Source organism: Diceros bicornis, chromosome 17, assembly GCF_020826845.1.
Source record: "Diceros bicornis minor isolate mBicDic1 chromosome 17, mDicBic1.mat.cur, whole genome shotgun sequence".
NCBI lineage: Eukaryota > Metazoa > Chordata > Mammalia > Perissodactyla > Rhinocerotidae > Diceros > Diceros bicornis.
In genome coordinates, this window is record NC_080756.1 from 31,476,811 (window position 1) to 31,765,168 (window position 288,358).

Consider the following 288,358-nt stretch of genomic DNA (forward strand, 5'->3'; position numbering starts at 1 on the left):
TTAAACATCAACTAATACCAAATTGAAGAAAATATAGTTTAACTTGGTTTGCTTACTGGCATTTTAAAATTCACTACTCTCTCTAATAAAGAGGCTATGTTCCAAAACCAGAGATAGGAGAGGAGAGGGCAGCATTCCAAATACCCCAGCTCAAGCAGAAAGAGTTCCCCAGCCACCACTTCCACCTTGGAAGCCACATCACATTTCTTCAGATTTCTTCTTCACCCAGGTAACAGCTCCTCCAGCTCCTTGAAGCGTAGCCCATAACCTAGTCCTCCTCAATCAGCCTTTTAGGAGGCAGTTCAACTGTCTCAGTCTCGTTGGCTGCTACTCCAATAAATATATTCCTGAGGAGAAGGAACTACTCCCCTAATTTTTAATGCATCTGTTCGGACCTTGTTAAAAGGATTTTTTGCTCCCTTCACATTTTTTATCCCTATATCACTGTATTGCACCTAATTATTCTTTCTCTTTCTGTGTAATTGTGGTTTAATCTACTGTGCCATATAGTGTCAGAAATAATTTAAACAAGTAGTTTAAAATATAAATTAATACTGAAAGGGGTTTTACCTCTATATACATGTTAACTATAATTTAAATGCAAATTTCTAACAATTTATTTGCTTCAATAAAAAGTGGTGTTGCAATTAATAATACTGTACTAGCAACCTAGTTTAGCATAACCTATTTTTAAGTGAGAAGATGCTGGCAATCTTCTCTTTTAAAATCTGGTTACTGATGAAACTTAAAGGAACCGCCGTCCCTCCTGCCCCCACCGCCACCCAACACACAGAAATACTTTCTCAGTAGATGCTCACTTTTTCTGTACAGAACTGCAGTAAATACATCCGTGTGGGGCAAAGTAGTATCTTACCACAAGTATTTGGGGCAGCAGTTTGATGATTCCTCATTTGGATATTTTGAGTTGTTTACATTATATGTATTTGTATTTCTTTCTTGGTTCAATTTGTTCTCGTTTGCCTAGTCATACAATATTAGTTCACATCAGTGGATGTCTGTATTTTCAGATGGAATGTTTTATAACATATATATCATCTGACATTACCTCTATCAATGTTACTGCTGCCAGTAACGTTATTTTCTGATAGAAACCATTTCTAAGGAACTCTGCATTTGATGAACCTTGTTTTGTAACACTAGATGAATGGGTCACAGAACTTTATTTGATCTCAAGTTAGGTTAGAGTAGAACAAAATATTGAGTATCATCTTGTACATATAGTCTTGATATACTATTTTATTTGTTAATATAGCTAATAGGAAGTTTGCCACTAATTCATTAACACGTATTGAATGCGACCTGTGCTGGGTCCTGAAATACAGTGATGCAAGCGATACACAGTTGCTTATATGCCGTATCTCTGAGGCTGAGACAATGCTGAATGCTGACCAAATCCTGTATCATTTCCATGTGCACACAAGGAGACGGCATTTCAACCTTTCCTTGCAGTTCGGTGGAGCCGTGTAACGGAATTCTTCAAAATTTTGTGGGCAGAAGTGCTGTCACCTCCAGGCCTGGCTTCTGTACCCTTGCCATGAAACTCTCCATTTCTCTTCTCCATCTGCCAGCTGGAGTGCAGGGGGGCCAGTGGAAGAACCGGGAACCCTAGACCATGGTGAAACCACTATCTGAAGAGGAGCTGGGAGCCCAGAATCACTCCTTTCCTGGGAACTAACATATAAAATCAGACTAGAAACATCATAGGAAGACTATAGACTGACTCATGTTTCTTAAATTTTATCTTTATATTTTCCATCGTAGCAAAAATGATATGTATGTTGATATATGTCTTTTAATTCTAATTAAAATGTTTTAAAGAAACATTGAATTTAATTTTAACAATATAACCAGTCTCAGATTGATCTAGTTCCTAGTTAGCAAGATAATGGCAAAAAAGAATACTCAGGAGAAAAATTATGAATCAATAAGCTGCTTCAACTATTGCTAGAACATCACTTCCAAAACTAGAGTTTAAGAGAAATCAGCACTTTGCAACAGATTCACTCTCATTTTTATGTCACTAGAGAAAGATAAAACTTCTCTCACTTTAATAATAAATTGTGTTCTTTCCTCAGTAAAATGAATTATAAATTTATTAGTGATTTACTTTGATGCTGTCATTGGTTAGGAAATGTACATAAATGTCATTAAAGTACTAAAGGTCACTAAAAGGCATGAATCACACTGACTTTATGAAGCAGCATTGGGGGCTGACATACAGAAGATAATTTCACAAAGACCTAATTGAAGAAGATGATATATTTATTTTAACAGGAACTTAGTAATAGTATGATATTTTGAGTTGGTACAAGTTGAGATTTCAATAAAATCTCATATATATATGAAATCATATACATATGATTATATACTTTCTAACATGTTAATTTAATTTCTATGTCTCTATTTTGACCAGGTATTGCATATATTAATAATCTTTGTAAGGAAATGTATGTACACCCCTCTTAGAAGATTTGCACAAATTTGGGGTGCCACCTGAAACCGTCATGGTACGAGTTTGGCCTTGTATTTAAATTGACCACTATCGCTCTTTAAAGGAAGTGGTCACTCAATATCTTTTTAAAATCATTTGGTGGGCTGGCCTGGTGGTACAGCGGTTAAGTGCACATGCTCCACTTTGACAGCCTGGGGTTCACAGGTTCGGATCCCGGGCGCGCACGGACGCACCGCTTGTCAAGCCGTGCTGTGGCGGCGTCCCATATAAAGTAGAGGAAGATGGGCACAAATGTTAGCTCAGGGCCCATCTTCCTCAGCTAAAAAAAGGAGGATTGGCATTGGATGTTAACTCATTGCTGATCTTCCTCACCAAAAAAAATAATAATAATAAAAATCACTTGGAAACTGGAAAGAAAGCAGTTCCTTTCTAAAGCATAGGAGCCCTGGCATCATGGAGCCTGTAGTTCCGTGAGATGAGGAGAGGGGCACCCAACTTGAACCTGGCCTATCAGGAGGTTTCCTAGAGGAAGTCAAAATTAATGGAGACGCTAAAGATGAGGAGTTGGCCTGCTAGAGGGGATAAAGTGTTACCCTAGTGGAGGAACAGAGAATACAAGGGAGAGAGAGAGAGAGAAAGGTGGAGGAGGGAAAGACAGAGACACAAAGTTGCACTTGTAGGGCATGGGAAGAGAGAAATGAAACCAAACAGGAGAGAAAGTAGGGTCAGATCTTTAAGGACCTTGTGCGTCACGGTAAAGAGTGAGGACTTTATTCCGATGACAAGGGAATGATTTTTAAGAGTTTTAAGGGCCGGCCCCGTGGCTTAGCAGTTAAATGCGAGCGCTCCACTACTGGCGGCCCGGGGTTCGGTCCGGGCGCGCACTGACGCACCGCTTCTCCCGCCATGCTGAGGCTGCGTCCCACATACAGCAACTGGAAGGATGTGCAACTATGACATACAACTATCTACTGGGGCTTTGGGGAAAAAAAGGAGGAGGATTGGCAATAGATGTTAGCTCAGAGCCGGTCTTCCTCAGCAAAAAGAGGAGGATTAGCATGGATGTTAGCTCAGGGCTGATCTTCCTCACACAAAAAAATAAATAAATAAAATAAAAAGAATTTTAAGCAAGGAGTGCTGTCATCAGGTTTGCATTTTAGCAATCACCTTAGCTGTCCACATCCTTGTTATTAGGCCATTAGATCAAAAAATACTGATCAGTCCTGATATGTTTCATCTCAAAGGATATACCACCTCCATGACTAACTGACTGACTGAATGAATGAATGAAATATTTGGGAAATTTGCTTAAATCAAGCACATATAGGAAGTCTTAGAAAACTTTCTCTATCCCTGTGGAATAGATCTTCTACATCTTTCTGCTACTTACATCATGGTTTTTTTTCCACTTTTATTGAGAAATAATTGACATACATCACTGTATAAGTTTAAGGTGTACAGCATGATGGTTTGATTTACATATATACATATAATTGTGAAATGTAGTGTGAAAAGATTACCACAATAGGTTTAGTTCTTCCTCACTTACTTATTGCTGGAAGAGGTATATTCTTTGAGCTGAAATATTCCAGGATTGATCATGAGTGAATAGTGGTAGAGTATATAAAGAAATCAGAAAATTTATTATGGAGTTACAAAAGCCCCATATCTCATTCAATAAAATGTAGTTTTTCCTGTTAATTTGGTTTTATAAATTATAAACTTCTTAAATATTATAAATTATAATAATTATATTCACTCACTTCATAAATTAATTAAAAATTAGAAGAATGTAGCAAGTACTCTTGGTTGTCTACTCAACTGCCATTCCTGCTTTTCCTTGCTAACAAAACCCAATTTCATTCAAATGTTGGCAGCAATGTGGTCAGACAAGTTGTGCTCCTTCAAAGGTTCTGGGGAAGCTGGATGGGGTCAGGTGATCATGGTAATCCTGTTTTCTTTGCCTGTTGTTGATTTTGGGGGAGCATATGACCTAGTTCTGCTCAGTGGGTCTAGAGAGGTAATCTGGCGTGGGCTTCTAGAAAGGATTTTCCCCTCAGTAAGAGAAGAATCTATTGAAAGGAATCCATTCCCTCCCACCTCCTTCCTACTTCTGCTTATAGATCTGGTTTTGTAGGGATACAGATGTAAGTCTTGAGCTGCTGTAGCCATCTTGTGACCAGGAGGAAAGATGTTACCTATCTACTAGGGCGGCAGAATAGAATGATGGAAAGATCCTGAACCATTGCTGAGTTCAACATGCTACTGAACCAACCCTGAAACTTTCCACCTCTTGAATCCTTGATAATTGACGAGAGAAGCTGTCCTTATTGTTCAGCCACTGTTAGTCAGGCTTTTTTGTTACCTGCAACCAAAAACATACTGATACAGGAGAAATAGTCTATCCAAATTTTAAGAAAAGCACTTGAAATTATAAAGCCTTGTATTTAATATTTTATTATTACTGTTGAACAAAGTTTTATTTTAGGATTTACAGAGATCCTTTTGTTGTTTTTGAATGAGGTCATCTAGTGAAGGGGTCAGCAGACTATGACTTGTGGGCCAGATCTAGCCCACTGCCTGTTATTTTTGTACGGCCCATGATCTAATAATGGTTTTTAATTTTTTAAATGGTTGGGAAAAAAATCAAAATAATAATACTTCATGACATATAAAAATTATGTAAAACACAAATTTCTATGTCCATAAATAAAACTTTATTGAACCTGGCCAGCAGTTTATGGCTGCTTTTGCACTACAACAGCAGAGTTGAGTAGCTGGGACAGAGACCAGATGGACAGCATATCTGAAAATATTTACTATCTGGCCCTTTACAGAGAAAGTTTGTGGATCCCTGATGTAGATGAAAATAATAAGAAACTTAAAAGGTTCTATTAAATTTTGAAAAATGATTCAACTATTATCAAAAACTGTGATTTAAGCTCTGCTATTTTATGCCTTTGTACATGCCATACCAATGTCAACAGAAAGTGACACACTGAGGCTGTAAGACTATAGTGCCAATCTATAATTGTATATTTACATCTTTCTCCAGCGACACCATTGCTTTAGTATAAGGCTCACATTTATAGGCATGTGCAGTAGCCCCCATAGCTCTGCATCATTAGAATACAAAATAACCATATTAAAAATGCCCAGAAATTTCCCATGAAAAAGAGACAAAGTCAGTGATATTATTTAGGCAATACCTCCAATAGAGGTTTTTTTAAAATAGACACAAACAGATATATGATAAACATTTTATGAGAATATTGGGAATCAAAAATATTTTCTAAAGCAGAGAATAAACAAACATTTTTATGCAAATGATTTACAGTTTGTCATGAGGAAACAGACTTTTAATTTTTGAGTCTCCAAAGCACAGACCAAACCCTTTGTTCATGGAATATATCACTTTCCCCCATATATTATAGTTATGTATACCTTTGTCTGATTTTCTTTTCTAGATTGTAAGCTCCTTGATGGTGAAGTCTAATTCATATTTGATATCCTCAGTAACACCTTGCACAGTGGCTTCCATATAGTAAAATATTCAGTGAAATTTACTGAAAGAAAATGCATGAAAGTAAAACTATTCATGACCATCAACAGTATTCCTCCTGAAGGAATGGATCCTAAGTAAATAGTCAGAAATTCAGATGACAATTTCTTTTTTTTTAATTTTTATTTTACTTATTTATTTTTCCCCCAAAGCCCCCAGTGGATAGTTGTATGTCATAGCTGCACAACCTTCTAGTTGCTGTATGTGGGACGCGGCCTCAGCATGGCAGAAGTGGTGCGACAGTGCGCGCCCGGGATCTGAACCCGGGCCGCCAGTAGTGGAGCGTGCGCATTTAACCGCTAAGCCACGGGGCTGGCCCAGATGACAATATCTGTATAAAGATTTTAATGGCATCATTATTTATAATAGTAAAGGTCTGGAAGTAACTTAAATATCCAATAATAGGAGAGTATTTTTTTGAAGTATAGTTTATCCATCCCATAGAATATTATGCCAGCCTTAAAAATAATGTAGTTGAAAACTTTGAATAACCTAGAAAAAAATATTCACCATAAAATGTTAAGAGAAAAAAACAGGATTCAGAATTGTATATTCACTATGTTTCAAGAAAAGGCACCAAAATATTAACAGCAGTTTTCACTGAGAGATAAGATTATGGATGAATTTTATCTTCTTTCTATTTTTCCACATCTTCCAAATTTGCTACAATAAACATGTATTGCTTTTATTACTAGGAAAAGAGAAAGAAACATTTGGGAAATAAATGAATGGGGTTGGCAGAACCTCATCCATGTGCAATCTGAAGAAAAATAATCTGATTTGTTCCAGGTGAAATGAATGTTTTTATCCTGCACTGAGCAGGGCTCTCCCAACTTCCTGGCTGTGAGGGAGAGATGAAACTCCCGTCTAAGGACAACGAGAAGCTCTGCCAGGGACGAGTACACGGAGTGAGGCTGGGCTGTGAATAGGATCTTGAACTTAAAAAGCTGACACCGCCTCAGCAGCCTCTCTGGTGTGATCATCACTTCCCCAGCCAATTATCACCCTGTGTCACTGCTGATCTAGAGGATATTTAAGAACATGATCAGTTCTTGAATAATTTGTTCAATACCTTAGGCATAGTTTTTCCATCTGAAAATAGACATAGTCATAGGCTCTCTGTGCTTGTTTTCAAACTTTATCAGATGTATTCTGGTACATTTTATAATTATGTATATTATGTTGTATTCCTATGTCCTAAATAATGGGACTGCCCTAGAAGCATTGATATTGATCAGGAGAGGGTTGCAAGTGCCAGGAGAATGCCATTAACTTTGGCACATGTTCCAGTTTTTCATGTTTGGTAGTTCATATAATTTTGCTCAACTGGTTGATCTTAAAGGAATTTTTGAGATTCCACTGATGTATGTAGTATGTAGTCAATCAATGTTCATCTACTGAGTGCCACAAGAGTTTTTAATAGTAAGTAAATTGTTTATAAGAGAAAATGGCAGTTTTAATGGTCATATGTAAAGTTAGTATCGAGAGAACATAAGAGAAGAACAGATTGATACTTACACATTGAAATCACTGGAACTCATTTACTTTTTATTTCAACAATAGAAGAAACCTGAAGTTATTTCATTTCCCTGATTCAATTTCACTTTCAAAATTCTAATGAAGTATATTGGGCAAGAAAATATTCTTTAAATGTAAGGTATATATCTTTAAACATATATAGAGACTATATAGTAACATGTACAATATATTCAAATGTAGACTTTGTAATATTCAACATCCAATAACGTTCCTAAGGAGCGTTTCTGAAAAATCTTATTTTTCCCATCAATCGTTGGATGTGGAAATCAAATGATATTACGATAATGGTAGGCTGCCATCATCCAGTCCAAAGAACGGCCATTTTCCAGATAAGTCACTTTTTTTCAAGGAAGATTGGCCCTGAGCTAACATCTGTTGCCAATCTTGCTCTTTTTCTTTTTTCTCCCCAAAGCCCCGGTACATAGTTGTATATCCTAGTTGCAGGTCCCTCTAGTTCTTCTATGTGGGACGCCACCTCAGCAAGGCTCGATGAGCTGTGAGCAGGTCCCCGCCCAAGATCCGAACCGGCAAACCCTGGGCCACCGAAGCAGAAGGCAAGAACCCAACCGCTACGCCACCCGGCTGGCTCCCTGGATAAATCATGCTTTTAAAAGACAACTTTGACTGGTTTGGTGTGTGTAATTAAAATCACATTATCATAATTATACCCAAATTCAAGTCAGCTTTATTTTTGCATCTGCTGGAAAGAAGTAACATTAAAGAATTTTTCACAGGAGATAATTAAATAGACTTTTAATAGGTAATATTTTCATCAGTTCAATTTTATTTTCACCTTTGATATTTATTGAATAAGCATACTTACCTAGACATGTAATTTGATGAGGCCTTTTCCATATTACATAAATATATTTAGTAACATGGCCTTTATTTTCTAAAAATGTAACCCAGAATTAGGGCAACTATTCATGAGGACAAGGAAAAGGCTGACTTTTAAATATATATTTCTTTCTGTCAATTCTACTGAAATAGCCAAGCTTGAAGTCTGAATCTAGATAAATCTAAGAAAAATGGGAACACTCAGCAGCAAGCTAATGCAATGCAAAGCTTAGCAATGTGATAATATCTTTCTTACCTTTGTATTAGAAAGAAAGTTTGTGAAGATATATTGTAAAGATGCCCTTAATTTTATAGAAAATTTGAATGAAAGGGTCATTCAAGGAGGAGAGAGTTAGAATTAAGGACGAGAAGAAAGAATAGCTTAGTCTCTGACTGTATGTTGAAAAACAACATTATGAGTTATTTTAAGGATTATTTATAGGGTCAATTACAAGTTCCTTAGAATTGACAGTTAATAAGATCGTTGAATAAAATTATTTGACTCAAATTTTATTGGAGAAGCATAAATGGGCATGTCCTAAAGCTTCAAGAAGGCATGATATCTATTTTAAAAATAAATATTGGCATTTTAAAGCAACACTGTCATGAAATAAAATATATGCATATTTTGTAATGGTTACTTCAAATTATTATAATGCTTTAAAAGACTAATTTTTGAAAATACGTCATGTGCATTGATTGCTGTTTGATATTTTTAGATGGATAATAACTTCTAAAAATTTGAACATACATAATTTAATCATTTTAAAAACAGGCAATCATGATGTGAACAGGATGATGTTTATCTTATTTGTTCTTTTTAATAAGGCCCAACCTTACCACCTCATTTAATATTGTAACCTGTTTCACTTTCTCCCCACCCCAACTCAGCACAATCTCTTCTCTTCATTTTCCTTTTTTCTTTTTCCGTAACAGTTCCACTGTCTAAGATACTTTGGTACTTACATATTTGTTATGTTTACTGTTTTTTATCTGTCTCCCTCATCAATGCTACATACATGATACAAACTTCAGAAAGGCATGCACCCTCTTTGTTTTGTTCTCTGAACTATCTTAAGCTTCTTGAGCAATATCTGGCACAAAATAGGTCCAAATAAATACTTGCTGAATTAGTGTGTGTATAAGTGAATGAATGAATTTCATCCTTAAAGGACTCCAGTATTACTATTGGAAATAATATTAGCTACCAAAGGCTAAACACTGTTTGAAAGATGTTATGTGTGTTATTTCACTGTCTTCACAATAACCTTGCCAAGTAGGCATTTTTATCCTCATTTTTTTTGTTTTTGTTTTCTTTTTTGTGAGGAAGATCAGCCCTGAGCTAACATCCATGCTAATCCTCCTCTTTTTGCTGAGGAAGACTGGCTCTGAGCTAATGTCTATTGCCAATCCTCCTCCTTTTTTTTTTTTACCCCCAAAGCCCCAGTAGATAGTTGTATGTCATAGTTGCACATCCTTCTAGTTGCTGTATGTGGGGTTCGGCCTCAGCATGGCCAGAGAAGCAGTGCGCTGGTGCGCGCCCGGGATCCAAACCGGGGCTGCCAGTAGCGGAGCTCGTGCACTTAACCGCTAAGCCACAGGGCCGGCCCTATCCTCATTTTTAAAGTGAGACAATTGAGCCTTGGAGAGGTTCAGTACCTTTCCAAAGTCTCAGAGCTGATAAGTGCCAGGGCTAAAATTTGCACAAAATTCCATGTTTTTAAAAATACTTCTGCTGACACAGCCTGCTTTAGAGCAATTACTTCCCTAGAATTCATGCCAATTTTTATTTCTGACTTCACTGTGAAATTTTTTGAGAGCCCATATTTTCTTTAGTTTTTCATTTTTGAACAGATACTATATTTCCATGGTTGAAATAGAAAAACACTATAAAAAGGCATTTACCTGCTGAGGAAACTGACTCCCCCCTGGTTCCCTTCCACCAACCCTCTGCTCTTTTACAGATAACCATTTCTATAGGTTTCCACTCATACTTCATCAAATACAAGAAAAAATTAATATATATTTTTATTTTCTCCCTTTCTTACATATAGGGTAGCTTACTATAACATGAGAGCCCATGTTTCCCATGTCAATGGATTTCAATGAGGTAAATAATTTCTTTCCCCTTTGCTTTATTTGGAAGAAAAGTTGATATGAGTCACTTACTAATCTTGGGCTAATAGCTCTTTTAAATGAGGCAAATCTTTCTGTGACATTTGAATGACTATTAATAATTTATAACTTCAAAGGAAGTCAAGTTATGAAGGTATCAGTAGGGTTCTTAAATTAGTTTTACTTTAATATACACTAATTAAAATGTCTACTGCTGATATTTTGAAGATTTAATGATTTTTATAATCTCTGTTCAGCTTGGTAGGTATGGGAGAGTTTAGGAATTTTGAGTTGAAATGTATGGTTGCATCGGGATATGGGAGACGGCAAGATTCACTTTTATAATTATTTGAAGTAATAGCATTAAAATATTTTTTCCCCAGAACATAAACACGTTTTCTTCCAAGAACAGAAGCTGGGAAATCTATTCTGTTAAAAATAAAGCATAGGTTCTGGATAGCTGCATTCAGTGTTGAGGTCCTAAATTATTTTAGCATCTTCAGGGGCAAGGCTGGCTTCATGGGCATGTGGAGCTCTACAATCACTAGGACCCTGTGCTTAGGACTCCCTGCTTAGTTTAATGCTCTGCTGTCACTGTCTTGAAATTCTTAACAATTTTTGAACAAGGAGATCCACATTTTCATTTTGCACTGGGTCTCACAAATTATGTAGATAGGTATAACATTTTTTTTACTATTTAACAGATGCCTGAGTTTCTTCTTAAACAGTTGATGTTTAAGAAGAAACTTAAACTGTCATTTTATGACAGTTGATTCATAAAATGTTTAAGAAGGAACTTTGTCAGATGATTTCATTGTATACATTAAGGCATCTTCAAATACAATGTTAGAGATCTAGTTTTCAGATTGACACAGAGAGAAAGACAGGAATAACCATTCACTTAATTTTAAGACCATTTCCCCCAATTAGTTGGCATTTAGTGCCTGCTGATATTATAGTAGGTGACATTAGGTTGTATAAACTCAATTCCAGATGTGTTATAAGAAAAGCCAGATAGCAAGAAGCCCAGGAACCCACTTTACTGAGTTCCTACAACGTACTAGTCAATGTGTGTACAACCAAACACTAAGAAAATCCCTCCACATTGCCCTCACAACAGTATAGTGCTATCCAAGTCCCCTGCAAAATATAGGGATGAGAAGAGACTTTCTTGACACCCCTGGAGGCTGATCCACTTGTTTTAGCTTTTGAATGTAACAAACCATCAACTTTATTGTGTAAGAGATCAACGATCAGACAGACTTACAGATCCAACCTCAAAGAAAAACAATAGCTTTCAGAAAAGAAAGAGGAGAGATTTTTAAGAAAGTTTACACTATTATTTCTAGTGTTGTATATACAACAGGTAGGCAGGCGACCTTAACTGGGATTGTTGCAGTGTCCATCGTGGGCTAATTTTATTCGTTATAACAAGGATTGTTGCATTAGAGATTGCAACTCATTAGAACCTCACCTAAGTCCATATTCTGTCTGGTTCTCTGCCTCCCCTGTCTCCCAAAATAAAATCAAGTCAAAGCAGGTGACTCCAAAAGCAGCTGATTTGTTACAACACATATTTGAAGAAGGAGCTAGTAAATTAACCTTCCTCAAAGTTTTGGGACTCTGCTATTCCTTCATGTGAAAGAGAATGAAGAACTGTCTCCCCAAATAAAGCATAAACTTCATTCTTCTTTCATTAAAATAATGTTTCCTTTTTTAAGAAAAGGCATTTTCTTCATGTTGCTACATTTCTAATCTAATTCAGCTATGTGTATCCTCCTGCCAAAATAACCTTTTAGAAAAGATTACAAGTAGGAGAGAGAGTAAGTGGAGAACATGGGCAAAGCTGATACACATTTCTTAATAGGAATGTGTAGAAATGTCAAAGCAAAGCATTCAGTTTTTAGTTAAGTGCTCACTTTGAATAAATATATAAATCACATAGCAATTCATATACTTTTTTTGTAAGTACAAACCAAAATGACATACAGAAAAATTGCTCAAACTGATAAAAAGGTAGCATAGATGAAATGAACAAAAGATAACCAGTTTATTTACTGGAAAGAGTTATGCATTACACCATATTCAGTTGGTAACATAAACCAAGATATAAGAATTGATAATATTGGCTTCGCTTATTTTCTTAGCACTGGAGTGCCTTTTCCAACCATTTGAGTGCATGATCTGATTACACAAATACAAGCACATATCATATAGATTCTCCCATGAGACATTCACTGAGGATTGTCTACAATAAAAAACTTAAAAAGAATGAGCAATAACAAATTCATAAGAATTTTTTGGAATTTAAAATAAATGCATATGTCTTTGAGAACAAGTTTCCTTTGAAATTTGGATTTTTAAAAATAATTAGCAACAAGAGAGATTCTTAGGTCAGTCTTTTTCATGTTTTCATATGGTATTATCATTAGGTGGAAACACTTCACATCATTTAACCCCAAAAGGCATAATAACAAAATTGCAATTAAGAGTAGGAATAGCAAAATCATCACAACAATAACCATACAGTGTACAAATCAGTGTTGGCCACGCATTACACAAATGTTAATACTGGAAAGAAATACAATATTGGAATCATGAATGGCTCATCACATATGTATAATCATGCAAATGAAAACACTGAGTAGATTACAAAAATGTCACAAAAGATTTTCAAAGAATTGTTTAATTGACTCTAACAGTCAAACCATCGAGCTTAAAAATTTTGTGGCAATAATGTTAATTTATTTCCTCTAAGACTTGGTTCGTAATCATATCTATAAACCCAAACAACAAAATGATTAATTCTGTATCTCCATTATCATCGAATAATGATGTCAACAAAATGATGACATTTCTCTTTACTTGGTAGTTTTGTTTTAAAATGACTTTTTAAAAAGAAAAACATAGTCACACTGAAAGCATCTGATTTACTTGTCAGTGTTTTCATTAGAGAACCATAGGGAACAGAGAATATTTCTGAAAGAAAAAAAAAGTTAAAATTAAAATGTGCTCTCAACCAATGTTCTACAACACTTAAACTCCAATCACAGAAATAATCTGGCTCAGCAGTTTATCCAGCTTCAGTTTAAAAAGGGCAAATTTTAAGTAACTCCTGACGAAAGGGATAAAAATTCAATGATTCGAGCCATGCATTTCAATATGGAAAGGAGACCCAATACAGGTAACAATCTCCTTACCTTTCTAATGGAGAGAAGACCACAGGAGAAATAAGACTTCTACAGGGTTCATATTGTGAATATGGGAAAGCTTACATGATGTGAAATATCTCATGCAAACATTTTACATGGCAGACTTCTACACACTCACGCCCTTACAGTAAAGGCATTAATTGCTCCTCTTAAGTAAAATGTTATTTCTGGAAAATCCTCTATCAGGGAACATATCTTAATACTAAAATCTTTTCCAGTTACATACTTTGAACAAGAAGGACAGAAGAGATGTCTAGATGAAATCTTTCAGATGTTAACATAATAGGATCAGGCTACATATGCAATACAATCAGGGACTATGGCAGTTAACTAGGCATTTCAGTAAAGATGAATTTTAACTACAGACACAACTCATCTGGGGGCATTACTACAGACAATGGAAATGGTCACCTGGGAGCTAGATTGGTTTTATACGGCCATAGAAATTGATTTCAAGGTAAAAATTACTTGTTAATATCAACACTGATCATGTTATCTATCAAACTCCAGTTCAACAGCTTTTTAAAGAATTATGTTCCCTTTATTCAGAAACATATTCTTGTAAGTTCTTTGCAATCTTCAATATAAGGATTATTTTAAATCACTCTGGTTTATAAACAAACAAAAAACCATGAGGGCAAATTCTTAAAACTGGGAACTTTATCCTAAGAGTTTCTTTCGAATCTAGTCATACTTTACACAACATTAATGCATCTGTGGCATCCTTGGGTTGAACCATCACAATTTCTTACTGGAAACCCATCAGTTTCCCCTGCCGTGTCTTTCTGAGAGACAGATTATGTCTTTTGGCTGATTGATTATAACAATTACACATTACATTTGCCATTCTTATCCCAGTGGAAAATATATTTCATTTCTTCCTTTTCGTATTTTGTGATTTCCACTTGAGAACTATAGAGAATTTTATGTAATACAGTTATCAGGAAAGGTCCACACTCATAGTTGGTTTATTTGACTGACGTTTCATGCTTGTTTGAAACAGAAGGACTATCTGTACAGGAATATTTTCCAAAGCATGGAAAAAGCAAATACTGGCGACTGAAGATCCTTTTAAGAAAAGATAAAATTCGAGAGACATTTGCCCCCACTAAGGGATTGCATACCTTCCATTTCCAAAGTATTCCTGAGGACATTTGTTTTTTTAGACTCTGACAATGGAGGTTTTTTATAGTAAAATTACTACATTCTCGACAACTTTAAAGATATTATGAAATATAGCTGGAAGGAAAAATAATACCAATGATTCTGTTTTGTTTTGTTTTTTTACCAAATATCTTGGAAAAATTATGATTGCTATCCTAGTTTCTTTTTTTTTTTTTTGCTATCCTAGTTTCAAGGGATAAAATATTTTATGACTAACTTGTATAACTTTAATATATTTTTAAATTTAAAAGAAGCAAAAGATTATAGAATCCCAGAATTATAATACATTATCATAAGACATCTTGCCACTTAATCCTTACTAGACAACCAACAACATTTAATTTTTAAAAACCAAGTCTTCCTTATGCTTATCAATTTCAGTGACTAATTTCCCACTGTTAAAAATCTCTCTCCTAGAGTTAACATAAATCCTTCACACTGAAGACTGTTTTTCTTATACTAGTCTTAGTAATCATATCTACAGCTGGTATCTATCTTTTGCTAAATTTTCTTTTCTTGAAGATTACATTGTACCTCCTCTTCCTTAGGCTAAAGTATAATCTTTCTATACTGGTCTTTTCTTAAATATTTAATAACTTCCTGTTTTCTCAAAGTTCTCCAAATTCCTCTTACTGAAACAGAATTGGATACCTGAAGGGGATCTGATGAATCATGAGTTGATTGGAAAGATTAATCTGAGGGTCGTGTGTGCCCCTGTGCGCTCAGGCCAAAGGCAATTTATTGCTCCTTTTAATTTAATTTAATTTCTTAACTAAGAAAAATCCTCAGTAACGCATTTCTGCATACTGACTATTCTTTTCAGTATGGTAATTGTGCTTACTTTTAAAAAACTACCACTCTTGCTAGTTACCTTTAATCTTTGCCCACTGTGTTGGCAATAATTAGCCAGTATTTTGATTGTATTTCCGTAGTTGGTTTTTCTTCTCCAAGTCTGTCTGCAGTTAGTCTTACTGAGATTCGTTATTTTTGATTTTCACTGGTTCTTCAATTTTTCAATTTCATTTTGAATCCTGATGTTTCTTTGCAGGTACTTACTTTTACCAGAGCTACACATATTTATTCATTTTAAATGCCTATATGGAAATAAATACAGGTATGGCTCAGTTTAAACGATACTAAATGATGCCACATTGTAAATACATGGAATTCTCTCTTACCGCTTATCTAATTTCATGCTGAAAATTAGAAATGTATTTCCAATTTTCTATATCTTCTTGGCAAAGTTTGGCTAAAATTAACATTTTCATAAAATTAATATTTCAAAACAAGCATTTCCCACTCTATTAATATAAAGAACTGAAATAAAACCGGTATATAATAGACTTAATGATAAACTTTTTATTGGAAGAAATAAATGTTTTGTCTATGACTCTGCTTTTCACCAGGTCATAAATACTGAGTAAGGGAGCACGAATGCAATACAGCACGGTCAATAGACAGTACTGCTCTATGGTTACACACAGACAATATTTACTGCTCAGTTCCCCTTACCACCAACAAAACTGATGAGGCAATATAGGAAGATGTTCTGAGGTACTTTTGAAAAAGGCATATTTTCCCTCAGGCACAAACAGTTTTTATTAAAAGTCAATTTAGCAGCTATGCCATTTCTCAGGTCCAAACACATGATGCTTGAAAAAGAAACAACAAAAAGAAAAAAAGAAAAAGCAGGAGTGGGGGTGGGGTAGCTTTCTTTAATTGAACTCTAATAAAATCCACACTGTCTTACTAATACTGGTCCCAGGCAGATACAACACCAACACAATGAAGAAAATGTTTAGGAACAGCAAGGCAATGCAGGTAGGAAAGAGCAGAACGTTAGGTTGCCATGATCCAGACTTTATGAAGATTTGTTTTGTTTCTTTTTCTGTACTTTAATCCCTATTTTGGTGAAGATTTCCAACTACTCCAAGTTCCATAATAAATGACACTGTTGAAAATAGCACTCATATAAGGAACTCAAAACCTCTTGGTTGCTTTGGTAATAGTGACCACTACTTAATAGGTGTACGACGGATGAAAGCCCCTCACTGTGCTTTATGACTTACCCATCGGCCGCCATCTTGAATGGACCACTCTATTAACACTCTACCCACTTCTGCTCAATAAGCTGAGCGGCTCCTACTAGATCTCCATTGTTAGAGCCCTGCATTAACTATCTTTTGTGTTAACAGTGAGAATTGTTTTCGTTTTAAAGAGAAGTTACAGATATTGTTACATGAAAAAGTCAAACCGTTATGGTTTTAAATAAGTTAAGGCTACCTGACTAGACAAGGAATCAGTGCTAGGAGCAGTTGTGCGGGCAGCACTTGGTAGTTAAGGAGCCCAAGAGTGTTAGACCTTTCAGCTCAATTAGCTGTTTTCCTTGTTTGTCAGATTATGTGCAAAATAAATTTTGCTATGAAAATCCACCGCCCTAAATCAAGTCATAAAAGTTACCTAGCAGAATCTGTAAATGAACTAGGAACATGTATTATCTCAATATAATATAATGATTGTAGGCACCTGAGTGTTTGTCAAAAGTAGACAATGAGCTAAGGTTTATCATCTATTGTTTTTTGGCAAGGAAGATTCATTATGAAAAAAACCTAACAACAACAAAACATACAATTGTAATCAAAATTTGAACACTTTCTGGGTAATTTAATTAACCAAAGGCTAACTTACATCTATCTATGTATATATTTTCCCATTTGTAGTTGATGCTTTTTAGCAGGAAAGACTCATAGTAGGACCCTGAATTTGGGAGAAGTAAAAAAATTCTGGTCATTAAATAAACACACCATTTTTTTCCCTTCACGTGATTTAGCCTTCTTTAACATCATCACACACACAACACACACACAAAGGAGCAGCACCAGTGCATCTACTTGTCTGCAAATTTAAAAAAATGAAAGATGCCGTCAAAAGTTGAATAAGTCAATGAATCATAATATAGTCTCTTTTTTAGATTTACTTAATAATGTCCAGTGAAGAATTCTAATTAAAAAAAAAACACAGCAGTTAATGAGCTACTGATTAGAAAATAAGTGCATAAACAATATCAGTGTAGCAGCAAAATACAGTTACTGTTAACATTCCGATGCACCTCATTATCATTTTGTGCAAGAAAAATGACCACAGTCTGGCCAATTCCAGATTTCAAACTAAATTAAAACTCATACTTAATTGAGCAAATTATGCTTCTTTAAAAATAAATGAATTAAGTTCACCTCTCACAGAAATGATTTTTATAGACATGAATCATGTGGCAAATAAAGTACAAAAGAAATATCAATGACAAAACAATTGGAATCAATTTCTATAGCTGAATTTGAAGTATGAGGAAAGATGACTTTACAATATACGTATTTTACATCATCTTAGGCCTCTCTTATGCTATCGAGGTAAAGCCAGCCATCTGAGATACATGTTTCTTGTTTCGTTTCATTTTTTTTTTTTTTTTTAATTTAACTGAACGGGAGCCATTTGATTGCAGAAGTTTATCTGTGACTTAGAGAAACCATAAAATGTTCTATCACCCCGGAGTCTGTGCTTTGTGTTATTCTTCTCAACTTTCTCTCATCTTCCAAAATGATGGACATTAATCCAATGATAATCTAACCACCGAAAAGAAAACACCCGCTGGATCTTGGGCAGTATCCTGTGTGTGGCTACAAAACGTTCACCCCAGATGTTTGTCCACGAGAGATGAAGACTAGGGGTAAGGAGGCTTGGAGAGACAGTGGAGAGGGGCGCACTGCGAGCTGGAATGTGGCTGCTCCTCTGGGAGAGCTATGTCAGGACTGCAAATGAGAAACAAGCATGTCAGCAAGAAACGCATTGACAAGGGGCCAGGTGCACTTGTAAGGGCTAGACAGACACATTATTTTCACAGAAAAATTTTAAAATGAACAGAAATTTTGCACAGAAAATGGTTCAAATCTAAAGCATGCCAAGACAACTGTAGCTTGTCGAAACAACGCGCAAAAAAGAAAACAATGTGTTAGGGAAATGATACGTGAGCTCCTCTCCTGCAGTCACTCTTTTCAATTTTTTGCAGTCTCATTCGCCTAGGTCTCCTGTTAGTTGCAAGATTTCTTTAGATCAGTTCTTTTCAACTTTAATGTGCATACCAATCACCTGGGGATCTTGGTAAAATGCAGACTCTGATTTGATACGTCTGGGGTGGGACCTGAGAATGTGCATTTCCAACAAGCTCCCTGGAATGTGGACGGTGCTGGACCAAGGCTTTAAAGGGTTCTACATCAGTTCTCTGGTAGACCCAGATTCAACAGGACAATTAATTTGCTTATGGAAGTCTAATTTGCTCTAAGAGTTCCCCCTACCTGCTTTAGGTAGTGTAAAGGGTAATATAAATAAGACAGAAGAGTTTTCAAACTTCCTATTTGTAAAGTATATAATGCAGACTTCCAAACGACCACCTTGAGGACCTCCAGTTTAAATGAACACAGAAATGCTCAGGCTCATCAACATCTTGATGAATAATCTTGAAGAACGTGGAAGCACAATCATTGAATTTCCTAAGGTAAACCTACAAAACACATTTGGATTCAGACCTTTTAAAATGTAACTAACGGAGAAAAACACACTATGAAGATTGTTTTTTTATTGAAAAAGTTCAGCATTTTGCTAAAACTCTGCTTTTTTCCTCTTATATTATGAAATTCATTACCATAGAATTCATTTCTGCCAAGAGTGATATTTGAGAAAACTATTCAAGGTTTATTATTATTTAGTAATTTAATCATAGTTTTTTTAGCTAATATTATCATTGAAGTCATTAAAAATGAGCATTAAACAAATAATTTTTATCTTTGGTACTGATATTATTCTTCATTTATATCTCTTGAATTTTAATATAAAAATCATAATTATGTAAAACATTGATCTACTTGAGGTCACTCTTACTTCCCAGAGTCTTTAAACTGCTATAAATTTAGTTTAAAAGGAGATATGCTCTTCTATACTAGTTAGGACAACCAGTGATAAAAATGATTTTCCTATCTATTTTTAAAACGTGGTAAGTCAACATGGGAGAGCTGGGCTTCAGCAAAAGGATCGAGGAAATACTGCGTGGCAAGATTCTTCCTCCACCATCCAGAGTCTGATGGCCAGGGAAACACAGCAGCAGACAGACTTACCCACAGACCTACCAGAGTTTATTTCTGTTACAGCTGCATGATTTAAAATGAGTCTCTTTTTAGGGGAGTAGAAACATTATTCAACATAAACTATGGCGAGTAGCACAAGGTAGTCACATTATACAAGAGGGGGTAAGTTTTTGAAGACCCCGTGGAGTTCAATACTGTTCCTGATGCAGGAAGACAAGCATTACTGCTTGACCAGCTGAAGTGTGTGGCAACAGCTTAAACATGGGTGACAGCCCAACACCTTCACATTATGTCATTCACGATGATTTAAAATTCTTTCCCTTATTTCAGATTTCTTACATGAAGTGAGAGATTATACATATTTTATATTATAGTATTACTAATTTAAATTTGCATAAAATGCAATGGCACTGTGTATATTATGTGACAGAAGCATATTTTTGGCTTACAGATTAAGAAATTACTTCTTGAATGTCAATATTTGATAAGTTCTAATCATTTAAGGTATACGATGAATTCAGTTTCAGTTCTGATTGCTAAAAATCTTCAGGAGCCCACTCATTACTCAACCTTTACCATTTAAGAGCCTACTTTATGTAGGTAGACCATGTTTAAACAGCAGGGTTAGGAAACCATTACTAAGATATAAAAATGGATATATCTTCAGAAAGTTTCTTTTTTCACAAGTAAGCAATTACTTGATAGAAGGGGAGAGGTGCTAAATACCAAACATCTCTCCATATTAAATATTACATCCATGGCTGCCACACCTCGGGCATGTCTTTTATATTATAGTATCTATTACCTATAAACAACTTTAATAATTTAGCTCTACAATGGAATCAGTCTGTAAAAGGCACGTATAGAAAAATTCTACATTTTCAAATGTGACAAATGCTCTTTTATTCAAAACCATACACCTAAAAAGTTGTTTTGCACATATATATAAGCTGAAGGAAGTAGAAAACAATTTTTCAAATGGGAAACAGAGATAGAGAACACTTGATCTGAAATCACTCAACATTCTTAGCATGTTTTCTCATTAAATGAACTTTCCTTTTCAATTCAGGGATAAAGAGGCAACGTGGTGTGACTTTGCTCCTCACAGCATAACTAAAAGGGGGAACGTCTCCTTGCAGTGCAGTGGTGTACGGTGGTGGTTAGGAGAATGGGTGTCGGAGCCATTGGATTCAGTTGCTTTCAGGATGGGTGGCCCTGGAAGTCATTTTACCTCCCCAAACTCCAGTTCCCTCATTTTAAAATGGGTATAATAACCGTGCTTATCTTACGGGGATTGTAATGATTAATAAAAGAATTTAACACTTGTCTTGTACATAGTAAGAATTCAAAGGTTGGTTATGTCTTAACTTTTCTGCCAGAAAGAAGAGAAAAAGGCAGTGATCCATTTGGCAACGGGTGTGGGAAGGAAGCCAGTTATATCCCAGCGACTTTGAAAAGGACAGTCTTTTCAGGTCTGCATTTTCTGTATGGACCACAATGAGGGACAGTGGAAGCCTGCTCTGGACCACGCTATATTCACGTGAGTAGAAACTAGAAACATTTGTAATTCATTAAATTGCTTTTCTTGAAAGGAAATAATCTGTGTGGAGGTAGCAAGCAGCCTAAATGCAGTAATCTCAGAAGATGTGAAACCGGGGATGGTAGCCGTGTAGTCAAACTGGTTCTCAAGAAAAGGCAAAGTGAAATAAAATTAAACTTAAAAACTTTCTCACTAGCCTTACCATTTCTTATCTAATTTAAACACTTAAGAGAGGAGGCTTCTCCACTCTTTGCCCAGGCAAACTAGAGAGGTTATGGAGGAGACTGCAGATCTTCGTCTTGAGGAACGGTTAGCAGCAATAACAGATATTGAGAGCAGCCACGGGCCAGGCTTGTGCCTCTTCTCACCCTGACTTCACAAGTGAAGAAAGGGACTCTCAGCCAGCAAAAGCAACTTCCCAAGATTATACAACTAGTAGGTGTCAGAGGTGGGATTCAAACTCAAGCCATCTGACCCTAGAGCTCATTCACTCCTTCCTGTAATCACTAGTTCCTGAACACCTGTCACGTGCCTGGCCCTGGATGGGGTGGGGTGCTTGAGGAGAATGGGCTGGAGGTTAGGAGCCCATGTTCTTCACCACCACACACAGAGAATCCACTGACATGGGTCTGAACATTTATAATTGTATTCAGGTACTTACATAATTGAAATTACCCTACAGTTGGCTGCTGTTATAAAATGGCATTCGTATATTAGCGAAGAACTTTCCTGAAGTAAAAACCCTGTTGCTGGAAGTGGTGGGAGCAGCAGGCTGAGACATCAATTGGGAGACACTGCCTTGGGGACTATTTAATCATATACTTTTCCTGCTAACTCGATCTCCCACTTAGATAGCTGGCTGCACATCTGCCTCAGAGACCAAGTCACACTGGGGCTGTGGCTGCCACTGTGTTTCTGGGGGACACTTGTGGCTCCCCAGCTCTCCGGCTCTAACCCATGACCACATGCAGCCTGCTACTGTCATCTACCTCTCAGACATACATGGAAATACATTTGGGCCTGCTACTATTCAAAAGAAGCCTTGCCCTGGCAGAAAAGCAACACATACATTAAAATATGGAGAGAACAATGAGCGGACTATAGAAGCCACAACCAGACGATAAAAACTTGGACCAGCAGAGGCCAAATAACTGGAGATGAAGTATTACACGAAGATGATGAGGTCCTGACGGGGTGCTCTGATGCCGTGTGGAAGTTCACCCAGGATGGAGGTAAATTCACGATGGATTTGCAAAGCTTTCATGGGAATAGAAATTGTCAGCAAACTGTCCAGTTTAGTGTCCAGGGAGTATGTAAACCTTTAAAATTCTTCAGGTAATCACACATAAATGGCTCTCTCACTGCAAATTGTCTTTTTTGAATGCCGATTACAAGTTTTTCTCTACTTTTCAATTTCAGTTTTAATGAGGGTACTGAGTGACAGAAAACAGAAATACTTTCATAAAGTTGCCTTGGAACAGACTTGAGATATGCTTTATATCCTTCCTGTTTGTTTGTCTGAGAAATATATACTAAGGACAAAAGACAAACAAAAGAAGTGGCGCAAACATCTTAACAATTCCAGGTTTTATATTTTGGAAGGTAATGAAACTCTGGACTAAGCCAAGTATTGACTCACAGAAGGGAGCTGAAGGCAGACTTTAGTCTACCTGCTAGTGGCCAGTTCCACTGGGCACAAATGGACGTTAGGTATCCAGTGTGTGTTTGTGTAGCCCATATTTGAAATAAAATGTAGCAAATATAATGATGTGTAGGCAGTTGTGGTGTTGGAAAGGAGAGCTTGGGGTCTCTGGATCTGACATGCAACTGGGTGGGAAGAGAAAGGACATCTGAATTTACCTGACGGTCGGGCAGTCTTGCCTCTCGGCTAGTTGTGAGCACTGTGGCGGTACGGAGGCAGCAGGCTGCTGACAATCTACAAGAAACTGATAAATTAGACATGTATACAAAGAGATGACAGAGCAACGTGTTAGTAACAGTAACTAAAGCAGTTGCCTGAGAGATTTAGTGAGGAATGTGCATTCACACAGAAACATCTGGATTAAGCTTTGTCTTCCCTGAATGATGCCAATAGAAAAGACAAGACTTTTTTCCTAATTAAATACAGTATTAAAAAATTAGTGACACAAAATTAGTAGTGAGATTTCTCAAGTACATTAGGACACATGTGGCCATTCATATTTGGTATTTGGATATATCTAAAAATAAAGAGTCTATTAATATGATGAAAGATCTTCAAGTTCTGAACATGAACATGATGGCATTTACTTGCTTAGCACTTAGATCTGCTATTCCAAAATGGAATATATTCAGATAACCGACTATCGTCAGGACATGTGGGCATCTTGTCAATCCCACAGGTACACTGAGAAAAGCATGTGATATAATCTTTTCCATGATTAATAGAAGGATATCGGAGAAGAACATCATCTTTACAGTTTTCTGAAAATTGATTTTATTTATCAAAAGCAAGAATTGTTAGCAGAAATCTTAGAGTGTCTATTATATAGTAAAATGTTAGTAACTTGGATTGAATGGAGAAAGCTAACCTGAATGAGAAATCCATTTTTGTTTTGTTTTTTGCCATTTTAAAGTCATAATATAACTCACACTAGGTTAACAAAGTGCTAGCTAGTAAAAGTCCATGTGTTAGCTGATCAGTTATGTTAATAATCTACTCCAAGAAAGACCATGTGCTGGGTGTTCGAAAACAATCAAAGAGCAATACGTTTACTGGTACCAGGCTGACCGTATTAGAATCACCCGAGAAGCTGGTTAGAAATGCATACATTATATTTTGGCAAAAAGATTTTGCAAAAAAGTTAAAATTAGATTTAAAAATTTAATTATTCTTAAAGAATAATTAAATTAATTGTCTCTTGCTAACTGCTTAGATTATGTATCTGCTTAGCAAACCTCTTTCCCTATATGTTATGTCGATAATATTTAAGCCAAATTATTACAAATTTTGGATTTACAGCCTTGAATTAATGAGGCTCTACTGGAATTTACACTCAAAGGCTTATATGTAAGTCTCACTTATTCTAAAGCCAGTATATTCTCTATTATAACAAAACCTGACTATATAACTCCAGAATACCAAAATTCATGAAAATTTCTCATGCTTTTGTATAAGACATTATGGAAACACACTAAAGCTGTCTGTGATGCAAAGTAGAATACGATATAAGACAGGCTTGATTTGAGTTTATTCAAGAGAACAGTATTACCGAAAGAACTCTTTTATAAGGTGGTCCTTGTTGCAGAGTAACTTATTAATTATTGCTTATTTATAGGAACAAGATCTGATTCTCTGAGTAGCTAGTGTTCAGATTATCACACTCAGTAAAAGTCCTTCAAGTGTAACAAATATTTCCATTTTCTCAGCTTGGTGAATTCCTTTTTTTGTTCTTTAACTCTTTGTTTTCCCATTTTGCAACTTGATTAGCTCAATGATGCCCTTTTGTAGAAACTCAGAGTCTTAAGGATGAATTCTTTTATGCTCCTTTTATCTTTTCCAACAGCTTTCCTATCTAAGTGATAATTTAGGAATGTCTTGGACTAATTTAGACAACTATTTTGATCTGGCCACCAGATGTGCCATTTTGTTTAAATTAACCAGGTGTGTGCTGCCCTCTTATGGTGCATTTGGGTAAATTCAATGGATGCAAATGAACATGAGCACTCGGAAAACCACTCTGGAATCTGGCCTTAGATCTTATATTGCCAGGTAGGTATAAATGAAGCTCTTCTACAGTAAAGTTTTGGCCTGTGGAATGGCAAGCCCTAGAATTAAAGTAATTTGAGCAGTTAAATGTTTTAATTTTTTCCCCATATCTTACTTATATTAGAAATATTTTTTTTTTTGCCAATGCAGTCACAGATTATTATTCATTTGAAATATGCTATGTGATGAAATTTAGAAAGCAGGTGAGCAGGACTACAACGCACTCCCTTAATGAATTATTTAATATGTGGTAGATACTCCTTACATTTGTAGTGAATATCAGTTTTTCCTTCTTTAGAAGTAATATCACCTCCGGCTAATTATTAGTTTTTTGCATTTATTATTTATAAGTACTTAGCTAAGTGTCATCCTTAAAGAATAAAAAGCAAATTCCATAGAAAAGATGGTGGCAGATGAAAAACACGAAATTTGAAAATTAGCTGTATCCAACTCAGTTATCTTCTAAATTCCTCTCCTCAGGTCTACAGCTCTCCAATCACGAACACGTCTAACCCAGCTAAGTAGCAGATGTGTATTAGTGTGTACTTCGTAAAATGAAAGGGGTGGTTGGGAGACTCAGAAAATCCCCTCCTACTCTGAGATGCTGTGGGCTCTACAAGATCTCACCTGCTCTGTCTAGGATCTACTCTGGTAGACTCACTCTTGAAGAACTGGGCCTCATCTCATTGCTTTTGAGGGCATAAAAGATGGCAATGAAGTGACTCAAGGAGGAGGCAGTGCAGAATCCCAGCAGCCACTGCTGTCATCTGGGCCACTGGAATTCATCTCAACCATTCACCAATCAAGTTACTAGACTCCTATTATGTGTCTAAAACTGTGTTAGGCACTGGGACAACAGGAAAACAGAGAAGATATGGTCCCTGGTCAAATGAGAAAGACAAGCATATTCAACAAGCAATTACAATAAAGTGTCATGATGATGATGGTGATGATGGTGGTGGTGGTGGTGGTGATGATGAAGATGATAGCACCCAGCACTTACTTATTGCTTAGCACGTGCCAGGCACTGTGTAGGCACTTCATATGCATGCTTTCTTTTAACCCTGTTTTATTAATCCTAATTTATGGATGAGGAAAGGGGGTTTAGGTTAAATAAGTTGCGAAAGTCCACTAAGAGGTGGAGCTGGATTTGAATCCAGGATTGGACGGTCCAAGGGCTGAACTTATAGACATCACTACATTGCTTCCCATGATAGGCATGTGTAGAGATCTCAGAGCAGAAACAATTAACTAGATCTAAGTGGTCAGGGAAAGTTTCCTGGAGGTTGTGGCATTTGAAAAAATGAGTTAGCCAAGGAACTTCTTATCAACTATAAATTGTTTATGGTCTCTACCAATCATACTAAAATATTTTATAAAATTAAAGTGTTTACTTAAAGTGTTCAGAACTAATTAGATAATACTGTATGTTTATATTATAAGGTCACAGGCCTGAGAAATGTCATAGCATACTCAAGAGACTGTTAGTGCCTCAAGGGCAGAGATGAATAAGGGATATTATTGCTGAAAGCATCTATAGGTCTGTCTTGATACACACATGAAGAGTACCCTTGTATATCATTCCTCTATAAACAAAAGCCAAGTTCAAAGGAAGGTAGAAAAGGGAAGGAGAAAGAGGGAAGGAAATTATTTGCTGAATCATCGTGATGTAATTTCTCCTAGGAACTTCATATTAGTTGTCTGTTTTAGCTCTTAGCAACACTCTGGAGTTATTATCTTCCCTATTCCTATCATGAGGAAAACAAGTATTTTCGATATATGGGACTATATCAAAACCTCACATATCCTGAGACTAGTTTTTTTCTTTAATATTTTTCATGCTCTCTCCCACCAGAAACAACTACAGAGCTTGGCATCACAGTAGGTGCTCCAAGAACATTCCTTGATTAAATTAACGCATGATCACCATAGATATGAACTTGCCTGAGGTCACACAGCTAGTAAGTGGCAGAGCAAGGATTTAAATTTAGACTTTTCTTTTTCTTTTTTTTTTTTTTGCTGAGGAGGATTTGCCCTAAGCTAACATCTGTGCTAATCTTCCTCTATTTTGTATGTGAGTCACTGCCACAGCATGGCTGACGAGTGGTGTAGGTCCATGCCCCAGATCAGGACCCGTGAATCTGGGCCGCTGAAGCGGAGTGCACCGAACCTAACCATTATGCCATGGGGCCAGCCCTAAATTTAGACTTTTTGGATGCTAAGGCCTATTTCTACTCACTGCTCTGGTTGTCTCTCAAACTGACAGCTACCTCTAGAAAATATCAGGGTCATAGAGTGGAAGAAACATAAAAACTTCATCAGACAGTTGACATAGTAATTGAAGGCGACCAATTACCTCAAAAACACAAAGCAAGAAAAAGAGTACAGGAATGGGGATAATATCCAGTTTCTCTAAAGAGGTGGCTGAAATGAATGAATTTCATTGGCAGGGAGAGAAGGTCTTGTCGTATGGTTTTTCCCTCAGGCTTCTACCATTTTTAAACTTTTCAATGCAATTTGGAAAATTCATCAATTTTCTAAAAGTTTGTGCCTTAGGGAGTCCATGAGCCCCCTGGTGGCTGTTTGGAATGGGAGAGAGAGGCTCATGTGGAAAGAGGCGGGGACACCTCAGTGTTTTGGCTCCACACCTGGCTCAGATGGCAGTGGTGGGAGCTGGCGAGGACAGTGTGGGTCAAAGCCGATCTGTGGAGACCATACTCGGCCAGGATGAGTAGTGAGGCTACAGGGATGCCTTCCTTGGTGCCCAGATGCTCGGTGGGAGGCAGAGCAGCAGCTCTTTGTGGCAAACAGTCTCCTACAGAATGGCTTGCCCCCCAGCCCCTCGTTTTCCTGACTTGAGATCTAATGCCTCCCTACAGTTTCATGAGATCTTACTTTCCAACCACATGCCCTTCTCTCATGACCATAAACTCTGCCAGGTGCCACACATATTCCTATGAAAGTTATCTCTGTCCTCTGAGTTTTCCTCAGGGCAAATAATCTACGTTCTTCCTCATGGGACACAATTTCAACTTCCCTCACTCTCCTCCTTGCTCTCTGACCATGTTCCAGTGTGTACACAGCCTTCTAAAATTGAGGCGTGCAGAAAGGAAATCATGTGTCATAAGATGTGATTGGTGGGGTGGACTGGCAGAGTCTTGCCTCATCTGAGACATCCTGATTCTGTTAAAAGAGCAGAAGCCTGCATGGCCGTTTTGGGCAGCCACATCACACTGCTATTTCATAAGAGCTTACTTTGTTTACAGATGGTGCTATCAAGTCAAGCTTCCTCCATCCTGTACTTAACGGTGTCTGGAATTGCAATGCAATATTTTATATACTTTTAACTTTGTTTATATCTAATGAGTTTCACCTTTTCCTACCTGATGCATCTTTTAGATCCTATTCTGTCATCTAGCATATTAACTTCCTCTCTCTTTTATTTCTCTCTCAAATCAGAAAATGTGATAATCATGACCTTGATATCTTCTTCTTTATTTAAGATTAGCAACTAATAATAGGGCCAGGCTAAGTAGAGACCATATTTTATAAATATCAATCTATGAATTTGGGCCCTTTGAACATGTCATTCAACCAGCTATGAATCCAAACAATTATATTATCATCTAGAATTTCTCCATTTGTCTAAAAAATATTATAAAATACCTAGCTGGTTAGTTATTTGCCAAAATTCAGATATATTATGTTACCACTTTCCCTGGTCTTATGAGATAGAGAAAGAGAGTAAGTCTAGCATAAGTCATTTTTTTTTCTTTTTCTTTTTTTTTGTGGTGAGGAAGATTAGCCCTGAGCTAACATCTGTTGCCAATCTTCCTCTTTTTTTTTGCTGAGGAAGATTGGCCCTGGGCTAACATCTGTGCCCATCTTCCTCTACTTTATATGTGGGATGCCTGCCACAGCATTGCTTGACAAGCAGTGCATAGGTCTGTGCCCAGGATCCGAACCTGTGAACCCGGGGCCGCCAAAGCGGAGTGCGCAAACTTACCCACAATGCCACCCGGTAGGCCCTAGCATAAGTCATTTTTGATGAACTCATGCTGGCTTTTAGTAATCCCTACTCTATACCGAGCATATGAAACCCATTTATTTCCAGAAATTTGCCAATTTCCAGAAGAGTGAGAGGGAAAGGGATGTGTGCTTTCCTTTTCTCCTTGTTTTAAAAATGGCAACTCATATACTCAAAAATTGGTAGGAGAAATGGAAATTCATGATACAAAGAGCTAACCTGCCTGTTGGTGAGACAGTTACTATCTTTGTTAACTTGGTAAACTGTTTCCAAGAACGATAGGTTTAAGAAAGAAAAATAGGTTTAATAATTAAATCTACCCACTTGAACAACTGCTATCACAGAATATGACATCGCTATTATTTTCAGATAGATATCACTTTGGAACAAAAATCTTACCTACTTGGAGTAAACAGTCAATATTCATTAAAGACCTTTCAATAAAGACAGATGATTAACAGTTAGTAGAAAGGCAAGAATGTTTAACTATGAAAGCTATTAGATTAAGAATTGACAGAGATAGTTATGGATTGTCCTAAGATAACTCCATACGTAATGATCAAAGCATAAAGACATCCTCTTTTATGTCCAAAGGATATCCCTCCTCCTTCTTTCTGCAAACCTGGCCATGTTCTTCCAAACTATTCCCTAATTGGGATTTGCGCAATGACAGAAAAGGAAAGTATGTAGAAGGAATGCGGAAGGAAGAGAGGAGGATGAGAAATAATGGTAACATGTAATATTTATCAAGTGCTGTATATATGCAGACACCAGGCTAAGCACTTTGTTTGTAACGGCTCTTTAATCCTTATAAGTACTCCAAGACAAAGGTTTTATTTTTACTTTAGAAATGAGAAACTGAGGCCTAGGGAGGTTAAGATGTTTATGGATGGTCACTTTCTGTATGAATTTTATGGTGAACAAAAGCTTTTTAGTGCTCAGAAAACTCAACTGAGTTTGGTTGCCATAATCCCCATTTACAGAGTAGAACACCGAGGATCAGAAGGGTTAAATGATTTTCTGAGGGTTCATGGAGAGAGTGGCAGAGTGAGTACTTGAGCCCAGGTTTCTGACTGTCCACTCCATGCCCTTTCAGTGGAATGCCCCATGGAGCCTTTATAGACTGAATGCGTCCCCCCACAGATTTGTACGTTGAAGCACTAACCCAGTTTTTAGATAGGGTTATATTTGGAGAAAGGATATTTAAGACGTAATTAAGTTAGGGTGGCCCTAATCCAATCTGACTCATGTCCTTATAAGCAGAGGAGATTAGGAGATTAGGACACAGAGAGAGACACTAGGGATGCACTCACACCAATAAAAGGTCATGTGAGGGCAGAGTGGGAAGGTGGCCTTCTGCAAGTCGAGGAGGGAGGCCTCAGGAGAGACCAAACCTGCCCACAACTTGATTTTAGACTTCTAGCCTCCACAACTGTGAGGAAATCAATGTTTGTTGTTTAAGCCCCTCAGTCTGTGGTCTTTTGTTATGGCAGCCCTAGCAAACTAATACAGAGCCTCTGTACTTGCTCCAAAGACAAAGAAGTTATAACTTCCTCTTACTCTGCCAACAGTACCTCTGTAGTCGAAATAAACCAAGAATAGCTAAACTCCTCTTAAATCCTTCTAAACTCTAAGCAGTCCAAGGGTTGAAATAAATAAATATGTTTTAATTCAAGAAAACTCAAAGAAAAAAGATATATAGGGAAGGCCAGAAGCCCAAATTCTAAGTGAAAATCTATACTCAAATTTCAGCAGACTTGCTTCTTAGCAAAAAGCATTTTAAAGACAAGTGAAAGTGGTGAAATCAGTGGTATTGGGGAAAGCTAAATTGATGATAGAATGTGAAATTTTAGTAATTATGTTAGTAGAAAATATAAATTTCTCTGCACTGTGCACTGAGGTGGAGACAGAAAAATTGCATAATTATTATTTAAAAAGCCTCCCAGACTCAGGAATTCTGAATTTTTGTGGAAAATAGCACAAAGGTGCTCTCCATAATTAGTTACTGACATATTTATGGATACACTCAGGTCTTAAGTGAGGGTTTTACACAACAATCCATGGAAATGGATAACAGGTACACCATGGTTTCCTTCTATATGCCAACGATCTTCTGCAGCAATTTTCTATGGTCTCTTTGCCTTCCTCTTCATTCTTTATTCTCTCTCCTGTGCTCTTCAACTTTCCTCTGTTTTAGCATGAGATTTCGTGTCCAGCAGAGAGACTTTATGTCTGTATCCTGCTCCACCAACCAGTAGCTGAGGGACATTGAAGAAGTGACTTCACTGTTCTGAGCCTCCGTCTTTCTATCTAAGTGAGAACATTAAATACTAATCTTGCATATCAGGTGAGAGAATGTTTGTGAAAGCACATGGCCCAGGGTCCATTGACAGGAACTGACTGGTGCATCGATCAGACATGAGGGACCAAAGGGAGGAGTCAAGATGACCTTGAGGTTTTTAGCTTCAAGAAACAAAGTAAATGCCATTAACAACAATGAAATTAAAAAGGCCAAAATAGATCATATGATGAAATGATGTCAACAAGCCTTTGCTCCTCTCATTCCATTCATCTGAAATGCTATTCTCTTCTCTCGGATTATTCAGAACTAACCAATTTCAGTCTTGATTCCTGACCACTCGAGAAGGAAGTGTCTGCTTCCTCTAAATTCCTTTAGCATTTACCTCATTTCTTTCAGCATTTCTTGTATACAGCTTTCGACCACTGCTTTCCTTGCAGTTTATCTAATCTCCTCAGTCATGCTATGCGCTTGAGAGCAGAGAGGACTCTGCCTTATAATTCTTTGTTTCCCCACACTAGTTTGCATGGGGAATTTGCATGTGGTGCAAAATACTGCTAATATACTGACTTCACCTTCCCTAAAGGATCCTTGGATTTGTTTCTTTATTAGTACTTATTAATGCGATTGTCTGATGGATCCACTCGAAGAAGGGAGAGTTTGCAATGTAGACATTCCTGTCATCATAACAACATCTTTCTAACAAAAGGAATAAGAGGAAATACTGTCTGATAAAGATTTTAAAGCTAATTTAGTGACATCAGGTGACTATTCTTCTTTGAGAATTTAAGACTTTGATGTATAAATTTTGAAAATAATTTTTTAATTGCCATTATTTAAAGTGTGCCAAATAACATCAATACTAAATTATTCCTCACTAAATCTACAAAATGATTAATAGTGTGTTAGTGAATTAACAGAAAAGTTAATGGAAAGAAGCATCAAAATACATTCTCCTAGTAGTAACAACCTGAACACTTAAGTAGTCCTATGAACACCTATACACATAAACTGAAAGAACAGACTACATACAGTAGAGAATTTAGGAAAAAATAAGAAAATTTTAAGGCAGAAACATCGTATAAAGAAAAATAATAAGGAGAGCATGAGATAGAAACATTTACATACATACAAATAGTAGTTAGGAAAAGTTGAAATATTTTCAAAAATCTAATGATGAATTTAATGGTACATCAACACTAACAAAAATCTAGCTGAACAACTTTTAGCATTTTATAATCAAACACATAGAGATGGCTATCTCATCCCTTTTTGCCAAACATATCACATATCCTTTTAATACATGAGCTTCTCTGAAAGTATCCATGGATAAGACCATAGCATAATTTCCAACTACTCAGGGGTGTAATCTGCTAATTTATGTCACCAGACACTTCAGCCTTAACTGTATGTCAGTGTTTAACACAGTAAATCCCATGATATGTTTATACCCTTGATAGTCAGAAATAATCATTATTCATTAAAAATTTCCAGAGAACAATAAAGACAGAATTATTGAAACACATAAAAAAATTTCAGTATAGACAATGCAAAAATATGATCTGGTGACAAATCTTCAAGAACATCTGGCTCTGCCTTCATATAAATGACAACTGCATAAAGTTTATCACACTTTGGTGACAAGCATTAAAACTGTCTTCAACAATGTAGAATCAGAGTATGACTTGCTATGGAGAGGGAGCATTTTTAGACTTTTTCAGTGATTATGGATTCGACAAAAACTTTCACCCAGCTTTCCATTTGCTGTGAATATCATGACTAGCTGATAAAACAAAGCAATATTCATAATCTATTTTTATTTCAAATCTTCCAAAAGAGAGATATAAAAATGCCCTGCAGTACAGTCAACTTTCTGCTTCTGAACAATATACAATTAAACCATGAGCATGTGTGTAATCAACAGCCTATGATAGTGAAGACACAGAAGATAAAGGAGGAGAGGATGATTAAATACAGTGGCACCAAGAGGTAAAAGTACATTTTGCTCCTAGATTATTATACCAATTAAACATCTTTTAGAAAATAGCCTTTTGTTCAGAAATGACCTTCCCGAGAACAATGTCTGCTGGCACAGAATTGGCACAGAGTTAACTCAAGGTGGTATGGTGGTCTGTTCTCGTTAAGCAAAGTCAATAATAGCATGCATCAGATGAAGACCAGCTACACCGTTGAAACGTCAGAATTAATTCATCATCAAAAAGAAACAAAAGAGAAATAAGTTTTATAAACATGAACCCACTAAAAAGATCAATTGTAAAAACATACCCCAAACAAGAGAAATATATGAGACACCACTCAGTGAAATGTGTTTGATTTTCTTATTTACTATTCTTTTCATTTTTTTTTTTTTTATCATTTCAAAAAAAATCAACACTAGAAAATATTCTGAGAGATTCAGGGCATCCTCTTCTGTAAAGCGATGAATCTGAAAATTATAGGCTTTCACCAATGTCAATTGTTTTTTGGCTTTTTTTTTCTTTTTTTAAGAGAAGAAGAAATATGTATGACATGCAACCCACATTTTTTATGTGGGGGAAAACAATTCAGAAAACCCAAAACTAAGCCAAGTATTTCAAAATGCACTATATCCTCTCAAGCAAATTAAACCATAACTCAGCTAAAGGAAAAGCATTACGTTTAAATATTAAATATTTTTAAAATCGAAGTTTACAGAAGGTGTTTATTCATTTTTCAAAGAGAAGAATAAAGATTTACAATGACAAGCTTCCTAATGTAAAAGTATTTGATTTGTAGAAATTTAATTGAAGCAAAGCTATTGAGGAATAAATCTATTAAAGAAAATAAAGTTCACCTACAGGTTTATAGCCAACTTACCTCTTTTTGCTTTTGATGTCAAGTAGTGCATAAAAAGAGAAAAAAATTTATGTTTAACTGATTCTATTGTCATCACATAATGACTCATTCCATAAATACCTACTCAGAGTAAATGACTATACTATACGTACTTGCTTTTTTAAAGGATCCTATGAATAGAGGTGGAGTGAGGACTGCCTGGAAAGCCAGAAATAGGTGTTTAAGATGAAATAAGCAGCATCCTCATTGGGATGTCTATGCCAGGGACTTGGGTACCATTTGACCAAAGCAAATGGCACCCCTTCCTACTCAAAATTTCTTTTTTTTTTTTGGTAAGGAGATCAGCCCTGTGCTAACATCTGCCAATCCTCCTTTTTTTTTTTTTTTTTTTGCTGAGGAAGACTGGCCCTGAGCTAACATCCGTGCCCATCTTCCTCCACTTTATATGGGATGCCGCCACAGCATGGCTTGCCAAGCAGTGCGTCTGTGTGCACCCGGGATCCGAACCAGGGAACCCCAGGCCGCCCCAGCAGAGCGCGCACACTAACCGCTTGCGCCACTGGGCCGGCCCCAAGAGAATTTTGTTTTGTTTTGTTTTGTGAGGAAGACCAGCCCTGAGCTAACATCCGATGCTAATCCTCCTCTTTTTTGCTGAGGAAGACTGGCCCTGGGCTAACATCCGTGCCCATCTTCCTCTACTTTATATGGGACACCGCTACAGCATGGCTTAACAAGCGGTGCGTGGGTGTGCACCTGGGATCCCAACTGGCGAACCCCAGGCCGCCACAGCAGAGCATGGCGCACTTAACCGCTTGTGCCACCAGGCCGGCCCCCTACTCAAAATTTCTAATTTCAGTTCTTACGATCCAAACTGATCATAGGCTGATTTTTCTATTTGTAGTAAGACATAATCTTAAGTGCAATGAAGAATTGGGAGGTGAGGCTTTACAGCAAAAAATGGACTAGAGAAACAACATCAGAGCAGCAAAAAAGTCCTTAAATGAGGAAAGTGTGTCTCCTTCAACTAAAAGAAGTACCAATTTTACATCACTAAAGTAGGGTGAGTTAAAATGACAGTCCTGCTCTAAATCATTATCCTGCAAAATAAATGTACATATTTTCATATAAACTTTTAAATGAAAATATTTGAAATGACAGAAGTTGTTTCTTTTAAATAATTATTTTAAGAGTAACAATCTAGTCCATCTCTCAAGAATATTCACTGACTACTGCAATTACATGAGAGGCCAGCTGGAGAAGCAGTCCCTCCAAAGGAGATCTGATTTGTGGACTGGACATACTGAAGTCCAGTTATAAATAACCTATACACTAAAAAAGAGAAAGAAAATCTCTGGAGTCCAGTAATGCATAAAGCCAAAACAAACTTGGCTTTCACATGTACAATTCACAGAAATCTTTAAATTTGTGATACTGAGAGTGTATCAATGACTGTTTCTTTTTGGCTGAGAGGTGACAATTATAATGACAATGAAATTAATGGTTACACGACATCTTTTACTTTTTTTTTTTTTTACTTTTTTTTTTAGTAAACAAACCAAACAAGCATCAATAGATGATAAAGAGAGGGGTGTAGAAGAAAGGACACACAGCTGTGCAAGAAGAAAACAAGAGGGTGGCAGGATGCATCGTGTAATGAATACTGTGCACCGTGAAGCTTTTCTGGTTGATCAGCTGTAAAAGTTTAATTACTAGGTCACTTTAAGTAGTCTAGTTATAAGTGCTATGGAACTACATTTTCAATACATCATTTAAAACAAAGGAACAGGAAGTAGCAAATGTAGGCTTTCGTGAGCGTTAGAATTACTCATCATTTGCCCCATGCTCACAGCCAGAACTCAGGCTGCTCCTTCAGACCCTGCCCAATTCCTCAGAGCTCAGGAGAGCAGGTGAACCCAGGTTTAGCATCCACTCCCCACTCTGTTTATTAATGCCTCAGAAGAGTTTGGCTGGCTCTTGATGGTTGCCATGTTGATGGGTACCAGAGAAGCATTTCTGAATTAAATCGGTGGCCCCCATATCCAGTGTGACAAAATGGGTGTACTTTTAGAAATTGAATCCTATCAGTTCTGAGAAGGAAACCAAAGTATTAGAACCCTGCAAGAATTCAGTGTGAACTTGGAACACCGCTCTTCCCTGCCTTGTACATAGTCAGTTCACAACACATACTTTAAATTGTCGGAAAAAAGTTTGTTCTGTATATTAGGTAATGGGAATTTTCCTTTTTCTTGATGAAAACTATACTATACTGTGTTGAGAGATTTTCACGTAGTTACTTACAAGTCTAGTGCCAGCAGATTGGATGAAATAGTGTGAGCATAGCATAGAAGACGCTGATGGCCATTTTCCCCTGGAATACAGTGAGGGAGAGACCCCAGCTGCCCACCTGAACAGAGTACTAAAACTCTTCTTTGCATGGGGGACTCTGGGATGTGAAGGCAAGGCCATGCCAACATCAAATGGTTGTAGCACCTGACTCCCTGGCACAAGGATACTGAAGAAACTAAGGGTTAGGTGCTGTAGGTAATTGGTTGCAGGTTGTGCCATAAAGGCTGTTCTCCGACTTGAGAGTGGGGAGCACAAACAGGCAGAAGGTGGTGAGACAACATGTACAATTTTTGAATTCAGTATTTGGACTAGTTCGTCATTTTCGGGCAGCAGCTGGTCACTTCAGTGAGTCTACAGCAGGAGCTATGATCTAGAAACCAACCCTAGTGGTGCTTCTCTTTTGGGTTTTCTATCCGCCTGTCAGTATTCTTTAGTGAGCCAGAAAGTGTCATTTGGACAGGGTCAGGAGACGAAAGTAGTTACCGCCTGGAATGTCCTGGGCCTTCGGTGTGTCCCAGCCCACCTGTGCCTCCCCATTACCCCTTCAGACTCAGCCACCTTTCGGAGGCCTCTCTCTTCAGCACCACAGGGGTGGACTCTGGTGGACACAAGTATGACCTGATCACTTTTGCCCTGAATAGGTAACAATTAGGAATATCAAATAAGTATATTTTCTTTAACTTAATGGATGTATTAGAGAAAGACTATAATTTTTTCCTTGAGGATTTTAATAAGGAAATTTCAATTTCTACGGGTTTAATGAGATATTAGTAAAACTTAAAAGACTTTAAAACTACCTAGTTATACTAAAATAGTCAACATGGATTGAAAAGATGATCTAATCTACTATACACATTCCTGATGCAGTCTTGGTTTTCATGTTGATCCCTTCAGTAATTAAATAATTCCATCCTATTATCCTGGCTTACTTTGTTTACAATGCTCAGGTTTTGAATATGGAATCTTTTAAGAAAATGCAAGTTCTGGGTAGTATATGTGACAAAGGAGGGAACAGAAAACAAAACAAAACAAAATAAAAATGCTGATAGAACTGTGGTCATCAGATGTTCCATTAATCATTGCATTTTTTATTGAGTGAGTTCAGTTTGTACCATGGAAGGATATACTTAGCATTGTCCTTATCTTCTCTTTTATCCTGGGAAAAAGGAAAACACGGAACCCACCATGAAAGAGTTTGATGTGTTTTCAGTCTGTGTATGGTGTCATTAAAAAATTGCCATTTGAAATTGGCAGGATGCATGAAATGGAAGGATGAAAACATTTTCAGGGCACCCCCTGCTTAAAATAAATAACATGGACTTTTTACAAGCTTGATTACACCAATCAAAGAAATATTAAGTTGTTTTATTATTTTAAGAATATTTAAGAAATATGGTTTCTTAGGATATACTTGAACAATAGGAATTAAATTCTTATACTAACAAGGAGACCTAGTAACAATTAAAAGAGGTGTATAAAGAAGGGTATACAAACATTTAACATGTATCTATTTAAAAGATCATTGCTACCAATCAGAGACAAAGCAGAATCAACTTGCAACAGCAAACATTTGGCCCAATATTTCATTTTAAAAGAAAACGTAAATATTTGCCATCTTAAATCTTATTTTAAAATTAGATGTTGATTAAAACTTAGATTTCTATGCAGAAATTATATCTAGTTAAAACCATTGGTAGGTAAGAAGGTCTAGAACTCCACTGCCCAATATAGTAGCTACTAGCCAAATTTGGCTCAATCTATTAAGCACTTGAAACATGGCTAGTTCAAACTGAGATGTGCTTTAAGTGCAAAATACACACTGAATTTCAAACACTAAGAAGAACAGAACATAAAATATCTCATTAATAATTGCTTCTATTGATTGCATGTTGCAATGATAAATAAAATATATTATTAAAATTAAGCTCACCTGTTAACTTTTTCTCATGTGGCTACTAGATTATTTAAGATTACATATGTGGCTCACGTTATCTTTCTATTGAATTGCTTTGGTCTAGAAGGTGAAACATTCTTGTAGCGGTCGTTTTATTGTTTGGCAAGAAATACTTCTATTCTACACATGAAAACATTTCAAGCTTTCTCAAAGGGTTCAAGTATATCTTCCTTCTCCATAATTTCTGGTTAAAAATAAACAAAAAGATGAATATCGATATTAAAAAAAGCTAAGATAGATTAAGTGAAAAAAAAAACAGCATGCATAGCAGTATGGTTGTGCCAATGTTATTGTTTATATATATAAAATACATATTTGTGATTACTTATATATATATTTTTACATATTTGCTTGTATATGTAGAGAATGTTTCTGGAAGGTTACACGAGGTTGTGGGCACAGCTGTGGTGGAGAGAGCTACTTTCTATTTGTGTACCCTTCTGCATTTTGAACCATCATTACCTATTGAAAAATATACTTAAGAACTATAAAAAACATATACAAAAGAATAAGACAAAGTAAAAAATAAGGAAAGCCTATAAATTTATACACAACCTTTTACTCTGTACTACATGGATTCATAAATTTTGCCCTCTAAAGTGGATATTTTTTTGTAATTGCCTTAATTTTTAGGTATCCATATATTAAAACAACCAAATAAAGAAACTTCAAAATGATACATATGCTGTCTGGATTAAACAGTAAGAGAAATGAATAACTGACTTGAAAAATTTCCAAATGTAACTGTTATGTAGATTTTATTACATCACCTACATTAAACCATATCTGAAATATACTATTTATAATCGTGTACATCAGAAGAACTACATGTATAGATGATAAACCACACCAAAGCAGTATATTTTGAGATATTGCAGAAAAGTTGGACTAATTACCAATTATCCAGCAAATTGAGGGCCTACTATGTGCCAGTACAGTGCAAGATCCTGGGGATTAAAAGACCAAGGAGCAAGGTTCCTACCCAAAAGCTTACAGACTCATAGACGAATCCGATTTTAAGATAAACTGTGACCGTGCTGTCTGTGCTGAGGCCTAGAGGAAGAGGCGGCTAATTTTACCTAGTGGAGACAAGGGATCAGAAAAGTCTTCATAATTTGTGTATTTATGTACACAATGGTAAAAACTGGTATATATGATATGTATAGCTCACACTCTTTGCAAGAGAAAATAAGGAAAGGGAAAAATCTTAAAATTCCAGAATAGTTTTATATGAAACTACTTATCTGGATGAAAATCAAAACATTCAGCTAAATGGGAGGATATTTGGTATTGATGGAAACAAAGCAAATCTAGACCCATTTAGAAAAAAATGAGATAAATTCCTGTATTTTTCAGTTATCAATTAGGTATCTGTCATTAGAGAGACAAACAGAATCTAACGAAGAGACACACCTCTCAGATGATATTCTTTTTTTTTTTTTAAATTTTATTTATTTTTCTTCCCCAAAGGTCCAGTAGATAGTTGTATGTCATAGCTGAACATCCTTCCAGTCGCTGTAATGTGGGACGCAGCCTCAGCATGGCCGGAGAAGCCCGTGTGTGGGTTCGTGCCCGGGATACGAACCAGGGCCGCCAGCATCGGAGTGCATTCACCTAACCGCTAAGCCACGGGGCCGGCCCCTCAGATGATATTCTTAACACTGCACATTCCAACTCAAGATCATTCTATACTAAGACTTCCTGTAAAAATGGATCTGCTACTTGGAGAAATACTGAAAGAATTGAAAAGAAATTTGAGGGTGCTGTACATTTCTACTGTAAAATGAATCATGACTAACTCATAAAAAGACAGAAAAATACTCTTGCAGCATACATGATTCACTAAAACTTAGAAATTTGAACCAATTTGTAATTGCACATTACATTGGACCAAGATAGAAAAATGTATTTTTCATGTGCTTGGTAATTGTGTGAATTAATATTTTTGAGTTAACTTTTGTTTTGGCAGATTCCAAACTAAGGGCAACATACTCCAGCATCAGAAAATGCCCAAGCCTTCCTCTGCAGGGAAGAACTCTGCAGAAGCTATGTTAGAAGAAAACACAAGCCTAAAAGATGACAGATTAAAGAAGGCTGGTCACTGCTACTACTTCAAGAATTGAATTCTGTGGAAAAAGAAAGTATAGTGATCTGGGGAAGTGGGACACACAAAAATGGAGATGCCTCCATTGGAAAAAATATAGGGGAAAAATACCCCAAGGCTGTTAGTGCAGGAAGTCAGTTCAAAGAGCATTCACTGAGCTCCTTCCTCATACAAAGCACGGGAGGGCGAAGGAGCACATGCAGTTAGAGTAGGCTGTGTGCACACAGGACATACTGGCTTTGATACATAGTTGGACTTCTCTAACTTCAGACACGTGTAAATATTCATATTTTACCTCGAAGTTTTGATTCCAAGTCTCCACCACCTCTCACCTGCATATTTCATTAGATTCTGTATCTGTTCTTTTTCTTAGGTGTTACTGGCATCTAATCCACTCTCCACCTTGTTGTCAGGGTGATCCGATATAATGAAAATCCAGTCCTATTCTTAAAACTGTTAACTATGCCCATGGAATGAACTCTGCTCTCGCTAATCTGGCTCTCTGTTTTCAAGTCCCTGCCTGCCTTTCCATTGTCATCTCCTCTCACTCCCAAGTCCTCCCCCAGTTTCTAGTCCCAAGCTCATGGCCTTTGTGCAAGGTGACCTCCTTTCCTACAAGGCTCTTCTGATTACCCACACCTGCACCCCTACCTTCTGCCTATGAAGGTCTAGTCACCTTTCATGCAGTGCTCGCATCTCTCCTGGGAGGATGTTCCTCACCCAACTCCTCTAGTTATTCCAGGAACATCTATCAACATCACTACTTATTTGCCTATCTATCTCTCCTAGAGATTACAAGTTTCTTGAAGAACAAGGCTGGTGTTTTATTTGAATATCGTTACATTATACCAAGAGCCAAGGAAAGGGACTGACTCATAGTAGGTGCTCAAGACATTCTGTTAAATTTTGATGAATGAGCAAATGAGTTAATGAAAGAAATGTGGTCTAGGTACATGCTTAAGAACACAGGCTTTGCAACATAACAGACAAATAAATGTTTGTTTGAATGTAGTGAAATGTAAAGGCAATTTTCACTAATGAACAGGTTTGTGCCTATTGTTGGTTATACATCAACAATAAGGGGTGATTACGTATCTAAGGTTAACACATTCCTGTGAGATGCTTTAAAATCGGTAAAATCTAAAATATCATAGAAGATTTACAGATTTCAAAATAATAACGTTCTCTCACACTAATTCAGTAATGGTGTCAGAGAGAGAGAGAGAGAATGGGAGGGAATGAGAGAAGTAGGGAGAGACAGAGGGAATTGAAATGATATGGGGAAGCAAAACATCCAAGAGGAAAAGCTCCTCATGGAAAACACAGTGTGAAGAGCAAATTGCTTAGGCTATTACTTCAAGAAGAGAGTGCAAACTTGCTTTTTCAAGTTTGAGATTTCTTGTTTATCCTGTTGCGATATTATGATTTATAAGAAATACATATTTGGTCTTTGTCCATGGTTCCTGGCTCACAGCTCCCAAACCCTTGGAAGTTCCTAAGTGTTGAGAGTGACAAAAGTGTCTCTTGTTATGTTAATGAGGTAACTTTTGGATGCCACCAAAGGATGAGGGCTGGTTGCCAGGAGAACCAACCATGTGATTTAGAGGGTTGGAACTTTCAGTCTGTGTCCCCCCCACCCCCAAGTCCTGGGAGGGGAGAGGGCTGGAGGTTGAATCAATCACCAATGGCCAATGATTGAATCAATCATGCCTACATAATGAAGCTGCCATAAAAACACAAAAGGACGGAGTTCAGAGAGCTTCCAGGTTGGTGAACACATGGAGATTCGGGGAGAGTGGTGCACCTGGAGAGGGCATGGAAGCTCTGAACCCCTTCCCTATACCTTGCCCTATGCATCTCTTCTGTCTGGCTGTTCCTGAGTTATATCCTTTTATTAAAAACTGGTAATCTAGTAAGTAAAATGTTTCTCTGAGTTCTGTGAGCCGCTCTAGCAAATTAATTGAACCTGAGGATGGGGTAATGGGAACCTCTGATTTACAGCAAGTCAGTCAGAAGCACAGGTAACAACCTGGACTTGCGACTGGCGCCTGAAGTCCAAGGAGGACATCGTTGGAACCGCCAATCTATAGCCAATCAGTCAGAAGCAAAGGTAAGAACTTGGGCTTGTGACTGGCGTCTGAAGTCTGTGTTTGGGGATGGAGGGCAGTCTGATAGGACTGAGCCCTCAACATGTGGAATCTGATGCTATCTCTGGGATGATAGTGTCAGAATTGAGTTGAATTGTAGGACACCCAGCTGACGTCTGAGAAACGCTTGTTGGTGTAGGGAAGCCGCTAGATGTTGCAGTTGGGTCTAGGAACCTAATTTACCTGTACAAATGATGCAGTCAGGTCTTTCCTACAGAAATAATATCTCTTGCCTATGAATTATATAGATTCCTTTTACATATTCTAGGAGACTGATTTTATTATTATTATATAGTCCTAGGTAGTTAAGGCATCAAGATAAAATGTTGGTTACAAAATAACCAATGATTTTATGAAGATATACTATATCTGCTGCCTGATTGCAAACTTGTGGATGACAACAGGGTCCCTTTTGATTCAAGTTCATCAAAGCTGGTAGGCACATGTGGAAGGACACTGGAGTTTACATATCAGGATAAGGATCAAGTCAAGAACAAGAAAGTCAACAGCCATGGCCAGTAACTCTAGAATTTTGGGGCTGAGGTAGCTGAGATTGAGCCCAAGTCAGAGGCAAGGGCCAGAATTTTCCTCCAAAAGGTATTAATGTTGCAAATCAATTAGTACAAAACATTCTACTAGTTTTGAAAATCAATGCCCCATCCTAGAGTTGATTCTCCAGAAATTGAGAAATTGTTTCTTGAAGAGGATGGAGTTTTCTTCTGACCATCTCACAGAAACAAAATCTATTTGAAAACATCCCTTATATATAGCAAATAATACTTTATGTTCTGTGTTTTAAAATTTTAAATGAGATTTATATCTCTTGCAATTCCTCAACCAAAGGATCCAAAACAAATTAAACTAATTTCATTTCTATTGATTTAATTACTTCAATGATCCTCACTAGAAAGCACGTTGTATATATGCTTATTAGAATAATTTAAATCACCTAAAAAGATATATTAAAAATATATTTTAGAAAACTGCTTATCAAAAAATATTCTGCAAAATTAACAGGGAATTGTCCTTTTAAAATGAATATATATTGTTACCAGCCAGTAGATTTTATAATAATTAATAACATATTAAACTCATGAATAAAAAATACTCATAAAATCTATTATTTCCCATGGGTTTAAGATATTTCTTGCATAGAACATAGGACATATTTTCCCTTTCTCAGCTTAATGAAAACATTTTATATAGTAAAAGCATCATAAATAATGTTTAATGTATCTTACCCAATATAGTTCAGCCTAGGAAAAATAATATATATTGTCAATAATATGAATATTTTTAGAAGCTACAATTTGTTTGGTATAGATGGTTAGTCAGTTTCTACAGCAATTCATTCCAGAACCTTTTAGAAAATTTTGCTGGGTTGATCTAAGAATTTATTAAGGACTAATCTGGTTGGTTTCTTGATATACAATTGAAAATTCCTCAGGCTATAATAATAGCTTTACTTCTTCCCCTCTTTTATTATTTTAACTTCAAATAAATGGTTAAAAATATAAGGTTTATCAATATGCTAATTTGTCATTAAAGTGATTTTCTGGCCTAGAGATGATTCTAAATTCCATGTTATTTATATCTCTAATCTTGTATATAGTAGTCATTTCTAAGGCCAACAGCATTTTCTGGTTATTCAAAACTAAAGAACTTAAGACAACGTAACGGTACTTTCATTCACGTATGCTAACTAACCCTAGAGTTGGAAGACGTGTACAGTGTGCATAAAGCCGTAGAAAGATTCAGAATGTGTGAAAATGGAAAAATGTTTTGTGAGACTTTTAGTACATGAGAGCAACATCAAAATGGAGCAAAAACCATAAAGATGGTCATACTTCTAACGCAGTGATCTCACTATTGAGAAAAAATTAAATAGATGAGATATTGAATGCATGAGGATATTCCTAGCAATATTCTATAATGTGCAAATAATGGAAAACTATCTCAGTGGATAACAAGAGAGGAAGTAGTGATTAATGTGATAGCAACATCTGAAATAAAATTTATGATACAATAACCTTTAAAAATAACATTAAGTCATAACATAGAAAAGTTTATGATATAATGTTAATGGTTTCCACAATGTAATGACAATGATGTAAAATAGATACTAACATAAACAAGAATCAAATAGTCATATGCAAAATGACAATAGTTATTGTTAATATTTATTATTAATTTTTAATCTTATCGATATGGCACTTTTTAAATTAAAATACAATAGGGTTACTTATTAATCACAGAATTTCTTTTCTAAGTTCTAGTAGATAGTGCTACTAAATCCAGTTGGAACACTAAAAAGACTTGTGGGTTTTATTCAAGTTAGGTGTCTTGATGAATCATTACCACTTGGTGATTCGAAGATACTTCAAGTCACCTTCCGAAGGGGTCTAAAACAATAGGAAATGAGTTATGAAAGCAGAAACACCCAGCAGAGTTTTTGCTTTTTTTTCAGGTGTACATTTTGGCTGTTATGTTCTTCCAACTCATTATCACGAACCATTTCCTCAACCATTCTTAGAATGTTGAACATGTGCTGTATATTTCCACAGCACATCTTCTAATCCCAATTATTAGGCTGATTCATGAATCAGATAAGGAAAGTATTAGAGATCCAAAGGCTGAGGTTTCCAAAAAGGAATTAAGGTAAAAATCCAAGTAAATTAGGTAAGAGGTAAAATCGAAGTAAATAAAAAAAAAAAAATAAAAAGAAATTCTGTGGCGAAGGTGGCAAACTCAAAGTTTACAGTAGGGAACAGAGGATAACAGAAATGAGTGCAGCAGGCTGGGTGTAAGTAATAGGGAGTGAGGGGGACTGTGGCAAACTGCAAAGCTTGCCCTGTTTAAAAGCAGCCACTACACAGCTCCAACAGGTTGCTGACATGCATGAATGCAGACCGAGGGCTGCCAGATATTCAGAATCATTCAAAGGAGTCTATAAATATAGATGTTAATGTGAAATCTCTTAAGTTTCTAACTGTTGACAACTAACTTGAATTAGTTTTAATTTTTCATTCCCTGTGATGGCCTACTAATAGCTGCCTTTGGGTTAATTTTGTTTCATGGACCTCCTGTGTGCCACCTCTGACCTATAGTTAGCATGCAGGGATTTCTCAAAAGGAAGACCTTTATTTGCTGGAAGTCACATTTTCAACTGAGGCCCTTCATAGGAGGAATTAAAAAAAAGACAAATGCAAAACAGTGAAGCTAAAGTAAATTGTGAGCATATTGGTACGCATAAATCAATAAGGCCTTGCAAACGACAAGAACATTAAACTAAGACCTAAATGTTCCTGAGGAGCAAAACCTTAGAGGATTTTACTTTTATCTTCTCTATGATGATTGAGGAGACATTCTGAGTCACTACAAAAAGAGATTAGCCCCAAAGGCTTTTTATAAAGATGGCTCCCTCTACTGAAATTACATTAAAAATGATCAGAACAAAATGACAAAATTTGACCAAATTGGAATCGCTATGAGCTACCAAATTGCAAATAGGATCCAGGTGTGTGTCCTGCATTGCACCTGTTGCTTGTCTCCCCTTCACTTATCCCATTCCTTCCAACTCTCATTTTCCATCCTTAGCTGTTAAAAGGAAGTCCTTGGCGATTCCTCGGGACTGACTGGCTGGCTGAGCAAAGAAGGAAACAGGAAGTTGAGTGGAAAGGCGTTTTTACTTTAGCTGTAGGAATTTACCCTTCATCAAAATTAGACTGTACGGATGGGTGGGCATGAGTGGGAGGAAGGAAGGGGAGAGTTGTCTATTACACTGATCATTTGCATCACATGCACCCAAGGAAAAAATGTTTACCTGGTGGAGCCACGGTTAACCTTTTTTCCTTGCTGAGCCGGTGCCCTTGGATGAATTCACTCATGGAAGGGGGGCCCTTCAGAAGAAATGATTCTGTGGAGGTGGGATCAGGGGGAACTCTTAATAAATTCTGTAGGTAGGAAGCCCCTGAAGTCCTGGGACGGCTCTGATCACAAAGGGAAGGTGAAAATTGTCTTGCAGGAGATCCAAGAAAATACATATAGGAAACAAAAAAGTTTTACTTTAATTACCTTTCAAAGCCTCACCATTGACAACATTATTTATATTGGCATTTAAATTTTTTAACATGTAAATCAAGATTTTTGCTAGTTGTTTAGTTTCCATACCAGGATACAACCCTATTTGGAAACTGTATTGGACACTGGAAAAGAGATTTATTACAGTTAGTAATAGAAAATATTTATATTATTTGATTCTTTACTGAAAGCTCCTAAAATAAAAATTTTACCATTAACTGTAAATACAGGATAAGTAATTGAACATCCAGGACTCTGGAAAGAGGTCACAAAATAATCACTAAAAACCTGACAAGTGATTTTTTCGAGTAATAGTCACATACCAAATGGAAAAGCACAGAAACCTGCTTTTAAGAAAAAGACTATACACATTCCATTTCATTTTACCTAAAGACAGACATCTCCTTTCAGTCAGTCATCAGTTTTGGTAATATGAGCAAAAGTTCCCCTAAGAGAACATACTCATGTCCTTGCCCCGTTAAAGAAAAGCTGGCAAATAGCACCATGACCAGAGGCACAATGACTTAAAATTATCACCCATCTAAAACATAGCTTCATTCTTAATATCCACCTTTTATCTACCAATTTTTAGGCTGGAGGTAAGGGAGAAGCATATTTATGGATACAAGGAACAGCAAAAATGTTGACAGACACTTGAAAATTCCATTATGGTTCATCCAGAGGTAGGGTGTGGGGGACAGAAAGGAATAAACAAACACAATTATCAAAAGGTTTTGATTTGGAAAAACCAACATTAGCAAGGCCCATGTATACATCCACTCCCAGTTTTTCTCTTCCTTCCCTTCCTCCATCCTCCACAATAAGAGCACGTTAATTTTTGCAGTTAACTAAAATCTGGCCACTGCACCATACTATGAAGATCGCTGCATGCATACCTTTTCCTCTGAGTGCCACTGCTGACCCGAATGTTGGGTGTCTGTGGGCCCTGACTATGCAGGAGGTAAGTGTCTATGGTGGGCACGGTGACTGATGCCTCCCCACTTACTTTAGGGCTGCCGATCTTGCTCTTCCCAAGTTTGCCTTTGCTGCGCCGGGACTGCTCATGGTCAAACTCTAAGTCCTCCAGCCGCTGGGTCAGGGCGAGTTTTTGCTGGATAGCCATTCGTAACAAAGTGTTTAGAGTCTTCTTCTCATCCTCTGCAGCTGCTAACTGTCTCTGCATCTCATCCAACTGGGTGACATATTCATCACATCTGGAACCCAAACCGAAGAGTGGTCAGGAGAAAATCTTGGTGAATCTGAGTTTGGAACTTGAGTTGAAAAGTAATGAATTTTACTGGAATTTAGATATTTAGAACAGGTCTTCCTAGAGCAGAACGGAGGTACTATTACAATAGAAAATTGGAAACAGTAGAGCAGGTTCAATAACTGATGGTTCATCTATACAATGGAGTACATACGGGGGCATTCTTAATAGGCGACATCTTAAACCCCAGGGACAGAATTCTTGTGGGGGCTGCTCTATGGGGGCAGAAAAATGAACAGTAAAGTCTCAGGTAATGTTCACAGCATCTTAGATGTGTTACAATAGCTTTTTCTACTGTGTAACGTTGTATTCTTTGGAGAAATGTGACAAGTTTGTTATAGGCTGTCTGCAGAATGCAAAAGAATAATACTGTTTATAAAGAAAATAGTTCCTTCTTTATCTATATTTATAGGTTTTATTTTAATAGAGTACAGACGGCAGCTGCCACTGCTTTCAATATGGCAGATTTGCCTGAATTAGAAACCCAAATATTTCCAATGATTTCTTAGCCAGATGTTAAAGCAATAGGTGTCAAAGAAAACCAAGATTGGCATATGGTTCGATACAGATAGAGCAGGCTGTCAGGAACATCTTTATTCAGGTTTGATACTTGTGCTGCAGCAGGAAGATAAGCTCAGTGATCTTTTCTCCTCACCAAAAGTAAAACCTGAGCACATGTACCTTTGGAAGGAAGAATAATTCCCACAACTATTCAGCATCTTTTTCTGAGTTTATTTACTCACTACGATAATAACAACAAATACTCTTCATGTCCCAGCAGATAGTTAATGACTTTATGGAGTTATCCAAAATGTATTGTACAAATTAACAAACTGTACAATACATTTTCAACAAATTGAAATTAACACAAGCCTTGTGGCATTTTAAAGAAAAAATAGACAAACTACAGAGTTTTTCTCAAGAAAAAACTTGAGATTCATGTGGGTCCCATTTTCTTTAACTTTGGATGTCAAGAGGCATAGTAGGGATACTGCAAGAAAAATCAAGGCTTAGTAAAATGCAATGTGGATTTCAGGACCCTGGATTTGTTTTAATTGGTCAGATAATATTTTCAAAAACACTAAGGCGTAAGGCAGTTACTATAGCCAAAAAAAAAAAAAAAAATTTCTGTGTAAATGCAGTATTTGGGGGTAATAATTCTTATATAAACCAAATTGAGATTTTAAGTGGCCCTTTAAAAATGTTTTGACTTCTTTTTCAAAGAGGAAATGATATGTTTTCTTGATTCTACATGTAATGCTGACTGATTTCTTTCATCAAAGAGGCAGGTATTGTGCAACATCTCCATTTTCTATCCTGCCCCCCACAGCAGCCAGAGGTGTGCATACTCTACTCCCCAAACTCCCCCTGCTCAGAAGTCAGTTCCCCTGCCCCACTGTGTCCCTTGGGCACTCAGCCTCTTCACTGTCATCTCCAAGAGAGTCAGTCACAAAGTATGAGCTTAAGCTTTTCTCTCCTGATACACAAAGGAAGCTGGACAGATTCCAGGGCTCCCCGAAAACCTAGGACTTTTTTTTACACTTATATCAGCTACATATAAATTATTTACTGAATCTGCAAATAAAGCCATCATTATGCTTTGTGAATTCTGTACCAAGTTTACATCATATAAGATATATAATTTTTTGTTTTGGCATTGAATTGTGACAGCAAAAAAGGGATTGCAACACTGTATTGAAAAATTGCAGGATTTTGAAACCCTTGAGTCAATACATTCTTAACAATCACTTCAAGTCTAAAAACAAAATACAGTGGCGCTTCATAATGAAACAGGTAGGGGGAGGTAGTAACTAATATTTGTCTAATGAATTAGTTGGGCAATGTAAAAAATTTGGTGATATATATAATTACGTTTTAGAAATTATAATTTAATTCACAGTGTATTAAAGTCTAAGTAACTAGCTGATATGATAAATATTAATCTTCATTATGAAGGTATCTTCCTCACACAATATTTACTAATGATATGCACTTTATGTACTTCAATCACAGAAATAAATTTCAGAGCCGATAATATAATATTTAGATATTTTAGGAAATGGGTTTTTTTCCTCTTATTGGAGGGTTTTTCTTTTTTTGGTCTAATTCTTTTGGGCACATCAGCTCTAAAATATCTGTTTTATATTAATTTAAAAACACTTCAATGTAAAAGAGTTGCTTGATCCAGTGTGTCCAGTAGAGGGCTCAGAAAAACGGCACAAAAGGTTTTATCTCAGATTTGTCAGAGTGGAATCTCATATGTTTTCTTCACCTCTTGCCCTTTTAGACAGCATGCCAAATAACACTCAGGATGCATGAAGATGCACATGTGAATATTACAGTCTTTTCCCCATGTACCACACCTAATCTTGAAAGAAAAAACTGTTACCTTGTTGCAAACATTGCTCTCAGGGATGAGAAAGTTGCTGCATCTTCTTTCAAAGCCTTCAGTTCATTTCTGAGTTTCGTCATAGTTTCCGTCACCATTGCCTTTTCATTTTCATATTTGTTCTTGAGATTAGCTAACGCCACCTCAGCTGTCTAAAGCAGAAAAATCACAATGCTTACCATTTTCATATCAGGAAAACCGACCATACAGACTTCTTCATGTTGGGCCTACTACTTTCTTTTATAAATGGAAAGTGAAATTGATTTGGTTAAATTTTATATAAACATATACATGTACTTTGGACATAGGGTAGTTTTCTTTTCATGTCAAAATGTGTTGTGAATCCACAATGTGGTTAAATTGCCCTAGAAGCCAGCTGTGAACCAGACTCAGCATCAGGAGCTCAGGGAATGATAGTAGTTCAGTAAATATTTAATGCAGATTGTTGAGAGTGTGTCCTTTCAGACAGAAAGGGAGCCAAAATGAAACTTGATACAAGAAGGATTTTATCAAGGAGAAACTAGTGAAGAAGCACAGCTTCCAACTGAAATGTAATCGAATGTAAACATTCTTGTGTCACCATGCTCTGCGGGCCTGGAACATATAGGATAAAAGACACAGTCCATTGCAATTTACAACATGAGTATACGAGAAACCATAAATCCATATTATATGTTTAAGGAAAAGAATTAACAAAGGAACCAATTATTTCCTAAGTCTTTGCATACAACTTCTTCAAAACAATGAATTATAGTCTAGTTGTTCACAATCTTCATAAAAGCAGAGATTCCAAAATGTTGAATGAATTAAAATATATGTTTGAATTGGGGCTTTGGGCATGTCTGAAGTTCTTGGAATTGAGAGTGTTTCAAATTGAGAACTAGCCTGACACATAGTAGAAAGTGAAAAATAAAACATTGACTGAATCAATGCATAGAATCAACGTATATTTAGGGACAGCCTGCTCGATGCATGGTATACATATTGAAGCCAAACTGGAAACACACCATTTTTACAAACTGCTAACTACAGCTTTTCAGAGTGTGTAAAAATATTTAATGCTAATGAAAAACTCCATTGTTAATGAAAAAAAATCCATTGCTAATGGGATTTCCCAGGAAGGCTACCCTGGTTTTTAACATTTCTTTTTGTGCTTGAAATGGACAGCTTCAACTTTCCTATGCAAAGAGCCAACTTCTATAGAGACATACAGATTCTTTTTTAAATTAAAACAACGTTGGGATAGGATAGTTTGTTAACATTTGGATTCCAAAGTAGTTTCTTATTTGTTTTGATTGATTTTAAATTCAGATTAAAATGAGAAGTTACTCATAAAACACTTTAGTATGTTCTGTCATGCTATAACTCAGTGGAATCTTCAGAACTATTATAGATTCAGAGAATTATCCAGCATGCAGAAATTGACCTCGGGAAAAATGGCAGTTGTTTAATTTTTTAAAAATTTAGACATAATTCATTTAGAACAGATAAATTTAAGTTGTGAAAATGTAATGTAACAAATTTGTAAGCACATGGAGCCACATGATCGGTTACTCATGGGGAGGAGAGGAGAGGAGGGAACGACAGAGAGCAAGAGCTGAAATAGAAGTACAAACGCATTTATTATTTGTGATAAATGCCCCAAAGTACCCAGCTTTGTCTATAGATCTGTTTCTCCACAGGCAGCACAAACCTTTTTCAGAATTAAGAAATTCTAGGTATCTATAACTCGGTAGTAGATTTGCTGATGTCTGCATTTTCCACATTCTCCACACTCCCAAAGTTGAATTTGTAAATAAAAAATCTTGTGTCCAGCCACAGAGATCTTCACAATCATTCCATGAATACATCATCCTATTCTGTGCCTTTCTACTTACTATTCTTTCTGTCTGGATTTATTTCCTCCTCTTCTGGAAAACAACTCTTTATCCTTTAAGAACAAACTCAAGTATAACTGGTTCTGTGAAGTTTTTTCTAACTCCTATAGGAAACATTAGTTACTTCCTCTGCAATGTTCCCATAACTTGGATTACAGCATGTATAACATCAAACTGTAATTAATCTGTTTCTATTCTGACATCCCTGCTAGTCTGTGAGTCCTCTTCTGGAAGGCAGGGACCATGTATTAGCCTTCTTTGAATCTCTAGCATCTAGCAGTTTGGTACACAGATGGTACTTCATAAATATTTGCTTATTTCATCAGAAGACACTGTGCCTACAAAACAATCCTAAAGTATATTAAAAGATTCAAAAAGAATGCAGAATGCCTATTTTAAAACATGAAGATTCTCTTTTTTTTCTTCTACGACAGAATTCTTACCTTAGCCTCGATGATAAACATTCCACGATGTCTAAATATAATGGATGTCATCTGTAGATACCTGAAGCTATTTACAGCACATAGGCATCACAGCAATAGGCCCAACATCATTAAAATGTAAACTAAATGCATGGCTAGAAATGTGTTTTCATTTAATTTACTGAGACCATAAGGGCTGTGATGCTAATGTTATGCAAATGGTACCACAAACCACTGTGAAAATAAAAATGTAGCCAGGAATGCTTTGTACTGCTCTGAATTCCTATGGCACTGTTTATATCACTCTGAAGTGCTTGATGATAATTATACGCATGTGTTAAACTCCTACTAGATTACTAGTCACTTATTTTTGCATCCCTACTTACTACCTGCCATGAAATACGTAATCAATGAATGCTTGTTCACAAATTAGTCTCTCTTGGCTGATCAACCATGCTTATCTCTACTTCTGTGTCAATGAAGCATCTTGACACTTTTATAGATCTAGGTTTCTAGGTTGTTAATATTCAACCTTCAGGAAGAAGTCAAAGAACTTATTAGAATGGCCTGACCAAGAATGACCAAGATATGTTCTTGATAAAGGTTGTCTGAGCTTTATCTAATCACGGTATTGGTTATTTCTGATCACTCTAAATCACTGGGGCTTTGGATGTAGCAGAATTTATGGTAACAAATCTCTTTATTTTGACCTCAAATTGGAGTCAGATCTCTCACAAATTCTTCATTCACCCTAATATTTTCTATTTCCCTGAATTGATGGCACAAAATAAGGTCCTAATTCTGCCCATAGATTTATAGAAAACATGTTTATAGTGCAAACAATATTACTGCTTTTGGTATAGATCTCCAAATTCTATCAATGAATTTATGGGACCTGAAGATAAAGATGCTAGAAAGCTGCACTGTAGTTGACATAATAATGGTTTCCCCCAGAGAAGGACAAAAGGAGAAGGAACTCTGAATCTGACATTAACCCTCACTCTCCAACACTAGCACTGCCTACATTTGCAGGAAGGTATCTGAGGCTGATGACAAACCCAGTCATCAAGGAGATCTAGGAATCAGTCAAGTAGGGTCATGTTGTAGCATTCCTACTTATTCCAGAAGGACAAGATCTATGGTTAGGAAAAATTCTCTACTGCTTAAGATGTGACCCAGGTGAATTAACATCCCTACTGAACCTAAATTTTATACGTGTGGTCACTGGTAGAGCTAGTGCACGTTCTCTCTCTTTATCTCTTTCTCTTTCTCTACCTCTCGATCTCTTTCTAGAAAGCTCCCCTCTGTTTGTTCTAGCTGCCTGCCTGGGTGCCTTTCTTGCTGTATCTCCCTGGTGTAAGCCGCCATGCCAGTCTATTCTGCCATCCCTTGGTCTCCTGTTTCCACACTCAATGACTGCTGCTAAGTACCACTTGAACTGCCTTTCTACATCCGCAACTGCATCTTCTTCTTTGTTCCTGCTTTAACTTCCTCACCTTTGCCTCTATCTAGTGGGGCATAGCTACTCTCCTATTTCCTTCATTCACTCACTTAAAAATAATTATTACATTCTGATCTGGCACTGGGACATAGTTTGTTTTCTTCCTCTGCTGACCAGGAATCTGAACTTTCATCCTGATGATAGTGGACACTCAAAAACATGAAGGGGTAAACTAGTTAAGAAAGCGTTGGCTAGCATGCGTTGCCAATAGAATGAGATCACCTGTTTGTTGGCTTTCAACACGGCCCTCAGGGTGGCGATCTGCTCCCGTTTGGTGCTCAGCAGGGACTTGAGCTTGAGGATCTCTTCCATTAAGGCTTCCTTGTCTTTATCAATCATGGGGGCCAGCTCCTGTGCCGCTGCTCTTTGACGAGACAGTTGCAAGGACCGGTCCACAGCTTTCTGCAGATGCTTGATTTGGTCCCGAATTATGGCATTAAGGTTGTAGATATTCATTGGCTCTTTGCGGATGTCACTTGTATCCAATACTGGAGATGATGGTGGGGCAGTAATAACAGGAGAGATTGTGGGGGTCTTGGTTGGACTTGGTTCTTTGCTGGCCTCTGTGTTTTCTTTTGGAACTGGTTCAGATGAGGTCCTTGTTTCTACTGGGGATGACACCCCCCGCCTGGCTAACCGTGGAGACAAAAGTCCCCTGGGATCATCGGGTCCTTTCAGGCTGCCACTACGGGTGACTCTGCTTTGCCTATAGTAGTCCAGCATGACCCTGTTGGGCGTTTCATTATTACACAGACATACATGGTGATAAAGCTGAGCTAGCTCCTCACTAAATGTCACCAACTCATCCTGGGCTGTATTAAGGGTATTGTGATTTTCGTTAGCTATGCCGGTCATCTTTTGCAACTCCTTCTCCATGTGAGCCATCTTCTCTCCACTCTCCTTGGTGGTCTTCTCAAGGCTTGTAACCTGCTCATCATACATTTGGATCTTACTCTCATACTTGGCCTTCTCTTCGGTATAGTTTTCTACAGATTTATTGTATTTCTCCTTTAAGGTCTTAATTTCAGCTTTCAAATCAATCACCTCAGTTACTGCCACCCTGTATTTGCACTCAAGGATCTCCAAGCCATTGATGTCCACCTCGTAGTCATGGGCCTCCTCCCCTGAGTCCCTGCCCTTCTCCCCATCCAGCTCGGCCTTGAGCTCCTTGCTGCTCTGCAGGCCCCTCATGGCATTAACGTGCTCCGTGAGGCGGTGCACCCGTTCGTGCTGCTCTGTCAGTGCGCCCTTGGTGTGTTCCAGCTGCGTTTGTGACTCCTGGAGATTGGCCAGAAGAATGGCCTTTTCTCGCTCTACCTGTAATGGCAAAAGAAAGTCTCTGAAAGACTTCAATGCAACGCCAGTGATGACCTTAATCCATTCACAGTTGGGCATGTATACATTTAAAATAACCACAGCAGAGCCAAGTCCCCATTATTTCAAATTAAATTGCAGTGTTTTTTCTTATTTCAGCAGTTCTGGTGAGTCAATCAATCTAAAAGTACCTCATTCTAAAAGAATTACGATATGCATATCTACCCATTCAAATTTTCATGCATATACACATACACTCATGATACTTGAATGTTATTCAAATAATCTTATTTTTATCTTTTAACACCTTGCAGAAAACAGAACATGATTTCATGATATACTTTATTTCAAGAGCCTTGGAGTACATCTGCTCCTTAGTTCATGTGGGATAAGTGACTGTCTCGAGGTGCCTATGAATCATACTTTTCTTCCCAGAGCTCAACCCAAAATCAGGTTTAAAACCTAAGGCTTTAACTTACTAAATAATGCTGAGAACCTTAACCATCCCCTTAAAAATAAGCAATTAATCCCCACAAATAGACATGCACTAAATTTAATAGCTTTTAATATAAAAGTCAGAGAATATAGAGTTTTAGGGATAAAAGAACAATTTACAAATCATTTCAATTCTTTCAATCTGAAATAGTAATTTTAAAAATTAGCAATTAATTTGAATAACGAGACAGTTTTGTTATCTTATAGGTGCTAAGTATTATTCTATATTGAAAAATATTCAGGTCTCAATATAAAATACTGTCTTATTAAACATAAGCATATAAGAAATTGTAATATGAGAATTTTTAAAACCATTTTCTGTCTTTCCATACAGGTAATCACTATTATAAATTAAGAGTTTTTACAAGCTTTTAATGTAAATATGTTTTTCCAATAAGCAAATAATATTGTTTACATTTTAAAGCATTTTATAAGAGATATCATATCCTTCTGCACTTGCTGTTTCTTTTCTTTCTTCTTGATTTTTAAAGTAAACCATCATGAGACCTATTTTAAGGATAACGGATTGATATTGAATGTCCTTACATCCAAAGGAAGTTATTAATTCAAGCTTGCAAACTTTCCTAGATCATACATTATATCCCTCTAAACTCGTCTAAATTCCTAAGAGGCAAGTAAAATTCACTACATAATAACATCATGACCGGTGACCAATCACATCACTTCATTCAAAGTCTGTCAGTGATTGGTGACTGGGTATCTGTTATTCAATTCACTCACAGACAGCAAAGCGTGTAACTGTGTTATCTTCTTGTCTCCCAGTGATAAACCCACATGATGGTCTACAAAAATAGACAATCCAAAGAGGGAATTGGGAAAAAAGGAAGGAAGGAAGGAAGAAAGAAAGAAAAGAATGAGCAGCAAAGAAACAAAGAGTGACAATGTTGGAAGTGAAATCTGAATCAAAAATAAATGGAGTTATAGAAGAAATAGAGGAATGTGGGAATGCTGACACTGATGTTGTTTGGACTTTAGCTCTTGTCATCATTTGGGTAACTGTGGTCCAATTCTCATGACCAAAATGCTTCTACGTGGTAAACACATCTGTTTCACAAATTTGTATCTGTATGTGCAAAAGCAGTTCTTTCATTTCAGAGTTAGGATATATTTGAATACAAATCCTCTTAGCTGGGTTTCATTAAATACAACAGAGTGTATCTCCATAGCTGAAGATGAATTGATTTATCCAGACTATTGGGCAATAATTTTAAATGAGAAAGCCAGGTAATTATGTAATATGGTATTTGATGAAAAGTCAAGTCATCTGAATTTTTGATAAGGGAGATGGAAAAATCTCCTAATATTCTATTATTGGTATTGTATACAATCTCAATGAAAATGGATTCTTTCAGGAGTTTTGTTTTTCCTTTTCTCTTGAAAATTAAGCAAATTTGCTCTGAAAAGTCTAAACATCACTTGATTAGTCTACATGATTACAACAAACAAAGGTATTTTCAAAAAGCCCTTTAATAGGAAAAGCTTTGGATAAAATAAAAATTGAACCAGAACAAAATGTACTGAATGTGTCTCAAGCTTGTTTTAGAGACAAGTGTTATGACGAATGAGGTAATGCCTTTAGGAGAGTTTCCCATTTGTACTCTGCCAATTACAATTTAACATAAACATTTTCTAAGCTTAAAAGGATAAGTCTGTCAGTTTCTTCATGATAGCACCTCCAGAAAACATCAAATAGAACATTGTCTCTTTCGTGTGTGTGTGCTCCATATACAGTACTAATTTCCACACTCAATACATCTCTAGTGGAATCATTTGAATAGAGAATGATATCCAGATTTTATGCATACATACATACACATATACACACACACACACACGTGTGTGTATGTATTTCTTCCAGACAATTAAGGTTGTTCTGCTCCCTCTAAAAAAGATGATATTTTCACCAGCTTTATATTTTCACTCAGCTGCTGGGGCTTGGAGTACCTTAAATTGTATTTGGATTTCAGAGAGCAGTGCTTAAACTATTTAAGATACATTGTGCTGTGAATTAATAAATGCAAAGCACTTTAAAGATTAAAATTACTATTCATTTTAAGTGTACTACTTTAATCTCCATTTGTGAAGAACTTATCCAAGGAGACTTGCTGCGTTAATTATAATCTTCTATAGTGACTTAGAATAGTTGCCTCATTTCTCTTCCTATAATCTTCATCTTCTATCTGGAACTGAGGATTTTATTTTTCATAGCAGGGCCGGTTGTTTTGCCAGAAAATCTGAATGCAGAATTTGTAAACTCTTCAGTCCATTATAAGTATACACTATATGTCAGTATTATTATTCTTGTTATTATGTCCCATTGAAATTACTTTTAATTTCACTGAATGTTTACCTTTTTTTTTAAATTTTTATTTATTTATTTATTTTTTCCCCTGAAAGCCCCAGTAGATAGTCGTATGTCATAGTTGCACATCCCTCCAGTTGCTGCATGTGGCATGCCGCCTGAGCATGGCCGGAGAAGCGGCGCGTCTGTGCGTGCCTGGGACCCGAACCTGGGCCGCCAGCAGCAGAGTGCGCACACTCAACCGCCAAGCCACAGGGCCGGCCCGAATGTTTACATTTTAAATAAACACAGGTACATATATTGAGTACTGACAGATTCTTTTGTGAAGAAACAAATGAGAAGATAATCAGGATTTGCACATTTATATTAGGACTTCTATAGGAAAAGAAATCAAAGCTGTTTTATAAGCTATTAATTTCCATAAAGTCTTTATCCTGATCATCTGACTCTCAATTTGACACTTGACTAATTGGTGTGATTCCTGTAATGGTATACATAACATCAATATGTACAAATAAAACTCAGAAATAAATGATTTATTCTTCTCTGCTTGAAGTGAAGCAACTCTGATAATGCATATCTGTGCCCTGACAAATGAGAACTATGAAAAAAGATCAATCTAGAACTAAAAAACACTAGGTAAGGGAATCCAAAAGTTGGAAAAGAAGGGAGTTTATTTTGGAGAGTGTGGTGAAAAGAAATCCTTCTCTCTCTCACACATACACACACACACATATGCAAAAGTCAGTTAGCTGGACAAAGGCTCAAAAAAAAAAAGAAGGGGAGGGACCCTTTTCAACTCATTTTATGAGGTTGATGTTACTCTGATAACAAACCCAAAGATATTACAAGAAAAGAAAACTACAGACCAATATTTCTTATGAATACAGACACAATATTCTTATGAATACAGTACTGGAAGTTCTAGGCAGGGCATTAGGCCATGATCCAAAGGCAAATAATCACAAGTGTTGGCAAGGATGTGGAGAAATCAGAACCCTTACACACTGGTGGTGGAGATGTAAAATGGTGTAGCTGCTTTGCAAACAGTCTGGCAGTTCCTCAGAAGGTGAAAAATGGAGTTACCATATGACCCAGCAATTCCACTCCCAGGTATATACACAAAAGAATCAAAACATACGTGCATGCAAAAACCTGTACATGAATGTTCATAACAGTATTATTCATAACAGCCAAAAAGTGGAAACTCAAATGTCCATCTTTGAGAAATGGATAAATAAAATTGTTATATCCATGCAATGGAATATTATTTGGCAATAAAAAGGAATGAAGTACTAATATATGTAACAATATGAATGAATCTTGAATACATTATGCCAAGTGAAAAAAGCCAGTCACGACCACATACTGTAAGGTTCCTTTTGTATGAAATGTCCAGAAGAGACAAATCTATTGAGACAGAAAGTAGATCAGTGGTTGCCTAGGGCTGGAGTGGTTGCTAATAGGTACACGGTTTCTTTTTAGTGTGATGAAAATGTTCTAAAATTGACTGTGGTTATGGTTGCACAACTCTGTGAATATACTAAAAACCACTGAATTATATACTCTTTAAATGGGTGGATTGTATGGCATGTGAGTTATATCTCCATAAAGCTGTTCTTAAAAAAACTACATAGACTCTTCCCTGTTGCAATTATAGATGCTCTTTTTATGTTTACTGATATATGGTAGGAAAAAAAGGCTTCTGAGAAATGTGTTTGCCTATAAAGCTTATAAAGGTAACCTTTAACTATAAAGTCTGTAACAGTTTAATGACTTAAACTGTCAACTTTGTCCTAAGAAATTGTATTTGTCACTTTAAGTTTTAAAAACCAGGAACTGACTAATCTTGCTTTAATTAATTTCACCCCATAAATCCTCTGAGTCTTTGTTAAGCACAGATAATATTTGATTTGTTTGACTCCCTGTGTAGCAACTCCACTTACTAGGTTTTTGATTTTGAGTGAATGACATAACATACTTGTGCCTCAGTTTCCCTATCTGTAAAATGGTGGTGATAATACTATATCCCATACAGTTGTTATAAGCACCAATCAATTAAGCAAATATATATAAATTGCTTTGAACTCTTATAGGACATATTGACCTATAAGAGTTATAGGACACAAATTGCCCACTTAACACCATTATAGGAAAAATTTAAATTGCCTTTAATTTTATTTATTTATTTATTTTTCCTCCAAAGCCCCAGTAGATAGTTGTATGTCATAGCTGCACATCCTTCTAGTCGCTGTACGGCCCGAACCCGGGCCGCCAGACCTGCTAAGCCACGGGGCCAGCCCTAAATTGCCTTTAATAGAGTGGATCTAAACATTGTGTTTAGATGAATCTTTATTTCTTCCTCATCCATGAGGATACAACAAAACGTATCGATTTCAGTTTTACAGAAACATTACTGTTTTCTCACGTTACATGTGAAATTACATAGCCCGTGTGATACTGAAAAAAATTCCACAGGGGTTTCTCCTGCTTAGTTTGACTCTCTGCGATGTGAAGTTAAACAGAGGCTATTTATCAAAGGCAGAAATTTTAGCACCAGCATAGAGTGTCCTTTAAATAGATTAAGTAATTGGGGGCCAGCCCCGTGGCTTAGCGGTTAAGTGCGCGCGCTCTGCTGCTGGTGGCCCGGGTTCGGATCCCGGGCACGCACCGACGCACCGCTTCTCCGGCCATGCTGAGGCAGCGCCCCACATACAGCAACTAGAAGGATGTACAACTATGACATACAACTATCTACTGGGGCTGTGGGGGAAAAAAAGGAGGAGGATTGGCAATAGATGTTAGCTCAGAGCCGGTCTTCCTCAGCAAAAAGAGGCGGATTAGCATGGACGTTAGCTCAGGGCTGATCTTCCTCACAAAAATAGATTAAGTAATTTAGTTAGTTTTCCCAGGTAGGATCTACTTATTTCCATTCTAATAAAACTAATTAAGGTACTTGACTGTCACAGGAAAATGTCAATTATAACTATTTGAAATAACTGAGTCTTGTGGGCACCAAAAAGCCAAAATAATTTATTCAGTAACACCCTGAAAAATTTATCTTAGTAAAGAAAGAACGACATTAATTGAGCTGTTCACTATCAAGGTCTATTGCCAAGTTTATAGGACTCTTAGATGAATAAAACATGTTTTCTTATATATATTTTTTGTTCATATAATTCTGTGTTATGTGAAGGTTAGCATGATTGGCTAAATTCAAAATATTCCTGTAATTTATTCCATACTCTTGGAAGAAATATAGCTCAGTAAAATATTCACTCCAATCGTGGAAAAAAAGCACTCCCTAATTTAGATATAGGCTTACCATCACTTGCCTTTTCCTATACTTTCTACACTTTATATAGTGACTGATTACACAAAGTGGAAATGGCAACCTTCTTGCCACTTCAAAAACTGATGACAGGTTCCAGTACAATAATACTAACTTATAAAATTTTGTGACTTATATATGGTTTCATATTTACTATCCCATTTGGTCTTCAGAACAACTCTACAAAGGGGCATGGCACTCTCACTAGGGTTTCAATGGATATCTCTACAGATTGTACACGATACAACTCCCGCAAGCACTATTTAAATTGTAGTCGTCGTAGATTTTCATATTTACCATTACCATTTCCCAGCAGATGGCAGTATGATATCTTGAGGAAGGGGACCTATCTTTTTTTTTTTTTTTAATTCCAACAAAGACATCCTGGAGACTAATGATGGGGCTAATTTATTACCTTTCCCTTTATGAATGCGCCTCCAAGAAGTGAAGTAACTCATCCAACATTCCTGACACCAAGGCAGAAACGTAGATTTTTTTTTCTCTTTTCAGAACCAGGTTAAGTAAATACCCATAGATGGGAAAACATACATGTAAATGCATAGATGGAGCCTTGTAAGATAAGAGAAGGCCAACAGGCTTTGGCCCAGGTACGCTGTTTTCAAAGGGTTTCTTTACCTAAGAAAGAAGATCTTAAAAGCTGCATATTCCCTGGTTCAGGATGTTACACCCCTGCCTGTGCGCCTCCACACCTTCACAAACTGTCAACATTAACTAAGGGCAGGTGCTGGATTTGAAGGCACACAGCTTTCTCTAAGATGCAGTGCTTTGGACCCTGGCCAAAAGAAATCCTGAGACACAAGGGGACTATGAAAACAGAAACTGTTTCATCCAAACTATGCTGATGTTATAAGCTGAATAGTACAGCAATTGCTATACCTGTGACAGTCACAATTTCAAAATCCAGAAAGGCTCTAAATAAAAGTTTTATCATATTCAGACAGCCCTAAACTCCCCGAGCAGCAAAATTGCACTTGACTCATGTGAGGCTTTTTATGGTCTCATTTTTTCCTCTTAGTGTGAATACTCAACATATTTTACTATAGAAATGTTAATATTGGTTAGTCTTTCAGTGCTGCACCTCACCCCATTGGGGATATCACAATATATACGGTATATGCTGCATATTACCTTTCCACATACTGAATATTTAATTTCAAAACACATCTGGCCCCTAGTGTTTCAGATAGCCATATTTAAAGGGCATTTTATTGCCTCCTCCTCAGAAGGTCCAGAACAGTTGCATAAGTACTGTTGTTTATCAGAATTGCCATTATTTTCAAGCTTTTCATTTACATCAAAGCCAACTGCAACAACTTCTAGGCAATGTATCCTGTGATGTTTTTATAATTTGTTTATTTATACAAATTCAACCCAAGGGGATGCATAGCTAAGGAGAAAGATTATAAAGAAATTCTGTGTGAGATGACATATTCTGCTATACTTGTACTCAGCAGTTTGAATGAAATATATTCTTAGGAAAAGTTGGTGTGTTGTTTAAAAATGCTGATTATGAGAAGATAGACAGTTCCTTTGCCTAAAACAAAATTAGAAGTTAGTGTTCTTGGTGTGAGGCTGGAAGCTGCAAAGCTCTTCTTGTATTGAGCCTGGTTTTCACAACTAAGTTTGGAGCCAACTTTAGGACCTAAGGTCCTGCCCATGAACCTCTACATTTTTACAGATTGTCAGCATTAAGTAAGCGCTGATGGAAGGTTTGAAGGTACACAGCTTTCTGGCATATTGGAGGAGGGTTTTTCCAGCCAAATTTTTCTCACTCTTTTTCCTAAATGAACATCCCTCTTCAGACCTTTCAAACCCTGAGACTTAACAGTTATCTTTCTGTATTCCTACCAGTGACCACACTACTCCCTTATGAGATGACTATCCTTGAGTTAATCATCCAACAGTAACAGTCAATAATATTAATAAAAGCTAAATACATTGAGTGCTTACTAAATTAAAGGCACTATGGAGTTGAAATAGGGATGACAGTTCACAATTATTGGGCATTTACTGTGCATCTGGCCCTGTTCTAGGCACACTATATACATTAACTCATACACCTTCATGGCATTCTAGGAGGGTATTATGCATCCCCATTTTACAGGAGAGTAAGTGCTGTCCCTCTAAGAATGATTGTTGACTACTAGTGGTTGACCCTTGGAGCATTTGAAATGCATGGGGCATTTTTGGTCATCACATCTACTGAGGAGATGTGACTAGCATTTAATGGGTTGGGACCAGAGAAGCTAACCCTCCTGTAACTCACCAGACAGTCTCAGACAATGAGAAATTGCCCTGGGCCGGCCCCTTGGCTTAGTGGTTAAGTGCACGTGCTCCGCTGCTGGCGGCCCGGGTTTGGATCCCGGGCGTGCACTGACGCGCCGCTTCTCCGGCCATGCTGAGGCTGTGTCCCACATACAGCAACTAGAAGGATGTTCAGCTATGACATCTAACTATCTACTGGGGCTTTGGGGGGAAAAATAAATAAATAAAATTAAAAAAAAAAAAGAAATTGCCCCACCCCAAATGCAAATGACACTCCCACTGAGAACCCCTCTCTTGCTGAGACCTTGTTCTCCACCATTCTTTTTATTAAACCACTCATCTCTTTTGTTTTGTTTTTGTTTTTGTGAGGAAGATCAGCCCTGAGCTAACATCCATGCCAATCCTCCTCTTTTTGCTGAGGAAGACTGGCCCTGAGCTAACATCTGTGCTGATCTTTCTCCACTTTTATGTGGGATGCCGCCACAGCATGGCCTGACAGGTGGTGCATCGGTGCACACCCGCGATCCGAACCCGGGCCGCCAGCAGCGGAGCGCGTGCACTTAACCGCTATGCCACGGGGCCAGCCCCCATACTCATCTCTTTTGGACTTTTGTATTACCCAGGTCAGATTACATTTAGGATTAAATCTGAGGACAGCTCTCAGCTTTCAACCAATAGGTAACCTGGTTAAAAACTGGTGAACTGTTTTATGTGTGGGGGATCAGAATTGGCCACCCCAAAATGTGTCTCTGTGAAATGAAGATTATTTTGGGCTAATGAGGATTATCATTTTAAAAAAACGGCAGACATGGGACAAGTTCTGAAAAGTAAAATTTACCCTTTGTAAGAGACATTTACATTTGTAAGGGAAATCTCCATCTGTACAGGCATCTCCCTCTCTGTACTAGAAAGAAGAGGGGAATGACCTTATCTCTAAAAACTCTTATCAGTGTGAAAGGCAAGGGCTTAAATCTGCATAATAACCTTACTCTTGTTTACTGTGCTTTTCTGGTAATCTCCCATAACTGACTCTCCCACCCCCAACATCCTCCTTTGTCTTTAGCTGAAGATGGTATTTAAGATGAGAGCCCCCTCCCCATTTTGGCAAGTTACCCAGTTCTTCCCGGGTCTCTCCCACATATACATGTTATAAAGCTTTGTTGGATTTTCTCCTGTTACTCTGTCTCATGTCATTTTAATTCATAGCCCAGCCAGATGGACCCAGAGTAGATAGAGGATATGTCTTCCTCCCCTACATATGCATAAAAGCTTCTCTTCCTAGTATCTTCTACACTGCCACCAAAATAAAAAGAAGAAACAGAAAGCTTCAACCCACTAATTTTTTATCCTAAAGCCACCAACATAATAGCTGAAGAAAAATTTTATATTAATTCTGTTTAATTTGGCGGCACAAATTCAGATAACTACATTTGTCATGTAAAAGTTTTTCACAAGGAAATATGTTTTATATGAACCTAGTTATATTAGTGTAAACTGAGCAAAAAGACATAGAAAAGTATTACCTACACAGAACTGGACATTGCAGTCAGGTAAAAGTCTATATGTCTAAAAGTCATTTTCTGCCAGTGGCCATGCCCTCTTATCTTGATTTAAATTAAACATTGTGAAAATGAATTCTCATGAATTCTCTTTTAGCAGCCAAAAGCACTGGGCAGGTAAAGTGCAGGATTTGTTAACTCTTGAAATAGTATTAAAAATAAACCTAATAGAGCCAGCCCTGATGATATAGTTGTTAAGGTTCGGTGCTCTCATCACTTGGGTGGCCCGGGTTTGTTTCCCGGTCCCCGAACCACACCGCCGGTCTGTCAGTTGCCATGTAACTAGAAGAACTAGAAGGACCTACAACTAGGATATACAACCATATACTGGGGCTTTGGGGAGAAGAGAAAAAAAAGGGGGTGGAGGATTGGCAACAGATGTTAGCTCAGGGTGAATCCTTCCCTGCAAAGAAAACCCAAAAACTGGTGGTTCCTCAATGCTTGTAGAGGAAGGGCTCCTTTAAAAATAAATAAATACATAAAATAAAATAAATAAAATAAAATACACCTAATAATAAATTAACTTCATTGGCTCTCTAGTCTCTTGTTGATTTCTGCTCATTTCATTTTTCAGTCATTATTTCTGTAGAGACAGAAAAATATAAGCCCTGTTTGCTACAAAAATAAACGACTGCCAGTGTCTTAACAGCCTCTAATTATCAGCTATACACAAAGAACCTTGGAGGGGTGACACACTGAAGGATAAGCCTTAAACTTAATTACCTAACAAGCTTGTTGAACCAGATTCTTGGCTCCGTAGATCTGTGTGGAGCCCAACAATGTGTAGGACTAAGAAGCCCCCAGGTGATGGCAGTGGTGGTGATGCTGTTCCTCAGACAACATTTCTATTAGCACTGGACTAAAGGATGGTGGGGAGGCAAGACTAAACTAGAAAGTCATTTTACAGTGAGATAAGCTTAAAGGCTGGGACTCTTCACAAGACTTTTGATTTGAAGATGCTATAAATTTAAGGCTTAGCTCATGTTGGAATAAGAACTCCTTGGTTTCAGATTTATGCCTGTTCTGTGTTTTTAATCATTGATATCCTGGCTAGGTTGTATACAGATAGTCCTTCGTGTCTTTTAAAGCTTAAAGTATTGCTGTGAAGTGTAACCATTAATCTTGAAGCTATACATACAGTTGCTTGTGATGGAAAACTTCATTTTCTGATATTTCACTTGTATATAAAGCTTTTGAATTGTCTCGTTAGTCAGAAATGCATCAAGACGCTGGCTTGTCTCCCTTCACACCTGATTGCAATCTAATTTGTGGCTCTAAGAGATAAATTTCTTGAAGCAATATAAATGAGAGATTTCTCTTCAACACCTCTTTGGTTGTGTTTTTCTAAGACACGGTACTTTCAAGGTTGCTAGTTGAAGAAGCAATATTAAAAAAAATCATCTGGAACTAAAATGTGAGAATAAGAAATCCCCACAACATGCTACACACAATCTACAAAAAATTCACTCTCATGGCCTGAAACAAAGTTCTTACCTGCATAAGTTGCTGCTTCAATTTCTGTATTTCTGATATATTCAGCTCACTGAATAAGTCAGAAACAGGGTGTAGAGACTCTCCTTTCCTTAGTGTGGGAGTCCGATAGTCTCCATTCAGTTTCACAAGGGGCCCATGGATATGCCCGTTCATTTTGTCATCATTGTTGGGTTCACTCCCGTCCTCGGCAAACTTGAGTCCATCTACGGAGATGCTGATGTGGTTGTCATTGAGGGTGATGTACTGTGAGAGCTCCTTCCGCAGGTTGTTCTTCTGCTCCCTTTCATTTTTTAAGGTCTCAAGGGCTTCTTCCAGTTGGTGCTCAGCAATCTCTTTCAACCGGATGGCATCTTCCAGCTGGCTATTCAGGAGCACTGTCTCCTCCTCAAATCGCTTAATCTCGTGCTTTAAGCCTTCATATTCAACCTGAATTAGGTAGGATAAAGAAGATTCATAAAACTAAAATTTGGGTCTTACAAAACTGCCATTAAACACTCTAGTGGACCTAATCATCTAAAAAATTGTAACATTAGTCTACAAAATAAATCATAAAAAGCACACAGTAGACCCTTAATGAAACACAGGACGGTTTCCTAGAAATTATATATATAATATACGATTATATGTTATAATAATATAATATAAATATTATATGTAAAATTATATACCATTCAACTCTTAGCAGAGAAGAAAAAGGCGTCACTTTTCAGATTTCTTTTATGGGGTCCAATGGTCAAAAGGGGGCACTGTTTGTCTAATCAATCAGGAATATTTTTTGGTAATAGTTTATCAGAATATTCACAATCTAAGAAAAGATTTTATCATCCCTATTACCTTGTTTTAGTTAGTTATTAATAACGAGAAAAGTTTTATACCCAGAGATAAATTAGTTAAAAGATCACAATAAGAACATAATCTCAAAATATGTTTGAGAGTAAGATGAGGAAGCAAAGAAAAAGTGAATGTGCTTAAGGATAGAATCTGGAATAACACTACCCATTATCCAATAACAAAAAATATATAGTTATCAATTTAATATTCTTTTGAATTATAATCAAATAAGAACCTGCTCAAACACCCTCTTGGCCATGAAAGTCCACAGATAAAAGAGATCTCTACTCTGAACTGACGTAAAAAGTAATAAATAAATAAACAAATAAAACCGACAAAAAGTAATAAAGTCACTATGGTATTAGATACTAATATAAACTATGTGTTTAGTTTTAGATCTTAGTACTTATATTAGTTTAAATGTGTATTTTAAGAAAGATTTTATTTTATTTTATTTTATTTATTTATTTATTATTTTTTTGTGAGGAAGATCAGCCCTGAGCTAACATCCATGCTAATCCTCCTCTTATTTTTTTTGCTGAGGAAGACCGGCTCTGAGCTAACATCCATTGCCAATCATCCTCTTTTTTTTTTCCCCAAAGCCCCAGTAGATAGTTGTATGTCATAGTTGCACATCCTTCTAGTTGTTGTATGTGGGACGCGGCCTCAGCATGGCCAGGGAAGCGGTGCGTCGGTGTGCACCCGGGATCCGAACCCGGGCCACCGGCAGCGGAGCACGTGCACTTAACCGCTAAGCCACGGGGCCGGCCCTAAGAAAGATTTTAAAAATTAAAGAATAGGGATCATAGACCATTATCATTTTCATATATTTCTATCCCCTCCTTCTTCACATAATCTCAGTGCCATGGCTTGTCTTGCAAAGGTTAGGATAACAGCTTTTGATAGAGGTTTAGTTAGGATGTAGGACTGGCTGATATAACAGAGACCTAAATAAGAGTGACTTAGTCAAGACAGAAGTTTATTTCTCTTTCAAGTAACAGAATGGAGGTAGCCAGTCAAGGGCCAGCAGGGAATTTCTGCTCCATGAGGACATCCAGGAACCAGGCTCCTTCTATCACAGTGCACTGCCTCCTACTCTGGTCCACATGATCTAACATAGCTTGCCATCTTGATCATGTTCCAAGCAGTGGGACAAAGTAAGGGGCATACTCTCTCCTTTTAAGGAGGTGTCTCAAAAGGTGCCCCTACCACTTCTCCTCATATCCCTCTGGCCAGTACTAGTCATATGACCCTTACTTACAAGTGAGGTGAAGAATGTAGTCTTTACTCTGGGTAGCCTTGTGTCCAGTTAAAAATTGGGTAAAACATTGGGAGAAGGGAACAATGGATATTTGATGGACAACCAGCCCTCACTGCTATACAAGATAACTGAAATTTCACACGTCCATGATAGAATCACTCAAAAGAGTCAAATCATGGAAATTGCTTGGGATAACAGAGTCTGTGTCCTTGTGTCATGGTTTCTTCCAGGCCTGCTTATATACTGTAAAGTCATCTTGCTCCTGACCTTCTCATGTTCTTTCCCGGGATAACTCAGGACACCCCCTTATCAGCCTCTCCTCGTATTTCAACCAATCCTCTGACTGCCCCCAGATTATGTGATATCTTACATTTGCAGACATTAATTTAGTTTGCATTGTAGACCTTGTATTCTGTAATCCTTGTTAAACTGATGGTTTAGACTAGGGATTATCAAAGATTACTGTGCTTCTGGACCAAATCCAGCCCACCATCTATTTTTGTAAATAAAGTTTTATTGGAACACAGTCACACTATTTTGTTTACATATTGTCTATGGCTGCTTTTCACACTACAACAGCACAGTGGAGTGGTTGGATGAGACACTGTTAGACATATGTTAGGTCTGCAAAACCTAACATATTTTTTATCTGAAAAAATTTTATAGAAAAAGTTTTCTGACTCCTGGGCTAGACTTGAAGACATTAATTTAGTTTGCATTGTAGATTTTTTTAATTCTGTAATTCCTATTTAATTGATGGTAGACTTTGTATAAGACCTGATCTCTTTCTATCTTGGCAGCTTCACTCACTCCAATGTGGTTCAAGCTCCTAATATTCACCCAGCTGTTTCGTGTTTCTTTGCCTAGGCAAAGGCTGTCATGTGGAAAACTCTTATTCATCCTTCAAGACCCAAGTCAAGAATCCAATCCTAACTCTGAAGTCTCTGTTGACCCACTCAGGTAAACAGATCACTCTTTTCTGGTGCCATCATTGAAAGGGTGCATCATGTGGTTAGAGCCCCAGCAAAGCGGAGGCACAAAGAAACAGAATGAGAAGACACTTAAAAATTGGTGTTTGATATTTTAAAGACAGCATCAAAGTAGTCACTATGAGAAAAATCAGTACTTTTTTGGAATTCCTTATAGCAACTTCATAGTTGAGTAAATATTTCTAACTACTACATGAGGGTTGGGGATAGGTACCATAATCTTTTCAGAGTTTATGAACTCTAGAGACCTTAATCTGGCCCTGTATTGCCAAACCTCACACACAGCTTTCATATGCAATTACATGGATGGCTATGAGTTTATTACCTGCCTTCCCTACTGGGACTATGAGCTCTTTGTGCCAGTAACCATGTCTTTCGTCCTTAAAAAAGTACATAGCCTCATAGAAAGTTACCCTTAAAATACTGGTTAAATGAAATCAAACTAAATTGAATGTGTTCCCCAGGTCTCTTATGATATTATTACTTGATATAGAAATATATCCCTGTAGGAAATGTTCTTCATAACAGAAGTATGATTGAATTAATTTTAACAAGGGTTTTTGATGCTTAGATAACAAATATTGAGTGCTTTAGTTCAATACGTGAGACAGTAGGGACACGGAATTTATTTTTCCCCTCCTTCCACCATCACATCTCTAAAAATGAAAACTAATTTCCTGCCCTATGTTAAGTAATACCAAGACCAGCCAAATTTTCCTGCCCCTATGTTAACCAATACTCGAATGGGGCATAAAAAACTTAGCTGCTTATGGGAAATATTGGCTCCTGGAAGATGAGACCCAGCTAAAAGATTCACGTCAAGACCCTCACTTTGTTGTACTTCCCAACTCAAAGCTATTACGTCACAAATCCAATCTATCCCAACCAGTTTCCTATCATGTAAAACCTAGTCCAGATCCTAAAATTCTATGACACCCTTCCCCAATATCTCCCATGTGAGACATTACTAAGGCTCTGTCGAGGTGGTCTCTTACTGCGAGAGGTCTAGTAAACAGCTTTGCCTCATCGATGGATCTTTTTGGTGGTCTGTTGGGGAATTGATGGTTGACTTGACCGCTCTTTATGGCTGCTGCTTCTTCCTACGTTTCTTTCAGATATTCTGATTTTAAAAAGTATAAAGGTGTAAAGTGTATTTATAAGGTTGGACTTGATTTCATTTTGGACACAGAACCAAATCAGCACACAGAGAGATGTGGCGAAGTTTTCAGAGTTAACTCTTTGATGTTCCCATATATTTCATATTCAGGATCACAAATAAAAATTGGTTTGGTTAATTATAATAATCTTAAATTTTAGTTTCCTCTCTAAGTCAAAGAGTGAATGTAAGAGAAAGAGGAAGCAGTTTATTCAGTGTTTCAACAAATATTTATTCAATGCCTTCTATGGGCCAGGCTCTGTTCTAAGTGCTATATCACAGTGGAGGGAAATGCAAAATAAACAGACGAATATATAGAAACTATATAGGCAGTAAGAAGTGCTATTTAAACAACAGTTATTTAGAAAATAATCAATAAATACTTAAAAGAAAAATGGGACTTCAGCAGGAAAGAACCTTCTAGTTCTTTGAACTAGGCATTTTATAATGCTAGTAGTTTGCTTTTTATGGAAACATCAAACCAGGCTGGACGAGTAGACTTTGCATAGGGAGCTTCAGTACAAAGCAACATTCAGACCAATTTTGAGATTGAAAGCCAGCCACTGCCACCTCTTTGAAAAATTCTGTGGCTTTTGTACATAAAATATTATACTTAAAACTTCATTAATTAGAAAAAGAGTTTATGATAGATGCTAACTCCTATCAATAAAGGCCCACAGTAAGAAAAAAATCCAGCATTTCCTTAATTGGGAGAGACTTGTGACACCACAGCATACCCATCTGTCAGAGAATAAGCCAGAATGGCCCTTTGTAAGAAAAATGATTTCAAATGAACTAACTAGACACTTAATTGGGAAAATTACCATATTGCATCTAGAGAATAAAATTAAAGAGATGTGTACATTTTCCTGTTTGTTTTTTTTTTTTTCAGATTTCTGAGTTAAGCATTTGATTCCCATGTTTCAGGTCCTGGTGGAAGAAGACGGGTGAGCCGTAAACAGTAATCAGCCAGATAGTCCAAATTCCCACAGAAACAGCATCTGGGTTAATGAATGCTCACAGGATACCTTGGCAGTCCTTCAAGAACACACAATACTGGCCTAAATTAACCTCCTGGGTAAATTAGTCTTCCACAGGCAGTGATGGGAGGCTCTACAGGGAGGTCGGGACACTCCTGCCCGTGCAGAGAGCAGTAAGGACGTGTGCAAGCAGGAGTAACGACCACTTCAAATATTTGCACTTCAAGTAAATTCGCCTCAAGTCCTCTACATTCTTCATCAGTGACCAAAAAAACAAACAACCAAAAATACTCTTCTTATTTTAAGAAGTTTCTGAGAAGTATATTTAAAAAAAAATTCTTCTAATTTTCTCCACTGTGAGCTCATTGACCCCAGCCAAATCAAGACCTGGGACGCCCACGGTATCACCAGCGTCAGCACACACACAGTGATTCAGGGCTGGAAGGGGGAGGAGTGAGGGAAAAACACATGGGATATCCTATTAATCCTTTTTTAATGCTCTGAAACCACCCCCTGCACTCCTTAGCAGACATCTTGTTCCCCCAACACTCCAAAGCTGGGGGCAGGTGGCAACAATCAGAAATCCAATTTCAATTGTGTCAATACATGGATTTTTTTTCCCCTGGATTTTTCTCTTCCTCTCTTAACCCTTATGTCTATCAAAACCAGCAATAGTTTTGGATAGAGATACCAGCTTGCGAAAGGAGTAGAAGTAGAAGCATCTGGGCTGGCCTCTAAGTTTGCTGAGGGCAAGAATCCTACCCTATGGACTCGATCTCCCTAGCCTAGCACAGCACCTGACACATAGTTTGCTGCCCTGACCTGAGAGGTTGTGACAGCGTTTAGAACAGAACAGAGGTTGTGGTCGAGGAAGAACCTTGAAAAGACCTTAAACATCCAATTCACCTTTGCTTAGGTACTTGATAGACTCGTATTCATGAATAAATTCTTCTAAAATTACGGATTCAAGAATGCTATTACTAACAACTACAACAAACCACAATGCAAACCAATCAGGAAAATTATGCAATTAAGCTATCACTACCAAAAAATTTATTTAAATGTACACATGCAATCTTTTTAGTCAGGTGAAAAAAGAAATCAGGCATTTTCTTTTTCTTACAATTTTGTTCTTATTGATTTATAATTCATAATCTCTTTCTGTGTATGGTTTGAAAGCAATTTACAGAGAGAGAGAGAGAGCAAGAAGTGATTGCAGGGAGATTTTAAGCTTGTATAAAACAAGCTTACAGATCCAGGCTTTTAATTAGAAGACGTCAGGTTAAATTGATTACAATACATTTGACTTACTCCTGAAATAAATTAACATAGAGCTAAAGTATAAACTAAAATTCTTCCTATCCAATGAAGCTTTATTGTAAATTATATTACTTCTAGGTTGCCTTCTAAATTTTAGCTGATATAGGAGGTTGGGAAATTTCAGCACATATATATTGTAGCGAGATTAAGGTGAATTTCGACAGGTTTTGTCCTGAGAAATAAAGAGAAGATTTAACCTTAGGGGTCAGAAGATGTGGAAACACCTGGAGCGTAACCAAAACACTTCCTAATCTCACCTGGTTCTGCTTTAACGTGGACACGAGTTTCTGCAACGTGATATTTTCTTCTTCCAGTTCAGTGTAGTCCTGAAGGAGGCGGGCCTCTCGGAATTTATATTCTCGGATTTCATCCTTCATCCGTATTCTCTGTAGCTCTACCATCTCATTGTTCTGAAATAATAGAATAAACAGTCAGTACAAAACTTTCTTATTCTAGATTTTATGAAGTGTGGATACAGTCTTGGTAGTTAAAAATAATGATACAAACACCTAATGGAGTGTAAGTCAGTCCCATCTTTTTTTGAAGGGTAATTTAGTGATATCTGTCAAAACCTTAAAAGCACGTACACGTGATCCAGCAATTCTACATCTAAAAATCATTCTTATTTCCATAAAGGTAAATAAAAAAGAAAAATAAATCCATGTATATTTACACAAGGAATTGGAAACAGTCTAAATGTTTGGTATGTGGGAAACAATGAAATAAATTATCGTGCATCCATTGAATGGAGCATTATAAAATTATTAAAAAGAATGAGAAAAAAATGAGCTTTATGCACTAAAATGGAAAGATAGCCAAAATACATTACAAAATGTAAAAGAGAATTATAGATTAGTATGCACACAATATCAACTTTTCATACTCTGGAGGGGTCCCTCGACAAGTCTCAAAATCTTTCCAATAAGCCACATGCTCTGCCCCTGCCTCTGTCCAGCCACTCTGCCCTCAGTCACTCGGCTTCAGCCACAGTAGCCTTCCTTCTGTTCCCGCACCGTGTTGGACTTGCCAGCTTGCTCCTGCCTGAGGCTTTTGCACTCCCGCTCCCAAACTCCCTGCCTCCAGATCAGGGATTCTTAACCTCACTTGTGCCATGGCCCTCTTCAATAATGCGGTGAAGCCAATGAACCTCTCTTGGGAATATCTTAAAGGGCACTGAAAGGATTCAGAGCATACCATCGCAAAATATGCCTACTTTGGCATAGTGACTATTTTAAGCTGAAAGCACTTAAAAAACAGCAAATGCAGGAAGGGCTCTGTGACTCCCCACTTTCTACCTAAAAGCGGGACACAAAATTTCCTCGGAGAAAGATGCACTCCCTGAACCAGGAAGAGAAGAACATTCTTACCACAAGAGACTGGGAGTTGATGCCAAAATGGACTCTGTAAACAAACCTACTAAAATAGCCCTGATCTTCCCTTAGTTTCCCCATATATTTCCTAGTCACTGACCCACAATTTACTGCCTCTAGCCCAATTTATCACTTCTTGTCACATCGCCAGTTTATTGTTCTTTGTGTAAAAAGCTATGTAAGCTTTTGGGCCTAATGGCATCTTTGGGTCCTCATTTTCCTTCTGAAGCCTCCCATGGACACATAAAAAATTTAAATAAATTTGTATGCTTTTTTTCCTGTTAATCTGTCTTATGTCGGTTTAATTCTTAGGCCCAGTCACAGAACCTAAGAGGGTGGAAGGAAGTTTTCCTCCCTTACAGCATAAAAGATAGGATTACAAAGGATACCGGTTATAACATTTTAAAAGATTATGATATGGTAATCAGGTAGATTATTCTAGTAATGGCCCCCAATTAATCACACTTCCCTGTGGTCACATTCTACGGAGTCTCCTCTCAAACCAACTCCGAACTGGCCTCTGACTTGCTTTGACCCACAGAATGCAGGGGAAGTGAGGTGGGACTTCTGGGCCTCGGCCTCAAGAGGCCTTGCGGCTCTCGCCCTTTCTCTCTTGGGACACTGCCACCATATGAAGAAGCCTGGGCTAGCCTGCCAGAGCCACGTGGCCCAGCCCACACTCAGCACCAGCTGCTGGGCACGAGAGTGAGACATCTTGGACTATTTGGCTCAGTTGAGTGGCCAGATGACGGCAGCCACATGAGCAACATCAGGCAAGTCCATACGAACTGCCCAGCTGAGTACAACCCAAATTGCTGATCCACGGACTCATGGGCTATTATTGTTTTACGGCCTTAAATTTTAGGGTGATTACACAGTAACACATAACCAATACAGTAATATATGTGCTTCTTTATTAACACAATGTATAATCAGATCTAGTAGCAGATCTAAGAAATACCATAATTTCAAAGCAATGATCATATTTCAAAATACCTGCAAGAACTGAGATGTGATATGAACATATCACTCACAAAGTAACAGCTGCTGCTAATACTACTGAGGTTTGTTGCCTACACTCAGATGGTGGAATGCCAAATTTCAGTCTGAGTTTAGTGAAAATAGAGATGTAATTATTTTTCTCATCCAAGTTTCCCATCAAGTCTCCTGAATTCTATCCAGACTCTCAGGACCCGGGTTAAGAAACTCTTCTGCTTCTACTGGTCATTTAGGTCTCAGTTCAAATGTCATCTCCTCAGAGTGCCCTTCCCTGAACAGCTAATATAAGACAGCTCTCCTAGACCTGCACCCTCCCATCGCTCTATATGAATTACTTTATAGATCAGTATTAGCACAGAGTAGGTCCTCAAAAAATTACTGTTGAGAGAATAGCAATCATCATTATTTGAAATTAGTTATTTACTTACCTTTTACACTTTTTACATTTATTAAATTTCCTTTTTCATTTGAATATAATGAACTTTTTCTGTATTGTTCATTGATGTGTCCCTAATACCTGGCAAATTTTAGGCCCTTATAACCATGGAATGAATAACAAAACAGGAATACAAGTGGTTAAACACAAAATTAAAAAAAGAATATTATTGCATGGATGATGGCCTTTTGTTTTGTGCTTTTCTAACATGGAGAACAAAAGGGAGAATAACAACACACTTTGAAATAAAACGTATCGGGGCCGGCCGGGTGGCGCAAGCGGTTAAGTGCTCGTGCTCCGCTGCGGCAGCCCGGGGTTCGCTGGTTCGGATCTCGGGCCGCACTGACGCACACTTGTCAAGGCATGCTGTGGCAGCGTACTGTATAAAGTGGAGGAGGATGAGCACGGATGTTAGCCCAGGGCCAGTCTTCCTCAACAAAAAGAGGAGGATTGGCAGATGTTAGTTCAGGGCCGATCTTCCTCACACACACACACACACACACACACACACACACAAAAGAAATAAAACATATCTAAATCAGTGAAATAACTGGATTTGTTGAAATTTTTCTTCACTATATAGTCCAGCAACTTGGAAGCAGAAACATTACTTTATTCCCTGCTCCTTGGACAATACTTTGAGCATATGTGCTCAGTAAGTGTAGAATGAAAAATAGTAGAGTTTGGCTATAAAGCCAAATTACAATATTACATTAAATTCTTTTATTCTACAGAAACGTGAAACTTGAATACAATATTTTTCTATTTCTGGAAAGATCTACCATTAACAGGGATATATATTTATTTAGTTTCTCTTATTTCTATGTATAAAGATATGAGGAAGCCTGATAAATTGGATGCCAGTCATTTATATAAAATTATTTTAAAAAGTTAAGATACAAAAGATTCTGTAAAATGTGAAAACATACATTGAAAAAAAGGACCAGAAGCCTAGCTTGTATACACTGAGAATTAACCATGAAATCTTATGTAGTAAGATAGTAAATGTCAAACAAATTTAAGACCATGGCACAGCTAACGAGGATCACTAACAAATAACTCATAAAATACCTAATGAAAACTCCTGATGCTAATTAAGGACAAGGAAGAGTTTGGCTGGGAGATGGTTAAGTTGAAAGACTTGCTAGCAATAAAACAGGCATAAGGCCCAGAGGAAGGAAACTCGTCTTATTTATTTGGCTAGAAATCCTTGTTTTTTGAACTTCTAAGGATTAAACTCTATGGGCAATGTTCTTTGTCTCCATAATAAATTTAGAATATTGCTACTGTTGTTTTTTGCACCACTCATCACACGTTTATTTCCGACAATCTTTTTCTTCCTGGGATAAGCCAGTGCTGAGCTCTACTAAAAACTCCCATCAAGAGTAATGAGAGAAAAATAAAGCATCAGAGAAAGGGGAGAAAATGGCACAACCAGGAAATGTGTTAGCCTTTCACCTCCAGAGACCAGAGCCCCGGCTTCTCCTCAGGGGAGAAGGGATTAACCTGAAATGTGTGGGGTAGACTACCCTCATTATTTGCATTGCACCTGAGTACAGCAGCATTCTTAAATTTTTATTTTAATTATCATTAAAAGGATTTCTTTACGTAGAGATAATCAATTCCTTCTACTATTGGCGAAGAAAATATAAACACTTGTTACCACACAAAGACTAATGTATAAAAAATAATAATGTCTTCTAGTTATATAGCTCTTAGTCTTTTATAAATTAATTATATTCATTGTCACATGAGATCTTTTTTTTTTTTGAGGAAGATCAGCCCTGATCTAACATCCGATGCCAACCCTCCTCTTTTTCGATGAGGAAGATTGGTCCTGGGCTAACATCCGTGCCCATCTTCCTCTACTTTATATGGGACGCTGCCATAGCATGGCTTGACAAGGGGTGCGTCGGTGCGTGCCCGGGATCCGAACCTGCGAACCCTGGGCCTCCACAGCAGAGCGCGCACTTAACCGCTGCACCACTGGGCCAGCCCCCACAGGAGATCTTAATAATAGATTGTGTGAAGTGGGTGACAGACCCTCCAGTTCACTCATCTGTAAAATGGAGATCCTAATATTCACTATTATGTGATAATTGTGAGGATTTAAGGATCTAGCGGGGAAACAAGCAGGGATGCCACTGTGGGAGATCAAGATTTGGCCACCCTGAAATATATCTCTTTACCTTGATTGTTTTCTCTGAGGGACATTTGACCTCCCCCACTAACTGCCTAAAGAATTTGACATGGTGGCTCCTTCCTGGAACAGATCTTCTATCATGATGGCTGTAAAGATAATGTAGGATAAAGGTTACAATAGGAAAGGCACCAACAAGCCCAGCTTATTGGAAGTTCTGTCTCTCTGGCCACATTCTCTGGATGGCCCTGCAAGGAGTTACCAGACAAACATTTACATTTATAAGGGAAATCTCCATTTGTAAAGGTATCTCCCTCTCCGTTTTGGGAAGAGTGGGGAATGGCCTCATTTCTAGAGGCTTATCAGTGTGGAAGGTGAGGCCTTAAATCTGCATAATAACCTTACTCTTGTTTACTGTGCTTTAGTGGTAATCTCCTGTAACTGACTCCCCCCACCCCCAACATCCTCCTTTGTCGTTGGCTGAACATGGTATTTAAGACGAGAATTTCTGCTATTGTGTTGAGAAAACGCAGTGCCCCTGCTTTCTCCCATGTATACATGTTATTAAACTTGGCATTATTTTCTCCTGCTAACCTGTCTTGTTAATTATTTGGCCAGCCATAAGAACCTTAAGGAAACGGGCAGAGGGAGATTCCACCTCTTCCCCCGACACCAGACACACAGATAATTTCTGTAACACAGCGGAACATGTGCTATTACAAGGGTTCACACCCAAAGGCTGAGCAATCAATCCTCCTGGACGAGTCAGGGAAAGCTTTATAAAGGAAGTTTGAGCAGAATGTTGAAGGACAAGAAGAATTAACTAAATGGATAAAGAGAAGGTCCGACTTTCCAGCCAATGGTAAACTTCTGAACAAAAGCCGAGTCATATTTGTGTTGAGGGCAGTGATAAAGTACCCAACAGTCAAACTGAGCATTTCTTTAGGGCACCAACGAAGCTGGAGCACTGATGGAGAGAAAGAGAGAGAAGAGAGAAATTCAGAAAATCTAGAAAAGAGCTAATTATCTTCAGCTTTTGTCTACGTTTGGTGTTATTTCATAAAATAAAATGTTAAAGTATAGTCTAGTGTTGTTAGCCTATGAGATAGTGGGAGGAACCAAAATATTTTCAAAGCTTGGAAACTTTCAAGTTCTTAACTAGGCTGTGGTTTAGGAAATAGTGCAGTTTGGTGCGGTCAGAGCAAAGTAACTCGAGACTGATTTTGCAGGAAATTCTATATTAAACAAAGGCATTTGGGGAACCATCAAAGTCTTTTAAGGAGCAGTCATGTGATCAGACCTACGTTTTGGCAAGTGACTCTGCTGAGAGCAGGGAGGGTGGACTATAAGAAGAGCCACAGAGAATAAGCTAAGCAGCTGCTCCAACAGCCCCAAGTGAGAGAAGACGACGAAGAATGTTGAGGAACATCTCAGAATGACTAGGACTTGGTCATTGATTGATGTGATAACAAATGCAAAGAAAAAAAAGAGTAGAGTAAAAAACAATGGCCTAATAAGGATAAAGGTACCTAAATAGAGTTGTAAGGAAAAAAGAAATTTTACAACAAAGTAAATGTGAGAGTTAACAATGTGTCCTATAAATAATTATAAATAGTATTAATTTGGATAGTCAAATCAGGAATTTCTGGATCTGTGAGTGGAGTAAAGGAAGACAGCTGCTCTGGTCCAAGTGGAGAAAGCTGGAGAGGGGAACGGATGCAGTACAGGCTTTCTCACTTCTCTCTGAGAGAGTTGCCGCTGCCACAGAGTTCTGGCAGTTCAAGACCATAACATTTATTTTCCTTCAGTTGGCCAAAAATTCTCTCTTCTCTTGTTGGCAAGAGGAGTGGACAATAGTTCTCCTTGCCTCTCTCCAGCAAGGAATTCTCTGCCTTGGGGCCCAGAATGTCTGACCTTCAGTGATTAAAGAAACTTTAGTGGGTGGGGAGCAGAGAAGGAAAGAGGCCACCCACTTTAGCCCAAGGGAGCCCACTGACACCGTGGTCTGCACTGCCCCAGCTCTCTAAACCTTGGGACAAGCACTCACTTTGAGGATTCCAGGAGCACAAGGCTCTGAGCTTCTCTTTTGCAAGGAAAGAAGGATGGGACCACTGGATGACAGATCCACAGGGACAAGCCCTGACCTCTCAGTTCCTCAACCTTAATTCAGATGATCTGCTCTTCTGTCCCCCATAAGCCACTCACTTTGTCATGTTGTCACCGATAGCTGCACCTTCTATTCTTCCAAATCATCTCCAGTTCTCCCAACCCAGCCATTCTTCCACCTCATCAAGGTTTGCTATCTTTTGACCTCCAATTTGCTCATTATCTACAACCTTGAGTCTTCACTTCCCTCCTTACGCAGTTTTGATTCCACTGTCATCACATACGTACTCTCTTGCAAACACTATTAACTCCCTTGCACCTCTCTCTCTTGATCACAAGACCCAACTCTCTGCCTCCTATGCCCAAAGCTGAGCAGAACTGGAGAAAATACAAATCCATGCTGAGCAGTTTCAGCTACAGCTCACAGAGAGGCAGTGTAGTGTAGTGGTTAAGAGCCCAGACTCTGAACCAAATTTCCCTGGGTTCGAATCCCGCCTCTAACACATACTAACCCGGCCAAGGTTATCTACTTCTCCATGTCTGTTTCTTTTCCTGCAAGGGGAATAATCTCCAGGGGTTGCTATGTGGATCAGAATGGTGCCTGGTATGAATGATTGATTAAAAAACCAGAAAAGTCCTTAGTCTCTCAAATTCGAACAGGCCTTAAACACTGTCTAGTGGTCATACTATATGTTCACAAACATAGTAAGTTTCCTCCTTCACTCTCTTCCTACTATCAGTGTCTCCTTCCTTCCCTGAGAATCTTGCCTCATATTTCCTTGGGCGGGGGAGGAGACAAGGAGTTTGGCTCCTATTCCCACTCTCATTTTCATTAATTTCTTCTTCCAATCTACTATATACAGTTTAAAGATAGTAAATTCTCTCTTAAAACAAACAAACTTTGACCTTTATATCCATATTTCCATTTCTATTGTCATGATCGCCCTTTCTCAAATCACATTCCTCCTCAATCCATTCCAATGAACACTGAACCTGCTCTTGTCCAAATCATCAATGACTTCCATGTTTCCACTAGATTGATTCGCCTGTGTTTTCCTTACTCCATTTCTTCAACAGGGTTCACCACTCCCTCCTTTTTGAAATGCTTTCTCCTACTGGCTTTCCAGACATCTAAATTCTAACCTCACTGGCTGCTTCTTTGCCGTCCCTTCCCACTTGCTCCCCTCCTCTGCTCAACCTCTAAATGTTGAGCGTTCCGAATGTGTACCAAGCTCCTCCCTTTCTGTCTACTCACTCTCCAAAGGCAACCTCATCCAGGCCTCTGGCTTTAAGGATACCACATACACATTGATAATTCTCAAATTCCTACCAGGGCTGACAGAACCCTATGTAACTTGACTCTTGCCTCCCTTAAAGGCCTCACCCTGGATCTTTCTCCCACTCACCCACGATGCTCCCCTCCCTGACCTTTTAGTTCTCTAACCACCTCAAGCTGGGTCCTGCTTTAGAGTTTTTGCATCAGCTGTCTCCTCTGCTTGGATTTCCTTCTCCTTGTTCACATCGCTCTGTCTCTTCACTAGGCTCTCAACTTAAATGTCATCTCTGCAAGAAGCTTTCCCTGACCAGTCAATCTAAAGTAGCTGCCCAGGCGCACTGCCATAACCCAGTTTTAATGGTCTGAGAAGAAACAAATCACTATTTGATTTGTTTGTTTGCTTACTGGCTAGTTTTCCCCCGTTAGATATAAGAGCCATGGAGGCAGGGACTTTGTCAGTAATTGTTCACCACAGTACCCCAGAATCCAGGGGAGCACATCACTCACAGTAGCTGTATCCCACAGCTCAGAACTCATCACTTCCAGCCTGGATTGGATTGGTGGTAACATGAAGGAAAGCTGGGAAGTCTTTGTAGGGATGAGCCTAGTTGGGCATTGCCAAAGAAGTACAGCTATATTTCATACATGTGAGTTCATGGATCAAAAAACAAAAAAGCACACCTACAAAGCAGGCCCCATGTAAAATTCTCCAGTGTTCAAAACTCCGCATTGGTGATGCCTAGTCCATGTGTATTTATACTTTATTCCATCTCCATAGAAATTTGCCCTAAGGAAAGGATTTGATAAACTCATCTACTGCAGGTACATGTGACTGACACGACTTGTTATGTTCTCTTTTAAGAATGGGTACAATTAACAAGGGACAGAGCAACACATCTCTGTGAGATCAGTCAATAAGAAGCTGATAGACACAGAGGGATCTTCTCCCAAAACCACAAGGCAAGAGCTATTGCTCTATCCGGCAGTAATGTGGGTTTCATAAGGCTTTAGGAGAACTAGCAACGAAGAAAACAAGAGCACCATATAGTGAGCATCTCCAAATGCAATCCAGACTTAACAACTGGACAATAACTAGGAAAAACAAATGGGGAAAGCTTGAAATGTGGCTTAAAACAAACGTGTTCAGCAAGAAAAAGGAAATATAAAGAGATCGCCATGGCTTGGAAAGTGTAATAGAGGAGGAGAAAATTATGACTTCAGGACAGCATTTCCCATAGTGAGTTCTGCTGTAGGCTAGTTCTGTGCAGAGTTACCAGGAGTCATTCAAACATAAGTTTGGGAAATACTAGGTTACAAAGTTACACACATTTTTTTGCTGCTGGACTTCTCAGAGCCCTCAATATGCTTTTGTGCATTGAGACTTTGTAAGAGCAAGACAGTATGCAGCGTTTGCTAAATTTATTTGATCACAAGTCCTTTGTTATTTTATTTATTTATTTTTTTTGTGAGGAGATCAGCCCTGAGCTAACATCCGCCAATCCTCCTCTTTTTTTTTTTTTGCTGAGGAACACGGCCCTGGGCTAACATCGGTGCCCATCTTCCTCCACTTTATATGGGTCGCCGCCACAGCATGGCTTACCAAGCAGTGCGTCGGTGCGCGCCCGGGATCCGAACCAGCGAACCCCGGGCCGCCGCAGCGGAGCGCGCGCACTTAACCGCTTGCGCCACCGGGCCGGCCGGCCCCGTCCTTTGTTATTTTAAAGGAGCATTTTAAAACAATCCACAGACCAAATCATTAGAAAGTGTTACTCTGGGACAGTAGAAAATGATAGTATCTGTACAGCTGAGTGGGGTAAACCACCAAGCTCCACATAGCCCAACTCCACACCCCTTCCAACTGCCGGTGGCTGAATGGACCATCAGATTTAACTAATGGCATTAAATTAAAAGCAAAGGAGTGCATAGATATAAAAAAGGATGAGACAAGATGATCAGGTCCTGATTGGAAATGAGTGAGGGACTAAACAAGAGTAATAAAGGTATAATGAAACCAAGACTCCGTAATTCTCACTTTGACGCATATGCAACACTTGCTCTGAAGCAAGTGGCACCATGAAGGGTTAACTATTCTAGATTGAATTTGAAGCAACACAGGCCTCTTTCCCATGGGACATCTGCCTCCATTAGAAGCCCAGGACCAGCTCATTTCACAAGCAGTTCACATTTCAATGCCTCATTTCAAACATTTATCATAAGCAAAATCTTGACAGCAACAAAGAATCTGCCCTTTTATCGTTAACATTTGAAATAAATGGCACAAAATAAATAATATATGACTGATGTTCTTATATCCTGATATAGTTTTTTCCTTCTTTTACTCGTATAAAAGGACATTAAAAGAATATAGCTATTATTGTAAGTAAAAAAATAACAGCTTAATAAACATTCACATTACATCACATTGTTGGGTAGAACATGTTTTACAGGAAAGCTTTTTATGTAAGTGTTTTTTTGGTGTCAACTTTATTAAGATATAATTCACATACCTATAATTCACCCATTTAAAGTGTACAAGTCAATGGCTTTTAATATAGCCACAGAATTGTGACCATTATCACAATCAATTTCAGAATATTTTCATCACCTCAAAAACAAATTTCATACCTTTTAGCTATTGCTCCCCGCCCCGCCCCTGAACGCTTCCATCCCCTCCAGCCCTAAGCAACCACTAATGTACTTTCTACTTGCCTATGCTGGACATTTCACATAAATGGAATCATATAATATGTGGTCTTTTGAGACTGAGTGTAAGACTAAACAGTTTGGTTACTGCTGATAAAATATCCTTGTTTTTTGAAGTCTATAGACAGCTTTACTGCAGCACGAAATATATTTCACACTGTATCAGCAAAGTACTGCATTGTGCTGGCATTTATCTGGTATTTATCAGATCCAGTAATCATGATACTATGTATCACAAGGTACAGTAGTCCCCCCTTACCCACGGTTTCACTTTTTGTGGTTTCAGTTACCCGGGGGTCAATCACAATCCAAAAATATTAAATGGAAAATTCCAGAAATAAACAATTCATAAGTTTTCAATTGCACGTTGTTCTGAGTAGCGTGATGAAATCTTGCGCAGTCTCACTCTGGCGTGAATCAGGAGGTGAATCATCCCTTTGTCCAGTGGATCCACACTGTATACACTACCTCCTGTTCATCACTTAGTAGCCTTCTGGGTTATCAGATGAACTGTCCCAGTATTCCAGTGCTTGTGTTCAAGTAACCCTTACTTTAATTAATAATGGCCCAAAGTGCCATTAATCTCTTACTGTGCATAATTTATAAATTAAACTTTATCTTAGGTAGGTATGTATAGGAAAAAAAAGAGTAAATATAGGGTTTGGTACTATCCTCGGTTTCACTGAGGGTCTTGGAACATATCCCCCACAGATAAGAGGGGACTACTGTAACATGATCATTTAAAATTCACTCAATGGGCTACAAGTTATTTTTTTATCAATAAAAATGTGGCTTTGTGACCTGGTTATTGTAACCTGAATACACTGATCTGTTTTGGAATGAGCTTTTGCTGATATAAAACACTGGAATCTTTTCTCTTTTCTATAATCAATCTTGAAGTCAGGAAACCATGATCATTTCCCAAAATAGTCTAGTTGCCTCTTGCTTACTTGCTTGATTTTTCTTTTTTCAGTTTCCCTTTTTTTAATTTAAGGATGCAAAACGTCGTAATGATGGCATGCCGTTTTTCTTTCTGATAGTTATCTCCTTATAACTATGAATATACATGCCGCCTTGATTACACAAGTATGTAATAATTTATTAAACGGAAAAAGAAAATCAGGTAAGACACTAAACAGATTTGAAATCTAGACCGTGCAACAAGCATGAAGGCCCAGTTCACAAATATTCCAGAAACAGTTTGATCTCTAGCAAATATCCTTTCACTTCAGCTCCACAGGCTTTACTGTGACCTTGCTGCAAAGAATGATCTAACTCGAGAAAAACAGCATGAAGTCTCAATCATTGATTACGATAAGTAATTTTAGTTCCCATCACCATGGGAACACACTATATATAGATTTTTATTGAGAAGAGACATCGTGAAAGTGGGAAAAGTGAATAAAAACGGAAGTAATAGTATGCTTTAAAGCGATTTTTTTAAAATGGAAGTATACATTGAAATAATTTAAAAAATTAGAGGGATGAGAAAGGAGAAGAGATTGAAGATAACAAAATGCTAGATGAGTATCATCAAGAAGAAATGGTTGATCGGAAAGAGGGATATTAACATAATTCATAACTTGATTTGAAAGGTACAAGTTAACCCCTCAAGGGACTGGAGGTTATTAGCGACACTACTTCGTTTATTCTGTAGGTATGCATGTATAGTGGAGGCTGATGGACTGGTCATTCATCCAGGTACTTTCTAAAGCTTTTATAGGATAGCCGGCATGTCTGACTTAGCTGTTTATTTTTGTTGCTATAAAACACCTCTATTATCCAGGAGATAAAGTTTAGCCCAAATGTTGGTAATCAAGGAGAAAGCTTAAAATAATAGTGAGCATAGGTACTCAAATGAAGTCTTCAATATATGGAAGAGTATCAAAAATAATAGCTTCCGAGAGGCACCTGTTTTCTAAGGAGGTAGGTGGTAGAGGAAAAACAGTTCTGGACACGGACTTGGATTCAAATACTGGCTGACACCAAAACATTTCTGGGACTTTCTGTTTTTTTTACCTCTAAAAGCATAAAAACTATGTTCTCAACTCCAGAGCTGTCAGAAATAAATGAGAAAGTATTTCTAAAAGCACTTTGTAAAGAGTAATGAGCTATCCCTGCATCTTCATAAAGAGGTAGTTTTTGAACAAGTCAGTTAAAAGTGTTTATAGGACTGTGTTGGAGACCCTTCAGAAGTTCTTTGTCAGTAACCATCTGAAGATTCTTTGAAAAAGCCATCACCATGTAGATATGATTCTAACTCCTCACAGGAACAACTGAAGAGGAGGAGATACTGATTCTAGAGCGAGAAATTATAAAAATATATACATTGAGTAAAAAACCTCAACTCCCATCTTGTCCCGTATCAGCCCGGTTTCCACTCCCCACTCCCAACCCACTATTCTTAGTAGCTTATGTATCTGTCCAGAGTTCCTTTATATCTTGCTTATTTTCAAACTTTATATAGCCAACTTATTCCCACATGAAAATGAACGTGGTTAACATAATTTCATAATGGACTAATCATTGCAAAGTTATTTTACTTATATATGTGTATGTATGTGTATATATTTTTACACACACACATATATCACATAATACGGTATATCTAGTGATATACATATATATCACTAGAATCTGTATCTCATATGGCATTCTTAAACTACCAGCCAGGATTTATTTATTTAATAAGCACTTATATAACACTTACAATGTGCCAAGACTGTTCTAAGCACTTTAGAAATATGAAACTCTTAACCTTTTAAGCCACATGACAACTCTATGAGGTAGAAACCATTATTAATCCCATTTTGCAGCTAGGCTAACTGAGGCATGCGTAAGTTATGTAATAATTTTCCTAAAGTTCAAGAATAGAGGCAGAGTCAGGAGTCACTCAAGTTCTAGAACACATGTTCTTAACCATCTTAAAAATGGCTTATTAAAGCGATTTGTTGCTTGAATGGGATGGCTAATATGATCCAGATTATTGTAGCCTCTCTCTTCAGACTATAGTTTCCTTCTATGAAATAATGAGTGAATATAAACATAAATGCCTCAGCAAATATGCCCCAGTTTATAACGAGTTAGTAGGCGCTATTTCTGAGAAATAAATTATTTTCTTATTTTCAGGATAACTTCCTGCCAAATTTCCTCAGAACTAATTCAGGAGCTGATGATGTAATGGCTGCAAGAGGTACCCACGTTTTGAACACACACTTCCTATAAGTTTCATAGGTAGAAGCTCTGATTACTGAAGCTGAGTAATACCTATGACCCTGATTGTTACCATGTTTCCAGAATCTTTCCCCTATCAAGGCATCCATTCTGGAATGGAAGTACTACACACTAACTAATAGAAGAAACCAGTAGTGTATGTGCTTACTAAAATATAAATTACAAACTCTGAAGTATTGATCTATCTTAAGTTAAGCAGCATTCCAATTTTCGACAATTATATGAAAAGCCTAAGAAATTCAAAGATGTATCTTTTAAGTAGTAATTAAAGACGATCAATTTTCTACCTCTTATAATCTACATTAAAGTTTCAAAAAGAATTCTCCTTCCCAGGTCTTCCTCGTATCAGCTTTTCCTTTTGCTTTGAAATAAGTGGAAACTAAACTTTGGAATTGCCCAAAGAAAGGAATTTTGGTATGACAGGAGTGAAATCTTGAGATGTAGGGGGAGACCTGGCTAGTGAAATTTAAAAGTTATAGGGTCCAGGTGAGAGGGAAACAGTATTAGCAAAGCACACGGACTATTGTGTAAGGTTGCAGTCAAGGGTGGCTCTGTGCTCATCTCCAGGGACCCCTGACCATCTGTGACTGACCCTGGGCCATGACAAGGATGAAATGGACAAACTAGTGACTTATAACATGCTGTTTAAAGCCTGCAACTCCCTTGACACACACTCTACTAGCCTGTCTATATGATTTATAGAAAATGCACAGGTTGATGACTGGCACTTGGCTTCAGATTATAGTGCCTTTTTAGCTACATGAGCAGTGGGGTATAAAAGACTCTTCTGTAAACGTCCCTTGGCTTCCCTGAAAACAGGTATCTTGTGTGTATCTTAGTGGTTCATAACTTGAACACAAAGCATATCCAATGAGACTAAGAAAGGGCCCTGGAGCTGTGTCTGGAAGTCTCAGACCACTCTCTCTCTCCCTGTGTTTTCTTTCTCCTGTTGTACCACATCCTTTAGTTTATTGAAAGCTGAGGGGGAGCAGAATAAGCCACTCCATAAGGTGCCTCTTTGGTATGCTGGGCAATTGGGGCCCAGCAGACTCAGGAAGAGCTTTTGTCTCTCCATTAACTGCCTAAAAGAATTTAGATAGAGGGCCTGATCTAGGAAGAGAGCTATCACCAGAGATAGCTCTTTATATCGGAAAGACTTATCTACATGGCATGGCAAATATTTGTTTACCAAACATTTGCTCTTCTCATCTTCCTGTGAATTGTCTTCCTCCCCTTTGCGGCCCCAGACCCCTAACGCCCTTCTCCTTAGCTCAGGAGGGTATATAAGCCTCAATTTCCTGACTGCTGAGGAGTCTCATATTTTTATGGGACTCCCATATGCACGAAGTTTGTTTTTCTCTTGTTAATGTCTTACATCAATTTAATTATTAGACAGCCCAAAGAACCTAGAAAGGAAGAAGGGAAAAGTTTTCTGCCCCTACAAAGCCTTATATGAGTATACCCTTTGAAATCTTGTGAGTCCTTTCAATGATCTGACCCTGAGTAATTGCTGCAACTTTAGTAAAAGCAAACAGAAACAGCAAGTGAGGCTAGGAAAGCAGAGCGCAATAATCATGAATTCCAGCCACCATCCAGGAAGACACTACACAGAAGAGGAGAAGGCACAGCTTCCCTCCCTCACATCCTGCACTCTCAGACGAGGCTGAGCCTAGGGCCCAGAAGGCAGATTACACAAGTGAACTGAAACACAGGTGTCAAGGATACGAACTGCATCGGAAATTTTTTACCTTCCTAATAGAATATTCTTAGGCATTTTCTTCACACACTCTGCAGCAGTAAGAAACATTTGGAATAGAATATTTTTCTACAAACTATATCTTTGCAGATAGACTTCTAAAACCAAATAAAGTACTATAAGGCAAGATGCACAGAAAGAAATATTTTAACACTACTCTCTTAGCAGAAATTCGGGTTATAGGGCCGGCCCGTGGCTTAGCGGTTAAGCGTGCACGCTCCGCTGCTGGCGGCCCGGGTTCGGATTCCCAGCGTGCACCGACGCGCTGCTTCTCCGGCCATGCTGAGGCCATGTCCCACATACAGCAACTAGAAGGATGTGCAGCTACGACATACAACTATCTACTGGGGCTTTGGGGGGGGGAAATAAATAAATAAAATCTTAAAAAAAAAAAAAAGAAATTTGAGTTATATTTGAAATATTTGAAAGATATGTGTGTATATATAAATACACATTCGACAATATTTTTCCTTCTTGCAGGTAAAGGTAAATTCTAAGTCTTGTGGTTTTCTCTTTATTTTATACCAAAATAACAACTGCTTTGTTGTTATTACTTATTTTACAATCACCTAAAGTGAATTTTCCAATCAATTACAATGCCGTGGAAATGGGAACCTTGATTCTTTCAATGTTTTAACAAAAGTTGTTTTCACCACATACATATGACTTATCAGACAAAAAATTTCTCAAGTATAAAAAAGGATAGCAAGAGAACATTATGATTCAACCATATGTAACTAATACATAATATTAGTAGCTGGTAATTAAATATGGTGTAAGTAGTTAAATAAAAATAACTTGTAGTGTATATTTTACTACAAAATGAGTAAACTGAGGCCCAGAGAGATTAAGGAAATTGGGGTAGGTCACAGAGCTAGGAAATGATAGTTCTAGATTTTGACCCAGGTCCCTCAGATACCTGAGTCTGAGCTAATCTCATTAAGACACCCTGAGGGCTGGCCCCATAGCCTAATGGTTAAGTTCAGCATGCTCTGCTTTGGTGGGCTGGGTTCGATTTCCAGGAGTGGACCTACATCACTCATCGGCGGCCATGCTGTGGCGGTGACCCATATACAATATAGAGGAAGACTGGCACAGATGTTAATTCAGGGTGAATCTTCTTCAAGCAAAAAGAGGAAGATTGGCAACGGATGTTAGCTCAGGGTGAATCTTCCTCAGTGAAAAAAATAAAAAAGAAAAAAAAGACACCCTGACTTGTCTCCTGGCTTTAGGCAGAAAGCCAAAGAAAACAGACTGAAAGGAAAAGGATAAAATATGCAAGGGGACAATGAAGAGTTCTCTGCAAATCAAAATGAATTCCTCAGTTTCTGGGCCTCTAAACTCAGGAGGGGTCTGGGAGTCCTGTGAAAACAATAACTAAGGGGTCGTAGCCTTAAGGTCTGAGTAGAGTTTTATTTGGCTCAAAGAAAGCACACTAATTCAGGGAGAAAAGGGAGTGTTTAGGGGATGAGCACATGCTTTACCTCCTTGGAGACTCAGAGTTCCACACAGGGACTCAAAGGATGCTTCCCTTCCCCCAGCCCTGGGAAAGAATTTTGGAGAGTGTGAGCGAGCATCTTTTTGGCACCTGATGGTCCGGGGCTCAGACAGCCCTTGAGCTGCACTGCTGAGGAGAGAGCATGATTGCTTCCGGCTGGTGAGCGACTGGTGCCCATGTTGTTCTTGAAGACCCCAGTGGACACGCTTCCCACATAGGGTCCCTCTCAGTTTGCAGAGAACAGAAGCTTTTATAGTGAACAAAGTCTAATCAGAAGGCCTTTCATAGCGATACAAAGGCCAGTGATGTATTTTTCCCTGCCCTGAATTTCAATTAGCATCTTAGGCAACGAACCCGAAAATGACTAATTGAGAAACGTCTGCATTTAGTCTGTGGGCCAAGGCCAAAGAAATATTATAAAATATATATTATGAATCTCTGTTAGCCACATGAACTCTCAGCGTGTGTGGGGAGAATATTTCATAAGAGTGTTCTGTTAGAGTTCCGTATCTTTTAAATCTTGTCATAGTTTTACCTAAAAACTCCTGGCAATTACCTTTTTCTTTAGCTAGTGAGATAAAATATGTTCCCACCTACCATTTAATAAAAGTGATGTGTGAGACATTTTAGATTCTTTGGTGTTACCTCACTTATTTCATTCTACCTCTATCAAACTTGTATACTTTAGTAAAGCTCACATTCTCCAGAAACAGTTAGACTAAAAGACTTTTAAAATATGATTTTTTCAGTAAGCTAGAACTGCCTTTTGTAAAAAATCAGCCATAACACAAATATAGTATCAGTTATATTCAGATTTTCAAGATATATTGTATTCTTTTATTACTATTCATATCTTAAAATGTTTTATTCATCATTATTTTAATCTCTTTCATTAACCAGTTGAGAATATAAATCTAAATAATGATATTTTTGATCAATCACAATTGTAAATTAAGATATGCCTGGGGCCCAAGATATGACTGGCTTGAAACAAGTCAGTTTTAAACAAACATAAAATTAAATAGCATTTAAAAAAATTAAAATGAACAATTTTAGCATATATTCCTAATGAGTTACTGACAAGTGTCTCAGTCATCAGATTTATGGTGACATCAGAAGGCATGTTCAAAGTGTTATAAACCCAGAGCATTTATTTTTTTATTTTTTAATAATTTTTTTTAAATTTTATTTATTCATTTTTTTTTCCCCCAAAGCCCCAGTAGATAGTTGTATGTCATAGCTGCACATCCTTCTAGCTGCTGTACGTGGGACACGGCCTCAGCATGGCCGGAGAAGTGGTGCATCCACGCACGCCCGGGATCCAAACCCGGGCCGCCAGCGGAGCGCGTGCACTTAACCACTAAGCCACGGGGCCGGCCCACCCAGAGCATTTAAAATTTCATCTACAAAACTGTCAGAAATACTAAAATGATGCACTAAATATTTACCTATCTTTGCTGGAATATCTTCTCTATACTTTTCTTTCTGGGTAAAATCAAGTTAGAAAGCTATAAGTATAGACTAGTAAAAATGCTTTTTTTGCATATGGAGAATAGTGTGTTAAATTACTCATCTTACAGTCCCTATAGTACTTACGTCTAAAGAGGAATAGTATGCTCTAAGTTTCACAGTCTAAGAAAATAATTCACATAAAAAAAAACTCCTACTATCAAAGTCTGAGAGGACAGCAATCATATTTATATTCCTTTAAAAAAATCACAGCAACATTTACCTTAAGTCCAAAATATTATGTATTCACGTGCTTATTTCCAATATTATATTTTAAATATATCTGCCTTTCTAACATGATGTTCAATATTAACATATACCACTATTTAAAGCTAATGGCATATTAATTCTATAGGAAAAGGAATAAATAATGACCAGTTGAAGTCGTGGACATATTATTGATAACGGAGGTTCTCAAACTGTGGTCCTAGAATCAGCAGCATCAACAGCACATGGAAACTCGTTAAAAATGCAAATTCTCAAGCCCCATCCCAGACCTACTGGATCAGAAACTCCAGCAATCTGTGTTTTAGCAAGCTCTTCTGATGCTCATTAAGTTCGACAACGACTGGTCCAAATAAGAAAAATCAACTTACAACAGCTTAAATTCATCCAGAAAACAGATGTTCATAGTAGGTTGGTCTATTAGTTATTCAATGACATCAACTGTCTAGCAATTACCAATAAATAAATAAGATAGACAAACAAACAATGGAGCAAAATAGAGAGTCTAGAAACAGACTCACATTTATATTAAAACTTAATAAACCACAGAGATGTCATCACAGATCACAGGAGAGAAGATGGGCTAGAAGAAAATAAAGAATATATTTATGACTTTGCGGCAGAGAATTTCTCAAGTAAGAAACAAAAATGGCTTACCATAGAGGAAAAGATTGATACATATAACTACATTAAAATTCAATACTTCTGTTCATCCAAATATCCTTTACACTAAAGTAAATGAAAAGATAAGCCTCTAACGAGGAATAGATATTTCTCACACATATTGACAAAGACCTGTATTTAGCATGTATTCAGTTAACAACTATTCATTGAGTGCTTATTATGTGCCAGACACTATTAAAAGTGCTAGAGTTATAGTGAACAACAGCAATAACAAATTACAAAGATCTTTGCTCTCTTGAACTTACATGCCTTGCTAATAATAGACCTAATCAATAAGTAAACTATGCAGTTTATTTACTTAAATTACAAGTAAATTATATACATTATGTATATGCACGGGGCCCCAGAAGGAGAAAGTTTGGGAGATTTGGGACAAGGAGGTCTAGAGAAGAGGCATATGGATGGACTGGTAGGAGTGGTCATGGTGTGGGAAGATCTCTGTATTGCATATTAACACTTATCAGAGAACATCCACCGTGGAAGAGACACTAAACAACCAAGTAGACAGAATGACTTAGACAGGTGACAGGTGCCAGCCTCTGTCATGAGCCACTCTTGTGCTGGCACAATGGAACTATGAAGGTACTGGGGGGCTCCTGTCAGTACATAATAGGATTCAAGCCTCATGGCCAGGGTTCTCGGAGAAGGGCTCTAATTCCCATGAAGTGACTGAGGGATTGTTAATTAACTTCAAGCTCATTCTAAATTCGATCTCAGCTGTCATCATCTTGGATTTTGGACCATAGGTGGTCCCAAAATATCTTTTAGATGATGTGGCTCAACTGCTGTTCTGACAGCTCACATGAAGGAGCTTTTAAGAGTCAGGTCATAATTAATGAGGAAATGAACTTTTAGAATGTGGCCTGATTGTTATCACAATAGGTAGTCACTATGCTGAAAAAAAAAAATCATCTGTGACAAAATTGACAATGACCACATTTTAGTAAAATTTGAAATTTTTGAAAAATATAATTTCAGGAGTGTTTCTCAGACAAGAAAATCCTCCCATAGATACATTGCACTTCTTTGATGAAATGATTCTCACCCCTATCTCCCCACCGCACTGCAGGGTTCTATTAAAATATATTGTTTATGTATGATAGAACAATAGGGCTATGACCTTGGAGGGGAAATGACTGACTGCACAGAAATAACCTAAACAGAAATGGTCTCTGTGCTTAGATGAGGAAATCTGCGTATATCATCGTTAAAAGTTTAAACCAATTTGTGAAAAGCAATGGAAGATCCTAATAGACTGTGGCTATAAGAATGGACGCACAAAAAAATGGAGAGAGATGACACACTTATTCACCATCCCTCCTAACAAGCCACGAGATATGTGCTTCCGGGCAGGTAACGGCATACCTTCTTTTAGAATTCCATCCCCATTCTAATTCATTTAAGCTGAAAGTGAAGATGAAAGAGTCTGTTCTTGAAGCAAACTGCTGACTGAGACAGAAAATGTGCCTAGCAGAACCTCTTCAAAATTGAGGAATGGCACTTGCATGCTTAATCAACAAAAGAACCGACCGGATGAACTTAAAAGTCTTTGTTTATAGTTACCCTATGTTTTTCCCTCTTTTAATCAAGACACTTGCATGAGAATATCTGCTTTTGGCCATGATGAAGTGACAAAGACTTAACCTTTCATTGTAAACAATTAGAAAACTGAACAAAATATATGAAACAGCTGTTTTCAGACATTGACCAACAGGCCTGTAGGGCTGTGATCTCTGGAAGAAGGGAAACAGATGAGATGAGCACTATGAACACCCCAACTTTCCGCCTGGAGGCAATTTATGGACTGCGGGTGCCACGAGGGGGATCCCAGAGAACCAGGGGATGGAGTTCAGAGCATAGGAAGCTGAGGTGGCCACAAGTTGCAGGGTAGAACTCTGGAAAGGAGAGAGCTACATAGAAAAGATATCCAGAAATCTGCGCGAGGGTTTCCTTGAGTCCTCCTTCCTGTGTAGAGACCACACATGCCTATTCTATGCAAAACACTGGAATTACAAAGAAATGTAGGACAAGGTCATTGCCTGCCAGGGGCTAAAAGATAGTGAAGAATTTCATATTGGCAGTGATTTCCCTTTCTTTTCTCCTCTTAATTATATTTGTAGTTCTTTGACGATTTAAAAATTTTGTTTAATTTCTGAATACATTTTTTACTGTAGAACTTTATCAATTCTGTATATATTTGATTTTTTATGGAAAAGGTATTGTAAACATATAATCATTCATTCCTTCATTCATTCCTTTTATTAGTTCAACAAATACTCACTGAATGCATATGTAGGGGAGCAGAATTTCCCACCCTATAGTGTCTCTCTTTGGCTTGATTATTTATTTATTTTTTTTGTGAGGAGATCAGCCCTGTGCTAACATCTGCCAATCCTCCTCTTTTTTTGCTGAGGAAGACTGGCCCTGGGCTCACATCCGTGTCCGTCTTCCTCCACTTTATATGGGATGCTGCCACAGCATGGTTTGCGTCGCTGCGCGCCTGGGATCCGAACTGGCGAACCCCGGGCCGCCGTAGCGGAGCGTGCACACTTAACCGCTTGTGCCACCGGGCAGACCCTGGCTTGATTATTTTTAAGAACGAAAGACTCAGCAAGAAACTTTGACTTTCCCCCTAAATGACTAAAAGAATTTAAGATGGAAAGCCTGTTCTAAGAAAGAGCTATCTCCGTAGATAACCGTATAATATGAACTAGGTGTAGTAGACATGGAGGAACCTAACAAGGGCCCTTTGATCAAAGTCTTCTCCATGTGCCATTGTGTCTGCATGGCGTGGCAAACATTTGTTTACCAAACATTTGCTTTTTCATCTCCATGTGAATTGCCTTTCTCCTCTTTGAAGTCCCAAATCACTACCCCCAACATCCTCCTTTGTCTTTAGCTGAAGATGGTATTTAAGGTGGTGGCTTCAGCCATTTTAGTGAGTGACTCAGTTTTCCTGGGTTTCTCCTACGTATACATGTTACTAAACTTTGTTTGATTTTCTCCTGTTATTCTGTCTCATGTTAATTTTAATTCTTAGACCAGCCAGAAGAACCTAGAAGGGTAGACGAAAATTCTTCCTTCCTTACAGATATAATATGCAAGAAACTGTGTAGGTTTGGGGATTATAAAAAAGCATAGGACATTGACCCTGTCTTAAAGAGTTTATAATTTAGTTGGGGAGATGTGCTTAAGAACTAATAATACATAACATTTATTGAATCCTGGTATGCAAGTACTGTTCTAAGTTGTAAGTACTTTATATGTAATAATTCATTTACTCCTCACAATAATATTATAAGGTAGGCATTATTATTCCAATTTTATAGACAAACAAATTGAGGCACAGAGAGATTACATAATTTGCTTAATAACTTATATTCCATGGGTGGCAGAGCCAGGATTTCAAGCCATGCAATCAGACTCTAGAATAGCTGCTATTAAACACTATAGCACAGTGCTTAAAAAATGAACCATCCAACTAGAGTCTATTGGAGGCCTCCCATATGCAAAGCACTCTGCTAGGTAGTGAAATTTAAATATGTATAGGACAATCCCTAGTTTCAAGATATGTATAGTTTACATATGATTAACATTAAAAATATTGTTACGGATTAATATCTGAAAACATCTATAATATATCATATGCCTCTTGCAGGAAAAAATGTATTATAAGTCTCAAACAATTTGCATATGAATTAACTTTAGGAGCCAGGTAAGAACCAGCTTTACAATATATAACAAATAATTATTTAGCAAACTTTTTTTATTTATTAATAATTGAAAAATGTTTCCATGTTCTTTTCTAGAATGTTTTTCTCATTTAAAAATATTCACCAATTGTGAAATAAACATTCCTTTGGTGCTGTATGGTCTCCCACTGTCTGAGTTTCCTAGGGCTGCCCTAACAGATTAACCATAATTTATTCTCTCACAGTTCTAGAGCCTGAAGTCTGAAACCGAGGTGCTGGCTCCTCCGTTTCCAAAGCCTCCTTCCAAAGGCACTAGGGGAGAATCCTTCCTGGCCTTTTCCAGCTTCTGGTGGCCCCTGGCATTCCTTGGCTTGTGACAGCAGAACTCCAGTCTCTGCCTCTGTCTTCACGTGGCCTTCTTCCCTGTGTCTCTGTCTGTCTTCTCCTTTTCTGTCTCTGATAAGGACACCTGTCATTGGATTTAGGGCTCACTCTAATCCAGGATGATCTCATCTGAAGATCCTCACATTGATTACATCTGCAAAGACCCTTATGCCAAATAAGGTCACATTCTGAGGTACCAGAGGTCAGCATGAGTTGAGCCCTGTGACATATATTTTGGGGGACACTATTCAATCCATTATATCCACCTTAATTATTCTTATTTTTTGTTGTTTTGCTAATGTTAAGAGAAGTAGGAAACTGAAGGGGGTGGATGGCCAGGACATGGGGGTGGGACTCGCTAGTAATAAGGATGAGGATGGAAAAGGAAATGGGAGAATGAGGAGGAACAGCAGGAGGAAATAGAAGACACAGATAGCAGAGCAGCCAAAGACTTCATGACTTGCCTCTTCTCGGGCTCAGAGGTATACACAGAGATCAAGATCAGAATAGGCAGAAAAGGAGACAAGATTAAGAAAAAGAGAAAAAACAAATGTCAAAGCAATGGGGAAGATGTGGGGACAGTGTTCAAGGGTTCTTGGTAATGAGCTGCATTTGCATTGCTATAAAAGGACATTTCTAGGTAAAGCACATACACAGACAAGTATAAATAATCTTGTTACCTAAGCCCAGGACTTAAACTGTGGTCACATTTAACAGTAAAAACTCCAACATTACTGGCTCTTGCCTCTGCCAGCTACTGTAATATCCCTAAATATGAACTCATTTCATCCCCATAATTATTTCTGGGAGTCTACCTTAGCTGTCCCCCTGGGCTCAGAAACAGGTCCTGTCAAGGCATTAGCCATTTCCTTCCTTTCCTGCTCCAGCCCCTTCCAGCAATGTCCACTGCTGGGCCTCCATCGCCTCCCAGCCGGCATGAAGGGGACTCACTACTGCCTCTGATGATCCTGATGGGCCGTTCGTGCCATGTCCCACCAGGCCTTGCTGCCTGATTATGCTGGGTAGACCTGGCGCCAATACTATGTAGGTGGTTGAATCTCTCCCAGACACCAACACCACGGACGTGGTGGAATCCTCTCGGTATCAAAATGGCACTGGTCCTCAAAATGCAAAGCCTCCCTGAACACCAGGAAAACATGGACACACTGTTTTCCTTTAGTATTGCCCGTTTCCCCTAGGTTTTACAGCAATGCTGTTTGTATCGTAGTGGCTGACAGACTTTTACTCAGTGTCTCATCATCCCCATATCCTATCCCTAAAACAACATGCATACACCCATCCCACACACGTACAGACAAACAGCTATGAGAATCCACAAAGATCCGAGCAGGAGGACACATCTGAGTGACAAACACTTAACCAGAATTGCCCTCTGACAATGGATGAATTTCTGGGTCATGGGAAGAAAATAAGAACAAGAAGGGATAAAACATAGAAATAAATGATTATTACTATTTACACTCTACGTATCTAGGAGATCTTTGTACATATCTCTCGCACAGGGCCTGGCACATAGGGGATCAACAGATACTTGTTAAATGAATCCATGAGACAGAGGAACCAATCCCATGGAAGCCCAGTGCTTGGGCCTCCCTAGGCAATAAAGTCCACATTCACAGCCCTCATCCTCCAAGAACTCTCCTTCCTATACCTACGATAAGACTCACTGACATATATTGGCTCTTTTTTCCCCAGCCCAGCCATGAAATTATGATATTTTGAATCAGAGCTCTATTTGCCTAAAAGGCTATTTTGATTAAAATAGAAAGTCAGAGAAGGGAAAAGTCATCAGGGAAACTTCCAGGTGCTCAAGCAGTGTAAGTTTTTATTTAAGAGTCTAGGGCAAAAACCAGTAATAGCACAGGCTTAAATCAGTGAGGGAAAGCAGATGCTGCTCACCCACACAAGTTGTCCTGAGAATCCTAAGGAGCTTAGACATAAATTCTGGAAAACTAACCAGTAGCGTTCAAAGGAGCAGCAGATAAGGAACATGATCGAGAGCAATGTTTTCAACTTGTGGCCTGTGACCTGGCAGCGGTTTGTGAAATCAATTTAGAGGGTTGATTCCAGCATACAAAAAAATGAAAATAATAGAACAGGATAAAGTAGGATAGAATAGAAGAGACAATAACAGCGTGTATTGCAGAAAGTAACAGTAAGCATTGTTTCATGAAATCTTGCTTTGGATATGTATACGTACATGGGTATCAAGACCTGTGTGTGAATGCACACACACAAATATGCATGCATGTGCATGCTGGTTAGCAATGTAAAACGTATTGTTTATTGTGGGCTATGTAAGAAATGTTTGAAAGGCACCACTGCAGAGAAGGCAGCACTCAGATACAGTCATAAAGAAGCAGAGAATGCATATCCCACCTAGAGGGATGGCTGCCACTCATCTCTAAATATTTCTTGCTATAGCTTATGATTTCCAAGAGAAACCAGAAATCTGCATCTTTGTGAAATATCATGATTTTAAAATGCTGGTAACTAGTTCAATGAAATAAAACAAAACAAAAAAGAAGTGCAGCACATGTACGTGTGTTGAAGACAGCCCATAGGCAAACACTTTGGGCTCTCCATCCTTGAGTAATATTCTTATAAACCTACTCTGCAGGAAGAGATGTTATTGGTCACTCTCTTGTTCACAAATATTTACTGCCCCTTCCTATGAGCTCCTCCCTTTTAGAAGATTATACAATGTTCTCACTGACATCAGTGTTAGACACGATTTGCTTTGGCCAATGGAATGTGGAGTAGAAGTGAGGTGCTTGCCACCTCTGAGCAGAAGCTTTAAGAGATTGTGTGTGATCCAGTGTGTTGCCATCTCTCTTTTCTCTCTGCCTCGAGACCAGCAATGCCCCATACAGAGGCTGTCTCTTCAGCTAGGCTGAAGAGATGAGGATGATGGGGATGTGGAACAGAGCCACTGATCATCAGAAATAGACATGTAGCAAGAGCAAGTATTAAACCTTGTTGTTTTAAGCTACTGAGATTCTCAAGTTGTGTGTCACTGTACAATAATTTAGCCTCAATTCATTGATACAATGATTTACACAGATATTTCATAATCAACCTTATTTAGTAATGTTTCTAATGATCCTTTTATTAATAAATATCTTGCTTTAAAATAATAGCATATCAAATGGCCAATAGACAGATTAAAAGGGCCTCAATTTTATAAGTCATCGGGAAAATGCACATTAAAACCACAGTACAATACCACTCTGTACCCACTAGAGTGGCAAAAATGAAGAAGAGAGAAAATACCAAGTATTGGTGAAGATATGGTATAACCAAACTCTCAAAAATTGGGCATGTACAACCACTCTGGAAAATTGTTTGGCAGTCTCTACTAAAGCTGAACAGGCATACTCTGCAGCAATTCTACTCCTAGGCATAAAGTAACCAGCAGCCTTACTCCTAATGGCCAAATATCTCAAACAATTCAAATGTCAATGGACAATAGAATGGAAAAATAAATTGTGATATTTTCATATAATGAGATATATGCATACATACATACATATGTTCATATATATATTGGTATATATGTAACATATACATATTTATATATATTATATTGGTAATATATATCATACATTACATATTATATATCAATGAGAACAAATGAACTGCAACCACATACAACCACTTGAATAAATTGCACAAACATAAGGTTCTGTTGTATAACTATACTATAATTTATTCATTTTACTGTGTTTGGACATTTGATTGTTTTCAGTTTTCTCTATTACAAACAGTGCTGCTGTGAACTTTGGATTAGTGGACATTTGGTCACTGAAATTTGGTTCTATCAAAAACGTCCATGCATAAAAAAAGTCCCTAGGTTCAAAAAGCCCATAAGGTTTATCTATACTTTTGGTTTACAGAATTAATACATAAAAGATACTATCATGTTTTATTGGCCCAATGATTGTGTTGTGGCTGTATTGCCAGCAATAACCCTTCTGGCCTCGGTAGCTTAGGTGGTAAGAGCACATGGGGTTAGATGGGTCTGGGTCTGAATCTTGCAGAAGAGTGAGATTTATATTAATTATGCATACTGAGGAAGAGTCCTACAGTTAGAGAAATGCACAGAGGAAGACAAGTTGAGATGGGATCTCACGATGAATGGTGCATTAATAGTCACAGGGCATTTGGTTGGATATGGCTGGGTCATTCAACAAGGGCAGAGTTTGAAAAGAGGAGCTTAGTCAAGCTGCTATGTAAAACGGGCAGCAAACATGTTGACTGATGTAAACACTTTACAGAGCGTCTTGCTTGTTGGTGAATTAACCCCCCTACAACTATGTCATTGCCCAGGGTTAATGGGCAATGTTTCCTTTGAATTGATGTCATATAGAGGTACAATCGAGATAGACCACAAGAAGTGTATGCTGCTATTTGGAGAGGTTTTAGTGGATGTGACTCTCATGCTTCCCTGCCAATCAGCATGGAACACCACACCCTCAGCTGGTGCCTACCCACTCGCTTTTGATCCAGCCTGGCAGAACCGGGTGTCGAATCCATAAGACCCTAGTAAGGTTTTTCCTACCAGTGAACCAGCGACCACCAGTCAGATGGCTACAAATGAAAAATAAAATAGCCCTTCTTCTGTTGCTTGGCAATGACATCTTTATTTGAAAATTCTCAGCAGATTATGGCAGAAGTATACTCACAAAAAGAAAAGCCAATGCTACATTATAATGTTTTTTTTTTGGTTACCATTTCCATTCCTTTAACAGAGATAGGAGTAAAAGGTACTGGCGCTGTGAAGAGAGGAGAATCTGCAATGCCCAATGTACAACTATTCAGGATTTGGATAACATTACAATCATTCCCGGGTGCGGACCTACAACACTTGTCAGTGGCCACGCTGTTGTGGCCACCCACATACAAAAAAATAGAGGAAGACTGGCATGGATGTTAGCTCAAGGTGAATCTTCCTCAAGCAAAAAGAGGAGGATTGGCAATGGATGTTAGCTCAGGGCTAATGTCCCTCAGCAAAAAAAAAAAAAAGATGAGACAGGAAAACATCAGCACAACGGTGTTGAAAGGGAAGTAAGGAGAACCTGAATAGGTTAAAAAGACACGCAGAAGAAGAACCAAATGCAACACTATCACATGTGCTTCGAAGAACTCTCCGTGATATTCACGATGAAGAGGTCCAGTGGATGCTACCAGAAAGAAACTCATTAAAGAGGCAAGTAAATAGAATTCAAAACAGACATTGACCTCTCGACATTGACAAAACCAACTTCATCGTATGGAACTGAAATTCCAGAGGAGTCTAAAGTGACCAGACTCAGAGAACCATTTCTTATGCATGACTCCGGCGCTCAAGATGACAAAAGAATTCTTATTTATACAACTTACGACAACATTCAATATTTAAGGGCCAATAGCACATTATTCAGCTATGGCACCTTCAAGATGGCACCAACACAGTTCACTCAGTTATTTATAGTGCACAGTGTAATACTGGGTTATACTATGCCATTGATTCATGCACTAACAATAACAAGGCAAGAAGACATTAGTACTTGCATTTGCATGAGAAAGAAAACTCGACATTAACTCTTCATTGTGCATGATGGATTTCGAGATTGCAAATATGAATGCAATTCAACTATCCTACCAAATGCACAAATAGAAGGATGTTTGTTTCACTTTTCCCAATCACGGTGGCAAAAAATATTTTTTTTGGGTCTAACATGCGAATAAGTCAACGGAAAGTAACACCCGTAAATGTGTGTCCATGTTGTTTGGACTCCCATTTGTGCTTTGGAAGACGTAAATGAAACTTTTGAGTACACTGTGGAGAATGCAGAAGAAAATTTAGATGACCCAATGGATTATGTTGAGAGGGTGTATGTCTATGGAAGGTATGGCAGAGGCAGAAGACCAGAAGCTCCAAGATTTCTGCCAGAAACTTGGAATGTTTATACATCAGTACTGAACAGCAATCACAGGATGAACAATGGAGTGGAAGGCTGACACAGCAAATTTCAAAAGCCGATGGTAATGCGTCATTCTTCAATTTAGAGATTTATCAAAGCGTTAAAAGATAAACAGCAAAGCAATGAGCAAGTTATCAGACAGGTTGTTGGTGGTCACATCAAATATGGCCACCAACTTTACGACAATACCAACAAAATCAAACTCGTATAACTGAAACTGTTAACAAATAAAGGAATACAAAGCCAACAATCAGGATAATATATACTTGCGAGCAACTGCTCATTGACTTAAGAGTAACCCTGCTGAACTTCCTGAAAAGGAAGAACAAAAATAAATGCGAAATCCAAAATTCCATCATGAATTACAATAAAGACGTAAATAAAAAAAATTTTAATGAAGTTAAATGTTCGTATTATTTAACAAATCACGGACCAAATGTCTCCATGGATATTTTGGACAGGATCAAATATCAAGGACCTTTTGGTGTGGACCAAACATCTCAATGGTTGTCTTGGAGAGGACCAAATTTCAAGGACCTTTTTGGTGTGGGTCAAATGTCTCAAAGCACCTTTTGGACAGGACCAAACTTCAAGGGCCTTTTTGGCATGGACCAAATGTCTCCATAGACATTTTGGACAAGAATAAATGCCTTACAAGGGAACTTTGTTGTACAGGTCTCCTGACTCAGAAGAGCAAAGTTTTCCAGGGTACAGACCCAGGATTGGAATCACTAAATCTTAGGACCTATACATCTTTAGCTTTACTAGATAAGGCCAGTTTTTCAAGGTGATTTTACCGAATTACATGTCCACTCTCATGTTTGAGAGTTCCTGTTGACCCCCATCTTCACTAACACTTGCCATTATCCATACCTTTTTTATACCCTGGCACAGTCTTTAAAGAAATATAAGAACTAAACAAAATGCTATACAAGGTTGTATGGTCACTGGTTCTACAGTGAGTAACAGAGGTAACATATTTTATAGTTTAGAACAAATAAAATAATTTTATGTGCATATAATTGTATATATTTCTACTTCCCTAACAAAATGTCTGATCTTTTCTCCATAGCTTTAAAATTTCTGGAAAATTTGCATTTGTAATCCCAATGATGCTTAGAAAATATTTTATACCATTAAAAAGAAATTATTAAATGGTTATTTGTGATTGGTGCTGAACGGTACAAAGTAATTAGATACATGAATTTTGTTAATATTACTCAGGGAAATCAAACTAATATTGAATGAGAATCTATTAATGCCAGCATTTTTTATCTCCTGTAATCCTCATAACTTCCTTTTTACAGATAAGAAACAAAAGACAAGAGAAATCTTTAATCCACAGTGACAGAGCCAATTGGTGGCTGGGTCAGAATTCAAATTCAGATCTGTCTGATTACAAAAATACCTTTATTTTCATTTGTCATCACTGCTTCTTTTTACAATTTTCCTTCTGATCTACTATTTTTTCAATTTTTCACAATAAAGACATTTTGTCTTGTTGATTTTCATTTATCATTTGGCAAAAGGAAACTCTTACTGGGTTTAAATTCTGAAGCCCAGTGAAACTGAGTAAATCTCAATTCCACCACTTTCTCGCCCATGGCCTTTGGCAAGTGAGCTGACCTCCCGAAGCTGCAGTTTTTTGATCTGATGTACAGTCAGGATAATAATCATATGTATACTAGAGGATAGCTGAGGATTGGAATACAGATATAATGGTCAACCCTTGGCATAGTGCTTCATACACAGTAGGTGTTCAGTACACGCTAGCTATTGCAATGACAGACACACATGCCAATATTTATTAAGGGTAACACTATAGGAAGTCTGGCTTTTTCCTACTGATATTTGTCTTCTTTATATCCAGCAAAACATCTGGTACAGACTAGCCCGCCCAGGGAGCAATTGTGATTGGGTGTCAGGGATGTCCTATGAGGGATGACATTTAGCTGAGACCTGAATGATGAGAATGAGCAGGCCATCTGGGGCGAAGTATTGCAGGGAGAGTGAACAGCAGGATCAAAGGCCCTAAGGAAGAAAGCAGCAGCAAGGAGGCTGGTGTGCTAAGGCAGCATGGGAGGAGGAGGGTGACATATTACATCTGGGAGGTAAGCAGGTGCCTGATCGTGGCCTCGTAGAGCACAGGAGAAAGACTGGATATTTTTAAAATCCAGTTCAGTGCTTCATCGTTAGAAGATTTTTAAGCCATTGAGTAATACGGCACAAATAAGAAATATTTGTAGAATAAATGAGCATTAAAAGGGTCACATTAGCAAATATATCTTTATTGCTTTAAAAAGAGATAAGGAGGGCCAGCACAGTGGCATAGTAGTTAAGTTCACATATTCTGCTTCGGTGGCCTGGGGTTCACCGATTCGGATCCTGGGCATGGACCTACTCACTGCTCATCAAGCCATGCTGAGGCAGTGTGCCATATAGAAGAACTAGAAGGACCTACAACTAGGATATACAACTATGTACTAGGGCTTTGGGGAGAAAAAAACAAAAAAAAAGAACATTTGAAAAAAAATAAAAAGAGATAAGGATTTGGCACAGACAGAGCTTTTTCAAACTCTGTCCAGATGACTGGCACATTATGGCTGCCACAGACTGAACTGTCCCCACCACCCGACCAAAGTCATATGTTGAAGCCCTAACACCCTCTCCCCGCCCCACACACATACCCACGCACCTGCAATGTGATGATATTTGAAGACGGAGGCTTTGGAAGATAATTAGAGTTAGATGATGTCACGATGGTGGAGCCCTGGTCTGACGGGATTAGTGCCCTAATAAGAAGAGACACCAGAGAGCGTGCTCACTCTCCCTACGTGAGCACAAAGGAAAAGCCATGTGAGGATGCAGCAAGAAGGCAGCCGTCTGCAAGCCAGGAAGAGGGTTCTCACCAGGAACCAAATCGGCTGGCACCTTGATCTTGGGCTTCCCAGTCTCCAGAATTGTGAGATATAAATTCCTGTTGTTTAAGCCTCCCCGGGCTGTCATATTTTGCTATGGCAGCCTGAGCAGACAATTACATTGGCCAAGATCTGGTCTAAGGAAGAAGGAATGAGTCTCAGTCAAAGCACTGAATAGATCTTACTTCATGCTTCTGCTTTGGGAGAAAAAAATGTCTCTCAAGAGCTCAGAGAGAAGAAAACAGACTAATTAATTAAGGAGAACAAAAAAAAAATGGCTGTTTAAGCCATGTTATCTATTGGCTCATTGATCCTTTCTAACTACACCAGAAGGAAACAAGGTGACAGTATCCATTGAATTCCAGAAGACTAGGCCCAAATTTCATTCATCTGATTCAAAGGCTCAATTCAACAAGAGGCAGATGATGTGAATGCCCTCAACTGAATGAGACTGTGACACAAGCAAACGCGTTGCTCTTGATAACAGCATTCTGGGTATCTTTTTTTTGTGTGTGTGTGAGGAAGATCAGCCCTGAGCTAACATCTGTTGCCAATCCTCCTCTTTTTGCTGAGGAAGACTGGCCCTGGGCTAACATCCGTGCCCATCTTCCTCCACTTTATATGGGACGCCGCCACAGCATGGCCTGACAAGCGGTGTGTCGGTGCGTGCCCGGGATCCAAACTGGCATACTTCGAGCCGCCGCAGTGGAGCACGCGCACTTAACCGCTTGCGTCACCGGGCCAGCCCCTGATAGCAGCATTCTGAACAGAGGAGGAAAGATCATAGGGAAGGTCAGGGTTTTACTTATTTGCCTGTGTTGCTTATGGACTTCCAAACAGATGTTACAAATGAGTACGTCAAAATATGGTACCTGTTAAGAGGTTTAAATTTCCTATTTTGTTTATGTAACAAATATTTTCCTAAGCAAATATTCTTCAGCATCTGAGTGCCAGACACTATTCTGGATGCTTGGGAAAGAGCAGTGAATAAGACTGGTGTGGTCCCTGCCCACAAAAAGCTTATACTGCAGTTGGAGGGAAACAAAATAAACAAAACAAAACAAACTCAGAAAATCTCACACAGTGAAAAATGGTTAACAATAAAATAAAACGGTCAAGTGCTAGAAAGTGACTAGGGAGCTGCTTCTGTCAGTATTTATCTATTGCTTATGACTAATAAATATTAATTGGAAGCTTAATATTCATTTCTGCTTTTTTTTTTTTTGTCCTTGAAAGAGGAAACATTCTAATGACTTTTGGTCAAAAACAATAAAATAATAATCCACAGTCCTTGGGCTATTACTATTCAATTAAATTTGTATATATATTGAGTCCTTTTGAAAGGGAAAATGGGAAATGCTGTTGGATAAGTACAGTGGGGCATTAAAGTCAAATGAATGAGTTCAGATTTAGGATGTAAGCAGTTTGAAAGTAGGGTCTGGGGGGCCAGCCCCGTGGCAGTGGTTAAGTGCGTGCGCTCTGCTGCTGGCGGCCCGGGGTTCAGATCCCGGGTGCGCATTGACGCACCACTTGTCAGGCCGTGCTGTGGCAGCGTCCCATATAAAGTGGAGGAAGATGGGCACGGATGTTAGCCCAGGGCCAGTCTTCCTCAGCAAAGAGGAGGATTGGCATGGATGTTAGCTCAGGGCTGATCTTCCTCCCAAAAAAAAAAAAAAAAAAAAAGAAAGTAGGGTCCAGGTTTTCCTCATCTCTACATCAGGCACAGCAACTAGCGTAATTCCTGGCATTATTAATAATGTGATAAATCTAACAACAAAAAATGGGCAAATATATGAATAAACAGTTCAAAGAAAAAGAAATCCAAATGGCCAACAAACATAATAAGATGCTAAAACCAATTCATAATTAAAGAAACATAAAGTTAAAAAAGTAATTTTTTCCCCAGCATATCATAGTTGTGAAGTTTAAAAACTTTTGTAAAAACAACCCCTCAGAAAAACCAGTGTTTGCCACTGTGTGTGTAAACATGAACTCTCACTCATCACTGGAGGGAGAGTTAACTGGTGCAGTCTTTTGGGAAAACAACTGGAAAGAAATATCAGAAATGTACATACTGCTTGACCTGAAAATTACACCACAAACAACTAATCCGATGGATATATTTGCCAAAATGCACAAATATAAATTACAAAGGTATTCATTATGGTATAGTTTATAAAAATAAAAACCTGAAAATAAACCAACTGTCCATCAACACAGGAGACTGGTTACGTAATTTATGTATATCTATACAGAATAATAGTGTGCAGCTGTTAAAAAGAATAGAAAGCTCTACAAAATACATAATTCAGTGAAAAAAATCAAGGAGCATTAAACTTTCCCGAAACAATGTATAAGCAAGTGTTAATAGTGGGATAGGAGGCAGAAGAAAGCCTCAAAGAGGTCCATGTCCTAGTCCCTGGAACCTGTGCATATGTTAGGCTACAGGGCACAAGGGAATTAAGATTGCAGATAAATTAAGGTTGTTAATCAGTTGACCATGGGATAGGAAGATTATACTGGATTATCCAGGTGGGCACAATGTAATCACAAGAGTCCTTTCAAGTGAAAAAGAGAGGCAGAGGAGAGAACCAGAGAGATGGTATCATGAGAAGGATCTGGCTTGACGTTGCTGTCATTGAAGATGCAAGTAGGGGGCCATGAGCCAAGGAATGTGGGCAGCCTCTAGACGCTGGAAAGGGCAAGGAAAAAGATTCTCCCCTAGAGCCTCAAGAAAGGAACACACAGTCCTGCTAACACCTTGATTTTAGCCCAGTGAGACGCATTTCAGACTTCAGAAGTATAAGATAAAAAATTTGTTTTTTAATCCACAAAGTTTGCGGTAATTTGTTACAGCAAACTAATGTAAGTGGTTACTTCGAGAGAGTGGGACTGGATGTTGGGGCAGTGTGGAGAAAGATTTCATTTTTATGTCATTCCGCTTCATTTAAATTTCTTAACATATGTATATAATAACCTTTTTGTAATCCATCACCACACATAATTACAAATTTTTTTTCTTGTCATGAGAACTTTTAAGATCTACTCTCTTAGCAACTTTCGAATACATAACACAGTATTATTGGCTATAGTCACCATGTTGTACATAATATCCCCAGGACTTATTTATTTTATAACTGGAAGTTTGTACCTTTTGACTCCCTTCACTAATTTCACCTACCTTTTATCCCCTGCCTTTGGTAACCACCAATCTGTTCTCTGTATCTATGAGTTTGGTTTTTTCGTTTGTTTTGTTTTTTAGATTCCACATATAAGAGAGATCATATGGTATTTGTCTTTCTGTCCGACTTATTTCACTTAGCATAATGCCCTCAAGGTCTATCCATGTTGTTGCGAATGGCAAGATTTCCTTCCCTTTTTATGGCTGACTAATATTCCTTTATATATACATATATAAAACATTTTCTTTATCCATTCGTCCATTGATGGACACTTAGGTTGCTTCCATGTCTTGGCTACTATAAATAATGCTGCAATGAACACAGGGGTGCATATAGCTTTTCGAGTTAGTGTTTTTGTTACCTTCAGATAAATACCCAGAAGTGAAATTGATGGATCATATGGTAGTTCTATGTTTAATTTTTTGAGGACCTTCCATACTGTTTTCCATAGTGGCAGCACCAATTTACCTTCCCACCAACAGTGCACAAGGGTTCCCTTTTCTCTACATCCTTGCCAAGACTTGTTATGTCTTGTCTTTTTGATAACAGCCATTCCAACAGGTGTGAAATGATATCTCATTATGGTTTTGATTTGTGTTTCCCTGATGATTAGTGATGTTGAGCATCTTTTTATGTACCTGTTGGCCAGCTGTATGTCTTCTTTGGAAAAATGTCTATTTATATATAACTTTTAAAATATATAACAACAAAGGGTTGTCTTTAATTGGCATTTTAAGAAATATAATTCCCTTTGTAATGGCAATAACTTTAAGGATAATTTTCTATTACAGCCAGAAATAATGAGAGAAACATAAGAAAAATAAAATTCAAAGAGAGAAGAAATTTTGTATAGTTTCTAACTCACTCAAAAGGACTAGTAATTAAGCTTGCAATTTCATCCTTACAATTACATATGGTGGCCTAAACTTACTGAGAATATGTCTGTTATGTAATAAAGATTAAAATAACACAATTTTGAAAAGTAGGTGAATACCCAGTGAAAGGCAAAAACAAAACAAGATAAAACCTGAATCTCATTTCTCATCCCCAAGTATTCAATTAGTCTGCCACCATTGCCCTATGGTTTCACCATCTCTTAAAATTAGCTAAACGATAAATATGCATTGCAAATTGCACAATGTTTTCTAGATAGTCATCTTATTATATCACAATGCAATAATAATAAAGACATCTAACCTGTGTCTCTGGCATCCTTCCAGTTGTTTTATATGTATTGCCTTTTATCCTCACAATAACCCCACTGAGGTAGGCACTATTATTACGCCTATTTCTCTGAGGCACAAAGGAGTTACTTGCCCCGAATCCACACAGCTAATGAGTGATGAAACCCAGATTTGAACAGAAACAGGGTAACTGCAGAGTGCACGACCTTAACCACTTAATGCTGTGCTCAATATAGTCAAGAAAGTTCGACTCAATGTCTAAACAGAATTTCTTTGTGATTAATGCAGTGCAGGACAAGCTTTAGTTTTAGTGCTCCTTTTAGCATAGCGGATCTAGGGCTGTGGAATTAACATAATAATATGCTTTTTGGTCTTTTCATTCCAAAAGCTCAGCCTCTCCATTGTATAGGCTCTCCCAACATCCTTTTCTTGTGTCTATTTGATCTTAAGGAACGGGTCACTAATCAGTACAGTCTGGTACACCAAACTTGACAGTATCTATTATTAAATTCCTTTTATTTCTTTTACAAGTCTCTGTTGTGGGACCCATGCTTCAACATTCCTGGGAACCAAAGTTGTGCTACAATAAAATCACTTGCAAATTATTTGTATTATCAAACCATACAGGAAGACATTTGTCCATAAAAATGAACAAAATACAATAACGGAACAACTTTAGTTCAATGCTGCCAATTAACCAAACAAATTTTAAAATACTAAAAAACAAACCAACAAACAAAACTTCATCTGCTGTTCGGGGGCTGCTCCCGTGGCTTAGCGGTTAAGTGCACTCGCTCCGCTACTGGCAGCCTGAGTTCGGATCCGGGCGTGCACCGACGCACCGCTTCTCCGGCCATGCTGAGGTGGCATCCCACATACAGCAACTAGAAGAATGTGCAGCTTTGACATACAACTATCTACTGGGGCTTTAGGGAGAAAAAGCGGGGGAAAAAAAAGGAGGAGGATTGGCAATAGATGTTAGCCCAGAGCCGGTCTTCCTCAGCAAAAAGAGGAGGATTGGCATGGATGTTAGCTCAGGGCTGGTCTTCCTCACACACACACACAAAAAAACAAAAAACAAAAAAAACCCCCACTTTATTTGCAGGGCTCCTGAAGCCCTTGGAGATCTCTAAGAAAACACTCCCAAACCTGTAGCATTTTAAGCTAGATTCATTTGAATATTGTCAGGGACACCCGGGAAACAGAGGAATACGCCCTCTCTAGCCATAATGTGGTGTACCACATTCCTCTATGAAAATCAAATCAGAAACTCTCTTGTCTCTTGTTTTAACTCTAGGTGAGAGAGGAAGAGAGAAGAGGAAAGACACATTCACAGACAAATCAATACATTACTTTAAAGCAGATTTACATACGGTTAACCAAAGTATAGAATCAACTAAACTATTTCAAAGAACCCATATATAGAACATATTTTATAAACAAAGGGGACTACATCAAACTAAAAAGCTTCTGCACAGCAAAGGAAAACATCAACAGAACGAAAAGATAACCCACCAACTGGGAGAAAATATTTGTAAATCATATATCTGATAAGGGGTTAATTTCCAAAATACATACATTTTGTATCATACAACTCAACAAAAAAACAAACAACCTGATCAAAAAATGGGCAGAGGGTATGAACAGACATTTTTCCAAAGAAGATATACAGATGGCCAACAGGCACATGAAAAGACGTTCAACATCACTAATTATTAGGGAAATGCATATCAAAACTACAATGAGATATCACCTCACACCCATCAAAATGGCTATAATTAAAAAGACAAAAAATAACAAGTGTTGGAGAGGATGTGGAGAAAAGGGAACCCTCATACACTGCTGGTAGGAATGCAAACTGGTGCAGCCACTATGGAAAACATGGAGATTTCTTGAAAAATTGAAAATAGAACTACCATATGATCAAGCTATTCCGCTACTGGGTATTTATCCAAAGAACATGAAAACACTAATTCGAAAAGATATATGCAGCCCTATGTTCATCGCAGCATTATTCACAACAGCCAAGACTTGGAAGCAACCCAAGTGCCCATTGACAGATCAATGGATAAAGAAGATGTGGTGTATATATATATATCACATGGAAAACTACAACGGAATACTACTCAGCCATAACAAATGATGAAATCGTGCCATTTGCGACAACATGGATGGATCCTGAGAGTATTATACTAAGTGAAATAAGTCAGACAGAAAGACAAATACCGTATGATTTCATTCATATGTGGAAGACAAAAAAAACAAACATACACATAGATATGGAGAACAGATTGGTGGTTACCAGAGAGGAAGGGGGTGGGGGGAGGGCCAAAGGAGTAAAAGGGCACATATGTATGGTGATGGATGGAAAACAGGCTTGGTGGTGGACATGATGCAGACTGCACAAAAAGCCAAAATATACTGATGTACACCTGAAATTTACACGTTATAAATCAATGTGACCTCAATTAAAAAAAAAAAACTCATAGAAAAATAAAGTTCTAAACTGTATCCAAAAAAAAAGAACATATTTTGTTTTAAAGAGATCCCTATACACATCAGCCTTCTTGCCAGTTAAGTCCAGGCTCACCGTTCCATGTCAGGTCTGCTCCCCAGGGCACTAGGAAGTTTGCTTGTTCAACTTTCTTTTTTTGGCCAGCTGTTACCATACTCAACCTAACCCATCTGGGGTTTCTTTCCCTAAAGACATAACATATGGGTTCCTCAGCTTCCCAGTTCCCCTCAAATCCCACCTGCACACCATCCCTACCCTATCCTAACTTAGAGTTCTTAACATCTGTACAAGAGTCTTTTTTGTTTTTCATTTTAAGGTGTCCATCTTTACGCACATTAGGAAAGCAGATCTCACCTGCTCAAAGACTTCCCTCTTGCAATTATCCCTCCTACCTCTCTCCTTCATCACCAATTTCTCCTTCTTTAAAGATCTTCAGTTTACCAACACACATCTCCCATTGAAATAAGCCACCACCACAGCAGAAACTAATCACAAAGAAAACAAAAACAATAACAACATCCCCATCCCTCTGCTGCCTTTTACGGCAAAATCCTGAAATGAATTGTTTATACCTGCCAGCTCCATTTCTTCACATTCTCTCTGCAGGCCTACTCTACTCAGGCCTTGGTTCCTTCCACCCCAGGGAAATCTCTCTTGCCAAGGTCATCAGCAATCCCCATCTTGCCAAATCTAATAATGGATTCTTAGCTTCATCTTACTCATACAGTTCATGTCTTCCTTTTGGAAACACGTTTATCTCTAGGATTCAGTCTCCTTTAACGGCTCCTCCGTTTCTTCACTTCCGGATATTGGAGTGTCTGAGGTCGGATTCTTGGACATCTTCTCTTGTCACTCCATACGGGATCGCATCTGGACTCATGGGGCTCACGGCTTTAAATGTTATCTATTCACTGATAACTCCTTTATCTGGCCTCGGCCTCTACCTTGATCTCCAGACTTGTGTATCCAATGATCTTCTTCTTCTTGTCTTCTCCACTTGGAGATCTAATACACATCTCAAACCAAACATGATCAAAACAGAACTCTTGATGTCATCTCCCACCAACACATCAACCCAGTCCCTCTATGAGGATTTCCCATTTTATAACATGACATGACATTATAATTATGTTTATGGTCCATCTCACTCACTTGAATGTAAGTTTCATGAGAACAAGGATTTTGTATTATTTCTTGCGATATCTCCAGTGCCTAGAGCAGTATCTGGCAAACAGAAGGTGTTCAATAAACATTTAATGAATGCAGAATAGTGAGAGAAGGAAAGTAAAAACAATAACACTGTAGTAAAAAGCTACAAATATCAAATAACTATAAAGATGCTTTCTTAATAGTTCTTCCTAATCAGTAGAAAAGTGCACATTGTTTTAGAATGGTTTGGTGGAAATCTGCCATATTATTATAGTGTTACTTCTGGAGGTAGAGATAATCAATTCTTTTCCTCTTTAGTGACTAGCTCCTTCCATCATTCTCCCAGTTATCAGGTGATCCTGAGAAGGAGGAAATAAGTATGAACTAATAGGCCATTTAAGTGTCCCTAGACTCAAAAGTATTATTTACATCTTTACATTACTCACCAATAGGCAGTTGTTTTTCAAATCCAAACATTCCTTCTATTCTACACTGGAAAATCAAGGTAGGCAACATTCCATAACTTTCTCTTCTGACTTAAAAATAAAATCAGACCACTGGGTATTTTTAACATTTCTTTTCTGCACTTGCCTCTCTGCCAGCAAAAGTCTTTACATCTACTGGAGAGAGAACTGGAAGCAATGTTGGCTGTTCCTTTGGTGTCCTGATTCTAAGACTGAAGTCCAGTGATTACCATGTTCATCTCCAGCTCTGGAAACTGGAATTAGACCTTCTCAGAGAATTTAACGAAATCAGGGCTTTGTGACATTCTTTAAATAACTCTTAAACTTAACAGGAGCCAGGTTAAAGTTAGGCACATCTTATCTACTGTAGTTCATGTTTCTTGATAAGAAAAGCTGAGGCAACATGGATGGACATTGAGGGTATAATGCAAAGTGAAATAAGTCAGAGGGAGAAGGTCAAATACCGTATGATTTCCTTCATTAAGTAGTAGATAATAACAACAATAAACAAACACATAGGGACAGAGATTGGATTGGTGGTTACCAGAGGGGAAGGGGGGAGGGAGGAGGGTGAAAGGGATAATTTGGTACATGTGTGTGGTGATGGGTTGTAATTAGTATTTTGGTGGTGAACATGATGTAGCCCATGCAGAAATAGAAGTACAATGATGTACACCTGAAATTTTTACAATGTTATAAACCAATAAAAAAAAAAAAAAAAAAGCTGAGGGATGCTTTTTCTTTCCAGATGTTAATCGTGCTTCAACCCAATACTCAAATCCTTAAAATGCCTGTGGTGCCAAGCTGTGATTTCATCCGTTTTTTTCTTAAACTACTGTTTATTGGGCACTTATCCTATACACTATTCCAAGAGCTTCGCACTATCTCATTTAATCCTCAAAGTATCTCTATATGGCAATATATTATGCTCATCTAACAGATTAAGAAACTGAGGCAGCACTCAGGGCCATGGCCAAAGTCCATGTCTGATTCCCGATACTGTGCTTTAACCATACGGCCTCTTTTGCTTTCTTTGTCCCTGCTAATGATTTGCATTATATTATCATTTGTATTTTTTTATTATTATTTATAACCTCTGCTTAAAATGTTTTGAGGCCATTTATAATAAGCTGTGTATACATAATAAAGTGGTTAAAATGAAATAGGAAATTTTAGAAAATGAAAAAGAGAAGAAGTAAATGTCTTTGAGAAGAATGACCACAAGCATTAACATGATGTGGCTGTTAGGACTAAGAAGTGAGACCTCTTGTGCCAACACGACTGAGTTATTTGTTCCAGGGAAACTTTGCCCAGGGCAGATAAGACTGTAAACCGATAATTCAATTCACTGTTTGCTTTAGGAAAATCAGTTGATCTTAGACAACAGACTACTCACCTGAGCAAATAGCTCACACACCAAACAGCAGCATCTTGACCAGGTCTCAGGTAGTCACTTTAACTCAGCTTTAAACTGAGCTCTGATTCCCAGCAAACAAGTGAAAAAGGAAACACATAGAGTCACTCAACTCTAGTTATCTGATTTAAAAAAACACCATGAGACATTCACAAGAAATACATTTCTTCACTATTATTTTTATCCCTATTGTACAGATGAAGAAACTGAGGCTTAGAAAGATTATGAGATTTAGACAGGATTCCACTGAAAGTAAGTAGTGGGGCCTGAATTTGAACTCAACTCTTATCTGACTTCTGAGTCCATATTTTTAAACATTACATCATTCTGCTGTTACGAGCGTACAGCTTTCTAATACTTTATGTCAAGAGAAGGCTAAAAGTTAAGAAAAAATGGAGGAGTTGGCAGACTGCACAGCCCCTGGGCCACGGCCCTTGACCATCTGTCAGTTGCGTTTTTGACAGGACTAGAATAACAAATAGGCAATTGTAGGTAACCCTGTCTGATGACAGCCTCGAATATTCTGTGTTGCAGATTGAAGGGAGATGCACATGATTTGGGTACCAGGCAAGCAGGTGGCAAGGCTGACATTCCACTAAAAATGATGAAAACCCTGCTGTGATGATTTGATTGGATGTAGGGGTCATCTTATTTGCATAAAGGGGAAGGGCAAAGAGGGACACAGGGTCAAATGGTCCTTAAGAAGAGCTCTGTCATACTGAGCACCTATTAGCAGAAAAAAAAATTAGACTGGAAAATTCTATAAGTAGGCATTATTAGCCCTCTATTTCAAATACAAAAGAACCTTAGTATTGATTTTTGCAATGTCTGGTTGTGAATATCATTAGTTTCCATGTTTCATTTTATAGAATACATATGAAAGCAATAGTTTTAATTTTGGAACAGTTGACAGAGAACAATTCTTTCCTGTGGACAATTGAACTAATGATTTCCTAAAGCCACTCTAGAAGAAATACTAAATCAGCACAGTTTCAAAAAAAAAAGAAAAAAAAAGGAAGCCTCAGCCTGTCTTCCAAACTGTTCTACCTATCAACAATCCAGGCATACTGATAATCTAAAAACTGAATCAGACCGATTAGATATGAATTAAAAATGAAAGTGCACCAAGATAATTGAAACAGAAGAAAAAATAAGAGGAAGACAGTACTAGTAAACTTTAAACACATTGTTACATGGCAATAATTACCAAGTGAATCCCAGGCATAAGCATAGGAAGAGAGAATAACAGACTAGGACAGAAATAAGACAGAAGAGACAGAAATACGAAAGACAGGATAGAAAAACAGAATACAGTGAAGACAATAAAGTAGGTGTCCTTTTGGAAAAGAAAACATAAGTGTTTTTAAGAAAGGAATCAATTTTACTTAAAGGGAAAGCATGAAGAAAATCACTCAGACCAAAAAATGCTTTATTTATTCAGAAACTATGTGTGTAATTACCTTCTCAGACCTGATAAGAAATCCGAAGACTACTGAATATTGAGGAAGCAGGAAGCTAATCAAAACCAACCGCTGACCAATCAGACTGGAGGAAATAAGATTAAAGTTGACTATATACTTGTGTTTTTCTGATATTCAAAGTAAAAATATTGAGACTGTTATCAGAAACGTAAACCCTTAACCCCAGGACTTACGCCAAATTTAAAGGCTTGTAAATCATGTTTTAAAAAACTATGTCAAATCACAAAAGTTGTATATTGTAGGAAATAGTAATAATGTACTAAATATGTCTATTTTTCTTTACTTGAACTGAAAATGACTTTACCAACAGCTCTCTCATTTCTTTTGTTTTCCAACACTATAAAAATATTCTGTTTTTTGAGGGGGGATTGTAATTTACTCTGATTCTCCCAGGTTAAGCCATTTATGATAAATCTGAATAAAAAGTATAGATAAGAATTTAATATTCTTATTAAAAGAGGGCATGATGCTGAAACGGTGCTAGGACATTTAGCTATTTAGGGGAAGATTTTTAATGTAAATTCTCACATTGTTCCACCCACCAAACTGAATCTGACATAGATTAAAGCATTAAATGTAAAAATTAAACCATAAAAACTGACAGGAACAAGCATTAAATTGTTACAGTTTTGGAGAAGGGTGAATGGCAAAAGAAAGAAGAAAAAACATTCTATGCTTAAAACCACTAAAAGGAATCTCATAGGAAACAAGCAGTAGATTTAAAAACAGAACTGCAAAAACTTCAGTGTGTCGAAAGGAAAATAAAAAGGCAAATAACAAACTCGGGGAGATACTCATAGCAAATGATTAAGAAAAACCAATAATTTCTTGAAGCACGTTAAACAATAGAAACACTAAGACCTAATAAATAAATGTGCAAAAATTTAAGGAATAGAAATTTTCCTTAATTAATGAATTAATTTATTCATTAATTATTCCACAAGTTAATGAAAGTGGCAAATTTCTCACTCATCCATTTGTTCTTTTTTCTGGCTGTCTATTACACGTCAAGCTCTGTGCTGGGATACACTGATGAGCAATGTAAACCATGTCCCTACCCCTCCACGACCTAATAAATTAATACCAAAATGGCACTATTCACCTACTAAATTAGCAACCTGAAAGAGTTATAAAACCTAACGCAAGCCAGGGTTCAGCAAAACGGGAATTCTTTGCTATTACTAATGGGAGCATAAATTGCTTTAATACTTAGAAAAGCAATACAGCTATATGCATGATCTCAAAAAAACAAACAAAAAAGTACTGTACTATTTGATCCAGTACTACTTCTGGAATACTATCCTTAAGAAATAATTCTAAAGACATTTTAAAAATATATGCAAACAGCAATGAAATAATACAAAGGCTAACACCAACTCAGTGCTAACCATGTGTCAGGTGCTAGTCTAAGTGTGTCACGTGGAAAGATTCATTTAATCCTCACAACAGCCCAGGAGGTAGATATTGTTATTGTTCCCACTGAATAGATAACAATATTGAGGCCCAGAGAGGATAATTCACTTGACTAAGGTTACTCAGCTAATATGTGCATCACCAGTGTTAAACCCTGGCAAATATGGTGATGAATACACTGGCAAAATCTGTACTTACCTCTAAAAAAGAAATCCAAAACTTCTAACTTCAATTATTTGCAAAGTGTTAAGTAATACACTTGTAAGAGATTTTACTTAATACAATTTTTCTTTTGTGCATCTGCTTTATCCAACATGAAATGTTATATTGCTAGGCTTCAATAAAATTTCCCTGTAATCCAGTTAAAAAAAAAGAAAGATTAAGATGCCCAGATCCTATCAACCCAAGAATAACAACTGTTTTTAGCCTGTGATTTGGTGGAATGTGTTAGGGAAAGTCTGTCTCCAAGAGCAGGTGGAGCAGAGCACCAAGAATCTAGTTAGACTTCCCAAGAATTCTTGTTTAATTCAACCTCCATAATCCTGACTTGACTCTGCGTTTCAGACAGTAGTACAACTCAGAGATTGTTAATAGAGAACTGATCCATTTCAAGGCCATCTAAGATATCCATTACAATAAACAAAGAAGAACTTGGCATTAATCTTGAATTAATAACACTTCTCTTAGGCTGGAGAGCCAAGTGTGCCCACTGGATGTTTCCCAGAGGGCACTAACCAGGCTGTGTACCTAAAGGATGTCAGGCAGGTGTTTCCCGCTTTAATTCAGGCAACTGTCCTGAGAAAAATAGCCCAGGGGAAGAGAAGGGCCTTCCAGTACTAGAATTAATCATATATTCATTTTATCCCCCTGAACAGTCTAATAAAGGCAGACCTTGCCTTACACGTGCTGGCATTTCCAGCAGTGTTTGGCACAGCATTTGCACACAGTAGGTGCTTAAAAGAATGGTCATTCCTGAAGGAGAAATTTTGCGGCAAATTAAAATACAGCACCGAATTTCCATTTCTCTTTGCCACAGTCTGAAAAATTGTGGTTACATATGACTACCTGCATGTGTACCTTGAAAGCACTTGCCAACTCAATAGTATTTCAATCGGAAGCTTAATGGTGGATTTGCCGATCACAATAAGAGTTAGGTAATAACATTGTCGGACCTTGGAGTGACTCATTGCCCTTGTCTGCTGAATGGCCCCAGCAGAAAGGGTGATGCAAAATAAATGGATGGATGAGTACACCGCAATAAGATGACCATCGCCAAATCTACTTTTCTGAATTAATTTTAAACTATCTTCTCTCTCTGTTCTAATGGCAAGTGCCCCAAGTAGATTAAGGTATAATAAATAATTGATTACTAGCCAAAGTTATGTATTTATTATCTTTTATTCTCCTTTCTTTTTTTCTTTCTTTCTTAATGGTATAGAATGTGCATTTCCAATAGGGGGTGGTATCACTCCTGTGGTAGGCTGAATAATGTCCCCCCCAACCCTGCCCCAAAGATATCCAGGTCCTAATCGCTGGAACTTGTGGATGTTACCTTATACGGAAACAGAGACTTTGCAGACGGGATTAAGTTAGGGATTTTGAGATGGAGAGATTATCCTGGATAATCTGGGTAGACCCTAGGTGTAATCACATTGTCTTTATAAGAGGGAGGCAAAGGAAGATTTGACACAGAAGAAGGCAATGTGATACTGAAACAAGACATTACTTACGCTGCTGGCTTTGAAAGATGGAGAAAGAGGCCGTGAGCCAATGAATGCAAGGAATGCAGTTCTAGAAGCTACAAAAGGGTGGAAGCTGGAAGAGGAAATGTACACTCCTCTAGCGCCACCACAGGGAGTATAGCCCTTCCAACACCTTGACTTTAGCCCAATAACCTGCAGACTTATTTAGAACTTTAAGAGAATAAGTCTGTGCTGTTTGAAGCCACCAAATTTGAAGTACTTTGTTACAGCAGCCATAGAAAATTAATACAGCCCCCAAGGGGGTGAAAATCGGTCCTTGGGGAAACAAAAAAAATCTTAGATATTACAATGGTTTGTGATCCTCCCAAACCCAACTCTACCCTACAAAATTCTATTCCTCAGTATTTAATTTTGTGGCAATTAGACAAAAATGTCTAAAAAGTCTCCTCAAGGAGATGACAATGAAAAAAAGGTTGTGAAACAACATTTCATTGGCAAGCACTACCAATGCAAGATTGATTCAAATAATGATGCAAGATTCTTATTACTCTTAAGGCGCAGTTTCATTATCATTAATAGTTGGGGGCAAGGGGGGTGCTGTTATCCTGAGGGGTTCTTTTACATCTTTCATTCTAACAACTGAGTTTGTCACCCAGAAAAAGTCTGCTGGTCATGTCGTTGTACAGGTAGCCAAATCTCTACCTCATTGTTTAAAAACAATTGTGAGAGTATATTGTGTGCCAAAATCCATCAGGAAGTACATTTTGATATTCTAGATTTCTTTAATGTAATGCAGGTGGTGAGGTTTTTGTATATTGTGATTGCCTCAGAAGAGATGTTTAGTCACAATTCTGCTTTTTGAAAAATTGTTATGGTGAAACCAAAACTATCAGACTATTATTTCTAAATCTAAGTATTTTTAAAATTCTTGAACAAGTGATGATGAGGAAGCTAGTTAAGAAGGTAATCAATGTATAGCCTTTCTTATGTGATATATAGTATTTATGGGATGCATATATTAATTGAAAGTTCAAGTTTGGGTCTATTAATACATTTAGTATGATTGGTCTACAATATTTATTTTTAAAAAATATCTTTGTTGATTAAGCATTAAAAAGTATAATTCAAGAGATATATCAAAATTCATTATATCACTAAGCTCACTCATTAATTTGCTGCTGCCTTGCTTTAGTATAAGTTTCCTGTAACCTTCAAGAAATTAAGTTCTGAGTAGACTCAGGTATCTTTGATTGTTAGATTAAGCTATAAATTCCCTTAGGAGAATTAAATGGCTGAACAGAATCTTAATCAGGCTAGACCTGCCAGCTAGGATGTTCTTTGGAAATAGAGGTCAAGATGTAAAAAAAGATGAAAGTTGTCCACTAAGCATTCCAGCTGAAATGCTGATTGTGCTTTACCATTCCTTCCACCCAGTCCGCCCAGGGAGCAAAACCTGAGCTTGGGGTGGGAGAAAAAGTTTGAAACTCAATCGAGCTATTTTTAGTCCAAGAATCAATGTGTACAAAATGGATTGTCCACAGATCTTTATTCTTTGGTTCCAAGAGGTGGAAAACTGGTGTTTGACCCTGTTCACAAGATATGACAGGGAAGGGAGGACGGAAGGAAGGAGGAAGGATGCAGGAAGGAAGGGAAGGAGGACAGAGAGGAAGGAAATCTATCTATCTATATATATGTTAATATATACGTTATATATATAATCTACATATAGTGTATACATATACAATCCATATATATATATGCTAAATATATACAATACCAGTTCTACATTTAAAAAAGTAGACTGCTTTTCCCCACTTATTATTTTTAAATGATAGAAAGATAACTGATAAAAACTTAATTACCTTTAAAAAAAAGTAAAGAGACAATGCAAGATTGCTTTAAAAACAGACTTTTTATTTTACTATGTCAGCTCCAGAGTTACCATTTTTACAGCATGCCCTGAGCAATGCTCTCTCACCATTTCTAACTTTAGTTTGAACTTTCTTGCAATTTCCCATTTAATTCTCCATTTGGTACTGGTTTAATGACTGCCTGTTACACAGGAAGTTGATGTAACTGTCACATCAGGCCAGAAGTTTACGCCTCTTCTCATTGTCTAATGCAAAAAGGAAGGAGTCACAAACAAAAATGGTACTATTTTGAAGCTGTTTCCAAATGATGTCTAACATCCGAATGTTGGAAATATTTACATATGCTTTCATTTCTGAAGTTTCTCCCCCAAATTTTTGGGATTATGGAGATGTAGTTCCTTACTGCCCCCTCAAAATAACCTCGAAAATGTTAAAGATATTTTTGAATAAAGATTAACTGACATCATTTTGAGAACTAGTCAAAACCTGTTGTATTAGTTCTCATTGACAAATATAATAACCCAACTTTCCAAATAATGGAAAAAAAATATTTCCACTCCTTAAAAAGAGAAATTAAATGTATATGCTCCTGACAACAATGCATGCATTTTAATCGATAGCCGCTGACTCTAAGAGCATATGGAATTACAGAAGGCATCAGGATGATTTTACAGATATGTATAATGGACGTCCTCCCTTGCCTTAATGGAAACCTGACTCTCCCTTGGGGACTGTGTTTCTCCTGAAACCATCTCAAGTGCTGGTCTGGAAGTGGAAAGGGTGCCCCTTTTGCTCTACATGGCTGCTTTCAGAACATTCTCCCTCCCTCCTCCCCTAAAACTCCTCTGCTTTAAATTTCATGTCATCATGAGATTTTTTTTTTTAAGCTGGTAAATGTGTATTTTTTAAAAACAAATTAACAGCAACTTCCACTAGGGCAAGGTAGTGGCAGCAGGGTGGGCATAGACCCTGTACACTGTCCACTATTTGGCATTGCTGCAGTCACCTCCAAACACCAATTCCTTCCCCCTCATTTCTCTAAGATGTTAGCTTCTGGCTGGTTGTCATACCTCTAGAACTTCTGGTCTTAACTCCAGACATTCCCAATCTGCACACAGATTCCTGGAATTCCTCCACTTGAAGGACCTTCTCCTGCTTCAGCCGCTCATTCCTATGCTCATACCTTGGTGACTCACTCTGCCAAGTGATTATCTCACCACTTCTCTCTCCTCAAATCCCCAATGCCTCCCCCATCTTCCCATTCAGCTGTTGGCCTCGCTTCCCGCTTCAGTGAGAAAGACTGCAAAGACTCTCTTCATTCACACCTGCCAATGTACCAGCATCTGCACCCACATACTCCACATTCCCAGGCATCACCATAGATGAAACTTCCTTGCTCCTTGCCAACCACAATCCCTCCATTTTGCACCAGATCCCATCCCCCTCTCTTTCACTCAAGGAAATCAAATGCTCTAGGTATTCTCCTCTTACGTCATTAAATTTTCCCTCTCTACTGGGTCACACCCATCAGCAATCAGCATTCACATATGCTGTTATTTTTTTCATCTTAAAAAAAAAGAACAAAACCCAACGACTTTCTCTTGAGCCCATTTCATCTCCTAGCTACTACCTCATTTCTTTGTCCTCTTTGCAAACAAAAAGTTGCCTCTATTCTCTGTCTCCAATTCTTCTCCTTTTATTCTCTCTTAAACGTACTCTAATCAGGCTTTTGCTTCCACCACTCCACAGAAACTTCTCTCGCTGAGGTGACCAGTGATCCCATGTTGCTAAACCCAACAGTCAGTTCAGTTTCCTCATCTTGTCTGACCTATCAGCAGCATTTGCACTGTTGATCAGTTCCTTCGTAGATAACACTTTCTTCATTTGACTTCCAGGAACTATTCCCTCTTTATTTATTTATTTATTTATTTTGTGAGAAAGATCGGCCCTGAGCTAACATCTGCCAATCCTCCTCTTTTTTTTTTTTTTTTTTTTTGCTGAGGAAGACTGGCCTTGGGCCAACATCCATGCCCATCTTCCTCCACTTTACATGGGATGCTGCCAAAGCATGGCTCGCCAAGCGGTGTGTTGGTGTGTGTCCGGGATCCGAACCGGCAAACTCCAGGCTGCCGCAGCGGAGCACACGCACTTAACTGCTTGTGCCACCGGGCCAGCCCCCTTCTTTATTTTCTTTCTACCTCACTAACAATTATTTTTAGTTTCCATTCTTGTCCCCACCCTCTCAGTCCTCAGATGGCCCAGGGCTCAGTGCTTGGATCCCTTCTCTTTTCTATCTACACTTCTGGCCTTGGTGATCTCACTGATATGCTTTAAATAGCATTCATCTGCTGATAATTCCAAAATTTGTATTTCTATCCCCAGATCTCTCTCCCAGATTCTAGGCCCTCATCTCCACTACCCATTCAACATCTACACTTGGAGGTCTAATCAAAATTTAAAACTTAACATGTCTAAAACTTAACTTCTGATCTTGATCATCTGAAGCGTTCCCCATCTCAATTGATGATAGTTACATTTTTCAAGTCGGTCAAGCTAGAAACCTTGGACTGGAGTCATCTTTTCTCCTCCTTATCTCTTATTCTCTATATCCAATCCATTAGAAAGTCATGTTGGCTTCACTCTCAAAATATACTAAGAGTATGACTTCTTTTCAACACTTCCACCTATCATCCTGGCCCAAACCACCATCTTCTAACATCTGGATGACTGCAATCACCTCCTACTCTTTTCCTTGCCTCCTTAGAGTCATGTCACCCCTTTGCTCAACACTTTCCAAATAACTCCCATTTCACTCAAAGTAAAAGCCAAAATCCTTTCAATAGTCTATATGGCCCCACATGATTTGGCTTCCTGTTATCTCTCTGATGTCATCATGACAGGGTGGTATTAGCAAACAGACAGACACATAGATCAATAGAACAGAATAGAGAGTCTAGAAATAGACCCCAAAAATAGGGCCAATTGGTTTTGACAAAGGTGCAAAGGTAATTCAATGAAGAAAGAATAGACTTTTCAACAAATGGGGGTGGAACAACTGAACATTTATATGTCAAAAAAATGACCCTCAACTTAAACCTCACACCTTATACAAAAATTAACTCAAAATGGATCACAGATCTAAATTTAAAACTATTAGCCTTTAGATGAAAATGTAGGAGAAAATCTTCCTGACGTGGGGATGGAGAAGGTTTCTTAAATCTGATATCAAAAGCATGATACATTTTTTTTGTTTTATTATTTTTTTATTGAGTTATAATTGACATGGAACATTAGTTATACTAGTTTCAGGTGTACAATATAATGATTTTATATTTGTATATATTGTGAAAAGATCACCACAATTAATTCTAGTTAACATTATCACCATACAGAGTTACAGAATTTTTTGGTGTGTGTGATGAGAACTTCTAAGATCTTCTCTCTTAGCAACTTTCAAATATGCAATACAGTATTATTAGCTATAGTCACCATGCTCTACATTACATCCCCAGGACTTATTTATGTTATAACTGAAAGTTTGTTCCTTTTGACTCTCTTCACCCATTTCACCCACCCACTACGCCCCAATAAAATTTTTTTTGATACATTAGACTTCATTGAAATGAAAAACGTTGTGCTCTGCAAAAGACACTTTAAAGACAATGAAAAGACAAGCCAAATACTAGGAGAAAATAATTGCAAATCACATCTCTGACAAAAGTCTTGTATCCAGAATATATAAAGAATTCTCAAAACTCACCTAAGAAAAGAAACAACACAATTAAAAAATGGGCAAAAGAGGCTGGCCCAGTGGTGTAGTGGTTAAGTTCACGGGCTCTGCTTCAGCAGCTCAGGATTCACCGGTTCGGATTCCAGGGGTGGACCTGCGCACTGCTCATCAAGCCATGCTGTGGCAGTGTCCCATATAAAGTAGAGGAAGATGGGCATGGATGTTAGTCCAGGGCCAATCTTCCTCAGCAAAAATGAGCAGGATTGGCAACAGATGTTAGCTCAGGGCTAATCTTCCACACACAGAAAAGGGGGGGGGGGCAGGGGCAGAAATCCTGAACAGCAACTTTACCAAGGAAAATATATGGAAGGCAAATAAGCACATGAAAAGATGTTTAATACTATTAGCCATTAGGGAAATGCAAACTAAAACCACGATAAGATACCACTGCACACCTATTAGAATGGCTAAAATAAAAAACACTAATAATATCAAGTGCTGGAAAGAATGAAAGGAAATTAGAACTCTTCCACATTGCTAGTGGAAATGCAAAATGGTGTAGCCACTCTAGAAAAGTTAAATATACACTTAGCATCTGACCAAGAATTCCCACCATCCTAGTTATTTACCCTAGAGAAATGAAAACTTATGTTCACACAAAAACATAAATGTACATAAATGTATATAGCAGCTCTATTTGTAATTGCCAAAGTCTGAAAATAACCCAGATGTTCTTTAATAGGTGAATCAATGAAAAAAACCTGTAGTATATCCATACAGTGGAATACTATTTGGCAATAAAAAGGAACAAACTATTGATAATATGCAACAAATCATGCTGAGAGAAAGGACCTAATCTCACAAGGTTACATACTGTATGACTCCATTTATATGATATTCCCCTAAAGACAAAACTATAGTGATAGATAACAGATGATTGGTTATAAGAAATTGGAGTGGGGGAGGGTAGGACTACAAAGGAGTCGCAGAGCACAGGGGAGGTTTTTGGGGTGATGAAACTGTTCTGCATCCTCATTGTGGTTGTGGTTACATGAATCTAATACATATTAAAATTCACAGAATTGTACACCAAAAAAAAAAAAAATTCTATGGGCCTATAATTTAAAACTAACCCTACAAACCTATTTATGTAACTTATCTTTCCCAAATGCACAATCAAATCTCAATTATTCAAAAGTGAATTGTCTGCATATTGTTATTAAACTTTGCTTTCAAATTCCTGATGTTAATAGGGAGGGGTATTTGTTTACTGCAGCTCAGCAAGCGTTAGAAAGAATAGCTTTTCGACCAAAAGAAATATCTCTTTCCAGTGGAATCAATAAACTAATAGGCAGCCACTAACATGCTTAAGAGCGGGAACTCTAGAGTCGGATTGCCGGGTTTAGGAGGCCACTTGACTACTTGCTGGACAAGATGTTTAGTCTCTCTTTGCCTCATCTGTAAAGGGACAAAGAAAGATAGGAAACAGGTAGAAACAGTGCATGCCTTGCAAGCTTGTTGAGAGAATTAAATGAGACGATGAACATGAAGTGCCGAGTATCAGGCTTGGCACGTGGTATGCTCTCATAAGGGATATATTATGATATCATTTTATTGATTATTTATTAGTTATTTAAACCAATTAAAAACAGTGACAATTCTTCACTGTTTGGTGCTTTGCATCATTCCAGAGAGGTGTGAGGTCCATTCCCCACAAGTAAGGAGAGCTGGAGAGAAACTGGGACATGCCATGGAAAGAGACAGCTTTCCTGCTCTTCCCAAGGCACGCCTTGACAGAATGGTAAAATCATCACTCAGCTGGAAGCGTCAGTTTCATCCAGCTATGTGTAAACAGAGCTCCCAATGACTAATTATTCAGCCAGAAACATCGGGAGACTATAAGAAAGGCTTTGTTATTATTGGATGCATTAATAAAACAGCTTAATCTTTTCTCCATGATTTGGGTCATCAGTAAGCACATTGGGGGCTGTACTGAGAACAATGCAGTGACCCTTCCAAGAACCAGCCAGGTATGAGAGGCTGTTTACACTGATAAGAAGAGCACGCAGACAGCTCTCCTCTTTCAACCTACTGGCCTTTCAATATGTGTTGTTTCCTCTTGTAGCGTCAGAATGTCAGCCATTACCCCTCCCTACTGTCAGAAGGTGCTGGGGCCTCTCCCTTGACTCCAATCCATCTTGCTAATTTATTGTTTCTGTCTTGCTGGGTGTGAATAAGTCTGATTACCTAATTTTGAAACAGTAAATAACACTTACATAGTCTTCTATTTCTTATATAGCACTTTCATGAAAAATATCTCATTTTATCCTCATAAAAATCATGGGGAGTAGAATAGGTGTTATTATAATGTTTATATGTGAATTAGGAAGTTTAATCACACAACCGGTAAAATGGTTGAGTTAGGACCTGAATTCAGATTTCTGATTTCTAATTCCACACTATTACCAAACCACCCATTTATAAAATAGAAGCAAATCCATTTTTAAAAAGTAGCTGAGGGCTCTCCTTTGAATAAAGTGAATATGTGCTGATGGCTGAGGTCCATGGCATCTAATCTGGCTGTTTAGATGATGTTTTCCACTTAGTCACAGCAGGTACCACCTATTGTAGTTTTAATGAGAGACTAAGATGAGCGTAATACTACCATACAAAATGTCATATGTTGTCTTAGTCCATAAGAGCTGCTATAACAAAATACCATAGACTGGGTGGCTTAAACAACAAACATTTATTTCTCACAGTTCTGGAGGCTGGGAAGTCCAAGATCAAGGTGCCGCCAGATTCAGTGTCAGGTCAAGGCCCACTTCCTGGTTTCCTGGTTCCACAGACGGCCATCTTCTTGCTGTGTCCTCACACGGCAGAAGAGGCAAGGGAGCTCTCTGAGGTCTCTTTTATAAGGGCGCTAATCCCATTCATAAGGGCTCCACTCTTCTGACCGAATCACCTCCCAAGAGCCCCACCTCCAAATACCATTACATTGGGGATTAGGTTTCAAAACATGAACGTTAGGGGCACACTATAGTATATGTTGTCTAAAACGCAGCTCACTCTCTATTTTCATAGACACTAAAGAGTAGAAGGAAATGGTTTCTAAACACATTTAGTTGTTCTAACACTGAAAACAACCACTCGTCATTGAATTTTTGTTCACTGATGTTTCCTAAGCATCCACGCATCTGGCTCATAGTAACTACGGAAGAGACCTCTGTTGAATGAATGAATGTATGACCATGAAGTAGAAAACCCCAAAAGATGAAAACCCAAAGATGAGAAACTCAAAACCTAGGTCCAATAGTTCAAATTTTCAAGGATTTCCATCAGGGGTAAGGACAGTAAATAATCTCATGGTTTTAAAAGGCAGACACGCATTTTTAAGAGACACTGGATCTAAGTCTAAGAAGGTAAGGCATCCTGAAACCACATCACATGAGGAAGTACAAATGGATCTAGATGTGTTTAGTCTGAAAAAGAGAAGACAAGATAGTTCTTTCCAAATATTTGAAACTGTTGGGCATGGGCTAAAACTGTCCAGTGGAATACGAAACTAAAAAATGTATTCTCTGTAGATCCAGAGGCTAGAAATACGGCCAGCTGGTGAAAATTATGGGGAGTCGACTTTGCAGTGAACAAAAAAGAGCAGTTTAATAATTAGAGCTGCCAAGCAACAGGATGGGCAGCCTTGGGAGGGAGCTGGAAGACCAGGAACAGTAATTTAGCATATTCGTTGTACCAGGCATTTGACATAGGACCTGTACATTAGTATTATCATCTCCATGTTGTAAGAAAAGTAAAGTTTAGAGAACAAAAGTAGCTTGTCCAATATCACACAGTTGATAAGTGGCACAGCTGGAATTCAAGCCCAGGGGTAGCTAACTCCCAAAGCACGCTCTCTCAGTTCAATTCAACTCAGCAAATATTACTTTTTAATGTCTGCTTTTGGCTAGGCACTGTGCTGGGTGCTGGGGGTCCAAAAATAAATGACAGACAAAACACAGTCCCTTCCTTGAAAGAGCTCACAGTTTATCTTCTCCATAGTCCTGGAAGTGTCTAAGTTTACACGACCATCCAGGGATATTGGAGAAAGAATTATTGACCTGGGAGTAATCTTTACCAAATAATCACTAAGGTGCCTTCACGCCCTAAAAGTTTATAGATGCAGACTCTTTATGATGGAATAGATGTATTCCTAAAATGTTGGCATAATAATAGATTTCTGGAAATTAAGCCACTGGTGTATCATGAAATTTGGTTGTATACTCCAAGGAGGGAAAAAATGGAGCTTCAAATGTAATAAAAATCATATGGATTAAGCAGCTTTTAAAATATAAAATGGCCAGGGCCAACCTTGGTGGCCTAGTGGTAAAGTTCAGTGCGCTCCGCTTCGGTGGCCCAGGTTCAGTTCCTGGGCGTGGACCTATACTGCTCTATTAGTGGCCATGCTGTGCTGGCAGCCCACATACTAAAAAATAGAGGAAGATTGGCATGGATGTTAGCTCAGGGCGAATCTTCCTCAGCAAAAAATAAATAAATAAATAAATAATAAAGTGGCCATCTCCTAAGAAAATGTTACCAAGTTACAAATTTAGCTACTGTACTAAAGCTTCATATATTGTGCCAGAAATTTCATTAGCTTGAGGCAAGATTTGGAAGAGAAAAATGTGCTCTTGGCAGCTACAGTGACATGCCTAAGAAAATCTAGATCAAAGCCAGTTTTCCTGGGTTCAAATCCCGGCTTGTCACTTATTACCCATGTGCTTTGGACAAATTACTTGACCTCTCTGTGATTTACATATCCCATCAGTAAAATGGGATGATATAATAATAGGACCCACCTCAATAGAGCTGTTATAAGGAGTTAGCAAGTTAAACCATGTAAAGAATTTAGCAGTGTCTGGCACACTGTCTGGCAATCAACAGATGTTAAATTATTTGCACTTTAAAGTACAGGCTTAATCTCTACTAAAGTCAATAATCCATTTTGTAATTCCAATCTTCTGCATTCCACCTGCAGGGGTCTATCTTCTGTGACAACTCTTTTTTATATATACACTAATTTTGGTTAGGAATACTGGTATAATTGCATTGTATGGTTTGTAAATAGTGCAGTAAATTCTGACATCTTACTAACAATTGAAAGTATTCAGTAGTATTAAAAGTTTCATTATCCTATTTTATGATGTAATCAATGTGGATTTTAACTTAATTTAGTACAAAGTAAGTGGTCAAAAAATACTGTCCAAATAAACCTATTTAGGCTGTCTTCTAGTATGTTAGACCTACAGGTTGGAGACAGAAAAATGAAATCCAAACTTGTTTACTATATATTTGCTTAGGCACTACAGTAATCTATCTGTTCTCTGTAAGCTCTTACCAAAATGATGCTGGTCAAGGCAACCCAAGGATTTCCCCTCCTCTTTGTTTATTACTCGCCCTGTAGGACTCTCTCCTAATTTGGTTAAGATTAACTCCTAATTTGGTTCTTTGATTTGGGTGATTTTTTTTTCTTTATATTCCCTGTACTTTAAAAAATTATTTAAAGTAGTCCACCATTCAAGACATATATAGAATAAGACTGATTAAAATGTTTAAAAATGAGAAGAATTATATGAAAAAAATCTAGGTGTGTTTTTACAGATAAACATAGTGCTAAAGCTTCTTAACAACCAAAGCAGAAATAAAAATATACTGTAATTCCTACTGCCAGATTCATATGTCAATAGAAAGAATTTTCAAGGTAATAAATTCAAAGAAGTATTTATCTAATGTTTCTTTAACCTAAGAATATGGATCTATATATTAAGTGATATCTTCAACAATATTTTTATGGAAGATGCAGAAAATTATTAATGGTAACAGTTTATGTTTATTATGTATTTACTGTATACTAAAAAAATCTTTGACAAATACCATGAATATAATTCTAAAACTTTTAGCAGAGCTAAGGCGAGAATATTGATTTCCTAACACCTAATTCAGAAATTTTCCAATCTTTTCCACTATACTATCCTATACCTATCACATATGGAAGAGAATTTGACCTTAGAATTACACACATACACATACATTTGCACAGGTACGTGTGCAAACATGTATAACGCTTCCATAATACACACACCACAAATATACCTCTGCCAGTACCAACAATCTTACTGAAATAAGAGATGAGTCCTTTCAGCAAATAAAGATGATTCCCTTAATCAAATTATTAAATTCTCACAGCATCTGTCAAGCTGATGATTTACTACATTTTGTGTTCGTTACCCTTGTCTATTTCTCATGGTCACTCAGGTCATGATTTTTTTATTTCATGATTTCTCTTCCAAACACTATGCATCAGTCAATGCCCAGAGTACAACAAAAATAAATAAAACTGAGCCTACAATAAAAACAAATCTGAGATTTCAATTTAACACCAGCCATCAAAAGTCTGTATCAACATCCCAAAAAATAGAATTTATTCCTTTTCCCCTTTTACAAATGTACTCAGCTCTAAATGCTAATAATAGTTTTATTAGGAACATTAAAACATGAGGCCTGGATGAAAAACGCAGGCCTGCAGGGTGAAGTAATACCACTAGCTTTCAGTCCATCAGAAGGAACATCAACAAATACATTGTTGACATACTTAGAAAATCGGGAAACTGACAACCTGTTCTTTTCTTCTTTTAGTTACCTGACAAACCTGAATGAATATACTCATAAGCTAAATTGCATTAAGCTATTTTAGATTAAAAAATATACACCTTTGGATTAACAAGTTATTCTTTTAGTGCAAATCAACTACTGAAAATGCATAGATATCGAAGGATTATAACCAAGTAATTCATTCAACAATTTTCCAAATTATGAGCCTATGATACTCCCTTCCCCAGCTTTGGGCCAGCCAAAAAGTCTAAATTAGTGGTTCTTAAAGTGTGGTCTCCAGAACAGCACCCACAGCATCACCTGCTGTGAACTTGTTAGAAATGCAAATTCTTGGGTTCCACCTAGACCTACTGAATCAGCATCTCTGGAGGTGGGGCCCAGGACTACTGTTTTGATGAGTTCTCTTGGTGATTCTGATGCTTACTCAAATTGGAGAACTGATCTGAATGAAGGGCTCCTCAAATTTTTTTTTCCCCTTGGTGCCTCAGTTCATTCCTAATTTACATCCTCATTCTTAATTACCAACTCCTGCTGCTCATCATAAATCTACTCATTGGAAACTGCACTCACGCATGGTGTATGTAAGTAAGGATGCTCCATCATTCACCACCGTCTTGCCTCAACAGAAAAACATTTGTGGATTCTCTGCCCTTTCCTCAACCTTTGCTGTTCTTTCCTTAGCTGTAGCTACTGCACACAGTGGGGATGGGCGACTTTCAGAGGATCCATCCAATTGGCAATCAAGACTGCTTGACTCATTGGTCACAGTTATTCTCCACTAATCACTTGCATGTATGTGCCCATGGCCCTCATGTTGCCCGTGTCACAGCCCCTCTGCCAACCTGTCATGTGAACCTGCTGCTCATGGCTGCTGAGTTGCCCCTCTGTGGATGTTTGAGGCCTTGCTTAATCCAGGATGGTGGCCTATGGCACGACATGACCTTGGGTCTACTCTGCAGTGGATGCCTGTCTCACAGAGAAGCCTGGGGTTGGACGGGTGAATGGCAATTCCTTAGGGGGTGGAGGGTCTGGTTCTCCAAAGGTTAAGCTGGTGATGGCCAAAACCCAGCACATACAGATGCATCAAATAAAGAACTAGAGCAGCTTTGTTTTTAACATGCATTTGCATTGGAGGGAAATGAGGCAGGGCATCCTGAAAACTGTCTCATGTTCTTCTCTGTACCCAACACTGACTTCCACTTGGTTGCCTCCTTTTTCTGTCTCTAGAAGTGGTAATGCTGTATTTGGGCGTGTTCAAAGATAATGAGCTGGGTAAAGCAGAAACTTTACTTTCCCTATTCATTTAGTTCATCATAATATGGACATGTGAAAATGTAAACAACTGATTAAATTCCAATAAATTTTGGACAACATATCTCATAATAATGAAACTCTATTTGTAGTACGTCATTAATTTCAAGATAACAATATCAGTGGATTACTTCTATTTCACAATACTGAATAATTTTTTCATCCTACCTTTTTCCATTACTAAAACCCTCAATTAATAAGCTCACTTGCTAGCAGGCCTGGCACATGATGCTGCTACGGGAAAGCTGAAGAGAAATGGTGAGTCCAGTAGAGACCCAGGGACTGAAGAAGGCTCCCTGACCTAAGTCATACCAGCTATAATTTGCTGCCTGCTCTACAACCAGAAAAACAGTTTATGGTTCTGCCCTGCCAGACTCTAAGACCCTTCAGAACACTCCCCTGGGGGCTCATTCCCCAGTGAGAAGAGTCCTGAGCAACCACTACTGTCATTTTGAATTAGTGCTGACACAGAGCATCACAGCCAACCGTCCTTCTCCACGTTGTATTAAAACAGGTAAAGCAGGAGGAAGCACTAAGGTCACTATATTTTTTAAACATCTTTGCAGAAATTGCAAGGCCAATTCCCAAGGACTCAATAAATAAAGACTTGAATTCTCAACAAACAATAAAAGAGGGAAAAGCTCATCTGAGAACATGCTGTTATTTCACTAAAAAAGCAGAAAAATTGCAAGCATCAGTATTACGTGCTTCTTATTTAATACAGCTCCTCTCATTAAAGAAAAAGCTTTATTCCTCTCTCCTAGAGAGAATTTTATCTTACTTCTCGCTCCCACAAATCTCTCGCAGGGAATGTGTTTGTTGTTTGTTTACCTCCTTCAGATCCTGCACCACGGCCATGAGCCGCTCGTTTTCTGCCTGAACGTTCGTGACTACAGCCCGGCTCTGCTTCAGTTCGTTCTGCATCTCCAGGATCTTCCCCAGATAGTAAGCTTCTTTCGATGCTGACTCCTGCAGAAGCGTTTCCTCCCGAGTCTCTCCATCCTCAGCAACTTTCCGGTGGATGGAGAAGGACTGCCCAAAGGCCTGCAGAGTAAAAGAAAAAAGAGTGCACAATGAAATGCACCAGAGCACGATCAAACAGACTTGGAAATATTTTGCTTCACTTTGTTTGCAAGAAAAGCTATTTGACAAGACCTCCAGAAGAAAAAAATACATATTTTATATAATAGTCTAGCAGCTCTCATTGATGCTTGAAATAATTCAAATTCGATTAATAAGGAGAAAAAATTTTAAAATATCTTGCTAAAAATATATATAATGGGGTTAAACAACCTGAAAAACATTGCTGTTTGCTTTATGTTATCATTATTTAGACAAATTCTATTAAGTAATAGACAGTTCAGTGTTAATGAGCTCATCAAAATTCATGTTGTCATTTTCATTCCAGAAAAAATTCCCAAAAATATTTTTTAAGAAAGAAAAGAATAGTTTCATGAGCTTTTTAATACCTTAGCAGTAAGGATGATCAATTTTGAACAGTACCCTTAAGAGATAAAATCACCAAACAGCATTCAAATTGTCCGGTACCACAAAAAGACATTGAAATGTAGTCACTGTATAAGAAAACATATATGTATCTACTTATTTATACAAAAACAAATACAGAAGAATAAACCAGAAACTAATGAAACTGATTACCTACCAATTGGTTACCTACCTACCAATGGGGTGGAAAGAATGGGAGAATGAAATGTGATATAGGGGATGAGGGGGGAGTGACATTTTTCTGCATGTCTTTTCATATAGAAAAGAGATATGGGTCGCGGTTCTTAGAATTATAGTAATGTTTCACATACCTCCCAAATAAATAGTAATTAAAATCAACCTCTATGTGTTGGGGAGCCCAAATGGAACACAAACAGTAACAAATGAACCCAGCTGTATTACAAATGAGCAAGAGAACCACACTGAAAGGGGTAGAGAAGAAAAGATATAACCTGAGTAATTCTGGAAATTTGTATTTTTGCTATATACTGTAAAGCTAAAGACGAAAAGAACCGTACCCAAACACTATAGTCTAGCTAGTGAATTTGTTTCTCACAGGGATTATGGGATCACAATTCTGAAACTTCTTTACAAGTATACTAGGGTTGATCAAACAAGTAATATATTATGGATAATGAAACCCAGGTTTCTCATTGTTAGGGAAAAAGATTACAAAGAAAGAAAGAGAGAAGTCTAGAAGGAAACTAGCGGGATTGGGTTGTAATTAGAAGTATCAGGATGAACTAATAGTTTTTAACAGATAAATAAATACAGATAGATAGAGAGAGAGAGAGAGATGAGATAGGCAGATAGACAATAGATTAGATAGATTATAGATAGAGAGGGAGGTGTTTATGTGTATTTATACATGCACATATTTCCTAGCTCTGGCAGCTGAGAGGTCCTAGAAGCAATGACATACTAGTAGCAATCAGCATCCCTTGCACCCAAATTTTGTTTCTAAATATCAATCTCCAATTAAAAGAACTAGAGCTCTTTGGGGAAATGACCATTTCTAGGGCTGGAGCAAAATGAACCTGGTACATCTTGCGGTGCCAAAGGGTAAGTAACAAAATGCTTTAAAAAAATAATTGGGAATATGTCAAAGGACACAAGAGCTTACCTAAAGGGACTCCCAGTGGCCAAATCTGGGATAATTTGGTAAACAAAATAATTACAGTAATGAATCATAATCCATAGAATAAAATTAATATTCATGAGTCTACACTGATATAAGAACGGAACAAATGGGAGAGGAAGGAACAGCTCTTACAGTAGAATTCTAATTAATACATGTAGAATGAATGATGGAAATAAAATATATCAGCATTTGGCAAACACCAAGTAATAACTGTTGCAGGCAAGAATTATCAATGGAATATAAAATTAATGGGCAAGAAGTATGATGAGAAGCAGGATATTTGCATAGTCTTAAAGCATCTCCTCCCAAGATACTTATTAATTCCAATGGGAAAAATAGTAACTCTGCAGTGGACAAACCTGGTAGACCTTAACTAAGTGACCAAAAGTGAGATCAGCAGCAATGAGACATATTGACATCGTGTACCCTCTGATATAATGAGATGAGTGTAGCATCACTTCTGTGGTATTCTTGCCAAAATGCTAAGCCAGTTATAACCATAACAAAACACCAGACAAACTCAAACTGGGGGATATTCTACAAAATTATTGGTCAGAACTCTGCAAAAGTATTAAAGTCTTGAAACAGAGATAGACTCCTCCAGAGGAGATATGACAATTAAATGCAGTGTGGGATCCTGGATTGGATCCTGGACCCAAAAATAGACATTAGTAGGACGATTGGCAAAATTGGAACAAATTCTTTAGATTGGTTAATAACATCGTATCAATGTCAATATCTGGTTTCCATAGTTGTACTGTGGTAACATAAGATGTTAACACTTGGGGAAGCTGCGTAAAGGGTACGTGAAACTTGGTGTAGTATTTTTGCAACGTTTTTCTAAGTCTACAGTTATTTCAAAATAAAAAGTTAAATAAATAAATGTAGTCTCTGCCCTAAAGGAATTGATCTGACAAAATACTGGCATGTAGAGTTATGGAAGAACAAATGGACACTAACACCAAAGAGATGTTACACTGAATTAGAAGCAATTGTGACTTTACAACGTACTTGTGATATTATGACATTTTGAAATTTAAAACGGCATAACATGATGCTTCTGGACTATGTATAATCCATGAAGAGAAAGCTGGAATTAACCTGTGAAACTCAGTTTCACATTTGTTACAAACTTCAAGGCAGAAAAGGTATGTGCTAATTATTATAAGGGACAGCATACAAGTTAGAAGACAGCATGATTTCATGATTTTAAAGACAATCTGGTATTCTTCTCCAAATTATACTCATAGAAAAAAAATAATAACCTGCAAACCCATGTCTCAATAAAGTATCTTTTTTCAAATCTCAACATGGATTAAAATCAAAAGATAGATCCTAAGCATCACCTGAGAAAGAAATATTTCAGTACCAATGTTCTTCTGTACAGAGTAGAATATTCCTGGTGTTTAGCTTGTTCAGTCTCTGGATAGAAAGACATTCTTATTTGAGTAGCCAAATTTCTACATGTGGCAATAAGCATATAGACTTATGAACAGATGAAAAATTATCTTTGTAGGTGATGCTGACTTTGCTTTTCCATCAGTAATGGTCAGATTGTGTGAGGTCAATTCTGAATTCATGACCCATTACAAAGCCCTTGGAGGGAAGAGGTCTGGCAGCGCATCTCCCCACAGTGACCTCAGGAACTCTTCAGCAGACCCTCACCCTGGCAAAGGAACCCTGACTACATAGCCAAGTATTAGAAAAATTTAAAATTACTATGAACTGTGTGTTAAGCACCTCAGCTAGCTTCTTTTTCACAACTACTGTCCCACTTCTATGTCATAGAAAACTGTCACTGGGTCATTTTCTTTACTCTGTGTGAGTAAAATAAATAGACTCAGGCACTCTACGGCTCTCATATTATTCTCAGTACACAGGTAATGCTCTCTTGGCGGCTAAAACAACTTCTAAGGTCTTAACAGAAAGTAAACTGATGTAAAGTTTTAAAAATTGTACTCCAGATCCAGCACCTAAGGAAATAAAAAAATTCAGATATATACATAAAATAGATTTTCAAAAAAGAACCAAGAATTGAAATTGCAAATACAAAAATCTTGATGAAGCCTTAATTCATATTTATTGCAGCTTAGAAACCTGAGCTGAACATATGGGATTCCAAAATTAGTCATTATTTTTATGAAAAACTCGGCCCTTCACTGGACCTGATTTGAAAACCAATGAAAGTATATGAGGTTATCCAAGGACATTAACCATGGTGTTTTTTACTTAAAATAGAAAAAGAATACCAATCCTGCACAGATTTAGAGATGCCCCATGATCCGCATTTGCAAATCCACTGAGAACTAATACTACTCAGAAAATATCTGCATTTTAGAAAGGGAGAGTGAAGGAGAAAATACTTTTACTTTACCAAATTCCTGATTGTCAGTAACTGGAATTGGGCATGACAGCCAACTGACATCTACCATTTGGCTAATTGTGCAAGTTGACTGACCAGACCTGTCTGGTTCTGCTAGGTACCTCCCTCCTCCATCATCATTCCAAGTGTATCCTGACAAAGCTGGGCCCCAGAGAAGAAAAACAATCTTTTTCAAGGCTACTGAAGCTGTCTCCTTGGCAGAAATCACAAAACTGGCTTCAATGTCTATTGATAGGCAAACCTAGGGTAGTCATGCTCCTAGTTATATTTTGTTCAAACAGCAAATTCCTTTTAGGCATTGCAATCATTTCATGGATAACTTTTATTTGAAATTAACTAGGTAAATTGACATTTCTATACAATTTTAGAATGTATTATGGTTTCACACCATGTGTATGTATTGTGATGATTGCACAATATTACTTTTAGTATGTTCCATTGCAATGTATCACAGTTGCTTTAAATTACATACCAGTTTAAGTCCAATTAGCTATATAATAAGTACTTTGCTTTCTCATTCTACTCACACAACTTCTTAATCCAAAGAAAATTGATATTTTATACCCATGTTTAGGTCAATATATTATCTTTTAAGCAGAATTTTCAGACTGATTATCCTTCACAATATGAAAGATGAAAGAAACAAAAGTTTGGTTAGTATTATTTAATAATATCATGTTATCTTAAAAATATGTGTCCTTGGTTATAGAATTTTCATTCTTTCATCTTAAAAATTGTGGCAGAAAAGTGTACCAGGTCACCCAAGGACATCAAACTATTTTTTTATTTGAAACGGCAAAATAAGACTAAAATTCATTCCTTCATTCATTTGTTCATTCAATCAGCAAGTGTTTACAGAGAACTCTAACAGGCACTGCTTTAGGCACTTAGGATTTAGCAATGTTCTAGAATAAAACAAAATCTCTGCTACTGGGAGCACACACTCTAGTGGAACGTAAACAAATAAATCAGTAAGTGTGTGGCATAAAGCCGGAAAAGTTCTAAAAAGAAAACGAAAGCCAGGGTAAGAGCATAAAATAGCATTGCCCAATAGAACTTTCTGCAATGACATATCTGTGTTGTCCAATACAATAACCACTAATCAAGTGTGGCTACTGAGCTCTGGAAATGTGGCTAGTATGACCAAAGAATTGAACTTTTAATTCTATGTAATTTAATCAATTTTAATTGTCACATATGGCTAGTGGCTACCACATCAGACAATGCAGATATAGAGAGTAAGGCAGGTGCAGCGAGTGGGCTCCTCATTTAGAGAGGATATTAAGAGAAGGGGGTGACCTTTGCACAGAGACCAGAACAAAGGAGGGAGTGAGCCAGAACCCGGACTTTGCCCAGAGGAGGAAGCCTAAATTTAAGTGTTGCTAAGCAAGAATTACAGCATTGCCCTGGTGCCTCTTTAAAGACTATCCGTGGCAGTTCTTTCAAGTCTCAACTACAGCACTTTAAGATCTGAGTGCTCCAGGGCATATGATCTAACTCTAGAAAGGAAAAGGTTATCAACTGGCCTGTCACCATAAGCCATCCTCCCCAATGAACTACTTTACCTTCTTTGAACATACAAAAAAATTATTTGACCAATTATATTCCTCTATTGCCTCAGCTGCCAGGAAATCCATCATTTAATGCTCTACGGGAATTAACTAAAATACCTTAAGTTTCTGGTATAACTATCTCTTGTTTTCTGTATATCGTCTTGAGTTTTTATTGTATTTATTCCATTGTATTGATTTCTTTTACTTAAATGTACTTCAAATACTTTCAGAATAGAAAGAATATGAGTTATAATCCCACCAAATAGTTTAAATGGTTTAATTGCCATTTGTTTTAAATTAAGTCCTAAGGAAATTCCATGTTAAAGAATGGAGTATGGGAGTGTGGGAGATCAAATTTGGCCACCCTGAAATATATCTCTTTACTTTGATTATTTTCTCTGATGGACATTTGACTTCCCCCAAACTGCCTAAAGAATTTAACATTGAAGGTCTGTTTCAGGAAGGAGCCACTACCATATGATGGCTGTAATATAATGTAAAATAGATGTTACAATAGGAAAGGCACCACCAAGCCCATCTTATCAAAAATTCTGTCTCTCCCAGGCCACATTCTCTAGGTGGTCCTGTAAAAGGTTGTCAGACAAACATTTACATTTATAAGGGAAATTTCCATTTGTAAAGGTATCTCCCTCTCTGTACTGGGAAGAGGGGGGATGACCTCATCTCTAGAAATTTATCAACATGGAAGGTGAGGCCTTAAATCTGCATAATAACCTTACTCTTGTTTACTGTGCTTTTCTGGTAATCTCCCATAACTGACTCTCCCCACCCCCAACATCCTCCTTTGTCTTTAGCTGAAGATAGTATTTAAGATGAGAACCTCCAACATTTTGTTGAGAAACTCAGTTTTCCTCATATCTCCCATGTTTACATGTTATTAAACTTGGTACTATTTTCTCCTGTTAACCTGTCTTTCAATTATTTGGCCAGCCATAAGAACCTTAAGGGAAAAGGTGAGGAGGATTCTCCCTCTTCCCCAACGAGAGTTTAAGAGGACTGAAAGTTCTATTAAGGATTCATTCTCATTCCGTAGAAAACAATGAGCCCAAAGGATCTCAAAAAGCATGCAAAAAAATAGGAATAAATTAGCTAAACTTGTTAGAACTACCTAAGAAACGTTTCCCAAACCACTTATTCCAGCAGCAAAGCATCTTAGAGGGTATGATCCAATTAGAAAAGAAGGGATCATTGGAAGTGAGATAGTCCAAAAGTACCTAGGTGGAAGAAATCAGTTTCCATGACTCTCGGCTCAAAAGTTATTAGGAGTCATAAGGTTTCCTTGACAGAATCAAGCCTGATCCTTGAAAGGGCAAATGTACTCAAAAGAGGCAAAAGAGGTCTAGAGTGTGGGCTCCTGAGTTTGGACCAACTCTGCCACTTACTAATTGTAGGACATTGAGCAAGTTACCTAACCTTCTGTGCCTCCATTTTGTCATCTGTAAAATGGGATAATAATCATTTTTATCTTATAGTGTTGTGAGGCTTAGAAGAGAAAATCTATGTATCACTTGGAATAGTTCTTGGTACAAATATTGTAAGCGCTCAATAATTATTGGCTACTAATAGCAGAAAGAAGATGAGCTTTGGAATCAAACGTATTTGGGTTTAAATTTGCCTCCTCTGAAATCTTTGGCAAGGTTTCGAATTTCTATGTCTCAGTTACCTCAATCTATCACATATCCTTAACTGATTTAAACATCATATTACATGTAAAATGAGAATAATAACATCTACCTTAAAGGTAAGAAAAGCCTAGCCCTAAACAGTAAGCATATCAGATACGACATATAAAATCCACCGCCTTGGGCACAGTAAATGCTTATTAAATATCAGTGCCCACTCTCTTCTCTCCTGCCCTTTGGAAATCTCAGATCTGACACTGGCAGACTGGTGCTTCCTCTGATATAAGGGTTTTCCTTGGACTTGTGCTGACTCAGGAGGCTGTTCATCTCTCTATGGAGAACAGCTCCCTCCACATTTCTGAAACACTAAACCTCTTACCAGAAAGGGAGCTCTGATGTATGTTTTTTCTCATTAAGTCATTAAAAATGTAAAAAGACAAACAAATTTCTCAAGGCATGCCCTAAAGTTTATTTTAGCAAAGAATTCAGTTTTATCTTCTTTTAGTGGGAATTTTCAACTCAACTTCTTCCATCTTTTCTGGCTTTTAACCTAACTCCTACCCAAGTATAAATTCCATCCATCTGGGAAACACAGCATATCTGATTACCAATTTTTGATTCTCATTTCACATTCTGTAAACCATTTTTCATTTATCATAAAAATGAAAGATATGCATTTTTAACTTGATGAGACTGTAGTTTTTTTTAAACAATCTATCACACATATTCTTAACTGATTCAATCACCATATTATGTGGCTTCAAGGCATCATTCTAATGAATAACATACCATATTTACTATACTTCTTAACTAAATATTCTATGATAATTTAGTTTAATGCCCCAATTTTTACAAACGTAATGCCTAATAGCCTATCATTCAAATATATATTTACTCAAAGCCTAGACTTTTTTCTATCCTTGATAGTTTGTAACTGGTGCCTTTTGTCTTGCTTTACAAACTCCCTTTTTAACTATTCAGAGATTTTTCTAAATTTTGTTGTTATATATGAATATACACAAAAGGAAATTTATAAGAAAATATAAGCACAAAAAAATAACATCAAAATGAATTTCTGTAGTTTAAGAAATACACAATTATCCATTAGTCTCAAAGCTTCTGTCTGCCCTTCCTTGGTTCCATCTCCTTCACTGTATTCCCAAGCCCTCCCCAAGTAAGCACTATCCTAAGTTTTGTATTATCATTTTATTGCTTTTCTTTATAGTTTACCACATATGTATGTATTTGTAAATAATATGTCATTTAATATTGTTTGTTTTAAAAATTCATATAATGGAATCATTCCATATGCATTCTTTCGCAATCTGCTTTTTAAAGTCAACTTTAAACTCCTACAATTTATCCATTTATATTAGTATAGGTTTAGTTCATCTGTTTGCATTGTCATAAAGTAGTCTACTGAACAAATATATATCTCTTTTTAATAATCCAGTCTCCTGACGATGGATTATTGGATTGCTTCCAGTTTTTTGCTATTACAAACAATGTAGCTACGTACATATGTATATCTTCTAGGCTAGTACTTCTCATAATACATTTGGTGAAAGAATAGTTTTATTTCCAATCCTTGGTGGACTAATGCATTTGTAAAATACAATAAGAATAAATTACTATAAGCATATACCTACCATATGACCAAGCTGTTCCACTCCTAAGTATTTATTTACCCAAGATATAAAGCATGTGTTCACATAAAAATTTGTAACAAATGTTCATGGCAGCTTCATTTGTAACAGCCAAAAACTGAAAACAACTGGAATGTCCAACAGGTGAATGGATAAACAAATTGTGGTATATCCATTCAAAGGAATACTACTCAGCAATAAAAAGGAATGAACTACTGAAACATGCAACAACGTGGTTGAATTGCAAAATAATAATGCTGGGTAAAAGAAGCCAGACAAAACAAGAGTACATACTGTAAGATTCCATTTATATGAAATTCTAGAGAATGTAAACTTATCTATAGTGACAGAAAGCACATGAGTGGTTCCCCTGGGGAGAGGGTGGAGGTAGGGGTGAAGAAGGTGTGTAGAAGGGCAAAAGAGAGGATTACAGAGGGGCACAAAAATATTTTAGGGACTGATGAATATGTTTATTATATTGGTTGTGGTGATGATTTCACAAGTGTATACACATGTCAAAATTCATCAAATTGTACACTTTACATATGTGCAGTTTGTTATATGTCAATTATACCTTAATAAAGCTGTATAAATAATAAATTATTAGAAAAATATGAGAAGAAAAAACCCAAATATAAGCCCAATTATTTTTAAAGACTTTTAATTTTTTTTAGAGCAGTTTTAGGCACAGAAAAATTGAGAGAAAGGTACAGAGATTTCCCATATACTTCCTGCCCCCACACATGCATAGCCTCCCCCACCAGAGGGGTACATTTTTACAATCGATAAGCCTGCATTGATACATCATTATCATTCAAGTCCATAGTTTACATTAGAGTTCACTCTTGGTGTTGTTCATTCTGTGGGTTTGGACAGACATATAGTGACATGTATCCACCATTATAGTATCCTACAGAGTGGTTTCACAGCTGTAAAAATCCTCTGTGCTCTGCCTATTCATTCCTCCCTCCCCCAATCCCCTGCCAACCACTGATCTTTTTACTGTCTTCATAATTTTGCTTTTCCAGAAGATCATATAGTTGGATTCATACAGTATGTAGTCTTCTCAGATTGATTTCTTTCACTTAATAATATGCATTTCAGGTTCCTCCATGTCTTTTCATAGCTTGATAGCTCATTTCTTTTTCGTTATGAATAACATTCCATTGTCGGTGGATGTACCACAGCTTTTTTGTCCATTCACCTACTAAAAGACACTTTGGTTGCTTCTAAGTTTTGGCAAATATGAACAAAGCTGCTGTAAATATCCATGTGCAGGTTCTTCTGTGGATATAAATTTTCAACTCCTTTGGGTAAATACCAAGCAGCAAGATTGCTGAATCGTATGGTAAGAGTATTATTCGTAGGAAACCACCATACAGTCTTCCAAAGTGGCTGCACCATTTTGCACTCCTACCAGCAATGAATGAGAATTCACGTTGTTCCTCACCCTCATCAGTATCCAATTATCCAATTTTTTATTATTAAATTTAACAAACATAAAATTATATTTTAATAAATTTAACCAGAACAAGCATAACATAAGGGAAAGAAAGGTAACCATTATTAGTTACCATTAGTAACCATTATTTACTGGAAGTGTGATTAATATAAACTATATTTATCTTGATGCAGACCTGTAGGAAATAATCTGCAAACCAGCGCTGGTCCCCAGATATACTTTTAATAGTATTATCCTAAGTCACGTGTGCAAGAGTTCCTCTAGCAGTGGTTCTCAACCCTAGTGCCCCAATAGAATCACCTGGGAAGCTTTTTAAAAACAGACACACAGATTCCATCTCCAAATATTCTGAGTTAATTGATCTGGGACAGAGATTCCCGAACATTTTTGGTTCAAGGCACATTTGGTGTCTCAATAATTTTGCATGGCACCCCTAGGACAAAAGAAATGCCAAACAATTCCATTTACTAAATAGTTAGGTCCAAACAACTTAGTAAGTCTTTGTGTCCTCACAATGTAGTAGCTGTATGAAAAACTAATGCACATAAATGGAAAGAAAAAAATAGTTTAATTTCCTTCGTAAGTAACCACAATTACTTACTAACGGGATGTGTGCACCTGTTGGGCACTGCACAACTTCTCAAACCCTGGAATCAGATTGGACCCTGCCAGCCTCATTTCTTGTTCCACATTGATTTTCACATGGTGTCTGCTTTTTATGAGAGCAACCACAGAAAATCTAGCTTTGCAAAAAATTGCATAATAAAAAAGAATGTAGCAAGTCTAAGACTGAAACTGTGAACTGAACTATCTTGAGCTACTAGTTCACACAGTATACAACAGATGCCAAGTATCACTGTGTTCGCCTGGAACATGTAAAATATCCCATGGTCTTCTGTGGGTTGGCAGTGGTGCCTCCGGGCATCTAGGCACACGATCTTAACCACAGGTCTAGGGTAAGGCCCAGCGTAAGTATTTCTGACATCCTCGCTTTGAGATTCTAATGTAAAGAAGGGTGGAGAACCACTGCTCTAGGGCGCAGATTAGGAGCTGAATGGCCAGGTTGTAGATTACACACAGCTCAGTGCTTCCTGGCAAGACCACAGAGTTCTCCAAAAGGGCTGCGGGGATCCACACTGCCACCAGCAGTGCTGAAGAGTTCCTCTTGCTCCACATCCTTATCGTTGACTTTTTGACTTTAAAGTTTTTGTCCCCCTGGGGAGTGTGAAATAATACACCTGGTGGTTTTAATTTGCATTTCCCTGATTGCTAATGAAGGTGAGCATTTTCACATTTTTATTGACCCTTCACATTTCCGCTTCTCTGTAATTTCTATTGAAGGCTTTTCTCATTTTTCTACAGAGTGTTTTCATCATTATTAATTTGTTGGTTATATGCATGGCAAATATCTCCCCCTAGTATTTAGGGCTTGTTTTTTCATTCACTTTACAGTGTGTTTTGATGAAATAGGGTCTCATTTTCTTTTCTTTTTTTTTTTTTGTGAGGAGATCAGCCCTGTGCTAACATCTGCCAATCCTCCTCTCTTTTTGCTGAGGAAGACTGGCCCTGGGCTAACATCCATGCCCATCTTCCTCCACTTTATGTGCACGCCGCCTCAACATGGCTTGCCAAGCGGTGCGTCAGTGTGCGCCAGGGATCCGAACCGGCGAACCCCTGGCCACCGCAGCGGGGTGCGTGCACTTAACCGCTTACGCCACTGGGCCAGCCCCTGGGTCTCATTTTCTAAAGGGCAGGTTTCTATTTCCTTACTATTTGCAATTATATGCATAGCAAATATTTCCTCCCAGTTTGTGGCTCCCCCATCCCAACTCTTTTAGTGATGTCTTTCAATGAAGTAATGTCCTTGATTTTAAGGCAGTCCAATGACCAGTCCCTTGCTTTCTGGTTAGCACTTTTTGTGTCTCATTTAAGAGCCTTCCTAGGGCTGACTCCTTGGCCTAGTGGTTAAGTTTGGCATGCTCCCCTTCGGCAGCCTGGGTTCAGTTGTCGAGGGAGGACCTATACCACTTGTCAGCGGCCATGCTGAGGCAGTGACCCACATACAAAACATAGGAAGACTGGCACAGATGTTAGCTCAGGGCGAATCTTCCTCAGCAAAGGAAAAAAAAGGAGGAAGCTGCACTAAAATAAAAGAAAAATTAAAAAAAAAAAAAAAAAGAGCATTCACTCCTCCAAGGTCATAAAGCTATTCTATATTTTCTTCCAAAAGTTTAAAACTTTTGCCTTTTTACATTGAAGTCCCTTAATCCATCTGTAATTGATTTTTGCATATGAATGAAGTACAGATCTATTTTAATTATTTTCTATATGAATAGTCAATTTCCCTAGCACCATTTAATGAACTGCCCCTCCTTTCCCACTGATGTCGAGTGCCAAGTCAGCCATAAATCATACTGACATAACTGTGCCTGTTTCTAGGCTATCCCATAACGCTCTACTGATGTTCATAAGGTATTAAAGTAAGGAGTAGTTCCCCTGAGAAAGAAGTACCTTGTATTATCTAAACCTTATTCATTAAGTTACTTAAACTTTGAAATATCTGCATCAAACTGGACGTCATTACTGAAGTATACTAATGGCGATCTATTAAATGAAAACACTACACTTTGTAGAAAAGGAGCAAATCCACATTGAATTTCAAATTTAGTCAGTGAATATACAAAACCTAGGGTTTTTTTCCCTTTACGTAAGTACTACATGTAATTATTAAAGAAAATATAGGTAATATCAAAAGCAGAAAAAAAAATTACCCATTGTACCACCTTTCCTCCTCCCATGCCCACAATTTAGGCAAGATCAGGACCTCCAAATCTTTGCCCACCATTGCCCACTGGGCCCGTTGGGGTCTTGAACACTTTTTCTTATTCATCAGGGTTTGGGCCTCAAACTACGATCTTGTCTTCTACCCTCGTTTACTTGGCTCAACCAAAAGGACTCCATCTGCCTAGGCTGGCAGCCACCCACACTCCTCTCCCGTGGCCCTCCTGGGCTTCCTAGTTTCTCTCTTTGTCGGCAGGGTGATACATGTCATGAGAAATCTTGGGATCAAAAGTGTTGGAAACCGTTGTCCCCTAATTGTTGTATATGGTCAATCTTATTTCTGATGGTTCACTTCAGCCTCCCTTGGATGTGTTAGAAGCTAGTCTCCTATTACTACAGCCACCAAGCAAATTACAGAGACTTTAAAATCAGCATAAGTAAAAATATATGTGCTCAGCAAGCAATCTCAAAAAAGATTGCTTGCTTAGCAGAACACGTCTGTCCAGAAGCAAAATTCAAATGCACACATTTTATGAGTATTATAACCAGAAAGAAATTCTTCAACTTTTTTATAGATTCTGTTTTCTGAACAAAACACGTATAAAATATAGGTAAGATATTTTTTATGGGTCTTATCCAATGAGTGTCTTTGTCGTTTAAATGTAGATAAAAAGAAATTACTTCTTTCTTTTTTTTTTTTTTTGTGAGAAAGACCAGTTCTCAGCTAACATCCAACGCCAATCCTCCTCTTTTTGCCGAGGAAGATCGGCCCTGGGCTAACATCCGTGCCCATCTTCCTCTACTTTATATGGGACGCGCCACAGTATGGCTTGATGAGCGGTGCGATGGTGCGCGCCCGGGATCTGAACCAGCGAACCCTCAGGCCGCTGCAGCAGAGCACGCGCACTTAACCGCTGCACCACCAGGCCAGCTAGGAAATCACTTCTTAAGTCATCATAAGTTATATTCTGGGTCCCTAAGTATAAAAATAATAAATTTCACATTCCTTTTCCCAATTAAAAATCAAATCTATCTCCAGTAAAAAAAAATTTTTTTGCGAACTTTCCCTCCCTTTCCTTTCGTTCCTTCCAACACACACTCATTGAGTGCCTATGCATTTAGGTACCAAATCTTTGGAATGTCAAGACCTCATTATACTGTATGAAGAAACCTGGTGGTTTTATTTATATGCAGGTTTTGTATAAAAACAAGTCTATCCTTTTAAAGGACAACTGTGAAGACATTCATCCAATTCAGCTCAAGAAAATGAACTGAAATCAGCTTAGGCAGAGTGACCTCACCACAATCCCTCTAGATAAGAGGGATCCCCCAGAGGAAATTATTCCAGTTCAGGGCTCAGGAAATAAAAGCTTTGTTTCCCAAGAAAGAACTGTAGAAAGGAGGTTTTCATTCAGGGAAAAGGTTATTTCATACTATTCCAGGAGAATAAATACAGTAGGCTTTTTTTGAAACCTAAAAAAGAAAGTAATGAGGGAATATTCTTGATTTTGCAGTTATTAGCAAAAAGCGGTATGACATGGAGTTACCAATATGACCTAGATTTTCTTAAAACTCAGTTGTGACTAGAATGTAAGAGAACAGATCAAGTGACTTTTATTATTAATCAGGTAAGAAAAGAAAAACATTTCTTGGACAGATTGTTTCCTTTGTATGCCAGCACTTACGTTCTTATCGGTTAACAAAGTGAATGAACCATATGTTTTGAGTGTGTCTTCTTGTCCTCAAGTAAAGTAATGTGATCTTTCACCTGAATTTTGAAAAACCGCCTCAGCCTAGAAAACATTGTTTATAATAACTAATGTCATTATTCCCCATTTTGCATATAAGGTTCAGTAACCTGCCAAAGCTGCCAGCTGGTAAGTGGCCGGGCTGGGATTCAAAGCCCAGTGGCCTGACCCCAGAGCCTGCACATCAACGCTTCCACACTGTGTATAGCAGAACTGCGGCAAGAAATTAGAAATGAGAAGCCTAATAAGAATCATTAATAAGATAATATGAAACTTTTGCTGTAAACTTATAGGAAGTCAGGAAATTAACTAAAGTGGTTTAAGCAGAGAAAGATATGAGCTTGTTTAGGCTAAACTAGAGTGAAACCATCATCTAGTTATCTCTGCCCTAGTTTACTACTACAGAAGTGCCTGTGAGCTGCCTATACAATATCCACTCTTCTCTCCTCCTTAGTAAGAAATGTTGATGTTATTTGGGATGCAACATCCCCAACTTAAAGACTACTTTTCCTAACCTCCTTGGCTTCTAAGGGTGTTCAAGGAAATGTAAGCAGAAGTTAAGTAGATGGAAGCCAGGGAAGCTCCTTCAAAGGGGCTGATTCAGTTCAGACATACACACTTTTGCCAGTCTACCTTCTTCCAGCTTGGAATGTGAACATGATGGCTGGAGCACTAGGAGCATCTTGTGACCATGAGGAGACTTTTGGCCTGTAAACCAGCACTAAGGATGGCAGAAAAGAAGGTGGGAAGGAGCCTGGGTTCCTTGTAATTGTGGAATTGCCATGCCAGCCCTGAACTACTTAGCTCTGGACTTCTTTTATGTTTAAGCACTCCTATTTGAGTTTTCTGTAAAACGTAAAGTTTTCTGCAAATCCTAATCCTAAATGATGTAGTGTCTTACATAATTTTTGAATTTTTAATTATCCTCAATACTTTCCTGCCAAAAATTTACAAGAACTCTTAATAAAATTTGTTCTAATTCATAATAACTTCCTTTCTCCCTTGCGTTTATTCCTCCCTGCAACTCATCCTTACTGGCCTCACATTCATGTCTTTATGAAGACACGAATTTCTCTCAGTCCTACCAAGGAGCGTAGTAATGTCGACCTTTCACGGAGTTCATAGCATACACTGTTAACGGAAAAAATTGGAATATCGATAAAGGTGGAAATAAGCAGTAGATGCAAAAGTCTGTGATGTCAAAGGGAAAAAAGATCGTGGGAAATTTTTATTTTTATTTATTATGTTTTTGTGTGAGGAAGATCAGCATTGAGCTAACATCTGCCTATCCTCCTCTTTTTGCTGAGGAAGACTGGCCCTGGGCTAACATCCGTGCCCATCTTCCTCCACTTTACATGGGAGGCCGCCAGAGCATGGCCTGACAAGCGGTGCGTCGGTGGGCGCTCGGGATCCGAACCGGCAAACCCTGGGCCGCTGCAGCGGAGCGTGCACACTTAACCGCTTGCGCCACCTGGCTGGCCCCTGATCGTGGGAAATTAAAGTTAAGAACCTTGTCTAGAATCACAGGGCCAGTAATTGATGAAACCAGGGCTCGAACCGAAAGACTCCTTTGTGATGTTGGTTTTAAGGGAAACCACTGATAGAGAACTGGCAGGAAGGAAGTGGAAGAAGCTTCCAGTTGAGGGTGACCAGTTTAGCAAGGGCCTTTGGAAGGAGGAAGACAGAGGTGAACAGTTCTTATTTACAGACCATGAGAAGCCATGAGACAGGAGGGCCATTTTAAGAAAAGCAGACTCTGGTTCAGTACAAAGAACTAAAGAGGAAATGTGAAATAATGACATAAGTAGGCTTAGAGGTGCCTCTCACCCACCATCGTGGGGAGGAGGGGGGTGGGGAAACACCAGCAGGAGCACCCAGCTACAAAGCAGGGTTTTCAGACAGCCCAGTCAAAGTACACAATGGCTGTTTTTTATTACCAAGTAATGCAACACTCATCTCTGACCCTGACCCTGACTATGGAGGACTTTCAGGCTCTTCATTTTTTTCAGTATTTTTAAAAGGAGCATTTATCAATATACATTACTCCTATAATCATCTCTCCCAAAAATGTATTAAAAAGTCTGTGAGAACTTTAAGGGTATTTGGTCCTTTCCCCAAAATCAACTTTATAAAGGACTAAAAAAAAAGAAGATATATGATGTCTGCTTGTTGCTCAGAGATTTGTGTTAGTGAGTCACTCACAGCCAGATGACACAGGTGAAGGCCAGTCACAATACCTAGGACTTGAAGATACTGAGACTATGAATCCTAACCCAGGCTGGGTGAAGGCCCTTTCCTCTCTTACTTATGGCTGATCTGTATCTTGTCATCATAAATGCATCTCCTAACTAGCTTGTAACAAGTTACCTTGGGACATCCAGACTTCAGAAGGTTAATCCTATCTCTTGTGGAAAAGAGTCATTAACGTTGAAGCTAAACCTACTAACTGGCTGTCAAGGAAGCTGTCTTCGGCCCTCTAAATGTCACATCCTTGGTAAAGAGCTTAAATTCCTTTGTTAGTAAGCAAACATTAAGACTATTTGGTTTCTTTGGGCCTGATTGTAATAATTTGATAAACATAAGCAGATTATTTGCTTCAAACCAATACAAATATGAATTTTTCTTCTACAGGCCCAAACCTTTCCACCCCAACCCCTACCTCCATCAAGGCGTTTAACTTTTAGGGAGAAATGAGAGGAGTGAAATTTGAGATGCAGACATTAAAGATATAAGTAAAATCTCAGAAAGGAGAAGATGCTTTGCTTTGAATGACTGATGTCTTTTAGTGAGATAAGCAAGTGTGGATGGTAAACTTCTCACGTCTAGTTATACATGGTTGGTCTGACATGTTATTTAGCCCTCAACCCATCTCACACTTTTCTTTGATTTTATGCCTCACCACATCTCTGATCTGCCATTATACCCAATATCAACAGGGCAGGGGTGGGGAATAGGGGGAAAGAGGAGAAGAGGAAGGGAACGAGAACACAACAGCCTGGCCAACAGTGGGGTGAGGATCAGCAGGTGAGGTGGTCTGTTTTGCACATTATTTAGTAATTTCTTTTAACTGAAAATCAAAGTGTCTTTTTCAGTTTACATCAAATGTACCCATATCAAAATGGCTATGTCAAAGCAACAGAAGGTAAATGTCACAGGGCTCTTTCTCAGGGTTATTCCTTCTTTTTTTGTTTTTTTTTTTAATTGTTTTTAACTAGGGGAGGGAACATGATGAGATTTGCATTTAGTTTTTATTTTTTTTAACTTTTTTGTACTTTATTTTTTATTTTATTTATTTTTTTTTGCTGAGGAAGAGTCACACTGAGCTAACATCTGTTGCCAATCTTCCTCTTTTTGCTTGAGGAACATTCACCCTGAGCTAACATCTGTGCCCATCTTCCTCTGTTTTGTTTGTGGATCACTGCCACAGCACAGTACGGCCACTGATAGAGGAGTGGTATAAGTCCACACCTGGGAACAGAATCAGGGCCGCCGAAATGGAGCTCACCGAACTTAACTACTAGGCCAAGGGGCAGGCCCTAGGCTTATTCTTTCTTAAAGGCACATTCTAAGTTCTAACTCCATGTACTTAACAAGCTGCTCTCAGCGCTGTGATTGAATTTCCAAAGGTAAAACTGTGAACCCAAGGACAAAGCTATTCCTACCAGGTTTCATGAGGAAATAAACATCAAAAACTTGAAAATACTTTCATTCAGTCTCAGTTAAAATTAAAGAGAGAACTCATGGGTGATGAAGGTACTTAGTGAGAAACCTCAAGAAAAATAACTTTGATACAGGTTATTTAAGAATTCAGGGTGTAGGGTCAAAAATACGATGAGTTAAGCAGTAGTTTCACTTGGTGGTCTGAAGAGCACAGTGAACAAAGAACACTTAAGTAACAGGCACAAATTTCTGCTTTAAGTTTAAATTTGCACATGCTCTGTCTCTTGTCAAACTAATAAGTAGCTCTTACATGTTAGGTAAGTAATTTCAGGGAGCTCTGTGATACGAGATTTCAAACCACTAAGGCATAGTCTGTAACTTTAAGACTACGTATGTTTGTTATAGAAAACTGAATTTCTTAGAATGTATATTACGGACAAATGATTGTTTACATAAAGTTGTAAACTATGTTTGACATAGAAAATTGATTTTGCTCACCCACCTTGTTATAATTAACCCAATGGCTATGACCTCACTAATCTTGTTACAATTAACCTCACCCACATACAAACTGTGTAGACTCGAGTTCTATTCAAGAAAAATATCTAGATTCACATACTAAGATATTTTCCTCCTAGCTACATAATAAAATGAAATAGCATTTATAGCAGATTCCTTTTCAAGACCACAAGGCATAATATTCTTCCACGTACTTGTCAAGCTGTTTGCCCAGGTGAACAATATATTTTTCTAATAAGAGAGCTGTTTGCCTAGATGAGCAAACTGTTTGTCCTGATAAATTGATTTGCAAGAATTTCCTAAAGCAAACAGTGAAATTATTTATTAATTTACTGCCTAATCTTTCTGGGCAAGAATTTCCTGGAGCAAAGAGTTAAGTCATGTTGACACCGGTGGGCTCAGTTCTAATACCTCCTATTCCACATGTAAATAACAAATGGTTAAGGAGGAAAACCTGACTCAAATAGAGGGCTGTTCAACCATAGAATTTTAGAGGTTCGTGAGTAGTTTAAGCTCATAAACTCACTGCAGAAGAAACTGAGACCCAGTGAGTTTAAATAACCTGTCCAAATTACATAGCTAGTCAGTGAGAGAGTGGACGACATAATCTAGTTGTTTTGCTCCGAATCCAATGTTCTTTCCATTACATGACTCAGATCCTGCTTTGAAATAGTCTTTTAAACACAGAGGAACGTATAAATAGTCTTTTATAACATCTATAAATGGTTCCCAGAATCACAAGCATCTCCACAAATGTAACACAGAGATCTGAGCAAAGGCACAGCATTTGCAAAGTTATCAACTCTAACATATTTCACATACTTCACAATGAAGAAATTCAGATATGAATGTGAATTCTTGTCCATTTTACATTTATTTTACGTTGTTAAAGACTACCCTTATACTTTGGCAAAAATGTTCATTCCACCATTTGTTCTTCTGCACTCTATATTTGGAAGCTATTAACATGGACCCTCATGTCAACTTGTACTAGTAAAGGACTCTGACTAGTGCTCCAACATCACAACCATCACCAACACTATATAAAGATGTGATCATCTTCTGCTGTTCATTTTTATGACTCTCAGTCATCCAGACAGTGTCTAACTCAGACAGCATGTTGGTTTTATGTTTAGATTGCTGAGATAGTGGAACGATTTATAATATGGCACATAGCCAAAAAGTTTCCTACTGTCTAGGGCTCTGTGACCCAATATGGTAGCCACTAACCACATGTGGCCACTTAAATTTGAATTAATTAAAATTAAATAAAACTTAAAAATCAGTTCTTTGGTCACATATTCATATTTCTACGGTAGAAACCTACATGTACTTTCAGCAATTTGGAGGGATATGTCGTATTTGGCCACTTTACTACAGAATGTACAACACTCTAGTAAATGGGAATCATTAAATAAACCACAAAGCAGGGTTATATTGGTCAGGATAGGGTAACACAGAGCCAAGGAACCACAAAATCTCAGTGTCTTAACACACCAAAGGTTCATAGTTCTAAGTACATGTTCCTGGTCAGGCATTTCTCATGGATACATCTCCTCTGAGGAGTGATTTGGGAAGATAGGATCCTCTGAATTCATCCCAACAATGATGAGAAAGAGAGAGAAAGAGAGAGGATTTTGCCAGATGTTTGGAAGCTAGGTCCGGACGTGCCACACATCATTTCTCCCCATAATCCATTAGCCGAAAGTACTCTTTTGGCCCTACATAGATGCAAAAAGGTTGAGAAAGGCTATCTTCCTATAAACACAGGAAGAAAATAAAATGGTTTGGTGAGTACAGAGGGCTGTCTCTGCCACAGAAGTCAGCCAACATTCAGACCTCATCACACCAACAGATGAGCGTTGTTTACAGCAAGTCTCAAGATTTTGTAACTATGGTAGATTGTATTATTATTCAAAAGTATTCCTCACCCCTCACCATGGAAGGATTATACATCCCTGCCACACTGACGCCAGGCTTGGCTGCATGACTTGTGCCCCTCTCTGCAGGACTGCACATCCCAAGTGGCCATCTGATTTGGTTTGTAAAATGTGTGTGGCATGACATGTACCACTTTCAAGTAGAAGTTTTAAGATCCGTTGTATATTTCCATCGTGATTTTTTTTCCCTCTACCAAAAGACAAGCAAAGTCTCAGAGAGGGGCTGCTCCTTCTGCTCATGTCTCAGAAGGACAATGACACGGAAAAGAGTCTTAGTTACCTGCAATGGATGTGGAGCATGAGAGATAAACCTTTGTTGTTGCAAGCCCCTGAAGCACTGGGGGTTGTATGTTACCACGGCATAACTTAGCCTAAGCAACTAATAAGGTATCAAAACCATAGCAGTGGATGTGGCTCTAAAGAGAAGCATTATAAATTAAGAATAGGACTTGCTTATGATTTGCGATTAATAACAAAACATTCCTGTGACTAGTAGAGAATGTGACAAAAGCAGTAACTTAAATTAGGCACAACCGTGGGGCGGCCCCGTGGCTTAGCGGTTAAGTGCGAGCGCTCCGCTACTGGCGGCCCGGGTTCGGACCCCTGGCGCGCACCCACGCACTGCTTCTCCGGCCATGCTGAGGCCACGTCCCACATACAGCAACTAGAAGGATGTGCAACTATGACGTACAGCTATCCACTGGGGCTTTGGGGAATAAAAGGGAGGAGGATTGGTAATAGATGTTAGCTCAGAGCTGGTCTTCCTCAGCAAAAAAAGAGGAGGATTAGCACGGATGTTAGCTCAGGGCTGATCTTCCTCACAAAATAAATAAATAAACAAATTAGGCACAACCTTTACCTTGGACTTCTTTACTTGTAAAATTACTTCCCAGGTCCTGGGGAAGGGACTCTACCAGGCACTTGGAGATGGTAGAGTCCCTGCTTCCCCTGCCAGACAGTGAGGGCCGTGGAAGGAGTGGGGTTCCCGGGGGGTGGTTCTGCTCCTATGTTCTCTGGCACTATTAGTTCAGGCAAATGAAAGAGTAATGAGACTTCCATCTGGATAAAACTTATACACAATAACATGTTCATAACAACTGATTTACAAACAAACTTCCAGAATTCAACAAATCATACTGAAAAAGCACAAAATTGGTTCTGCAAGAATGTCACTAATAGGAACTAATTTGATATAAAACGAATAGAAAACTATGATAATATAGAACATAGAACTAATTTGACATAGCTTTTCTATTAAACCATAAAACACATTTTATGAATTGAAGAAAATTTAGGTTTCATAAACTTTGCACATAAGAATGAAAATCAGGAAATCAAAAGTTGAAAGAATTTAGCCTTCTAATTCATCTACGTATTTTCCAAAGTTTCAGGTGAAAGGAGTTGTATGGCAAAAGGATTCCTATCACCCTCATTTTGCTTTTCTTAAGTCTAAGTTTTCCTGCTATTATTTTAAGTAAATTCTCATTAAGTCTTCATCTAGGATGAAAAACAATCATCTTCCATATAATGTTGTAGATATAGTCAATTACTGACTATTCAAGGCCATCTAGTAGCAAAAATCAGTGTACCATGAAATCAAATCAATAAATATATTTTATCCTTGCAAGGAACCACACTAGATACCATCACAGATGATTTAAACATTTTACAGTAACCTAAAATGTCAGCTTTCTTCAACAGAATGACGATGGACATCAATATTGCTGTTTTAAAACTAAAAGGAAAATGGCCTAATCGCTTATAAAAATCCAGAGAAATAAGAAAATTAACACAGATTTTTCCAACCCATTGGACAAATAAGGCTCTATGAATGATATTCACCAAACTTCATGATATAATATAATAACACTTTTAACTCTCCATTATCAATCTTTTGATTTCCCAAAACAATTTCTAAAACTTTTATGAATAGAAATACTACAGATCCCCTCATGTCAGTAAATATTTTCTATGCACACTGCCAGACAGTGGGGACCGCAAAGAGCCTTTTGCTTGGAAATGAATCATCTGCTCAGGACATAAATTAACATATAAGAAAAAATTAGAAGGCTACAATACAGGATGTAATCATCTGTGCCATAGGAAATCAGGTTTTTCTCCTTCCTATAAAATCAAAAGGATACATTCGGATATTTCCACCACGTTTCTGAACTTGATTGATAATGAGCAGTTTCCTGTTCTACTTTGATATTCTTTAAATTCTCCTTTATTTGGAATGGAATAAATTCAAGTAGATCTAATAAGCATATACTGGCAGTATTTCATTGGTAGCAGCTAATTAAAAACAGCTGCAACACTAGTCTTGGTAAACAGAATGCATCTGAGAGCAATTACCATCCCAATTCCACCAGACACCAGGGTCTTACAGTGCAGACAGATCAGCAGATTACTTCTTTCCCTGCAATCTGCTACGCAGGGGCTTCTAGTTTTGCTTTTGCTGAATTGATGAGGTACATATAGACATAACAAAAAAAACTTAACTACACTGAAATTACATAGGTCAGTGTTTTTCTCTGTGAGAATTATAACAAGTAAATTTCAGTTATAAGCAAAAGTTGCTAAGAAAATTGAATTATGTTCCAAAAGCCAGTGAGAAATGATATTTTTGAATAGAATCATTAGCTTAGCTGAATTTGAAAATGTGCTAAAATAAAATCCTTCATATAGTGCATAAGATAGCCAGCTGTCTTACTGCATTTACATGCATAAGATGAAGGGCTCCTGATAGTAACTTTTAATGATTTCAAATGTTAATTAGAAAAAAAATCAAGTCTAAAAATAATTGTTTTCATTTTATAGCCAGAATTACTATATACCATGGCATTCAATGTGACAAATTAGTAAAAAGTGGAATTTTTTATAAACACCTCTTTAGTTCTTTTATGTATCTCTCCAAATGCCAAAATATACCTAAATTCATTTCTGATTCCACTATAAAAAGTAATATTCCAACTTCTGGGTAAAGATGGATTGAAAACATATGAAACCAGTGGCCAGATAACCACTGATGATTATTCTTTTTTTTTTTTCCCCCAAAGCCCCAGTAGATAGTTGTATGTCATAGTTGCACATCCTTCTAGTTGCTGTATGTGGGACATGGCCTCAGCATGGCCAGAGAAGCGGTGCGTTGGTGTGCGCCCGGGGTCCGAACTGGGCCGCCAGTAGCGGAGCACACGCACTTAACTGCTAAGCCACGGGGCCAGCCCCTCCACTGATGATTATTCTTAAGAGTCATGTAGATGAGCAATATATTGTCAGACTTCCTCTGGGTCCCTTATAGATAACATCTCTGATGCCTGGGTCACCATGGTAACAAGTGCTTGAGGTGTTTTTCAGGAACTGAGAGTTGACCCCTTCTCCAGTTCAGGCCAGTTGAGACCACTGACCCATCAACTGGGCCTGTGCAAATGTCCAGTAGGTGACTCTTTGATGTTAGGGGGCCAAAAACTCCACCCTCAGATCATGCTAATGCCACCATTTTGTGAACACGCATCCTATGAAGAGCCATGAAGCTTGACTACACTTGTGTAGAACATCAACTACCTCACTTTTTCTTACTTCCAATCATCTATCCCCACACTTCAGACTACCCTGCCCCTTTATCCCATAAATATCCCTAATCTCCATTTTGGGGGAGGTGGATTTGAGATTTGTTCTCCCATCTCCTCACTTGGCTGCCTTGTGAATAAACCCTTTCTCTCCTGCAAAAGTCCTCTCAGTGGCTGGCATACGGTACAGCAGGCAAAACAAGCCTGGTTTGGTAACACACATATATAGTTTTACTCTCTCCAAAAACTCCTCTAAAGCCACAGTAAAATTAAATATATATATGAAACATATATATAAATATAAATATATATAATCTCCCCACAAGAGAGTGATGTTAGCATCATGGTGGAGTGAGTTGTTCCCTTTGTCTCTCCCCACAAGAGAATGTGATAGGAGACAATAGCAACAAACTGTTAAAAGCTGGGAGACACACAGATTAGGAGTGACTGACGTCACAGACCTGAGAAAGCTAATACTCCTTAATTAATAATATTACTGTAAGGATTAAATGAGATAATATATGTTACAAAATAAGTATCCAATAAATGCTAGTTTTATTATTAATAAAATGTTTACAAAGGGTGATCTTTTGGAAGACAGCATAACATTTTAAAGTAGGAAGCCAGAACGAGGAGAGCAGAACATTAGGAGGAAAACATAACCTGCTGAGACTGGAGTTATGAATTACTGAAGGAAAAGGCTCTATTTTCGACTCCTCAAGGGAACCATGTACTTCCAAGCAAGATGAGAGTAACTTTGCCTAGGAAATCCTTTGCAGAAGAGAATGAAGAGACCCAAGGGAAGTATATTTGGAAATCTGATAAGAAATTTAAAAATTTGACCACAGGAAACATTAAGAGAAAGGTCTAACTTCAGAATCCTAAGTAGAATGTATCCCCGGTGCCCATTTTAAAGCATCTGAGTCTCCCTTTAGATAGAAGGCTAAGTATAGCTGAGACTCTTCCAGAAGACAGAGAAGACATCCTTCCATGAAGAAGGTGGAAAAGCAGACCCGGAAAACATGTCTAAGTGGGTGACTGCAAGGTCTAGGCAGAAACCCTCACAGTGCTTTGAGCAGAGCACTCGAGCTGATTATCAGATCCAGGAGCTCAGGAGCACTGAAGTCCACATCTAGGCTTTGCTAGCTTTGCCACTTCATAAGCAGAGAATGTCTGAGAAAGAAATTCAAGTCTGGGCTCAGTGGATAAATAGGGCTTTGCTTCTTTGCCTAGTACAAGGAGAAATCCTCCACTTTAAGTCCACTTTATTTCCACCACAAAGATAAGAATTTCTTCAGCCTAATACACAATCTTCACATAATTAAAAAAAAAATCAGTATTACAGCTATGAAAAGATCTTGCTTATTTCCATAGTTTTAGTAAAATTAGCACTTTAGGAACCAAGAAAGTAGAAATTGAGGTTCCTTTACTACTCAACCTATTGATGGGGTTCAGGACACATTACCCCAAAATACGGCACCTTGGCATATTGAATATTTTAAGCTGAGGGGTTTGGGAAAATGACAGAAGCAGGGAAGGTCACTGTGACCTTCCCTCCTCCCCTACCTTCTCCCTCCACGCAGGTCATAAAACCCTCATAGGAGAGGTGCCCTCCCTATATGGGAGGAAAGGAGTATCTTTATCTCTGAAGACAAAAGGACTCAGAAGAATCAGCCTTGCTCAATTTCCCCCAGTTTACTTCACTAATCTCATACTCTTTGACCTATCATATTTCTCCATGAGTATCAACTCTTATCAAACTTAGCATAAAATATTCAGCTTTAACAGTTTCTTTGGGTCTTGGTTTTCTAATGAAGGCTCCCATATCACATAAAACTTACATTAAATAAATGTGTATGCTCTTCTTCTGTTAATTTGTCTGTCAGTTTGATTTTCAGACCCAGCCAGGGACCTTAAGAGGGTCAAGGAAAACTTTTTCATCCCCTCCACGATCCTATCATTCAATTTTAAGCACCGGCTAGCACAAATAGGAAAAAAAATAATTTACCTCAAAATGTGTTTTTTTCTATCTTAAGAAGGGATCAATATTTTTCTGTCAGCTTCAACTTTAATTAATATGGATTGATAAATGTACCAATAATATAAAGTTTCTACTTTGTAATGTACACTTCATCTAGAAATCGATTTTATCATTTATTTAAAATATAAGTATATTCTTGGAATTGTTTCTGGTGGGAATGGCATCCGGAATCCGGTGCAAATGGGTTTCTCCACAGAATTGCTTCATCACTTAAGGTGTGGCCTGCTGTTTCTACAGAGGCACAAGGAGATTACTCTACACACAAAAAATGCAAAGCAGGGTCCCTTCACTATGCACAATAACTCCGCTTAAAGAATGACTTCTTGCAGATTTATTTACATTTCAGTGGCCTTTGCAATGAACTTGAAATGTATCAGTCTCTTTATTGGTTAATATTTCACACGCTCCAAAACCTATCTCTACCATATGTGGAAAAAAGTGGCTGCTCTCTGTTAAAAGTAGACTGCGGTATGGGGGCCGGCCTGGTGGAGTAGTGGTTAAGTTCATGCATTCCACTTTGGTGGCCTGGGGTTCGCAGGTTCGGATCCCGGGCATGGACTGATGCACCGCTTGTCAAGTCATGCTGTGGCAACGTCCCATATAAAGTAGAGGAAGGTGGGCACGGATGTTAGCCCGGGGCCAATCTTCCTCAGCAAAAAGAGGAGGATTGGCAATGGATGTCAGCTCAGGGCTAATCTTCCTCACACACACACAAAAAGTAGACTGCTGTTTTAACTAAGGAATGGCTATTTTCCCTAAAATGAAGTGTGAACCCCTTAAATGAAAATGTAATACAAAAGCCTCGCTCACCACAGCTGGAAGGGGCTGAATTGAGTGAACCCCCCAGACACCGGCCTGTAGTGGGCCAGAACAGCCAGCAGCAGTAACAGAATAACTTCCTCAGCAGCATGAGGGAGAGCTGTCATTTTTTCACCTACTCAGTCAGTCATCAGGCTTCTGTACCAATTTAGAAACTACTTAGAACCAACATGTGGCCACCTGCCTGACTGTCTAATATTGCTACGTCATGAGATTCTTGCTTCTATGGTCTGTCCACCAGATAGGGGATATCCTACAGTAGGGGCTCCAGCCTGAATCAAACCAAAGTTATTCAAATCAAATCCTAAATTTCTGTAAATCAGGGATTAATGTGCTGACCTAGCAAACAGATCAGTCCCCTTTAACCCTGGTCCTCCCTACCTCACCTTTCTGTCTTTTTCCTAGAAACTGCAGGTTGAGTCCCAGCAAGCACTGTGGTCAAGCCTCTTTAGTTGCAACAAGTAGGCACCAGCATTGCAGTCAAGTGGAGAATACTTCGACCATAGCTCGCTCTTTTTAAAAGCTCATGCTGTCACCTCTTTGATGCTGAGCCCATTCTCCCATATGGGCTGTGTTCAATGGTGATGTCTTGATATTACGAATCAGAATTATTCTGAGTTCTGAGAGTACACATAGAATCTTAAAAAATGATTCCTACTCTCAATCAGCCTATTATCTAATTAAAGACATGACTAAATCTCATGATATTACAGCTATAGTAGGAAGAGTATAATTTAGGTAATACAGACTATAAGTGCCTTAGTAATTCATACTTCTAGAAATAACTTCTGCTCTTTTTCCCTATAATGTTAAAAAAACAAACAAACAAAAAACCACCCGTCATCACACAGTCATATTAGCACAAAGCAGACAGGGTCATTGTATGTATGCTCTTTTGCAATCTGAATTTTCATTTAATACACATTCTAAACACAAGTATGTCACTATTTTTAACAGCTGCAAATAATTTCACTAAGCTAATTATTTATGCTGTTTCTAAATTTCTTATCATTATAAAAAGTTTTTGCAATAATATTTTACATAAATATTTATACTTTTAAAATCACTTTCTTTTCAAAATATATATTTTCTTTATTCTTGTTTCCTGTTATTTTTTGTTTGTTTGTTTGCTTGTTTGTTTTTGTGAGGAAGATCAGCCCTGAGCTAACATCCATGCCAATCCTCTTTTTGCTGAGGAAGACTGGCCCTGGGCTAACATCTGTGCCTATCTTCCTCCACTTTATATGGGATGCCGCCACAACACGGCCTGACAAGCGGTGTGTCGGTGCACGCCGGGGATCTGAACCCAGGCCGCCAGCACCTGAGTGTGCACACTTAACCGCTACGCCACAGGGCCAGCCCATTTTGTTTGTTTGTTTGTTTGTTTGTTTATTTATTTATTTTTTTTGTGAGGAAGATCAGCCCTGAGCTAACATCCATGCTAATCCTCCTCTTTTTTCTGAGGAAGACCGGCCCTGAGCTAACATCTATTGCCAATCCTCCTCCCTTTCTTTTGTTCCCCCAAAGCCCCAGTAGACAGTTGTATGTCATAGTTGCACATCCTTCTAGTTGCTGTATGTGGGACTCGGCCTCAGCATGGCCGGACAAGTGGTGCGTTGGTGCGCGCCTGGGATCCGAACTGACGCCGCCAGTAGCAGAGTGCACGCGCATTTAACCGCTAAGCCACGGGCAGACCCCTGTTTTTTTTAAACTCAACTCCTTCCACTTCTCTTTAGACATTCCTACTTCTCTAGCCAGGAAACCAAGGTTAGCATCCCAGTGGACCTCTTTCGAATCTTTTCCCTTGCCTATAAGACTATAAACAAATACATATGTGTTATTGCTTGTTTTATCAAATTTGTATTATATTATGTGCATTTCTCATCAACTTGCTTATTTTGCTAAAAAAGAAATCCCAGAAACTCCTCCAGATCAATGGATGAAGATCTAACTGATCCTTTGTATTACCTGCATAAATTCCATAGTGGGAATGCATGATGTGGACTCTATCCAATCATTCCCTTACTGACGGGCTGCAGATTTTCCTAGCTCTTGTTATCCAAAATAATATAAAATATTCTTTGTAGACATACACTTGAAATCTGGTAATTTTACTTCTTTAGGATAGATTCTATCCTTTTGTTTTTTAACTATAAAAGTCTTTATTTTATTGGGATAAAATGGGTAGAAAAAAGCTACACATTTATTAATATTGAGGAAGATAAGGTTTGGCTTGAGTTTGAATCCAAACATTATGCTACTATTACTGAATATATTAAATTAAGTCTAAATAAATAGAAATCTAATATGTTAGAGGAGAAAAATACACATTTTAAAAAAACTATACAATTTCTAAAAAAGAGAATAATGGAAAATAAAACACATCTTTAAATCATTCGAGTTAAAATATGAAAAACAGAGCACTTTCTTTTCTTTCCTGTTGTATGACATTATTATTAGAAGCCACAAGCATGCAATACAAGAAACTTTTCATGTACACATAGTAAACTTTATAACTTTAAAGTTATAATTTAGGGCCAGCCCCGTGGCTTAGTGGTTAAGTGCGTGCGCTCCGCTACTGGCGGCCCGGGTTCGGATCCCGGGCATGCACCGACGCACCACTTGTCGGGCCATGCTGAGGCCGTGTCCCACATACAGCAACTAGAAAGATATGCAACTATGACATACAACTATCTACTGGGGCTTTGGGGAAAAGAAAGGAGGAGGACTGGCAATAGATGTTAGCTCAGAGCTGGTCTTCCTCAGCAAAAAGAGGAGGATTAGCATGGATGTTAGCTCAGGGCTGATCTTCCTCACACACACAAAAAATAATAATAAAGTTATATTTAAACATTAGTGACTGCTTTATAAAACAAATATCTCATCAACCCTTGGACTTGTCTATTTTAGAAGGGCATATGTTTTCTATTATAAATTTCTTAAAGGATGGTACTCTTTAATACTTATGTCACTTGTACTCCTTACTCTGTTTATTATTATACAAAATCCTGGTGTTTATTTTACCATTAAAATAATGACCTGATAATTAAAATTTTATTATAATGTTATTTCAAATGGATCAAAAGTCTGGATAGGGGCCAGCCTGGTGGCATAGTGGCTAAATTCGCATGCTCCACTTCTGGCAGCCAGGGATTCGCAGGTTCGCATCCCGGGCGCGGACCTACGTGCTGTTCATCAAGCCATGCTGTGGCAGCATCCCATGTAAAGTAGAGGAGGATGGGCATGGATGTTAGTCCAGGGCCAATCTTCCTCAGCTAAAAAAAGAGGAGGATTAGCAACAGGTGTTAGCTCAGGGCTAATCTTCCTCACACATACACACACAGAAAAATCTGGATAATATATTGTCATTTTATATACTAATCAAGGGTAGCATTAATTACTCAAGAACTCATCGGTCTGATTTTAAGACTGTCTCACTCATTCACAGTATGAAATCCAATTCTTTTATGGCATGAAATTCATGAAAAATATTATAAAGCTACTTCGACATAAAGTGAGACTATGATCATTAGATCATAGATTTTAGATATATGATCTAATGACTGTATGTATTATTTGTTTTAAAATATTTGCCAGATAGCCTTCCCAAAAGGCTACAGTAATTCACATTCCCTCCAGTAAATATGAGTGTGTTCTTTTCTTAAATTCTCCCCGGCACCAGGTATCATCACCCATTTTGCTAATCTGATGAATAAACAGTGGTATATCAACGTTACTTTAATGTATATTATCCTGAGTAAAACTAAGGTTGAGCATCTTTTCATGTTTGTTGGTCATTTAGATTTTCCCTTCTGTAAAATTCTATTTCTATCTTTTGTCTTTTGTAAGATTTATTTCAAGAATGTTAAAATAGTTTATTTTCATGAAATCTATAAATATTATTTATTATATCAATAAATAAAGGAGGAGAAGCAAAGGAAGACATTAAGAGATTCCCACAATGTATTGGGTAAAATTCAGCACCTAAGTAAAATAGGGAAAGCTTAAAACAATTTCAACATGATAAAGACTATTTACCAAAAACAAATGTCATATCAAATGGTGATGCGTCAAAACCATTTCCATTAAAATCAGAAACAAAACAAGAATGCCAAAAATCCCCATCATTATTGAATGTTTTTTTAGAGGTTGTACATAAGAAAATTAAATAATCAGTAAAATATCATAAAAGATAAAATTAAATATGTTAGCAAATTATAAAATTATTTAGAAAATCAAAGACATATTTTAAAAATGGTAATTCTTGAGGCTGGCTCGGTGATGTAGTGGTTAAGTTCGTGCACTCTGCTTTGGTGGCCCGGGGTTCGTGGGTTTGGATCCCAGGCGCAGATCTACACATTGCTCATCAAGCCATGCTGTGGCAGTATCCCATATACAAAACAGAGAAAGATTGGCACAGATGTTAGCTCAGGGACAATCTTCCTCACCAAAAAAAAAGGTAATTCTTACCGAATTTTGTAAGGTGACTTAAAATCAGGTACAAATCAGTAGATAACATACAACTACCTAGCAATTACACTCTTGGGTATTTACACAAGAAAAATGAAAGCATGTCTACAAAAAGACTTGTATGAGAATGTTCAATAGTAGCTTTGTTACCTCAATAAAAAGAAATAGTAGTTTTTTTCCTAATAACCATAAACTAAAAACAATTCAAATGTCCACCAACAGGTAAATGGATAAACAAAATGTGGTGCATTCATGCACTGAAATGCTCTCAGCAATAAAAAGGAACAAGCTACTGAGATAAACACAGCAAAACTGATGAAACTCAAAAACCTTATGTTAAGTGAAAGAAGCCAACACAAAAGAGATCTGTAGGAGTTGGTTTATATGAAATTCTAGAATAGACAATGCTAATCTACAACGATAGGAATCAAAGCAGTAGTTGCATCTGAGGTGCCTGGAACGAGGAGAACTTTCTAGAGTGATGGAAATGTTCCATATCTTGATTGACATAGTAGTCGTGTACACGCATGTATACATTTGTCAAAAACTCACTGAACTGTACATTTAAGATCCGAGAATTTTATCATATGTAAATTGTACCTCAATGTAAATTACATCTCAACTATACATCAATAAATTGAGAGGAAAAAGTTAAGGAGGGAGCAGCTTCTATATTGCTGCTAGGAATATAAAATGGAGTAGTCACTTTGGAAAACAATTTGGCAGTTTCTCAAAAACTATAAAATGAACCAGCAAATCCACTCCTAGGTACCTATCCAAGAGAAATAAAAACATATGCAAAGAACTTGCAGGTGAAGTTCATAGCAGCACTACTCATAACAAGCAAAAAAGTGGAAACAAGCTAAATGTTCAACAACAAATGAATGGATAGACAAAAATGTGGTAAATCCATACAACAGAATATTATTTAGCAATGCAGGAATGAAGAACTGATATATGCCACAACACGGATGAACCTTAGCAACATTATGCTAAGTGAAAGAAGCCAGTCACAAAAGGTCACATATTATATGATCCCATTTATATGAAATGTCCAGAATAGGCAAATCTACTGAAACAAAAAGTAGATTAGTGGTTGCCCGGGGGTGGGGGTGGGGGTGGGCATGAGGAATCTTATTAGGAGGATGAAAACGTTCTAAATCTGATGTATAGTGATAGTTGCACCACTGAGTAAATTTACTAAAAATCATTTAATTGTGCACTTGAAATGGGTGATTTTTATGATATAAAAAATACACACTTCAATAAAATTTAAAAAAAGTTATGGAAAAAATTGGGGAATCTTCCCAGTTTATCGGGAGCAGGATTCCAAGGATGTTAAAAGTTTGGTATGTGTTAGAAACACATTAAAAACAAAGAAAAGGGAAAGTAGAGCAGATTGTTGAATCTGCTCTCCAACTCTTTTTAAAAGAAGACATTCGGGCCGGCCCCGTGGCTTAGGGGTTAAGTGCGCGCGCTCCGCTGCTGGCGGCCCGGGTTCGGGTCCCGGGCACGCACCGACGCACCGCTTCTCCGGCCATGCTGAGGCTGCGTCCCACATACAGCAGCTAGAAGGATGTGCAACTATGACAGACAACTATCTACTGGGGCTTTGGGGGAAAAACAAATAAATAAAATCTTTAAAAAAAAAAAAAAGAAGACATTCATGCATTGATTCATTCATTCATTCATTCATCCAGTAAGCAAGGCAAACATGATCTACCATGTACCTACATCCAAAACAAGAAGCAGACCGAAAAAAGGTCAACTAATAAATGCTTCAAAATAATAAATGCTACAAAACAAATAAATAAAGGACTAATAAAAATCAATCACTTTTCTCTATACTAATACCAACCAGGTAGAAAGAGAAATTTTTAAAATTCCATTTACAAAACATATAAAATATTTTAGGCAAGGTACAAATCCTATATGAAGAAAACTATAAAACCCCTATTAAAAAAACATAAAGGACCACTTGAATAAATGGAAATACATTCCACACTTGTGAATCAGAAGATATAATGCAATTCCAGTTAGAATCTCAATGAGGTTTTGGAGCTAAATGATTTATTTATTTTTATTTTTTGCAGGGAAAGATTTGCCCTGAGCTAACATATGTTGCCAATCTTCCTCTTCGCCCCCCCCCAAAGCCCCAGTACATGGTTGTATATCCTAGTTGTAAGTTGTTCTAGTTCTTCTACATGAGCCACCACCATAGCATAGCAAGTGACAGATAAGTGGTGTGCTTCCATGACTGGGAAGCGAACCCGGGCCACTGAAGTGGTGAGTGCCAAACTTTAACCACTAGGCCATCAGGGCTGGCTCTAGAGCTAAATGATTTAAATGATTTATAATTACATATATTAAAAAATAAAAATCTGGGAATAATCAAGAAAATTATGAAAAACAAGAATAACGAAGGGAGTCTCTACTATTTTTAAATTTGTGTTAATGACAATGCTTTCAAACATTATACTGCCTGATTATAGGAAGATAGATCAGTGGAATAGAACAGAAAATATGGGGAAAACCATGACTCTAGACAGAGATGTCAATTCATTTCTTGGGCAGAATAGTTTAATTATGCTGACACAATTGGTTATCCAACTGGAAGAAAATACATACAGAGTAATTCCAGTAGATTAAAGCTTTAACTGGAAAATATAATATAAAAATTTTAGATGAAATTTAAGAATATTCACATAACCAAGGGATGTGGTAGACATTTTCTGTATAAAATAGAAAATAAAGAAACAGGAAAGGAAAAAATAAATACATTTGACTATGTAGACATCTTATGTTTTTATAAGGCAAAAGATACATAAATAAACTCAATAGAGAAACAGTACAGAAAGAAAAACTATTTTGGGGACAAAGGCGTAATATTCACAACAGACAAAGAACACCTATGAATCATGGACAAAAACAATGAGCTACCTAAAAGAAAAATGTGATGATGCTTTTTTATTTCTACCATAAACAAGATTAAAATATGTTCGAGATCATTATGTAAAAGCTGTTTTAAAACTCTGTGAGAAGAAGCAGACTGGGTTTTTGTTTTGTTTTTCGATTTAATACAAAAATAGTTTCTGGAAATCTCGATAAGAAACCATTTCTGGAATAAGCGATTCCTACAGGGTTCACATTTGTCTACCCAACCAATGGTTACTGAATTCCATATATGTGCAAGTCTCTTAGAGAAGTGTTTGATGAATACATCTGGTGACTTATAAAAGTAATTTTTCAGATAGGAAAACCAAAGTAAAGTAAATGGCTAATAATTTCTAAAGAATTGATGAGAAGTGGATTTGGAGCGACGGATTACTGTTTTAGGGTGTTTGATCTGTTTTTGAGCTACTGCATTTGTAAGAAAAGAGGGAAAACTCAAAAGTTAAAACTAGGTAAGCATAACTCCAGCTATTTTTCCTTCCTTCCTTCCTTCCTTCCTTCCTCCCTTCCTCCCTCCTTCTTTCCCTCCCTTCCTTCCTCCCTCTCTCCTTCCCTCCCTCCCTCCCTCGCTTCCTTCCTCCTTCTCTTCTTCCCTCCCTCCCTTCTTTCCTTCCTTTCTTCCATCCTTTAAGGACTCCAAGTGGAAGGTAGTACCTAGGAGTCAGGCAGTGGACAGTTGATGGTAGTGAATTAAAGCTCTGCCTAAATGGAGCAGGACCTCTGCCTAGCCAGCTGAGAGCAGAGGCAGGTGGTAAACTCTGGCATTTTATTTTGTTGGTATTAGTTGGGTTATGCTGGCAACTGGTATAACCCTACCTGCTGATGTTGGTTTAACAACTGAACAATGCATAGTTAAAGATAAGAAATAGAATAGAGGATGACTTGGCCTAGGGCATAGTATGGAATGGAGATTAATATAATTAATGTCCAGAACATAAGCATCTTGAGGGCAAAGACCTTGTCTGTCTTATTTAGCAGTGTACCCCCAATTCTGGCACATGGTAAGCACACGAAGGAATGAATGGATGTCCTACCCATGTCAGAACCTTCTGTGAGTAACACCAACCATTCATAAAAGCCCTGGAGGATTAAACACTTTGACTTCCCTACTTGGGAATGAGGTAAGAGGGCCAGAGTCTTGGGAGTTCTCTACACCTTTAAAAGATCTGAAGTTGTGGGCAGGGGGTGAGTGAGAAGAAGGTGAATTCGGCCAGATCTACTCTAAGCCTGAGGGAGAAAGCTCTGGACTATGGATCTCTTATTGCCTTTTCTCTGGGAGGGCTTTTTCTTCCACATTAAAGTGTTATGATCAGAGATTCCAGTGTGAGTTTAGAGGTAAGAAGATGAAGCAGCTTGCTGGCAAGTCTATTTCCCTTCAAGACTCGAACGTTTTTGAGTGAAGAAACCCTGTCTTTTCATCTCTATATAACAGCACTTAGTATAAAAGCAAATTAGTCACTCCCTCTCACAAAAATCCCAGCTGCTTGGTGACTCCAGCTAACTATAACCAGTATGCTTCACTAGCCACTTACTTCCTCCTCTTTGGGTAACTGGTCATTCTAGACTTATCACATAAAGGGAGATAAAAGCCAGCCAGTAATGAATGCATTAGTGCTCAGTCCTAAGTAGAAACAAATATAAAAGGAAGGAAAGGAGAAAGGAAGGGAAAATTATGCAAAGAAGGGAGAAGGGAAGGAAAAAATCTGTCCTAAAGCCTAGTGTTCAATTTCAGCAGTTTTATATTTTATAATTTTAAAAATACAAATACACAAACAATAAAAAAAGAGAAGCATTCATATTGCTAGCTCAGTCATAACAGGACTGTGACATAAGCCTTACTGTTTACTCCAGATGGGCAAGAACAAAGGGTGCCCTGGTTGAGAGGCCATAGAAAAAGAAAAAAGTCTTGAAGGCTGCCTGTGCAGACCTCAAGTTATAAAGGATGGCATCGAAAGCTTGCTCTCTACGGGAATACTGTATACTACACTTCGTGGGGGCCTAATTTATAATGTGATTACATTTTAAAACAACAGTAAAGGCTTATTTCCAGCTCCCACCACATCCCCATCAGCGGTTGGCTGAGGCTCTGAGACCAGGCTAACAGACCCGCCCACTCCCTGGAACATTGCCAATCACGCTGTCAGAGGGAAGACAGAACATGGTGCACCATGTGAGCGCTCCTAAGGCTTCCACTTGAAAGTGATGTATGTTGCTTCTGCTCACATTTCCCAGGCCCAAACAAGTCAAGTAGCCATATTTGACTTCAACAGGGTGGGAATGTATAATCCTCCTGTAGAGAGGTACCTGCAGGGAGGGCATTAAGTTTTTGAGAACAGTCTTCCATAGCAGACATCTTTATCTTGATCTCAGTCTCAAAGGGAAATTTCTTATCATTTTACTATTTTAAGAACAAATTTGGGTGATTATATTTTAAATGTTATATTTGAAGGACAAGTCACTTAACATCTCGGGGCCTCAGTTTGTCTGAAATATTATGCGATCTGACTACATCAGGGTTTCCGACCTTGGCAGTACAGACATTTTGGTGTAAGGGCTGTCCTGTGCTTTGTAGGGTGTTTAGCAGCATCCCTGTTCTCCAACCCTAGATGCCAGTAGCATCCACCCTAGTTGTAACAACCAAAAATGTCTCCAGATACTGCGAAATATCTCCCTGGTTGAGAATCACTGGGCTAGATGATCTCTTCTGTCACTTCAAATCCTAAAATTCAATGCTCAACTAATCTATGTTCCAACCAATAAGACCCTTTGCCAAATTTTGGACACACAATATATGCCATTCCAAGAATGTAATAACTACAGTCTGTAAAGTGACACTTTGAAAGTAAGACTTCATGCAGTAAACACAGAATCGAGATCCATGAGCCTTCAAATATGCTAACCAAAATTCTGTAACCTTTAAAGAGTAACATATAATACAGGGAAATGAGCAAACAATACTCCTGTAGAAGGTGGGAACCAGATCTTTTTGTATAAGTAATGTTTAGGCTTTGTCCCAAGAAGGTTTGGTTCATAAGTGGTTTAGACATATTTTATTTATCAAATTTATATCCTGCCTCATTTTGAAAAGCATTTGAGGTAGCTTGCAAAGAGGCATATATAATAAAATGGAAAGAAAGTAATAAAAATAGGGGAAAATAGGTAAAGAACAACAAGGAAACAAATATTCCAATCCTAAAAGTCAATAGCATTTCTGTGATTGTACATAAAATGCAGCTCAGAATTTCAGGATGTCTAAGGAAAAGTTGGGAAAAAAATTATATGATTTGCATTGTCAGAGAAGAGGAATTCTACTCATTCTCTTGAAAAACAAGGTTTTTCTTAGGATTAAACTCAGAGATATGTTACATGTGGGGCCTGATGTAGGGAAGACGTGTTAAAAGGACCCACAGTCTATAGTTTCACAGAAAAAGCCAGTTCTTGTATAAAACTTAAGTATAATTTAAAAGCATAACTTTGAAATACAATTTGATGAAGGTGTTTCTTTGGGAAGCTACAGCGACACGGGTAGCTTTCCAATGAAAGCTATTCAATGACCTAGGCGATCCAAGGATAAGATGTTATTTGCCTACAAAAGTGGTTTTCAAAGTGTGGTTAGTAGAGAGAACTTTTCTTCAAAGAGAACCTTCTAGAGAGGTCTAGTATATAAAACAAATCAAGGCAAAGCTGCGCCTTTCCTTCCTTCCACTCTTTCCTCCTCGGAAGGCCTCAAAGGCTCCTGCGGCAGAGTTCAAACACCACTAACCTAGAGAATAAAACTTCAAATACCTAGAATAGATTCAACAACTCAACAGACATGTATTGCGCTCCTGCTAAGTATCAGAGTAAATATTGTTTTACATATTTTTTTTCTTAAAAATAATTTTTTCTGTTGAACTTTTTATGAGAAAATTGACACTTCCCAATATAACTCCCTGACAGAGCCTGCAGTGCTGATTAAGCCCAGATCCTTAATTAGCAGAGTTCATCACTGAGCCCACTTCTATTATGGAAATGAAAGCTCCGGACCAGGATTCACATCCAGGTGCAAGGCTGTCCCATCTCCTCACAACAGAGAGGCACAAAGTCAGCATTCTTCTCAGGAATCCATTTTGGATCCACTCAGGACCTGACCTAGTGCTTGGTTCACATCCAAAGTTTCTACACTGCTGAGTATTGCTGAGGCAGCCTGAGCCTAAAAATTTTTCAGCACAGATGTTACCAGTCATTAACCACTGTTAGGACTTGCTGGCTCCTGTCAGCCAAATGCCAGGTAACTGTTCTTATCTCAATCTCAATGACTGCCTCACCCCATCTCCCATCCTTTTCCTCAACGTCCAGGAGACAGAACCACCCCTGAGCAGTTGGCTTCCATTCCTTACCCCTGGACCCTGACCTGGCCATGCTCTTCAGTCCTAAACTGGGCCCTTCAAAGCAGAAGGCTCACTGCGGCCAAGTCTTACCATGTAAGTAGAAAACCGCACCAGGAAAAGGGAACTTTGAATCCTTCACTCTCCCACCAAGAACACACAAGTGTGCATTCTCAGATTTTATCTCATGTTTCAAACATAAATAGGCGGCCTCCTTGAGAAAGAGTGGGAGGTGAGGAAAGTGTTTGACCGAGACGTACAACTTGGGAAAGCTCAGTCATGCATTAGTAGCTAGTTCCAAATAAAATGATATTCTGATGTAACCAACAGCATGAATAAGCCATAGAATGCAATCCAATGTAACTGAACTAATTAATACAGACCAGTCTGATACCTCCCATTTACATGTTGAAGAATGTCAATTAAAATTACCTTTGTTTTATCAAAGTTAGTGTTGTGTCTTTCTTTTTTGCAATAGGTTAAAAAAATAGAAATTAAAAAATATATCCAACTTTGAATAATAACAGCAAGCACTTACGTATGGCCTACTATGAGCCAGGCATTATTTAGCAGACGAAAAAAAAATATATATATGTGTGTATATACATATATATATATATATGCACTATGTCCTTTTTTTTTGTGAGGAAGATTGGCCCTGAGCTAACACCTGTCGCCAATCTTCCTCTTTTCGCTTGAGGAAGATTGGCCCTGAGCTAATAACTGTGCCAGTCTTCCTCTATTTTGTATGTGGGTCACCGCCACAGCATGGCTTGATGAGTGGTGTAGGTCTGTGCCCAGGATCCAAACCCACAGACCCGGGCCGGTGAAGCGGAGTGTGCTGAACTTAATCACTGCACCACTGGGCCAGCCCCTATACCATCTCCTTTTAACCTTCATATTATGAAGACATTATTATTTCCCTTTTAAAGGCGAGGAAACGAAGTCACAAGGAAGTTAAGTCACTTCCCCAAGATCACTACTCTTTTTTTTTTTTTTGAGGAAGATCAGCCCTGAGCTAACATCCATGCCAATCCTCCTCTTTTTTTTTTTTTTTTTGCTGAGGAAGACTGGCCCTGGGATCACATCCGTGCCCATCTTCCTCCACTTTATATGAGATGCCACCACAGCATGGCTTGACAAGCGGTGTGTCGATGCATGCCCAGGAACCAAACCCAGGCCGCCAGCAGTGGAGCGCGTGCACTTAACCGTTACACCATGGGGCCAGCCCTCCCCAAGATCAAAAAGCAAATGAGTGGTAGGGTTGGGATTTGATGCAAGGAAGCTGGGCTGCAGAGTCTGTGCTCTTAACCACTACACAAGACTCTTCCCGGGTTTCCCTTAATCCCTTATGACCTGGCTTTAGGAAAATCCACGTCCAGTAAAAATGACTCTCAGCTACTTCCCTGTAATTGCTATGTGCCCATAGAAGGAGAAATAATTTTAAAGTCTAAGCAAAACATGAAGATATATGAATAACTTCAGTAAAACCAAATCCTGTAATCCATTCTCCAGTCTGTTATACACACATCATTGCTTTTGCTGTCTCAGAATATTGACAACCATCTTATTTCTCATTTTCATTTCATTCCAATAACACAGCTTTCCACACACTCATGAATTTGGTAGTCACTGAAAATATCTGATTATTTTGTGATCTAGATAACCTAGATTTGACTATGGAAAAGAGAAGAGAATACTTAGAATTTATAATATGGAATCTGAAGCTTCCTTTTGAATTGATTTAAAACACATTTAGTATTTTCTCTTTATAAAAATAATGCATGTTATGGTAGATACTTTTAAAATACAATCTAAGAAATAGAAAGTTAAAAATCCATGGGCCAGTGATAACCAGTGCACAAATTGTGGTGTGTATCTTTTCAATTTTATTTTTATGCTGATACTAGCTACCATGTATTGGGCATTAAAAGATTTGTCAGGCACCGTGCTTGACACTTATTATGTTTTCTCATTTAATTATCACAAAATCCTACAAGGCAAGTACTATTATTATTATTCCCACATTTTTGGTAACTGATGCTTAACAGGTCTAGAAATTTGCCCTCAGCCAAGGGTTCCAACCTAGGACTAGAGGTTTTGCTGATCCTATGATCTCAGTAAGGCAGGCACCCCCATCTATAACCCCGCCTTGGGCACTGTGTTGAGTAGAGGCTTAACAAACGTGGTTAGATTTCATTTCCCCCAGTTTTGTTCCTTTTTTCATTTAAATACAAGTTCTCTGGTTTACTTTAACTCAAGGTTTCTCAACTTGAGCAGTGGTGACATCATTAGCTGAATGATTCTTTGCTGTGGGGACTGTCCTTTGCAATGTAGGATGTTTTGATGGTTAACAGCATCCCTGGCCTCTACCCAGTAGATGCCAGCAGCGTTCCCCTAGTCGTGACAGCCAAAAATATCTCCAGACATGGGGGTTGGGGCGTGCAAAAATAGTCTCCAGTTGAGAACTACTGCAGTTTAAAAAACTCTGTAACAGTCTTTGGAAACTCATAGTCAGATTAACATAGTCTTAACTGAGATAGACCTTTTTCATAGAAACAATTCAATAAAGATTATCTACAAATTTCCCTTTATAAAGAGCCCCTTCAGGACTCCTGAACCAGTCTACATGTACTCTCTGTAGTTTCTAGGTATTCTTTGTTGTTTTATTGTGTTTTGTTTTGAACAGTTGAATCCTTGCAAATCTTTAAATCAGTTAATATAATATATAACCAATAATATATAACTCAGTTAAGTTATATATTAGCTCGAGGCTAATTATCAAATCCCCTCGACACATGAATTTTGACAGAGCATCTCCTAAAATACTTTTATACAAATCTGAACAGTCAATCCCAGAGTCTCTTTTCAAATATCTCTTCCAGTAATTCTAGTCTTTCTTCTCATAATATTCTATTTTATACTTAGGAACCTAATTTGCAATTCCTCTGAGCTCTGATATGAAATTCAAGCTCTCAAAGAATGCTCTAACTTAATACAGTCCCCTTCAGCTCTTTCTCAAGGAGAGGTCTCCCTCCGGTTCAGCAAAAGCAGGGCAGTGTCAGCGAATCAAGCCCCTATGATCCCAGACTTGTCATTTCTCCTACACTGTCAGGATACTGACAATTAGCTCCTGCGACCTTCCAAAAGCCACTTTACCTCCTGATTTTTTTTCCTCAACAGTCAAAGATTGTTTCTAGAATGTTAATAGATTCATTTTTGTCCTTTGAGGCCCTCGAAGAACAACCTTTTTCTTTAACTATCAATGCACTGTTGACAGGGATTTCTGAATCCAGGCTGCAGTGTTCCCCCTTTGACCCTCACAACTAAGGAACAGAGACAGAGAGACAGGTTATGTTTGACTTTCTCTAATTACCTGAATTGTTGCTATAACAAATACCATCAAGTTTCATTTAGCAACAGGGACTTTTCCAATCCATTTACTTTCCTCCATGCAGTGAAAATTCTATAGTCTAAAATATTGACTGGTTTGATGTCAATTAAAAAGAGAAAAGAGACAAAAGTAGATTATGTGGTAGTAAACTTTCCTCATTCTTCACTTTTGAACCATATAGCCTGATTTATCTTCAGTTTACATGGCGGAAATAACCGATTGTTAGGGGCACTAATGAGAATTGGTGCATAATAGCCTGGCCATTAAAACAGCAAAAAAAAAAAGTATAACAGTAAATCAATACCACTAGTAAACAAGATAAATTCTATAAATTATCAGGATAATTAACAGAAGCTGCTACTACAGACAAATCTGTAAATCTCAATGGTCTAACTCAACACATGTCTATTTCTCACTCAGGTAAAGTCGAAAGCACACTGGGTAGCTCTCCTCCAGCTATGCCATCTGGAATAAACCACCTCCAAGTCCATTTCAACAGGAGATAGAGGGATAAAGGAACACACTGGCTTGTAACTGCCTTGGCCTGGGAGTGATGCTAGTGAATTCTTTTCACAGCTCATTGCCTCAAACTAGTTGCAGGATCCTAACTCCCCTAAAAGGGAAGCTAGGAAATATAAGGGGCACATGGAGCATTTGGTGAGCACTAGAATCCATGTCCAAAAGATATTACTATGATACCGAAAAACTGGAAACAGCAATTTCTATTCCATATAATAAAATATTATCAAGCCATTAAAATGTTTTCCAAGCTCTTAACATAGTCTTGAGTGAACAGAAGGATACCAAACTGAAAATATATTTTTTTAAAAAGCATAAATATGCAGAACAAAAACTAGAGAAAAATATCACTCTGTTACCAACAGTTGTCTCCATATAGTATGATTATAGGTAATTCACTGTTATTCTCTACACACTTCCTTATTGTCGAATTCTCCACAATGAGCATGTAGGAAGAATTCACATCAATCAAATAACTTGAGCATCAACCCACCTCAGTACCTGGTGCATAATATACCCTCAACTGCTGATGAATGAATGAAAAGGAAACAGGAAGTATTAAACAATGAGATTTCTTGTACTCTTACAAGAAAATCTATTATAATGGAAAATTCAAATTTTATTTTTTAATCAAAGAATCTCCATTTCCTATTAGGAAACAAAAAGTTGGTGAATAAGGGTTAGAATTACAATAGGTAACATTTATTGATCAGTTATCATTAGGCACTGTGCTAAGCAGATCACACTCTTTAATCTCCTTTATTCCTCAAATTCATATTTTGAAGCAAGATTATGCCCATTTAGATTTGGAAATTGGGGCACATAGAAGAGAAAGAGGATTTGACTTCAGATAGCATGACTCTGGAGCACATATTCTTAACCACTACCCTCTATATGTCAATTATTTTTTGGCATTGAAGAATCTTCACCTACATTACATTCTTCCAAAGATTGCTAATGGAATGTAAACTTTTAAGGAGGTAGAATGGATACAGTAGTTTGGTGCTTAACATCCATTCCAACTTCTTTCTAATGAGCCTTCTTTCCAGCAGAGGCTGGAATATTAAAAATTTCATTTTCCAGACTCCTTTGCAGCTAGATTTTTGAGTGTGATTTAGGATCCACCACAGATGCTCGTGTGGGATTCAGAAGGGGGACGTGAGGCTGAGGTTACAGGCTGTTTCTGCTATCAAGCATGGTCATGGCGGTATTTTCCTTTTTGGTGACAGTCCTACCAGAGATTGCAGTGTCTGTTCCTTCACTTAATGCATGTTGAAAGGTATGATGAGGGGCATCCATTTGCTGGTGCAGATTATAGCAGGCATGGCATGGTTCTGGAACCAGCAACAGTATCTGCAGTTTTCTGATTATGGAGGCTTCTTTACTACTGCAGTGATGGTACAAATCTGAAGCCGGTGGCTTCCCAATATCAGAAAATTGAACAAAAATCCATGAAAAGCTACAAATGCATTGAAAAAAACACTCATCCAGAGGCTTCTATTTGTCAAAAACTATACTGCACTAGGTGATGGGAACACAATGACAAGCAAAATATACATGTCCCTGCACTTAGGGAGCTTACAGCCTAGTCAGGGGAGCAGAAATTAACAAAATAATTATACAAATAAATATTTACAAACTGATTACTCTTAACGTTCTGCCTGCTTTCATTTCATCTTATGCCCTGGGCAGTGAACACCATCAGGAATTTCTAGAATTCGCATCAACCTACTGAATGTTCAGTCCAGTTTATTGATCTTAAACTTCAAACTAAGGTAAGTTACAATCAAGAGTTTAGATATCAAATAAAGACAAATTGACACCAGTAACAATGACAATGCCAAACTTTCAAGAAGACCTTCTTCTGACAAATGGCTACGATTCAATGATTACGGTAAGCAAAACTATTCTCTTCTAAAGACAAAGAAAAAAAATACCATCATGATGTCAGTGCTGTGGAAAATAATTGGTCATATTGACATACCGTTAATGGAGTCTATGTCTCTGGTTGAAAAATATTGATTTCACTAATGTTCTTTCTAGTGTCAGCTCCCTTTCATTTGTTATACAGCATGCCATTTTTCAGCTTGGAAGGATACTACTCAGCATTATGATGGGTAATGATTTGGCAACGGCTGTCTTTAGGTTCAGATCTTTTGCCATGTGGGGGGCTCAGTAAGTAAGGATTTAGGTGAGTTTGAAGACATAATGACGTTCAAATCATTTTTCTGTCTGGATCTGAACATTATGGGCAATATGGGGTATTATTGTATCATTAAGGCTTCCAGACAAAAGATAAAGACACTGCTCATAGAGTCATAGAGTTAACCCATCCTATGAAAATGGCTTTTTAAAAAATAAATTGTTAGATACAAAGTTATATCATAGTCTTGTTGCAAACAAAGCCAATTTAGATAGAGCTTAAGTACAATTGAAACATCATCTACCTTTGTTTTAACTTTTAATTATATGAGGGAAAATTAATATGTATATGTATATGTGTACGTGTATGTGTGTGATACCTAAAACTTAATTATACTAAATAATGTTTCACCATTAACAAACAGGAGTATCTACCCATCTCAGTTTCTTGTACATAATAAATCTTCAATTGTTACATGAATGAATGAATGAATATGAAACACAAAAGCAATTTTAAGTGGCACCACTGTATTTCAAGATGATTCAGGTTTTCATACCAAATTATAAGGATTAAAACTAATTTGAGTCAGCTAGCTCTTATTACCCAGATTTTATATTGCAAAACTATACTTCCTGATTTTTCAAAATCTATAGTGAGGCTCAAAATTTTTTTTAAAAGTGAGGCACTTCCATTTTCAAGATAAATGAACATAACCTCAATAAGAGTGGTTATTTTTATTTTAACCATATTTATGGAACTATTTCTAAAGTTTACAATAGATTTTAAAAGATGGCTTAGCTTTTTAAAGATAAAACCTTTTCTTAATTACACAGGGTATTATAAATCCCTCGTCACAAGGGGCAGTAAGGGGCAGTGTAAGGCATGCTGGGAGGGATTCTCCTTGCTGTGGGTTCATCTCTACAGGATTAAAGCTGCCTGGTAAAGGCTGGTTTGGTTAGGCTTGGTTCCAGAAGAGGATAATATCCAGAATGAGCTAATCCAGTAGTTGGGTCATGGCAATGGGAGGGCTAATACCTACCATTTGTTGAATACAAAGTATGTGCCAGACTAAACCACACACTAAGTGTGTGTTAGATCTCATACACACATGTCATCTAAACTGGTAACAACTGGGCATTATTGTCCCCATTTCGGGGGTGAGAAATCTGAGGCTCAGAGAGTTCAATACTTGCCAAGAGTGACACAACTGGGAAATGGTGGAGCCTGGATTCGAAGCTCAGCCTGTTAGGCCCAACCCATCCTATACAAGGAAAGCTCTGTGTTCAAAGAGGGCAGTTGTGTGACTCCTCCTCAAGGAGAACGCCAAACTATAGGTGGAAACTAACTGCCCTATTTCTTCTCTGGGAACAGGGATGGCAAGACAAACTGGGAAAAATGTCAAAGCACCAGGTAAACAGATAGGGTTCAAGCCAGAGTCCTGTCAAGGGGATGGTTAATGTGGTTGACTTTGGCTTGGAGGCACACTTATCCAGTAATGACGGAGACACATCAAGTACTGGGTCTTTGGCAGCAGGACAATTCCAGAATCCCACCTACTGGTGAACTGATTCTCCCTGAACACTCTTTGCCCTCAAGCTAACAGGACTGCGGGGATACAGTTGACGCTTTGGTTATTGTCCTATTATGTCACAGCAATGCCTGAGAGGGCTACTGGGATGTGTAGCATTACTGTGGCTACATTAAACAGCCCTAGACCACTATACTGTTTATAGTTTTTCTCTCTTCCTTCCCTGGCAGCCCACCATTAATCACTTTTTGCTGTCAGTATGCCTGACTAGCAACTTCTCTCTCCCCTATTCTCTCTCCCCACCTGGGCTCTCCAAAAACACACATCTTACGAGCTAGTCCATATGCTAGAAAACTGGTAAACCAAACTTGTTTGATGGTATACAAATTACACACAAGTTATTGGTCCCATTCTTTCGTTCACTCACTCAACAAACATTTCTTAAGCATTTTTAATCAAGAGTGGCAGGCACTGTGCAAGGCCCTAGGAAAAGAACTAAAGACTGAGTTCTTGCATTTGAAGAGCTCATAAACCAGTGGGGATGGAGAGGAGGGAATATAAATATGACACTGCAGGATGTCGCAAAGGCTGTAACAGAGCCCTGTATAAGTGTGAAAGCCACACAGAGATGGAAGCAAAGCCATCAGGAGAGTCATGGAGGGCTGCCCAGAAATAAATTACACGAGCTGCTCTGCATACAGCGACAGGGGCCAAATCTCCCACAGTAAGAATTTATAGAAAATGAATAACTAATATTTGTTGAATGCTTATGACGTGTCAGAGGTGTTCTTTCTACGTTAATTCATTTAGTTCTTACAACAATCTTAACATGCTGCTATAATTTTTATTTTCCTTTTACATCTGGAAACTGAGCCACAGAGAAGTTAAGTAACGTGTTCAAGGTCATAGAGGTAGTAAGTGGGGGAGCCAGGATCTAAAACCAGGCAGTCTAATTCCAAAGCCCACACCTTAACTACTTACCTGTACTATTGCCCCGACCCTTAGCACATAGTAAGGTGCCCAATAATTAATGGTCAAACAAAAATTAAATAAACTTTGTAACATCTGTTTTATCTGGCTAAAAGCCTTGGCTTCCTTTCAGGTTCTGAAGATGCAGATGAGGGGAGGTACCTAGTGATCCCAGATAATAAGGCCTCAGTCCACTGTCAATTCAGAGAGCAAGTCCAGCACCAACTTACAAACCCGCCATGCTCCAAATGTTTGTGTATAGGCTTGTACTCTGAACATATTCCCTCAAATGTTATTAAATGGGGCTAAGTGCCCCCTATCTACCCACCAAAACTTATTTTAATCCATAATGCTGCTAAAATATCACACCTTTGCAATACCAGTAATCAAAGAAAATTCAATGAGACACTTTTTTATGTAACCAATGCTAGTACCCCAAAAGAGTAAGTTTAAGAGAAGATGAGTAGGGCAGGCCCCGTGGCTTGGTGGTTGAGTGCGCGCGCTCCGCTGCTGGCGGCCCGGGTTCGGATCCCGGGCGCGCACCGACGCACCGCTTCTCCGGCCATGCTGAGGCCGCATCCCACATGCAGCAACTAAAAGGATGTGCAGCTATGACATACGACTATCTACTGGGGCTTTGGGGGGAAAATAAATAAATAAATAAAATCAAAAAAAAAAAGAGAGAGAAGATGAGTAGATGGACACATATCAAAATCCCAAAGGGGGCTTCTGGTTAGAGACAAAAATTTTAGATAAAGGCAACAATTGTTAATTATGATTATTTTCCCTTCAGTAATAATAATAACTGACATCTATTAAGCACTTATTACCTATTCTATATGTATATTCTTATTTGGTGTTAAAACAACCCTCTCAAGTATTATTATCCCCATTCTGCAGATGCAGAGACTGTCACACAGGGAGGTTAAACTTGCCCAGGATCACACGGCCAGTCCACAGCAGATAGAGGATTTGGTCCAGACAGTTGGGCTCTAGAATCCACGCTCTTAATCATGACACTGCAGTGAAATGTGAAAATGCTTTTAAAAAATAACGTGAATAGATGACAAAGTAAATTTCTAAGGTGAGATTCGCTAAGCTGTGGCCAATGAAGACAGGAAAAAATGGAGAGAGAGAGAGATTGAGAGAACACCTAGGAAAAATATTATCACTTACACTGAGAGGACAAAGAAATGGTGGAGAGGAGATTTGGGATCAGATGGCTCCTAGTACCATCCAGTAAGTACCCTTGAGCACCCAGGAACCTTGGCTGCTTCCAGGAGAAGCAGAAAAGGTGGGGAGCACCCTTGATTTATCACATTTAATATTTAGACATAGAATGTGTGGGTTTCTATTTGTCCTCTGGTCTTAGGCCCCCAAAATGTTTAGGGGTGGGTCTGAAAATCCATTAATCCAAACTATCCAAAAATAATAACAAAAAACTCCTCATTTGCTCCTAAGCAAAGAGGTCTGTCCTACCAACTTCTGTCCGTCCAACTTCTAGAGAAGGTAAACTCCTTAGTATCCATATAAGTGGGCCTGGGTCCTTTATTAACATTTGCATTTATATATAAAGGGTATTATAAAAAGGCATATGCATAAAAAATGAAATTCAAATTGACACACAGAGGCAGGGATCAAGTACTTATCTCTGAAAATAAGGCTCTAGACTCAAAATAATTATAGTAATAGACAAGAGTGATTTCTAAATAATGTCATCTGCTGAAGCAATATGTAATATTTTAAAAACATGTGCCAGTTAACATCCAACTTTATTAGGTTTTAAGCCTGTGAAAACTAGACCTTTGGTTTAGAAAAATAATAATTACAACTAAGACATACATACCAGTAATTCTATTCCAGGCAACAGTGCAAAGTGGTTTATATTTACTAACTCATTTAGTGTATGTATGCATGTCTGTCTGTCTGTCTCTCTCTATATTATATACACATACACAAATGTATTCAGATTTGACGCAAGTTGATTTATACTAATCCACAGATAATCAACCTCAGCACTACTGACATTTTGGGTCAGATAATTCTTCATTTTGGAGAGATTTCCAGTGCGTTATAAGACATTTAACAGCATCTCTGGCCTCTATACAACAGATGCCAGTAGCAACCCCCAACTGCAACAACCAAAAGTGTCTCCAGATATTGTCAAATGTCCCCCAAAAGGGGGAGGGGGAAGGAGAAAGCAAAATTACTCCCAGTTAAGAACCACTGATATATACTAACTCATTCTGTATATGTATATACATGTAGGAGTGTGTGTGTGTGTGTGTGTGTGTGTGTATACACACACACATTTCTATTATACATTTCTAGAGAGAGAGAGGAAAAAATGATGTATAAACGTATACATAGATAAACACGTATAGATAGATAGACAAATACATAAAACTCTATGAGGTATATGAGGCAGGTATATTATTAACATACACATTTTACAAATGAGAAGACTGAGGCACAGGGATGTTAAGTAATTTGCTCAAGTTCACACAGCTTAGCAAATAACAGATCTAGAACTTAAACCCATATATTTTTACTCTAGAAGCCATACTCTTAAACACTGAACTACACTACACAGCATAAATTATTTAAGAAATAAATAATTTAAAAGTCTACACTAGAGTCCAGTACTCTCTTTCATAGAAGACAACACGGTACAAAAGATGACAATATTCAAAGTCTGATAATCTCGGTTTGGGACCTACCTCTACCCCCTTGCTGGCTGTGTGCCCTCAGGCAAAGTATTCACAATTTTATAAATGCAGAGGTAACAATTACACCACAGGATAATTGTGAGGATTAAATGACATACAGATTGTGAAAAGTAATCTGCAAATCAGAGAATTAGCTTGACTACAAAAATATTACTTGATTTGTAAATGTCAAGATTATTGTTTTTATAATAGCCAGTAGCATTTACTCAGTATAAAATAGTACCACCATTTTTGAGAAATTGTTTTGAGAGTTAAAATTTAAGAATTTTCTGAGATTTATTTTTAGGTCACAATGTTATAGTGTCAATACTGTCAAATGGGCAGTAATCTTAATAGAGATACAATCACACACACACTAATAAACATAGCACTTACACATCACTAAACACAGTATCACACACTACATAACACTAAACAAAATGCCTCATACACATACGTGTGTATACACATTTGTGTGTGTGTGTGTGTGTGTGTGTATACACACATATATAATAATTTTGCAGAATTTTCCCTGTTTGGAGAGGAGAATTCAAATAGTTGGAGCTTTTCCTGAATACAAGTAATTTTCAAATAATTTATTAAGAATATAAAAAGCAAATGGCTACAATTAACAAGACAGGAAACAACATGCGTTGGAGAGGATGTGGAGAGAAGGGAACTCTCATACACTGCTGGTGGGAGTGCAAACTGGTGCAGCCACTATGGAAAACAGTATGGAGATTCCTCAAAAAATCAAGGATAGAACTACCATATGATCCAGCTATTCCACAGTTGGGTATTTATCCAAAGAACTTGAAAACACCGATTTGTAAAGGTACATGCACCCCTGTGTTCACTGCAGCGTTATTCACAATAGCCAAGACTTGGAAGCAACCTAAGTGCCCATCAAGGGACGAATGGATAAAGAAGATGTGGTATATATACACAATGGAATACTACTCAGCCATAAGAAACGATGAAATCCAGCCATTTGTGACAACATGGATGGACATTGAGGGTATAATGCAAAGTGAAATAAGTCAGAGGGAGAAGGTCAAATACCGTATGATTTCCTTCATTAAGTAGTAGATAATAACAACAATAAACAAACACATAGGGACAGAGATTGGATTGGTGGTACCAGAGGGGAAGGGGGGAGGGAGGAGGGCGAAAGGGATAATTCGGTACATGTGTGTGGTGATGGGTTGTAATTAGTATTTTGGTGGTGAACATGATGTAATCTGTGCAGAAATAGAAGTACAATGATGTACACCTGAAATTTTTACAATGTCATAAACCAATGTTACTGCAATAAACAAAAAATTAAAAAAAAAAAAAAAAAGGATATAAAAAGCTCCTTGACTGCTTCTAGGATTGAGTCGCCAACAGTTCTCCTGGTTGATCTAAACATGTGTGTTCGGAAATACACACATCCCCCACTTGTGGTAAATGTTACCAAGACAAGCTTAGGGATGTCATCACACCATTATTTCTGAATGTAAACATGTAAGCCAACAAGCAGTTAACAGCTCTTTAGAAAAAAACAGTAAGTACCTGGAGCCCAGAACACCAAAAAACTATCGAAATGTTAGGGGACGTGATCTTGGTTTCCAGTGCCAAATAATTCCCACAATGCTGTTACCAGTGATCTCCCAGAGGGCCTCCTCTGGAGCCAATTTAACCCTGCTGTGCCTTCCTTCAATTGCTCTAAGCAGATCTTTAGATTTCAGCAACATGATAGCTGGGAACCTGAGCCCAGCTCAAGCTGCCCTCGGCTATATCCCTTTATTAATTCGTCCCAGGAGCTGGGATTGAGCTGTGCTGAGGAGCAGAGAAGATGGCATTGTGTCCTCCTTGGCAGAGGCAGACAAGTACAGAGACTTCACACAGAGAGATACGCTTGTCCCACCACTGAAAGAGAGCTGTTTGCCTGCTGCCCGAACTGCAGTGCGCCTTCATACTGCACATAAACACCCTGGAGGAGCCATCATTTTTAAGTGCAATTTTACTGCAGAAAGGCCTGAGTCTGCTGTTGTCTCTTTATAAATGTCTGCTAACCCACTCCTGTCGCAGACTGCCGGGAACTGCTATTTCACTTCCAGCTGTTGGAGTAGACCTCAGGAGAATAGTTCTCGCAAAATGGGCAGCACAGCAGGGCTATTTCAAGACCTCACTACATCTTAAAGGTGTTATTTGTCCACACGGACACACAATCACCATGGAACATCTTTTCTGAAGTATGCGCTGGTCTCTAGGATTGCTAGATAATTCCAAGTGAGCTGGCATCACTCAGAGGGTTTGGTACACGGAGCCAGACAGCTAATTGAAGTGACTCTTTCAGGGTTACATGTCATAATAAAAGGGGAGAAAAGTTTCAAAGATTTTAGGTCATTGTTATGTAACCCATTAATATAAGCAAATGTATCTTAATATTTTAACAAATGTTGCTCCCAATAGTTTCTTTTATTTTAATGCAGTTGAAATAGTAAAATAAAGCTTTTCTTTTTCTCTCAGGGATTTTGGAGTGCAAGGAAATGTATAAACAAAGGAAATGCATTACTCTTGTGGTATTCTATAGCACCAACAGCAATCTCCTTGCCTTTTACAAGAACTTTCCTTTCTCTGTAGAATTTGAATTTTTTACAATAAACACATATTAAAGAAGACACTTTTACTTTGAGATGTTCTTATCTCAATGGAGAAGAGGTCTGTATTTCTCTTTGAGAATCCTAAAATAACGAGTTCTTGCACTAGATATTATGATAAAAAATTTAGCTGAAACGCTTAGCCTACTAAAGGTTGAATTTTAATCTCCAGAGCTGGACAGCTGAAATTCTTCTTTTTGCATATCAATTAGATTGAGTTGCTCGTCATTCTCCCTTATGGTGTTACCATTCACAGATGGTTACTCTAGGGATGAATGCATTTCAGTCACAGTCTGAAATGCCCCTGGGTAATAAAGAGTGCAAATGATGGCTGTGCCTTTGAAATAATGCAATCAGACTGTGAGTGGCTGATAGGGTACAGCTGTGGACAAAGTCCACTTTTGCTTTTAGGGCTCTGTCTGCATTGTAAATTAAAGAAATTTTAAAATATGTTGATTAACTGAAAAAAAAAAAATGTAATTCAAGACACTGGATTTTAAGAAAATCACAGCTCATCTTAAAAAATCGCATTTCAAGTAAGAAAAGCAAAAAAGGTTAATTTCACAGATGCTCGTCTTTCTGCCTAATTGCAGAAACAATATGGGGTAAAATGGTTGAATTATAGGAAAACCTGAAATGGGATCATTTTAATTGGATACAGAATAAAGCAGGAGGGTTGTCTACAATCCGTCAGTACGGATTATTTAGTGTAGTTGATCTGGAGTACCAGGCTATGCTAGTCTGTGTACAAGATACCAAAGATTTTCCTACTCTTAGGAAACTGAAAACCTACTTTGATAGGTAAGATTTCATCATGCATACCAGACAGTACATAATCAAATATTGAGTTAAAAGCAGCATAGACAATAAGACCACGCGAATTTGGGGAAAGGAGAGAACAACATAAGCTACATTCATTGGGGAGGCTTGGTGGAGAAAGTGGTTCTTGGGAGAAGTTAGGGAGCAATTACTTTAATGAGACCAGTACAATCACAGGATGAATATGAATGTGGCAGATAAAGGAAACACTCGCTCCATAGAGGAATGTGTGAGCATTGAATGACAGACTAATGAGTTTGACATTGACCTGACAGGCCTCAGGAAGCTGCTGCCAGAAGGAAGGATTTAAGTGCTGTTTAAAGAATTGATCTAACAGTAGTAAGAGGGACTGGAGAGAAGACCAGAGCAGTAATCCGTAACCAAGAGTACACATCAGAATCACCTGGGAACCTTTCTATAACCGACCTTGCCTTTATTTTTCAAGATTTTCAGACCACTCCAGAGATTGTGAGTTGTAATGGAGCTCAGAAGGTATATATATATATATTTTTTTTTATTGATGTTTTAATAGTTTTTAACATTGTGAAATTTTGGGTTGTACATTTTTGTTTGTCCATCACCATATATGTCTCCCTTCACCCCTTCTGCCCACCCTCCACCCCCACTGCCCCTGGTAACCACAATACAGTTTTCTCTGTCCATGTGTTGGTTTATATTCCACATATGAGTGAGATCATACAGTGTTTGTCTTTCTCTTTCTGGCTTACTTCACTTAACATAATACCCTCCAGGCCCATCCATGTTGTTGCAAATGGAACGATTTTGTCTTTTTTTATGGCTGAGTAGTATTCCATTGTGTGTGTGTGTGTATATATATATATATATATATATATACACCACATTTTCTTGATCCAATCATCAGTCGAGGGACACTTAGGTTGCTTCCACTTCTTGGCTATGGTGAATAATGCTGCAATGAACACGGGGGTGCATAAGCCTCTTTGGATTGTTGATTTCAGGTTCGTTGGATAGATTCCCAGTAGTGGGATGGCTGGACCATAGGGCATCTCTATTTTTTTTTTTTTTTTTTTGTGAGGAGATCAGCCCTGAGCTAACATCCGCCAATCCTCCTCCTTTTTTGCTGAGGAAGATGGCCCTGGGCTAACATCAGTGCCTATCTTCCTCCACTTTATATGGGACGCCGCCACAGCATGGCTTACCAAGCAGTGCGTCGGTGCGCGCCCGGGATCCGAACCAGCGAACCCCGGGACGCCGCAGCGGAGCGTGCGCACTTAACCGCTTGCGCCACCGGGCCGGCCCCGGGCATCTCTATTTTTAATTCTTTAAGGAATCTCCATAAGAAGGTATATATTTTGAAAATATTCTTCAAGTAATTCTGGCTGTGAACCACTGGACCAGAAGTTTTAAAAAACAAAACAAAACGAAAGCCAGAAAAGAAAACCGTCTTAGGAGAATATTGAAGATATTCCAGTGAGAATGTGGTCTGTGGTAATGGAGAAGAAGGAATTCTTTATCGAGTCACTGCAAAGGAAAACTCAACTGGACTTGGCAATGGGACTCACTGAAGGAAAAGTTGTCAAAGATGAGTTCACGGTATTAAGCCTAGAAAAATGGGAGAATTTCACTGACACTGACAAAATTATGGGAATGTTAGTACTTGTGGGGCATGAAACCACTGAGCTGTCATTCAATTGGCAACTGTGTCTACAAAGAAATGGTTATGTGAGAGTTCAGGGCTGGAAATGTGCCTCCTCAGCACTAAGACATTGCAAAAACTGATGAAAATGAGGGAAAAAGAAGAGCAGAGGCCAAGGACTGAACCTGAGCCACTACTCACAGAGTGGGGAGGTAAAGAGCATTTGGGGAACTTTGGAGGAAGAGAGGTGAGAGGAGAAAGAATAGGGTATCACAGAAGCCCAAAGATGGAGGAAGTAATGAAAAAGTCTCAAATCCAGAATACAGTAGTCCCCCCTTATCCACGATTTCGCTTTCTGCAGTTTCAGTTACCCGTGGTCAACCGAGGTCCGAAAATACTAAATGGAACATTCCAGAAATAAACAATTCATAAGTTTTAAATTGCACACCATTCTGAGTAATGTGATGAAATCTCAAGCTAACTCGCTCTGTTCCATCCAGGATGTGAATCATCCCTTTGCCCAGCATATCCACACTGTACTGTATAGAAAAAATATAGTATATTTAGGGTTCGGTACTACCACAATTTCAGGCATCCATTGGGTGTCTTGGAACATATCCTCCGTGGTTAAGGGGAGACTACTGCATTCAATACTGATAAAAAATATTATTGACTTTGTTTAAAATAAGGTCCATAATGAACTTGGAGAAGACCATTAAAAAATCTCAGAGTAGGGTGAGTCATGCATCCATCCTCTAACTTCAAGAATTGGGAATCTGATAAACATCTTAACTAATTTAATGTTTTTGAATTTCCTCTTCTGTCAGGTGGGTCTTATTGACTCATTTACTAAGAGCAGTTTTACTACTGAAGCTCCTGGAATGTTAAGTGAACAATCCTCTCAGACCCAGGTGTCAGATGAGCCATCAAATCTAATCAGATGTGACCGTGCATTTCTTTTTTTTTTTTTATAATTTTATTTATTTATTTATTTTCCCCCCAAAGCCCCAGTAGATAGTTGTATGTCATAGCTGCATATCCTTCTAGTTGCTGTATGTGGGACGCGGCCTCAGCATGGTCGGAGAAGCGGTACGTCAGTGCACGCCCGGGATCCGAACACGGGCCGCCAGCAGTGGAGCGCGTGCACTTAACCGCTAAGCCACTGGGCCAGCCCTGGCCGTGCATTTCTTTGACTATATTATTACTGTATGAAGTAGGTTTGATTTCTTCAAAAGAAAAAAATAAATAAAAGGTTATGATACATGCCTACAGAAATAACTCCTTAAGTAGGACAACTTATTCTCATGTTGCTCATATCTCTGTTTTCTAGGTGCTGGGCCCCAGCAGCTATGTTTATACACACAAATCTGTCTCCCTGGTTATAGCCAAATAGACTAACAGCAAACACTGGCTCCCAGGTGGGCCAATCAATTTCTCTGTCCATGGCAGCTGCAATGGGATTCAAAAACACTAGTCTCTACTGACTGCTTAAACTGAAGACGTGTAATCTCAGGAACTGTGGAGTATCCATCTTCCACCATAACCGCAGGGAAGGAGAAAAAGGCAAACCAGAAGCAGGGAAAAGAGAAGCAGAGACGCAGGCAGAGGCAAGGATGCCCGTCAACCTCAGAGTCTACTTGGATATTCCTCACTCTGTGACTCGGTACGCTCTGACTCAGTTGCTTTCAAGCTCCGCTCCTCTTCCTTCTGCTGGCATTTCTGTTCCTTTCTCCCTGTGTCTCACAAACTACCAGAGGGATGATGTGATCAAGTCTGGTTAGTCATCACCCAATATGAAGTAACCATAGTACAGTTTTAAGCCTAGGGATGCTGGGAACGTGACTTTCACTTTATCTAGCCTTGCAATAAATACTGTGCAACTCATTATGTTTGGGTTGGCATGTGCATGTCTCTAAATTAATAAGAATGAAAAACATAAGTAATTTAGGCAAAGCTGTACCATAATCCAATAATCATATTGCATCCAAGTAATTAATGAGCTATACCTGCTGAGCAGGCAGCATGCAGGCAGAGGCTCCAGAACAACCAGAAGGGCTGTCAGGGTACAAAGATTGCCTAAGAAAGAGGAAAGTGAGTGGCTGGCCACTGGTGGAATCTGTGACAGTTCCATGAGTGGCAGCTGCACCTCTGTACGAGAGACTCTGGGGGAGCTGGACCCTGTACTTCTGTCTCAGAACATGCCACACTGTCACCTGCTTTGTGAAGAAATTTCTGGTCATACAAATCTCAGTATTCTTTTACATCAAGGAAATCTTATATGTTTAAGCAACTGTGTCTGCTACCATCTTTGCAACAATGCCACCACCATCTGTTTTGATGCCTACGCAGAAAACATAAGCCAGTGGATCCTACATTGTTTTGCAGTATTTGCTCAAGTACAAAGATTAACCAGAATTTCTCAGAGGCATAGTACAATTTATACTAGATTACAAGGAAGGGCTATAATGAAAATGACAGAAAAATGCTCAGATAGAAGAGTCAATGAATTTACCATGAGTCTTGTCTGCTTTCTTTATCAATGGAAAGGTTCTCCTCTTTAGACTATTATCTCTGAACAACAGTCTGGATATTCTTATCTATTTCATAAGATACCAGAGTATCTCTGCTCTAGTGGGATATCAGAGTATCATACACTTACTGCTGCCATGGACCAAACCAAGGCCCCTGTGTCAGGTTGTGCAGACCTGCACCACATAACATCAAGGTGCCATTTCTATCACTACGCCCCAAAGTTGTGCAACACAGCAACCCTGGAAATGACTGGTCTACAGCATGGAAAAGCAAGTACGTGAATTCAGAGATGTTAACAAGCAATGCATTTGCTAAAGAGAAGCATCTCCCCTGGGTGTCCTTTCAGATCATCATTCTCCGCTCAGCCTTCAAGCCCAGTTCTTCAAATTCCTATCTTCATCCACGTACCTCACTAAAATTGATTAGGCATCTCCTAGGATCTTCCTGTTTGTACACAGCCAACTCAGGCTAAATTCTCAAGGTCAAGAAGAAAATATGTGCTTTTTCTTTTATTTCCATAGAAAAAACCTTCAGATAGGCCAAAATGATCTACCAGGACTATCGGGCAATCCCAAACTGGTTACTTGCTCTTCTTAGGATCACATGACCAGAATTCTCCCAAGTCAGATAGGGTCAACGTTTTGCTTTTATTCTTGTTTTGCATCTTTTTAACTCTGACATCAGTCCTTTTCTTGGTTCACCTAAAACATCTAAAGCCCCAACTTTATTGTTCTACATTTCAATCGTTTTCTTGCAATGCTTGTTTGACAAAGCATACAAATTTAGCAACGTGAAACAACACACATTTCTTGACTTCAGGAAAAAAATGGTATCTCCTATCATACATATAGAAACATATAAAAGGCAGATTAGATTATTAAGTTGTGTGATTTATGTAACTTATTATAAAGTTACATGCATTATTATGTACAGCATACATGAATACATAATTGTATAAATGCTACCTTTCATAGGAGACCAGCCCATCACCACAGAGAAAACCTTAACGACGACCAACACTGACTCCAAACCTACCTAAGATCCATATTTAATACATATTTAGGAGCATCATGGTTCCTAATCCAGAGGATCAGGCTATGTAGAAATGGGCCTGGCCCATGCAGTTGAGCACGAAGAGACACAATGCAATATGGGAACAATCATGATATGCTTACAAATAACCAGTTATTCATTTCACATTAGATAATACCTGTTTCACAACTTTACAATTACTGATTGTCTTACTACATTAAATTTTATGACTTTTAGAAAAATAACAGTAACCTGTAAAAGTTCCCAGTGAAAGGCCTTATGGTGATATGAAGGAGTTTCCACAGGAAAGCGCCTACCTGCTTGCCTAGCAAGAGCTCTGAACAGGGAGCATAACTTGGTGAATTTGACGTGATTCAGGTCAAGAGCCGTGGACTGAGAAATTTCATCCCATCCCAGCCTCATCCAGGCGTGCGAATGCTCTCGCACGTGAACTAAACCCACAGGAGACTGACGCACAAAACCAGAGTTGACGTTTATCTTACAATAAAAATTATATAACTGCCAAAAGGTCAGAGAGGGACATCAGTAGGAAAATCACATTCCCTCCTCAAAGGCAAGCTCTGCAGCAACCAGTTAACCAGGCGCAGGTTGGGGGAGCATGGAGTCAATCAACATGAGATTTGCCTGATTTGAATATAACTGCATCAGGCCCCGAAAACCCAGTACATCTGTCTCCACCACACAGGCCTGTCAGGAGAACTGACCACTACAGGGGCCAGGCAGGGTGCCCACCCCTGCTCACTGCACATGGCCAACATCTGCGTCTCAGAAGCTCTTTCTTCTCTGCTTCCCTTTTTAAACAACCCCACCTCTGACTGCTATAGTCTTGACATAGATGTTAATGTTTTTTCTTAAGATTGTCATCAAAGCTTGCTGACCTGGAGCCATTCTGTCTCTTTGAGACTTTTCCTTCTTTACTCTGGCCTTTAATTGTTTATTTTATTCCTCATTTCCAAGTTCACTGCAAGCACTTCACTGTCACACCCATGTACTTACTGCCCGCATTCACTAAGTTATTGTGTACTTATTCATGTTTTGAGAAAACGTGAAAAAGCTTTTTAACAATTATCACCATAGAGACTCTAAATAGCATAGCTGGCTGTGAAGCAGACATTAAAAAACAAAACAAACAAACTGAGTGAGCAGTGAGGTGAACAATGAACTTGAGTGACTTGAATCACAAATCATTTAACCTTAAATAACACAAATTCTTCTTGGTACATCTTAACTACCAAGAAGTAGGAAGTTTAGCTGTCTGATAATTAATCAAATATCCAAAATGGCAGCTACGGAAAAAAAAAAAAACAAAAAATACCTCCCAACTGCCCCTTTAGTGAAACGAGAGCTGAGGATTTCAGAATTCAGAATTCTCTGCTCTTGTTCCTGTGAATCTCCCAATCCTGCTGCTTTCCAGCGCTGATCTTTCTTGGCCTCTAAAGCATTGGTCTCCATTCTCAAAATGCTTGCTATGTTGATTTCCATACACCACGCTCTCCAGTTCCTCCTCTTAGCTCTCCCACCACATTCCTCTGGCTTTCACTGCATCCTCTTCCTCTGTCTGCCCTGACGGGCTGTGCTTCCCAGGACCCCATTGCAGCTTTTTCCCTTCTTCCTCTACTTTCAACTTTTCCACTCCCATGACTTCAAGAACTACTTATATACAATGATTTGAAACCAAATATTGCATAACCAGAGCAAGACACACGCTAATGGTTCCTCATTGTTAATTTTCTTGCTTTTTTATTAGCCAGTCTGGAGATTCAGAAGTGTATCTGCACCAGCCTATTCAATACAATTGGCCCTCCATATCCACGGATGCAGAACCCGCTGATACTAAGGGCCGAATAAGGAACTTGAGCATCTGCAGATTTTGGTATCTGGTGGTGGGTCCTGGAACCAATCCCCTACAGATACCAAGGGACAACTGTACTTCCACTCTGATGTTTTATAGTTCCCTTAAACTCCATGTGTTCAAAACACTTTTTTTTCTTAGTCTCAAATCTTTTCTCCTATGTTCTCTATTTCAGTTCATGGCCTCTCCATTCACCTGCTTTCTCAAGTTGAAAATCTGGAAGCCATCATGGATGTGAGGCACTACTGGCCAATATGTAAGAGTGACTATGTAATGGTAATTGTTAACAAAAATGTGCAAGAGAAAATTGCAGAATTGGTTGCTAAATAAGCCTGACAAATGACTGTTAACTTATGCAGATGGTATTATTAGGAAGAAGAGTGAAAGGGAAGAATGAGAGTTATGAGAGAGCCTTTATTTATATGTGTATGTCATCTGTAATTACAAATATGGAAAATTGATTAATTCCATTTTTCCCACTCAAGTCTAAGTTCTATGAGGGGAGGACCCATACCTGTTTTGCTCATCTTTGTATGCCTAGCACCTAGTATAGCATTTCACCTATAGTAGGTGCTTAGTAAACACTTGCTGGGTACATAGTTGCTACCACAATTAGCTGAAAACACAATTGATTTCTACTTTGATTTGTCTATCAAGATCAAAGTAGATTTACAGACTGCCTATACACGCTATCAGTCTAATACCACCAGAGAAACTAAAAAATGCGCAGTAAGATGAATAAAACTTTCTCAACATTATCTTATCGTGTCATCAGTTCATCACTTGACCAGAAATTTCTCTATTTCACAAGATCAAATACCCCGACTAGGATAGTGATTTTCACCTCAGCAAAACTAAACTGACCTTGAGGGCCATTTATTATTTTAAAAGCCTCTTCTAGGGGCCGGCCCAGTGGCGCAAGCGGTTAAGTGCGCGCGCTCTGCTGCAGTGGCCCGGGGTTCGCTGGTTCGGATCCCAGGCGCTCACCGTCACACCGCTTGTCAAGCCATGCCATGGCGGCGTCCCATATACAGTGGAGGAAGATGCGCATGGATGTTAGCCCGGGGCCAGTCTTCCTCAGCAAAAAGAGGAGGATTGGCAGATGTTAGCTCAGGGCCGATCTTCCTCACAAAAAATAAAAAATAAATAAATAAATAAAAGCCCTTCTAAAGATTAAACAAGTCTCAAATGTCTCTGATATCAAATTTCCTGGGCACCAACTGGTCAGGAAGGTATGAGACAAACAGAGAGGTCTAAGCAAGATCACTGAGCTAGAAACAAAAAAAGAACAAAGAGAAAGGAAGTTCTTTGAAAGCATTCCAACCAAACACTCACTGAAGGAGAATCTGGCTCCCTAGTCTCTGTGCCCAAAGCTGACAACTCAGACTGGGAAAGGTAAATATTATGTGGATAACTTATGAGGATGAGTGTTTGTGCCTATGAATGAATTGTCATAACATATAAATATACAGAAAATAGAAATCTGCTGTCATTTGGCACTTTGTCCTAAGCCTTTCTCCCTAAAACCCTGCATTTATAGAAATAATATTCACTGCAGCCTTAAAACAAACAAACAAAAACCTCCCTCTCCCTCAGGCCTCAAATCTAAATGATCATCAAATTCTATCAACTTGGTCCTCTAAGATCCAGCTCAAAACTGCTTTCTCTGTATAAATGGCTCTCTGTGCTCCCAACACATTCTGCATATTATCATGTATTATGATAATACATTACAATTATTTTAGCATCTCTTACCTCCTTCTCTCTTCTAAGACCTGGAGCTATTTAAAGATTTTCAGGATTTCCTGTGTAATAACTGGGCTTAACACAGCATCTGGTAATTTAATTGGCACTCATTAAATCATAGTCAAAAGAAAGAAGAAATGGGATTTGGGAGCATAAATGTAGAATTTTGGTAGCAAAAATGAATCCTTTCATCTCTCCTACTTTGCACCTCTCCATGGCCTTTTCCTCTACCACTTTTTGTCATATCCGTGATCATTAACTTGTGTCAGAGAGCCGTCCTCCTGATTTCAATGATGTGTAGCTGTGGGCACTGAGTGGCTGTACTTGGTATTAAGGCTCCTTTACTTCCTTGATCCTCTCTTAGTCCCTCAGCAGAACCAAAGACCAAACATGTAGGAGTCCAAGAGCAAGTGCTAAAATATGCAGAGATAATGTATGCATAGTGGTACTGATTAAAACATTGACAAGAATTAAAGAGTACTGCTTTCAAGAAAACTTAGGTCTCCTTCTACATCTATATATTTTACGCAACCATCAGGAGACAGCCAACTCTTTTCCTAAATAAGAGACAGTTTCACTTGCCCCCACTCATATGAATGCCATTGGTATCTGTCCATTAAAGGAACTGGATGGCCTGGTATTTGAATATAAAAGAGGAGGCTCTGAGCTCTTCATGACTGATAATGCAGTTTGGCCTCTCTTGTAGGGGAGTGGGGTGCGGGTATCAGAAAGGTGAGGGAGAGAAAGTGATTCTGAGTAGTTTGGATTAATATTTAAATCTTAATCTTTATGAAGGAAACAGGAGCTTAACCTGCGACATAAAAGTTTCAGTAGATAATAGATTTTTTGACATCGTTATACAAGTAGATAGTAAATTAACCTGTCTTGATTAATGAAAGCAGTTAATAAGTGCTGTTACCATAAGTGGATTAACTTCACTATATAACATCTCCTGTGATTCTTCATATGGCCCAGATAAAGCCAGGGGCTATTTGACAAAATGTTTCTTGTACCTGAGGATGATACCGGCTCAAGACAAGGTTGACATAAGGGAAGCCATATTGTAGAAAAGAAAAACTCTATTGTAACTTTGAATGACCTCTGACAAACTAACCCAGCTGGATATGCACCCTCCAGGAGATATAACTGCTCTGTAGATTTTATGACCCCTGCTTGTGCATGTACCTTCCAGCTGCGATAAGATGATAACTTTGTTTTTTTGAGTTCCTTAGGAATGTGATGACCCCCGAACAGAGAGTCTATGCTGATAGCCATCATCCATGAAAACTGAAAGATCTGGTGTGGTACTCCCAGTCTGTAACACCAGAAGGTCAACATTGCTAACCCCCTCCCCAATAACCCAAGGGCCTATATAACTGCTGTAAGATTTCGTGCCCCTTAAGATGGTTCTTTTGGACATGAGTCTGCCATCTTCCCTCTTGCTAGCAAGCTGTAATAAAAAAAAGTCCTTTTTCTCCTACCACCTTGCCTCTTGACTACTGACATGTCTTGCGGCGAGCAGAAGGTGCCACATTGGGCAGTAACAAGGAGGTATATTTTGCTGGTTTAAACCATAATCTTTGGCATTCACACCTACTATGGATTTATACCTTCATCCTTTAATTTCTATTTTAGCAAAAACATTTTCAGGAGTGGGAAAGGAGAAATATTAGATTTCGCTAGCAAAAATGCCACAGTCCTGGGCCAGCCCTGTGGCGTAGTGGTTAAGTTTGTGTGCTCTGCTTTGGTGACGGGATTCACAGGTTTGGATCCAGGGCATGGACCTACACTACTTATCAAGCCATGCTGTGGCTGTGACCCACATACAAAATAGAGGAAGACTGCCATGGATGTTAGCTCAGGGTTAGTCTTCCTCAAGCAAAAAGAGGAGGATTGGCAACAGAAGTTAGCTCAGGGCCAATCTTACCAAAGAAAAACAATGTCCTAGTGTGCTAATAGTCACCTTGGAAAGAAAAGAATCATTTATGAACTCACACCTCTATATGTGCAATTCAACTACTGTGGATTCAAAGATGGCCACAATTTATTTATGCTTATGGCAATGCAAGGTTAAAGAACTAATTGTGGCAGGCAAAAATTATATACAAGACCTCAGGGTAGGAAAGAATTTCTTAAAGAAGATGCAAAAATATGTGAACAACAAAGGAAACAACTGATAAATTGAATTACATTAATTAAATTAAAATTGGGCATTTTCTCAAAGGACATCACACACAAAAAAGGAAAGACAAACCACTGTGTAAGAGAAGATATTTGCAACACATACAAATGATAAAGGACTAGGATCTAGAATACATAAAGAACTCCTTTATACCATTTAAAAAAGACAGATAACCTAATAAATACTTTAAATGGCTAAAGACTTAAATAGGCATTTCATAAAATAAGAAATCCAAATCAACATGAAAAAATTGCTCAATCTCACTAGTAATCAGAGAAATCCAAATTATAACCACAATAGGATACCATTATATATCACCTGATCAGCAAAATTTTTAAATCTGACAATATGCAATGATGGTTAGAACAGAGAATTCTCATACACTGCTGGTAGGTAGATGAATTGGTATGTTCACTTTGGAAAATATGATAAGGTTGAAGATAGGTATATTCTATGTCACAGCAATTACACTTGTAGAAACTCATTACCATGTGCACCAGGTAAAATGTTCATAGCAGCACTGTTCATAATAACCCAAAGAATGAAAGTAACCCAAAAGTTCATCAACCAAAGAGTGAATAAATAAACTGTAGTACAGTCATACAATGGGATAGTATATACTAATGAATGAAATAACTACTGTTGCACACAACGACCTGGGGAATCTCATGAAAAACGTTAAACAAAATGTAACCACAGGCCCTCTAGAACTGGCTTAAACTGACCTCATCTTGTCAACAGAAGGTTAAAGTTGTTCTTCAGGGGCAAGCCAAAAAACGCAAGTCATGTATCCAGCACATGTGCAGAAGAGAAAATCTTGACCTGAAATAACACCCAGAACCAAAGATACTCCCCACTACGGAACCACAAGACTGGGACATGACTGGAACTTGAAAGTCGGACTCTTATCAGAAGCGAGGGGTCCATTTTCTAGGACGATCTGGTGTTAAACCCCTTCCACACCTTACCATAAATGTTTAAAGCCCTCCAATCAAAACCTGCCCTGCCAGCGCTTCCGCATACCAGCCTGTTTGCCCTAACCTCTTAAATTTTGCCCCAAGCCCTGGATCAGGGAGACAGATTTGAGAGCCTTGCCTCCTGTCTCCTTCCTGGTCAACCTCACAATAAAGCCTTTTCTTTTCTCAAAAGCCAGTGGCACAGTTATTGGCTTTTTATGTGCATCGGGCAGAGAAACCCCATTCTGTGCGGTAACAAAAACAAGTAGGGCATGGGGGCCGGCCCCACGGCGTAGTGGTTAAGTTCGGCACATTCCACTTTGGCGGCTGGTTTTGCAGCTTTGGATCCTGGGTGCGGACCTACACCACTCATCAGCCTTGCTGTGGTGGCAACCCACATATAAAGTAGAGGAAGATTGGCACAAATGTTAGCTCAGGGCTAATCTTCCTCAAGCAAAAAATGAGGACGATTTGCAAGAGATGTTAGCTCGGGGCTGATCTTCCTCAGAAAAAAAATAAAACAAAACAAGAAAAGTAAGGCATGGAAGAATATATACAACATGATTCCATTCATGTAAAGTTCAAAAACCCAAAAACTAAACCACATGAGGTAAAACTATAAAAGAAAATTACTATGGCAAAGTTATGGATTACCTGGGGTGGGGGGAGTTGCAATAGGGGAGGGGCATAAAGGGAGATTCTGGGGTGCTCACAATATTCTATTTCCTTCACCTGGGTGGTGGCTACATGAACAGTGACTTTATATTATTTGTTAAACTGTGCATTTGTGTTTGCGTACGTTGGTATATATGGTATATTTCACAGTTTAAGATGTTTTTTGAAAAGGTTATAGAGACATATAAGACTAGACGTTATGAAAATTGAATGGGAGGAAACAAAGGACAAACAAAAAATACAATCAGGGGGGCTGGCCCCATGGTGTAGTGGTTCAAGTTCAGCGCGGTCAGCTTCAGTGGCCCGGGTTCTCAGGTTTGGATCCCGGGTGCAGACCTACCCCACTTGTTGGCCATGCTGTGGCGGTGACCCACATACAAAACAGAGGAAGACTGGCAGATGTTAGCTGAGAGCAAATCTTCCTCAAGCAAAAAAAGAGGGAGATTGGCAATAGATGATAGCTCAGGGCCAATCTTCCTCAGCAAAAAAAAATATATATACATATATAATATATTATATTTTATAAATATATATTATCAATATATCATATAATATTATATATTAATGTAATAAAATTATATTATATTAATATATTATATATAAAATCATTTTATATATAATTATAAAAATTTTGTAAAAATAAAATAAAAAATTTATTTTAAATATATATATATATATTTAAAAATCAGGAGTTAATACTTGCCATGAAGAAATATAAAGCAGGATAAGTGGTATAAGTCCAATTTGGCAGCATTAGACTGTTAACAATTGAAAAAAATAAGAAGAAGAAGGAAAAAGAAAAGAAGAAAGGCTGCCTATATTTTGGATGCTTCATAAGAAAATAATTTTAATGATGAAATATTTTTTAAAGAACCTGGAAAAGTTAATGAAGTCCTCAAATTTATTTTGAGATCTCTTTATAGAATGCTGCAAGAATCAGATGTGAAGTGAAGGCTGTTGTAACATGCCTTTTTTGTATTAAAAAAATGATGCCGTAAATAACAATAGGCCATTTTTTTTTTTTTGGTGAGGAAGATCAGCCCTGAGCTAACATCCATGCTAATTCTCCTCTTTTTGCTGAGGAAGACCGGCCCTGAGCTAACATGTATTGCCAATCCTCCTCCTTTTTTTTTTTTTTTCCCCAAAGCCCCAGTAGATAGTTGTATGTCACAGCTGCACATCCTTTTAGTTGCTGTGTGTGGGACGCGGCCTCAGCATGGCCAGAGAAGTGGTGCATCGGTGCGGCGCCCGGGATCTGAACCCTGGCCGCCAGTAGCGGAGCACGCGCACTTAACTGCTAACCCACGGGGCCGGCCTGCCATTCATTTTTAATTTGAGGAATTACTAGATTGTTTTTTCTTTTCTTGGTGAAAAAGATTGACCCTAAGCTAACATCTGTGCCCATCTTCCTCTATTTTGTATATGGGATGCCGCCACAGCATCCCTTGATGAGCAGTGCGTAGGTCCACACCCAGGATCCAAACCAGCAAACCCCGGGCCACTGAAGCTGAGTGTGTGAACTTAACTGCCACGCCACTGGGCCGGCCCCCTGATTGTTATTTTCATCAACATATTTTCACATGTTTATATATTTCAATAAAGAATTCCACTCAATCCTTCCTTTTTCCAGACTATTTACTATGAAGCCTTCATCCTCATTTTTAAGTGAATTCATTTTGCTTCAGCTTCTTCTGTGTGTCAGTTGTTCTCAGATAATAAAGGTTCTCAAAGTGGATTAAACTTTAAGCCCTTGCATTCATACCTTTTTGTTTAAGATATTAGGCTGAACCATGTGAAATTGCCACATTCTGTCATTTTTGACCTACAAAAATGGCAATTTCATACGATTCATCCCAATATGTGATCTCTGCAGTCTAGGCTGTGCCCTCCCGCTACAGGACACCTGCCTGCTGGCGCTTGAAGAGATGACCATTAAGCATAAGATAAAGAGACTTCTGTGTTTTTCATTATAACTTTTCCTCCCTGTTTAAAAGGAATCCACTATCTCCTCTTCATTCAGCAAAATGGAAAACATTGATGAGATGTGTAACTTTTTTTTTTATACTAGACTATGATTTAGCTCTTACATTCAAGAAACATTTGTTCATCACCTACTGTGTACCAGGCCCTAGGGAGAGACAAAAAGAAGACAAGGATGGCCGACTCACAAAGCTTATGAAGAACGGGAAATAAAAAAGGTAAGAAAACCAATATGGACAGGATACCGTGGTAAGTCCTATTCAAAAGTGTGTCCCAAAGAGGGGCTTCTAAATTAGATTTCTCATTGGGCATTAGAAACATAGAATTTTTATGGGAAACAGTATGGAGATTTCCCAAAAAATTAAAAATAGAAATACCATATGATCAAGCTATTCCACTACTGGGTATTTATCCAAAGAACAAGAAATCAATAATTCAAAAAGATATACGCACCTCTATGTTCATCACAGCATTATTCACAATCGTCAAGACTGGGAAGCAACCTAAGTACCCATCAATGGATGAATGGATAAAGAAGATGTGGTATATATATATATATACACACACACACACACACAATGGAATACTACTCAGCCATAAAAAAAGACAAAATTATGCCATTTGAGACAACATGGATGAATCTTGAGGGTATTATGCTAAGTGAAATAAGTCAAATAGAGAAAGAGGAATACCATACGATTTCATGCATATGTGGAAGATAAACAAACACATAGATAAGGAGAACAGATTGGTGGTTACCAGAGGGGAAAGGGGTGGGGGGAGGGTGAAAGGGGTAAAGAGGCACATATGTATGGTGACAGATAAAAACTAGACGATTGGTGGTGAACACAATGCAGTCTATAAAGAAACTGAAACATAATGATGTACACCTGAAATTTACACAATGTTATAAGCCAGGGTGACCTCAATAAAATAATTTTTTAAAAAACATAGAATTTTGTTTTGAGATATCCTTTCATACATTTTTAGCTGTATCAGGACAAAGAAATAAATCAGAAATATAAATTCTGAATAAGCTACAAATCAAATGAGCTCTTGAAGAATTCCATCTTCTTAATTTCAAGCTGGTATCTTATAAGACAGGAGTATAGAGTCAAAACATTGTCTTGTTTGAATTGTAAATCTTCACTTTAAAACAGCAGATGGAGCACCGTATGTTCACAGAAGGAAAGCCAAGGGCTCAGGAGTGGTAACTGCGTGGCCAAAGGCACAGAAGCAAAACAGAACCATGGTTCTGTACTTCGATCCCCTTGAAAGGTAAGAGACTTTGAGTTTGAGAGAGTTTTACAGAATTAGAAGGTAACTAGTGTAAATTTCTCCAAGGCGTTTTCCTTTCTGAGTCAAGGAAACGTGTACATTCTAAAAGAAAGATTTCAATTACATCGAAAACTTTTGAGTTTCCAATCACTGAATTTAAGTCACCACATTTCCTCTGGTATATGGTTGATGCACTTATTAATGTCTTTTTTTTTTTCAGTTCTGCTTCCTCAAATGCCAAAACTCCGCACACTTAAGTATGTAACCCTGTGAGAATGAAGAAACCTATGTAAAATTATATTCATCCAAAGAAACTAAAACCCAACATTTTGCTTTTTATTTGTAAATCTAGTTCTTATAAACATTTAATCAAATAAATAGTCTGCTTAGAAAATAAAGATCCTCTCAAACTATAGCACTTTTTTTAATGGAAGCATTGGTATGCAGTTTATAAGAAGGCACAGGACACACACAACCAAAAACAAGTTGACAGAAGAAGAATTTTAAGTGGTTAATGTGAAAAAAAAATTGTTCAACTTTATTAATAATTTAAAAATTCAAAATAGTATGGCATGCCATGTTTTACCTATCCAACAACTAAGGATTTTTGGAAAAGAAGGCAGTAGATTTCTACTTCCTGTGTACACAAGTCAGTGACACTTGTGACCACAAGTAAATTCCAGCATTTTTCATCATTTACGTTTCTGATCATGTGTTTCCTATTAATACATCCGCAGAGCAATAATAGACTTCAAAAGGTCAGGCCTGGGAAGATCTCCGGCAAGAAATGAAAGCGCCATGAAATGCTCCTTGGAAAACTGAGGACCATTTTGACTTGATTTACCAGACATTTTGTGGTGCAATTACGCATCTTACCAATAGAATAATATTATTCGTACTCTCAAATTAAATATCCAAGCTCCATATTATCATTCTTGGAGCTGCTTTGTACTCAGTCATGTAGTCAGAATCGAGTGCTTATGAATGCAGTTATAAATTTTCATAAAGTAAAAGCATTATATCAAAATGTATTTGCTAATGAACTGCCCACTTGTGTCTCCCATCTTAGCTTTTTCCTTGAGTCTATTCTTTCTCGATGAATTATTCAGTCAAAATAGACTACAGGCTAGGATGCATAGCAAAAGGACACGCAATGATGGAGGAACAATGGTCTGGAGGTTGCAATAGAGGAAAAAAAAAAGAAAATGCTCCTCTCTCTGGATTCTTAGATTTGTAGGATGTAGGAGAGAATGAGAAATATCTTCTACAAAGGGCTGCAGAGAAGACAAGTAAGCCAAGTCAAGGAGACGGAAAGAATATTCCAGGAAGATTTTAAGATACAAGAAAGTTGGCTTACCATGGAGAAGGGTAGCTGACAGATAAGCAGAATGTTTGGCAGGAGGGCGTAGGGGGATAAGAGAATGGATGAGCAGAGAGGGGCCTGGCTGGAGGAGAGAACACAAAACTTTATGAAGGTGAGAATAAGATAAAAGATGAATAAAATCCAGTTATAACAGTCTCATTTATAGCCTTTCTTTTATTAGACCACAATGAGAGGCTTATAAAGATGTTATATTCTTGACTTTCAGGCACTTTTTAAATATTCCATTTTTATAAAATTTCTCTGCCATGGAAAAAGACGATCCATCCTTGCCAGAGCAGGAAGGAAGCCAGTGAACCAAGTAACTCATTGGGAGAATAATTATAAACAGTTAGCATTGTTTTGACATGAGAAAAAGAAAAGCTTTTATTTAACAGTTTTTCATAATCTCAAGAAAGAATTCATCCACCATTTATTTTCAGGGAAAGGTGGTGCTGCTGGAAAGAAGCCCAGAGGATCCTGCTGTTAAACCAAGACCCATGCAGGAAAAAAAATTATCCACTCCACAATAACATGGCATGTAACACAAAGACAGTGGTACTTCTCCAGCAGGGAGAGGGCCCCTTCTCCAGCAGGGAGAGGGCCCCTTCAATACAGTCTCCCACCGGCTGACTTAATTACAGCACAGCAAGGCGATCCACTACAAAGACAGTGCAACCGAAAGCAGGTCTGCTGAGCTCCGTCCTAGGTACTGGGACAGATGGTTCTGTTGCTTCTCGTTTGGTATGAGACCTTCTAGAAAAATCTGAAAATGGATACATGCCAACAAGTTTTCCACTACCAGTATTTTTTGTTAAAGCCTACCATACGCTATTGCAAAAATAATCCTTAACCGGAGAGTCAATCAGAAGTAGTTTCTGAGCTGTGACTGTGTGTAAGGGATAGGAAAAGGTCTAAAGCAGCTTACCATCTAGTTTAGGGACATGGATTAAACTCTGATTTAATTTAAGGGCTTTTGATTTTTTTCATCAAGCTGTTCACAAAAAGAAAAAGTAGAGGAGAGGCCATAAAACCACTGCCTTAAAAATTCTGAGATGGCAACAAACACAGATTTACAGAAACAGAGCGAGTCCACATTAGAAAACACGGCTTTAAACAAGGGATGGTGCACTGAAACCTTACTTAGCAACAAAGGTATCTGAACGTTGTTAAAGCAGGTACTTTAGCAACCATGGAGGCCAGGGTATAAAGCAGATAATTAGCCCTCCCAATTATGAAGTTGTAATACATTTTCTAAATAATAGCACAGAGTAAATTCTATCTTGTAAAAGTTTTAAAGAAAATGGAAAGTTAACTACAAACTTACTAAAGAAAGACCAAGCTATTACTGTCATACTTTTTACGAAATTAATACACACGCAGCTTTTCTGCATGAAGCAAACTACCTTCCTGGTGACTATGAAGTCTATGAATTAATCAAAATCACAAAATTCTTCATTCTTATATGTGAATGTATCTTAGGTGAATGCCACCTAAGATATTTAGAGTTAATTTATAATTTCCATAGCATGGACAGATACATATATGTCTACACACATATTCATATTTAATACTCATAACTCTATGAACTAAGAAAACACAGCTCAGTGAATTTGAATGAAACATGTAAAGCACTTAGAGAACTGCTTCACACATAACCAGCACTACGTAAGTCCAAGCTATTATTTCTACCATTACAGTAGTATTATTGTTGTTGTTGATATTATTTCTTAAAAATGCAAGTTTTGACGTCATGCTGCCTGATTCAAATTTTGTTTCCATCACTAACCACACAGGTTACTTAATCTATCTGTGTCTCAATTTTCTCATCTATATAATGGAAATAATAATAAAAACATACACTTCACAGGCTATTGAGAGTGCTGGGATAAGACATACTAAGTATGTAGCACAATACCCAGTATGTGGTAGGCGACGAACATACTTTAGCGATTTTTACAGTTTAAGTGTCTGGCCTTGGTCTCCTAGACAGTCAATAGGGAATCTGAATTAAAACCCAGGTCTCCTGATAAAGTTTGGAGCACTTTCTACAGCCATACTGCTAGGAAATATACAAAAGAGGCCATTTAATCAAATAGATATAACTAAGTATTATTATGATAAAGTAACACTGGTTGCACATGCTGACACTAAGTACCAAAGGTTTTATAGCATGTAGAATAATCAGGTCAGATGCTCCAGCAGAACATACACCACCAAACACAATAGTTTGTTCTCTTTTTTTCTATGACTTTTTTCCTTTTTTAAAAATACAGAAAAATTATATGTCTGAGTAATGAATCACTACAGTAAATATTTCAAAGTATCACCTTCCGGTCACAAAAGCAAAATAACTAGTTAACAAAATAACCAACTGTAAAATACTAAGTATTCAGTGAAAACCAGAGTCATGATAAACCAAAACAGTGCTTTAGCTCCAGGTATTAATAGCTATTTCTGGAGCTGTAAGCAAACCTGATAACAAAGCTCCCAAATAAGGAACAGGGGTATGTTTAGCAAAGAACCACTTCCTTAATTTCTGGGCACAAAGTGGTCCAGGTCAGTATGAATAGACAGCCTTGTAAAGAGATTAGTGTTTACAGCAAGACTAGGAGACTGAGGGTCTGGAGAAGGAGAGAAGGGAGCTCTGAGGAAGGGGAAGGAAGGAGATGCCTAATCATTTCCCTTTTCTCTATTCTCTTCCTCCACTCTCAAAATTCACTCATTCATTCATTTATTCATCAAAATGTCAATTTCAGTGCTTGGTGATATAAAGTTGAAAAAGACACAAAGAATCTGGTAGAGAAAACAGACACGAAAATCAATAACCACAAAACAGGGGAACATTACCATTACCTCAGGTTTTACAGGACAACACAGAGGGACATTAGCTAACCAGTTAACCGGAACGTGTGCTCTGGCAAGGTGGTATACCAGGAGCTCCAGCATACACTATCTCACTCAAAAATAAACATCAGGCCTGTTTACTGTTCCCATTCAGCAGATGAAGAAATGGAGGCTTTGAGGTATAAAAGGTAGAATTCAGAATGAACTTTGGGTTCTCTTAATCCAAGTCCAGGGCTCTCTTAAGACACTATGATCCTCCTCCAACTCCTCTACTTTTTCATTCTTGACTTTCCTTTCTCCTTTATTTTTCTTCCCTAGAAGGGCCACAGAGTGTCAGCATCTACATCAGAAGTCAAAACTCAAATGTCAACAGGGAAGTGACAGATGACGTAAATGAAAGCAGACAGTAAGATGATGTGGATGAGAGGGAGTGGTGGGGACAGTTGCAAATCAGAGATTCATGCCCTTTCTGAAGGAGAAAGACTCACGCAGAAATACTGGCCTAGGGCCTTGTGAAATCTTCCAATTTTTTGAGAGGCCTGAAATTCATATTTTTTTATATGCCTCTCCTCATTTAAAAAAAAGAAGCTCCTTAGATCAAATGTTTCTAAACCACTGGGCTGGATTCTGCCCATGGGATAGCAGTTTGCAATCTCTGCTCTAGAGGAGAGGTGGCCAATCTCGCTGGCATTGCTCTCCATCACTCTGGTATTTCACCTGTAGAGTTTAACAACCAAGCAATCATTGCAAAACAAACCACAGGACTGTGCAACTGCTGTTATCAGGACTTTATTCTAATCCTGTGGTACTAATGAGACAGGTACCTTTAGTGACAGAGTCACAGTGATGAGAACAATTTAGACATCCTCTGTTCCAAAATCCATCAAGTGCCTGACTCACTTCCTCAACATCCCTACCAAGTAGCTTTTTGGCTTCTGCTTAAACATCTCCATCAGCCAACAGGGAAGTCTCTCTCCTCAGAAGGCCTGCTAATTTCCACTCTGCCCTTAGTCTTCCATAAAGGAAGGTCCTTTTTCTATTAAGTTGAACTCTATCCTTGTATTGGCCGCCCATTGGTTCTTGGATCATTATACCTAAAACAATATTCCAGGAGTGGATGGACTGACATTTATCATCACATTATGGACAATGTTTCTGTTCCTACAGACCAACATCACATCAGATTTCTCATGAGTCTAGTACCCTTGCCTCGCTGGGCCTCTGGCACTATAGCATGGTCTAGCACTGCAAGTGAGTCAACAAAGATCCACTGTAAAGGGGAAAGAAAGCTGTTATCTGTACCAGTCATATTTTTTACTTTAATTCCAGTTTAAGGACATATTTATGCCCCAGTATCCATGCTTCTAATCTAGAGTACACACATTGCTTCCTATAAATAACTATTTTAACTCTTTGGTTTAAAAAGTAATGAGTTCTATTTTAGTTACTGGATGGGTTTGTCTTCACAGAATGTTAAATGAGTATATATGGCTTGTTTGTTTGATTTTATAGAAAGAAAAATGACTTAACATTTTAGCTTTGTAATAGAAACTAAGAAATATGGCTACACACTCAATGTGTATCACGAAATGTAGCCAACCCAAGTCCAGTAAATTACATCATAGAGCATAATAACTATAGGAAGATGCCTGCTTTCCTGTCAAAGTCATGAATCCTTTCCAAATGTTAAATACTTTTGGCAGACACATTTTAAAATTCTTTTATAAACAAAACATTAAAATTGGGATCCATTAGAATATTCAAATTCAAATAAAAATGGAATATTTCATCTCCTAAATTTCATTGTGTAATATTGTTTTATTGCTTCATTTTTCATATTGCCTTATCATATGATTTCTTTATATTCTTCTTAGCTCCTTATAAAGAAACCCAGGTGCCATACTGATTTCTCTCCTTCTTTTGCTCTCACATCCAATTAATTAGCAAATCCTTCAACATACATCCTCAATCAGATCATTTCTCACCCCTAAGTAGATTCTCCTCCTGGTCCAAAACACCACCAACTAATACCGGAACTACTGCAACAACCTCCTAACTTGGGTCACTCCTTCCACAGCCTACAAAGAACAGCCAGAGTGAGCTTCTTAAAACATTTATCAGATCCCATCAGTCCAGTGGCTGCCCGTTATGCTTATTTTTTTTTTATTTTTATTTTTTTGTGAGGAAGATCAGCCCTGAGCTAACATCCATGCTAATCCTCCTCTTTTTGCTGAGGAAGACCGGCTCTGAGCTAACATCTATTGCCAATACTCCTCCTTTTTTTTTTGTTTTCCCCAAAGCCCCAGTGGATAGTTGTATGTCATAGTTGCACATCCTTCTAGTTGCTGTATGTGGGACACTGCCTCAGCATGGCCAGAGAAGCGATGTGTCAGTGCGCGCCCGGGATCCGAACCCGGGCCGCCAGTAGCAGGGCGCACGCACTTAACCACTAAGCCACAGGGCCGGCCCCTAGAGTTCATTCTTTAATGATCCATTAAATCCTTGATATTTTAGTGTAAAGTTAAAGAAGAGAGAGGGGATAAAAGAAGATGAGTAAGAAAAGTATACACGGAGAAAAAAGGGACTAGAAAAGTCCTATTTCTTAATGTTAAAGAGGGAGTTTTAACATGACGCTGGATTGAACTTTTCCTCTGCATGTTGTTAATGTTATGAAGGGAAAAAAACCTCAAATATATTGACTTGAAAATATAATTAAGCTCTAAACATCAAGGAAAATTTTTTAGTTTAAAACTATCTGAGCACAAATAACACTGAAGTTTTTTAAACTAAGAAGAGGAATAATTATATTTTTCAAAATATTAAAAATGAAATAATGTAAAATGATAAAAAGAAGTTAATTCCTACTTAGGTAATATTTCATCTGAGCCTTTTCCATAAAAGTTTTCAATTTTATAGGGGTATGAGGTTATTTATAACTCTATAGACCAGTTAACGGGGTATTAGTGTATAAATTTATTTTTCCAATGACTGTGATATGAGGAAAATAACCAAAGGAAGATTTTTTTTTACAGAGCTATAGGTAATAAGATATTTCAGATGCTTACGTTAGAAATATGTGCTTGCTCAAAAGCTACAAAAGGGACTTTTCGGATTAGAGCTTGTTTTTTTCTAATACTTCATGAAAAGCTCTTAAACAGTATTTTTCTCCAAAGCGACTTCTTAAGAATTAGATCACAGATCCCATTAAGGTTTCTAGTAACATCTAATTAGACAATTGAGTTCCCTTTTGGAGCTTGCCTGCTTTGTTTATAAAAACGTCAACAAAGTCTAGGACAACCACAATCAGACACTCAGCATTCCCATCCTTAACACCTATTGGGAGATGGAAATAAACGGTGTGATTTGCCCTAATTCACTTGCCACTTCCTTGTAAATGTTGAATGCATATCAAAGCAAAGAGCCAATGAGAGCAAAGAGGAAGACTCCTAAAGCCAAGGACTCCTAAAGAAGAGCAAAATGGGAGAAGTATTCCACCAGCTATCAAGAACTTACTATAAAGCTCTAACGCTAAAACATTGTGGTATTTGCACAGGAATAGACCAACAACCAATGGAATAGAATAGTCCAGAAAAAGACCTATGCATATATAGACACTTGATTTATGACAAAGCAGAAGTTGAAGATTAGTGGAGGAAAGAGAGACTATTCAATAACTGGTAGTGTTGAGGTAACCGGCAATCCAATTTTATAGGGGAAAAATCAAATCAGATTTCTATCTCATATCAAACACAGAAATCAATTCCAGGGAGAATTAAAGATTAAAATATTAAAACAAGAATTTAAAAACCCACAATCTCTAAGCATAAAAGAGTGATAAATCAACTAAATTAAAATTAGAAAGTTCTCTTTATCACAGGGCACCCCAGAAAGAGTGGAAAGGTAAGCCACAAACTAGGAATAGAGATTTCCAACATATATAACTGAGAAAGGCTTAGTATACAGAATATAGATATAGATATATACTCCTACAAATCAGTAAGAAAAATATAAACAATCCCAATAGAAAAAGGGGCAAAAGACAAGAAAAAGTATTTTGATGAAGGGGAAATATAAATGCCCATAAACATTTAAGAAGATGCTTAACCTCATTAATAGTCACAAAATGCAAACTAAAGCTACAATGAGATACCCTTTCACATCTACCAGTGAGGCAAATGTTCTAAAGTTTGACAATATAAAGCAATGACAAGGATGTGGACCAATGGTGCTTTGTTCCTTGTATATTTTGCAATTTTTCTTTTGTTTTGGTTTGGGCTCACTTTTTTTAGAATATTATCTGTGGTGATTCCTTCTAGTCCACCATGACAGCAGGTTTCTTCCAAGCAGGTCTGCATTTGCTTCCAACAGATGTCTGCAGGCATGACCAACCCGGGATCACTCCAAATGAATTCTGACCTTAAGGTTTTTGGATTTCAGCCCCTTCCCAGACACATCCACACACACTCTGTGTGAACAGTCTGCAAATGTTGGTGAGAGCCAATTGGTGGGATCTGAAGTCTGAGGAGAGACACCCAATTTTTCACGTCGTCCCCTGCTGGAGGTGGTGGAGAGGGACAGTATATCCAATTCTCCTTCACACTGCGTGTGAAATCCCTTGGGGCCTAATCTTGGAAGATTCTAGGCTTTGTCTCCTATTCCCTCTACCCTACGTGGCCCATAGAAACAATGTTCAGTTTTACCTGATTCAGCAAATGCACTCAAGGCAAAAGTCAGCAGTGACGTACTGCTTACTTCTAAAGCTTCTTGCTTTAATTCAGTTTTAGCCTCTGAGCATCCTTACTAGGAAGTCAATTCATTCATGTATTTTAAGGGCTAGTTTTACATTTTATCTAGCATTTTTAATTGTTCCTAGCAGAAGGGTAGGTCAGAGGTCCTAGACCACTGTATTGCCAGAATCAAAAGCAAAAAATCAGTTTTAAAAAAGCTAATTATATTACTCTCCTGCTTTGAAACTTTCAATGCTCTTCCCATGGTATACAAAGTTTAAGCTCCTGAGCACACCCATAAGTGGCCTGACCTTCCTCAAGGGGCATAAGGGAGACTCTCCCAGAGGAGAAGCAAAATGGAGGTAGAACTTGAATCAATGGCAACCGAGAGGAAAGACAAGAGAAAGGAGGAAAATGGCAATTAATCCTAATTGGCAAAGCCAATGGGCAAGGGATATTCAAGTTTAGTATTGACAGAGCTCAACAACAAAGGGTCCAATCAACCTGTCAGAATCTAAGTCAAGACTGCAGGGCATTAGTGGCTCTCAGAGCCAAGAGTGTCAGGAATCAGAGGGGTCTGTGAAAGATCAGGGTCACCAGGAGCAGCGCCAGCCCAATCATGTGGAAAGACAGTGGACACTGAGGACCCAAACTGAAGGGGAATGAGGTGATGGTCACAACGAGGGGAAGATTGGGAAGCTGCCACTCTCTCATTTGCAAGAGGCCATGAGGCTAAAACAAACCCTAAAACACACCAAAGAGAGGGCATGGGAGCAGCAGATACTTCCAGACTCCTATTTAGTTGGAGGCACTTCTTACAGTGTCACTGGACCTGGCACTCACTGCAAAGCCTCCTGTTGCAGAGATCATTACAGTCAGCTGTGCCAAAGCCTTGGCTGGCAGGGACTGACAAGCCTCATTACAAGGCCTTCACCCACCGTCTGGCCCCAAACCACCTCTCCAGGCTCACCTCCCACTTCTCATTCCATTTCAAATACCACTTGCAAACAACACAGTTGCAGACCTCTCCAATCTTCCCTCCTTTGCAGGCTCTTTCCTCTTCCTGAATGACTCTGCTCCTCCCACCTGCCTGGAAAATCCCTACTCATTCTTCAGTCTCCCTCACATGTCGCCTTGATCGAGAAGTTTGCTCTGATTCCTTTGAGTTTGCTGCCCTCCACTTTGGTGTCCTATCGAGCACAGCCAACACATCATCATTATTATTATTATCACCATCACATCCATCATTTATTGGGTGCTTACTATGTGTCAGGGACTGTATTAAATGTTTTACATGGATTTTTCTTTAACATCCATAGTTACTATCTTCCTCCATTTTACAGAGGAGGAAAGTGAGGTTCATAGAGTTTTAAGTATTAGCCTAAGATCACAAAGCTACTGAACGGATTCAAATACAGTTCGTCCTGATTCAAGAGCCCATGATCTTTCCAATAAAATGTCATAATCATATTTATTCATGTCTATTGCCTCCAGCAGTAAATAACTAGCTTAAAAATAAAGACCATGTCTTCCTCATTTTTGTATACCCAACATAATGCTTGGCATATAACTGATGCTCTCTAAATATTTAAAATATGAATGAGTAAATGAATGAATGAATGAAAGACTAGCATTCATTCCAGTCTCCCAGGAGCTAGAACATCAGTTGTGGCACAGAACCAGTAATGCAATGTTGAAACTGTCTTTATGTCACCTAGGGTCTACTAGATGGCTCGTCTGGTCCAGAATAAGGACAGAGAGTAGAACAGAGCTAGGTGAAGATTGAGGTACAAAGAACCAGGCAAGTCAGCACAGTGTCTTTTTTAGTAAACCGTTATAATTAGTCAAACAAACGGTTATTTTTAAAACAAGTGGTCTATTCCAAACTTTTTTTCAAAATAGTTGGCTGTCTTAATAACTTTATTTTTTTTCTAGCCTAAATCAATGCAATACCATAAACATCTATTAAACATTTGCTATGAGGGAAAAAAATAAGAATGTAACATATCTCATGAGCTACCAGGTTAATTTAAACTCCTTTTCCACGAAGGAGGAAATACAGTCTTGCTTGAATGTATACACAGGTTATCTCAGTGGGAAAAAAAAAGCACAGACCTTTGTGACTCCTTGGCTCAAAATCCTCCAAAAGTTTCCCATCTCACTCACATCTAAAAGCTGCTCCATCACTTCACCCCCATTCCTTCTCTAACTCACCCACTCTTCACTCCCTCACTCAAGCCCCTCTTTGCTGTCCCTTCTCAAGGAAGCTTTCTCTGACTATCTATTGAAAATAGCAACCTTTCCCCACTTCACATGCCACCTCCTCCTCTCTCCTCTGTTTTCCTCTATACCAGTTAGGACCACCTAACATTCAATTTTACGTATTCATTATTTATTGTCCCCCCTCCTCAAGAATGTAAGCTTCGTGAACATGGAGATTTCTGTGAGTTTGTTCTCTGCTGTATCCTTAGCACCCAGATGTGTGCCTAACACACAGGAGGCACTAAATATATCATTATTGTAGGAAAGAATGAACGAACCATTATTTAGCTTTCTGGAATGACCTATTTGCTCACAGTGTTTACTTTAGTGTCCCTTTTCCAAATTTCTAAGTCACATTGGCCTCACAAATTAAAATGCAACTTAAAATTTTTTCACTTGGAATTGATCAAGAATGACCAAAATCTCATTGGTCTAGAGGTCTTTTCATTGTCTTTTCCTGAAATGTCTTACTGTGACCATTGTCTAAAAATGTAATTGTGGTTTTGAGATCCTGGTCTCAATTTTAGCAAATAATAGCTCATATTATCCCAAACACTTCAACATGACTTGCAAAGATATATTATTTATTTTGCTAAAATGAAAAAAGCACATAAAACTTGATTGGAAATAACTACAGTGATTAAGATAGAGGACCTGAGAACTCTTAAGAAAGGATTCTAGTTCTAAATTATTATAAATATTAACAAAAAGGAAATCTTGTTGTTCAGATCATTAGAACTAGATCATTAAACCACAGTTAACTCTGAATTACCAACACTAATCAAGAACCTTATCAATTTTTAAAAAATGATCCAAAGAGTTAACAACTCAAAAGGTATTTATAATTGGTTTTTGAATACATTATAGTATTTCCTTTTGTTCTCTCTAATTGCTGCTTTTCCTTCTTAGTTATATTTTCTTGAGATTTTGATCTTAAAGGCTCTGTGCACACACCAGCATTAGCAGAAAGAAAACCAGACTGTGATTTATAGGGTAAAAAATGGCCGTGAATGCCAAAGAGATAATCTGCAAGGTGACAGTATCGTCAGCTCAACAAAAGAAGTCACATACTAGATTAGACTCATCCTGTCTCCATCTAGTTGCCTCACACCGAGGTCAACTTCAAAAAATCTCCTAAACTTTCTAGAAAATGGCAATCAGTGAGCCTTATCAACAAGGCACACCCATGCTATAATATAAACCTCTTTCAGTTTCAAAACTTGATGGCTAAGGGTTCTTCAACAGCAGCATTTGATTCCACATTAGTCTGCAGTATGCAAGAGAAAAACAAAGACCCATCATTCTGAACCTTCCATTACAGACCCACGCCAAACTGTGCAACAAACATTCTTAAGGAAATTGCTACTGTTATTGTGTACTTCCCATAAATGTAAACAGGCTTCTTATTTTCAACTCTAAATTTAAAGATAAGAACATAGCAGTTAAATATTACATTTTAAGTAGTGCTTTTCCTCCATAAAATAATGTTGGAAAACAGTAAGCATGTATAACCAAAAGAATAATTGAAAACAACCTCAGAAGGTAAAGATTACTGCATCAAAGTAATTCTTTTTTTATATCCTATTTCTAAACTTGTCAAGTTGGTATAAACAACTGTAAGCAGAATAAAGCGACGAAGCAGACATAACAAAGGAGACAAATAACTTTTAAAACAAACTTGAAACAACCCTGAAGAAGAGAAAATGAAACAGTCTAATTTAACATACATCTCTGTCTAACGTAGTTCAGTTTTTGATGATGTTTGTTGGTTTTCTGAAAGGCTTTACAGTGTCTTCGTTTCCAGAAAATAGAGAAGAAAAGTAAAAAAGACTGTGCAATTAAGGTTTATATCTTAGCTCCTAACTTCCCAGCTTTTCTTACCAAACACTTCTATTCCTACAGAGTCATTTACTCCCAGAGTTGGAAGTGTCTAGAGGAGAAGTTCTCAGACCTGGCTGCACCTATTAGGTGGGGGGTCGGGGGGTAACATCCTGAAGCCCTGGCTTCACCTCCAATGACTCTGATTGAACTGTCTTGGAGTGGGGTCCGGGCAGCAGTATTTTTATAAATCACCAAGGTGATCCTATGTGTAGTCTGTACTGAAAGTCACTGGTTCTGACCCATCTCTTCTTCTTTTTTTTTTTGTGAGGGAGATCAGCCCTGAGCTAACATCCACGCTAATCCTCCTCTTTTTGCCGAGGAAGACTGGCTCTGAGCTAACATCTACTGCCAATCCTCCTCCTTTTTTTTCCCCCAAAGCCCCAGTAGATAGTTGTATGTCATAGTTGCACATCCTTCTAGTTGCTGTATGTGGGACGCGGCCTCAGCATGGCCGGAGAAGCGGTGCGTCAGTGCGCGCCCGGGATCCGAACCCGGGCTGCCAGTAGTGGAGCGCGCACACTTAACGGCTAAGCCACGGGGCCAGCCCTGACCCATCTCTTCTAAAAGAAGAGATCAGGAGGGTATCTAGGCTTTGCTCAAACACTTTCAATGTTGAGACTCAAAACCTCATTCGAACAATCTAAAGGCAATATACTACTTTATAGATGCTCATTTTTCAAATAGGAATGGTTATTTTTATAGGGCATGATGACCTATCATTTCCCCTAACAACTACAGAGTTCCAAGATACTTGCACTTGTCCCTCTTCCTAAAAATCACTTCCCCCAATCTCCACATGACCAGCTCCTTCCCATCATTCAGGTCTGGGCTCAGATGTCACCCCTGGGAGGGGCTCAGATGTCACCCCTGGGAGAGGCTTTTCCTGACCATGCTTTCCCCAGCAAGCCTCCATCTCTTCACTCATGGCCGTCTCCCATCTAAAGGGTGTGTGTTTCCTGACTATCACCTAGTCTGAAACAGAAACTCCATTCAGGCAGCTCCATCTTGTCAGTCTTGTTCAACGTTGTATCTTCAGCAAGTGGCACAGTCCCCATCACAGTAGCCACTCAATACAAATTTTTTAATGAATAAATGAACCAGAACAAGATGTAATGGGAAATCTAAAGCAAAAAGAAAAACTCAGATTGGTATATAATGTAAATAGTTGACAATGCAGATTATAAAATATTGGACTAAGTGTAAATGACAAAATATATAATCACATGTGTGCACATATATGCCTGTGTGTGTGTATAAAAACAAAGATCTGGAAGCTGCAGACCCCCCTCACTGCAACTATGTAGCTTCAAAATGTATAAAGTGTCACTGACACTTCCCAAAATTTACAGATATAGTCATAAGACTTTATTATGCATCAGTTTTTTTCTGAAAATCAAGCACAACATAAATCAAAATTAAGATAAACTTTTGATACACTTTGAAAACATTCCAAATGTTCAAAAGTCATAAGTACTGTGAAATGCTAAACATTAAAATAGAAAAATATAACCATGTTGGAAACACTATGATCGAGTGGTGGAGAAGAGAGTATAAAAAACATAAACATATGAACTTACTTGGAACATCCAGAATGATTAAAAAACTCAGACTAGGAAGGGGACCTTAGAGATTATTCTATATAAACCCCTTTCCAAGGGTTCATATTCTATATGAACCCTCCAGCCAGTACTCCCAGCACATGGTTAGCTAGCCTCAAACCTTTTTGGTGACAGGGAACTCACTACTTCATAATAAAGGCTGCCTCATTCATTATTGGACAACTATACTTGTTAGTTCTTTATTTTGATCCAAAATCTGGCTTTCAGGGGACCCACTGGGCCTCGCTCTGCTCTCTGAAGCCAAGTACAAATACGTCAGTGAAAACAAACAACGAATCAATTCCTTAACAGTATAGGCGTGATTAGAGAAGTGAATCCAGAAGGGAAATGAGTTTGGGCCAGGTGTTCAAAAGAGAACTATGAATTGTTTTTAAAAAAAAAATTGTGTACAGAGTACAAGTGTGAAAATAGGTGGGTTATCCTGGCTGGAGCTGAGCAATGAGAATGGAAATGGATTGGAGGTAAAATATAGAAAAGTTGATGCATAAACCCAAAGGCTAGGTGAAAATTATTGCAATTAAGCAAGATTATTCTGTACTTTGTAAAAGACAGAATGAATTTGAAAAGGACAGGTAGATCAATAAGGAGACTAGGTAACTCTAAAACACAGCATCACAGAAATTTAGAGCTGATAAAAATCATAGAGATTATCTATTCTAACCCCTTAATTTTACAGACAAAGTAATTAAATCCCAGGGGGGAAAGGTATTCTTTGCCACTCATGTTCCTTTCCATCATAACAAGGAAAAACCCTTTTGCTGAACAATTTCCTGTCTTGTGTCCTCTTGTTCCCATTGCCTACATAACACACTGAATCTGAGATGCTGTATAAGATCCTAACCAACTATCTCAAAACTCAACCATCACAGAGCAAGGATGGGATAACGTAATGAGGCCCAATTGCCTGAATCATCTTGGCTTCTCACCAAGACCCAGAATACACAGGATGTAGCCACCCTGAAGGACCGACTCTTGCCAGCCACGGAAACCAGCCACCTATTATGCTGAGACACCTACCTCCATCACCAGCCAAGAAGACAAGGAATCAAAATCCCTGCTAATTCACTCACAAAACTTTCCATCTTTTCCCTTGGTATTATTACCCAGGCCAGCCATGGGGCAACCAATTCCATGAGTTTCTTTTACACACACCTACACTTGTTTTCTCTCTTGCTTACCACCTAAGCTATCCTCCAGGCAGAACCTGGCCATCTCCTCCCCTCCCACCTCCCACTGTCGCCCACACTCCCTGAGGCTCTCTGGTTTTCTTCCCTAATCTGTCTGATTTTCTTCGCACTTGAAACATCAGTGCCTTAAAAATGCAGTCCTGTTCTAGAAATATCTGCATTTTATTTTTGTTTTTTGCTGAGGAAGATTTGCCCTGAGCTAACATCTGTTGCCAATCTCCCTCTGTTTTTTTTTTTTGTTTGATGAAGATTAGCCCTGAGCTAACATCTGTGCCAATCTTCCTCTATTTTGTATGTGGGTTGCCACCACAGCATGCCTGACAAGTGGTATAGGTCCACACCCAGGATCTGAACCCACAAACACGGGCCACAGAAGCGGAGCGCACCAAACTTAACCACTACACCACGGGGCCGGCCCCAGAAACATCTCCATTTTAAAGGACATACTATTAATGAAAATCGCCAGGTTGCAGAGTACTATGTATGGCATGATCCCATTTTTATAAAAACAAAAGAACAACAAAAAACCCTGTGTATGAATTCATATGTTTAAAGATATTTAAAGCAAATATAAGAGAATACTCACCAGAGTGTTAGCAACAAAGAATTGGTGGGAGAGGAAGGGGAAATTATTAATCTGTACATGCTATTACGTAACTTGGATTGTTGCCATAAACTGTCCTAATTACACAATGGTAATTTTTAAAGAGCAACCAATCTCTCATGACAAAAAAAAAGGAAAAAAAATTTTAAAGCGCTAATGGAATTTCAAGTATCAGTCAGCCAGGAGTGAGTGCTGTTGCTCCCAGCCCTCTTAACCTAGGAGGTCAGCAAGGGCTAGTTTTCCACTTAGGCTGCCCTCGGGGTCCTCACTGTGCCAGCCCAGCCCCTTGTTTGTTCCTTTGCACATCTAATTCAGCACGTAATTAAACTGACATTGGTGAAAACATTGTTCAATTGTTCATATCTTCCATATTCCGGAAATTATATTTGAATAAAATGACAACCAATTGCACAAACTATTCATTTGTTTTGTTAAACTGAGAGGTATTTGAATTTATCACACAATTTACACCTCCCCTCACAGAAAACATGAATTACAAGGACTCCTATAACTTGGCCATCAACCTTCCCCTCTAAAACTGCCCTTACCCCATAGTACCTTCCTTTGTGAATGGAACCACTTCTATCCATCCTGAGAAGATTCTCGACTCTACTCTTTTTCTCACTTTCCACATCCAGTCACATCCAACACCATGTTCCACTGTACACCTCCTAAATAGCTCTTAGGTTTGTCGCCTCCTCACTAGCCCCACTGCTCCTGCACTGCTTTCAATTCACCCTCTGTGACCAACACCGTGACCTTCTAAATTGCACTTGTGGCTCTGGCTGAGATGATTCACCCTCTGAGGTAGTATGGTGCAATGAAGAATGGGCTTCTTCCTAAACCAGGTTTCACCATCTAGCTTTGCAGCCTTCAGAAGAATCCTTAAGCTCTCTAAGACCTACTTTACTTTTCTGTATAATTCGAGTAATATCTACCTTGTAAAGGATTGTTATAAGAATTAGAGATAAGGCATGCAAAGCGCCTTGTCCTAAACGGAGCTTCGTACATAGTTCAATGTTTTATTATTCTTATTATTTTCTTATCTGTAAAAATGGGCAATAAGCCTCTAAGTTACTTTGAAGGTTAAATGAGATAAGATGTAAGGCGCCAAACACAGTTACTAAGTGTCTCCTTTCATTTCCTTTTAATGGTTCCCCATCCCCAAGAAAAAAATGTGGCCACTGCCACTTTCTCAATTTCATCTCTTGCCACTTGACTTTACATCCCTTCTCCCTTAGTGTAATGAATTATTTAATAGTAAGACTATGCACCTGTTCATGCCCTCCTGCAAAGCCATTTTTACACGTACAACCTTATGTGTGAGAAAGTTCTTTACCATATATTTCAACATGCAAGTAATTATCATATGTTCAAATGTGGAATGCAATATCCATAAAGTACAAGCGTATTTAAGAAAATGATAGTGTAGAATATTTGTAAGCACAAAATTCTGAAAAAATCTTCAAACCCTGGCTGCAATCATTCACGCAAACATGGTGAATGTCATGAAAGACTCTAAAATCTTGCTAAATGATATCTGAGAAATAGCTCTGTCAGAGATGAAATCTTGAGTTGAAATAAAAAGAAGTGATGATGCAAGTTAGAGCAATTGGGTCAAAAAAAAGAAATGTGATTGAAAGTCATTATGTTTGTTTGCTGAGGTTGTTTGTCAAGTTTCCAAAAGCATTTGTTGGTATATTTTAGTTTTTTAATTAACTTGCTAATAAATGTGATAATAAATATAATCATTTCTTCTTTAAAAACAATAAGAGAGAAAAAAATACTAGCTTAGGTAAATAAATTAAGTACTAACTTTCTCTATGTTTATTCATAGATTGGAAAAGAAATCCGGAGTTCTTTTTCCCCATATGATTTCATGATTTAGAATTTACAGAGATAAAGAAGCTAATAATCTTCCCAAGCATATAAGGAAAGAAAATTAGTTCTGTTTAAAGATGAATCCAGACAAGTAAATGGCTTTCATCAGGTCCCTAATGTGACCATCTCTAAAAGTGTATAAGTTCAATGTTTATTTCTTGAATGATGCAACTACAGCCCTGAAAAAGCAAAAATTTGTCTTCAGGAGGAGAAGCTGCTCTACGCCCAGAAAGTGCCTCTTCCGCAGCTGATGTCTATCCTTGGCGTCAGGGATGAGAAAATGAATTGAAGATTCTTAGTACATAGTTTACTGTAACCTAGCTGCAAAACTTTCTAAAGTTGTCACACAGATATGTTTTCTAAAATGCTACCAGGAATGCTGAATCATTCGTTTCTAAGGAGATCCTTTTAAACTTTACTACATTTTAAATTTCAAACATTTTTTAAGTAAAAAAAATTTAAATTCGGAGTATTTTTTTAACGTATGTATATTTTTAGTTTTCAAATTATTTTAGAACCATGACTCTTCTTCAGACACTATCATGGCCTGGGTGACAGACACGTGCTGATTTACACATATCCCAAACTTACAATCAGCCAGGCCAGGAACATAACTGGGCAGGGGTGCCCCAGTCACCGAAAAGCAAGCATTATTTGTGAGCCCATAAAACCGTGGTCAAGTATTCTAGTGGATATGTTGCTTTGTCCAGCTGCCTAAATATAACATAAAGGAGAACATTATGATGATGTCAGAAGTCATCCTTTTGTCAGATCCTAAGTACTTTTCTTTCGAGTGTGTTCTTTAGGGAGCAGAATTACAGCAGTCGTGTAGGCACAGGGCAGAGCCCTGAGTGACAGCAGGCCAGGCCAAAAAGCATCCAGACTGAGGGAAGACATAACTAGAAAAAAATTAATGACTTCATCATCCTGATTTTGCACATCTTCAGGCAACCCTGCTCATTTGTATTATTGTCATAGTGGTACATAGTCTGGGAAGGAGGGCAGCCACATGGTTGGGTGCTGACTCTCGAAAATGAAATGACCTGTAAAGACTAAGCTGTGCTGCTACTCTGCAAATTACTAATGTCCAACTTGGACTTAATACAGTGTTTCTCTGTTGACATTTCCATAAGTGATCCAATTATTTTTAAATGGATCCTATTTGTTGAAAGAGCCTATGAAAAAGCCAAAGATTTCTTTTATACATGGCTTAATAGATATAATGCAACAACACTGTTTACTATATATACCTGAAAATGAACAAAACTTCCTTTTGAAAAATCAGAGCACTCACAAAACGTGTTTTTCAAAAATGGCTTCTACACGATATCATCATTGGAATATCTTAGTGTGCATAATTATTTTGGATTTACTTTTCAAACAGGAAGTATTACTGAGACTGATTTAGCTCATTGAAATAATACTCCCAACTAAAGTATATATCATGTTTAAAGGATCAAAATAACAGGTCTCACTATCAAATCATCAGGTATAATGATTATTTTATTACCCTAAAATATATTTTTATATAATTGTATAAGCCAATTAGGGACCCAAAATTGAATTATATTTAGGCTAAATGCAACTCAAAACACACATGTAAACAAGCACCATTTGGTAAAAATAATCCTGCTAAATTTTTATTAACCTCCTGTTATATAAAACAAAATATGCTTCAAATTTTTATAGAAAAAATTTATAATTGGTATTTGCATTATTCCGTAATAAGAAACCAATGTTATACTATTCCTACAAAACATTTTTTCTCTTTTTTCCCATTATTGCTGATGAAAGTAATACAAGTAGTTTTTAAATACTAGTCACTTCCCATACTTCCTAATTTTCTTAGTCTTTCTCTGACACTAACCCATATTGACTAGTGAAAGCTTGATAAAGGCGTGTCTTCTTCCAGTATAAATTTATTATTTCATTAAATATTTACTGCTGGCTCACTATGTGCTAGGCTTTGTATTAAAGACTTTGGATGCAAAGTAAATTAAGACAGATTCCTTGCCTCAAGAGCTCATGGTCTAGTAAAGGCAAAAGAAATTGCATTAAGGTTTACTATTTAGGGCAAGTGCCAATGACACAGAAATATACCTAGAAGAGTTGTTTAAATCAAGCAGGAAGGTCAGTTAACAATTATACTCCAGTTCATTAAACTAAGTCTACCTCCTTTATCAAGGAGGTGATGGCTTAACACTGCCTGGTTTACACTTCCTCGTCTTGGTAAAGCAGTGCTGACAGGTGCAGACAACATCAAAATATCTCTGAGATTTGCAATCACCATCCTGTTTCCTAACTCCACAAGGTTTAGCATCATTGAATTTAAACATATCAGCCTAAGACCTAATCAAAATTGGAAAATACCAATAAGTCTAGCTGTTGTTAAGAACAGACATGTGCATGGTAAGAAAAACATGAGCTAGAAATTTACAGCTTGATACACAAAAATCAGATTTCTAGTTGGAGTTTTTACCATATATTTATTTTTTGGCACTTAGGCATCAGAATAAAAACAAAATGAACCTGAAATTATAAATGCTTACCATTTATGTACTAAACTAGAAGGCAAATTGATTAGATATGTCATAAATCATGCTTTTTAACTGTAACAACACGAGACACCCCCCAAAAAAACAGTTTGAGTACGTTATAAGAAAAACATTTCTGATATTATTATATACCAAATTAGAATTAATATTTAAAATGCCAATATGCACCTAAAAATAAAGACTTGCCACATAGAAAAGCAGTGTGTACATTTAAATTTATAACTGGTTACATGTTACCCATAGTGCCTCAGGAATCAAGCAAAACAGACTGAGTTCCTTCAACAATATGTATACTCTTATATGAGTGCTTAATAGGAAATCAAAGCATATTTATTATTTTCTTCCAGTACACTAGCCAGTCTTTAAAAGAAGCCAGATACCAAAAGACTAAAGAGGACAAATGTTATACATGGCCCATGTGTGGTGCTCTGGTTTTATAAACATAGTCATTTCAAACAGAAGAGCCTCATTTGAAATGCACAGCTACCCACAAATTTGATATACACCATTTTTCAGACCATTTGTAGGGGAGTTCAATTTTCCCTGATCAGGGTGACCTTATAAGTCTTGAGCAAGGCCCAGCCTCACTCAAAGGTGAAATCAAGGCAGAGGTGAAATCACTCAGCAGAGTTGTTTTTCTCCTGCAGCCTGATGACAAGAATAACTCAAGCCAGGGAGAAGGAAGCCTGCCCAGCCTTTGTCAATTGGGACTGGCCAGGAGTTCTAATCACAGTTCTCTCTCTCATCAAGGAATAGTTACCTTCAGCAGAAGGCTGAGGCACCACAGATTATACATCCTGAAACTGCGGGTCCTCGGCACCAACCTACCCATCACCTTTGTGGATTACGGGATTGTCACTGAAACCTGGGTTTGAAATAACAGCAGTTTTGAGAAGTTTGAATTATACATTCCAGCCCAATTGAATGTCGCCTTAGAGTGTTGAGTCTCGAAGACTTATGAATCTCCCTCCCCCACAGCCTTAACAGCCCTTGCCTCCCAAATTCCAGCTTATACATTCATTTCCTGGGCAATTTTTCTCTTGGGGGAAAAACAATGGACTCTTTCAATCTTCTGTTATCAACAAAGGGCTCTAACATGAAGAAACAGGCCTTTCAACAGCATCCTTGCGACTTCTTTATAAATGATGAGTGGGCGTTGGGGGTGGGGGGAATGGACGGGGGCCGAGGAGGAAAGAGGTGACAGGCAACTCACCTCTTTCAGCTGCTCCAGCTCCTGTTTGAGGCTGTCATACTCAGCCTCCAGCTCGTCATACTGCTGTTTGAGGGTCAGCTTCTCTTCAAGCACCACCAGCCCGTACTCGGCAGCCTGGATCTTCTCGTGGGTCGTCTCTGTGAGCTCCTTGGTCAGCCTCTCTATCTCAGTCTTATAATGGTCCACAGTCTGCAATACCTCTTCTGCGGCCATAGCCCCGGTGGATGGAGGCAGGAGGGGGTGATGGGGTGGGGGAGATGGATGCAAAGCAGGCAGGGGAAGGGAGAAGGAAATGGGGATGGAAGGGTAAAAATGGAAAAGAAAAGTGTGGCTGGATGAATGAGCAGAGCAATGCCCTGACGCTCCTCTGGCAGCAGCAGCTACAGTGCCAGAGAAACTGACGAGAAATGCAACATGGAGAACGCAGGGAGAGGATCAGGGGCGAGGCGGCAGCTGCTGCCGCATGTGTCCTCTGGGCCGGCCCCTGCGTGCGGTCAGCAGCCGTTCGGCATGGCCTGGCCTGCGGCGGCCGGGGGCGGCGAGGGGCTCCGGATTCTGCTTATTCAGAGGCGCCCGGCCGCCATGTCTCCCGGGCAGCGTCACTGCAGTCTCCCCAGGGTCTGGCGCGCTCGCTCCACCTGCTCGCTCTGGCCGTGCTGCAGCCAGTGCGGAATGATGCAGTCTCGGGCCCGCTCCCTCCCGTCGCGCCTGGCCGGGGATCCGAGCCGGGGGGCGGGGAGGCGGATGGAGTCAGCGCGGGGGAGGAGGCAAGGATCAGACGGAAACATCCCCAGGAGCCTCCCGCCCGGCGCGCGGGCCCCCGCCGCTGGCTGCACCGGGGGGCGCGCGGGACGCGCGCGAGGAGGAAGCCTCTGCCCTGTCCCGCTCGCCCCGGGTGGAAGTTTCTCCCAGGGCTTGCCCTGATGGACGTCCAAGCCCTCGAGAGTGGCGGGGGCGCCCCGGCTCTCTCGTTCCGACGTGAGCCCAAGCTCAGGAAACTGTCTGGAATCGGCGCCTTCCTCAAAGAAAAGCAAACAGTAACTAACGCGCTCGGGACCCGCGCATCCTTCTTCTCGCCCCCCGGGCTCGCAGCGTCCTTCCCTGGCCTCCTGCACCCAAACGCTGTGCTTCCACAGCCATCCAGACGCGCCCCAAGGCGCCGGTTTCCGTCAGGTCTTCCCTCTCCCTCCCCCGCCCCCTTTCCTAGCTTGGCCTGGTTCACCTCACACTCTCACCAGTTAACCTTATTACCCCCTCAGGACACTCTTTGCTAAAGATCCCTTGCCCTCATCCACGCTTTCTGTGCCCAGTTTATCACAAGATCACTCTCTCTACTCAGAAAAAGATCTCTCTAAAGCATGCCCCCAGTAAGCCTCTAGATACCATTATTTCTTGCCCCAGTAGTTCTACTCCACGGATTCTTCAATAAAAGAAGACTGCATGCAATTCCCTATATACAGTATCAACAATACCCTACAATAAACATTTTTAAAATAATAAGAGCTAATAGTTCTTGAGACCATGTGCCAAGCATTCTTCTGAGTATGGTACACGCATTCTCTCCCATCCTAACAATAACTCTGAGGTAGGAACCCTTATCCCCAGTTTACAGGTGGTGAAAGAAAGGCACAGGGAAGTTGAGTGATTTACCCAAAGTCAGGCAACTCTTAAGTGGTGAAGGCAAAATGTAACCTTAGCTCCAGAGCCCTAAACTGGATCAGTTATGTTGGCTTCACCTTCATTCATTACTAATACAAACCCAGCAACTAAATATTATATGCTTGTAAAATGACCTCTTTAATCAATGTAAAGAGTGATGATGAAGTATCACAAAAGGAGGTGAAGGCAAAGTCAGAGGAAAGGAGAACAAAGAATGGAGACGAGATGAGACTAGAGAACAACCAAGAGGAAAGGAAGCAATAGGAATGGAGAAAGAGTAATATCTGTGTAACTGGGAGGCTGTGGGAGCAACAGACCAAGGGTGTGGCCAGTTCCTCCCCTCTTTCCTGGGTGGCACTTATGACAGAGCTGTTTCTTAGTGGCCAGGAGGTGTTCAACACACACACATACACACAGACACACACACACGCAGACAAGCTTTCTGAGTTAGAGAGCAGGACTCACTTCTCCCATCATTTTGTACGTGGTAAAGAAAAAAGACAATTGCTGGTGGTGTGGGAGGAAGAGCAAATGACAATGACCTTACAAAGCCTTGACTAATTAGGCTCTCTGGATGTGATTTTCACTGCCTCTGGAAACAGACAAAAAAGATTCCTTCCAGATGCTGACAATGACAACAGAATATTCTCTTGTGATTATCTGATCTATAAATAAATGAATGAATGAATGGAGAACACACTTGAAACTTGCGACCACCATGAATTCCAACCTAGCAGAGAAGCGGGGATGATAATGACCACATCAGTCCACCTGTGCTGCCTTGATCTCACACTGCAATTGACAAGCCCCTTCTGTGTGCTCCTGTAGTGCCCATCCTCTGCACAATGATGAATGACCATGAACTGCTGAAAAAGAGATGAAACTTGTAATTGCAGTTAGCTAAACTGCCTTCTTCCCGGTATGCACCTGGTCCTCACTCCACAAAGTGTAAACACAGCCCTTCCCAAGGGATCCAAACACCTGGAGCAGATTGCCTGCGTCTCCCTTTCCTTTGGACAGAACTAAGAATGGAGTTTGCCTCTGTGACTTTCCTTTCTCTGTGTCCATTGTCGCCCGTTCCCTATGCTCTATTCTGCCCCATTTTTCTGATTTATACACTTTTGTTAGTTTATTCAGTCTGACTTCATTCAGACGTGTTCACTATTCTAACACTTTAAGATTTTGCTGAGTACAACTTTGATCCTCTCTGTGTTAGTATTTAACTTGATGAAAGTAAACTTATCTCCTTGTACACCGTATTCTTCCAGTGCTGCACTGCATACTCACCTATCTCTCTCTCTTCATATATGTCATACATATCATATATACATACGTATATGTCTGTGTGTGTAGATATATGTGTGTGTATATATATATATGTATCAATGACAAGTATCTAGAAAATAATTTCTTAAACCATTCCTAGAAGCATGGTCCCCTCATATTTCTTTATCCTAGCAGCCTCCAATCACTTATGGAACTTTCTTACATACAAATATTTAGGAAAAATTGTATTTTGTGACCTAGTACCTCAAACAAACCTCTCACCAACTTTGTCAGCAAGAACGTTGCTTTCTCTTGCTCTCACTCATTCATTCATTCATTCAACCGATGTTTAGTAAGTACCCATTATGCCCTAGGGACAATAGTGGGCATTGTGAAATCAATGACCAATAAGATGAGAGTGGTCAAGGGTTCCTGACCGTAAGGAGGGACATCTCCTCCCTTATGTTCTGGGAGGGACAGACAAAAAAACAAACTACAACAACAAAGATTAATATAATAATTCCAGATTGTGGCAGTGACAGGCAGGATACAGCATAGTGATTAAGCACACAAGCTAGTCTGCTTGGGTCAAATCCAGCTTTGCCACTTACTGGCCCTCTGTGCCTCAGTTGCCTCATCCTTAAAGAGGGAATAATAACATCATCTACTAGTGAGATTGTTGTGAATAGGACATTATTTGACACCTAATAAGCAGTATGTGTGTTTGTTTTTACAAGTTTTGAAGAAAAACAAGGATAAGATTGAGGTTGAAAAAAAGAAATAACAGGGCTATCAGTGGAGAGCTCTCTGAAGCAGTGATATGTATCACTCTTAGTATCTAAGAAATAAGAAGGAATTGGATATGCAAAACGTGGGGGAAGAGCTTTCCAGGAAGATGGACAACATGTGTAAAAGCCTAAGGCAGAAAAGAGTGTGGCGAGTGCAGAGAATGAAAATCAGAGGCTGAGGATTAAAAAGCAAAGGGGAGATGGCCTGAGATGACACTAAAGAGACAGGCACCACCGGAGAGAGAGTCAAGGATTGTGCCTGCCTTGCAAGTTAAACTAAGGAATTTGGATGTGGTACACTTGAAACTAATATAACGTTAGATGTCAATTATATCTCAACTTAAAACATAGTCTTTTTTTTTTTTTCTTGAGGAAGATCAGCCCTGAGCTAACATCCATGCCAATCCTCCTCTTTTTGCTGAGGAAGACGGGCCCTAAGCTAACATCTATTGCCAATCCTCCTCCTTTTTTTTTCCCCCTTTTTCTCCCCAAAGCCCCAGTAGATAGTTGTATGTCACAGTTGCACATCCTTCTAGTTGCTGTATGTGGGACACAGCCTCAGAATGGCTGGACAATGGGTGCGTCGGTGTGCGCCTGGGATCCAAACCCAGGCCGCCAGTAGCAGAGCGCGCACTTAACCGCTAAGCCACTGCCCTCCCCAGAACATAGTCTTTTGAAGTGCAAATATTCACAGATTAAACTACTTTCCAAGGCAAATGAGTTTCACACCATATAAAAACAGGAAGAGACAAGATACTTCTGTTTAGCTTCTCGGCATGCATTAGAAAAATCTTTAAATAGCCATCCTAACTGAATCAGCCTTCCAGTTAGAATAGCTGGTAGGTTATGAGTTGAGATTTTAAGGCTGCCAGAAAGGACTTTTTAAATCCTCCGCTCTTCTTTCTAATCCCGCTCAATGAGGTCTGAAACTCCTTTGGGAATAAAGAAAGAAGTACATCATAATCTCATAATTAGAAATAAGTTTAAAATGCAAAAACGTGAATTTACAGTTATATTTGCTTTTTTTTTTTCCTGATTCTGATAAAGAGTTATACCAAGGGCCGGCCCGTGGCTTAGCGGTTAAGTGCATGCGCTCCACTACTGGCAGCCCAGGTTCGGATCTGGGGGGCGCACCGTCGCACCGCTTGTCCAGCCATACTGAGGCCGCGTCCCACATTCAGCAACTAGAAGGATGTGCAACTATGAAATACAACTATCTACTGGGGCTTTGGGGAGAAAAAGGGAAAAAAAAAAAGGAGGAAGATTGGCAATAGATGTTAGCTCAGGGCCCGTCTTCCTCAGAAAAAAGAGGAGGATTGGCATGGACGTTAGCTCAGGGCTGATCTTCCTCACAAAAAAAAAAAAAAAGAGTTATACCAAGGAAGGAAGTGGAGGCTGGCAACACTGAAGACAAACAGCATCTAATTCACATTTGTGCCTAAGGCTGACCTTGCACCCAACTCTTCAAAATTTGAATAAAATTCCTTAATCCACTTCTTTCTGCTAAAATATGTCCCCTTCTCTTTTTTTTTTTTTTTAATGTTATTTCCTCTCACTCTGTGAACTTTTTTTTTTAATAAGGAAGATTGGCCCTGTGCTAATGTCTGTTGCCAGTCTTCCTCTTTTTTTTTTTCTTTTTTCTCCCCAAAGCCCCAGTACCTAGTTGTATATCACAGTTGTAGAGTTGTGGCTCTTCTATGTGGGACATCGCCTCAGCATGGCTTGATGAGCGGTGAGTAGGTCCGCGCCCAGGATCCGAACTGGCAAACCTCAAGCCACTGAAGTGGAATGCAGGAACTTAACGTCTACGCCACGGGGCTGGCCCCTCTTGGTTTTTGATGGTCCCAGAATTTATATAGAGATTCTGAACCTGTTCAGACGCGTTACTTTCCCAACAGCCTCATTAAGAAAAAGGAAAAAATAAGGAATTTGTGTTTTATTCTCAGTGCAGTGGAAGGCTTTTGAGTATTTAGTCAGGAAAGGAAATGATTTGATTTGTATTTTAAGAATATCTACCACATGCAAAAAAGATTGGAGGTATCAAAACATAGAAATGGGTCCACTAGTTAGGAAGCTGTTGTGGTTGTCTAGGAGAAAAAAAAATGGTGGCCTGGACTGGGTGGTGCCAGTAGGGAAAAGAAGTGGATGGATTCAAGATATACTGGGAGGGAGGATGATAGAAGTCTCAAGACTTGATTGGAGATTGGATGTGGGATAGGGATTAAAAAAGGAATCTTTGGGCAGGCCTGGTGGTGCAGCGGTTAAGTGCGGGCGCTCCGCTTCAGCAGCCCGGGGTTCGCAGGTTTGGATCCTGGGCGCACACCAACGCACCGCTTGTCAAGCCATGCTGTGGTGTCCCATATAAAGCAGAGGAAGATGAGCACAGATGTTAGCCCAGGGCCAATCTTCCTCAGCAAAAAAAGAGGAGGACTGGCATCGGATGTTAGCTCAGGGCTAGCCTTCCTCACAAAAAAAAAGAAAGAAAGAAAGAAAGAAAAAAAAAACCAAAAAGGAATCATTAATAAATTCTAATTTTCTGACTTGGGCAGTTGGGAAGATGGTTTGCCATTACTTGGGAAAGGCTGGAAGGGAGTTTCGGGAGATTAGGAGTTCTATTTTGAACATATTAAGTTTAAGACACTTTTGAGACATTTGAATAGAAACATTAAGTCGACAATGGGATGTAAGAGGAGAATTAAGAATAGACTTCTCGGGAGGTATAACAATTCTTCTCTGGAAATCATTAGCATTAGATCGTATTTAAAGTGAAGGAAATGGATGGGATTATCTAGGGAAAGGGTGTAGACAAGAGAAGGGGGATCCAGAACCTAGCCCTGAGGTACCCTTATTAAAGGCTGAGTTGAAGAGGAACAGCTAGCAAAGAAAGCTGAGAAGGACTAGTCAGTGTGGTAGGAGGAAAGTGAGGAGAAAAACATCTGAAAAGAACAAAAGGGGAGAACGTTTGAGGAGTGAAGGGATAAGGACCAAGTCAATGCCACTGAGAGGTCAAGGTCAAGTAAATGACACAGAAATGTCACTGGATTTGGCAACATGGAGTAAGTACTCTTGACAAGAGTAGTTTGTGTGGAACAGAGAGAGTGGAAACCAGACTGTAGTAGATTGAAGCATGAAGAGAAGATGTGGAGACACCCTGAGCAGACGACTCCATGACCCAGGGACAATGGAGGGGAAAACGTACAATGAGAAGGTGGATCTGTGGTACCCTGGAATGCCCTGCTGTGAACTGCTGGTGCGAATCCACTCTTCCAGAGCACCTCACACACTGAGACCACCAGACACATCCTCAGGTAGACATGAGGTTCCCCCATCAGTGCCTTCTGGGACCAGGACTTGATCTCCAATCTGCTCAGGTACCAGCCCTCAGAGTAGGTGCCCCTGGCCCAGATCCTGGAACACGCCTGGGTTCAGATCCACTCCCAGAGGGTGCTGCCTCCCTCTACTCACAGGGCTTCCTGAGCTCCATCTGCTCTGTTTCCTGTGTTTATTCAGGGAGCTTTCCCAGCTCTGCTACCTCATGTTTTTTTGTCTCTTCTAAGATGCAAGATGATAATTGATAAAAGCTGTAGAACCAGCCACACAGCAGTTCTCTCCCTGTTTTACATCTTCAAAATCAGACTCTCTGGAGTTGTTTCTCAGCCACAGCCTATCTTCCTGCCATATCCCCACCAGAAAGGCACTGGTATTTCCAAGCACTCAATTTTAGTTGGGATTTCATTTTCCATCTGTTTTTTGCTTTACATTCTAAATGTTTTCTTCAAAATTCTTGATTTTACCATTTTTGCCATCAGCATTTGCCTCTTTCAGGAGGAATCTCATCCCATTAATTCTTTTTTCGCTATTAAATCCATCTTCTATCTATTTTGGCTTAAAATAACCAGAAGAATTTGCAGCATACTGCAGTACACTGGCTAATATAACTTACTCTTTCTTTAAAAGAAGCCTAAAAAATTCTGACTGCCAAGTACTATTTCTTTAGTATTTGTCCAGTGACCAGCCTTGACTTTCTTGATCTGAGGCAATGTTCTGAGTCACCTGTTTCAGAATACCAGTTCTTCTTTTTTATAAAACTTATTTTGAGGACCACTTTAGTGGGCAAAACTATGATAGCCACTAAAGTGATAAATACACCCAAGGTCATACGAGGTGCTATGGATCAAAGAATATAGAGACTGTTTTGAATAAATTTTTGTCACCTCCCTGAGTCAAGAGCCCAGCTGAAGTTAAAAATCATGAATTTATAGAGGCATTACAAGCCACGTAGTTGTATGGCTTTTTCCAGAGGATCAAGTATAAGAGTAGAGATGGTAGGTAGTTGTATCAATCCAGAATTAGAGTTTTGTCACTGAATGTGCAAGAGGACTAGGGCACAAGGAAATTGAGGATACTGGTGAAAAAGTAGCTGATTAGTTATATTGTAGAACATGGCCAACTACTGGGTGTCTCTCAACATCTATTCCCTTCTTCTATTGTAATTGTATCCCCAATTTCTTGCTGCACGCATGGTCATGTGATAAATGTGACCATTTATTTAAGTTAGCACATTACATAACTTGCCAGTGTCTAGGATCTGGCTAATTGGGTTTTAGAAGTGGTATGTGGGGCTGGCGTGGTGGCATAGTGGTTAAGTTCATGTGCTCTGCTTTGGCAACCTGGAGTTCTCAGGTTTGGATCCCGGGCACGGACCTACACACTGCTTGTCAAGCCATGCTGTGGTGGCATCCCACATACAAAAAAATAGAGGAAGATTGGCACAGATGTTAGCTCGGGGACAATCTTCCTCACAAAAAAAAAAAAAAAAAAAGTAGTGTGTACAGCTCCCAGTAAGTGTTCTTAAGGTGAGGAGGTATGCCCTTCTTCCCTTCCACTTTCCTGCTACCTGGAATGCAGACAGAATGACTGCTTCAGGAGCCATCCTAGCCCATGAAATAACTTTGATAATGAAAGTCATGTACACTGAGCAACAAGACAGAAGGAGCCTGGGTCCTTAAACCTTGATGGTAGGGTTGGTGGGATAACCAGCTTTAAGGTTCAAACTCAACACTCATATAAGGTGATTCTTTTTTTTTTTTTTAGATAGATGAAATAAAGAGCTTCAGAAAGTCAGTTTAGTTCTTATTCCTCCATCCTAACTGCAGGAAGCACCTCAGGCTGAGAGCAACATTAGAGATCATCCAGTCTGGTCAATCTTTTTTTTTTTTAACAGCTTTATTGAGATGTGGTTCACATACCACAGAATTCACCCACTTAAAGTAGACAACTCAATGGTTTTTAGTATGTTCACAGAATTGTGCAGCCATCACTACAGTCAATTTTAGAATATTTTTATCACCTTGAAAAGAAACCCTGTGTCCTTTAGCTATCATTCCCCTTTTCCCCCCAACCCTAAGGAACCACTAATCTACTTTCTCTCTTTATAGATTTCCCTATTATGGACATTTCATGCAAATAGAATCATATTATATGTAGTCTTTTGTGCCTGGCTTCTTTCATTTAGCATATGTGTTCAAGATTTGTCTGTGATGTAGCATATATCAGTACTACTTTTCTTTTTATGGCTGAATAACATGTCATTGTATGGGTAAAGCACATTTTTTATCCATTCATCAGTTCATGGACATTTGGGTTATTTCCACCTTTTGGCTATTATGAATAATGTTGCTATAAACATTGTGTACAAGTTTGTGTGTGGACATATGTTTCAGTTTCTTTTGGGTATACCTAGGAGTGGAAATGCCGGGTCATGTGGTAACTCGAGGTTTAACATTTTGAGGAACTGCCAGACAGTTTTCCAAAGTGGTTGAAATATTTTACCTTCCCATCAACAGTGTATGAAAAGTCTGATTTCTCTACATCCTTACCACTGCTTGTTATTATCTGACTTTTTGATTCTAGGCATCCTAGTGGATAAAGTGGTACCTCATGGTGATTTTTTTTTTTTTTTAGGAAGATCAGCGCTGAGCTAACATTCATGCTAATCCTCCTCTTTTTGCTGAGGAAGACTGGCTCTGAGCTAACATCTATTGCCAATCCTCCTCTTTTTTTTTTTTTTCCCCAAAGCCCCAGTAGATAGTTGTATGTCATAGTTGCACATCCTTCTAGTTGCTGTATGTGGGACACGGCCTCAGCATGGCCGGAGAAGCGGTGCATCGGTGCGCGCCCGGGATCCGAACCCAGGCCACCAGTAGCAGAGCGCGCACTTAACTGCTAAGCCACAGGCCGGCCCTCATTGTGATGTTGATTTGCAGTTCCCTGATGGCTAATGATGTTGAGCATCTTTTCACATGTTTATCGGCCATTTGCATATCTTCTTTGGAGAAATGCCTTTCCAGATCCTTTGCCCATTTTTCATTGTGTTATTTGTCTTTTTATTATTGAGTTATATGAGTTTTTTGTATATTTTAGATACAAGTCTCTTATCAAATATATGATTTTCAAAGATTTTCTCCCATTCTATGGGTTGTCCTTTCACTTTCTTGATAGTGGCCTTTAAAGAACAAAAGGTTTTAATTTTGATGAAGTTCAATTTACCTATTTTTCCTTTTGTTGTTCGTGCATTTGATGTTATATTTGAGAATCTATTGCCAAATCCAAAGTCATGAAGATTTAGACCTATGTTTTATTCTAAGAGTTTTTATAGTTATAGCTCTTACCTTTAAGTCTTTGATCCATTTTGAATTAATTTTTGTATATCGTGTGAGGTAACAGTGAGATAACGGTGCAATCGTGCCCTTGTCCCAGCACAAACTGTTGAAAAGACTATTCTTTCCCCATTGAATGGTCTTAGCACTCTTGTCAAAAGTCCGTTGTCTATATACTTATGGGTTTATTTCTAAACTCTCAATTCTATTCCATTGGTGTATATGTCTATCATTATGCCAGTACCACAGTGTCTTGATTATTCTTGCTTTGTAGTAAATTTTGAAACCAGGAAGTGTGTGTGATATTGTGATTTATAATAAGAAATATTTGTTTGGTGGTCCTGTTTCTGGCATAGAGCTCCTAAAATTCCTGAAATTTCCTAAGAGCAACAGGAGTACCTTTTGCTATAGTATTTGGTGTTTTGTCCTTGGTTCCTGAAACAGCTCCAGAGCCATAAAGGTGAAAAGGAGTATCTTGTTATTCATAACAAGCTCCTTTCAACTACATCTGAGTTTATATTAATGAGGTGACTTTTGAAAAAGGCCCTATGGATGGGGGCTGGTTGCCAGGGGAACCAACCACACGATTAAAGTGTTGGAATTTTCAGCGCCACCCTCTACCCTCCACCTCTGGGGAGGGGAGAGGGCTGGAGGTTGAATCAATCACCGATGGCCAATGATTTAATCAACCATACCTATGTAACGAAGCCTCCATAAAAACCCAACAGATCGGGGTTCAGAGAGCTTCCTGGTTGGTGAACACATTCATGGCACACCCCAACTCCATGAAGACAAAAGCTCCTGCACTTGAGACCCTTCCAGACCTCACCCCACGTATCTCTCTTCATCCGGCTGTTCATCTGTATCCTTCGTTAGGTCCTTTATAATAAATCAGTAATGTAGTAAGTAAACTGTTTCCCTGTGTTCTGTGAGCTGCTCTAGCAAATTAATTGAACCCAAAAATTGGAGCATGGGAATCTCTGATTTACAGCCAGTCTGTCAGAAGCACAAGTAACAACCAGGACTTTCAATTAGTGTCGGGGCGGGGGAGGGGAAGGGATGTTAGTCCTGTGGGACTGAGCCCTTAACTTGTGGATCTCAGGCTATCTCCGGGTAGATAGTGTCAGAACTGAGTTGAAATGTAGGACACAGCTGGTGTCCCAGAATTGCTTGACGTGTGGAAAACCCACACATCTGGTGTCAGGAGTGAAGCAGTGTGGTGGTGATGTGGGAGTAAAGGAGACACACAGGAGGAGGAGTGTTTTTTCTTTATAGTGTGAGTCCTGTAATGTAACTTTTTGCCAGACAGGCTGAAGTCCCAGGTAATATCAGAGGGTAGATGAAGCTAGAAGGTCACAGCCTTTACTCAGGATTCTAGAATAAAACTTAAGTTAAAAGGTTATGGTGACTTAGAAAACACCTCATACACTAATGTGTCCTGGGGGAAGAACTAGTTATTTCCTAGTTAGCGTAGTATCCCATAGCCTGGGAACAAGAAGTTCGATTCCCCAACATGAAACCATCAACTTTCTGTTCTTAGGGCAACAGATAGGTCTGACTTTAAACCAGAGTTGTCCTACTTCCAATCTGTTTGATCTTGTGCAAGTTACTTACCTGCTCCGAGCCTCAATTTCCTCATCTATAAATAGGAATGACTATGCCTACTTTGTAGAGTGGTTGTGAGGATTATGAGTGCTAAATTCCTTTTCCTTCCCAGGACCCTCCTTTTTACTATGGAACAATATTCATCAAGAATTTAGGTATTAAGGAACAAAAGCAAAGACAAAGATAAAAAGCTTGTAGATGAGAAACCAGATGTGTTTCTTTTGTGGAAATCATTTTGGATGTCATTAGACTGTAATTTAAGGAGACCCATACTGGAGACTTCAGATTTAACGTGCATCAGAATTTGTGTGGAAGTTGAAATTGGCTCAGGGAGACTATCTAGAATGAAGGGAAGGAAGGGAGAGAATGGATCCTGGGCAACACCCGTATTTAAGGGCCAGTAGGGGAAGCAGGGTGGGATCCTTGAAGGAGGTGTAGTTTCTTCCAGTACTTTGTGTGCGTGTGTGTATGTGTATGTGTGTGTGCGTGTGTGCACGTGCACACATATGCATACTATTAAAATAATCTCAAGCTTGTCTAGTTCAACCTCTTCTTTCTAGATATAGGAGCTTCCCCCCACCACTCCCCATTTTGTCGTACTGGTGTCTTACGGTATGGTTACAGAGGATGGTCATGCAAGGTAATGAATGAGGGATCCAGCAAAGTTTTGTGGTGAGGCAATTACCAGTTTAATGCAAGTTCAGGAAAGAGCAAGCCCTTCCCTATACCTCTGTGAGAAGAAACTGGTGTAGACCCTGGATGCTGATGATGGGCATGTTGTTATTCAAGTACAGGTCTATCTGATGGAGTGTGAGGCTGAGCTCCCAAGCCTCTCCTGAGCACAGAAATCTTCTAGCCCTGGACCTCTTCTCTTCGTGGGCAACCTCAGGGATCAGCTTCTAGGTTTCTGAAGGCCCCTCTGGAAATCCTGCTTTTTGCTACCCTTCTTCCTAATCTGCTTCCCGCACATTGTCTTTATGCCTCCCCTGATATTCTCCTACTTCCCAAACAAATCAAATCAAAACACAACCTGTTTTCTTCTTCTTTCCCCTTGGTTTGATGTCCAATCAAACCCAGAACCCAAGCAATTAGTAACTGAAAACAGTGCCTCTTTCTGAGATATTCCAATACATCCAGAATGTGCCTGCCATTCTTCTATTGCAGTAAATAAAAGAAAAAAATAAGATTCGATATTAAGAAAAACTGAAGATTCATATCTTGCTACTGTATGTTTTAAACATAGTTGAGATCATATGTTATATATAGTTTTGTATCTTGTTTTATTTAATAATGCAGTCTGAGAAATTTTTCATATTATCAAAATACTTCCTAAGCATCATCTTTAACAGCTGCATAATTGACCATTTCATATTATAATCTTTTTTAATCATTCCTATCTCCAATTCAATGGTGCTTAACACACATCCACAGGCTATAATGAAGGATGTTGAGTGAGGGCTCCAACATTAATCCACCAAACCATGTCTACAGCTGTTTACTTCATAATATTGGGCCCATACTATACTTGGCTCTTCTGCATGGATACTGAAAAATAAATATTTAGATACAGCCAATCCCTAAGGAAATGCATTTGAGACCAAAGAGAATTATCCCATTGTGTCTTCCTTGAGCTCACCATTTCATGACTTGGGCTCCTCTAGATCACCCATTTTGGGGGACACAGGTTACCACCTTCCAAACTTGTGCAAAGTGCTATGATTTTTGGAAAGAGATGAGATGCAGAATAATTTGGGTTAGGGGAACCTATGGAATGATAGTTACAATAATGATGATATTTAACCAAACCTACAGTGGGAAATTGAACTGTGACTACCAGTTGCCCTGAGGAAAAATTATAAATGGTGGAGGGCAGGGAGGGGGGAATAAAGTAAATTCTGAATCATTCAACTTACAACATACAATAGGGACATGTTCAGACACTGAAAAGGAAGGCAGAATAATATAATTGATGATCAAATAATAAATGGAAAAAATTTAATTGTTTACAAATTTTAAACTTTCTCCTCATTGGAGAGTTCAAATATCTACGGAAATAGGAAACATTATGTTTCTCCTCTATATATGGGCATGTACAAGGCTATAAACATTTGTAGGAGAAGAAAGACTTTCCCACTATGCTTCTATGTATGATAGCTGGGTCTATGAAATTAACTGGCAACAGGCAGATTAACAAGAGAAAAAGTACACAAATTTATTAATTTTTAATATTACATACATGGGGGCATCACAGTAAAAAAAAGTGAATACCCCAAAAAGCTGTGAGATCTGGGAGCCTATATACAGTCTTTATTTTTTTTACATCCATTGCCAATCTTCCTCTTTTTGCTGAGGAAGATTAGCCCTGAGCTAACATCTGTGCCCATCTTCCTGTATTTTGTATGTGGGATGCAGCCACAGTGTGGCTCGATGAGCGCTATGTATGTCCACACCTGGGATTCCAACCTGCGAACCCTGGGCCACTGAAGTGGCGCACACAAACTTAACCACTAGGCCACCAGGCCAGCGCTGAGAGTTTATACACACTCTTAATAGGGCAAAGAGAAATGGGATCTGCCACTTAGGAGAGAGTGATTTTTTGGAAAGATGAATGGGACTTAGAAGAATAGATGGGACATATGATAGTTTGTGACAAAGTCTGCCAGGGTGTGATGTCGACTTCTAGCCTCCTTTCCTGTGATAAGAGGCAATCTTCCCTGGTTGATGAAACTGGGAGGGAATCTATGACAATTGAGTTCCTTTTGGAGGATCTGTCATTAGGCAGATAAGGGGAGTTCAAAGAAAGCTTCTTCCTGCATTTGCTGTGTTTCAAGTCCCTTCAGCTCAAAATAATCAATATAGCAAAGCAGCATATTTTGGGGTAGTATGTCTTAAACTCCTTCACTTTTATCATTGCAAAGACGTTGAAGAAGCCATTTGCAGAGGCTGTGTGCTCTGTAGTACATGTGATGTAGGTAGGTCAGATGCCCTTCTTGGGAACTCCCCCATCCCCTCAGGGGGCCCGCCAGCATGCTAATCGGAAAGCCCACCCTGCAAATGCTTTATCTTTAATAAGCATGGAGACTTTGTTAATTAGCATCACTATGTTAGAAAAGAGTTCTCATTGGTAAAATTGGTGACGGTCAAGATATGTGGATTAACTGCAGCGTTTTAGCTACTCTTGGCAGGAACAGAGTATAAGAATCTAGAATGTTCTGGAGCTTGCTCCCTAAGGGATGGTGTCCAGATCTTAACTCCTAAGCCTGCTACATTCAAAGGATTCAGCTGCCTGAGGACAGTGATCAAGTTAATCGCATCCTGGTTCCAGAATACTGACACCTCTGCCGTAGAATGAACCTTTTATGTAAGATGTGCTCCAGCACCTAAGAGAACAGGCTGGGCCTTCATCTAACCAATAGAACAGATTGTATGAACTGTTGTGTGCCTGTTTGTTGATAAGTGCACACTCAGTAAATATTCATATGGGTGCCCTAATTTTGTCTGAAACTTGCTTGGTAGTGAGGGATGGGGAATAGCTAACCCTGATCTACCTCTAATTAAGGGCAGTTACCATTTCTATCAAAAAATAACTTAAAAATTATGTAAGTCTAAATTGTTGTATGTCAGTTAACAACTATGTCCAATATTCATTTCACTCCTCCTCCTTTGTGTAAAAGTCATGACTGACCATTCCAGGGCGTCACTCTTGATAAAGTCTTTGAAGGCAACCCATAAATAGTACCTCTCTTCCCACCTAGTTTCTGGACCAATTGAGAAATATTACAAAGGAATAAGGCAGACGGAAACTCAAATATTACTTTTCGTACTGATAAAGTGCAGTTTGGAAGATGAAGCTTTGTGTGGAAGACAAAATGATCGTGTTAACTCTCCATCCTCCAGTCTAGACCTTAGAATAGCCCACCTGAGGGCAAGCTTGGGACAGTCGAGCAGACACATACACCTAGGGGCTGTCTTCATTGGGCTGGGAAAAGAGGGAGGGAGAAATAGACCAAAAGCTCTGTGCTTGGGACCTTTGATAATTTAGCTTTACCCAATTAAGGAACGAGGTCCAGTGGTGTCGCTCACCAGTCAGGCAACATACGCAATCCACATAGAGAGCAGTGAGGGATGAAGCAAGAGGACTTATCTTGATACACCTAGTGTTAAAAAAATACATCCATGAATACCTTACATGGTGTTCCATCATAAGATCATCATCCTTTCAGGTCCTTGGACCACAGTCGGGCAAAAGGCAAGAATCAGCCACTGTCCAGCAACCTCCTTGGCCCAGATCAGTCAGTCCCCCACCAGTCACACCTGTGGGGCAGAGGATAAAGGATGTCTGGGATAAGCCTGTGAGTTTGGGACCTCCTCATAGTCCCACGCCATGGCACTCAAGGCACGGTATCCAGCAACCCATGACCAACCCCATGGGCAACCCTGCCACCGCCAGGGTATTGTTAGGGAGCAGATCTATTTCCTGCGTCAGCTTATGAAGGAACTCTCACTCTGCTCCTTCAAAACTTGAAGAGCTCCTTCTTTCTGCTCTTAGTTCTTCCTTTATGCAAACATATACCCCAATTAAGAATGTGAAATTAAAGTCATCCCCACATTACAGATGATAAAAAGCGATGCTCATCTTAATTGTCAAAACCAGGACTGAGTCTATTTAGCAAAAACTCTAAACTTTTCCAAAACTTAACATTTACCTCTAGAGATCAAGTACGAAAAAATATATAAAAATCATACAGAGCATATTTTAGATAAATATAAAAGGAAATTGTATTTTAAGTGAATTTCCTTCTCAAAAAAAGGAACCAGATTTAAAATGTTATTTTATACACTGCTGGTTCATTAGATTAAGACATAAATATGGCTCAGCTGTTGTCTATTTTAGCAAAATAGACTCAAGGTTCATGGCATGAACTGAGTCATCATTGTGGCTTCTATCCAGACCAAAACCAAAGATGAGATACAACAATAATCAAGGAAGCATTTTAAGTGCGAGAACTTCAATGAATACCTACATTTTGTACGGAAAAAAAAGAGTAACGTTCAAAAACATGGCAAATTGCTTAGTGTTTGTGCTATATCTTTAAGAGCATATGGTCAAAGAATTCGGGAGCATTTTGGTAAAAAAGTATGTAGAGATTGGCCAGGACCTCGTTGTTATTTTAGGGGTCTCCACAGGAAAAGAAATACTATAGGATAATGAGATTCATTATAAGTGTAAATGAAGACATACATTATTTATCAAAAAAAAGAGAGCTAAATAAAAATGAAAACAAAGTTGATAAACGTCAATAAAACAATGAAAAGTCACATATTAGCACAGATTCTTTACATCAGCCACAATATTACTTGTGCAAGGCAGGCCTCCTCAGACCCCGAAGTGAAGGACCCCTACTGCAGTCTTGAGGGGAATTCCACATAAGCCAGGGAAGGTCGATTTAAATCACCCCATCAGGAGAGGAACCAGAGAAGAAAACCACTCCATGCAAGGAGTTCTTTCTCCCCAAACCATCTCTATGAATTTAGGCAAACAACCACAAGCCTAGAGCATTGTTCCTTAGATAACTGGAAAGGAAGTTAGTGTTTATTGAGAAGATAGTGTATATCAGGCACTGTACATATTCACTTTTTTTCGACTACACACTACACATCTATGAAGAATTATCCCTATTTTACAGATCACAAAACTGACGTTCATTAAGTAAAGATATACAACCAACAGAGCCAGAATCTAAACCCAGGTTTGTCTTCTATCAAGTTCTCTGCTCTTTCTGGGCCTCTTCTACTTCAGACTTAGGTATAAACCAAGACCCAGGGCCAGCCCCGTGGCTTAGCGGTTAAGTGCGCGCGCTCCGCTGCTGGCGGCCAGGGTTCGGATCCCGGACGTGCACCGACCACCGCTTGTCGGGCCATGCTGAGGCTGCGTCCCACATACAGCAACTAGAAGGATGTGCAACTACGACGTACAACTATCCACTGGGGCTTTGGGGAAAAAAATAAATAAATAAAATTATAAACCAAGACCCAACTTCAACCAGATGCTACCTCTGAGCTCAGACTGGGGCTTCCCAAGATGTGTATAGAAAAGGAGGGGTGCAGGAAAGGAAAAGCGAGGAAGAGAGAAGAATCAAAATTTAAACTCAGAAATCTAGTCCAGGGGTCAACAACCTTTTGCTGTAAATGGCCAGGTAGTAAATATTTTAGGTTTTGCAGGCTATATGATCTCTGTCACAACTACTTAACTTGGCCGTTAACGTGTGAAAGCAGCCATAGACAATACTTAAACAAATGGAGCAGCTGTGTTCCAAAAAACTTTATTTATGGATGCTGAAATTTGAATGTCTTATAATTTTCACGTGTCACAAAATAGACTTCATTTTTTTCAACCATTTAAAAATATAAAAGCCATTGTTGGGCTGTACAGAAATAGGCACTGGGCCAGTTTTGGCCAGCGATCCAGTTTGCCAACTCCTGCTCTAGGCTGAACCAGTCCTCGATTGGCAACTGTTCAGACATTCTTGTTATCCAAACTTCTGTGAGTTTCTTGCTTCTCAATGACCTGCTTTCTTCTTTTTCCTCACTTTTACCTCATTTCATATTGTTAATTATTACATATTATTCCATTTAAAGAAAACCTCCTAAGCTACATACAAACTTATAGAAATAAAAAAAAATTACGGAAGTGATTATTTTCACAGCGTGTAGGAGTTGAGGTTGACTCCTTCAGTCACTGACAATATATATATTATGGCTCAGGCAGTAGGCCTGGTTCTGGAAATAGGATTCAGTGCCAGGCTCACCAACAATAGCTTAAAACTCATATGAAAGACACAAATTGAGGATTTCATCCATCACATATTCTGAAAGTAGTGAGACCTACTGTACAAAGAGAAGTCTTTAACAAAATTAAGCAAATAGATGAGCAAACAGCAAAACACAAATCCCTTTGCAACAAACGGCTAAAAGCAGTAGATTTGAGATTTCAAAAGGGTTACTTATTAACTAGGCCTAATAACCCAGGAGGATTAATATTCAAATAACATGATTTTAGTCCAACAAACACTGAATCTGATATCTGTGCTAAAATTGTTATTACTGATGTTCCTTTCTCCTTTAAAAGTTGTTTTCTTAATTTGCTGTGTTCTGTTGAGGATTTTTATTTACATATTGAGACTAATCTTTTTATTTATTTATTTATTTTTTATTATTATTATTTTTTTTTTGGTGAGGAAGATTGGCCCTGAGCTAACATCTGTGCCAATACACCTCTATTTTGTATATGGGATGTCGCCACAGCATGGCTTGATGAGTGGTGCGTAGGTCTGCGCCCAGAGTCCGAACCTGCAAACCCTGGGCCACCAAAGTGGAGTGCACGAACTTAACCACTACGCCACCCTGCTGGCCTCCAAGACTAATCTTTTTAGTAGCGTGAAATTCCTCCTTTGAAAGGTGATGTTAATAAGAAAAGCATGATTCAGTTTAAAGTAACTTCATAGTAAACTTTATGAAAGCTATGCAATCCTGCAGAGACACACTTTATCTTTTGAAATATCCACTAATGAAAATTTGATTTGATAACCCCCAGCACAGCTACCATAATGAATACATCAAGAAAATGAACTAGAAGCCGCTATGTTTGAGGATTTAAGACAGTAGACATGTTGTTGTACTGCAAAGTAGGAATAGACAGTTCATTTGTACACTTGTCACAGTTCTCTCTGGGAAGTGTTGTCAAAAGAAAAACAGGCTCTGAAAACGAATGAACAGTGAGGGGAGTGGGGATGCTGAATGCAAAGAAGAGCTTCACTCTGTGGTATCTGGTTTCTGGCAGCAGCAGGAAATATTCAATCTGCCACTTGGAGACTCCTCACCAGTGAAGTGACATTCTCTGCTGTCAGTACCCTTTGAGTGAGGGTAAAAAGCCCCCCGGAATCCTTCAAGAAAAGCAATATCCTTGTCACTTGTCAATGCCCTTGACAGGCTATAGGAAAACCTGTCAGCTAGCTGGTGGTACTAAATTAATGAACAGTGCCCTTGAAAGGAAAAAAAAAATAACAGTTTAGCATAGAATAATCAATAAAGAAGCTTACAGAGTTTTTTTTAAGGTGTTAAAATGTGCCCATTCCTAAGGTGTCCAGTGTGGGAGCAGTTAGAAAGTATTCCTCCAGCCTTTCAGTTCAACCAGACTTCCCATAAATAAAAAGGCCTTTTACTTAACATCTCATGTAAGATCACAGCAACATAGAAGTGATGTCCCACAGGTTGGCTTTTCCATATGCTCATGTAGGAAAGCCTTATTTGGCCATATTCCTCCAGAAGTAAATTTAAAACAGGTTAAAACAAAATTTTTAAGTATTTGATTTCTTTGAAGCAGATCATCATCTTATTTTAAAAAGACGTATGTGAATATTTTAATAAGTTTATATACTGAGCTACCTAAAAGAAATTTCAGCAATAACCCCTTAACCTATAGCAAGAAGCCACTATTTCCTCTTCCTCTGCTCACAGGAGACATCATTCATTCATCATGGTCCTCACTCCTGAAATTCCATCTCAATCATTTTACACTCGTAGTTTTTAGAGATGCTGCTGAATTGCAATCCATTTGCTCTCTCTGCTTTGTACCTAATTAAGCAGCTCTTCCGTAAAGAAAGATCTTTCTTTAAGGCAACCTGTGGCAGATCCTCCTGTTGGCACATTCAGTGCCAATTCCAACCCTTCTCACTTGCCATCCCGCATTCTAGATGCTGGAAAAATAAGAACTCAGTTTTCTAGACTCCCTTGTGGACCAGTTACATACATGATCCAGGTATTGCCAAGCCAGCCTGGGAGACTTGGAAGGTGGAAACTCCCATGAGGAGGCAGCTGCACAGAAGCCGATTGGCTTTTGTGGCGGAGGCATTTGATTCTTCCAGGCAGATTCTTCTCTATGGCAGAGGTTCTACTGACCACGTTCTCATGTCATGGGCGCCAGTGCTTACGAGCACAGGTAGCGCTGGGGTTTCTATGTTGACAGTCCATGGTGCGGTTGGGTATATCTGAGCTGTGCAGCATACAGGCTTGGTCCCTGGCACTCTTAGAAATTCTGTAAGCTGCCTTATACTCTAAAATAAATCCCTTTCTGTTTAAATGAGCTAGAGAGCTTTGCTTTGTTTGCAACTAAGAACCCTGACAAATACAAGCCTGTCCGTCGAAATGCAAAGGCATTTTGAGGATCCGATAGACCTAGATGTGAAAACTGGCTCTACCAATTACTAGCTGAGAGTCCTTGAGCAAGTTCCCTAACCCCTCTGTGCTTAAGTTTCCTCTGCTATAAAAGGGGTGGGGGAGGAGGCTAATACCTACCACATCAGGCCGCTGTGAAGAGTCAGTGAGGTAAGGTCTATATATATCTGGTATGTGGGGGAGGCCTGGGGGGGCTGGGGGGGGTGCCCTGACACATTGCAGGTCCTTCCTACATCATTGTTCCCTACATTTTAAAAACATAATATTCACGTTGGAGTAAACTATCAAGTTCTTTAGAGAAAAGTGCAAGTGGACATCCAGTGGTGGGAAGGGAAAAGGATACAGCTCAAAGCTACCACAAAAGGAAAAATAAAATTCCAAGAGAGGGTTGGGCCAGGGATATGTGAATGTGAAGTCCCAATAAGTGTCTGATGAGATGATACCTAGAAATAAGACCAGACTGATGTGCTAAAAAGAGAAATTAACTCCAAGTTAGAACTGATGCTTTTGCAAGTAAAAGAAAACCCAACTTCAGGCTTAAACAAATAACAGATGCATTTTCTCACAAGACAAGCCCAGAGGTAGATTGTTGCTGGCGTCAGTTCAGCTGCAAAATGATGCCATCAGGGACTCAGCTCTCTTCCCACTTTGCTGTGCTTAGCGTGCTGGCTTTTGTCCTCACGCTTGTCATCTGGAAGTTGCAGGCAGGCTGCTTCTGCGGCGCCAGGCATTCCCTCAGTTCAAGCCAATAAAATGCGGGAGGGAGCAAGAGCTTTTTCCTTAGGTGACTTGGTCTTGTTTTTTAGGCAGGGAATCCCTCCCAGGTCAGTTCCACTTCCATCTCATTTGCCAGAATTGGCTCATGTGTCCCCCTTAGATAAATTATTAGTCAAGGGAACAAAATCATAGCAACACTTTAATTTTTAAAAATATTGTGTTAGTTGTGTGGTTTAGAAAGGGAAAGCAAGACACTCGTTTCAAAGACATGGACAAATAAGGGTGAATCGAAGCAATAAAGTCAGGCCATTTTTTTGCTACTTATCCCTGCAATCCTTGTGCAGTGCCAAAGAGAGGAGCCTTTCTCATAACCATACATAGCCCTGGCCTTGAGATCTGCTGGGAATCCAACAATGAAGTGGCAGAGAGATGGATGTAAGCCCCAGGAAGGAATGAGCTTTGACTAAGAAAGCATAATGGTAATAGAACCAATCTCCAAATCTCTCTTAAATTTAAACAGTCCGAAGTTGTGTGTGTATGTGTGTGTGTGTGTGTGTGTGTTGGGAGGAAGGGGGCTGATTCATGTCTGATCCAGGTTGGAACCAGTAGTTAAGGAATCCATTCTGATAGGGACCTTGGTATAAGAGTCAATGGGTACTGGCAAAACTTGCTGTCCAAGTCATGCCACCATTGTGGATTCAGGGATGGCCAGGACATAGGACAAAGCTGGGTCTTCTGGGACCTGAGGCCAACTCCACAAGCAAGAAAAGTGAAGGCTAACAAGAGCTATGCAGAGATATGGTCCATCACCAAAGGGTCTGGTTAATGGCAGGACTCAAGTCCCAGTAGGGACTTAAGAAGTCCCCTTCAATCAAATTAGACATGTAAAATGTGGAATGAGGAAGAAGAGGGAGAGCTGTACCTCTGAACTTTACCCTGGCTTCAGTTAAGCAGATCAACACCAGATCTTACCCAGGTAAGATGTTGGGGGTCCTAATCCAGTGGGATTTCTTTTTCATTGACTTGGAAACTGTATAGGCCCCAAGCAAGGCTGGGACACTCAGCTGTTGAAGGAGAGAAAGATGGTGCCTTCAACAAATTGAGTATCCATGATATACGAAACACTGTTCTAAGTGCTGGGGATACGATAGTAGGCAAAAGAGGTGTAATCTCTCCTCTCATAGAGTCCACCAGTTTCCCCTGAACAACTGTGGGAGAAAAAAATTACTATTGGCCAAGGCCACAGCTTACCAAGGCTTCCCCATCCCCTGATCTGGGAAGAAATATGAGACTCATATAGGGAATAAAGGTGTGCACGGCATGATCCCTGTCTTCAAGGACCTGACAGTCTACAGGGAAAGTTTCAATGAGAAGACTCTTCCAGGAAACTTCTAAAGAGACATAACCACTAACACTCAGACCATGACAGCTTTAGGAAACCAGCGCCCCTGCCTCTCGGAGAGTGTTTCCACCCTTTCATATAGGGCTATCCTTACTTGAGTACAGGGAAAGTCAGCTGGGGCACACTGCACATACCACCTGCCCCCAATCTTTGCTTCTTACCAGTCAGGTTTTCAGAGTCTGATATCCTCTGGCAAACGGTGGCATTATCTAGTTAACTGATGATCCGTATACATCAAGAAAAAGAGAGCCAGTCAGGTATGTCATCAACAATAAAACTGTCATGCAGGTGTCTACACTTCTAACAGCTGTGATCAGAGTTTTGCTCTTTGTCCCAGTTATCTGCCATGTGCCTGAAAACACTTTCCTGCCAGTGGTTCTTTGCCTTACTAACCAAAAACCTCAATTACAAATATAAACAGAGGCACAAATAACAGTTCAGAAATGCAGACTCACTCATGCAAACCACCCCTTTCTCATTCCATTCACCAGAGAGTCTGTTAAAGCGTGTGTTATCACAGCACATGTACCTTTCAGACAACACGCAGTTTTCCAAGGTGGTAGAGGATTAAGATGCATTATTAAAATCAACAATCCAGAAAGAAATTTACTATTTAACTAACTCTAATGCTGAATGACCAGCAAATAGTGAAATTGACTGATTTAGTTGAGTTTCCATTATGTTTTTTACTGACTATGCAGTCAGCTAATGAGGAAAGCATTAATTATTGGTAAACTAGCCACAGATCAAAAGAAGGAAGAAAGGAAATAGGGTTTAGCTAATCCATGATATAGACAGGCAGTCTCTGCATTTACATTAATTAATATGCAATTCAGATGTAATTGATTATTGACCAAGAATTCAACACAGAAGATAATTAATGTCAAATCTATGTCACAAAATCCATTTCCCTTTCCAAGGATCCTGTTAAAAGGCAAAATTTGTAGCATTAGCAATATTCCAGAAAAAAATAATCTTTGAAAATATGGTATAAGATATAAATTAAAATCATATTGAAATACCATTTCTCATCTATCTGTTGGCAAAACTCCAAAATTTGACATTATAATCTGTTAGCAAGTTTGTGGGAAAACTAGGCTCTCTCATTCATTTTTGATGGAAATGCGAAGTAGTTCAGGCTTTTAAAGGAGGAATTTGTCAATATATAACAAAGTTACAATGCATTTATCTTTTGGCCCAGTATTCCCATTTCTAGTAGTCTATTCCAAAGATACAAGTGTAGATAAACAAAAAACATTTGCTTATATTTGCAGAATAAACCAATGGGAAGTTAATGAAATACTGATGAAAACAGTTACCCATAAGAGAGTAGGATGGAAGGGACAGTAATGGAAATGATACTTGCCTGAATGTAGTTATTTAGTTTTAACTTTGGAATAATAAAAATTTTTATATAATAAACTAAGTTAAAAATTAATGTCTAGAAATTGAAAATAAACGAGAACAAATGAATCTAATATATTACACAGTATCATTACTGAACATCCTCAGTGAGATATATTCTAAGGATAAAAAGAACTGTAAAAAAAGATCTTGAATTTCATTCAGTATTCTTAATGTTAATAATGACATTAATATTGATATTTTGAACAAATATATGTATATTGTAGGCTAAAACAAGAAATTATGCTAATGATCTTAGAAACCAGGGTTTTAAACATGAGAAAAGAGATACAAGTAAATTAAATCAAAAGTTTTAAGTGAAAACCCAGTAATCTAAAGCTTGAATTGGAAATATCAATGTATAATCATGATTTCTTCCTGGTACTATTTAATGAAAAGCCCTAGAAACAATGACAGCTCAGTAGCAATGAACATTCCTAAAATCTAGATTGCAGTCTTCAAATATCATTCCTCATCTACAAAAAAGGCAACAAGGGACTGGCCCGGTGGCACAAGCGGTTAAGTGCGCGTGCTCCACTGCAGCGTCCCGGGGTTCGCCGGTTCGGATCCCGGGCGTGCACTGACACACCACTTGTCAGTCCATGCTGTGGCGGTGTCCCATATAAAGTGGAGGAAGATGGGTACCAATGTTAGCCCAGGGCCAGTGTTCCTCAGCAAAAAAAGAGGAGGATTGGCGGATGTTAGCACAGGGCTGATATTCCTCACTCACACACACAAAAAAAGGCAACTAAAGCTGATAAGTGAGTTTTGCAAAGTCACAGGACACAAGGCTATTATACAGAAAGCAATTTTATTTCTATATTTTAGAAACAAACAATTGGAAACTGAAATGAAAAATAGCATTTAGAGTGACATCAGACACATGAAATACTTAAAAAAATTTTTAACAAAATATGTATGAGACCTGTACACTGAAAACTACAAAACATTTCTGAGAGAAATTAAAGAAGATCAAAATAAATAGAAAGGTATGCCATGTTCATAGACGGGAACAGTCAACATTGTTAAAATGTCAGTGCTCCCCAAGCTGATCTATAGATTCACTGCAATTCCAATCAAATTTCCAGGAATCTCTTTTGTAAATATTGACAAGCTACAACTGGAAGTTCAAAGAACCTAACAATTTTGAAAAAGAAAAACAAGTTACAAAGCCTTATACTACTTGATTTCAAGATTTACCACAAAGCTAGAGAAATCGAGACAATTTTATGTTAGCATAAGGGTAGACATATAGATCAGTGGAACAGAATAGAGAGTCCAGAGATAGACCCATGCATATATGATCAATTGATTTTCAAAAATGATGCTGAGATAATTCAATGATGAAGAACAGTTCTTTCAACAAATGGTGCAGGAACAGCAGCATTTCCACCAGGGAAAAAATGAACCTCAATCCTTACCTCACACCATATGCAAAAATTAACTCAAAATGGATCATAGACCTAAAGATGATAGCTAAAACCATAAATTTTCTAGAAAACATGGAAAAATATTTACAATCTTGGGGTAGTGAAAGATACCTTAGCACAAAAAAAAAACCGAAATTCTAAAAGAAATAACTGATAAGTTGGACTACCATAAAAGAAATAACTGATAAGTTGGACTACCATAAAAGAAATAATTGATAAGTTGGACTTCATCAAAACAGAAAACTTTTGCTCTTTGAAAGACACAATTGGGCCGGCCCCGTGGCTTAGCGGTTAAGTGTGCGCGCTCCGCTGCTGGCGGCCCGGGGTTCAGATCCCAGGTGAGCACCGACCCGCTGCTTCTCTGGCCATGCTGAGGCCGAGTCCCACATACAGTAACTAGAAGGATGTGCAACTATGACATACAACTATCTACTGGGGCTTTGGGGGAAAAAAATAAATAAATAAAATTAAAAAAAAAAAGAAAGACACAATTAAGGAAATTAAATGGCAAGTCATAGATGGGGAGAAATCTTTACAATACATATATCTTTCAAAGGACTTGTATTCAGAATACATATTTTAAAAAAAGAAACCCTTACAACTTAATATTAACAAGACAACTCAATTTTTTATTTTTATTTATTTTTATTTTTTTATAATTTTATTTATTTATTTATTTTTCCCCAAAGCCCCAGTAGATAGTTGTATGTCATAGTTGCACATCCTTCTAGTTGCTGTGTGTGGGATGCAGCCTCAGCACGGCCGGAGAAGCGGTGTGTCGGTGCGCACCCGGGATCCAAACCCAGGCCACCAGCAGCAGAGCGCGCGCACTTAACCGCTAAGCCATGGGACCGGCCCTCAATTTTTTAAATAGGTGAAAGACTTGAACACTTTCACCAAAGAAGATATATGAATGGTCAATCAGCACATGAAAAGATGCTCAGAATCATAAGTCATCGGTGAAATGCAAATTAAAACCACAATGAAATACCACTATACACCCTGTAGAATAGCTAAAATTAAATACCATTTTTCACTAAAAGGCACCAAGCTTGATCCATGTCTGGGGCAGAAAATGTACAAAATGAGCTTGGAACAGATTGTTGTATCAGAAAGCAAAGATGCTATCAAAGGCTAATAATGACACATCAAAAAACAAAAAAAAACCCATGAGCCAGCTTGAAGAGACTCCCATTGGTCAATGACAAGATGATTTGATCATCAAAAAGAATTATGATTCCAAATGATTAAAATGAATTAAAAATATAAAAAGGTATAATTTTTTCAATCATTTTATTGAGGTCATAATGGTTTATAACATTGCATAATTTCAGGTGTACATTGTTATTTATTAGTTTCTGCATAGACTGCATCATGCTCACCACCAAGTCTAGTTTTTATCCATCACTATACACATGTGCCCCTTTACCCCTTTCGCCCACTCCCCAACCCCCATCCCCTCTGGTAACCATGAATCTGTTCTCTTTATCCATGTGTTTGTTTATCTTCCACATATGAGTGAAGTCATGTGGTGTTTGTCTTTCTCTGTCTGACTTATTTTGCTTAACATCGTATCCTCAAGGTCCATCCGTGTTGCTGCAAATAGGACGATTTTGTCTCTTTTTTATGGCTGAGTAGTATTCCGTTGTATATATATATACCACATCTTCTTTATCCATTGATCAGTTGATGGGCACTTGGGTTGCTTCTACATCTTTCCTATTGTGAATAATTCTGCAATGAACATAGCAGCGCATGTCTCTTTGAATTGTTGATTTCAAGTTCTTTGGATAAATATCCAGTAGTGGGATAGCTGGATCACATGGTATTTCTATTTTTAATATTTTTGAGAAGTCTCCATACTGTTTTCCCTAGTGGCTGCACCAGTTGGCATTCCCACCAGCAGTGTATAAGGATTCTCTTTTCTCCACATCTTCTCCAATATTTGTTATTTTTTTGTCTTGTTAATTATAGCCATTCTGACAGGTATAAGGTGATATCTCATTGTAGTTTTGATTTGCATTTCCCTAATAATCAGTGATGAAGAACATCTTTTCCTGTGCCTGTTGGCCATCTATATATCTTCGTTGGAAAAATGTCGTTCACACCCTCTAAAAAGGCATAATTTTTTTTTTTTAAAGAAGAGAAAGGAAAAACACAAGAATTCATGGACACAATTAAAGGTTGCTGGGCACCATTACTCTAAAAATTGATAATTAAAGGGAAAGAACTGAGATTTATATGGCCTTTCCAGTATGAACAGAAATCAAATAGCTCTAGTAGATAAGAGTTCTATATTAGAATTAGAAAATCAACATTTTGCAACTCCTGATGAAATGACTCAAACGATGTTTAATCAATGGATGATAAAATTATTGGGAAAAAGATAAATGAAAAACTTTACAATAAAGGGGTCAGGTTGTCACCACTTGAACTCACTGATCAATCTTGGTATCCACTAAAAGTGAAACAATCAGATATTACACGCTTTTGAATATAACGCAATATAAAGTACACAACACCACCTATGAAATAGCCTTAAAAAAACCCCTTGAACCTGAATCTAATGAAGCCTGAAGTCCACAGGAAACATGGAGGATAGAGGAAAATGTTAAGGAGGAATATACGGTCAAAACTAGAATTTAGGACATTCTACAAGACAATTGACTTGGCTTTGTAATCAAGTCAACAGTATTAAAAAAAAAAGTGGTGGCAGATTAAGAGTCTGTGGGAAACTGAACATAATCTAACCTTACTGAGGAATACTGAATAATGTGGCTGACCACATTTACTGTTAAGTAGATGCACTATCAGGAGCAATCGTAGGAAGCATTGATAAAGAATTGTAAAAACAGAACATCAAAGTAAGCTTAATATAACAAGGTAAATCAAGTAACTATTGACTGTTCACCAACAGTAAAATGATGTATAACCACTGAAGCTTTAATTCCAGATAAACAGAGCTGAATTGTGATTACTTGTGGGCTACCTGAATGCATGAATTCTTTTCTTTTGTTTTTGTGAGGAAGATCAGCCCTGAGCTAACATCCATGCCAATCCTCCTCTTTTTGCTGAGGAAGACTGGTCCTGAGCTAACATCTATTGCCAATCCTCCTCCCTTTTTTCCCTTTTTCTCCCCAAGTGAATTCTCTTTTTTGTCGTTGTTGTTTTGTGAGGAGGATCGGCCCTGAGCTAACATCTGCTAATCCTCCTCTTTTTTTTTTTTTTTTGCTGAGGAAGATTGGCCCTGGGCTAACATCCATGCCCATCCTCCTCCATTTTATATGGGATGCCGCCACAGTATGGCTCGACAAGCAGCGTGTCGGGTGTGCGCCCGGGATCGGAACTGGAAAACCCTGGGCCGCCGCAGTGGAGCGCGTGCATTTAACCACTTGCGCCGCCAGGCTGGCCCCGTGAATTCTTTTTTTGATCAATAATAAAGTTAGTTTTGGGGCCCGCCTGGTGGCGCAAGCAGTTAAGTGCGCTTTGGCACACTATATAGATGGGTTCACAGGTTCGGATCCCGGACGCGCACTGACACACTGCTTGTCAAACCATGCTGTGGTGGCATCCCACATAAAGTGGAGCAAGATGGGCATGGATGTTAGCCCAGGGCCAATCTTCCTTGGCAAAAAGAGGAGGATTGGCATCGGATGTTAGCTCAGGGCTGATCTTCCTGACAAAAAAAAATAATGATATAATAATAATAATGTTAGTTAATTCTATACTTATGAATTGGTGTCTTCCTTTGGGTCTTAATTTCTTGTTTCCCCATCAGGTTTCAAAACATTTTTAACAAACAAAAAACAAATGAGATAAGTGGACACTTTTTTGTACCCTGATTCAAACAAGACAATAATATAAAGATATTTTTAGACACTTCGAAAAACTTGAATAAAGACTTACTTATTAGCAGTACACTCTTTGACATCGGTCTTAGTAGTATCTTTTTGAATATCATATCTCCTCAGGGAAGGGAAACAAAGAAAAAATAAACAAATGGGACTATGTCAAACAGAAAAGCTTTTGCAAGGCAAAGGAAACCATCAACAAAACAAAAAGACAACCCACCAACTGGGAGAAAATATTTGCAGATCATATATCTGATAAGAGGTTAATCTCCAAAATATATAAAGAACTCATACAACTCAACAACAAAAAAATGAACAATCCAATCAAAAAATGGGCAGAGGATCTGAACAGACATTTTTCAAAGAAGTTATACAGATGGCCAAGAGGCACATGGTAAGATGCTCAACATCTGTAATAATTAGGGAAATGCAAATCAAAACTACAATGAGCTGTCATCTCACACCCATCAGAATGGCTATTATTAAAAAGATGAGAAATAACAAGTGTTGGAGAGGATGTGCAGAAAAAGGAACCCTCATGAACTGTTGGTGGGAATGTAAATTGGTGCAGCCACTATGGAAAACAGTATGGAGATTTCTCAAAAAATTAAAACTAGAAACACCATATGATCCAGCTATTCCACTTCTGGGTATTTAACCAAAAAACGTGAAAACACTCATTCAAAAAGATATGTGCACCCCTATGTTCGCTGTAGCATTATTCACAATAGCCAAGTCTTAAAAGCAACCTAAGTGCCCATCAAGGGATGAAGCAATAAAGAGGATGTGATATATATACAATGGAATACTACTCAGCCATAAAAAAGATGAAATAGTGCCATTTGTGACAACATGGATGGACCTTAAGTGTATTTTGCTAAGAGAAATAAGTCAGATGGAGAAAGACAATTGCCATATGACTTCACTCATATGTGGAAAATAAACAAACAAACAAATACACAGATGTAGAGAAAAGAGTGATGGTTACCAGAGGGGAAGGCGGTTTAGGGGGGTGGAAGGGGTAAAAGGGCACATATGTATGGTGATGCATGGAAACTAGACTTTTGGTGATGAACACGATGCAAGCTATACAGAAGTCAAAATATAATGATGTACACCTGAAGTTTATTTAATGCTATAAACCAACGTGATCTCAATAAAATGGATTTTAAAAAAGACTTACTATTAGAAATTCGAATATGGGTATTGGGTGATGTTAACAGATTATTGTTAATTTTGGCTCAAGGACTCCTGAAAGGCTTTGTTGAATCATACTTAGGCTGCAGGCTGTCTAAGACGCTTCCATCAAAACTTCTCTCTCCCTCTCCTTCACTCTGGGTCAGTCTTGCATCAGTCTGATGGTTCTGATCGCTCTCTCAGTCTTCCTCAGCTCCCTCTCTATTTCCTTTCACACTAGCATTTCCCCTAATAAAATACTTCACGTTTAATCCCATCTTGACATCTGCCTTTCAGAGGAGCCAGACTAATAGTCTTATATGCCCAATCCTCCTTCACCTGCCTATGTTGGTTTCTTTCTACTATTCTCATATTTCCTTCCACTTTGTTTCTTTGTAATATCCCCCAAACTCCTCCTTGAGGAGGAGTGGATTTAAGTGGATTTAAGATGTAAAGCAGGAAGTAAATGTACAAGCATCTTGCTTCCAACTGATGCACACATGAGGGGCCCCAGCATCCACTGGCTTGATTCTTTGAATATCAATAGAAAAGATTTAGGTTGGAACAAATTCAATCCATGGAAATTGGTTTACTCAAGGACTTTACATATGACTTTACATATGCTGTGCCTGTAAGAGCCAGGTGTCAGGCAGCCAAGAGATACATCCAACTTCAGCTCTAGATCTTCCCATTCAAATAATCCATTTATTTTGCACTCCACCAGCCCCTCCGGTATAGGCAGGCATTTAAGCCTATGCTGCTCTTTTTCCAGACTGATCACACAACTTTGAAGCGCGGCAGAGTATAGCGCAGTACAGGAAGATTATCTCTGAAGCACAGCAAGATACGTGCACATATTTTCTTATTGTCCCTTTGCTCCTGGCCCCTCTCAGTACACAGCAAACAAGTCAACTCAGCATAGCCTATCTTTTACATACAATTTCTCTCTTCACACCAACCTGGTAAAAATCCCCAAATACCATTCTGTTATACTCTTTTGGAGGCTGTAGGGTTGGAAATTACAATCAATAGGTTCCAGAAACACACAATCTGGATTGAAATCCCAGTCTCACCTCTTCATACTTTACAAACCTTACTTTCCTGGTCTGTAAATTCAGGTCTATAAATTAGGTTCCTGCTTCATAATGTTGTGAGAGTTAAATAAGATAACGTTTGCTACTGATTGGCCTCTGCTCAGAGCACCATAAATGTTTACGGATATTATTTTCATTTGACACCGTGGGCCAGGCATCTCCACTCACTCTTTCCTGCTTTCTACTGTTGACTCTGTTCTCAGAGACTTTTCCATGAGAGAATCATCTCCATTTCCAGGATGCCTGGGGACAGAGCACATAGGAGGTAGGGTTACCAGATAATCCCCTGGCTGAACAAAGTGGGAAAGAGTGATTTTCTCAGCAAGAGACTGGTGATGGCTCCAAGGACCTCAGAAAGAGTTTTTGCTCACCTGGTATTCCATTTGCAAGCCACAATAGTCAACTCTGGCTGATTTAAGTGGAAAAAGGAATTTATTCAACAGATATTGCATTTCTCAGATAATTGCTTGGAGGCTAGAGAACCATGCTCAAGTCTGATCAGCCAGCAGGTGTTAGAGAGAAATTTCATCACATCTGTTTCTTCTGTCATTGGCTCTAAAGTCAAAAGCCAAACAGGAGCATTGCCAAACCTTAGGTCCCATGTCTGTGCACTGGAGATAATATAGGCTGGGAAAATCTAGTATCTGGCATGTTGTTGTGGAAGGCGATCCCTGCCTCCAACTAAGACTCAATGGAGAATTTCCTCCAAACATTAAGGAGTTCAATTGCTGGGTGGCCAAAAAATTGATAAACCCACAACCCAGAGCCTCCTTGAAAACATTCAGCAAGAAGAATTGAATGAGTAGTCACAGCTATATACAGTCATAGGTAGGAAACTTGACTACATGAAAGGTCTTCTTCAGGACCTTGCTGCATTAATTGTCCCCATTCATTTGTATCTTCAACTTCTCTGCATCTATTGGTTCACTCTCTTCAGATAACTAAACAGTTTTAATTCTTTCCAATCATTAAAACACTCCTTTCCACCTACATCCCTATCTTAGTTCAAGCCCAGGTAATCTCTTCCCTGCAAAGCAGCCATAGCCTGATGACTGATGTCTGCTTCTCCTCTTGTCCCCCATAAGCACATGTGCCACATCTGTCAGATTGATCAACGTAAGTGGAAATTTTTACCATATTACTCCTTTGCCTAAAACCCTTTAGATCCTCGCTCACTGTTTATTAATTAAAATTCATTTTCCTCTGTTGGTGTGCAAAGCCTTCAATGAACTGGGCTCCCCAGGTCCCCAGTTTCATCTCCTCCTCCTTAAAATAAACCTTACTCTCAGGTAATACTTAATTGCTTGTGGTCCCCTGCTCACAGCAACCCCTCTCCGAACATTCCACTGTGAGCTTGAGATTTGTGCCATGGCTTATGATTGTTCTCACCTCAGAATGTCTTCCCAATTTTCTTTGCTCAGCCAACTCTTGCTCTTCTAAACCCAGTTCATTCACTAAACAGCAGCTCAGGCCTCATCTGCCCTAGGAAAACTTCCCTGATCTCCCAGGCTGGGTTTAGCACACTTCTCATTGCTCCTATGGTACCATATGCACCCCTTTACGTTAGCATTTACCTTATTTGTTGGAATTTCTATTTGTGTCTTTGCCCAACCTCATAGACTCTTGCAAGGCAGCACAGAGCACAGAGCTTGGCATATAACAGGTGCTTAACAAATGTTAGCTGAACTGAACTGATGCTATTATAGCAAATTCCACCGGAAGATATAAGTATTAATTGGTGGTTAATTAATATATGTTGATATAGGCATTGTGAAATTATTAAATGATTTGCCCCTCAAATAAAAATAGAGTCAAGTGGTTTCAGCAGCATATTTTTCAGTCTATTCAATTGCTCTCCTAGCTAAGAATTGTAATTACAATATATTCTCTTCTTCTAAAGTGATTGATATGTGTGGAAACCTTATGTGATTTCAAGAATAGTTATTGTAACATTAAACTTGCAAGTCATGACCTATTAAAGATTGTTCTGCTAGCAATATTAAAATTCAGAGTGCTTAAAGGTTCTCATACATTCTAACATGTTTCCAGTGGTGAACTAGGTGAACTAGTTATTTTCTGCTAAGTAGCTGCTAACAGAGAATATTAAATTGAAAATTTTTCCCTCTGCTGCCAGCTTTTGGCTGAATAACAGTAGAAAATCTTAAGAAGAAAGTAAGGCAAGAAATTTTATCTTAATCAACACATATGTCACGCCAGGCACTAGCTTAGGGGATTTCATGTGTATTATTTCATTTTATACTCATAGCAACCTTCCATAGATATTATTATCCTCCTTTTGATAAGTGAGAAAACTGAGTGTAGCACTGTTGGTCATCTTTCCCAAACCAGATTTTGTTCATCATGCAGACAAATCCTTTAGAGGAGTCTGAGCCCCTTGCGTGATCAATCATGGAACTGCCATCTTGCTTGCCAAGAGACTGGTTTGACCAGGGGCATGGAATAAAATTTTAGCCAATCAGAGCAGCCCAGTGGTGTAGTGGTTAGGTTTGTGCACTCCGGTTCTGGTGGCCCGGGGTTCATGGGCTCGGATCCCAAGCACAGATCTACACACTGCTCATCAAGCCATGCTGTGGCGGCCTCCCACATACAAAATAGAGGAAGACTGGCACAGATGTTAGCTCATGGACAATCTTCCTTAAGCAAAAAGAGGAAGGTTGGCAATAGATATTAGCTCAGGGCCAATCTTCCTCACCAAAAAAAAATTCTAGCCAATGAAGTCAGTGAGGGGTGGCAGGGACTTTCAGGAAGGTTTTCTTAGCTCTTAAAAAGAGAGTCAAGTAGAGATATATCCTTTTTTCTGCCTCTAAATTTTATCATTCAGCTGTGACCATGAAACTGTGGCAGCCACCTTGGAACCCTGAGGGGAGCCAGCCTAAGGCATCAAACTGAAGTGCTGAGAATGGCACAGTGAAAAGATGGAAAGAACCTGGTTTCTGGGTGACATCAGTGAGCAGCTGCTCTGATTCTAGACTTCTCTTTACATGAGATATTCAATGTAATTAGGTCATTTTTATTTTGGGTTTCCTGTCACTTGCAACCCAAAGCATCCTAACTGATTCAGAGGCTTAGTGAAATTAAATAATTTGCAAATAGGATCTGAATCTAGTACACCATGTTATTATCTGTTTCTTTCTTACATACAGAAAAGATGCAGAAACTCTGAGTGAAGAAAAGTTAAACACGTAAGCTCTTCCCTAGCCAATGGAAGCTTCAATTTCCTAAAGAAGGAACATGCAATCCTGGATTGGATCTCGAAGCAAAAAGAAAAAAAAGAAAACTATAAAAGACATTATTAGGACTATTGGGAAAATTTGCATATGGACTATATATTAGGTAATAGGCTAGCTTACTGTATAAATTCTAAATTTTTTGAGTGTGATCATTATATTTGGATGTGTAGGAGAATGCCTTTGTACTTAGCATCTCAAGTGATATGTTTATTTTTTTTTAAGTTTAGAGAAAGGATTCACAATCACTAAATTTTCTCCCAGAAATGCTCTAAGAAGGAAAATAGGGAAAGGTTTCTTGACTTTCTTTTCTGGCAACTGAGAAAATTCATTTATAAAATTTACTCTTACAATAGAATAATGGGTGGATGGAGAGAGAGAGAGAGACAGAGACTTAAAGCAAACGTGGGAAAAATTTAATGATCAAATCTAAGAAGTGGCATAAGGGTGTTCACTGTAGTATTCTTGCAACTTTTCTAAAGGTTTGAAAATTTTCAAGATAAAAAAGTTGAGAAATATCAAAGTATAACATTCAAATACTTAAAAACATGACTCTCAGATAAATTCAAAGTGAGAAAGTACCAAGGGTGACTCTAGGTTAAAGGTTTATTTAACTCATTAATGAAGGAGACCAGCTGGATGGAAAAACTGGTTCAAAGGAGAATTTAAGAGATTGGATATACATAATCACTGGGGGTAAAAAAGAATGCCTGCATATGATATATTTACATCTAAATTAGATATAAAACTGCTTAAATTAAAACAAAAATTGTAACTGCTGAGGTTATTTTTTCTACCGGACAGAGAGCATTTAGATCTGTACTAAAAAAAATATCATTTGCAAATTATCCATCCACTTAACCTTTAACTTCACAGAGTCTGGGTCCTAATTGGTGTACATTTCCCTAGATCAGAGGCTCTCAAAGTATGGTCTGGAGACCCTTAGAGGGTGGACTAAAATCCTTTTATGAAGTCTGCAAGATCAAACTACTTTTATAATAATACTAAGACATTCTTAGGCTTTTTCACTCTTATTCTTTCATGAGTATACAGTGGAGTTTTCCAGAGCCTACATGTGATCCTGCAGCAGACTGAACACAGAAGAAAATATGAGAATCCACCTGTCTTCTGTTAAGTCAGATATTAAAGTGATTTGTAAAACTGTAAAAAAAATGCCATTCTACTCATTAATTTTTTTATTTTTGGAAAATAAAGTTCTCTCTTAAAAATATATATTATTTATGTTCATATGTAACGAGTTTATTATTGTTATTTTTAAATGAGCTAATAAATAAACATTTTTAAATTTTTTGTCATAATTTCTAGCACATTAAACGTTGATTGATATAACCCGCCTAAACAAAAGCTCTTTGAGGTCCTCAATAATTTTTAGAATGAATAGGGGTTCTAAGGCCAACAAGTTTGAGAACCATTGCCCCAGAAAATTATACAATACTTGGCAGAGCTTCTTCTAGTATGACTTTGAAAGCATACACAGTCATAATTTTGCTTTGTTTTCAAGTTGCAGATAGTTTTTCTTAACAGAAAAAAGTTAACTAGAAGAAATAAATTGAATTTATTTCCACTGTAAAAATGTGATAAAAATTATTTTGAGAACTTAAATAGCCAAAGCAATCTTAAGAAAGAAGAACAAAGCTGGAGGCATCACGTTCCCTGATTTCAAAATATATTACAAAGCTATAGTAGTCAAAACAGTATGGTGTTGGCATAAAAACAGACACAGACCAGTAGAACAGAATAGAGAGCCCAGCAATAAACCAACACATATATGGTCAATTAATTAATTATGACAAAGGAGCCAAGAATATAAAATGGGAAAGGATAGTCTCTTCAATAAACAGTGTTGGAAAAACTGGACAGCCACATGCAAAAGAATGAATCTGGACCCCTATCTTACACCATATGTAAAAATCAATGCAAAATGAATTAAAGACTTGAACATAAGACCTGAAATTATAAAACTCCTAGAAGAAAACACAAGGGATAAGCTCCTTGACATCAGTCTTGGCAATGATCTTTTTGGATTTGATACCAAGAGCACAAGCAACAAAAGCAAAAATAAATGAGTGGGACTACATAAAACTAAAAATCTTCTGTACAGCAAAGGAAACCATCAACAAAATGTAAAGGCAACCTACGGAATGGGAGAAAATATTTGCAAGTCATATATCTGATAAGGGGTTAATATCTAAAATATGTAAAGAACTTACATAACTCAATAGCAAAAACCCCAAAAAATCCGATTAAAAAATGGGCAGAGGATCTGAACAGACATTTGTCCAACGAAGGCATACAGATGGGGGCCGGCCCGGTGGCATAGTGGTTAAGTTCATGCGCTCTGCTTTGGCGGCCCGGGGTTCACAGGTTTGGATCCTGGGCGCACACCTATGCCCTGCTCATCAAGCCATGCTGTGGTGGTGTCCCACATACAAAATAGAGGAAGATGGGCACAGATGTTAGCTCAGGGCCAATCTTCTTCAGCAAAAGAGAGGAAGATTGACAACAGACCTTAGCTTAGGGCCAATCGTCCTCACCAAAATAAAAGGTCAAAAGAAGGCATATGAATGGCCAACAGGTACGTGAAAAGGTGCCCAACATCACTAATCATCCAGGAAATGCAAATCAAAACCACAATGAGATGTCACTTCACACCTGTTAGGATGGCTGTTATAGAAAAGACAAAAAATAACAAATGTTGGTGAGGATGTGGAGAAAAGGGAACACTTGTGCACTGTTGATGGGAATATAAATTTGTATACCCATTATGGAAAATAGTATGAAGGTTCCTCAAAAAATTAAAAATAGAACTACAGGGGCCGGCCCGGTGGCATAGCAGGTAAGTTCATGCTTTCTGCTTCGGCAGCCTGCGGATCGTTGGTTTGGATCCTGGGCACAGGCCTATTCACCGCTCATCAAACCATGCTGAGGCAGCGTCCCACACAGAAGAGCTACAACTCTACAACTATGATACACAACTGTGTACTGGGGTTTTGGGGAGGAAAAAGAAAAAAAGAGAAAAATTGGCAACGGATGTTGGCGCAGGGCCAATCTTAAAAAAAAAAAATAGAACTACCATATGATCCAGCAATTCCACTTCTGGGTATTTATCCAAAGGAAATGAAGTCACTACATCAAAAAGAGATCTGTACCCACCCCCATGTTCACTGCAGCATGAGTTACAATAGCCAAGATATGGAAACAACCTAAGTGTCCATCAACAGATGAATGGATAAAGAAGATGTGATATACGTACATAAATATATAATTAAGATATATATAGAATGGAATACTGTTCAGCCATAAAAAAGAAGGAAATCCTGCCATTTGCAACAACATGTTTTGGATCCTGGGCGCACACCTATGCCCTGCTCCAGGGCATAATGCCTGAGGGTATTATGCTAAGTGAAATAAGTCAGACAGAGAAAGACAAACACTGTATGATCTCACTTATGTGTGGAATCCAAAACGAAAAATAAAAAACCCAAATTCATAGATGCAGAGAACATATTGGTGGTTGTCAGAGGCAGGGGCTGGAAGGTGGGCAAAATGGTACAAACTTCCAGTTGTAAGATAAATAAGTCCCGGAGATGTAATGTACAGCATGGTGACTATAGTTAACAACACTGTATTATATATTTGAAAGTTGCTAAGGGAGTAGATCTCAAAAATTCTCATCACAAGATAAACCATTGTAACTATGTGTAGTGATGAATGTTAACTAAACTTATTGTGGTAATCATTCCACAGTACATACATATATCAAATCATTGTGTTGTACACCTAAAATTAATTCAATGTTATATTGAATAATTATTCAATTAAAAATTAAATTAAAATTAAATTAAACAATAATTAATTAAATAATTAAAAATAAAAAAACAGTGAAAGTAAATAAGAAATCTTTAAAAACCCATATAATAAAATAAATACCCATATAATAAATACATAGCATGAAAAAAATCTATGAAATTATAAAGTTTAAAAATTATTTTTTTCTTCCCTCTGACAAAAAATAAAGTAAAACAAAATAATTATAACCCAGCTATGTAGTGGTAACACATTTTAGTAATTCTTCTCTGATTATAAAAGTAACACATTTATTCTAGGTAAACATGGCAAACAGAATGATACGTAAAGAATAAAATAATAGGGCCGACCCCGTGGCTTAGCAGTTAAGTGCACGCGCTCTGCTGCTGGCGGCCCGGATTCGGATCCCGGGCACGCACCAACGCACCGCTTCTCCGGCAGCAACTAGAAGGATGCGCAACTATGACGTACAACTATCTACTGGGGGGCTCTGGGGGAAAAAAAAAAGGAGGAGGATTGGCAATGGATGTTAGCTCAGAGCCAGTCTTCCTCAGCAAAAAGAGGAGGATTAGCATGGATATTAACTCAGGGCCGATCTTCCTCACAAAGAAAAAAAAAAGAATAAAATAACAAACATCTATAAATTCCATCAGCCAAAAATAACCACTGTTAACATTTTTCTCTTCCTTCATTTTTTCCTATGCATGTACATGTGTAATTGAGAGACATATATACATGTACACATACATATATGCATACATATTTAAAATTAAAGTGGAAATATAATATTTTGCTTTTTCCATTTAAGATTATATTGTATACATTTTCCTATTTCATTATATTTCTTTGAATTTTTTTTGTGTGTGTGAGGAAGATCAGCCCTGAGCTAACATCCATGCCAATCCTCCTCTTTTTGTTGAGGAAGACTGGCCCTGGGCTAACATCTGTGCCCATCTTCCTCTACTTTATATGGGACGCCGCCTCAGCATGGCCTGACAAGCAGTGCCTCGGTGTGTGCCCGGGATCTGAACCCGGGCCGCCAGCAGCGGAGCGTGAGCACTTAACTGATACGCCACAGGGCCGGCTGCTCTTTGACATTTTGATGCCTGTAAATATTGTGTTTTGGAAATACCAGCAAGTCTTATGACTGTTCATTCAAATTCTTTTATATTTTTTACTATTATCATGAACATAAATTTCTGTTTCTCTGATTCTTTCCTTTAGATAAAGTTCTAGAAGTGGAATTACTAGGAAAAAGGGTATGAATATTTTCTAGGAGGGAATACTCTCCATTTTGTGTTTATTTAATTAATTCATTATTTTAAAAACATCTGTGGAGCATCTCCCATGGGCCAGGCACTGTGCCAGATGTTGGAGATACAGTGGTGAAAAGTGGCACTGGTCCTGCTTCACAGAGACTACAGAATCTAGGTGACAATACAGACAACCCAGTACTGTGGTAGGAAGTGTAGGTGCCTCCCATGTGGAGGACTGGAGACACAGGAAAAATTCCTGAGTATCTGAGATCTGACAGTCAGAGAGTCTTCTTAAAGAAGTTATCATCTAACCTGATACCTGAAGAGTGTGCAGAAGTTAGCCAGAAATATGTGGGATTTGAGGGGAGGCAGTTTCAGGCAGAAACAACAGGATAAGCAAAGGTTCTCCTGCTGGAACAAATGGAGGTCAAGTATGATTAGACAGTGAGAGAATGTATATGTGCGTGGAAGTGGGGAGGGGGTGGCAGGATTGGAAGGGACAGTGTGAGGTGGCAAGAGATGAGCTTGGAACATAAAGATGAGCAAGATCATTTACAGCCATGTAAGCAGATGTAAGGAATTTGAGCTCTATGCTAAATCCTGGAAGTTTTAAGAAATGGAGTGTCAATACAGAAGGCAGAAAGACCAACCAGGAAAGGGATGAGAATTGAAGGAATGTAAAACTAACAAAATTCTCATTTTTGCTAAGGCTCTTAGATTGATAGAGAACAGGGTAAATTCAACCACACAGCATATCTTGAGTTTGCCTGAGCATTTCTGGACTAGATAGAGAAATAGGCTGAACATCAACAGGTTATGCAGAGTCTGGAGCCAGACTGTCCAGGTTCAAATCCCAGCTCTACAACTTAATAGTTTTATGAACTTGGACATTTCTAAGGCCATAAGAGTAACTCACTTCACAGACTTGTCGTGAATATTAAATGAGTGAATACCTGGAAAGCACCAGAATGGTCCCCGGCACATAATTAGAGCTCTAAGTGCTTACTAATATTATTTCACAAGAAAACTCATACACTTACATTTATCACGCTATATATCAGTTTCCTAAATACTGCTTTCTCTGAAGGGTATAGCAAAGTAGTCCCCAAAGTCTTTTACATGGAAATAGGGTTTAATGGTCACATTAGTTTGAGCAACACTAAAAGAAGAAAAAAGAAGAAAAAGATATCTGATTGAAATCTGGCTGTCACGCGTGGCTTTCTGTGGCTTGGAGTCATGACTTAGGAGCTCATTCTACTGTAAAACTCCAACACTCCCCACAATTTTCAGATTCCAGAATAAACACTAATAATATTCTTGTTTATATCCTTTCAATTCTGTTTCTATGCATACCAAATTTATGGTTTTGTTGCTGTTGAGGACATTCTTCAAGGCAGATGAACGGATCTACTCCTTTTATTTATTTTATTTTTTATTTTATTTGTTTATTTTTATTGCAGTAACATTGGTTTATAACATCATATAAATTTCAGGTGTACTACTTCTTTTATTTTTTAACGGCTACAATGCCATTCCATTTTATGGATGTGCCATAGGTTTGTTTGTTTTTTCTTTTTTTAAATCTACGCTCCCGTTCATGGACATTTAGATTGCCTCCACTTTTTTTTTACAATACAAACAATGACATGATGAACGTGTGTGTATGTGTGCGTGTACACATACAATATACATGTATATTTGTATACATACATATAAATATAGATAGATATCTCTGCATTTATTCCATCATTTTTATAGGGAGTGGTTTTTGACTCTAGCTTTCTATGCCTGGCAAACTGATCAAGGAAAACTTAAAATGCATAAGAAAGATGTCAAATGTTACTTAGCCTTTTGTTTAAGTCAAAGCTCCAGCATTCCAGCCTTCCCTGGAGGCTACCGAGAGGGAAAAATATTCCTTTGTCCCCACCACTCACCCCCACCTCAAGCCAGCCTCCCAGACAACAGAATAATGGTGTCCTACCCAAACCGACACAGGCAAGGGTAGGTTTAGGAGCAACAAATCTTTTCAGATCAGTGATACTCCACAGGAATCTTACTGCCCTCTAGAGGGCAGTTTGGAAATTTTTGAAATCTTTTTGATTGGGATTTGGGAGTGGAGGAATTGTGTATAGGCACTACTGTCATTTAGTAGGTAGGGACCAGGGACATGACAATGTGTAGAATAGCCTCACAATGCAAAATTGTTCCTCAGCCAGCCCGAACTTCTAGTGTCCTTTCACACATTTATGGAGGTTAAAAACCTGTTCATAATTATTTGAGCTTAAACCTAACTTTGTTTTACGTATAAATAAAATATTTTTGCGTGGTTTTACTAGACACTGAATTTTCCAGGAATGCAACCACTGTACAAACCTAGGAAAGACTGTACTTTACCTGGCCCAGGATTTTACTGAGTTACCATTTTGGAAAATCATTTCTCTGAAGGCAATTTGGGTTATGGCATTTGAGTTGGTGAGATATCGTAACTGTTTCTGTATGCATTTGTGTCCACCACACTCTCATTATTCTACATAGAAGCCCAAGCATCTCACTATTCATTATGCCTTCTGGTGTGATCATACCAAACATTTACATATTAACTATATATTATTTTTACAATAATTTACCATTCCTGTATGTTTCAATTTGAGCATTTTTTAAAATTGTGTATATAAGGAGGTGTATAGTAAAAAGGGTGTTATATTCATTACTGAAAGGAGGCACATGAGAAGACATTTTACAATACTGAGCAAAACAGCCCAGCTTCCCATTGTCTGAGACATCTCCATTCCAAAATAGGACTTTGGTTCTACTTTTCCCTAATCAAAAGGCCCATTCAAGTGGTTTTCCTAAAACCAAACAGATCCCAAAGTCAATTCAAATTTTCCCCAATAGCAACCATTAACTGTGTCTCACTTCTCCTTTTCCCCTCTGCCTCCAGTCTTCACATGTCTAGGACATCTTTCTCAGACTGGACTCAGAGTTCACCTCTTAGAGTAACCCCCTTTACTATTACACACTCATCACTAAACTGTGAAAGCGGCATGGCTAGGTTTTATTCGTTGCAGTATCTGGCACATAGTATATGTTCAACAAACATTGGTTGAATTAAAACTTAGAAGATTTGGGGGCTGGCCCAATGGCATAGTGGTTAAGTCTGAGCACTCTGCTTCAGTGGCCTGGAGTTCGTGGGTTTGGACCCCAGGTGCAGACCTACATACCACTCATCAAGCCATGCTGTGGTGGCATCCCATATACAAAATAGAGGAAGATTGGCACAGATGTTAGCTCAGGGACAATATTCCTCAAGCAAAAAGAGGAGGATTGGCAACAGATGTTAGCTCAGGGCCAATCTTCCTTACCAAAAAAAAAAGAAGGAGAAACTTAGGGGATTTGGAGTTTCTGTGTTGTGAACATGTGGAGATTCGTCATGGAAGCTCTGCACCCTTTTCCACATACCTTGCCCTGTGCATCTTTTCCATCTGGCTGTTCTGAGTTATATCCTTTTATAATAAATTGGTGATCTAGAAAATTAAAGAATACATGGACACAATTAAAATTTGATTAAGAATGAGTGAAGAAAACAACACGAGACAAAAAGAAAAAAAGGAGTTAGTGGAGCTAAATATACAAGTTAAGATAAAAGTTAATGCTATTGCTGAACTCATTTTGATTATCCAAATAAATGTGACACTGTAATAAATGTACGGTAATAACCTGGGGAAAGGCTTGTGAAAACCACATCAGCTACAAAAAAAACACACAAGGTGACTGAAGTGACTAAGGGAAAAATGAGAGAAATGGAAAATACACAATGGAATAGTTAACAGAGTGATAACTGGTGTAAATTTAAGAACACATAGCAAATGAAATGTTAAAAATAATATCAAATATGAAAGAAAATGTTATTAAAATGAAGACATGGATGTGCAGATGAGGAGTCTCATTACAATCTAAGAAAATGAAATTAACAACTACAACAATATTTATCATGATACAGTCAATTAAACTTCATAGTAAAAAATGCAAAATTTTATAATTCAAGTAATGTTGGGGGCCAGCCCAGTGGCATAGTGGTTAAGTTCACATGCTCCACTTTGGTTCGGATCCTGGGCGTGGACCTACACACCACTCTCATCAAGCCATGCTGTGGTGGCAACCCATATACAAAATAGAGGAAGATTCACATGGATGTTAGCTCAGGGACAAATCTTCCTCACCAAAATAAATATAAACAAATAAATTAATTAAAAATAAAAATAAATGCTGCAGTTCACTTAAAAGGTTAAAAAGAAAGGCCCTCTGAATTATTTGTAATTAATGAAATGATATAAGAGAAAATAAATATCTAGAACATTTTGGGGGAAAAAATAAATAAACAAGATAAAATTTAGGAAATTTAAACCAGAATGCCTATTTGAAGATAATGGAAACAAATAAACTAAGTATTAAAGGTTCTCAGGTAGCTGTCAAGAAAATTATCAAAAACTTGGAAATAAGGCAAAAAAGGTGAGTAGCACATCCATTCAGTATCATGTAAGGGCAAAGCCCACCCAAGGATTTTCCAGGGCAGGGGCCAACATATTTTATCTGTAAAGGTCCAGAGAGTAAATATTGTAGGCTCTGTAGGCTTTAGGACTCTGAGTACTCAGGCCTTCCATTATAGCACAAAAGCAGTCATAAACAATAAGTAAAGGAACTTCCTGGCTGAGTTCCAATTTGGCCTCTGGATTTGGCCAGAGGGTCATAGTAATGTAAAGTTTATCCCATTATTTACTATTGATTAATGGTCCCAGAATTAGTGACATAACTTGTCAACTTGGAGATTTTTGTCTGGAAGAGATGTAAATAACTTCTGTGGTGGGACACATAACTCCAAAGATTTGTGGCAAATTGGACATTAATCAGTGTTATATCCTATAGATCTTATCCTATAAATATCCTTGCTTCTCAGATGCTCTTTGAATTGGTTATAGCAACTTTATTGGTTCCTTCATTAATCAATGAGTTAAGTAAAATATTTGATGTGTTCATTTTGTATTTGCTGGAAACTCATGATCTTACCTTTTTGAAAATTATACTTTAATGTATCTCGTAAGTGTGCAAACATACACCCTAGTCACAGGTCTTCTCCACCATAATAGGGAAAGGACCAGTGATTGTATGTGCTGCATTTCAAGAATTTTGAAAAGGCTGGGTTAACACTACGAAATAGAGATGTAAAGAACTGGTTCTAAGTTCAGTTTAGTTCAAATCTTGGTGGCAAGTGGCTGTAACAACCAAAACAGATATCTCGTGAAACCTCTTCATCCACAACCATTAGGGTGAGGCTCCTAATAACAATAAAGTAAATCCATATTTCAAACTGTGTCGACAATTTTGAATGTTTTGACCAACTTCTTGTAAAATATGCTAGATTTTTGTTACTTTTTCTTGTCAAGTAGCTAAGAGCTTCCACTGTTGTAGGAATATTTGTCAGTGCTGCCATGGATTCCTATTTGCTGGTACATGCCCTATTGGAGTTATTTTTTAAACCAGCAGTTTCTCTGTAGGAGTCTTTTAAAGCCACTTGTTCATTGTGTAAATAAGGTTTAGTAGAAACTAGATAATATTATCTGCACTTAGTCAGCTGCTCACAATCTACAATATGTTACTACTCTCTGAAGGGGTTCAGAGAGGAAAGTTACCACGATGAGAAGCTTCTCTTCCCTGAGGAGATTTAGAGTGGGAAACCCAGTGTAAATACGGTATGTTAAATATCAGTACTAAGTTTAAATTCTTGCTTGCTTTTTCAATAAAAATAAAATGAAGTAAAAATTCTGGTATTTTCTTCCTGCATCCCAGTGGTTTTTCTTGCACACTCCTGGGGTACACGTAGCCCACTGGAGTCTGAAAAAAGGACGTCATTTCAAGTCTGAGGTTTGGCAGTTATTAAATGGGTACTACCACTTGGTGGCAGCGGTGTCCCATAACTGTAGAATCCATTTTGCAGGGATAAATAAAACACTGCTAATAAGAGTTACTATAAATAGTTAAAGGCAGACAATGACAAAATGCACTCAGCTGCACATGGGTCCTTCCTCCTGACTGGGGACAACGGTGAACTTTACCTGAGCCCTGTGCTTCTGGAAAGCAGCGATGGTAAAAAGACCTTTCTCAAACTTTTGTTTTCTGAAACTTCCCCATTCTTTTGTCTTCTAGGAAATGGCTTACTCAAAGAACTGCCCTTTGGACTTAGATAAAACTCACTGTCCACTCTTTCTCATGACTCCCATAATTCTCGAGGATGACTCCTCTGTTTACCTGTCACAAGGCCAAACACAGATCTTTCCGCTTTTGCCTGAACCTGCTGACTAGACCAGACACAGATCCTCCAACTTCCCATTCTTTGTTATAGTTGATTAGCTAAGATTAGAACTAGTTGTTCCCCTGAAACTAGCTAACCACAGAGAAAAACATTTTCTGTGAAGCTACCTGACTGAGACTTCTGCTTACAAAACAACCCCAACTCTAAATCACCCCACTTAAAGCCTGTTTGCCCCCCCTTCCCCGTGTAAGTCTAAGGCAAATCCCCTCAGAGGCACTTGATCTTTGGATCTGGGGTGCTCTCCTTATCACAATAGCATGAATAAAATCAATCTCCTTACTTGTCGAGGTTTGACACATTCTTTGATTCCTCCTTAAAGAAGATTCACTCTAATCAAATCTAAGCATAGCATCCAGGCAGACAGATTAGTACCTACCCTGCACAATGTCTCCTAGGTAAACCTCCCGAAAAAGTAAATACCGCTTCATTTTTAACACCCAAACTTCATAGAACATATGTGTCTCTCAGTATAACATTTCCAGCCAACATTTATTTAGAAAAATCTCCTCTTTACGTCTTAAACATAATACAATATTTTTAACAAAATGAAATGCAGGAAAAGTCTTTCACGCCAAACACTATTGATGTTTCTTCAAAGTCAGTTATGAGTTGCATTGTGTCCCCCCAAAAGATATGCTGAAGTCCTAGCTCCTGGTATCTATGAATGTGACCTTATTTGGAAATAGGGTCTTTGCAGATATAATGAAGATATAAGTTAGGATGAGGTGATACTTAAGTCGTGTGGGTCCTTGATCCAAAGTGACTGGTATCCTTATAGGAAGAGGACAGACACACACAGGGAGAATGCCACGTGATGATGGAGGCACTGATTGGAATGATGCATCTACAAGTCAAGGAACACAAATGTCAATGCAAATAATCCATAATCAATCAAAAATCAAAAGTGGGGTGAGTTTATTATACCAGCCAGTTTTGAGGACTGTAGCCCAGGGGCTTCCTTCCCCAAGGAAAGGAGCACTCCGAAGAAATAGAGTGTGCAGAGTGGTTATATACTGTCTTGGAACAAAGAACATACATCATGTACGACAAGAATATCCCTTTTACTACAGTCATGAGGTGCTTTGCTAGCACAGCAGGTCAATGGTCACAAGGTGAGCATGGCGAGTTGGTGGTCAGTAGGTCAGAGGTCACGAGATGAGTTAAAGCAGGTCAGTAATGAATCCTTAGTTTCTGGGAAGAAATGCTTATCCTTAAAGAAATGCTGACATGGGGGAGGCAACAGCCCTGTCTTTAAGGGCGTCATTCTTGGCTTTGGGACATTGTCAGTGTTTAAAGCAGATGTACAATGCACGCTCGTCAGGCCTTTCTGAAAAACAAGGTCAGGCTGAATTAGTTTGAAACCAAATGACTTCCTCATGTACTCCAATATATCCTATTGCTTTTCATTTATTCATCACCAAGGATTACTGGCAACATCAGAAGCTAAGAAAAAGGCATGGGACAGATTCTTTCCTAGAGCCTTCAGAAAGAGCATGGCCTGTCAATACCTTTGAATGTGGACTTCTGGCCTCCAGATTTGTGAGAGAATATATTTCTGTGTTTTTTTTGTTTTTTGAGTCATCCAGTTGGTGGTGCTTTGTTATGGCAGCCCTAGGAAATTAATATAGAGTCCCTGTTAAAATATTTGAAAATTGTGGAATGGACAGTCCTCAAAAGGGATGCAGTACAGAATCATTGGTAGTGTCAAAGCAAAAACTGCACTAGACAAAGTTAAACAGGCAAAGAAGACTTTATCCAAGGCTACTGCAATAGAGGAGAGAGGCCAGAACTAAGTCTGCACTCAACTGCACTGCAGCAGAGCACGTAGGGCTTTTTAAGGGCTGGGGTGAGCTAGTGGAAAAGTACTGGAGGACGTTAGGGGCAAGTCATAGGGCATCTGTATTTGCTAATTGGCTTTATCCAAAGGAAAAATAAATTTCTCATATCTACTTGACAAGAGATACTTTTGCAACTTGGAGCCAAGCATCTTACAACTTGGAGCAAGGCAATGTGGAATTCAGCTCCTCCCCTCCCACGGAAACTGAGAAATAGGGGTGCTATCTCTACTGATTACATTTCAAAGAGAAAGACTTTCCTGGTTTGTAAAACCGAGAAGAGGCTTTTTAAAAGATTTACATCTCAAAGGGGCAGAGAAATAATTCACAATTGTAAGTTTTCTACAATAAATACTCTAAGAAAAGCGAGCTCAGGAGCCTAGAGTCGGGAAGAAGCCTGTTTGAGTTTAGTCAAGCTGAGAACACTAAAGCCATCTTGGTCAGGGACCTTCCACTGCACAAAAGCTGCTGTTTGTTATGGACCATATTAATTATTTGATGATAAAGAAACAAGGTTTTAAGCATTTTACAGCTAATAAGATAGTTTGGATTTTTAAATGCTATATATAGGTGTATTACCACGCTTTAGTTACCTGTTTAAGAAATTGGTTGTGGGCTTGGGGTTGACAGTATAATTTTTCCCATTTAAAATAAAATGAAAAATAGACTCCAGATTAGCATTTTCATGCAGAACAACTGATTTTCAGTAACAGATTACTGATGTACAGCAAGAGATGACTACATTTCTAAATTGTTCAATTTTTTTTAAAGAAATTTTTGAATCATAGATTCAAATTTATTTTAAAGAATCACCTCTCTGACAAGTGATTCGGTGCAGACCCACCAGATTCTGAGTCCTAGAACAAGGCCATGTTAAGGAGCTTTCTCTCTGCGTTCCCACCTCTACCCCCACTCTCATCAAGATCCAAGACAGATGGGCCATCAACTCAAAGACCAATAGCAGGACAACCACACAGGCAAATTGCCTAGGAAGCTTGGGATCAAATAACAAACATCTGTTCTAAAATCCACACACTCCCCCCCATCCCTCAGATTAAAGAAAGAGACAGCTGCTGGCCATACTCCCTCTAGCTCAAGACAACATTTTTAAACTGCTGTTGGAAGCCAAGAATTAAAAAACAAAAACAAGCCAAAACATGACAGAATAGAAAATTTTATTGCATAATAATATGCAATAATAACACGCTATTATAACATAGTAACAGAACGCATTATATGGTGTAAAGCTAAGTAATGATTAGTCATGTATATATGTACGTATATGTTTATGTGTGTTTGTGTCCTAGGTCATAACGTAAGGTGTATTTCTTTGAGAACCATTCTAGGAAATCTCCAACAGCTATTTGAAAGGAAGAGGAAAGGAGTCAGTTAATACTAAATGTCTTAGACATCAACAGGCCAGGATTTGAGATCTAGTCCCACCCACCTCAATTCACCTACCAGTCCCAAGTTTTGCATTTGAAACCCAAAACTCATTGTATTACCACTCTCCTCTGGTTTCTCTCATCTTCTGGCAAGCAGCCTCTTTCCTTCGCTTCTGGTAGGCCAGTAAGGAACAAGTGGGCCAGTAAGTGGGCAGGTATGAGTAAGGAAAAATCACGTCAGTCTTGTTTCTGTAACTAGATAGATAGAGACAAACAAAAATAATCTCAAGGGACTGAAGAAAACATCTTCAATCAGGCTTCATTGCTTTTACAAGTGAGAAAAAGTTAATGCCATTGACATGAAGTACTTTACTTGAGGTTACATAGATAGCAATTTAGTGATAAATTTAGAGCAAGAAACTTGGTCTTCGTATTTTCCAACAAGGATTCTCCCTGCTAAGTCCACATCTCCTGATGGAGAGGTTTGTGAATAGTATTTAGGTGTGGATATGTTTTCATTAAATTTTATTCAAGAGTCTGAACACTGGATGGTCTGGAACACAGCAGGCAGTGATGAGTGTAATGGGCATTCCTCTCCAGTCTTCTTCAATTTACCTGGAGTCAACGGGTATTGAGGGAAGACCCTGAGTGCACTCTGAGTCACTAATCATATAGCAGTTACCTAAGTGGGGCTGGAGGATAGTGACTCCCAGGGGTGTCCCAAGCAGCGTATTTCCATATCTGTAGCTTACTGACACCCGACGGAAATATTATCTAGAGTTGATTGAAACACCCAAAGAGAAAACCAAACGAAACAAAACTACAAGTGGTTTGAAACTTAAAAATTTTCTCTCAATTATACCTCAATAAGGTAGAAACAAAAAAAATAAAAAATAAAAAAAAAGAAAGAATTTTCTTGTCCTGAATTGCAAGACAAAGTTCTACAAGGTGAAAGGCCTAGTGAAAGTCTGGAAAAGTTTCTACCATTTTTCCTCATACTGCACATTCTTTACTGTTCAGTGGATACAATCTTAATTCACTTTATTACTATTTTTTTTAATTGTGAAAGGATTCCCAATTAACACACCATCACCTCACATATTTATCTGTTTTTTTTTTTTTTTTGGTGAGAACATCCAAGTTCTACTCTCTCAGCAAAGTTTAATTATATAATACAGTGTTATCAACTATAGTCATCATGTTTTACATTAGATCCTTAGATATTATTCATTTTATAACTGAAAGTTTGTATATTTTACCAACCTCTCTCTATTTCCCCCACTCCCCAGCCCTGGCAACCACTTTTATAATCTCCGTTTCTGAGTTTGACTTTTTTTTTTTAGAGTCCACATAAAAGTGACATCATGCAGTATTTGTTTTTCCCTACCTGGCTAATTTCACTTAGCATAATGCCCTCAAGTTTCACCTACGTTGTTGCAAACGGCAGGATTTCCTTCTTTGTCATGGCTGAATAATATTCTGTTGTATATGTATATACCACATCTTCTTTATCCATTCATCTGTTGATGAACATTTAGGTTGTTTTCATGTCTTGACTATTATAAACAATGCTTCAATGAACATGGAGTGCAGATATCTCTTCAAGATCCCATTTCAATTCCTCCAGATATATACCCAGAAGTAGGATTTGCTGGATCACATGGTAGTTCTATTTTTAATTTTTTGAGGACCCTCAATACTGTTCTCTATAGTGGCTGCACCAATTTACATTCCCATCAATAGTGTACAAGGGTTCCCTTTTCTCTACAGCCTTGCCAACATTTGTCATCTCTTGTCCTCTTAATGATAGCCATTCTAACAGGTGTGAGGTGATATCTCACTGTGGTTTTGATTTGCATTTCCCTGATGATTAGTGATGTTGAGCATCTTTTCATGTACCTGTTGGCCATTTGCATGTCTTTGGAGAAATATCTATTCAGATCCTCTGCCCATTTTTTAATCAGATTAATAAATATATAATTTAATAAGATAATAAAGAAATCTTAATTCATTTTAAGTGAGCTATACACATCATTTCCAACACTCCTTTTCCTTGACCCAAATCAGAGTTTTTCTAAATTTCTCTTTACAATGAATGTTTTGTGCATCATGACTGGATAGAGTGCAGATTCTAATACTTAGGGCCAATGCAATGTAAAGTTGGCAGGTGGCCCCTGTCAAAATCCAGAAACTATGAAAAATAAAACCAGATCAATAAAATTGTATTTAGTAAGAGTTTATTGTGCATAGAAAAACAGTTTGCAAACTGGGAGTCTTCAAACCAACAGTGGCTAGAAACCCAAAGGCATGTTATAGGATGGCTTATACAGTGAAAACATGGAAGCTATTTAATCTTTAGAATGATTGATTATAGCATTGGGATTTTTCCAAATGACAGAGGATTGGTTAAAAGTGGTCTTATGCCATTTTTGGAAAACAATTTAGGTTTTATGATTTTCAGAGGCAATTACAAGAAACAATCCAAGTTAAGTTTTGCTTACATTGCAGAATAAGCTATACTGGTTTCTCTTACACGGCTTAACTGTTTTTTTCTGTTCAGGGAATTTTGAAGTCTGGTCTCTACTTTGTATTTTATTTTAACACCTCTATTCTTTTTCACTCAAGAAATTAACATGAACACTTTCTCTTATACAATGAGCAATTAAGGTATGATACAAAGCACCTGTCCACCAGAAGCACAAGCAGACAAGTTTTAAAATTAAAAGTTAGTTTTGAACCACCTGATGCTGCAACAGAAGTCATCTCATAGAGCACTTCATCCAACCTTCATTTAAGGATGAAACTCTTTTAGTTAATGAAAGAGGCTGAATGAGAACTGTTGACACAAATAATCAATAATCAACCTATAACAGAAGAGAGTTTTTTATTTGAGCCAAGCTGAGGACTAGCCCGGAAGTGCAGTCTTCACCAAGGAAGAAAGCACCCTGGAGACGTACGGTTTTCAGCATAGTTTATACCATTTCAGAACAAAGAACATACACAAAGCATGACAGGGGTATAATTTTGTTTTCTCAAAGTTTCAAGGAGATATTTTTTTTACAGCTTAGCACGTACATAGCAGGTCAACATGACTGTGGTGCTGTGGGAAGGGAGATACATCTTGCATCACACGAAGGGAGACATTAATTTTTATCTTCAAAGAGCACATTCTTTTACTCTAGGGTTGTGATTCAATGCATCTTTTAATGGTTCAAGCAGATGTACAATGCATGTTTGACAGGCTATAAGTCAGGCTTCTTTAGTTCTCATAAAGTTCAGGGCAAATCAGGTATAAACCAGAAAGGCTTCCTCATATACCTTAATAAGTGATAATTTTTTATCAGAACTCAAGTTGCCTCATTATAACTTCAGTCATTGATTCATCAAATATTTATTAAGCTCCAACTTTGTGCCAGACACTACTAGGTGCTGGGTAGACAAAAAGAACAAGACAGACAAGGTTCCAGCCCTTGCCAAGTTTACACTCCAGTGGAGGAACAGACCACAAAAACTGAACAAGGAAAACATACCATAACAAATTGCATTCAATGCTACAAAGAAAAAAATAACAGTGCTTTGAGAGAGAATAAAAGAGGAGGACTGCCTGAAACAGGTTGGGTGGTTAAGAAAGTTCTCTTAGAAAAGGTAACTTTTAAGTAGAAAACTAAAGGATGAGAAAGAGGCTGCTATGGTTGTTTGGGGAAGAAACTTCAGGAAGAGGGAAGAGCATGTGAAAGCTTGGGATAGGAAAGAACCTGCGTCTTCCAGGACTGGAGAGAAGGCCTGGGTATTTGGAGCTTAGTGAGTGAAGGGCACCGCTTGTTTTCTCTTTAGCTTCAACCCTTTCCTAAAAGGAAAGCTTATGCTGCAGCCCAGTAAGTAAAACAGATGAGAACACAGCTTCTCTGATCGAAAAGGTGGGCAGAACATCCCCTCAATGAACGCCTCAGCATGTGAAGTGGTCAGAACTGTGCCTGGCTCAGAGTAAGTGCTCAAGAAATGCTGGCTGTAAAAAAGACAAGGAAGCCTTATTCCTCCTTCTCCAACCTTCCAGGTGGCCCCTTAGGGGACTCGGAGAAATGCCCAGAGTTCCAAGGAACAGAGCTTGATAATCATTATACTATCACTGCTGCCTCACAGAGGAATATGAATTTCTGAAACCATGTGGTTTATAAAATCAACTTAATAGAAAGTGTCTTTCTGGAGGAGACTTAATTAGTGAGGACTTCTGATTAAAAGTTACATACGAGTCTTAGGGCCAGCCTGGTGGTGCAGTGGTTAAGTGCATGTGCTCTGTTTCCGCAGCGGCCCAGGGTTCACAGGTTCGGATCCCAGGCGCGCACCGATGCACCGCTTGGCAAGCCATGCTGTGGCAGCGTCCCACGTAAAGTAGAGGAAGATGGGCACAGATGTTAGCCCAGGGCCAATCTTCCTCAGCAAATAGAGGAGGACTGGCATCAGTTGTTAGCTCAGGGCTGGTCTTCCTCACAAAAAAATAAACGAACAAAAGTTACATATGAGTCTTGATTTATGGAGAATCTTTAACAAAACATAATGCTAAGAGAAGTGAGCAATGTGAAGTCTCAGATAAGGCACAATTGATGGAGTAAATGAAATAGAAAAGGAGGGCAACCAAGAAAAGATAAATAGATGGCGAAATGTGATCTGGCTCAGTGCTTCTCAAATACTCATGCATAAGGATCACCTGAAATACTCGTTAAAACAGCCCCAGGGCTTCTGATTTAGCAGATCAAGTTCCTAGATGATGCTGTTGCTGCTAGCCTGAGGATTGCTCTTTGAGAACTGCTGGTCTAGATCCTGGCAACCTGGAAAAAATTAAATGGGAACAGATTGAGGGGCAGGTCATGCCCAACTAGGAGGTTCTTTTTGGCAGAATTAGTTATCTCTCATAGTTAGAGGGAGGTGAGAGTTACCACACTCTCCTGCATCCTCCCTACCAGGTTACAGTGAAAGCAAGTCTGTAGCACACAGACATTTATTTGCAAACAGATACAAAACAGTACAGAAGCCCTGATCTGTAAGTTCAACAAAGACCTGCTCTATGACCCTTTACGTGCTTGGAGCACACGTGGCCTAACAAGTTCATTCAGTTATTCAGGATAAGAGTCAGCCTCAGGGAACCCAAGTCCTCTGAACCAATGGCTGGATGCAAGATGTTTAGGGATCAAGATTTGGATGCCATCCTTAGGGCTATAGGCTTCCTGAACTCTGAATTCTTATACCCTGTTCATGCAAGCATGGAAGCATTTCTAAAATACTTCAGCAAATCCACATTCTTGAATATCACTAACTGCATTCCTAAAAACCCATTTCTAATACTCGTTTTGATAATTTGTAAAGCCTCTGGGGTTTCAGAAGTAAAGAGAACTCAAGCTTTGTAGCTTTGGTCACTTCTAGATTGAGTAGAAAGCCAGATAAGGCCCCTTGGTATACCCCTGGACCAGCCCACTGTTTATGCTAACGTGTTTGAATGACAATTACTCTGTAAAAGTCACAAGATGCAGTAAAATTTCAAAAGTGAAAAGCAATTTTTACTAAAATTGAGGAAAGACATAATATACACAGATTTACTAGAAACTGGGGAATACTCTGATTTAGCATAGCATGTTGTTAGAGGCCTAGGATTGACCTAGGGAGGAGGGTATCTTGGAATTCTTTGATTCAGTTTATAGTGCCTGCTCAGCTCTTCCTCCCTCCTGTCTCGTCCTCCCTGCTCCTCCCATGTAAGATGCCTTCTTTTAATAACTTGGGATGTAACATATTTGCCCGTGTTATTTGCAGTGTTTTATCCTGAGCCAGAGAGAGTAGAGGAGCAGTTAGGCAGAGCCCCAGAGCACGAATCTGTGAGTAGGGAAGTTTACCACAGATTTATGTTATCTTCCAAACAGTACAATTTTGAGATCAAAAGGAGGTACCAAAAAACATAATTCTATAATTTTTGAAATATTTGTTTATTGACCAACAAATTGGTTTTATTATTTTGGTGGATCTATAGAATAATTTAATTCCAAACCATTTTCAAAATAATATTCTTTCTAAGAAAATTAAAAACAACATATATCTGCATATATTAAAGCAAAATTTAAAATCCTTATGTTGCTTATACAAATATTAAAAAATAACATAAGCAAAATAATTATTTTTGGGCCGGCCCCGTGGCTTAGTGGTTAAGTGCGCATGCTCCGCTGCTAGTGGCCCGGGGTTCGGATCCTGGGCGTGCACCGACGCTCGGCTTTTCCGGCCACGCTGAGGCCTCGTCCCACATACAGCAACTAGGAGGATGTGCAACTATGACATACAACTATCTACTGGGGCTTTGGGGGGAAATAAATAAATAAATAAATAAAATTTAAAAAAAATAATTGTTTTAGGTACATATTCACATACCTTAATCAGTTTCTTTTTTTCTAACTTTATTGAAGTATAATTGACAAAATTGTTATATTTAAAGTGTACAAAGTGATGATTTGATATACATATGCTTCGTGAAATGATTATCACTATCAGGTTAATTAACATATCCATCACCTCACACAGTTACCTTTTTCTTTGTTTTTTTTTTTTTTGGTGAGAATGCTTAAGGTCCACTCAGCAAATTTCAACCACAAAAAAAAGGATTCTTTACTATAGTCACCATGCTGTACATTAGATTCCCAGAGCTTATTCATCTTATGACTGAAGGCTTACACTCTTTGACCAGCATCTCCCCATCTCCCTCACCCCCCCCACCTCTCCCCTTCCCATCAGCCCCACCCCCACTCTGCCCTCCAGCCCTGGTAACCACCATTCTACTCTGTTTCTATGAGTTCAACTTGTTTCATTTTTAAAGATTCCACATACAAGTGAGATCATGCAGTATTTGTCTTTCTCTGTTTAACTAATTTCACTTAGCATAATGTCCTCTAGATTCATCTATGTTGTTGCAAATGACAGGATTTCTTTCTTTCTCATGGCTGAATAATAGTCCATTGTAGAGATATATATATATACCACATCTTCTTTATCTATTCATCTGTTGATGGACACTTAGGTTGTTCCCATATCTTGGCTACTGTGAATAATGCTGCAATGAACATGGAAGTACAGATATTTCTTTGAGATACTGATTTCATTTCCTTCAGATATATACCCAGAAGTGGGATTGTTGGATCATATGGTAGTTTTATTTTTAATTTTTTGAGGAACCTCCATACTGTTTTCCACAGTGGCTGCATCAATTTACATTCCCACCAACACTGCACAAGGGTTCCCTTTTCTCCACATCCTCATCAACACCTGTTATTTGTTGTCTTTTTGATAATAGCCATTCTAACAGGTGTGAGGTGATAGCTCATTGTGGTTTTGATTTATTTATTTATTTTATTTTATTTATTTATTTATTTTGTGAGGAAGATCAGCCCTGAGCTAACATCCGTGCTAATCCTCCTCTTTTTGCTGAGGAAGACCGGCTCTGAGCTAACATCTATTGCCAATCCTCCTCCTTTTTTTCCCCCAAAGCCCCAGTAGATAGTTGTATGTCATAGTTGCACATCCTTCTAGTTGCTGTATGCAGGACGCAGCCTCAGCATGGCCGGAGAAGTGGTGCGGTGGTGCGTGCCCAGGATCCGAACCCGGGCCGCCAGTAGCGGAGCGCGAGCACTTAATCGCTAAGCCACGGGGCCAGCCCTGTGGTTTTGATTTATACTTCCTGATGATTTGTAATATTGAGCATCTTTTCATATACCTGTTGGCCATTTGTTTATCTTCTTTAGAAAAATGTTTATTCAGGTCCTTTGCCCTATTTAAGTCAATATCATATCACTGGCATTTTTCTGAAAAATATTTTTTGGAATAACATTATATTTTAAGGTTTTTAAGAAAATTGCCTGCAATCTTCAAAGTTGTATTTCAGGGTTAATAAATTTGAAATTGCTGATTTTGTTATTCTTCTTTCTAGAGCAGGTGCTGAGGTATGCGGTAAGCTCAGAGCAAATTATGCTAAATGGAGAATGTTCTCAATTCCGATTGTTTCTCATAATGAAATGTATTAAGTTTTTGAGCCCAAAAATTTTCACAGGTCCTGTCTCTTTGCCCCCATTTAGACTACCCTTCTCTGGCCAATATTTTTCAGAGCAGAACATGTCAAATAAGTGATCTCTACTTATGATTGTTTTGATTGTTTCCACAAATTTGGATGTCACAAAACCATAGGCCTTCTCAATTCCATTCTATTTGGTATAGACTATACATTTATCTAATTGCAAGAAGGAGCTACTTTAAAAGCCTATTCTTAGGAGTCAAAGTACTTTTTTTTTTAATTTTTTTTTTTAATAATTTTTATTTATTTATTTACTTTCCCCCAAAGCCCCAGTAGATAGTTGTATGTCATAGTTGCACATCCTTCTAGTTGCTGTATGTGGGACACGGCCTCAGCATGGCCAGAGAAATGGTGCGTCGGTGCATGCCCGGGATCCAAACCTGGGCCGCCAGCAGCGGAGCGCTCTCACTTAACCGCTAAGCCACGGGGCCAACCCAGGAGTCAAAGTATTTTGAATCAAAATCATAGAATTTCAAAATTAAATCTGTTTCAGCTCTCACTGTTAAAATCCTTCAGCTTTTCCTTGCTTTTGTAGGGAAAAATTCCAATATCTTCCTGTTTGCAAGTTTTGTATTCAATAATTAAAATTTGCTAAAAGCTGTGGAAGCTGAATTTTTTGGCACTCCATTTCTTAAATATTCTGATTAAAGGTTTCTATCTCATTTTAATACAATGCACTCAAACAGGACTCCCTAACCAAAAGGTTCAATGCCATTATAGGACATTTGCTCTTGTGAGGCTCAGATATTTTAAAATTTTAATTAATAATAGTTATTATTTAAATTCAAATTAGCTTCACCAAAATTTTGTACTTTAATCTGTTATAAAAATTTTGTAGGGGCTGGCCCAGTGGCGTAGCAGTTAAGTTCATGTACTCCGCTTCAGCGGCCTGGGGTTCGCAGGTTTGGATCCCGGGCATGGCCCAATGCACCGCTTGTCAAGCCATGCTGTGGCGGTGTCCCATATACAGTAGAGGAAAATGGGCATGGATGTTAGCCCAGGGCCAATCTTCCTCAGCAAAAAGAGGAGGATTGACAACGGATGTTAGCTCAGAGCAATCTTCCTCACACACAAAAAAAGAGAAATCCCATAAAAAAAAAAAACTTTGTAAATTTTTACAATCATAGCTTCTATTGCCATTGGTAGATTATTGCAGTTTTTAAAACAATTATGAATTATGTGTGCATTTCAACCAATTCCAAGAACATTTCTGATCCATGGGTTTCTTAATTCAATAAGAACATTGTTTTACCATAAAGCTGTACTCCCTTAAAATTTACATTTCTATTATCAGTGTGCAGGGAGCAAAAATTTTCCTCTAGTTTCCTTTACTCTTCCCTAGGTATCCTTCTAGATTCTTCTGGCTGGTCTAAAAATTAAATTGACATGAGACAGACTAACAGGAGAAAATCAAACAGAAGTTTCATAACATATATACCTCCTATATATATGGAAGAGATCCAGGAAAACTGAGTAATTCACCAAAATGGCTGAAGCCCTCACCTTAAATACCATCCTCAGCTAAAGACAAAAGAGGATGTCAGGGATGGGAAGAGTCTTGGACTTCAAAGGGAAAAAAGGCAATTCACAGATAGATGAAAGAGAACTTTGGCCTCACAGAAACAACGGGGTGCAGAGTGGAGTCTAACAAACAGACTTTGCTAGGTTGCTCCCTGTCTATTATCTAGTTCATATCATGCTATGGTGATAGCTCCCTTCCTGGAACAGGTTTTTTAATCCGAATTCTTTTAGACAGTTAAAGAAGAGGTAACAAGAAAAACTTTCTGAGTCTTTAGTTTCTTAAAAATCATCAGGCTAGGGGCCAGCCCTGTGGTGGAGTGGTTCAAGTTCTGCGCGCTCTGCTTCAGCGGCCTGGGTTCAGATCCTGGGCATGGACCTACCCCACTCATCAGCTGTGCTGTGGAAGCATCTCACATACAAAATAGAGGAAGATCAGCACAGATGTTATCTCAGGGCAAATCTTCCTCACCAAAAAAAATTAATAACAATAATAATCAGGCTAAAATATCCTCACGTTAAAGAGACACATTTTGGGGTGGCAAATTCTATTCCCCTTCAAGTGAAAACCAAATCATTTTACTTCAGTGCTGAACTTTTTAACTGAAACTACAATAGTATTCACAATGAAGTTAGATGTTTCATCTTTGACAGAATAAGCTTCTAAAAACCTGACTTGGTTCCACGAATTGG

The 288,358-nt window shown here is 38.4% G+C and overlaps 1 protein-coding gene across 3 annotated transcripts; it reads right to left on the reverse strand.

Moving 5' to 3' along the window:
• Positions 1 to 16,476: 16,476 nt before the first annotated feature.
• BICD1 (BICD cargo adaptor 1) lies at positions 16,477 to 228,586 on the reverse strand. Of its 3 annotated transcripts, XM_058558542.1 has the most exons (10): positions 227,846 to 228,586; positions 135,744 to 135,956; positions 74,170 to 74,322; positions 67,376 to 67,801; positions 54,796 to 55,890; positions 50,774 to 50,925; positions 48,014 to 48,331; positions 46,861 to 47,054; positions 23,438 to 23,513; positions 16,477 to 18,708 (listed from the first exon to the last, which is right to left on the reverse strand). In XM_058558542.1, exons 1-10 carry the CDS (start codon positions 228,056 to 228,058, stop codon positions 18,621 to 18,623), a joined length of 2,928 nt encoding a protein of 975 aa, XP_058414525.1. In that variant the 5' UTR covers positions 228,059 to 228,586; the 3' UTR covers positions 16,477 to 18,620. The 3 variants fall into 3 exon arrangements, with proteins under 3 accessions (XP_058414525.1, XP_058414523.1, XP_058414524.1); XM_058558540.1 differs by lacking the exon at positions 46,861 to 47,054 and having other exon boundaries at positions 18,653 to 18,708; positions 48,124 to 48,331; positions 227,846 to 228,583; XM_058558541.1 differs by lacking the exons at positions 23,438 to 23,513; positions 46,861 to 47,054 and having other exon boundaries at positions 18,655 to 18,708; positions 48,124 to 48,331; positions 227,846 to 228,583.
• Positions 228,587 to 288,358: the final 59,772 nt, after the last annotated feature.

What these genes read in the sequence shown, in the direction of transcription:
- BICD1 (XM_058558542.1), bottom strand. Translation starts at nt 228,058, where the DNA reads ATGGCCGCAGAAGAGGTATTGCAGACTGTGGACCATTATAAGACTGAG. An exon ending in TGAAGCAGCAACTTATGCAG is followed by an intron (nt 55,891 to 67,375) that starts GTAAGAACTTTG and finishes TTGCCATTACAG; the next exon opens with GTAGAGCGAGAAAAGGCCAT. An exon ending in GTTAACCGTGGCTCCACCAG is followed by an intron (nt 23,514 to 46,860) that starts GTAAACATTTTT and finishes AGTTTCTTGTAG; the next exon opens with ATTGTCAGCAGCCTGCTGCC.